The 288,358-nt window shown below is 41.5% G+C and overlaps 2 protein-coding genes, 1 long non-coding RNA gene, 1 other non-coding gene and 1 pseudogene across 4 annotated transcripts; 3 read left to right on the top strand and 2 right to left on the bottom strand.

Moving 5' to 3' along the window:
- Window positions 1-127,080: 127,080 nt before the first annotated feature.
- Window positions 127,081-253,873, top strand: Man1a2 (mannosidase alpha class 1A member 2). The gene is made up of 13 exons (XM_034499618.2): window positions 127,081-127,988; window positions 165,792-166,047; window positions 169,569-169,665; window positions 176,904-177,022; window positions 179,965-180,045; window positions 193,384-193,478; window positions 205,262-205,385; window positions 208,073-208,166; window positions 227,392-227,507; window positions 230,970-231,189; window positions 238,768-238,940; window positions 241,482-241,597; window positions 251,595-253,873. The coding sequence occupies exons 1-13, from the start codon at window positions 127,687-127,689 to the stop codon at window positions 251,725-251,727; spliced, it is 1,926 nt and encodes a 641-aa protein (XP_034355509.1). The 5' UTR covers window positions 127,081-127,686; the 3' UTR covers window positions 251,728-253,873.
- Window positions 158,823-164,344, bottom strand: LOC117706766 (BSD domain-containing protein 1-like; annotated as a pseudogene).
- LOC143442078 (uncharacterized) lies at window positions 220,606-280,357 on the bottom strand. The gene is made up of 3 exons (XR_013109986.1): window positions 280,145-280,357; window positions 247,324-247,405; window positions 220,606-220,875 (listed from the first exon to the last, which is right to left on the bottom strand). It is a non-coding gene; the product is annotated as an uncharacterized LOC143442078 (long non-coding RNA).
- On the top strand, window positions 249,076-249,202 carry LOC117708023 (small nucleolar RNA SNORA17). Its single transcript, XR_004606756.1, has one exon. It is a non-coding gene; the product is annotated as a small nucleolar RNA SNORA17 (small nucleolar RNA).
- Window positions 280,358-281,557: 1,200 nt separating the features above from the next.
- LOC117707540 (large ribosomal subunit protein eL37-like) lies at window positions 281,558-281,937 on the top strand. The gene has a single exon (XM_034500935.2). It carries the CDS (start codon window positions 281,609-281,611, stop codon window positions 281,900-281,902), a length of 294 nt encoding a protein of 97 aa, XP_034356826.1. The 5' UTR covers window positions 281,558-281,608; the 3' UTR covers window positions 281,903-281,937.
- The last annotated feature ends 6,421 nt before the right edge of the window (window positions 281,938-288,358 follow it).

The following is a 288,358-nucleotide window of genomic DNA, read 5'->3' as shown; positions in this document are numbered from 1 at the left end:
TCCTCCTTCCTTCTATTCCTCCTTTTTCTCATCTTCCTCTTCTTCCTCCTCCTCTTTCTCTTCCTCCTTCTCCTCCTTTTATTTTGTGGGGGAGGACACAAAGGTTGGGGGTAAGCCTGGGTGGACTGGAAAGTTGTTGTAATCAGGGTGCATATGTGAAATTCACAAATAAAAATATTATGGAAAAACATCTTAGGGTTTTACTGCTGTGAAGAGATACCATGACCTCAGCCACTCTTATGATGGAAAACATTTGACTGGGGCTGGCTTACACTTCAGAGGTTTAGTCCATTATCATCATGGTGGTGGGCAGGGAGACATGGTGCAGGAGAAGAAGCTGCGAGTTCTACATCGATAGTCAGCTGGAAGCAAGTTTGAGTTTATGAGACCTCAAAGCCTACCCACTGGTCATCTGTCTCCTCCAACAAAGCCACACCTCCTAATGGTGCTACTCCTTATGAACTATGAGGGCCATTTCCCCCCAATCTATCACAAAACAAAGAAGAAAGAAAGAAAGAAAGAAAGAAAGAAAGAAAGAAAGAAAGAAAGAAAACAAAAAAGAAAAGACAAATTTTCAGCATATGGTAAATATTCAGGTCTCCCTCACAGCCTAACTCAATGTCCTGTGCCTGTTATCTGTGAATCAATGCTAGTTTACTGAAAATGTTGGTGTTCTAAAGGATAATTCAATATAGAATAGGGAAGGAAACTGACTTGCATCTAGTTATATGGATTCAGAAGTATCAGTCCGATGTAATCAGAATTTGTGTCCTAATGGAAGAATGAGGTGTCCCACTCTATGAAAGCCTCCCATGACAAGCAATTTACCCACTTGCCAGTGTACAGCCTTACAGATGGGTGACAGAGGACACATCTACCCAGTCCAAGTAGATAATGGCAGGTAGAACTCAATGCTTGTGAAAAGACCCTTGTGAGTTCAGATCCACAAACATCTTGACTGAGGGAGTCCTACTGTGTGTCATAGATTCCCACATACTTACTCTGCTTGCCTTCGAAACAAGCCTTGGGGTTGGGAAAATCACTCCACCTTACAGACATGAAATTTCAGCATTGACTGATCATCAATCAGTAGATTGTTGGGGTGCCAAGCACCTCTGGATGTTGCTATATTCCCCAGCTGCTGCTTCTAGAGGCTTCAGTGAAATGCAGAAATAGCTTAAATACAAACATAGAAAGGATCCTAAGTCAGCTAGACTGAAGGATAAGAACCATCCAACTAGGAGACAGAGGGAAGGAAAGAGGGGGAAGGAAGAATGAAGGGGAGGAGGGCAGGTGACTGTGGCTGCTTGGAAGCTTTCTACAGGGTCAGAAATGTAGAACAGAGTGACAAGCTCTCTCATTTTTCCCTGGACAGATGTCGTAAGAATCTGGGGTACACATAGACACTGTTGACTTTCTCTCTTCTCTTTCCCTGTCACAGCTGATTTTGAACCCCTATTTATTTCTCTCCTGTCTCTTCCGACATACTACTATCTATGCGAACCTACCCCTCATGGCCCGAGCCAGGAGAACATGGATGCTTACAGGGTGAAGTGAGTCAATCCGTGTCTTCCATAGACTCACACATAACCATGTTGTCACCATCAGGACACATCTTGGTTGTTTCTTCTACAGTGCTGGGGATTGAATACAGGGCCTTATACATGCAACATAAGCCCACTTTCATTGTTTACCTAATATAAGCTAGTTAAATATTAATTTTGTGTGTTGGGTGACAGGCAAGATGTCATGTTGCCCATTCTGTTTATAAACTCAATGTTTCGAAGCTGGCCTTGAACGCCTGTTACCATCCCCTGAGTGCTGAGATTACAGGCTTGTCTATCTTGGTTAAATCAGAATTTTAAGAAATAATTAAATTGGGCATGTTTCTAGCCCCTTGGAGAATAAAAGGAATAGGTAAACAAAACACAAAAAAATACGTTCCTGGCCTGGTTAACCTTTGAACCCATCAGCAATTTGGCAAAAGTTGGGCTTAAGGAAGTGAAAGACAGGGAAAGTGGAACATGAGAGACTTAGCAAATGCCATTCTTTCTGGAATGACTTTCACTCTCCCTGGCAAGTTCATCTACTCTGTTGCTGCCTCTGCTGATTCCTTTGTAAATACTGGAACCAGTGTTTTGGGGAACTGTCCAGGCTTTCAACAGCCCAGGGAGAGTGGGGAGGCACCAATTTCATGGTCTGAGCGCTGCCAGGTTCTCAGCCTCTCTGGTGTGAGACAATCACTGTTGATTTACTCCAGCCTTAATGTGTAAGCCCTTTAATATCTATTTACTACATTTGTTCTGTTCCTCTAGTGAGCCCTGACCAATAAAACTTATCATAACTTTTTAGTAGATCAACCATTTTTTTAAACAAATTAATGTTACAGTTTGAGGTTGTTTTAAATTTATCATCGTCGCCATCATCAATCATCAACACCACCATCATTGTGTGTGTGTGTGTGTGTGTGTGTCCATAAAGGAAGAAAAAATATTTCAAATTCCTGGTAGCCTAGTTACATGTGGTTATGAGCTGCCAGGTGTGGTGATAACTAAACTTGGTGAAACTAAACTTGGGTCCTCTAAAACAGCAGCAAGTTAAGATGGTTCATAACCACTGAGCCATCTCTCTGGCCTCATGGTTTGGATTTTAAATTTGCATCTAAACTCTTGAGTTAAAGTCTTAGCTCCAAAGTATTCAGACGTGGAAGTCTGGGGAAGTGATTGAGTCATGCAGGGTCTGACCTCATGGAGAGATTACTCCATTTGTAGATTTATAAATATGTCTGGGTTATGAATAGGTAGTGTAAACTTTAGATGATGGGACTTGGTTGGAGGTAGGAGGTCCTTGACTCCCTGTCTCTCCTCTCCCACAAACCCTCCAACTCCATTCCCAGATACTCCAAGCTCAGCAGCTTGGTCCCACCATATGCTCCCTGCCATAGGATCTGCCTCACCCTCAGCTCAGGAACAACAGGGCCAATGACCACACACTGAAGCCAAGAGTCCAAGTCCATCTTTCCCCCTTTAAGTTGTTCATCTCAGGTATCTGGCCTCTGCACAGGCTTGGCTTCTGCTAGAACTGGGAAATTGATCTTGAAGCACTTGGATTCCCACAGGTATCGATGAAGGATTCATGGGGTAGCACATTGTTATAATCTCAGCACTCAGAAGGCTGAGGCAGGAGGATGAAGAGTTTGAGGCAGCTGTGGCTGCACAGTGAAACACTGTCTCAAAACAAACAAGAAAATCAAACAAGAAGACTCAAGTGGCTCATACAGAAGGATCCATGGCCAAATGGACAGCTTGTGAGAGAAAAGCTAAGCCTTTCTTTCCTTCTTAGTAAGAAGTCATCACATTTGGGACAACTGATAAACATTAACCTGTTTTCAAGTTTCTGGAGTCTGAGGACACGCTTTCTATTGTTTCATTCCAGGCTGGTCACACACTGTAGTCACCGTCATTGGCACAGGATCTACATCTTTCTTCCTTCTAGTCACAAAGTATCCTACACACCATGAGCTAAAATGAGGTCGACATCAAACAATCAGAGATAAAGGTCGCTAAGAAATGGCGGAGTCATTCGTAATTGGGGGCCGGGGCGACTGTTTTAGAAACTTGTCAGGAAGTGGGTACCCAGGCTGATGAAGCTAAGCAAACAAACTAATGAACTGGCGGGAAACACAAAGCCCAGCTGGAATATCAAGCTGAAACCACGGTTTCAGGTGACTACAGTATTTGTCACTCTCTGGAATTACAGATTTGGAGCAATTTCTTGTTTTCCCTTACAGCCAAGGCTGATGACCTCTGCCAGGTCCTTGTAAATCATTCTCTTCCCCCAACAATAAAGCTCATAGATTATTTCTCGCTTTGCCATTCATGAGCTCCAGGAAAACAAACTGCAAAAGTAATTCAACCACTGCCATCCCCCTGCGCGGAGGCTACACTTAGATGAGAGTGGCCATGTGACCCAGAAAGAGTGCTGCCCGGTAGCACCTGTTGCTCATAGTTAAAGAAAGAGGCTAGCAGGCTTGACGGGGAGCCCCAGCCAAAGATTTTGGAGGTCATTGGTGGGACACAGAGGTTGTGTGTTTCACCTCTAACACCAGTGTGCTTGTTGTGTGACCTTAAAGATGCCCTTCCAGTCTCCTCTGCCTCAGTTTCTTCATCTGCAAGGTTGTACCCACTTATTTGATTCTAAAGGTTTGCTTTTTTTTTTTTAATTTGGCTTACGTATGCACATGTGTACGTGCAGGGTGCATTCGCGCGCGCGCACGCGCGCGCGCGTGTGTGTGTGTGTGTGTGTGTGTGTGTGTGTGTGTGCGCGCGCACACACACACACGTGTGCTTGTGTAGAAGCCAGAGTTTTATATCCAGTGTTTGCCACTATCATTTGCCATATATATAAATATATATACATATATATGTGTGTATATATGTATATGTATGTATATATATATATATATATATATATATATATATATAGAGAGAGAGAGAGAGAGAGAGAGAGAGAGAGAAAGACAGAGACTCTTACTGAATTTGCCAAAGAATCTTCTGTTGGATATGTTTGCCCTGCTCTCCGGCAGTAGGGTTATATGTTTGTACCACTTTGCTTATCTGGGTGGTGCTGGGGATCTGAGTCAGGTCCTCATGCATGCCCACTCTACCCACTGAGCTATCTTCCCAGCTCTGATTCTATACTTCTTAAACCAAACTAAGCCAGTACCACTTTTCTGTATAACCCTCACTCTGCTGCTGCAATGGCCTGTTTTATAGTTTGGATGGTGGGGTTTACTAGCTGATTAGAGCTTTCAAAGCAGAAGTCATATAGAATTGTGTGACTCTGCCTGTGAGGCTGAAGAGTCAGCAGACTGAAAGACAACACTTTCATTTTCTAGGGTTTGATTTGAACATCCAGGTCCTATGGGCATCTGAGGGAACAGCGACTGAGTCTCCAAGCACTGAGCTCTGAGAAGGTTTGGGCCTGTGACTCAGGATTTCCTCCGTCTGAGCCTTTGCTGCCTTTGTGCTCGTAGCTGTCTTTCCTACTTCTTTACTCAAAACTAACCCTTGTTCGGGCCTCAGAAGCCTCCTCAACCCTGCTCCCTCACTACCCTAACTGGGGTAGGGTTGGCACCCTCTTCTCTTTCCGTAAGCATCCACTTACAACACACACTGAATTGTAAGACATTGCTGTAGTGTGGCTGATGTCTGTGCCCAGGTCTCTTTCTTTCTTGAGGGCTGATGACACTGTCTCTGACATTCCGTCCCTCAGTACACCAGCAGGGAACTTTGCTTACGGACAATGTGTGAATCTGCAGATGGAGAACTTTGCATAAGAGGGTTTATAGAACTGATTCTGCTCTGCTTTACCCCTTGTGTAGTCATGGACACTCACCCTATCTGTTCTGTCGTGGTGGCACTGTGACAAGCTGCTCCAATCTCTTTTCAGAAATGAAGAAATCCACTTAACAGCTTCCACTGCAAGTGCAAGAGACTCTGGCTATCGGCCCACTACCAATTTCCTTAAAGACCATCCCTTGACCAAAGTTCCCTTCCTTGGGCAACTTAAGATCTTTGTTGGCTGATAAAGATCTAGATAAGTCACTTCAACTTTATCCCCCTCTACAGGCCACCTCAGCTTCAGGGGTTCCTGGGAAATTAGCTACGGTCTTCATCAAGACTGTGCCCTAGTCCAGCTTTTCTCTTTGTGGTTGTTGATCCTGCGAGCATCCCCATATGCTGTACATGCTATACTACATGCTCCATTAATACTTAACACAGACCAGTGAGCAGAACCAAGATCATTTTTACATCAAGTCCCCCTGGGTCACACTAGGAAATGTGTTCAGATGGCCAACAGCACTTAGGATTAGTGGAGACTGGGGATTAACTGTGATAAGGTGATCAAATATACAACTGGATGCCAGTCAGATGCTTGAGATCTTGTTAACTGTCCATTCGTGAGGTTCTGGTGTGCAACAGTGCAGCATCCGGAGAACACATTAATTAAAAATTATAACAAGGAGATGCATTGGTGGGTAAAGTGTGTGCTGTAGGAGCATGAGGACCTAAGCTAAGGCCCTTAGCACAAAAAAAAAAAAAAAAAAAAAAAAAAAAAAAAAGGCATGGTGCCACATACCCAGAATCCCAGCACCGGGAGGTAGAGACAGGAAGAAGACATGGCTAACCAGCCCAATTGAAGCTGTGAACATCAGGTTCTGTGAGAGATCCTGTCTCAAAATAAGAACAACGGAGTGATTGAGAAAGGCACCCTAATTTGACCTCTGCCCTCTACATGCATTTACATTGGTAAGCAAGCTCCCCCACCACATGCACATGTAGGCATGCCACACTGACACACATGAGCAAAACGAATAAAAATTTGAAATATCTATGGCAAACTCAAGAAAGCACAGATGCATTTATCTACTTATTTTTTTTAAAAGGAGTTTTCTTCCCTTTTTAAAAAAGATTTATTTTATTTATTTATTTTACATGAGTAAAACTGCTGCTGTTTTCAGACCCACCAGAAGAGGGCATCAGATTCCATTACAGATGGTTGTGAGCAATTGTGTGGTTGTTGAGAATTGAACTCAGGACCTTTGGAAGAGCAGTCAGTGCTCTTACCTACTGAGCCATCTCTCCAGCCCTCATCTAGTTATTTTCTGGTACTGGGGATGGAACCCAGGACCCCAGGCTCACTAGATAAGTGCTTTACTCCTGAGGAACACAACCGGCCTGCAGATTTGTTACTGTTTCGGCATCTCACTTACTTTTAAAAGATATCTTTATTGCTGCTGTGGTAGCTTGAGCGTTCTGGTCTTAGCTGAACTATTTCAATATCCTTGGCTTATTTCTCTTATTATTCTTTTTTCCCTGTAAGGCAGTCTAGAGAACCTAGCTAGATTGCTTTTCTGTAAACATAAACCACCAGACTATTACTCTCCCTTCAGGACAAAGTCAAATTTATTTTTATTCTCGGCCCTCTTCTCTGTCTAATCCTCATTTTACCCGTGCCATTCTTTTAAAATAAGACTCGTTGTATTTTTCATTGTGTGTATGTGCATGTGTCTGTGTGCATGTGACTGTGGGTAACCAGGGCTGGGATCTGGGCTCAGGTGCTCTGCAAGTGCAAGTGTTCTTAATGGCTGAGCCATCTCCAGCCTCACCTGTGCTCTTCCTGAATGCATGTGATTTCCTTGCTGGCGAGTCCTGCTCCAGTGACACTCTATAGTTATTGGGCTTTCAGCATTGCGTCAGCATGACAAGAGCCACGCCTTTCGCCTGGAACCCTGACCTGTCTGCCTATCCTAATATAATTACCCTTACTTCCTGGACCTGTTCTAGAAACACCTTCAGTCCCAGCAAGCCTTGCAGAGAACACTCGATGACCCTTCACACTAACCCTCTACCCTACTTAAGCCTCTAAGTGTTTATATTTAGGTCTCTTACATTCAACTGAAATGTATAGGCATCTTATACGTGCCCGCGTCTCACCTCTACTTTTAGATTATGAGTTCTCAGCAAGCGAGGCAAGTCCAATCCATCTCTGTCTGACCCTGAACGATTTTGCACTTGAAAAGTCAACTCTTTTTTTTTTTTTTTTCAACCTTTGATTTTTGTATGCTGACTCAGAGACAAAGGATTTCATCGGGGAGCCTTCAGCTGACACCTCCGGCTGGAGATTCCAATTACAGAAAGCCCGGAGAAGCCACTCCTATTTGTTTTCACACCATTAGAAAATTCTTTGCGTTAAATCAACATTTTGTCCTACGATTCATTAAGTCAAGCTATGTTGAAAGCAATTTAATAAAACTCCTGTGATTTTGCAAGATTGCCAAAAAATTCTAGCCTCTCTAGGCAGATCCCTGGGTTATAAAATGCAGCATTTCCAGATATCAGTGTAGTAGCCAGCAACTTGGCAGCTCAGGCTTGCTCAGCAATGAGATTCTGAGATGTTAGATGTGTCCCTTCCCCCACCCCCATCCCGTATTGGTTGTAGTCTCTTGGTTGATAGATTTGACAAGTAAAGCTTATAGCCTTCAAACTACAGTTCCCCCCCCCACCCTAATAAAACAAAAAGTGAAGCAAAGGTTAAATGTAAATAAAGGTTAATGGTTAAGTAAAAACATATAAGCTTGTTATTTTTACTTGTCTTGAACAATTTTCTTTTGTAGCAGAATAGTTGGATGGTTAGTGATATGTACTATTTAGGCTTGGGCTGAAAGAAGAGAGGTAATGTGGTCTAACTGAAGGGTGCAAACATTATGGTTCTAAGTAAGTGCTGGAGCAGCAATAAAGACCCATTACGGGGAAGTCCTGATTAAGACACTAAACTCTCTGGCATAGGCCTGCAGTGGCACCCCTTTCCCCTACACTATAACGTGCCTCCACCAAACATACCCCTGGCTTCTCTTTGCTTTTTATAAAACACAAGAGTGGGGATCTGATATTCCAGCTGGGTGAACCTGGCCAAGGAACCACCCCTCAGGAAGAAGGGCTGCCTCTAGGAAAGTAGGGTCACCTTAGCCACATGAAAGAAAAAGGTGTGCCGGGCAGTGGTGGCTCACGCCTTTAATCCCAGCACTTGGGAGGCAGAGGCAAGTGGATTTCTGAGTTCGAGGCCAGCCTGGTCTACAGAGTGAGTCCAGGACAGCCAGGACTACACAGAGAAACCCTGTCTTGAAAAAAAAAAAAAAGTGCAGCAATCCTTCCTTTAATGAGAAACTGTCTTTTCCTCCCCACAATTAGCACTCTATCTTCAGATTGCCTGGAGGTTGTTCACTGTGTCTGCCCACCTGAGTCAGGACTCTGCCCCGCTTTCTCTTTTGTTTTTCTGTCTCTTTCCCTTGAATGCTGACCAAAGCTAAGAAGTTTTTCCTGATACTCTGGGCTTCAGTTTTGTTTGTTTGTTGTTTGGTTTTTCTTTTTATCTAAAGTCCCACCCCCCTGCCAAGTGACTGCCTTCCTGCTGCCATTTGCCAGATGGCCATGGCCTGGCCACACACACAGCATGCTGGCTTTTTTTCTGCTTTCCTGCATGTTCCTCTCAGGGCGGCCGCTGAGACTTACAGTTGTCCTCCCTGGAGTTTTTCTTTTAAACTCTAATAAAAAGATTGCTATGTTTCTGAGTCCATTATTACCTTCTTTTATTAATGAGACTAAGAACCCAAGAGGGGACCCCAATTTCCCCAGTGTGGTCAGCAGAATTTGTTGTTTGTTTTTAGAATTCTTGTTCAAGATTCTTCAGGAAAACATGTGTTATCTCTGTAGTCAATGTTGGCTTTATTGTGTTAAAGATTAAAAAGAAAACAAACTAGTGGTCAATAGGAAAAGCAAATTAGATCCCAGAGTGAGGGGCCTCTCCCTTTTCATGTTGCCTTGATTTTCTCTTTCCTTCCTAAAGCTCCAACACTGGAAGGAAGGTGGGCACAAACTCAAATTAAATTTTTAGCAAAAGCTCAAGCAGGTGGCCTTATTTTACAAGTCCAGTGGTCCACTTAGGCAAAGATTAAATATAATATTCCAGAACTGAAAGACCCCTGAGAGGAGAGACTCTCACTCAAGTCTTGGGATGTCACAGCCACACAATAACTCACAAGACACCTATCTAGATGCAAACAGCAAGAGGCTTTAATCTGGGAATCAGCCAGCTGATGGTCAACTCATAACTTATGCAGGAACAGAGGAATTGACAAAAAGCCTGGGGAGTGGAGGGCTTTTTAAATGGGAAAAAAACACAAACGGGGGGGGGGGGGTGAGGGGGTAACCAAGGGAACATATTTTCAACTATATATTTTGTGGTCAGCCAGTTCCTGGAACGACCCATCTGACCTGTATTCTTGGTTCCTAGAATGTCTCCATGCTTTGGGCCTTCCCCACCTGCAGGTGAGTTCTCTTTCCTGAGGTCTGAGGAAGGTTAATCAGCCTCTCCCTTCCTCTCCTGAATGCTAATCCAGCAAGTGTCCTCTGACTCAGGAATAATGTACTCCTCCTGGAATGCAGAATGTATCCTGGGGCAGTGAATTCTAAGACCTAAAAATCTCACATTTAGTTCTGCTTTCTTTGTGGAACTAGTGAACTGGCTGGCCTACATTTTTGGCTCAGGTCTAGGGGTCATGAAAACTTTCCATACTTTTCATAAGTTTTCTATATCTTTCAGAACCTCACTCTGGTTTCCCTCAGTTCTCTGATTCCTGTTGGAATAATTTAGGCAAGACACCGAGTACAGTGTAGAAGCTAGGTAGTGGATTACAAAGTAAAGTAGGTGTTTTGATGACCTGCATTTTGAGAAGGCGTTATACTAATTTTTATTTCTGAAGTCGATCAGATAGCTTTCCCAGGGAGGAGGGGAGGGTGGGGATGGGGAGTGGGGGAGGTTCCTGACCAGCAGATTGGGAGACTCAGTCTTTTGATCAGAAATCATATAACAGAGCAGACTAAAAAGAATTAGAGAGAAAATAGAAACAAAACTTTAAAAATAGCCATGTTTTACCAGGAGATGATAGCTCTCCCTTGACGGGCCTCAATGAAGCCTCTACCTTCCTCCCTTCTGTGTAAACTATAACTATCATTTCATCTGGTATTTTAAATTTTACAAGAATATCATACATGAGTACAATGATTTTTTGTCATGTCTGCTTCTCCCTTCCTTCTCCAATTCCTTCTACAGCGATCCATGTTCCATCTCAAATTCATGTTCTCTTCTTCTGTAAACACACACACACACACACACACACACACCTACTGAGTCCACTTAGTGTTGCTGATACAGACATGGATGTAGGGCTGACCACTTGGGTATTGGCTCATTCCCAAAGAAAACTGTCTCTCTCACTCAGCAGTCACTGACTGCCTATAGGTATTCACCCAAGGGTGGGGCTTTGTGATCCCTTCCCTATCCTTGCTTTGAAGTTAACTGGTATGATGCTCTTGTGCAGGTCATGCTGAGAGTTCATGAATGCAACATGGTTGTCTTGTTCAGAAGACACTATTTCGCAGTAGTCCTCCAGTCAGTCCATTGGTTCTTAAATCATGCTTCCCCACTTGCTTCCATGATGTTCTCTGAGCCCGGGGTTAGAGGTTATATTATAAATGCCCCATTGGGGCATGGTCACTGTAGACTCTTATTCTCTGTACTTTGACTGGCTGTGATTTCCTGTTATAGTCTCTATCCATAGCAAACAGATGAGGGCTGAGAAAGTATTGTATTTCAAAATCGAAAGAGAAGTGGTTGCAATGCCCTCTTCCCTCTCCTGTTCATGATTTCAAATTCTAAGGAGAGACAACGGTTACACTTCCCCTCCATTCACCTATCATTATTTTTCACTTGCAAAACGAGTGTGTTAACAGGTGCTGTGAATGAACTGTGTCAGGAGCATGAATAAATAGGACGTGTTCTCTCTCTCCATATTAGAATTGATTGAACGACTTGCAGTAAGTTCACAAGCTATAATGATTTATTGGCTGCAATTTGCCAAATAGTCCCAATTTCCTTGATATCTGGCCAAGGCAAATATAGGTTCTTTTACTCCAATAGTAGCTACTAAATGTAACTCTGAGATGCTGCCTGCCTGTTTCTGCCTCTGCCTTTGGGGTCTATAGGCATCATTGTGCCACTAGGCCAGAATAAAAGGAACGAAGCTTTTTCCTGGCAGGGTGGGTTTGCAGGAACACAGCTGGCTTGAGTGACGGGAAGAAATAACATCTCCAAGATGGTTTTCAGTGTTACAGCTCTCTTTACGCCGGGTAATAAAGGCTACATAAACCTAAGGAAGTGGGTAGGGGTTTTCAGGATGAGTGTACCTCATTGGCTGGGGCTGGGAATGTTTCATTTGCATGAAGAGGAATTCCAGGTGCTTACACCTGTCATTTGGCCAGTAGGTTAGGTGACTACCTCTAGGGGGAGCGTGGAGGTGGAGATCATAAGCTATGTGGCACTGCGACATGCAGGCCCAGAACAGGGAGGAAACAATCCTTACTCCTAATGGTCTCAAGATGAGATTTTTGGGCTTTGGACATGTCTTGACCTTACTCTTGCTCCGGGCACATCTCCCCACCCTCACCCCCAATCCACGTGCCCACACATTATATATCACATAGTAAATCTATCTACATGTTTGTACATAGGTAGGGTGACAAAGAGGTTAAGCAGGTTACGTAGGGTGTAGAGTAGTTAGGAGAGAGCCTAAGAAGCCTCACTGCGACTCAGAAGCTGAAGCTGATAAGGAGGTAAAGGAGATCTGGGCTGGAGTACTGTCTAGAGTCAAGACACAAGGTCAGAGTTGAGCTGAGCTTTGAGTAAGTCAAACAGCAGTAGCAAAGGGTGAGCTGAGGAAGCCATCCAGGTGAAGCCAGCTCCAGATGGATGAGCGGATGGATGGGTGGATGACCATACCAGTAGTGGACACAAAGCTGAGGGCTACAGCCCCTGGAACACTTGAGAGTTCTCTAATTGTTGGTCCTTCGATGAACACACTAGATGGCCAGATGACAGGTCAACTGGGAGCTTAATCACTGCAGTGATAGGAGCCCTTCCTTCTCTTTATGAAGTCCTGGTAAAAATGTCACACCCTTCCTTGGTCTGGTGTATGACAAGTTCTCAGGCCTGGCTTTCCTGATACGACTTTAATAATGCCTCGGTTTATATGATTCCATTTTGTTCTGATAAATTCATGAGGTGGTACCCACTAAACTTTTAGGGATTGAACTACCAGGGTTATACTGGGTAACTGGTGCTATTTACATGCCCACCAAGGCACACAGTCACTCTGCTTCTGTGGTTACACTCAAAATTAAGTCAAAGGCTGCTTATAAAATGGAGTATCTCAGGGCAAGCCTGAAGAACACAGTTTTACACAATCAGTATAATTGAATGAGTAACTTAGAACAAAGCCCAGTGTGGTCTCAATAAAAGGACATAGATCTGATTTTCAAGAAAAACACAGAGCAAGCCTCTGGCCTACAGCTCTGCAGGTCAAAGAGGTCAAAGTTCACATGTGGTGTAAGGGTTCATGATTCTCTGAAGAATGACACCCTGGACTCAAATAGTATGTAAACTCAAAGAGTGTTTTATTCTGAAGAAATCCAACATGATGGGGTCTCCCATTACCAAGATAGAGAGATGCCAAAGTAAGCTCACAGGCCTGATTTAAAGCACCTTAGGGGAATCCCAGGGTAGGTGGGCTTTGTCTAACCCTATCTCTGAGGACATTCCATTACTGGGGCATTGGGGGCTGGCTGAAAATTGCTGAGCCATTGTCCTTGCTTCAGGCAGGACTTTCTTGGGGGGCAGTTTCTGACTAGTGGCCTGAAGCCTGGGTTTCTAGGCCCAATCTCCTGAACTGCCAATTTGAAGCCTGTCATGGAGTCAGCCTATCTCATCATCGGGATACAGAACTCTACCAAGTCTGGGGATTTTAACCTGATAGCTGTATAGCCCCAAATCTTTCCTTTGGAAAACAGGGAAAACTTTCTTTGACATGAGTAGTTGAACCCCACTTTCCTGACCCCTGCCTCGATTGAGGCCCTCTCTTCCTCCAGTGTCCACCTACAGGTTTATTTTAGAACAGGTGCCAAGGAGCTGGTCCACCAAGGCCCACAATAAGTAGACTCCTGAAGCTTCAGGCCTACCTTACAAGCTACTGGTGTTAGGAAGGAATCCATCCTCTGTTACCTTGAGGTTTCTGGTACTTAGCTAACTACCCAGTGGTTAGACAAATGAACTGCTCCTTCAGAACCTGGTCTCTTTGAAATATGGATGCTGTTGTTTGACACCGGTGAGCTTTTAGAAACCATTTTTTTCTGATAAAAATGGTTCAAAGGAGTTCGCTTATGTTTAATACACTCCCAGGGCCCCGTTAGTCACACAGTAGCCTCAGGCTCTCTGGAAGCACTTCATATTGCCAATAAACAACATCCCATGGGACCCTAGCCCATGCTAAAAGTCAGATATTGGCCAGAATCCCGACATTCCCTTTGATTAAAGGGATATTTAAATTAGAACCTCTTTCTGTAGGATTTTTTTTTTCACTTACTTATTGAGCAGCTTTAAAGCCAGGCAGACTCATTGCTGAGGAGGGAGTATGAGGTTCTACATATAAATAAGGAAAAAGAAATGCTTGTTGGGCATGCTGTCAATGCCAGCGATACAGCTGCGGGCGAGCATGAGGAAGGAGCCTGAGCAGAAGAACGAGGCTTTGCCTCAACAACTATGACAGGAAAGTAAGAAGGGACAGACAATGTGCTTGCAGTTAAACTAATCAGAGTAGGAACTTTTCAACATACAACTAATATAAAAATTATTAATGAAAGATTATGCATGGGAAAAAAATGAAAGAAAGGAGGGAGAAGGGAAGAAGCAAATGGATGGTACAAAAATGCCCCCAAACCCTGCAATTTATTGACTCAAATGTATCTCCATTAATATAATACACTCTGTATTCTTTAAAAAAAAAAAAAAAAACACTGTTCTTATGGGTAACTTCCATCAACACACACATAAACAGAGAGGCATGCATACATACACACATGCACATACACACAGAGAGGCATGCATACATACACACATGCACATACACACAGAGACATGCATACATACACACATGCACATACACACAGAGACATGCATACATACACACATGCACATACACACAGAGACATGCATACATACACACATGCACATACACACACAGAGGCATGCATACACACTCACACACACAAGAACACATGGTATACATACACACAAGCATGCACACATACAGACACACACACACACATACACACACACACAAACAAAAAGCAAAAAGCACCCACACCATAGAGTTAAAAGGAGCAAGCTTCCTCTAGGACAGTAGTTCTCAACCTCCCTAACTCTGTGACACTTGAATACATGTTTTTGTGACTCCCAATCATAAAATTATTTTTGTTGCTACTTCATAACTGTAATTTTGCTTGTCATGAGTCATAATGTAAATATCTGATATGCAATATACCTAATAGGTGACCCCAAAAGGGGTCTCAACTCACAGGTTGAGAAACACTGTTCTAGGGTGTCCACTGTTCCTGTCCCCAACTCCCCATCATGGCTGTGTTATTGCCCTAGGCACAGAGCTCTGCTTCCTTTCTTCATTGTATGAACTAACCCTGACCATGACTCATTCTCTCCTGCTGACTGCTCTAATACCTATGTATATGACCTGTGATCTTCTGGTCCCCAAACAGTAGTTTCCTCTAGTACCATCTAGTTAACAGCAACACCTTCCACCCATCTCCTAACAAACCTACTCACGTCCCCTAGAGACTCTTTCCAATCCACACCTCCTTGGCCTCGCTGAAGCAATGAGCCAGCCGATAATTCTTTCAGGAAGTCTCTGTTGCCAGGTATAGCGCTGCATTTACCTGTGTAACTGAACACAAGCACTTTGCATCTCGACAATCACAGAGTAAAACAAGAAAAGGTAAGACACAAGAGAGTGGAGAGAGATTTATTTCCTTCAGTAGGGAAGGCATGAAGGAGAACTGTTTTCAAATCAAGGCCTTCTGCAAACAAAAGTCATGGCGATTTCCCTTAGGGAGTCTGCTCATCACGACACAGGAAGGCCTGAGCATGCTTAGTTAAACAGCTCATGCTACACCTGCACCACAAAGTCTTAGCTGAAAATAAATGCAAAGTCGCTTTGAAGGTTCATTCATCTATAAATCTGCCCTGAGGTACCTGTCTTATTCAGCCACTCTCACCAATACTTCAGCTCCTCAGTAGGTTGAGGGGGACGGGTCACATGAAACCAGGAGTTGGAGACCAGCAAGAGTACAGTTAAATTGGATACTCAGGGCTTCCCAAGCGCTGTAGAGAGAGGTATCAGAAACACTAAGACTATGACGTCTTCTGCCTCCACCCATCTCCCATCCCATGGCAGAGCTCACCTCTTACATGTTCAACTGTTTCTTCCTCCAAACAATAGTCAGGGAACCTCCCTCACTGTCCACAAGTACCATCGACAGCCATCTGTGCCATTTCTTCTTCCCAGACGTGGCCCCATGCTACTCAGTCTGGACTAGTTCGCTGGCCTCCCGATTGGCCTCCTTTCTACTTACGGCCTCTGTGTGATGCTCTACGAGGGCCCAGGGACCCTTTCATGTCACGCCCCTACTCAAAGCCCCCCGGTGAGTTTCCTAACGCATCCAGGCCCCTCACTGTGGCCTTCAGCACCATGATGAAGAAGCCACAGTTCTTCACCACCCAGTCCTGCTTGTGTCTCTGGCCTCTACGCCATCGCTCTCACCGTAAGTGTGCTCCAGGCCTGGACCTGCAGCCTTTCTACTCTGAATCTATACACAACCTTCCCCTGCTGGGGATCTCTCCTTCTAGATCTTTCTAGAAACCCTCCCCCTTCCCGTTTCTACTCAAATGTCCTGTCCTGAGAGATTTTTTTTTCTTCTTTTTTAATTAAAATTTTTATTGATTCTTTGTGAGTTTCATATCATGTACCCCAATCCCACGCATTTCCATATCTCTTCATATCCACCCTCTGCCCTTGTAACCTTCCCCACAAAACAAAACAAAAAACCCATCTCACCGTGGAAGCTGCAGTGTGTCACAGTGTGTCACACAGTGTATCTCTTTGCCTATACAGCTTTACTTGCAAATGTTCATTGCAATGAGTCATTGGTCTGGTTCAAAGCCCCTGGCTTCGGTCACACCATCAATCCTGGATCCTCACCCAGATTCCTCTCAGATATCCTATTGTTGCCCTGTGTCTTGGAGAACTGAAGCTTTGGGTCTGTAGGACTGGCCCCTTCACAATAGATGGGGTAGGTGTTGGTTGGGCCAACTCAGAGTCCTAGATTTGGGTCTGGGTAGAAGCTGGATTGGTCAGCTGACCCACCAGCTCTCCCATGCCCATACCACCAGAACCAGCTGTACCATTTTGCCCAGATAAAGGCCAAGGCCAGATCCCCCATGTTTATGCCTTTTGGCCAGCTCACCATTGCTCAGGAGAGACATGGGGCCTGCTCTCTCAAGTGCTGCAGCTGGTAAGGGCAGGGCTAGCTCTGGAGAGTACCACAGCTGGCAAGGGGTGGGACCAGCTCTACCATGCTCACTGCATTGGGGCCAGCTCTCCAGCACCATACCACCAGAGCAGCTTTCTCCTGCTGCCTAGGAGAGGGGTGGGGTCAGCTCAGCACAGTGCTTGCACATCAACATGGCCTCAGGTAGCAGCCCAGGCCAGAAATATCTGCATGGCCTTTGGTGGTAACACAAGTCTCAGACATCAACATAGACCCTGGTTGAGATATCACCACATGGCTCCCAGGTGGCAACCGAGGCCCAGATGTCAGCATGGCCTCAGGTGATAGCATATCTGTATAGGTACTCAAATCTGTATAGTCTCTATGGCAGCACAGCCCTCAGACAGCCACATGATCTCAGGTGGCAGCCCAGACCACTGGCATTACATGTCTTTTGGTGGTAACTGACATATCAGGTCACTGACATTGACACAGACCTTAAAGCTTGAGCAGGACCACAGTCCAAGACATGGCCTTCAGAAGCAGCCTGGGCCAGAACACCATCATAGCTTCAGGTAGTTAAGCAGGCTCCTCATATCTGCCTGTTTCTCACCACCACTGTTGTGTCTCTAGTTCCACCACGTGCCACAGTGCACTAACCACTAGGCTTCACTTCTCTCCCATCTCTCCACGATGCACTTCCTCTTATTACCATCACACATTCAATCACCATAATGGCACCAGGTGCTTGGGTGTCTCTCATCTGGCCTCCTGGGCTGCAATTGCCACAGGTTGGGCACTTGGGTGTCTATCCTTTTTCTTTTCTTTTTTTTTTTTTTTTAATTTAGAGAATTTCTTACTTAATCAATCTTTTCACCTCCAACATCCCACACCCTAGTTGCTCTCTAGACTTATCCTGTTTTATTTTCACTTTGGCTTATAAAAATTGATAACATTTACTCTTGTGTTCATTTGTCTATTATGCACAAAATTTTACACTAGAATATAGGCTCCAAAAGTCTTTGTTGGGGGAATAGAGACTTTCATAGCTCACAGTAGGAGCTTTATTTTGGGATTCTCCTCCCCTTTCTGGCCCCTGGCTACAGAAGATTCACAAAGGGACAACCTCAGGCACCTCTGCTCTCATTCCGCTGTCTTGGTATCATCTGTTTCCTCTGCAGTGTTCCTCAGGCCTAACAAACGTCCACATCAGAGGGAAATCCTGTGTCCAGACCCTCCAGTGACACACAGAGTGCTGTGCTCAGCACTGAGTGTGACTGCGTGTACACTGTAAGCCTGAGTTCTCGGGCTTTTCTTTGGTTTCAAGAATTTCCCAGTCTGTGCCTCCACCTCATTTCTACAGATCCCCAAGGTTGGCTGATCCTGCTCCCAAACAACTTTCAAATCTGGGGCTTTGCATGCATTTGCAGCCTGATACCTGACACAGCTTTCTGACATCATTTAAGCCACCCCAGCTGCTACTGAACTAAATAAAGCCTGAGCTTTTTCCACCTCACAGCAACCCATAACACAGCGAACCCATGCCATATCGCCTTCCTAAAACCATCCTGAAACCATCCTATGGCTCTCTTCCGCTCTGGAGCATCTGTTCATCACTTCCTAGAGCCAGATTCTCCACTTCTAGACATAGATCAAATACCAACTTCTCTGGAATCTTCTCTTTCTTGGCTGAACTTGTACCTATCCCCCTTGATTCCCAACGGGTTGTCATCTGAGGCTTTTGTTCACTTTACTTTTATCACAGTTATTTATTCATCCATCTTACCTCCTCACTTTTATAACTTCCATGAATGCAGGAAATGTGATCTATTCTCCATCACACCCTTCAAAGCACTTAGCCCAATGGCTGGTACTCAAGAAATGTTTATTGAATAAATGACTGAGTTCACATTTGGTTCAAAATATACTTTATCATTTTCTGGTTTTTTTCCTTTTGCTGTAGTTAAAGGAGAAACTCAAAAGTTATTTATTTCATAATTTCAGTTTATTCATTTCTTCCTGAAGAAAAATACTGACAGCCAAGCACTGACACCCATTTGTGATAATGATCAATTTAAATATTATAATGAGTTTCAAAAACAAATTTGTCATAATCAAGGAGCATAAAACCATCTACTAATCACAATGAAGGACAGAACAAATCCTTTGAGTCCTCAATCAGGATCAATCAGAATCTTAAGACATTCTAAATAAATGCATAGTCGAGCCGCTGGTTATGGATAATCAGTTTATAGCACATTTGAAACAGGAGTAGAGAGAGCTGGCTTGTAGAACTCCGTCTTTCAGAGCAATCATTCCTTTGGTAAAACTTTGGTAAAACTTTTGGTTTCGTTTGGTAAAACTTTGCCTTTTTATGTAGATACAAACTTTGAGTGAACCGTGTGTGTGTGTGTGTGTGTGTGTGTGTGTGTGTGTGTGTTCGCAGCCATCTGATTAGTTATCTCTGACCACAAACTTCACCATAGGAGATCAGCTTCTACTGCTGGACTGGGGATGACAGATTCTCAACCACAAAGGGAATGGGGAATAGATTTCTTTTAGGACATTATAAATTAACCCATGTGTGTAACGATAAAAAAAATTTAAATGATTCTTGTATAGTTCTGGTTAAACAGACTCTTGGATCCTAGCCTAATCGAGTATCATACCCCTGATGATTTAAGCAAACGCATCTTTTAATCCCAACCCACAGATGGATCTAAATGCAAGAAACTCATTATTTTTCTTCTGCTGTGTTAAACACCATGACTTGTGGAGGAAAGGGTTTGTTTCTTACCACTCTCAGATCCTACTCCATCACTGAGGGAAGTCAGGGCGGAAAGTCAAGGCAGGAACCTAGAAGAAGGAGCTGAAGCAGAAGCCGTGGAGGAACACTGTTTACTGGCTTGCTTTCCATGGTTTCCTCATCCCACTTTCTTATAAAACCCAGCAACACCTGCCAACAGTAGTCTGGGCTCTCCCGAATTAGTCATTAATCTACAAAATGCCCTTCAGACCAATCAGACAGGCATTTTCTCAGCTGAGGTTCTTCCCAGATGGCTCTAGAGTGTGTCAAGCTAACAAAACAAACAGACAGACAGACAGACAAACAAAAACTAAACGGTACACTGTTTATGCTGAACATACTTAGCAGCTAGGGAAGGTTTCTCCTTTCCCCATTTGGTCCTGCTGGCCACGCAGAACAGCTGCTTGTGTGTTACAGCTCTGCGGGAAAGGCTTCTCCAATGGAAGTATTGCAGTTCTGAGGGGAAGGTATCCTGGCAGCTGGGAGCCAAGCAATACCACAAAGTCACACCACACCACAAACCTCACACAGAGATTCCCTCTCCTTGGGCAAGAAGCAACGGGAACTGAGCAGGAGACAGGCTTTTTATAGGGTTTCTAAGGGGAAGGAGTTTTTCAGGGCAGAGATTTCTAGAGTGGGGATTGGTGGGGTTTGGTACGTTTTTAAACCCACAAGCTGGCTCAGACCTTTTACCCTACTGTGGTCCTGAAGGGAGAGACAGACCATTTGCTGAATGATACTAGAGGTTCCACCCAAGTGCCATTCCTTAGTAAGCAAGAAAACTGAGAGTATGCCAGTCCTAAAGCTTCAGGGATAGATTTTGAGATTTTCTTTTTAAGTTTTGTTATTATGTTGCCCTGTTTATTTGTAAAGAAAAAAAAATGCTTCAACTTATTTCTTCCACAATTCACCTGAAATTGTTCTCATCTGCCCAGAAACCATAATTTTTGAAGATCTTCTGTGTTCCATTTTGCCTAAAAACACAATGAAATTGCTTCTGTTTCCTTTTTGTCATATATTCTACATGCTGCAGGTGTCCTGAAAGTTCCTTGTGGGTCCTAAATGCTGTCTGTCCAGTTGCATATTGAACCAGTGGTGTTTATAAATGGTGGGACGAATTAACTCAGGCTCTGTTTTGGACAACATAAGGAGGAAAACTATCCATCTCGTGGTGATCTGGAAATCATAGACTGAGCTCCAACTGTTAAATGACTCTCCATGTAGGGACAACACTGGGGAAGCACTGAAACAGACACTCTGCTCCCTCGGTACCTTGGAAACAGACTTAGTCATGCACCTAACATTTTTGGAGAACAGCTTAATAAATGTTGCATGGAATCATCTTTCTGATGTCTGTCTGTCTTTGTGCTTAGAGATCTTTGCCCATAAGCTTCTTTTTGCATGAATTTCTTATGACACAGAAAAGCTAAGGAAAAAAACATGTGGTCACACTGTAATATTTCGGGAGGCTAGCTTGTAGGAGGTGGCACATACTTTGAACTAGAAAAAGAGAAGGAGAGTCCTCATCAGAGAGCAGAGAAGATGAGAGAGGAGATATCAGAAAAGCAAATCCCTCCTGGACATGAAGCAGATGAAAGAAAATGGTATGATCCAGAGATACAAGGCAGCTAGCATCAAAGTCCCATAATTTGTTCTTTAACCTAGCTGGTTCCACCACCATCTCAGTGGGATTTCTCCGGTAGACACAGAGTAAGAAGGGTGAGGGACAAATATGACTGACATGGTATCAAATGATGACACTGGTATTAGAAACCTGGGGTCAGGGGTCACAACCTGTGCCCCAAGTGAGGTCTGGCCACCCATGTTCAGTAAGCCAATTAAAAGAGCCAAATAAAAAGTAGAAAGCATAAAAAGGTGATTTATTCAATGTGGTCACATTAGGAAGAGAGACCTATCGATCCAGCAAACTCCACAAGTCTCCCTTTGAGATTAGGGGTTAAGTGGAAGGCCCAGGATCTGCACATTTAAGCAGACCTATCAAGGTGTGGTTCTGCCTACCGTGGACTCATCATTGTCTGGCTTTCAGTCTTATCCTGTAAGGTGGTGTGGTGGTTTGAATATGCTTGGCCCAGGGAGTGTCAGTATAAGGAGGTGTGGAGGACACACTTCCTCCTTGTTGGAATTGTCATTGTATGCATGGACCTCCTAGCTGCCTGGAAGCCAGTGTTCTCCTAGTGGCCTTCAGATGAAGAAGTAAAACAGATGAAGAAGTAGAACTCCCAGCTCCTCCTGCACCATGCCTGCCTAGATGCTGCCATGCTCCCACCTTGATGATAATAGACTGAACTGCTGAACCTGTAAGCCACTCCCAGTTAAATGTTATTCTTATAAGAATTAGCTTGGTCATAGTGTCTGTCCACAGCAGGAAAACCCTAAGACAGAAGTTGGTACCAGAAGTGGTTCTAGAGTAGCAGAGAATAAGAATGAATCTTTTTTTTTTTTTTTTTGAAGAATCTTTTAAGTATCTGGAATTGGCTTAAGAATTTGCCAGCACCTCCTAACTCTCCAGTACCTTCAACTACTGAAATCTCTCCAGACACTCTCTCTCCTGGGAGTTTGGAGAATATGGAAGGCCCGTGGTGGAAACTATATTTCAAACTAAAAGAAACAAATGCCTTTGATTATCTTGATCCATCATTTGTAACTGGCAGTGAATTAGGTGACCTGGTATATGAAACTTTTTACAGTTTGGGGAAAAATGAGGAAAATTATTTTGCTGGCTTGTTATTCTTAATACCTCTGGATAAATTGATAAAGAAAAGGCATGAGCTACATGATAAAATTGACCGGCTCCAGATGTGAAAAACAATCTAAAGGTCTCTAAGTGTGCCCTTGAAGAGGATCTTCTCTCCAGCAGCCAGACAGCTCGAGTGGCAGAAAATCAAACTGAAACCCTCATTAGAAAGTTGGCTAAATTACAGGGAAAATTCAAGTCCCAGCCTCAGAGGATGTCAGTAGTTAAAAGGAAGAGCACTAATTGGCAAAGAATGGGATCCTATAACTTGGGATGGGCTGTGTGGGAGGCCCTACTGAAGCTGAGATCTTTGAATTCTCAGATTCTCAAGGGTTTACCTCACCTGAGAGAGTGTGTGTCTGGAGGTTTCAGTAGTTGAAGGTACTGAAGAGTTAGAAGGTGCTGGCAAATTATTAAGCCAATTAAGCCCTCAGCCCCACCCCTTGAAATACTGCCCTTTTCACCTGATGGAATTAATCCTTCATTGTCTGATAAACCAGCAGTGACTTTCTCTGTAGAAAATGCTGGGCAAGACAATATTGATGTTTCTCAAGGACCACTAACAGTTTCTTCTAAAACTATAACCAGACCCAAAGCAAAGCAGGCCCCTGGAGGGGAGATAGAAAGTGTGGTCCCCGAGAAAGTACGATACACTGCTAAGGAGCTAAGAGTTCTACATGTTCATCTGAAGGCCACTAGGAGAAGACTGGCTTCCAGGCAGCTAGGAGGGGGACCTTAAAGTCTGTCCCCACAATGATGCACTTCCTCCAACAAGGCCACACCTACTACAAGGCCACACCTCCTAATAGTGCCCCTCCCTGGGCTAAGCTTATTCAGTCCGCCACAGGTGGTCTGACAGGTTGTGAGAACTGAGTGAAATCACTTTTCAAGAGATAAATTCCTCCTCTTGCTGAAGCCCTGTCCTCCCTACACAAAGTTCCTGAGGAAATTACTATTACTTTGGATTTCAATGTTTCAACAGTTTGATAGTCAGAGTGAAGAGACAGAAAGTGTCTCTTTAGAACATATTCATTTCCACCAGGCAGGTTACAGTGGGTGTGTTAGTGGTGCCCTGAAAGGGATGATGGAGCCAGGCCCAGGTGATTCAGGGAACACCAGGCTAAGTTATCACTGTGGATGAGAGAATATTTGTAACAGTTGGGAAGAGGAGACCAGTTTTAAGTTTTAAATATCTATCAGTAGGAATGATGTGGAGAGAAGGAGGAGGAGAGGCCAGCTGCCATGTCTGAAAAGAGTCTGAGGGGAGACAGAGAACAGAAGGGAATTTGGAAAGAGGGAAGCCTGGAGACAGAGAAAGCCTAGGATGTGAATGTGAACTTTGAAATATATGACAGGTACTTGTGATACCGAGGGAGCCTGAAGGCCAGCATGGGCTTTGGTATGCATCTACAGGTAGCTTTCTGTCCCTTCTGCCAGAGAGGTAAGGGAAATGACTCCTTTTTGGCGGATAGGAACAAGTTTCAACAGTTTCTGAGGAATGCTAACCGCCAGAAGTCCTGTAGTCCAGCTGGAGCTCACTTCTGGCTATAAGGATGGCCTTGTGGAGTTTGAGGATCTAGAGTTTCCTTTGGACCTGACACTGGTGATGGACTGAATATAGTATGTGAGAAAGGGATCTTTCTTGGAAAGGACTGCCTGGTTAGTTTTTAATTATTATTGTTTTATTATTTATTTATTTATTTATTTATTTATTATTATTTTGGAAACAGGCTTTAACATGCAACTCAGGCTGGCCTGGGACTTGCTGCGTCATCTAGGATGGCTTCAAACTGACTATGCCCCTGCCTTTGCCTCCTAAATACCAGGGTTTGCAGGCATATGTCATCACACTTGTTGGAGAATGGTTTGCTTTCTATTTAAGATGTGCATGGGTGCCCACAGAAGCCAAGGGATGTGGGTGTTATGTGGAGTGTGAGACGCCCAGTGTGGGCTCTGTGAACCTCTGCACTTGTAGCAAGCGCGCCTGATGGCCAACCCCTGTCTTGAGCACCCTCCATCCTTCCTTCCTCCTTCCCTCCCTTCCTTCTTCCTTTTCTTCCTCTCCCTCTCTCCTCTCTCCTCTTCCTCCCTTTCCTTTGCCTCTTCTTCCTCCAGTGCTGATTTGGAGCCTGGGACCGTGTGTCGGCACAAATCTTTTGCAACCTACTTTTAATAAGGGTTCAACTTCTCTTCTACCACCACCCAGCAGAGGTAGTGGAAGAGATATTAGGATATGGGGGAAGTGGGCCTGTTCAGCAATAGTTCTTCAGGGTGAGCTTGATCCTCTTTGGTAGCAGTTCAGTCCCATAGCAAACCCCCAAAATGACTCAGCAGCTACAGTCCAGTCCTCTTGGCAGGCAGACACTAGGCACAGAGCAGCAGCTGTAGTTCAATGCTGAGGAAATCTCAAGGCTCACCAACTTGCCTGAGGAGAGGCCACAGAAGTGAAAAGCTGCCACAGAAACCTCACAAGCAGCTGAGTTCCTCTCTCAATGGTGTCAGCATCACCCAAGTTGAGCTCAACAGTGCTATGTAAGGTGAGCTAATACATGTAAACCGATGCTCAGTGCTCATCCCCCACTGCCTGTGGAGTCACATTTACACTTCTTTATCAAGCGTCCTTTCATGTGTTTGCTATAGCAAAACATCCTTTCACCTGTGTCTGCTTCAGGAAAACATTCTTTCACCTGTGTGCCCCAGTAATGCATCATTTGACATAACTAACCTTCCAAAGAAACTAGAAATTTCCACCTCAACCATCAGCATCATCATAGGCAAGCACTCAGTTATTGCTATCTCTGCAGCCACTGACCTGATTTCTGTTGTATGTTTTCATCGGCAAGGCTTTTGTCTGAATGGGCTTCACAGAAGGTAACCGGGCAACTAAGTTGAGGGTAGATTTAGAGGTGTGGAGCTAGGAGTGAAGGTAAGGGCACACTAGGCTCAGAAGACTTAGAAGAGCCCAGCCACGGAGCCAATAAGGCAGGTTAAAAATGAGCTAATGTGTGTGCCTTTCATCTGTGGATCCGAGATAGCTCCTGGGCAGGTGCATGCCTGAGAGCAGCGCGAAGTACAAAGAGAGACAGCCAAAGAAAACCTCCCATTACAGACAGTTTTATAATTTATCCTTTTGTTGCTGACCAGGGCTTCACAAGCTGCTTTATCTAGGGTTCCCTTTACTTCATCTCTGTTGCTTGGCAGTTCCTGCAGAAGGAAGCCTGCTCTGCCTCACTATTCTTCGCATTTAAAGAAGTGATACAAAATATTCTCAAACTTTCCTCCAAAATTAAAAAGGAAGTCACCATTTGAATTAATTCAGTAAAACCATGCTATTCATTTATTTCCACCCCCTACCCCTCAAGATAGAGTTTCTTGTTCAACAGCCCTTGGCCATCCTGGAATTTGCTCTGTAGACCAGGTTGGCCTTAAGCTCACAGAGACCTACTTGCTTCTGCCTCTCAAGTACTGGAATTAAAGGTGTTTGCCACCACTGCCAAATTAAAAATTATTCCTGTAGACGATGTCTGGCTCAGTATTATTTTCATCTTCCAAATCTCTCTACATTTTCTCTTTTGGCTGTGATCTCAGTGACTTACACGGTTTTAACTTTCCTGTTTTTTGACAGATCAATAAAAACAGAGTAAAAAATTCAGAAGTGGACTCAAACTCCAGAGAGCCTCGGCATGTGATCGGCTTACCTTTTCTCAGGTCAATAAGGAAAATGATCAAGTATTCAATAACAGTGTGGGAGCAACTGTGGGCCCATGGAGAAAAAAAAAAAAAAAAAGAAAGCTGAATCATTCTTCACACATATTGATCAATGGATCAATTATCAAATAGGTCCTGCATGAATCAAGATGGGAGGGGCCTCTCTATGAGATAGCAAGTCTTTAACTCACAAACGAAAAGGTTGTAATGTTAAATTCATACAATCCCTGCTTGGCAGAACGTAGCCCAGCAAAGTCAAGCAGAAAGTAGTCCCAAACTGTTTGAAACTCACTTCAAGGTCCACAGCCAATGTCATTAATACCTGAAGAATGTCTACTGGTCAATAAGGAAGATGCCATTATCAAGGAGAAAACTGGGTAAGGAGTGTGGTCTTAGTCAGGGTTTCCATTTCTGTGAAGAGACACCATGACCACAGTAACTCTTACAAAAGAAAACATTTAATTGGGGCTGGCTTATGTCTAGTCTGCTATCATCATGGAGGGAAGCATGGTGGTACACAGACAGACATGGTGCTGGAGAGGAGTTGAGAGTTCCATATCTGGATCTCCAGGCAGCAGGAAGAGAGACACTGAGCCTTGCTCCAGCATCTGAGACCTCAAAGCCTACCCAAAGTGACACACTTCCTCCAACAGGGCCATACCTCCCAATACTGCCATTCCCTATGAGGCTATGGAGACCATTTTCTTTTTTATTCAAACCACCACAAGAGTAAAAAGTTCGTGGGAAAAGGAAATCCCAGCAGCCCCTAATGAGGAATAATCAGTCTCAATCTTGTTAAGATAAACACAAATTCAAACTGCAACATGATAACATTCTTACTGTTAAATAAGCAAACATGTAAGTGTAATGCATACATGTGACAAAGAAAAGGAATAGATGCTGGTGTGTGTGTAGGTGACAATTTAACCATCAACTTTGTTACTTGTTGACTTGTTTTGCTGAATCAGGAAATAGACAGCCACTGAAATGCCAGTCAGTGCAGAAAGTGTTACTCTGTGGCATATTTGTACATTGGAATACTATGTAGTTGTAAAAAGTAAATACAAAGTACTTCTTCAGGAATTGATATTGAAATATTGTCAAAATAGATAGTGAAGTGGAAAAATGTAAGATGCAGACAAGATTCACAGTATGCTGTCCTTTTGGTGTAAGAAGAAAAATGTCAAAATATAATATTTTTAAAGTTTAAATGTGTAGGAAGCACTTCACAGTTACTAGTTTGAGAAGTCAAGGACTGAATGCAAGGATGATAAAGGAGAAAACATAAAATATGTAAAGTGTATAACTACCCAATTAATTTTGAATCACAGAAATACATTATCTTAAATATTAAGTTCCCTACCTGCCTTATATCCTCACTGAAAAACAGTATCCCCACAAATGTTCCACAGGGACCAGACTTTGCTCTCCGTCCTGCTCTAGAACGCTTTGGAGCCTCGGGTTCCTCAGAACAGAGCTCTGAGGAGCATAGGTGGCACGTGGGGGTGATAAACAGTCACTACCTACGTTAGGTCCATAACATATTCTAAGCAGCTTTTGCATTATTTAGGCTGATCTTCCTCCTTGGCACCTCATGGTGGCAACTTCATTTTGCAGAAGAAACGGGACTTGAATTGTTCAGCCCATGTCACAAAATTTGTGAAGGAGCCAGCATCTTAACTCACCTCAGATTGATCCCAGAGGCTTGACTCTTAAGCACAGTACTTCCCCAACACACGTGAAAAGATACTGTGAATAAAGTTAATGTCACCAGCAGAAGGAGCAGGAGACTCAGCTCATGCTCCCATGTCTACAGCCCGAATTCTGTGCATTGCTCTCTGTTTAGATAAAGCCAGGACATTAACTTACAGAAAATAAAAGTCAATATGAAGCAAATTTGAAGTTTATTAAAGACATACATAGTTAAGTATAGCCATTGTGTGAGTGAGTGTGTGTGTGTTTGTGTGCGTGCGCACACGCACGTGTGTGTACATGAGTGCACACATATGCATGTGTTTCAGACAGGGAGTGGGAAAGCTTAAAGAAAGGAAGTATTGACTCTTTCTATGGGAAACTTCAACGGAGGGGAGGCATATCTGTGAGTTAAGGAAGAGGAAGGTGGGGCATTCCAAAAATGGGTCAGGATTTTCCCAGAATAGGGTTTATTCCCCCTTTTCTATCCTTATATTGAGTTTACCAATATATGTCAGATGCAGAATGGTGATACCATCATAATGAAGTAAAGTATACTTAGTAGCCATCTTAGTCAACCATCTTGGTCCCAGATTACTTTGAGTGGCCTGGAGCATTTAGTAGTTGAATGATCACATGATGTCCTGTATTAATACAACTATGAGGTTGCATTAGCCTCGAGCCATCATGCACTTAACCTCCTCTTCTCTCTAAGCCTATATCTCCATGTTTTGCACACATTATTTACTGTTTTTATAGCCATTGCTGATAAAAGCTATAAATTGTTAGGTACTTGCGCTATGTCACAGAGTTTAATACACATACAAAAACACAGCCTTATTTAACCTTAATTAACTCTGAATATATTACCATCCATAGAATTTTTTTTTTATCCAAGGTGACACCAAAAGCTGCCCTACTTATGACTACATTATATGTTATTTTTATGGTCTGAGTCTGAACGTCCCCCATAGGCTCACAGTCTGAACATTTGTTCCTTGGCTTGTGATCATATTTGGGAAGAGGGGAAGGTTAAAACTTTCAGGAGCCTACTTACTAGATACATGACTTTAGAGATGGGTTTGTGAAGGTGATACATAACCATTGATTCCTGACTCTCACTCCCTACTTCCTGGTCTGCCACAATAGGATCAGCCTCTAGTACACATTCCCACCACCAGGAGCCAACTTTTCCCACAGTGCCCCACTCTCCAGCCCAGACTGACTGAAATCAGCCAGCAAAAGAAGTCTTTTATCCCATGAGTTCTTTCTGTCAGACACTAAAGTTACAGCAGTTGAAAGTAACGAGTATAAAGAATTGCTACCAGGAGCCGGGTGCTCTGTGACAGTGTAACCCTAGTGACCTACTTCTACTGTTTCCTTCAGGCTTCAGCATCTCCCAGAATGAGCCTGAGGAAATAGGAACTGTTAATAGCTGTTTTTACAAAGTTTCATGAAAAATATTTGCTTGGATGTGGTAGTACTTATGACTGGATACAAACTGAGCATGGTGCTGACTCCATTCTGTGAGAGGTTAGAGAACTTTCCTGCTGGTACATTTCCACTCCAGATTTTAACAATGTATGTTTCTAATTCCACCACAATGGTGGGTCTCGGTGGCTTGATAGTCTATGCTTTCTCTGTTAACACCATCAGACTACAGGTACTGTTATTAATTTAAACATGTCTCTCCTTTCCTGGGCCTCCAACTATGTTGTCTGTTCCATCAAACAGGCTAGTGTGTGCTTTTCCTGTGGGGCTTTTCTTCTTAGCTCCCGTGAAGAGATGTTTATGTGTAGATATACCCTGAACTCAATAGTGCATGGAGAAACCATCCCCAGCTGCCAGGAAGCCACATTCACATACACTACAGCAGTGATTCTATTCATTTCTCCCTAACCACAAAAATGTCATTTAACCACATGTACACATTTCACATGCCCATAAAACTAATCCTGAGTTGTACTTTAAGATTAGAGAGAGTTAAAAAGAGAGGGCTGTTATGTTCTCTTCACTTCAGATTTACAAAATTCTTCTTATTCTAAAGTCATAGTGCTGTTGTAGGTATGTTTAGTTCTCAGACTCTGCATTATTTTAATCATCAAAGAGTACTTATATTTCATAGAACTTATTTTAGACCATCTGGGGGCATGACTCAGCAGGTAGAAGGTGTGCATAGCATACGTGGGGCCCTGAGCCCAATTCCCAGTACCAGAGATAGATTGGCGGGGTAGGGGGAAGGGATAGGAGGAAGAGATGAAGGAAGGGAAAAATCTATTAAGCTGGAAAAAAGTTATGTCTCATATAAACCTTCTACTATGTGACAAACACTCTGCCCTGTGTGGAGGACACGGAATAACATCTAATTCTTGCATTTAGGACTCCACTGACCAAGGAGTTCCTTCAGTCGTTAGGGCAGAGCTGACTGTGAACTGCAGGCATCTTTCCCATGTATCTGATTCCCAGCAATCATTTCACAAGCTGCCAAACCGGGCAGCTTGGAAAGGCACAGGTAGACAGGTAGACGGTTGTGGCTGGGTTTGCCACACCCCTGTTACTGTTCTGGGTGAAAGGCAGGAGAGCGAAGAGGCCCCCAAACAGCAGATGACTCTTTTTAATTTGCTGGCAATTAATTCTTTCACTTGTTTTAAATTAAAACGTTCAGCTTTTCCAAGTCACTCATCAACAACTGTTAACATCAGAGTGTCTTCAGCATTTAGAAGGCAGTGAGTGTAAACAGCCCATTACCTTGCAATGAAAGATAACTTGTAAAACCTTGATTAAACAGAATGCTCTGGAATGAGTTTTACTGGTTCATTGATTCTTCCACTTATTAGAGCCTTAGTCAGAAAACTCTGTTTTCCTTCTTTAACACACATGTCCATTTATTTGTTCATTCTATCATTTAATCAACAAGACATAGCAGAGTGGCTATGTATATTTGCTGGAGCCAACCAAGCTGCCTGGACCAACACTATCAATTATTTCTGTGGCCATTCTCTGCTTCTGTTTCCTCGGATATGAAATAGAGATGACAGAGTCACATACAGAGTCCACAGGATATGCCTAGCACACAGTAGGTTCATAAAATTGTTATTGTTACTATTATTCACTCCCTCTAGTCTATGCACAAGAGAGCAAGAGGCATATACATCAGAATCACCTGAAAGCTTTGTTTTGCTATAGCTTGCTGGGCCATGTAGCCAGAGTTTCCAATTCAGAAGGTGGGGTTTGGCTAAAAATGTGCACTTCTAATGAGCTCCAAGTGAAGCTGTGGGTGCAGGGCTCATGGAAAGCCATGGCTGGACTCTTACAGCTTCAAATACAGTCCATGGATCATCAGCGTCACTGTCATCAGGAATATGGTAAAAAGGCAGACTCTTCTGGCCCTACTTCAGACTAAAGAACCAGAATATGCACTGTATGAGTTCTGTAGGTATCCATGTATATGCATGTGCACATGTATGTACATGCATGGGGAAGACAGAGGTCAATCTCAGGTATCATTCTACAGGATCCCTTCACTTTGTTGTCTCACTGGGACCTGAGCCTCAGTGATTTTGCTAAACTGGCAAGCCAACAAGTCCATGGATCCTCCTGTCTCTATTTCTCCAGTCCTGGGACTACAGGTATCACCACACTTCCAGCATTTATCTGGGCCCTGGGGTATCCTGGGGTATCCTGGGGTATCCTGGTTACTCTTTTGTCAACTTGATACAAACTAGTGTTATCTGGAAAGAGGAACCTTAACTGAGAAAATGCCCGGTCAGATTGCCTAAAGGCATGTCTATAGGGCATTTATTTTTGTTAATTATAGAATTGGGAGAGGCAATGCCACCCTTGGGCATGTGATCTAGGATTATATAAAAGACCAGGATAAAGCCAGGTGGTGGTGGTCCACACCTTTAATCCCAGCACTCAGGAGGCAGAGGCAGGTGGGCCTCTGAGGGTTTGAGGCCAGCCTGGTCTACAGAGTGAATTCCAGATCAGCCAAGGCTACACAGAGAAACCCTGTCTTGAAAAACCAAAAAGAGAAAGAAAGAGGGGGGGGGCAGGGGAGGAGGGAGGGGGAAGGAAGAAAGGAAGGAAGAAAGGAAGGAAGAAAGGAAGGAAGGAAGGAAGGAAGGAAGGAAAGAAGAAAGGAAGGAAGCAGGCAGGCAGGCTAAGCAAGCTGTGGAGAGCCTCCAGTAAGTAGCTTCCTTCATGGCTTTGGCTTCAGGTCCTGTCTTCAGGTTCCTGACTTAACCTGCCTCCATGATGGACTGTATAACCTGTAAGCCAAAGAAACCCTTTAGTCCTTAAGTTGCTTTTGGTCGTGGTGTTTTATCACAGCAATAGAAATGCACACCAAGACATGTGAATCAGACAGGTCTTGACAGTTGCATAGCAAGCACTCCTACTGACCAAGCCACCTCCTAGGCCTGCATCCTAAGAGGTGATGTGTGTGCTCATTAAAGTCTGAAAGGTCTCGCTCCAGCTCAATCCAGAATGTCAGGTGGCCCCAGAATAATGTCATGCTCTGTAAAATCAAGCCAGAAAACGCTGTCAGGTGTAGTTAGCTCCCATTAAAAAATATGATTCTGTCCTTTAATCTTTATTCACATGCCCCCAGTGTCCATGCTTGGGAGGTACCAGGAAGCCATGAGTGAGTTCAGGCTTTCAGACAAGCAACTGAACTAAAAACGAATTATCCATCCTATTTTGCTAAAGAAATTATATATATAAGAAACTGAAATATGGAACCAGAAATGATGACAGATTGAGGGAAATCATGAGGCTCACAGGAGTATAAAAGAACATACTGGAAAGATGCATCATGAAGACATTTTCCTGGACCTGGACCTGATCTCTTGTACTGATTTGTTTTAGGCCAGTTCTATGGGTAATTATTTCTTTTCTTTTTTCTTTTTTCTTTTTTTTTTTTTTTTTTTTTTTTTTTTTTTTTTTTTTTTTTTTTTTTTGGTTTTTCCCAGACAGGGAGCTATTTATTTTCATGATTGCTCTAATTGGATAAATGGGCCCATTTTTCTGTGGTAAGATTTCTGCTCTAAAAGATGGATGGAAAGCATATACAGCAATACTGTCTTTGTAGGGTTTCTGAACACGCTGAATGACTGTGCAATTTTCCCAAATACAGTTCTCAGACCTATGTCTGCACTGTGGGGTTTGCTCTGGTAATGAATGTTTTCAGTAGTCCCTATTATGGCTTCCAAACAAAGGGCCAGGCTCTGCCCTGACCCTTGAACTGATAAAAAAAAAGAAACTCTGGCATTCAAAATGGCAGCAGGAACCCTAGCCGATTGCTCCATACTGGGCTAAGTCCATGGCATCCAGGTGCTAAGAACCTGAGTCTACCTGGGTTGTTTGCTCACTTGATCATTTTATTCCTTTGTCTACATCTAGAAAATCCACTCCTGTGAAAACTGACTTGCAAGCAATAGCATCAAAGACTCTCGGGGCCAACAACATCCTTAGCTCATCTCTCCATCTTAAAGATACAGAAAAGGGAAGTGACTCAGTGTGGCTGATACAGGTAGCTTGTGGCAGACACTGAAGCAAACCTCCAGGTCTGTGGCCACTTCCCAGCACCATCCATCCCCTCCCTTTGACCTGCCCTCCCAGTGGTCTTTTAGAGGAATAACCAAGAACTCCCTGCACCGGTCAACAGCTTATCCTTATGCTTTTCTGCTCCCAAGCCTTAGCCCAGAATCCTGTTTCTCAGTCTGCTCAAAGTAGAGGACACAGTCAGCACCCAAATATCATGGCTAAAGAGTCGACAGCCAGGTGGGCATTCGGGAGCATGAGGGAGTCAGGCAGGTGTGTGACTGGAAGCAGGCTGCTATACTGGGTTCTACTGGAAATGGAAGTACATACTCTTCCCACAGGGAAGAATCTGATGCCTCCAGAAGACAAGAGAATTTGAGAACTCAAGGTAACTGGGTATATTTTTATCTAAAAGGGTGGTAGAATTTTCTAGATACATCGATACGTGAAATCTTTTACACTTTAAATATTGGCTCATCTTTTAAAATATTGTTTTAAACCATTGGTAGGCTAAACAAAATCCAAGAGCTGCCAATTAGCATCTGCAGCACAGTGACAGGAGATGATGACCACTAAAAGCAAGCAGACAAGCTTGAGCCTGCCTCAGCCCCTCTGTAGGAACTTTGCAAGCAAGGTATCTGTGCTATGCAGTTTTTATTGTCAATTTGACTCGACCTAGAATTACCTTTAAGAGAGTCTTAATGAGGAGTTACGGAGATCGGGTTGGCCTGTAGGCATATCTCTGGGACTGTCTTTGGCTCGGAGCTTCAGAGTCTCTGGTCATGGCTGCCTGGCTCTGCTGCTTTTAGCTCTGTGGTTCCATGGGAATCCATGTTGGAGCGTCTGGGTGAGATACAGCTGCTCACCTCATGAGGACCAGGAAGCAAACAGAGAAAGGAAAGTGCAGCACGTGATCTCTTTCCTCCAGCTAGGCCCCATGTCCTAATGCATCAAGATCCTTCTATAAAGTTATTAATCCATAATGGATTAATTCATTCATGAGGGCAGAGCCCTCACAATCCAATGGTCACCAAATTGCCTACCTTGGAACACTGCTGCCTTGAGGACCAAGCTGTTAACACATGAGCTCTGAGGTCCTGTGTCATGGTGGGATGGTGTTTAAGTTTGAACACTTAAGTTCAAACTATAACAACAGACAGTGTTGAAGTTTGTGAACAGCAACTTGCCTCTTGGACAACAACACACAAGGCTTATTTTCAAGATGCATTCCTCCAGTCATGTATGGTGACACATCTTTAATCCTAGTACTGGGGAGGCTGGGGCAGTGGGATCTTGAATTTGAGGTCAGCATGAACCACAGAGCAAGGTCAAGTCTAGCCTAGGTTACATAGCAAAACCCTTGAAATTGAAAAAATAGAGCTGGCATGGTGGCTCAGCTGATTCTGTGGTAGCTGAATTCTAACTCCTGAACCCACATGGTTGAAGTGTTGGGAGCCGACTTTAGCAGAAAGCAGCTAGATCAACTTTGCAGCCATCTGGAACCATATACCCTGACGAAAGATTTGGTTTTCAATAGCCTACAACAGCTGAAGCACACTCTGATATCCCACATATTTTGTGTTGCTGTTTACTGCCCCCAGCTGCAAGGTGCACGTGGTAGTCACGCCTACAAGACATGCAGTTCACGTGCTGTCCACGTGCTATCTACGCCATACATGCCTGTAAGGCACACGTGCTATCCACGCCTGCAAGGCATTGTGGTGCACGTGCTGTCCACGCTATAGACGCCTGTAAGGCTTACGTCATATCAACACCTGCAAGGCACGTGGTATCCACGCGCCTACAAGGCACGTGGCAAAAGCCTATAAATAGCTCAGAATTCCCTTCAATAAACGAGACTTGATCAGACGCCCTGTCTTGTCTCCATTCTTCGCGTCTCTTGCCCCAAGAGCCCCTCTCTCTCTCTTGACCAGAGCACTTAGCCCCAAAAGCGTTGAGGCAAAAGTGTTGAGGCAGAATGTGGGCCTCAACATTGAAGGAGAGAACTGACTCCTACAAGCTGTCCTCTGACCTCTGCTTGTGCTCTGTGACACACACACACACACACACACACATACACACACACACACACAGAGGCAAAGTAGATAAATAAAAATGTCATAACCATGTGTAAATATTTAGTACATCTGAACAGTGGGAAATGTGTCATATTCTACTTCTTTTTATAGACACAGAAGAAAGTAGGCCAAGAGAAAAGACACACATGTATACACATATGCATTCTGCCACACAGACATGCACACACATACATACACACAGATATGCACGCATGTGCATTCATGTGCGTGCACACACCCCCCCACCCCCCCAGGATCTCCAGTTCTCAGTACTGCGGAAGCTCTCATCACACGCAGCTAGGAAGTGTGCAGCTGTAACACAGTTTCAGAGGTGCTTGTGTGGTTGTTAATTAGCCTTTCTTCCCCCTTTGAGTTAGGCAGAACTAGGTTTCAAATCTCACTCCACCACTTCCTAGATGGGAGTCTGGGCAAATTACTTAACCTTTCTCAGCTTAGATTCCCACAGCTATAAAATAAAACCAATAATAGTGTCTCTCTCAGGAGACTGTGCTAGGAGTCAAATGAGACAAAGGACCGAAACTATTTAGCAAGCGCTGGCACACATTAAGTGCTAAATTAGTAATAGTGGTGGTTACGTTTCCTCTTCTATTAACTCTTTCTTTTTTAAAGAAAGGTGTTTCCTTGAGCAATATATCTACACTCAAGACAATACTGAAGTTTCTGGGAAAGGAATATTGAAGGAATAATCCCCCATTGTGCCCCTTGGTTCATGTTGCAGTTAGTGTCCAGCCTCAAATCTGGCTGGTCAGTCTTAATTCCAGATGAGCTGTCAGGAGCCTGGAACTTAGACTGGCCTTCAGTTTCTGAGTCGGAGAAAAATCTGTCAGGGCAAGTAAAAACGAAAAACTGTGGTGTGGGTTCTACCTCTCCTCTTGGAGTGTCCGGGGCCATAAGTACACCAGCTTGAAGGTCACCTGGTTATGTGCTCTGAAATAGTCAATAGAAACGGGGGGGGGGGGGGGGGAGAGAAGGAGCCCTACTCCTGCCCATCACAGGAATATATATATATATATATATATATATATATATATATATATATAACTTAGACTGGAGATACATATATATATGCAAAAAAACAAAAAGAACTTGAGGTTAATTCTGCCTGTTGAAAATAAAAGGCATCAGCTGAGTGTGGTGGTGCACGCCTTTAATTCTACCCCTTGAGAGGCAGAGGCAGGGAGATCTCTGTGAGTTCTAGACCAGCCTGGTCTACAGAGTGAATTCCAGGATAGCCAGTGCTATACAGAGAGACTCTGTCTCAAAAAATAAATAAATAAAATAAAAATATACCTTACATCTTTCATCTACCTGTTATTTTTTCACAATTTTTTTCTATCCTTTGAAAATGCATCAAAAATATGGACCTGAGTAAACCAGGTCTATATCATAATAATTTGAGGCTCTTCACTGGCTTACCAGAAGATCTTAAGGAAGAAGAAAGGAATAATGATGATTAGGTATGGATGCTACTCCAAAGTTAGTTTCCTTGTGGGGTGGTCACAGTGAGACCAAAAACTGAGAAAATATCCAGTTGTTTAGCATTGGGTTACTTCCCATTACTCTTTGGAATGATGTAAAGCAGAGGGGTGTTTGCTGGCAGACCAATGAGACTGGCATGGTGGGGGACTCAGATGCAATTTCGTCTGCTTTCTTAAGCCTTAAGACCAGTGAGTTGAGTAACTCCACTCTGATTTGGTCAAGCTATTAGGACTAGTGTAGGGACTTGGCCCAGAGCAATGGCTTCCTGTGGGTCTTATTTCTCAGCTTTTTGTCAGTCCCAAAACTCAGAACTATTCACTACAGGACCTGGGAGCTGTTCTTTGAAGAGGACCATGTCTTCAGAGATTGCCCCATTTCCTACAACCTCCATGGAAGAGTAAAAAATTTGACAGCTCCAAAGTAGGACTCCTGAAAACCAGACTGTGCCAGACCAGATACACTCTCTGACCAGTTATTTGAGAAACTGAAAAGGTGCTTGCTGGGAACAGAGATTCATACCTAGAAAGGAAACCGCTAATTGTGAAGGTGGGTTCCCTTCCATCAGCAAAAGGAAACAGCTAAATTACTAGACTTTCCAGCAATGGAGACAGCATTTACTTAAAACTGCATAATGAGAGATTTGAGAAGTCTGTTTCTCTTCCAGAGGGAACCCACAGAAGTGGTCTCCCTGATGTAAGGTGAGATTAGTGTAACCCAGGATGCTTACTCTCCCTCATTTGACCACTGGTTGGTTCTCATTGGTTGGGTCTGGTAATGGTTATGCAAGGGGTAAATTTCTTCCTGTCTTTTGAAGCTCTCAGTAGGTTACACGGTTTCCTGTGGTGAGCATCACATTTTGGTTTAATACTTACCTGTTCTAGCTCTCTTTATATTTTCGGAGTTTTTCTCATCTGGTTACAACTTTTTCTCATGCTTTTCCAAAGACACCAAGTCCTTTCATCTGTCTCCCAGTCGTCAGTGACAAATATGGGCCATCCTGACCAGCCGGGAACAGCTGCCAACGGCACCGCAATGAAGGGGCAGCTGGGAATGGCTACAGTCATCACTGCTCAGACCCATTGCTTTGTTCTGTGTCACCATATTGTCAGTCCAAACCGTTCCCAGTGTTAACCACCTTCCTGGGCAGACCCTTGAGGCAATGCACCTTCAGAATGTCCTTTCCTTTATTGTCAGCTAAAACTTTATGGTGCAAGCTGAGCACGCCCAGCGGTATTCCCGTCCATCATTTTACTCTCCATGACCACAGACCGAGCCTGCTTAGGACCTGCTCCTTAGTGAGTATGCTCAGGAATAGGCCAGCTCTATGTGAATATGTGTAGCCCCTGAACACAAACCCCTCTTTCCATTGCCCTGGATTCCAAAGCATTGCTTTCGAAAAAACTCAGATGCTCTCCTTGCCTCCTGCAAGTAGTTAACTATCTGACCACTCTTGTGTCCTGGCTGTGTTTATTCCTGCTTCACATTCACCAGGATGATGCATGCCTGCTGCATCCAGTGATGCTGGCATTTCACAAACCAGCAATCCCCTCACCCGCCTTCAGAAGACTCTTGAAAAGTGATGGCCCATGGCTACTCATGTTCATCTCTCATCTAGGGTGAAGGTAGAGACAACCATAGATTTCCATGAGTCTCTGCCTCAGAGTCAAGGCTACGAGACTATGCTGTCATTTACTTCTCTTTTTGCTGACTAACCAGATGCTATGATGCCAAGCCTGGAGGTTGTTTGGGGGGCTTGTTTCATGGAGAATGACTTCTCAGGGCTCAACAAGCCCTTTGGGAACATCCTGAAGTTTTCAGGCATTTTCCATTCCCCAGCCCCAATGCTAGGACTGGGGTTGGGTAAGTTAACTAGCGCCACAGCAAGTGGATATATAGAAATGCACATAAAACATATTTACTTACTTATTTTAAATATATATATATAATGTCTATGAGTGTTTTACCTGCATGCATGTCTATACACAACATGCATGGCTGGTGCCCATGAGGTCAGAAGAGGATATCAGATTTCCTAGATGGATCCCCTAGATGTTATTAGAGTTACAGATGGTTGTGGGCCACCATGTGGGTGCTGGCAATTGAATCTGGGTCTTCTACAAGAACAGACAGTGCTCTTAACTGCTAAGCCAGTATCATCACTGCAGCCCCCAGAAAATATTTATTATGAGACCGGCTCATACAGTCATGGAGCTGAAGCCCAACCTTCTGCCTGCAAGACAGTGGCTGAAGTAAACACAGGACTTAGTTCTAATCTAAGACCAACAGAAAAATTACATTCCACTTCTGAAGATTCCAGGAACAGCAGTCCTGGTGTCTGAATGGAGAAGATGGATGTCTGAACTCAAAGGCTAAGCCAAATTGCCCTTCCTCTGCCTTGTTCTCTTCAGACCCTCATGGGCTGGCTGGCTTGCATGATGCCTACTGCAAGACTGGAGAAGCTTTTCCCTCATCTTCTTACTCAGTCTTTCCGAGGAACACCTTCAGGGTCACTACCAAGATTATGTTTTTACCAGCTCTCTGTCATCCACCCAGTCCAGTCAGACTGACACATTAAATCAACCTTCGAAGATATATGAGCCACTGTTAACCACACTAAGAAAGAGGAAGTAGGATTTCCTGCCAGCTCACCCTTCTTCCTTAGGAACCTGTTTAGCTAAATCAGCATACAGTGAGCACCAGGGGCTTCCAAGAGTCAATTCCACAGTCCAGGGTGAACCTCACATGCAGCCAAAGGGAGAAAATTTACTGCTGGGACACTGTTAAGCTGGGTGGCAGGTGTGTAGTTTCTGGCTCCAGTAAAGTAGTCTTTCCTCACTCCCCCACGGGTGGGCAGAGCAGTGGCTGGGGGGGGGGGGGGTGGGCAAGACCTCACCCCAGGGGAGCAGGTGAGGCCAAGTACCCAGTGGGGGCACGGATGGTTTACAAACCTGTTGTTTTTTGTTTCACTTCATGTTCAGTTGGCCTTTGGACTATCATTTTCTCCTTTTCTGCAATCAAGAAAGGGTCCTGCAGCCATTAGAGTCCTGGCCTGGCCATCAGCTCTTAGATTGTCTCTTCAGACAACACAGAGAGCTGGGCCTGTTCGCTTCAGACAGATAGAATTCATGACAAAGAGCTTGAAATGGGTCAAAGAAAAGCATTTTATACTGAACAAAGTTGCAATCTCTGATAAATATCTAACAGCTGGAAACCTCTATGCGGCTGTAATAAAGCATTTTGGAAACACCAGAAAAAATGCTTGAAACACGATATTTATGGGAGACTTTTAAGCACATATATCTCAACCTTTGACAGCTTAAATAAAATAAACAGCTAAAATAACCATCATCAAGAAGCAAAACACCTAAATCACAGATTTTTTTTTCATTATAAAGAGAAAATATGCCATCATTTTAGGCTTTGGCAGAACATCTACAAGAAAAAAAAAAAGATCATAAATGGGACACAAAAATAAACCCAATAAGTTTCAAATCATAAAAATTTATTTGAGCCATTTTCTCATCTCACAAAGTAATAAAACTGAAAATTAAACAAACACATAAACCACTCACTTTCAGGTAGAGGGCAAACTCCCAAATAGTTATTATGTCAAAATAAAATAAAGGTCACAGACATAGTCTACTTCAAAAATAATGCAAGTGAGGACATTTTTCAGACACTGTATGCTGTTGACCACGTGTAGTGAAATTAAAGCAGAATGAGGTGCTCCAGTGAAGGGAGACAGTGCCTTCCAGGCTGGAGAGATCTCCCAGAGACTCATTTACAGGGAGCTCTGAGCACTGAGAATACCTCTCTGAAGAGTATTTGGGAAGAGAACACCCCAGCAGACAGCAACCTTCCTTGTGCTGAGCTGAAGCAGCAAGCAGAAAAAGTGAGAGTTCTGCATTTGCTAAAGTAGTGAAGAAAAAGGTGGAACCATCCATTGATTTGCAAAAAGAAGAAAGAAAACAATAAAGCCGGCAGGTGACACACTGAGGAGGACAATAAGAATAGCCAGCACTGAAACCATGTCCAAGATCCAAGCTTTATAAAAGATTTCTTTTTTATTCTTATGTGTATGAGTGTTTTGCCTGCACATATGAGTGTAGTTGCTAAGATAGCTCTAATATAAAATCTGACCAAAAAGAAAGAACATATTATATATCAAATTTTAAAGCAATCTTAGTTGTTCATCTGGAATCACAAACCAATTAAAGTGAATCTACATTAAATGTGTCATGCTTCACAACTAAGAAATGTTCATTCCCTGTATGCAAAGTAATGGGACTGAAAAAATGTTAATATTTCACAACATGACACACCAATTCTTCCCAGTGGGCAAGACTTTGCTTACAATCACTGTAGACGAAGAATAGTCTTTTGAACATATTTAAAACTTTGGGATGGGGTGTAGTTCAGAGTGGAGTGTTTGCCTGGCATCTACAAAGCTCTCTGGGTCTGATCCCCAGCCTTGTAAAACCCAACCAAAACAATGCAATGTCTTTCTGCTTGAGTTCCTTTTGTCAACTTGGGAAGATAAAAAGATCTGCTGGCACCTCTGGCTACAGTCAACATGGAGAATGGTAGGTCATATACATACAATACAAACAATGAACAGAATAGCTCGCCTCCGAAGGAAGAAATGGGAGATGCTAGGGTGGTGAGCAAGGGTCTGGGGTAGGAGTATCAGACCTGGTACTGGCTCTATGGCTCAAACTCAGCATTTTCTGTCTTTGGGGAGGTAAGATACACATGATTTGGGATCCACATGGTATAGGAGCAATGACTAAGGTCACTGCAAAGAATTAGGACCTTGACAGGTGCCCCAGTCAGCTGGGAACAAAGACCATACATTCTTAGCCCAGAAAGGGTGTAGGAAAATTTGAATATGCAAAATAGTCTGATCAGAAGAAAAGGTCCCCCTATAGAAACCCTATCCTGGAGCCCATACTGTGCTTGAGTGTAGAAAATGTAGCCAGGTGTTGTGAGCATAACAAACCAGCAAAGTCCTACGTGGTCAGCAGAGGAAAGCAACATTCTAACAGCTGAAGCGCCTCTGAGCATGCTCAGGGCCGAGGTCTGATTTAGTATGATTTGAGTTTAGTATTGGATGTGTGTGTGTGTGTGAGAGAGAGAGAGACAGAGAGACAGAGAGACAGAGAGACAGAGAGAGAGAGAGAGAGAGAGAGACAGAGACAGAGACAGAGACAGAGACAGAGAGACAGAGAGAGAGACAGAAATGGTTTATAAATGAAAGGGAGAAGATGGGGGTTTGGAGAGTGGCTCAGTGGTTAAAAGCCCTCCCTCTCTCTCCCCCTCTCCCTCCCCCTCTCTCTCCCCCTCTCCCTCCCCCTCTCCCTCCCCCTCTCTCTCCCCCCCTCCATCCTTCCCATTTCCTTCCTCCCTATACCCTCTTCTCTTTGCAAAATTATCTGTAACTAGTTTGTAACTAGTTGATATTTTCTTCTGGACTTTGCACTCATGCACACACACCCTCACAATCACACACTCACACACACACACACAAACACACACGTGTACACACACGCACAGCATGAATCTTTTTAAGGGATTTTTTTAGAGAGCAAGAAGAGGTAGAAACTGTACCCAGGTGTGGTGCCTAACATTCATTGCCTGCTCGCTAGTCTCTGAATGGAAGATGAAAGCAAGCCCAAAGAGGAAAATAGCCCTGCTAACGACCAATTTAGGCCGGCTGCATTTGTGCACGCCTGTAATCCCCACCCCTGGGAGCGGAGGCCTCAACTCAAGGAGGTCAAGACTATAGTCTTGGGTCTGTTCCCTTTCTAACCTGCTCCTTGTTCCCTCATGACTGAGATGCCTCAGTCAGCTCCTTCATGATAATCCCTTGCTGCTCGCACTTCCTTGGAAGCTGGAAAATGCATAATGGTCTGAGGTGCTGGCTTCTGACAACAGCTAGAGGCCTGTTCCTGACATTTGAACTGTGTATGGATCGCTCTGTCAAAGGACAGTCTTTCCAAGAGAAGCCTCCAGACTCAGTGTTTTCATGTTTAGTCCAAAGTCACTTTAGAGATTTCATGTGCCATCTCAGGTCCTCTGCTTCCCTCTTCTGGTCAACCGAAAGGAGTCTTTTATAGCTGTTGACAGCACTGAGGTGGGAGTTAACACTAATACCTCATTCTAATGATCACTTTTCAGTGACACCAAGGGGGATAAGTAAGCATGGCATCATCACACGTTCACAGCAGGACTGTCGTGACATCTACTTACCATTCAGACTGAAGGGAAATTGTTAACACAGCTGGTCCCAGATGTGTCATTCAATTTTTTTTTTTTTTTTCTGAAAGTGTTGTGTGATTGAATACACATTTGTAAAACCACGGAGTGAAAAAAGTTACACACATACTTTACCAAAAAAAAGAGTACTAAGAGTTTTAAACAGCACTGTGAACTCCTAGGGAGATAAAGTCTGTAGTTCTAGATCAATGAATTCTTTTTGGAGTAGTAGCCCAAGGGCTAAGACGTCACTCTTCGAAACACTCCAGGGAGCCTTGTGACTGTAGACTCTGAGGGGTGAACTCGAGAGAAAGATTATATTAGAAACGACAGCAGCCCAAAGGAATCAAATGCCTTCTCAGTTGATTACAGACTTAATTTTAATCACATAGTTTAGAGGTGAAAAGGGTTTCAAAGGCCTTAAAGCAGTGTTTCTAGACCTGTAGGTTGAGTGTCCCTTGGGGGTCAAATAATCAGACATTTACATTACAGTCTATAACAGTCGCAAAATTACAGCTGAGAAGTAGCAACAGAAATAACTTTATGGCTGGGGGTCATCACAACAGGAGGAACTGTTATTAGAGGGTCTCACCATTAGGAAGGGTGAGAGCCACTGCCCTCAAGTTTCCTTGTGCTGTGGCTGAGGGAACTGAGATTGAAAAGCACAGAAAAGGTGTGGCCCGTATAAACAATAGGACAGCACTCAACTGTGAAAAAAAGTGGACCCCTGTCACTCAGGAAACAGATGCAACTGGCATCATTTTTTTTCTAAAGATTTATTTATTTCATTTATATGAGTACACTGTAGCTGTCTTCAGACACACCAGAAGAGGATATCAGATCCCATTACAGATGGTTGTGGGCCACCATGTGGTTGCTGGGAATTGAACTCAGGACCTCTGGAAGAGCAGTCAGTGCTCTTAACCTCTGAGCCATCTCTCCAGCCCCCTGCAACTGACATCATTACACTGAGTGAAATAAGTCATACTCAGAGAGACGAATTCCATTTTCCTGCACATTCATGCTTTATACTTACATCAATCTATCCCCTGTGTGTGTGTGTGTGTGTGTGTGTGTGTGTGTGCGCGCGCGCGTGCGCGCGCTTGCGCTTGTGCGCGGATAATGAAAGTTTAAAGGGAGCCATTAGAGAAAAGGAAGGGGAGATAGAAAGTATGAAAGCAGAAGCAAACACTATAGGGTGTGGGGAAAGGGAGCCCAGAGGGGAGGGGGCGGAGTCGATGATACAATACAATGCAGTACATACGGGTATGCAGGGAAGTGCTCTAGCTAAAACTTTAAAAAGAATAGGAAAAGAAAAGGCAACTGGGGTGGTATTTGGAAAGGAAGGGATTTGCAGGGAAGCTGGAAAGGACTCTGACAGCACCTGGAGTTGCCCAGGTCACACCAACAACAAGAAAGACTGTTGTTGGTGCTGAGGGAAGTCCAATTCATTCAAAATGCTAAGTCCTGCAATTTTTACTCCATAAGAAAGTGCACTTTTAAAGAGTTGAAAGCCATGTGTAGGGTTTAGTGGTGCTCTGCTGCAAACTATGGGGTGGAGACAGTGTAACAACAAAGCAAGGCCCATACTATTCTGTGGGAAAGGAAAGATTAAATGGGTGGGCACTTACCAGCTCAACCCTTCATTTTCAGACACTCACCCAAAAGAAGGAGGTTGGAAGGCTGCCCTTTACCTGTAACTTCCAGCAAGTTTGCCGGTGATGACTTGCAAAAAACTTCTTCTTTTTCTTTTCTTTTTTTTTTCTTTTTTTCGAGACAGGGTTTCTCTGTGTAGCCCTGGCTGTCCTGGAACTCACTCTGTAGACCAGGCTGGCCTCGAACTCAGAAATCTGCCTGCCTCTGCCTCCCAAGTGCTGGGATTAAAGGCGTGCGCCACTACCACCCGGCTGCTAAAAACTTCTAAAGAAGAAATATAACTTTTATATGTATTTGAGAGAGTCAGGGGTTCATGAGCAAAGCACCTGCATTTTGACATAAGGGGTTAGTTGGAAAAAAAAAAAAAAAAAAAAAAAAAAAAAACCAAGCAGCTTGGTTTAGAAGAGGAGATACAATGCATCTGGTTCCCTAAAAAGACTTTCCTAAGATGTGGCAGTATTTGATGAAGGATGACAAGCTCATTTAAGGCCACCATGGCACTTTTTCAACAGTCATCATTCCTGTTCACACACACATCAAATACAGTCAGGAAAACGCAGTCTATGACTCCAAACTTGATGCTTTCATAAATGTTGACATCTTTGGGAGACGCCACAACCCTCCATATCAGTTAAGACTATTCTGACAAGTGTCAAAGAGTCAGTTTAGGACAAGAAGTGATGGCTCAGCGGTAAAGCATTTGCCCAGTACATTCTGGGCCCTGGGTGCAAGGGGAGAGGACAACTCGGTTAGCCTAGGCAGAATAGAAAGTGGAGAATATTGATTGGAAAGCATATGTGGAATGAGAAGGTGTGTGAGCTACTAAGTGGGCCACCGAGACCCTCACTTTTATCCCTCTGCTTCTTCCTGTCAAGGCAGCTTCAAGTTCGACTACTGGACGTTTCTGCTATCCCATGAGGCCATTGGCTCAGAGCATCCCATCTTCCTCACTAGACAGGAATCATCTTAGCATCAGAGTCCTGGAGGAGGTCTCTGATGGGTCTTACTTGTTGGAGAAGCATGGTGGCTGCAAGTGTGGGTTTTAAAGTCTAGTTCTTAAGTTCAAATATTGATTCCCCTTTCTACGCTGAGATTCCTCAGTCTTCCTAATGCTGTGACTTTTTTAATACAGTTCTTCATGTTGTAGTGAGGAACTTCTTAACTGTAAGTCTGCTACTGGTATTAATCATAACGTAAACATTTGTTATGCAGGATATTTGATACAGGATTCCTAACAGGGTTGCAACGCATATGTTGAGAACTGCTGCTCGAGCTAATCTAGTCTCTTAAGTTCTTTCACTTTCTCTTAGTGTGTTGGTCACTTTGTTTTCTAAGGCTTTGAGAGAGTTCTATCCTGAGTAGCCTCAAACCAGACGCTTGCATCAACTTAAGTAACTATCAGATAAATGAATAAAGACAATGTGGTTACTATATACAATGAAATATTACTTCACTTAAAAAAAGGATGAAATCCTAACCGGAAGACACTATGTTGAGGTTGAAGAAATGTCTGAGGTTAAGAGCATATATTGGCCTCTTGAAAAAAAAATTGAGTGTGATTCTCAGACTGTGTGGTTCACACCACCTGTAAATCTCACTCCAGAGCAGTAGCTCTCACCTTCCTAACACTATGACCCATCAACACAGTCCCTCATGCTGTGGTGACCCCAGCCAGCCATAAAATTATTCTTGGTGCTCCTTCATAACTGTACGTTTGCTACTGTTATGAATCTTAATGAAATCTGTGTTTTCTAATGGTCTTAGGCGACACCTGTGAAAGGGTTGTTTGAGCCCCAAAAAGCACGGTGACTCACAGATTGAGAACCTTTGCTCCAGAGGTTCCGAGGTCCTCCTCTAGCCTGGGGCACTCATACTCCTGTGTACATTCCTCCACACAGACACATAATTTAAAAAAAATAAAAATTAACCTTTAAGAAAACAGCATGGAGCCCCGTGGGGGGAGCAACAGTGTCAATTGGCCAGAAACCCCACCCCCACCCCCACCCCCACCCCCAGAGCTCCTGGGGACTGGACCACAAACCAAAGAGTACACAAGGAGGGACCCATGACTCCAGCCACAGATGTGGCAGAGTAGGGCCTTGTTGGACATCAGTGGGAGGAATGGCCCTTGGGCCTAAAGGTGCTCGATGCCCCAGTGTATGGGAATGCAAGGGCAAGAAGGTGGAGGGTGGGTGGGTGGGTGGGTGTAGGAACACCCTCATAGAGGAATGGGGAGGGGGGATGGGATAGGGGGTTTCTGAAGGGAGACCTGGAAAGAGGAAAACAATTGAAATGTAAATAAAATATCCAATAAAAAATAAGGGAATATATAAAAAAAGAAAACAGCATGGGTTCTCATATGAGGACACTTGGTTTTATAGATGTATAGTATGCTATAGTGGATAGTAGCGATTATGTTTTAACAGTTCCAAGAGTCTGGGGGTAGAGAGCACAGATAAGAAGATGGTCGATGGGTATGGGCTGTCCTTGAATAGAACAGATGATTTCTAATGCTCTGTAGCAGCAGGACAACTCTGATGGATGGTAAGTCATCACACACTTAAAACTTATGAATAGAGCAGATTCTAAACACTCCAAACCAAAACAATATTCGAGATAGCTAATTACCTTCTTGTCAGTATTCTACACTGTATACACACATCAAAAGGTCACGCTATATTTATGTATGTATATGTGTATGCAGGTAATTAAATAATAGCTTGATTGATTGACTGACTAGATAATGTGCTGATTCAAAACTAAACAAAATACAGTTCAAAATCTGTTACAAGCTATCAGAAATGCAGGAGAGAAGACAAAGAGCCAAGCTCCCAATAGCTAACAAAGTCACCTAGTTTTACAAAACTTGGACTAAGAAACAGCTCTAAAATACTATATACAAAATGGATATCTTAAAGTTTAACACCCTAGCATCCTGCCACCAAGTCTTTAGTATCTCCTACCAGTGTGTACCACCATAGTCACCAGAAGGCCTGGCTTCAGTTCCCAGCATCCATGTCAGGATAGAGGTGGCTCACAACCTCCTGTGAGTTTAGTTCCAGAGGCTCCAGCATCCTCTTCTGATCTCTTTGATAGGCACATATACACGTGGCAAGCATTCACATGGATACACATGCACATAAGTAAAATCTAATCCAAACTGGGTATGGTCATACATGTTTTAACACCAGCACTCAGGAGGCAGAGGCAGGTTGAATTCTACGAGTTCCAAGCTGGCTTGGTCTATGTAACACTCCAGGTCAAATAGGGCTACATATGGAGACCTTGTTTCAAAATCTTCCTCCTCCCCCTTCCTCTTCCTCCTCTTCCTCCTCCTTATCACCATCATCATCATCTTTCTTAAAGTGTAGGGGATGAGCTGGAGAGGTTGCTCAGTTGTTAAGAACACTGGGTGTTCTTTCAGAGGATCTAAATTTAATTCCTAGAAGTCACTGGGTGCTTTATAACCAGCTGTAACTCCAGTTCCAGGGGATCTAATGTCTTCTTCTGGCTTCTGCAGGCATCAGGCACACATGTGGTACATAGGCATATGTGTGTGCAAAACCACCATGCACATAAAATAAAAATCTTGATAAAAATCAAATAACATGGGATATACTCTGTATTGTATAATTTATATATAACTTATGTAATTGTGCAGAGTGCCAGTTATAGGAGCCTCCACCTCTATGATCACTCTAAGTAATTTATATATAATTTATATATAAACTAAGCAGTTTTTGGACTAACCTTATGAAGAAGAGTAAGGAATTAGTGCTATAAAAATTAAGAGAACATTTGCCTTTCCAGGAAAAACAGGATTAAGCTCTGGAAGGAGCTTTGGAAACTATTGTAATGTTTCATTTGTTGACACTGACAGACTATACAGGAGTTTGTTTTATAAAGTGTTAGCTCACATACTTGAAGAGCTTTTTGTATGTCCTCTGCATTTTACTCATGCCCTGACAAGTCATATGTTCACACAGATACGGGAGCTCATGCAGTGGGAGGAAGAATAGCACTGCTTAAGCTCAGAGTTACGCAGTCCAGAGCTGGAAAGATGGCTCAATGATTAAGAGCAAATACTCTGCTTGCAGAGGACGAGAACTCTGGTCCCAGCGCCTACATAAGGTGGCTCGAAACCACCTGTTACTCTAACTCCAGGGGGATAAGATGTCTCTGGTTTCCCACGCACATACCTACACAAATACACATAATTAAAAAATGAACGTTAAAACATTATTTACAACATTACAGAGCCCTGGAAGAAAGAGGGAGGATTGAAAGCCATCTGTTGAAAGATGATCATCAGCCTAAACCAAGAACTGGTACTGTTTTTTTGCTAAATGGGGCAAATGATGTCTTGATGACCATTCCATACTCTCTTGGCCTAACTTGTAATAAAAAAAAAAGAAAAGAAAGAAAGAAAGAAAGAAAGAAAGAAAGAAAGAAAGAAAGAAAGAAAGAAATGTAGTTAGGAAAGTGCACAGTTTTCTAGTCTCATAATGTTGCTGTGATAAAACACTCTGACTAAAAGCAACTTGGGAAGAAAGGGATTATTTGACCTTAAAACCCTCACAATTCATCACTGAGGGAAGTTGGGGCAGGAACTAAACCAGAAAACCACAGAGAAACACTGTTTGCTGACTTGCTCACCAGGTTCAAGCTTGCTAGCTTTTTTATATAGTCCAGACCTACCTGCATAGGGATGGTGCCAACAATAGTAGGCTAGGCTTCTCCATCAATTATCAATTAAGACAATCCCTTACAGGCATGGCAAGAGGTAAATCTAATCTGGACAATTCCTCAATTAAGGTTCCTTCTTCTCAGGTAACTCAAGGTTGTGTCAAGATGACAATAAAAACGGATTAGCCCACATAGAAAAATTTAAGTTCATAGGTTAAGATCATCATGGCTAAACAATGTCCCAGAACCCTCTCAAGTGGCATCACTGGAGGGAAGACTTATGTAGTTGTGCAGAGTGCCAGGTATCGGAGCCTCCACCTCTATGATCACTGTCTAGCTTGCCCTTCTTTACTGGGCAAATGACTTGCTCCCCCATAAGCTCTTCTCAAAGGAGCTGCAGGCCTGGAAAGGATCTGTACAAATCATCACCTCCAGGCCTTTTGACAGTTCCTTTCAGCTCTTCCCATCTTCCCAGCAAAGCATTTCCTCATATGCTATTAGTTAGTGTCTCTCTCTAGCACACTCTGCTGCCCTTCCCACCCTCCCCAGTGTCAGCAGCCAGGAACCTTCCACTGCCAGTTGAACTCCACAGTAGCAACTATAAGACTGGAGCATTGTCCCAAGTGGATTTAGAGATTTTTATTAAGATAACCTCTCCTGTATTATTGGATATTTAGGCTTTTCCATTTTAACAGGCAAATATCATGCACCATAATAGGTTTGTTAAAGCAAAATGAAAAACCTTATTTTTACCAATGTTAAATTTAACTATATTCATTTTAGTCAATTACTACAATCTACCAAGAGCTTTTGTAATTTTTCTCTTTGCTATCTAATATGCTTGTGTGATTCACAGACTTGATGAGTCATTTAAGCATTTAAAATGACAGACACAAAGCAGACATTTGCAGAGGTATATGAACCAAAAGATATGTACTAGAATATTCAAGTAGCACCTGTGGAATTCCTAAACTAGTAAGAGTCTAAATGTTCATTGGTGACACTTACAGAATGGACTTCTATGTAAGAATGAAAGAGAATGAAGTATTGGTAGGGTTATTGGACAATGCAAACATTAAGTAAAACAATATAGACTCTCTAATACCATTTTTATAAAACTGGAAAACAGGTAAAACTCACAAATAAAGTGCAATACATTTAAGAAGGAAGGGAGGGAAAAGCACACAAGGCGGGCCTTTGGGAGGCTAAGTTCTATGTTTCTAGATGGGGATGATGGCTAAGTTAATTCATTGACCCATGCAGTTAGTATTTGTGACTTTGTATTTTACATTTCAACAAACATTATTTTAATAACAGCGAGGATACTGAATGCTCATAATTGTACCAGTAATAACAATAAAGAATTTATATACATAGGCAGCATGTTAATGAATGAGTTCAATAATATAGAGCATATAAGACATAAATTATGTGTAAATTGGTAAGAATGCCAGAAGAACAAGTACTTGGAGTGGTAGCAAGTCAGTTTGACTGGGTTAAAATGGAGGTGTGGAAGAATAGATGGGTGGAGGTGTGCACCAAACAGCTGCATAAAAGGGCTGAGGAATTAGAAAGCTGGGCTAGGATCAAATATTTGGGACTCACCAGTGTCTTGATATGATAGTAGTTGAAATCCCAGAAGTGAATGAGATAATCCAAAGACAATGAAAAACTTGCCGGGCGGTGGTGGCGCACGCCTTTAATCCCAGCACTTGGGAGGCAGAGGCAGGCAGATTTCTGAGTTCGAGGCCAGCCTGGTCTACAGAGTGAGTTCCAGGACAGCCAGGACTACACAGAGAAACCCTGTCTTGAAAAAACAACAAACAAACAAACAGACAATGAAAAACTTTCAGAAGAGAACGTCAAAGGATTAGTAAGATGTGTGGAATGAACTCATGACTGAGATGATAAACAAGCATTACAAGGGATGGGAGATATACAGAGAGCAGGTAATGAGACTTCTGTGGATGAAACTGTCACCAGGGTCAACCACCAGAAATACAGAAAGGAGGGTATAGCCTGAGAAGGCTCTATGGATTTAATAACTAAATTATAGGTGACTTTAATAAGAATAGAACTAATGACATCATGAGTTCTAACACAGGTGGTCTATATAACACCATCTAAAATATGGCAGTTTGGCAAGAAAAGAAGAACTTGATATTTTGATGGTGTTGATGGGAAGGAAGTGCAGAGAACTGTACAATCTGAATTCAAGAATATAGAACAATTATGTTTGAAAGCAGCCTGGAGCCCAAGGGGAATACTGGTCAACCACCTCTCACCTGCTTCTGTTCTGGAGCCTACAAGAGTCACAGTGTGTATCAAGGGAGAGAAGGCCTTCCTTCCAGTTGGAAGGTGGAGAAAGCATTACATGAGATTCTTTTTAGCAGAGATGGTAATTATACTTGACACTGAAGAACAGACAATAGTCCTCCCTGCCTGGCTGCTTAAGCCTTTGTTCTGCAGTCTGAACGGCTGTCTTTGTTAACAAAGCACTGTGTCTTCAGCTGATATTATTCTCCTGTCCTCCTCTGCCTGATAATCTTCCCTGACCCCAGTTATCAGTAACTCTGCAGTCTTGTTCAGCTTAATCTTTGAAATCTACATAGTTTCTTTCTTCCATGCCAACCTTCAGATTCTTCTTGAAAATGTTACCTACCAATGGCAAAAGCCAGTACTTCCTCCTAAGGGAAACTAAGTTCTGTAAGACTATGTTCTGTTGACTTGAAAGCTAGCAATTACGCAGAAAAGCTTGGAGGTTCAGAAGCTGTGATAGACTGGAAAGAAACATTGAAACTTGTGATCAGTCCTGGAGAAGTAGCTGGAATGTCCAGTAGCTGGTTTCAGTCATGTACTGTCCCACAGGGCTGTTGCAACCAGAGGCTCCTGTGTCCATACCTTCCATAGTTGTGTCACTATGATTTAGGAGATAGGTGAGCAGAAGGAATGTGAACCATTGTTCTAGCGTATTTCCCCAAAGCTTCGCCCTGACTGCTGTCCCACTTGCTGACTAGTCACTGCATTTCCTGACTGTTTCTTCTTTCGGGGTTTTAGTAGGTAGAGATTTAATGACAATTTAGTGAGGAAGATTTTAGGAAAGGCCTTCATTAAATAAATGGGTTGCTTTCCTCCTGGTTGGGAAATATGGTGTGAGACACCTGTTTAATAGATTTACACAAGAATATCTCTTGGAGCTCTAGGGCTCATCCCAATAAAGGTTATATCCAATTGAAGAAGTGTTTACAAAAAACAAGGTATTGTGCATGAATGACCTAAAATACATTTATGTAGAAGCATTTTTAATAGCATGAATAGCATTTCCCAGAGGGATCAGAGCCTAATCCCTAGAATCTGAAATGTTATCTTACTTAGAATAAGGCCTTGGAGATGTTATTAAATTGATAATCTTGAAATGCAGAGATCATTCTGGATTATCTGGGTAGAGCTCAAACACAATTACGTGTATTCCTATGACAGCGAGGCAGAGGAAGAGTGGACATACACACAGAGCAGAGACAATAGCATTAAAATGTATCAGAGAAATATTGAAGATGCTTACCCCCAAGTGTACAGCAATGGTAATCACAAGCAAAGAGTTTCCAGGAGCCACTAGAAGCTGCTAGATAAAAGGGTTGTTGGTGGGCTCCCTGTACTGTGGGCAGTGTCGATCTTGAGCAGGTGGTCCTGGAAATGTAAGCTTTATTTCTCCATGGTCTCTCCTTCAGTTCCTGTCTCCGGGTTCCAGCCCTGAGCTTCTGTCCTGACTTGATATCCCTTCATGATAGAGGGATATGATGAGGAAGTGTAAGCCAAGTCAACCTTTCCTCCTCCGAATTGCTTTTCATCCATATTTTGTCACAGCTATGACCAAGCTATGCTGGGATAAATTCTAGAATCTTCCTTAGAACTTTTGGAGGGACAGAACCCATGCTGACTACTTAATTTTGGATCAGTGGTACATATTTCATACATTTGGTTTCTTGAACATCAGGAATAAATTGCTACTGCTTTATGTCACCAAATGTATGGTCATTTGTTATTGCAGCCACGGAAAAGTCATACATCATACAACAGTTTGGGAGAAAATTGTCTTAGTCAATGTTGTATTGCTGTGAAGAAACATCTGACCATAGCAACTCTTTTAAGGGAAAACATTTAACTGGGGCTAGCTTACGGCACAGAAGTTTAACTCATTGTCATCATGATAGGAAACATGGTATCATTCAGTTAGACACAGGAACACAGGGCTGGAGAGGTAGCTGAGAGAGTATTATGAGAAGACCTATCTGGATCTTCAGATATAGCAAGGGGTGGGGGAGGACCTGGCTTGAGCTTTTGAAACATCAAAGCCCACCCCTAGTGACACACTTCCTCCAACAAGGCCACATCACTCCATCAAGGCCATACATCATAATCTCTTCAAATAGTAACACTATTAGCCTATGGGAGCCATTTTCATTCAAACTACCACCGCCCTCCCCCAAAAAAATTTAGGGAAAATGAGTGTTCCAACACACACACACAGTGGATAGGAGGGGTAATAAATCCAGCATTGTCACATCATATCAATACTCGATGCTGCAGGTGTCTCAGATCATGCAGAATGACTTGTGGGTCATTCACTGCCTCTCAGTAAGTGGGCACTTCCATACAGGCACACCTCACATATGACACAACCCATCCTAAGCCCCGCCCTGGATAATGAAGAATGTAATGCATAAGAAAGATAAGAGTTGTGTTGGGGCTCTGGGAAGGACACTGTTCTCTGAGATCTTGTCAGGACTGGAACTCTGTCAGGGGTAAACAAAAAGGAGCAAAGCTTACTTCTGCTCTGAAGACCCCAGCTGGACAAAATGCAAGTCTGATGACCAGGGCCTCACTGGTTTTCTGGTGTCAGGTGGAACTGGGAGTAACTCAGCAAGGGAGAGAACATAGAGGACTCCTGGGAAACAAGTTGGAAGCCCAGGAGTCATGCTTGATACTGGCCAGTAAGAGATTTCAGGTTGTAACTCTTTGGTTAACATCAGCGCCCTAAAGAGTAAATGAGATTTATTTGATCTTTAAAGGGTAAATAAATGGTATTTTATCTCAGAAAATGAAGACTTCATATGGTTCTCTGGGACAGTAAGAACTTGAGGAATGCCACTCTAGTCATAAGATTATCCCTCCCACTCACCCCATCCCCCAATTCCGACACCACCCTGCCAAGTATCACCTATAGCTAACAGACACCTATGGGAGGCTACAAGTAGATATTCCTAAAAGGTCAGGAATATGTACATTTTCTTCTGACTACCTCCAACTCCCCCAAAGTATGACCTGTCAGTGCCATTAGTTATAAAATCTTTTGATTTGAGGATTTAAGGCAAGAACTTTGTACAGTGTATTTTGTGCTCTGACACCAAAAGAAGGCAAGGTGCTCACTCATAACTTGAGTGATCATGGGACTTACCAAGCCGTCCCGATGGAGGCAGCTGCCAGCATAAGCCTTGTCTCAAGTGACAGCTTATTTCCCATTACCCTCCACTGTCGGGAACAATGTGAGCCTGTCCCCATGACCATTGCTATATATCATGTTCCTTCTGATTGTGACTGCACAGCCTGAATTAACCTCCCCATGATTTAGAGGTGACGGGTCTGAGTTTCATTATAGATACAACTTCTATGCTCTTCTCCGCTGAGGCATGGGAACTCACTTGGAAGGGGGTTTTAATTACTATGCAGATTGCTCTCCTATCATTTGATTGAACCTTCAGGAAGAAAGAAGGTCATTAATGTAACTTCTTCCTCAATTTTTCACTTTAGGAAATCTGAAAGCAGAGCCACACATAATTCAGCATAACTCAGCCCAGTGAGGCATTTTCAACAGCCTAGATGCACTGGAATGGATGGTAACCACCAAGCCAGAGAAATTCTTCAAGGACCTTTTCTCTTAGAAATAAGTTTGCCAAGTGGATCTGGATTCGTAGCTGCCAATCAAAGTTCGAGTTTCTGAGTCTGAATCTAAGGCTATAGAGAAAGCCTTTCTCCAGGTTGTGGCCTGAGCTGCAAGTGGGGGTTGCAGGGCATGGGAGGGTGATGTCATGTACCACTCTAGGGCTTTCTTCAGAGAGGGAGCTACAAGACACACACTACCCAATGCATTGCCCATGGCACTATCCCCATCCCCCATTCAACATCAGCCGCTCTGTTGAAGCAAGAGGCCAGCTAAGTCAACATCCCCTGCATGGCTTCTAGCTTGCAGTGAGCAACCCAAAGTAGGCACAGTACCGTGATATCATTCCCTCTTCTTGCTCAGCCAACACACCAAGTGGTGTGGAGAAAGGCTATGGAAGAAGCAAAATAGTGTGAAATTGTGGGGAGGGGCGGGAGAGAAACATTCAGCAAGGGCAACTGGAATAAGCTGGAGAGCATCACTGGGACTGGATTTGTCATAATTATCTAATAAAGAAAATCAGCCACTGCTTGGTGGTTCATGACTTTTCCAGCACTTAGGAGGCAGAGGCAGGAGGATCTCTATGAGTTTGAGACCAGCCTGGTCTACCTAGGGAGTTCCAGGTCAGTCAGGGCTACAAAGGGAGACCTTATCTAAAAACCAAACAAATAAAATACAAAAATTTAAAGAAAAAAAATGAAAAGGTGTTAAGTAACATACATGGATATGAAAACACTTCAAATCCTATTAAGTAAAAGCTGGAAGTGTAACTCAGTAGTAGAGCCCTTGTATTGCACACTCCAGGCCCTGGCTTCAATCTCCAGCACTGCATACACGGATATTAAGTGAAAAAGGGAAGATGCTCAAATGTAAGGATCAGTGCTAGACCGTGCAAGGCTGTGGGTCTGAGCCAAAGTTCTACTACATTTTCTTTGAAAGTGTGTACAATGGAAATTTACTTTAGGTAAATGTAGTGAGGATTTTGGTTTCAAAAAAAAAAAAAAACAAAAAAAAAAAACCTCAGTGATGTTATGTGAATATGTTTTTGTTTTAATCCCAGATGTGGGGGATGGGGCCACTTCAGATTGTCCACAGCCACTATGATTGTCTCCTGCTCTGAGTAGGGTATGATTTTTGCTAGCTGCAGGTAGCTTATGTTTGGAATTCTGGGGACTCAAGAGGATATGAATTCTAGAGCCTCCAGAGGGTCTGCTCTGGCTCCTCCTGCTGCTGCTCCCTGCTGTGCTTTTGCTGTTGCTGCATTGCTAGAGTGCTGCATTGCTGGATTACTGGATTGCTGCATTGCTGGATTACTGGTTAGAGATATTCTAACAACAAAGATTGGACTTGCCCCCAGGGATTCAACATCCCTAATCAGCATGAGTAGTCTAAAGAGGTCTCTGCCCTTTCCCTTCTAACCTTTCTCTCCTACCTAGTGTTGTGGGGTTGGAAGGGTTTGGGGTGGAATAAGGGTCTGAAGAGAGGTAGATAATAGAACCCAATAAAGTAGCCTCAGAAAGTACACCCACAACTAAGTACAAAATTATTTGTAAATATATATATTGCTATTAATATAAATATTGTGTATAAATGTTATGCTATACTTTTAATCTAGTTTATTCAACAGTGATTGCTTTGGGGGAATAAGGTGTTGTTACTTGATATTCTGTGCTGGAACAGTTTTGTATCAACTTGACACAAGCTGAAGTCATCAGAGAGGATCCCTCCCCAACTGTGAAAATGACTGTAAGATCAGGCTGTAGGCAAACCTGTAGGGCATTTTCTTAATTAGTTATTGACAGTGCAGGGCCCAGCCCATTGTGAGCTGGGGCTCCTGGGTTCTGTAAGAAAGCAGGCTGAGCAGCACTCCTCCATGGCCTCTGCATCAGCTCCTGCCTCCACGTTTCTGCCCTGCTTGAGTTCCTGTCCTGGGTTCCTTCAGTGATGGACTACAACGTGGAAATGTAAGCCAAATAAACCTCCCCCACTCCCAGCTTGCTTGTGGTCATGGTGTTTCATCATAACAATAAAAACCCTAGCTAAGACATATTCCTTCCTATGTATTTTTATGCTAGTACACGATGTTCTGAATTCTGTTTCCATAGCATTTCCATAAAGTCCCCAAATGATGTTTCAGAGGATCTTCCCAGGCTCTAAACTTTGACCCCAAGGAAACTTTGCGTAGCTGTGCAGACTGTGCCCTGAACAGCAGTGTCCCAGCCTAGTAAACAAATGGGATCTGACACCCAGCTCTGAGAATGTTTGCCTACCTTCAAGCCCTGCCACAAGGCTGTGCCATCCAGCAGTGCCTCGTTGTCTAACCCCCCCCCCCCAAAAGCAGCTGGAGGGTCCAGCAGCTGCACAACTTGTCTTCTGCTTCTCTCTGCCAGCCACACCCTTTGCACCACTGTTTGATTTCATTCTTGCTCCTTTGACTGACTTCTCCATAGGAAGCCTCACAACTCTGACTCCCTAGCATGGGTCAAATTCCAGTCACTGCTCTGCCCAGCCCAGGCCTGAAACTCAAGCAAGTTCTCCATAGTTAATAGATATGTCTGTGAAGCCAGCAGACATATCATGTTGCCCCAACTTCTACATATTGCACATGCCAATATTGATCATGCATTGACTACGGACAGGCAGTTCTCAATTGCCCACACAAATGGCAGTGAGCATTGGCACTCAACATTCAAAACAGCAGATGGTCATGAAAGATGGCTTTGGATAGCTGTCCTTGGAGTTTAATTGGTGATTCCTGTTAATATAGATTTCTTCCTTCACAGATTTACTTGAATGAAAATTGCCTTGTAGTGTGCATATCCTGTCTACTGAATATAGTAAGATTGGCACATGCTAGGGAGACTCCCTCCAGAGCTAAATCAACCGGAGAAACTGGAGAAGGGAGATTTGTTCTTGCTGATCTGTTTGATGGAGGTGGGGGATGAGTTAGTTACATTTAGAAACATCTTTCTGTTTCAACAGTCACTTTTCTGCAAAACCCAAAATTCAGCCTAAAGCTTTTTAAACTGTTTTTCTCATCTGTAAAATGGTGTGTGTGTTTTGGGGGGGGGTTTTGTGTGTGTGAGAGAGAGAGAGAGAGAGAGAGAGAGAGAGAGAGAGAGAGAGAGAGACATGGCTCAGCAGTTAAAAGCACTGACTGCTCTTCCAGAGGTCCTGAGTTCAATTCCCAGCAACCACATGGTGGCTCACATCTGTAATGGGATCTGATGCCCTCTTTTGGTGTGTCTGACGACAGTGACAGTGTACTCACATATATAAATAAATAGATCTTTAAAAAGAGAGACTTATACAAGGTACCCAAGGTTTCTTACTTCAGGAGTAGTTACTGATACACTGGCTCACTATTCGAAGGGAAACACCCCAATACTTATATTAGTAGTTAGTACTATTGTGAAATTGCATTGTTGTAACTATAAGCATAAACAGAGCTTTGTGTTTTAAATTTTTTTCTACAATCTAGTTTATTTTTTTTTGTGGATATGTGTGTATCTGCGTGTATGTGAACATCTACAGAGACAGGTGTCTCATCCCTGGACCTAAAGTTACAGGAAGTTGCGAATCACCCAGTAAGGATGTCGAGACCCAAACTCCAGTCCCCTCCAGAGTTAAGTAAGGAGTACTCTCAACTGCTGAGTCATCTCTTCAGCCTCAACTTCACATCATGAATGTTTTATCCGAGTAACCAGGAAACAGGGGCTCATTTTCTTAAGATTTATTTTATTTTATTAATTATGTGTATGAGGGGGTACCTGCAGAGGTTAGAGGTTCTGATCTCCTGGAGTTAGAGTAAGCCATTGTTGAGCCAACTGACCTGGGTGTTGGAATCCTAACTCCCAGCCCTCTGTAAGTGCTTGTTCTTAACTGCTGAGCCATCGCTCTAGTTCTGATCTATCTCATTTTATTGCTGAGCTGAGGATTGAGCCCATGGTCCTGCACATGCCAAGGAAGCACTTTACAGCTGCGTCATCAGCCCTGAGAATGGGGTTCTACAATATTAGATCCCAGTAGTCGATCAGTCCCCGTGACTGGGTACCTCAGCAATCAGAGCCATCTCAGAGCGGCAGTCTCACCTGAGGAAGGCTGATAGCCTGGTAGTTGTTCCGTCCACAAGGCTGAGTCGCTGGGCAGTGCCAATCTGGTGCCAAAAACCTGGAAGGTTGCTGGCGAGCTGCTTGTCCTCGGTGTGTAGAGGATGCTGGAAATGTTGGCTCGGATATCAGTGGAGGAATCTGCAGCAGCCAGCAGGGTAAATCCACTCTGGAGCTGGAGGGAAGGCTGCGTGAGCTAGAGGCAAGAGTCTCCCTTCTGCCAGGTACTTTTTATCTGGGCTGTTACCAGTCAGTCCTGCCCACAATCAGTGTGGTTCTTCCCACATCAATTAATGAAGTCAGGACAATTCTTCAGGTGAGGGTCCATACTCAGGGGACTCTAGTTTGTAGCAAACTGACGTTGTCACACAGACATTTCACTTCCAAAATCGTAACATGCAGACATACATACTTGTACATAAATGAGTAAATACATCTTTTAAAAGAATCTTAAAAACCATAGCCTTGTCCTCGAAGTTTCATGTTTAGTTCATAATATAAACAGAACCAGTTTCAAAGATTCCCCAAATCTTTAAAAATCCCAATGCTTTAAAAACCTCAGATCTCTTAACTGTGATCTCCTACGGACATCAAAACCATGTAACATACTTTACTTCAAAAGGGAAGAGTCAGGTGTGATGGCTGTTCTTGGTTGTCACATCTAGAAGGAAAATCCAATAATGGCGGGCACACCTGTGAGGGATGTTGTTGTTGCTTAATTTAAAGTAGGAAGACCTCATCTAATCTGACTCTTTGAGTTAGGAAGAAATGTCTTTGATACAGATCTTGAGGTGAGGGAAGGAACCACTCTTTTAATCTGGGCCACACCCTCCGCTGGAAGCTTATATAAGGACAGGGGAGGAGGAAGCTTTTGCTCTTTGCCTGCTTGCCCTTGCCTTGCTAGCATATTCATTCCTTCCCTGGCATTGGAGCCTATGTCTTTGGGATTCCAGCGTATACAGAAGACCAGCTGAGACATCCAGGCTCATGGATTGTCCACTGGACTTTCCATTCACAGTCAGCCATTGTTGGATTAGCTGGACTACAGTCTGTAAATCATTCTACTAAATCTCATTTATTCATATATATGTACATGATTCATTCTATAAGTTCTGTTACTTTAGAGAACCCTGACTAATACACCAGGGCATAAAAGAAACCACACTTAAGCAAAAACAAAGCCCACAGTGTAAAAAGCTCAATGTTGAGGGTTGGTCACAGTGGCACACGCTTTTAATCTTAGCACTGGGGAGGCAGAGGCAGGTGAATCCCTATGAGTTCAAGGCCAGTCTGGTCTACAAAGCTAGTCCCAGGACAGCTAGGGTTACATAGTGAGACCTTGTCATGAAACAACCCAAAATACCTCAATGTCCAATATCTGAGACTTATTCATGACCCTCTGGGCTCAAAAGAGCTTGAGAAATCCCATCTTAGAGGCTCTGCCATCCTTGTCACCTACAGCTTGTCTTGTAGGTCAAACCCTTGTCACTGCTGTCCTTGGCAGATACCATATGCCAACATCCCGAGGGCCTCACTGCACTGGGGAGGCTGAGGCTGCACATCCACCAGTGGCCTCACCAGGCCTGCCTTCAGGATCTCTGCCCCAGAACAGAGTGTGAAACTTCAGCTGCTCTCATGACTCCTTCGAGAGTTTAAAACAGTTGTATGTAGGAGCCGCACATTTGCCATGCTCCTCTGTGAGCTTGATGTACAGACAAACTTGACTGCCAGGTTCGGTGCGCTGGCCTTGAGGCCAACACATCTCAGATTTTTGCCTCAGTAACACTGGTCTCTTATTAATCACAGCTGATGTTTCAGACCCAGCTAATCAGCAATATGTCTCACTTTCAAGACTGCTAATTGAAAACACATCACATGATAGAGTCTTTGAGATAATTCTCAAATGTCACAAGCCAGGCCTCCACCATGTGCGTTTCTCTCAATCACCTTCCAAGCTCCCACAGAACAGCTCTCCAACCTCCAAGCTCCATGGCTCTTCCAGGTCCAAATTCCAAACATGTCCACAGTTCCCCCCCAAAACAGCAAGGTCATGTTTACCACAACAACACCCCACTCTCTGAAACCTTGAACATTTATGAAACAACAACCCTAAGACATGAGTTGGTTCACATTTCCATGAGCGGGCTTATCCCTGTGACCTCCTCCTCTAAGAAGTGTAGTATTGATTGTTAGATTCGAGAATAGAGATCATCGACAGGCAGTGACTTTTGTTCCCTCTTTCTGTTTCCCTGCAGTCTCTACTGCCCATACCTAGAGGTTTGCAGCTTCCTTGTGACCCCAGAGTTCACAGCTGAGGAGGAAAGGAGGCATTCAGACACGGAACTCAAATGGCAGCCTGTGGCGCTTCAGATGGGTTTGCCAGGATGGAAACGTCAGTTTGAGCAGATGTCTTTTGTATTTCAATCATATAATTTTGTTTGTCAGAGTGTAGGAGTTTTAGCAAGAGCTTTAAATCCAATAGAGAAGGAGTCAGGGGCACGAGAAAGACACTTAATAATTCATTAAGAAATAAATGTGTCTCCATCCTTTACGGCATAGGTACTTTAAAAAGCAGGGATGACCGCACCGGTTGCTAACAGTGATGCCATGCAGATGCCAAGCCTCGGCAGCCAGAGTTGTTTTGTGAACAGATGAGTTGGCTAGGACCAGTTTATTGCCACATACTTCAGAGAAGGAGTGGTTCATTCGGAGTTGGCTGTCTTTAATGTTGGGACCTGCCACTTCTTAGCAATGTGACCCTCTTCTTTACCTCTTAAACAGAGCTTATAGAAGTGCCAGCTAAGAAGCTAAATAGGATGTGGATTATGAATATACAAATGATTTAGCTTAGGACCAGCACATATGTGTTCAATACGAGTTTGTCTTTAATTCTGCTTAAGTATGTTAAAAGTTTACTGTCTTGAAAACGTAGTTTACACTTTTATTTCTTTGTGAGTGTGCTGCAGAGAGCATGTGGAGTTCAGAGGATGACTTGGGGAAGTCAATTCCTTCCTTCCACCACATGGATCCCTGTGATGGAACTCAGGTCATCAGGCTTAGCAGCAAGTGCCTTCACAAGCTGTCTCACTGACTGAACCACAGTTTACCTTCTTAACTAGGTAATAATCCTCTTAGAATACTTTTCCACAAATTCCCTCTTCACAGACTTGTAGCCGACTGTGGCCACAGATCAACTGGGTTCACCCGAAGAGGGGGCTGGGAATAAAAGGGGGATGGAGGGCAAGAAAAGATGGAGCCTAGACAAGTATTCTGACCAAGACTCAAAGTTTAATGTTCAACTCTCAATTTAAAGGGAAAGCCCCAACACTGAACCCCTTCTTGCTTCAGCCACGGTGGGTGAAGGGAACCCATCCTTAGTCACAGCCAGAGGTGTCTCAAGGTAAGCTCAGCAGGCAGTCTATTCTTCTAGGTTCCTGTAGCAAGCTGTACATGCAGCCAAGGTGGGTAACTCCACTTAGGTTGTATTATTTGGTCTATTGTGGTGAACAAGGTCTTTCAGGCTTGCTCAAGGCTGGAGGAAAGGCACAATTCCCCCTTTTTAGTTTCATAAAGATGAGTAATGCCAGCAGCTGGATGGAGCACAAGATTTCATCCCATCTAGGGTATCCAGTGGCCAGGCAACTGTGCCTGACTTAGGTTGGTGCCTATATTGCTCCTAAATTGCCTGTCATCGAGGAAAACATACATAGCATATTGATGTATGCCTCTGCCTTAGGTTTATAGGAGCTCAAGAACACTCTTACCCGTCTTTGACTAACCAGCCATCATTGGCACACTCTTTCTCATATAGACCAAAGCCACATTCAGACCGAAGGACCTGTGGGCATGCACTTGATGCAATTCTTCATAGCGATGGATAACTGCCATGATGAATAGCTGAGCTTGCTGAGAGCAATCCTGTGTGAGGGCAATCAATCTGTTTAAAATACAAGGTTCAAAGGTTAGAAGCAACATGATTATCCAAGCAATGTAGAAAATAAAGTTGAAAGTGGAAATGTTCCAGTATCTAAACCAACTGCTGTTTGACAGGGATCAGACACAAATTCTGGCCACCAGGAATATAGTGGGTGGCTTTAAGTATTGATAAAATACTTATTCTCCAATAAGAGTAGAGACTATATGTCAGGTTAAATCAGCTGGCTGATAAGGATTTTGAGCCATCTTCATCATTAGAATCATAATTATTGGGCTCAAGATCTGTGTCCACTTGACAGACCAATCTTTCAGGCAGCCATCAGGCTCCATTTTCTTTATCTGAAAAAATACAGACTGAGCCACGACCCCAAATTAAAACAGGATCAGGACCATTCCGTGTATTAGTTAGGGGGTCTCTCCATTTGACCCTGGCAAATGAGTTGGAAGTAACTGGATGCCAGTAGCAATCTGCTGCAGACTGACCTTTAGCATCAGTTTGCAAAAAATTTAAAACAAATAAGACAAAAGCAAGGTATGCTTTTGGTGACCTTGGAGGGTATACAGACTGACTAAGCAAATTCTAATCAAGGCCCAGTGAAATCATCCTAAATGCTATGTTTTGGGGTACCTCGATAAAAGATTTATTAACCTTCTATTAATAATATTCCTCTCCATCTTGACAGACAGTTGCAAACAGATGTGGCTTAAATAAAATGTAAAAGTTGTAATACCCAAGTGGACCTTTATCCGAGGTGTGATGATGGCTAGGAAGTAGCCTGCAAAAATAGCTGTCCTCACTTAGCACTCCTTGTTCTAGGGGCGCCTTCAAGTTGTCCTGACAGACAGGCCTGCCCCCTGCAGACCCAGGATCCTAGTCTGCTGCACACATCCCCAACAGAACTGCCAGCTGAGTTCTAATTGCAGAATCTTCATTACCAGGGATGATTGAAACTATAAAAAGAAGCCAGCTGAATTTTCCGCATCCTGCTGGGTGAGCACAGGGCCGGCTCTCTCGGGTCCCTGCCCTCCTTCCCCCGTCCAACCCCTGCAAATGTGCAAATGTGCAAATGTGTGTGTGTGTGTGTGTGTGTTTTGACTTCAGCAGGAACCACTAAGCAATTGATAGATGCTGTCTCTTTTCTCCTCTAAACCTCCCTCCCCAGGAGGTGATCTGAAGACTTTGACAAATACCTCTGGCCTTCTTGGAAGCTAAAGACAAGAGGTTAATTTTTAATCCCACTGAACCCCAAAGTCACCTAGAACTAAGTGACAGTAGGAAGAGAGTAGATCTTTCCCCTGCCTCCCAGGCCTTTGTGACTACTATTAAAAGTCATCTGCAAATGAGCCTTTTCTGTCTGTCCTTCCTTCCAGTGAGTGAGCCGTTAAAGCACCCGCTGAGTGTGGTTCCAAGTTAATTGCAGTAAAGGGGGTTTCCAGATGGCAAAGGACACCAAGCAATTTCAAGGGTAGCTGGAAGACAAAGCCACTCAGGACTGCTCCTGGTTCTGCCCCTAATAACTTTTAAGAATCAAGTCAGGTTGAGGTGGCACAGGCCTATAATCTCAGCACTCAGGAGGCAGGAGGCTGAAGCAGGAGTGTGATCTAGAGGCCAGCCTGGGCTACATGGAGAGCCCTATCTAGAAAGAAGAATGGAGTGATATATGCTAATTTTATATAAAACACAGACAAAGCTTTTTTTTTTTTTTTTAATTTTTAAATTTTAAAATGTTGAGGGGCAAGCATCTTTAAACCCGAAAAGAAAAGAAAGAGAAAATGTCTGGAATAATCTGCATCAGTAATGTTAGGGAAGCCAACTCCAGAGGCCATGTTACAAATGATTGAGGAGAGGGTCTCAGAAGACAAAGATGCACACTGTTGCTGCAGATGTACTATATTTTGTCTCCAGCTTCCCCCCACCCCATGGGCTAGAAATAAAAAGTGCTTGCTTAGCAGGTCCTGGGCTTGATCACAACACTGCAGGGGGGAAAGGTTTTATTTTCTTATCTGGAAAATGGGATGGGATAGTAACACTGCACTGGGCTGCTGTAGGGGGCCTGAACCAGGATAGTAGCCAATCAGCATGGTTAGCAATGCCTGGCACTGGGATCCAAGAGATCCATAAATGTCATCGTTTCTAGTTGATGAGAAAAGCGTGGGTGCAAAGGGAAGGAAAGACCTGCACTGTTCCCACTAGATGGAAGCTTTGGGTGGGTCAGAGAAGGCCAGGGGCATTCTGGGTCAGGTCTGAAGCAAAAGGATGGGTAGAAAGGAGCCTCTATTATTCTCTAGGAGAGAGGGCTGTACATAAAGTGACACACAGGCTGGACAAGAAGGGGACACACATGAGAGAGCCCCTGGAGATTCAAGCAGGGGCTTCTATGTACCACCAACTCCAAGCTCAGCCTCTCCTGTATGAACACCCACACCGGATTGGTGCATTTGTTCCAGTGCAATACATGAGTCTATTTGGTCCATCATCACCAGGCAAAGCCCTTGGCCGACGGTTCACTCTGGGGATTGTACAGTCTATGGGTTTGGAAACAAACATATAATGATTTATACTTATTCGCTTCGTTTCCCCCCTCCAACCCCCCACCGTTCCCCAGCAAGCAGAGACTCAGGCAGGAAGTTAGTGGAAAACAAAACAAAACAAAATCATCAACAGATGACACTGTCAAGGCAACCAGGGATCAAGACTATCCCCACAAACTTCAACAGATCAAAGAATGACCCAGCCTCTATGTAAAATCACCTTAGTGACAACAACCAAATGGACAGAAGCAAAGGGAAAGAGTGCAGGGTAGAGGGTGAGAGACTCTAGTCATAGCTAATTTACCCCCAACTTTAAAAGTCCACAGAGGTAGCAAATGGAACAGACCCAGCCGAGACAAGGCTCCAAAAGACAGTGAAGGTTGGCAAGATACCAATTCCCCTTCAGAGGAGAGTCAAATTACATAATTATTTTGCCCACAGAAAGTGCCCCGGTGGATCATGCATTGCCTGCTCCATTAGTCACCAAGAGGCAGAACTGGTTGGTTTTGGCTCAGTGTTTCAGCCAGATGCTGTTCATCATGGCAGGGAAGTTGAGCAGAGTGGTGTCACGAGGGAGCTCCTTGGGAAGTAGCCAGACCAAGAGGAAAAAGTGTGACAGGAAAGAGCCAGGGGTAATAACATCCCAAAGACCCGCCCCCAATGACCTACTTCCTCTAATTGGCCCCACCTTCTACAGGTTCTACAGCTGCCAGCGGTTCAAACACCTGTGGAGACTTGTAAAATTCCAACGAAGTTTCTAAACCCTCACCAGTACTGAGGTTAGAGGGATGGGACTTACCTTACGAAGGCAGGGCCGTCCTTTAAAGAGGCAGCCATTGGGACAGTCAGACATGCGCGGATCCATCCAGTTCCGGCCCTAGAGTATTTGCATATTCTCCTCAAAGTTATCAAAAAACGACACAAAGAAGTCAGCTTAGGTTTCTCCCCTCTGAGCCGGTTATCCTGCCATGTAGCTGACAGCTAGGAGGGAGAAGGAAATAAAGGGAAAAAACCAAAACAAAATCAACAGTTAAACAAAGAAAGATAATAAACTTAATTGCCCACATTAGAAAGGATACATTTTTTAAATCAAATTAAGCATAACATACACTATAAAAGAGACGATAGGCTGTTGGTAATGCTAAGTAAATACAATAAAAATTTAAAAGACCAAGTGAAAATAACAGTTTACTTAAAGAACCTAATTGAGGAGAGAACTTACAGAATAGGTACAAATTTGAATTTGTAAACAAATGATGAGGCTGTCTCCAGAGTCATCAGGAAAACACAAAAGGAAGGGAATCATCGGGAGTGAATTCACCATCCATGTTACAGAAGCCTCCGGAGGGAAGGAATGTGGTACAGGGGAAGATGTGGTGGGCTAACTCTGGATCCCCACTATCCACACCTGTCACAAGACACAGTCCTATAGTAGTATTTGGGGGAGGGGCGCTATGGCCACTTTTGCTTCCAAATATCTGCAGTGTGTTCTATGCCCACTTTAGCCCATTCCCAATTAAAAGACAGAGACCTGGTATTTTTATTTACAGGCTGCTGGCACTATGCCGGGCAGGTTTTGAGCTAGCCTAACCCAACCAGGCTGCTAATACCCAGATAAATGCCCTATTAACTTGCCATCTGAGTCCTGCTCTGGCTTGCTCTGCTCCATGTGTGTCTTGGTTAGGGTTTTGCTGCTGTGAACAGACACCATGACCAAGATAACTCATAAGGATAACATTTACTTGTGGCTGGCTTACAGGTTCAAAGGTTCAGTCCATTATCATTGAGGTGGGAGCATAGCAGCGTCCCAGCAGACATGGGGTTGGAGGAGTTGAGAGTTCCACCTCTTGTTCTGAAGATAGCTAGAAGACTGGTTTCCACACCAATAGATAAAGGTCTTAAAGTCACGCCCACAGTGACATTGTTAGCATTCCTTCTAGGCTCTGCCCCACCGTTACCTGGCAACAGCCAGGTGTGCCTGACTCTATAAAAGGGGCTGCTTATCCACCCCCTACTCACTCTCTTGCTTTTCTTACTCCCTCTCTTCCCTCACTGTCCCTTCTCTCCCTATTGTCTCCCCCCCCCAGGTGTTCATGGCTGGCCTCTACTCTTCTACTCTTCCTCTTTCTCCACCCCCCCCTCTCCTTTCCTTGTCTCTACTACCCCCTCAATTCCCCTCCACATGCCCTAAATAAATTCTAGTCCATACTATACCATTCTGTGGCTGGTACCTCAGGGGGAAGGGATGCCTCCGTATGGGTCTGCGGAGGCACCCTTCCCCGACACCATATCGCACCTACACCAAACATATCCCTAGATTTTTTTGTCTTTTTCATAAAATACAACAGACATACTTCCTCAAACAAGGCCACACCTACTCCAACAAAGCCAAGTCTCCAAATAGTGCCACTCCCTGGGCCAAACATATACAAACCATCACAATGTGTATCCTCAAGACGAATCTGTCTGGGTCTCCAACTCTTCTTTTTCTATTTCTCTCTCTCTCTCTCTCTCTCTCTCTCTCTCTCTCTCTCTCTCTCTCTCTCTCTCTCTCTCTTGCTCTCGCTCTTTTTCTCTCTCCTCTCACCTGGGACCTTCTCCCAGATATCATGGAAAACAATGTTTACATAACATTGAAACTGGGATGCTTGACCAACCTCTGCCATCATCTGTAAACAGATATCTTGGCACAAAAATCAACATCTGAATAAATAGTACACAACAGCAAGCCCAACAGTCTGTTCCCTCACACTGACTCCTAACTCCATCATCCACCCGGTTCTGATGCATGGGAGAACAACAACCATATTGTGCGCAACAAGTATGTTAAGTGTGTGTGCCTGGGCCTGGAGAGATGGCTCAGCCATTACAAACTTCCAGAGCTCCCAGGTTCCATTCCTAGCACCCACGTCGTAGGTTTCTAACAACCATCTGCAATTCCAGTTCCGGGAATTCTGAAGCCCTTTTGTGGCTTTCTTAGGTACCAGACATGTACATGGTGTGCAGACATATGTGCAGGCAAAACACCCATACAACATAAACTAAAATAAGAAAGGTACAATTCCCTTTTCTTTTCTCCCCATTTTTATGTTTTTAAAATTAATTACATCACTTCTTTCTTTCCCGTTCCAATTCGTTCATGACCCCCAAACTCAAATTGATAGACTTCTTTTTCTTTGATTATTGTTATACACACTAAGGTTCTTTAAAAACAAAACAACAAAAACGCATATGTGCTTTGGGATAATGAGACGTGATCATGTGATCTATCTTACCCAATCAGTAAGTTTGATGCTGGTCTATATGAAACAAGCACATTCTTTGCAAGCACTTGTATGCTCACTCCTCTTGCCTTGTGAAGCCTAGTCCAGCCTCCTTGAGGAAGAAAACCCTCACAGGAAGTTAGTCCCCAGCTGTGCGGATGAGCTCAGGACTCCCTTGAGCAGAAACAACCAGTTGAGTGTGCCTCTTTGAAGTCAGCCCAGACACACAGCCAGCAAACAAAAGGAACAACTGTTGTTCTTTTAGATTTTAGGTGAAGGCGTGAGATGTATCACAAATAGAGATGGGGGATAATGTATGGATAAATAATAACCCAAAGTTCCCCGAACAGCAACGTGTTTGACGGAAATAGAAAATATTTTAGAAGGAAAGGCCAATACAATGTTAAAGAAGTACAAAGAAGAGAGGCTTAGGTGAAGGAGCCAATTCAAACCAGATTAGATTATATTAAAGGCAGGTTTATTGGGAAGCTGCTCTCAGTTGAGTTCCCTGGGCCTCAATCCTTGGGGCAAAAGGGTGGATGGGGTAGGTGAAGAGAGAAAGAAGAGGTGGGACAAAACATATCTAGATGATATAGGGAGGAGCTTCTATGGTAAGGGCAGCCCAGCCCCTGGGCTGGAAAGTTCAGGGTTGGGAGCAGGGTATGCCAGGTAGGGACTGAAGGATGCTGGGAGAATCTGGAGGCCAGGTCTGCTTTGTTATGTAAAATATGCACTTCAGTTCCTTGACCCTGGGGGTCCAAAACCAAACAGAAAGAAGGAAAAGGAAAGAAGGAAGGCGGGCAGTGGTGGCACATGCACTTGGGAGGCAGAGGCAGGCGGATTTCTGAGTTCGAGGCCAGCCTAGTCTACAGCGTGAGTTTCAGAGAGAAATCCTGTCTTGAAAAACAAACAAAAAAAAAAAAAAAAAAAAAAAAGAAAAGAAAGAAAGAAAAAGAAAAAAAAGGAAGAAAGGGAAGTATAGTTTAGGAAGTAAAATATAAGACAATATTTTCACATTTTAAAATTTTAAAAGCAATTCTAAAATCATACATAAAACAATACCTTACCAAGTACTGTGAGTGGGACAGCAGAATTCTCAGTTGTGCTACTGAAATGAAGTCAGTAGAGCATTTTCCCATAGAGTAATGTCTAAAGGATGTCTGATGTCTCAGATACCCCATTAAGCATGAGGTGTCAGTAAACAGGCTTCAGAGTTCTCAGAAGACAAACATGCTCCCGGAAACACCCTGTGGACAAGACGTGGGTTAAACCAACTTAAAATACAACATAGAAGACAATCTCTCTCTCTTTCTCTTTCTCTCTCTTTTTAACTTTCTGATAATTATAAATTCGGGATGAGAATGGTAATAAGAAGTTTCTAAGAAAAAACAGCATAGAATAAAGAGGAAACTAAGTAAAGACGCACATAGATTTCACAGGCAATGAAGAATTATCCTGACAAGCTTAATATCCTAGATGAAATAGAGAGTGTACTCCTTAGGCAAAATTAAGAAGGCATAAAAGAATAGGAAATTTGACTAAACTTTGTTTTGTTTTTCAAGGTTTCATTATATAGCTCTGGCTCTCCTGAATCACACTATGTAGACCAGGCTGGCCTCAAACTCAAAGAATTTCCCCTCTCTTCGTCTCCTGAGTGCTGAGATTAAAGGCATGTGCCACTATGTCTGGCTTGAACAAACCATTATAAAGTAAACGATCTATCAAGCATTCTCTAGCTAATTGCTGAGGACAGGGAGTCCTGGGTACAAATGCTTGCTGTGTAAGCATAAAGACCTGTGTTTGGATTCTAAGCATATACATAAAAATCCAGGCCAGGCCATGTGTACCTGTAACCTGTGTTGTGAGGGACAGAGACAGGAGGATGATCATTGGGGCTTGCTGACCACCACCCTCAACTCCAGAGTGAGAGACTCCGTCTCAGATCAAAGTACAGAATGACAGCAGGTCATCGGCATACAATACACACACACACACACACACACACTTCTACTTAAACACATGAATACTCTTCAAATACTGTCTTAGGGTTTTACTGCTGTGAACAGACATCATGACCAAAGCAACTCTTATAAAGGACAACATTTAATTGGAGCTGGCTTACAGTTTCAGAGGTTCAGTCCACTATCATCCAGGCAGGCATGAGAGTGCTACATCTTGTTCCAAAGTCAAATGAAGACTGGCTCCCACAGGGCTAGGATGAGGGTCTCAAAGCCAACCTCCAACAGTGACACACTTCCTCCAACAAGGCTATATCTTCTAATTGTGCCACTCCCTGGGCCAAGCATATTCAAACCACCACAAGTGCATTTTACCAAACTTTTAGGGAACGAATAATAGCTAGTATGTCAAAGCTATATCAGAAACATTTAAAATACTGGCTGCTTCATAAAACTCCTTTGATGAAGCATGTATAGCTCAGGCTCCAAAATCGGAAGGCTACAAGATAGAATCCTCTGTGGTAGCAAAAAGCAGCTAAAAAGGACACGTAAATCATGATAGTATTTACGATAGCAACAAAGAAACAAGGTATCTAGCAGTTAACCTGGGAAGGGAAGAATTCATAGAAAAAAGTTCAAAACTTTGTTAAAAAATATAAATGACTACAGACAAATAAAAAGATATACCATGTTTTTTGGATGGGAGGATTAAGTTATTACGAAGTTATTTCTTCTCCAATTTATTCTGATTGCAATAGTACTTTAAGGCCATAAATAGAAATGGGATGTGGTGGCACATACCTTTAACCCAGCACTCAGGAAGCTGAAGCAGGCTCATCTGTGTAAGCTCAAGGCTAGCCTGATCTACATAGTGAGTTATAGGTCATTCCATGCTAATTAGTGTGATCCTGTCTCAAAGCAAATATATAAATATATTTAAATACATATGTATACATAATATATGTATACATACACATATATATGTATGTATATACACATACAATAAAGTTCTATATATAGTAATGCAAGTTTCTAAGTAATAAGTAAATAAGAAGAGGGATGGATGAGGAGAAGAACAGCATTCTCTGTATGAAATAAAGTTGCAATAACAAATATATTATTATAGTAGGAAAAACACATGAAGATGAATTGGAGACCATGAAGCCAGGTAAAGCCTCAGATGACTGCTGTCATCTGCAGTCACCTCAGTACAGCAAGTGAGGCACATCAAGGCTCAACATTATCTTGGTAGATAGCCACAGGAAGAGCAGAGCAGGGGAGCTAGAAGATACATTTTATTAAAAAGGAATTTCTGAGTGGACAGAGGAGGTGGGGAGAAAGAGCAGTGTATGACTGAAGAGAGACTGATGAGATAGATTGGGACAGACTGAGCAAGGCCTCCATATGAACTTAGCCTTACAAAAGTTAAGTTGGAGAGGCATTAAAGAGAACAAATCAGGAGAGAAAGCGTCTAGTCAGTCTGACTGTTGAAATGCCCACCAAATCTGCTGCGGTTGCCTGCTGAGAATAAGGAGGGAATGAGCGAACTAGGACGGCAGGGATTGGAGCTCACAGGGGAAGACAGACAGAAGATAACAAAACCATTAAACCAGAAGGACTTAGTGGTGGATGTGAGAGTGACCTGGTTTCAATATCTGTTACCCCATTGACCATCAGGGTTGATTTGGCTGATCTGGTTGGCTTCCTCTTCCTCCCTCATCGTGCCATCAGTATCCCTCTCGAAGCTTCGACCTTTCCGGAAAAGAGGAAGCCTAGTCTTCAGTCAAGGGTATAAAAGTACCTGTAGCTCCTACTAGAGCCTCCAAACAAGCTCTGGAGAATGATTTGGTGGGAGTTAACGTAGGAGGCAAAGAAGAAGAATTCAGGAAAACCCAGTTTCCTTTACTTTGTAGGAGTTAAGAGACATCATGTTAGAACATTCTGAAAGCACTGTTTTGGACAGGAGTTAATATAACTCTGAATGTATAAATTCCGTTGCTTCTGATCATGTAGTATGTCAGATGAAATGAAGTTCTTGACTTGAACTTGGACATGGGCTAAGAATATGAAATCAAGACTTCAGGGAAAGTGTTGAAGGTGTGGCTGTTTCACTGGACATGAGTGTGGGGTTGACTTTCAAGGAATGAAGTGCTCCAGGACCAACACTCCTAAGGCAAATCCAGTCTTGTTTTTTGAAAGGTACAAGGAATGCTGGAGAAAGTGAGAACTGCATTTGGCAACTGTCAGATCACATCTGCTTCCTATGGCATGGTTTGCTTACTGACTGACACTCGGAATACATAAATATATGTGGCACATCAAACAGACAAAACGACTCGCACAGATCTGCCTAAATATTTAGACACAGCCAGGCAGTGACAAAAATTATTAAGAAATTGAAATTCTGATCACTGAAGGTGAACAGAGGCCGAGAGCAGATCTCATTGGGACCCAACTCATCAGACCCGTGGTTAGCATGTCACATCTAGAATGAAAAGTGACTCACTTAGCACCTGTGGAAGAGTCTGTCTGGAGGATGGTGTATCTGTCAGCCCTCCTTTCTCCTTCATGAGAGACCATGAGAGGGCGAGGGCACGGGTTTGAGAAGTGAACAAAGGGAAGTACACAGGTAAAGTTAAGAGATTATCAAACCAGATATTTAGCATTGGGCTGGATTCAAGTCCCAGAACCACTACCCCCTCCCCCCCCCCCCCCGTGAGACATAGCATCTCTAAACCTGCTATTCCCTATAAAATACTAGTTCTGATTGGCCTACCTCACAGTGAGCATGCAGAATGAGACCCAATGTGTGTCAGTGGGTTCTGAGCTGTGTTGCTGCGAGTTGCCTGCTTCCCCAGTGGTCCTGAGGGAGGTGCAGTTTCCAGAGGTCAGATGAAGGTCAGAGTTTTCTGGGCAGAGCTCTGGCTCCCAGTGTCTGTTGTAGCAGTTGCGTTTGAATCTGATTTATACACTGTCATTTTGGGGAGACCTTGTTTGATTCTGTATCTGCTGCTAACGATGTGCTTAAAAAATATAGACATGTATTGAAGAGCCATGGGTGAAAAATGAATTGTTAGCGGTAAGACTAAATTCAGGGGCTGGAGAGACGGTTCAGCACTTAAGAGCACTTGCTGTTCTTCCAGAAGACCCTTGTTTCATTTCCAACACCACACCTATAACTCCAGTTCCAGGGGATCTAACTCCCTCTTCTGGCCTCTGTGGCATGCAAGTTGTATACAGACATGTAGACAGAAAAAATAACTATGCATATAAATTTTTTTTTAAAATTAAAGGTGTAAGTTCATGGCCTTAGAGGAACATTGGGTAGAAATGAACACGTGTCTGAGATGAGTATGGGATTACCTGTGCATGGCAGACGACAGGTCTGCCCTCTTGGCCCTTATTAGAAGACAGTTAAGAGCTAATTGTTCACGGATTATCATGATAGTGAGTATCACTTAGCTTCAACTACTACCCTAAATGACTTATTCTCCTACAACATCATGGACTTAGGTTGGTGACAGTTAGGGACTGTGTGCTGAGTGAGGCCTGCTACCACTCTCTACCCACCTTCCTGTCATTATGATTTCCCCATCCTAAAGCTCAGAAACTTGCCAGGAAGAAGCAAATGTCCCAGCTGTTCCCCACCATAGAGACACCATCCAGGAGACTCAAGTGGCCCTCCACTGAGAGTTTCTTTGAGAGAACTCAATTCCTCTTAAAGTTTTAGCACATCATTTCACAGCATTAGACCAAGCTTCATTACAGAAGAGGGTATAAGGGCTGAGGAGCCTAGCTGAAGGTTTCATTAAAGACTTTGCTTCAGTGTGACTTAATAGGGTTCCCAGGCACTCGGGATCTGAGCAGTCTGCAGATATCATCTGCCAAACAACAGGAGCAGGTTGGCAGAGGCAAACTTTCAAATCTTCTTTGGGGGGAAAAAAGACACATAAATCCTGATCAGGTGTGGAGACCATAGGCAATGGGGCTCACTGATTATTGTGTATGAGAGTATTTTAAAAAGTTACTCGTGAGTCTTAGCAATTACACCCAACACATGCCAGCCAGAAATGAGGGGAACATTTAGTCTATGAAAGAGATTACATCCTTAATTATCTTGGCCTCTGTAGACTGCAGGGCTTTCAATCAACATCTCTCCAGGCAGACACTCTTTAGTCAACCACATTTTCCAAGGTCTGTTCCTCTCTCTTTGGGGTTGCTCATCTCTCCTCAAGTGTTGCTGTCTTTAATGCTACCATGTCATCAAGCCAGGACACCCAGGAGGAAGCAATGTGGGGAAAGCGAGCTGGCACAGTGATCCTTGCTTACCCATTGACTTTTCCATGCGCATACATAGTGGATTCTGTTTGCCCTTACCCCAACCCCCTCTTACCTCCCTCCACCTCTCTCATCCCCTTCCCCTCCCTCCAGGTCATTTTCTCACATTCATGACTTTCAGTTTTGTTTTGGAACTCTGATTGAAGCAGACTATGTGTGTGGCCACTGAGAAGTCTGGTGAGCCTGCCATTTTGTACACAGGTGAGGGCGACAGCTGTCCCTCCCTACCCTGGATTCCATCAGTTGCCAAGAGTTCATTGGGGAGTGGTAAGGACCCTTAGTCCTTCCTAGGGTGAAAACCCAGAGAGAATGCCACGTGTACTCTCTCGTGTGTGAACCCTGGATTTCAGCCTTTACCTTCTGTGTTTAACTCAAAGCAGCTGTCGAAGCCAGGCAACCAGACTATTGAGGGGAATGTGTAAGGGAGGGGAGTTAGTAGAGCATGGGTAACATGAAAGTAAGGAGGGGGAGCGCAGGGGATGAGAAAGTTCAAGCAGGGATAGAGGCAGAGGGCAGGGGAGACAAAGGGACAAGGACAGACAGTAAAGCACCGAGGGTCAAGAAAAGCCACACAGAGACCCATTACTTTGGAATAGTGATTCTTAAAGTTGTATTTAAGATCTCAGCACCCAAATTAAGCACCCTTTTCTGAAGATGCTGAAGGAACTCCCAGAATCCTTCATTTGTCTTCTTTTGGAGTAGAAGAGAGACAGAGCCATGCAGGCATGTAGGAGTGCAGAGGGTCCCACTCCCGCTGCTGTGTCACAGAAGTGTGGAATAGGACAGTGTCTGCTGAAGGGCAGGGCAGCAGAGCAGGGTCTCCACTGTCAGACCTCACTCATGAACTTCCAGATTCCTGCTAGGAGCTCAGGTTGCTTTCTCAGAGAGTTAAGGAATGCAGAAACTGCCACACAACCCCAAACGGGGTCTGTCCAGCCTAGAGCATCCTCGTGAGAACTCCACAGATGAGGTTTAGCTAGAGCATCCTCGTGAGAACTCCACAGATGAGGTTTAGCTAGAGCATCCTCGTGAGAACTCCACAGATGAGGTTTAGCTAGAGCATCCTCGTGAGAACTCCACAGATGAGGTTTAGCTAGAGCATCCTCGTGAGAACTCCACAGATGAGGTTTAGCTAGAGCATCCTCGTGAGAACTCCACAGATGAGGTTTAGGAGGTGTGCTGCTCTGCAGAGCCACAAACCCAAATCCGGAGGGTGAAGTCTGCATCAGGCCCTTCAGTGTGAGCTGAGCAGAGAAGGAAGTGGGTGGTAAATTAATATCCGTGGCTAATCTATTTGTACAAGGGCCCCGTGACGGGGGCTTTCACAGTGAGCACTTTTAAAGCTCTCAGCAACTGTATGAATCAGTTATTATTACTTCCCATTTTCTAAATGAGAAAACTGGGAACTCACAGGCTAGGCACTGTGCCCAAGGCCACATCACTAGGGAGACGTGGAACGGAGCACTTCTTGCTCTTAGCCATTTTGTTCAATTAACTAATTGCTAAGTCATTTCGGTTCTGCTCTTCTGTTTCAAATCCTTCTCCTCATGGCCAGCCTTCTCTCCATGAACCTAGGTCTGGCCTTCACTTTGTCTCAGCCACCGCAGTGACGACCTAACTACTCTCCGGGTATATCCTACTACTGCCCTATTGCCTTCCTCCCAGCCTGCCTCTAGCTCATCCATCACACCATTCTCCCTTCACACTGGGCGTCTTTTGCGCTTTCCACCTTATCGAGGTTGTCTTCACAAAAATCTCTTTTTCTTTCTGAGGTCTCAATTTTGAAAATCACCTCCTCTGGGAAGTCTGCCCATCATGGGTGGTACTCCTCAAATCAAATCTTTATCAGTAATTACATTGCATGGTAACTGGTACGTGTTTGTATTGTCACAGGGACTAAGCCTTTTGTGAATGGAAATCAAGTCTCCATTCATTTATCTCTCACACTTAAACTGTCTTGCTCATAGTAGGCAGTCAGTAAGAACTTGTCCTGAATGAATAAATGAATGAGTGAAAAATTAAAACATATATAATTAAAGAAATGAATAAACAAAACATTAAATAAAAGTTATCTTTGATGCAAGAATGCCACTAATAAAAAAATTCTGAGTCATTATCAGATGCTGGATTCTCTTGTAAACACAAAAGGAACAAGAGAAGTAATTATAGATTATATTTGATATGTAAATTTGAAATTTGAAACAGAAAGTAATACCATTACCTAGAAATTACAAAAAGTACACAGAGAGCTACGACACATTTTATTGTGTGATTCTTCGTAGTTTTCAGAAGGAGCTGGCCGACTGTCTCATTTGAACTCAATAAAAGGCAGGTGGGAGAAGGTGGGGGAGGTGTTTTTGATGGAAGTTTCAAAAAAGGAAGCAAAGGGTCCGAACCCACAGTGGTAGTTTGTTGTTGCAACTGGGCCTCATGCATCCCACACAGACTTCAAACTCATTATGCCGCTGGCTGTTCTGGAACTCAAACCAGGTTGACTGCAAACCAGGTTGGCTTTGAATTTAGGGATTCCTGCCTCTGCCTCTCCAGTGCTGGGATTAAATGAGTGAGCCAGGAAGCCGGACTTCTGCTGCAGACTTTGACCTTTCCAGGGACAATGCAAACACGTGTGATTTTCTACTCTAGCTTTCACAAACGTCTTACCCCTTTGAAAACCAACAGTAGGATCCCAGGCATCTCCAGGCAGAGAGCAGACCAGTTCTGTCAGAGACAAGCATCCACACACACTTGCTCATTTCTTATCCTTCCTGGCAAACGCTTGACAGTGGGATGCGCATGCACACACAGACATACATGCTTGTCACAGCAGATTCGCCTTTCTGTTGGCTGTGGTCAAGGTGGTGGGGTAGGGTTAGAAGGAGATCACAGAACAAGAGCGAAACAGACCGAGACAGAGAGGTATGAGTTCAAATCGCAGATTTGCCTACTTTTCCATAGAACTCCCCCAATGTTCCAAGTTACTTGTCAAGCCCTGGGCCCTGCTGAAAATCATTTGACTGTAGACATGAATGGTGGGTTCCCAGGAATGTTAATCTGTCGCAATGGGTTGTTTCTCCCGATGTCTTCTGCCCTGCAGTGTAGTGTAACAGTATGTCTTAAAGCCAGGTGGTTTAGCTACTCCAACTTTGCTTTCCTGAGAATGTCTGGAGTTCTACAATTTCTGCATACAAACATGAGTCTGTGGATTTCTGCAAAAGACCCCAGGTGGAGGTGGTTATAATTAGAATCACTTTGATCAATATTGGGAGAATGGGCAGCTTTACAATATTGAAATATGTAATCCATACAAATGATGAATTCACCCATTTATTGGGGTTTTAAAAGTTTCCCTTGGCAATGGTTGAGTGTTTTGTTAATTAAATTTACTCCTAATAATTATATGGTTTTGCTGTTATGAAAAAATGACTTGATAGGTTTAGCTTTTAGTTCTACCTAAATAAGACTCAGACTTCAGTGTCTCTTCTTTCAAAGGTCTTCTGTAAAACTGTCTAAGGTAAGCCAGCGGTTTTCACATCATGATTTTGTATCTTAAGAAAAGGCCCATGTTCTCCTCCAGCCGAGCAAGATGCCCAAAGGAAAGAAGGCCAAGGGGAAGAAGGTGGCCCCGGCCCCTTCCATCGCCAAGAAACAGGAGGCCAAAAGGTGGTCAATCCTTTGTTCGAGAAAAGGCCCAAGAACTTTGGCATTGGGCAGGACATCCAGCCCAAAAGAGATCTAACACGCTTCATCAAATGGCCCCGATACATCAGGCTGCAGCGGCAAAGAGCCATCCTCTGTAAGCGGCTCAAAGTACCTCCTGCCATTAACCAGCTCACCCAGGCCCTGGACAGGCAGCTACTCAGCTGCTTAAGCTTGCCCACAAGTACAGGCCAGAGACAAAGTGAGAGAAGAAGCAAAGGCTACTGGCCTGTGCTGAAGGGGACGTCCCAACAAAGAGACTACCTGTTCTCCAAGCAGTCGATACAGTCACCACCTTGATGGAGAACAAGAAGGCTCAGCTGGTGGTGATTGCCCATGATGTAGACCCCATTGAGCTGGTGGTTTTCCTGCCTGCCCTGTGTCAAAAGATGGGAGTGCCTTACTGCATCATCAAGGGAAAGGCCAGGCTGGGGTGCCTGGTCCACAGGAAGACATGCACCACTGTTGCCATCACTCAGGTTAACTTGGAAGACAAGGGTGCTCTAGCTAAGCTGGTGGAAGCTATTAGGACCAATTATAATAACAAATATGACAGGATCTGCCACCACTGGGAAGGCAACACCCTGGGTCCTAAGTCTGTGGCTTGCATTGCTGAGTTGGAAAAGGCAAAAGCTAAAGAACTCGCCACTAAACTGGGTTAAGTGTACACTAAGTTTTCTGTACATAAATATAATTACGAAATTATCTTCTCCCACAAAAAAGAAAAGGTCCCACATTGAAAAGATACTGGACCCCATAAAACTTAGACTAATCTTTTGTCTGACTGCAGAGTTCTTGGTCTGTCATCCCTCAGAGCCTCTGTCTTCTTGTCCATAGAGTTTGAATAATGACTTCTGCCTCTGTGGTGATGTGAATAAGAAATGTCCCCCATAGGTTCATATATTTGAACCCTCGGTCCTAGCTGGTGATGCTATTTTACGGACCCCTTAGGTCAGTGGTTCTCAACCTTCCTAATGCTACTGCCACCCTTTAATACAGTTCCTCATGTTGTGGTGACCCCAACTATAAAATTACTTTTGTTGCTACTTTATAACTGTAATTATGCTGTTATGTTATAAATCATAATGTAAATATCCAGTATGCAGGTGGTCTTAGGTGACCCCTGTGAAAGAGTCACAACACACAGGTTGAGAACCACTGATTTGGGTAGTATAGCCTTGCTGGAGGGCGTCTATCACTGGGGGTGGGTTTTAGAGTAGAGAGCCTTGCCCCACTTCCAGTTTCTTCTCTCTGCTTCCAGTTTGTGGTTGAAGATGTGGTCAGCCAACTTCATGCTCAGGCTGCCATGCTTGCCCGCTGCTATGCCTTCCTCACCAGTATAGCGCTCCCTCAGGGACTATAAGCCAAAATAAACCCTTCGCTTTCGATCATCGTATTTTTACCACAGCAATAGAAAACAAACTTGAATACACGACATTTGTTTTTATGGCTGAGTAATGTTCTATTGCAATCAGCTTTGTTTTGTTTAGCTGTCCACCCTTCACTGCTATGAAGAGCGTGGCTGCGAATATGGCCATGTGTGGTTTTTGAGACACCTGCTTCTAATTCCTGTCAGCATACGTTCCAGAATGAAGCTGCAGGGTCATATGCTAACCCGCTATCTAATCTCTTGAGGGAAACACCAAACTGTTGTCTTTCCTAGAGATATTTTGAGGATTCACTGAGCCAACATATTTGCAAAGCTTTTGGCATGGTGTCTGGCACATAACAAGAATCCAATAAATCACTGGTAAAAGATGGAATTCCACACAAGTTATCAGCAGTATGGTGCATCTGTTGCAACCTGTGTCCTATGTTGAAGGAGACAATTGGTTTTCATGCCTCAATTTTTGGATGGAGAGGTTTCTATTGGGATACTATTCCACATCTCTTACTCATCCCTTCTCTCACGTTTTTCTAGGGGAAAAAAGTGTGACTTACCATCTGAAAAATCGAATAAGGTGAGCGCCTGTCAGTCCATCTCACTGTTTCCTCAGGCTCTGCATGGATGTAGGGACCAGTTATTCTATTCTCCCGTCCAGGCCATTAAGCCATGTGTGTGAGCACGTATACAGGCATGTTTGTGTGTGCATGTAGAGGCAGAAGTCAGTTCAGGTGTCATTCCTCAGGCACTGCCTGTCTTATTTTTTGAGACAGAGATCCTCACAGGCCTAGAGCTCCACAAGTAGCCTAGGATGCCTAGTTAGTGAGCCCAAGGGTCCACTTGTCTCTACTTCCCTGGTTCTAGGATGAAAGGCATGTGCCACTACCACCTGGCTTGGGTCACCCTCTTCTTCTTCTTCTTCTTCTTCTTCTTCTTCTTCTTCTTCTTCTTCTTCTTCTTCTTCTTCTTCTTCTTCTTCTTTTTCTTCTTCTTCCTCCTCCTCCTCCTCCTCCTCCTCCTCCTCTTCCTCTTCCTCCTCCTCCTCCTCTTCCTCTTCTTCCTCCTCATCTTCCTCATCCTCTTCTTCCTCCTCTTCCTCTTCCTCCTCCTCCTCCTCTTCCTCTTCTTCCTCCTCATCTTCCTCATCCTCTTCTTCCTCCTCTTCTTCTTCCTCCTCTTCCTATTCATTCTCCTCCTCTTCCTCTTCAACTTTTTTTTGATTCTTTATAAATTTCACATTATGTACCCTAATCCCACTCATCTCCCCATCTCTTTGTACCTACCCTCCTGCCTTCCAACCTCCCCCACAAAAGAAAATAAAAACCTCAAAGCTGTAGCTGGCAAGGGGAAGGGTCAGCTCTTCCCCTCTTACACCCTCAAGGCTGGCTCACCCATGCCTTTGCCATTAGGGCCAATTCTACTGTGCTGCCCAGGGGAGAGCCACCTTCCTTAAATACACTTTTCTTGAGTAGTACAGGCTGTATCCATGAGTTATGTCTGCCAGACGCCTATGTATATTGCACAATTGATTCTGTCAACAGTAGGGAAAGGGTGGGCAGTCTATATTGTGACCACACACCCCACCCACACACACACAGACACAGGTTACTGAACATATCTATAAATATCAGAAAGTTGGCTTCTAATTTCCAAGTTTTTTTTATGTCAAACCTAAGTAGTTTGTGAAACAAACTGCGACTTGAGATCAAATATTATGAATAACTATTTACCTTTTTCTGAAGTTTTTCTTCTTTTGTTCTTAGGGGGTGGGAAATGGTGCTAAAGTAGAAAAGCTCTGGAGGATTGCAGTGATGCTACAGAAAACCTTGACAGAGGAAGTGCTTCATAGCCAATCTCTGTTGCAGAGAGGCTTCACTGCAGGGTCCCGGAGTTCTTAAACTACCAACCTTGAGATGGCAGTTGTTTTCATTTTTGTACCCAACAGAGCATAGCCTCACATTCATCCTTTCTCTTCTGGGATGAGTGTGGAATACATAAGTCATGAAATGTCTTCTGTTTATTCCATTCGATAAGCATGTACCGGGCACCTGTACGTGCCAGGCATTCGACAGGGAGAGGAGACCGAGATAGGTAACGTTCAGCTTCATGTGTGTGGCGCTTTTAGCTAGTGCAAATGAAAGATGAGACCCCTGTAAATAAATAGCAGGCAGATTTTAGCTGATCTGGCTTTAAATGAGTTTCGGGCATTTGGTTTTGATGATTAAAATCTAATACATCTCACCAAAGGAAATTGGATTCAAGCATTTATTTCATTACTACTCCCAGGCTGGCTTTTCTCCCTTCTGTCAGCCTGAGTATCTCTCTCCCTCTGGAAGATAGCATATTTTTATAGTTGCAAACACATGCGACTGGTTTATTAGTTTATTTCATATTTATGAAGCCACAGTTTAAGTGGTTTACTTATTTAGCTGTTTTATGCTTATTTTTTTTCATACAGATAGCAGGCAACACCAGCCTAATAAATGAGCAATTAATGAAAAAAAAATAGAGTTCTGAAATAAGACACAGAAAAACCTATATAGTGATTTTGTCTTTGATGTATCCTTTGGAAATTCTGCCCTCAGAGTTACTTGCCAGGACTCTGGATTGCATTGTCTGAACTTATGTTAGATAGAGAGAAAGGAGTAAACAGCAATGACATTCAGAAAATCTACATCCAGGCACATCTAGATATGACTATGCCCCCGACCCCATGACAGACATAAGGGCAGCTGCTGCAAAAAGACCTCGAGCGGGCTGTGAAGCCGGACTGCTCCGCCTCCAGTGCTGGCTCTTTTCCCTGCTAGCTGTGCATCCTTGGGTAAATAAAGTAGCTTGGTTCCCTCATCTGTAAAATGAGAATAAATCATAGGCTTGCTTCATAGACTTGTTGTGAGGAATAAAAAGCCAGTAAACACTTGGAGTGTGCTCGGACTGTGTCTAGCTTGTGGTAAGGATTCTGGCACGTTAGTTGAAATATAGTCACGCAGTGAGAGCAGAGAAGAGGGACAGAAACAGTCCTCAGAGGAAATACAGAAGGAGGAGTAAGATAGAACAAAGTGAAATGAAGAAAAGGGGGAAAGAAAGCAAGATAAAGACACCATCAGAAGACAGGAAAGAAGGTAAGGCCTGTGGATGGCTGGGAGGGAGGGTAGTAACTCAGATATGGAGTGTGAGAGGACCAATCCCCTCTGCTTTGTGTTCTGTGACCTTGTGCAGCTCATTTAATCCTTCTGTGTGTCTTATTCCTTCCTGAAAAACAAACCATAAGGACCTGGACAACAGTAACTAAACCCCTGTCTAGCCACTGAAGAGCTAAGCAACTGACACAAGCCCTGAGGCCCAGTCTCCACCTTTGCATGAGATGTTAATAGTCATACCTTATCGGTTACCGTGGTGCGTGTGCTTATTATATTCGGTGTTCTGAGGGTATCAGTTTATGCATGGAAGCACTTTATAAACTTCAAAATTCAGGATTCTATGACCTTCGAATGTTCCTGCTTATATTCTCACTTAGACAAATGTCATGGTGCCTAAACACTTTCTTTCTGCCTTTGTCCAACTGAAATTTTGAAATTAACTGTGAATCTCAGTCAGCAGAGAGATTTCATAGCTTTCTCTCTCCTCTCTCTTCTCTGTAGGCTGACTTCCTACTTAATTCTCTCCCTCTGGATAGCTGTAAAAGCAAAAACTACTGCCAGGACAGCTCTTATCAAAATATTTTAGCACTTCTGCATCTGGTCCTGGCCATAAAATAGAAGTGAAGAAACACTTATGTAAAGCTTTCAGAGCTATGAAGAAAAAGAGGGCTCCCTTTTTATTGGCTGTGCTTCATATATCTCCAGGACAGTAAGGAGGAAAAATAAATAAATAAACTTGAGAGATTTAAACCAAAAAGACACCCAGTGAAAGAAAAGGATATGACAAGCGCATCAGCAACAAGAGGCAAAGAATGAGTGTTACTGAGTGAGAGATATCACCCCTGGGCTCTGTGCGCTCTGTGTAAGTAAACTAATGAGCCGGGCCAGTGGGAGGATGCGCTGGTCCATATGCAAAACAGCTCTCCACTGGCTCCTTCCTCCCCTGTTCAATTGCTGTGCCAGCAACAGCATTGGCACCAGCGAGGCTCCCAGTCTCAAACCTTTTCAATTTTATTCTACAGCCCAGTTCCTCCTCCCCCAGCCTTCCTCATGATCATATAGGAAAAAAAGATGGATATCACTTAATATTTCCTGGATTTCTGCTGTGGTCCAGAGTTTGGGCTAGCACCTGGTGAATACAGATAAAAAAGAGAGAGAAGTCCTGGAGGCAAAGAGTTCTCTGGATGTGGGGAGAGACAACTTTGACAGGAAGTTGCAAATTCTAAGAGTGGGAGACACATGTCCTTGATTTCATGGTGAAGTGGGGTGTCTGGTTTCCATGGGAGATGGGAGAGACAAAAGCTTTACCAAGGTCTTTCTCATATCCATTCATCCCTATAATCTTCATGACATCTCTTATGATTCTTTTAAATCATATTATAGATCAGGAGGCTTGGGCTCAATGAAATGAAGCAAGTTACTTCGAGTCACAAAAGACTCCATCTAAATCCAGTCTAATAGCCTTTGCTCTTTCTAGTAGCCTTGCTATACTGACATTAGTCAGGATGACAGTACATAGGGGCCATATTGCCTGGGTGAAACCAAGGGCAATTATATAGCAGAGAGAGGTAGTAGTAGCTAGAAAACCAGGGAGCAGGTTGGAGAGAGACAGGGGAGTTGTGGACCAAGGGCAATTATATAGCAGAGAGAGGTAGTAGTAGCTAGAAAACCAGGGAGCAGGTTGGAGAGAGACAGGGGAGTTGTGGACCGAAGCCTGGGATGTCCAGGGATATTGCCAACTGGTTGGTATAGCCTTGGTAGTTTCATCAGCTGTGGTGAAGGTGTTTATATGGAGGAACTAGTAAATGTTCTGAATCAGGGGTTTTCCCTAGAGAGCCATTAAATCAGCACACACCCAGGGGCAAGGCCTAGGGAAACAGCTTGGATGCTTCTTGAAGTATTTACAATAGTAAATTTCTTTCTGAGGGGAATTGAGCGGGAGGGAGTCTAAAGTCTCAAGTCATGTGTTTTCCCTGCATCCCAGTGCATATAGTCTAGGGTTAAAGATGCCTGCTGCCTGGAGACCCTGGTATGTAACTTTCGTTTTCATTGCCTTTCACTTGCTATCTTTTGTCTCCTGGGGAAAGATGAGAGGTTAGAGAAACCGGAATAAGCAGGAAAAAGATAAGTGAAATGGATCAACCCAAAAGATATCCCTTGTCTTACCCATGCTTGTTTTCAAAAGAAACCAGTTTTTGTTTTTGATGTTGTTTTGTTTTGTTTTGCAGTTGGAGAGATGGCTCAGTGGTTAACAGTACTGACTACTCTTCTTGAGCTCAATCCCCAGCAGCCACATGGTGGCTCACAACCATCTGTAATGGGATCTGATGCCCTCTTCTGGTGTGTCTGAAGACAGCTACAGCATACTCATATACATAAATAAATAATTCTTAAAAAAAGAAAAGAAAGAAAAAGAAAAGAAAAAGGAAGCTAGTTTTTAAAGCACACATGTTGGTTGCTTTGCTTTGCTTTGCTTTGCTTTGCTTTGCTTTGCTTTGCTTTGCTTTTTTGTGACCCACTGAGCTCAGACTAGCTTGGACAGGAGATTATTTACAGGCATGGGTAACATCAGCGGCTATACCACTGAAGAAAATAAACTCCCTTTCCTCAGCAACCATTACCTGCCAGTGAAATAGTAGATCTTAAAGGAGCCTTAAATGAGACGCTCAGGTTACATGGGGAAAGGAACCCGATGATTTGCCATCAGGATTATCTTCTATCAAAGCTGACTTCTTTTACATGAAATCCAAAATCTTTGTAAAGCCCTAGGCAGTCAGGCTCCACCCACCCGAGTGTCCAGCCTCCTCGGCTCTAACATCCTCTTTTATTCCTTCCAGCAACACTCATTTTTTTCCTGTTGGGGGAGGGAGGGCTTTCACTTATCTCTCAGTTTTCAATTGCTATCCTTTCTGCAGACTGATCATACCCTAGACAGTCCCACCACTGGTGTCTTCTCCTAAGTCATCTTAAATGTCACCTTTGAGAAAGACATCCCTTACCTCCTTTGTGTGAATGGGCCTGCTCTGCCCTGAGCAGCTTGGCTGTGCTCTTCTGTATGGCCTTCTGCTGTGCTTTCTGATTGACTTGTTTCCTGGGTTAGTGTCTCTTTCTCTCTCTCTCTCTCTCTCTCTCTCTCTCTCTCTCTCTCTCTCTCTCTCTCAACCATGTTTGCCTTTTCCACAGATGTGCCCCCATTCCTGAACAGACTGCCTTACACAGAGCAGTGCTTGACACACACCCGTGGGCTGAATGTGGTGTGTGTTTATGCTGTGGGAGAGAGTCAGGCTTTATGTAATATTAATTCAGTATCCTTGAGATGTTCCTCCATCTTCTATCACTTCTGCTGTTTGTAAGCTGCTCCAAAGTAAATAATGATTACTTTCTGGACAAATCTAATACTATTTGATTCGTCTTGTCTTGGTATTTATGTTGTGCTACGAACTACTGGCCAACTATTCTCTCTATTTCCCTCTTTCTGAGTAAAAGGTCAACAGTTCCAGAATCCTTCCTTTCCCTCCTTTTCTCCTCTGCTCTTCTTCTTTCTTTTTCCCCTCACTTGCTAGTTCCACCTCCTCTCCTTTACCCTGGGCATCAATCAGGACTCGGCCATTTCATTTGCATATTTACATGAATTTATGAGCCCAGATTACCCCCAAATAAACTTCTAGAAGTTAAAAGATACCCAGTAACAAGAGTGTAGTTAACTGAGTAGGAATCAGAAACTGCCAGTGCTGTTGACTCGAGCTGGACATGAAGCATAGACTGGCTAGTTTTTATGTCAGCTTGACCCAGATAGACTCATTTGGGAAGGAACCTCAGCTAAGAGAATGCCTTCAGCAGGTTGGTCCGTGGGGCATCTTCTGAACTGATGGATTGGAAAGGGCCAACACTGGGCTGGTGGTCCTGGGTGCTACAAGAAAGCAGTCTGAGCAAAGTATAGGCGACAGGTCAGTAAGCAACATTCCTCCTTGGCTTCCATGTCAGTTCCTGCTTTGAGTCCCTGCCCTGACTTTCCTAGTGATGGAATGTGGCCTGAGAGTTGTAAGCTGAGATAAGTCCTTTCTTCCACAAGTTGCCTTTGGTCTTGGTGTTTATCACTGCAACAGAAAGCAAATTAAGTCAGAAATTGGCAGTAATGGGCAGAGATTTAGGAGTATTATTAAGAAAGTTATTAATCTGTTCACAAAATCTGACATCAGAAGACATGACTTAATGCAAGGGGGAAAATCAAAGATGAAGATGAATATTTATGTCTAGAATTCTTCATTGCATCTTACTCATTTGTGAGGGGAAAAAATCCCCTAGTATTTAATAAAAAGGAAATAAAATGCTCAGGAAGTTCTGGGTTAGTTAAAATATTTAATGTGTAAACTGTTTGGAAATACTTAAAGATATACAAATGTCAGTGTATTTCCAAACGATTTACAATAAGCAAGTATACATCCCTGTGTGTACTGTACATGCATATATTTGTTTGTTTGTTTGTTTTTTGTGTGTGCATGCATGTAGAGGTCAAAGATCAATATAGGAAGACTTCTTCCATCTCTTCCACCTTAGTTTTTGAGATAGAGTCTCTCACTGAACCTGGACCTCACTGACTGGCCAAAGAGCTTCAGGGATCTGCCTGGTTCTGCCCTGTGACGGGGATTATAGACATGCTCTATATGTGGGTTTTGGGGACCCAAAGTCAAGGCCTAATGTTTGTGCAGCAAGCATTTTTACCTACTAAGCCCAGTAGCTATCTTCCCAGCTCAAGCAAGTATGATTTCATGACACTAATTTCTCCAAAGGTCATATCAAAAGTATCCTAAGTATTCCTTGGCACATATGGAATATTTCACAGTGTAATTTTCAGTTGCAAGAACTATTGTTTTTCCCCTTTTTAAAAAATTATGTTTGAAAAGTCATATGCACACATCAAGTTCTCTAGAACTATACCTACCCAGAGGTCAGGAGTGACAGTCCCCATGCAGTCGGGTGCAGGGGCAGCAACTGCACTATGGAGCTGTGTATTTGCAGTCTAGAGCAGAAGAAGGAGGGAGCCACATGAAGTTGGCAATCGGGAAGGCACTGCAGTATTTAATTAGGGAAGGAGATCGTTTGTCAATAGTGGTTTCCCGAGTTTTACTAGCAAACCTCAGGGTGAGGAAACAACTGGAACTACATGTGACAGGATTGACATCTAGTAGATTCGAAGAGCTGATACAAAGAGAGTGAGACACTGACCCATGAGTTGAAATATATAATTCAATTATTAGAGATAATCAGTAAATCTTTATTCCACTAATGGAATAAAATACAAATCACCTAGTCAGCACAATCCAAGGTTTGTATGCTATGGGATAATGCAAAACTGTAAAGAACAGCAGCTAAGTTAATTGGCCATTTCAATTTTTATTAATTAGGGAACTATGTGGCAATCATTTAAGTGGAAGAGAACTGTACTTGGTGGGAAATACATGTTAACCATTTCAGACACTTTTTCCAGTAAAATGTTTTTCATCTCGTTATCATTTTTTTAGCACTTTAATATTGTAAGCAGAATCGTAGTCTTAATTCTTTGTGAAGTAAGAATGATGGAGTTCACAGTGTGGGTGAGCCTTAGCTTATCAGGGACCCCCTGAGTGAACCATGTGGAGCTGAGAATCAATGCAAAAAGCAAGAGGAATTTATTGTTCCAATGAGTTGGGGTCGTCCTACACCCAAAGGAGAGGTGTCGACCCTGGGCAGCCCGTTTGGTCAGTTTTTATACAGTTTTTAGGGATAGACTAGAGAAACAGCAAATAGGCACAATATGACTGGCAAAACAGTTTGACTTTTAAACTGGTTGGTCTTTAGGGAATGAGGTGGCAAGGACTTCCCTTGTCTGTGGATGGCGACAGTTCGGTCCGTTGTGTGGAATGTGCCCCTGACCCACACACAGGTTGGTTCTCTCCCCTGTTATCTGAGGAACGTTGATTAGCCTCTCTCTTCTGGAGCCCTTCCAGAGCTGACCAGGAATGTTAATTAGCCTGTCCCTTCCGGAGAGCCAAGTGTCCTATGACCTTCCCAAAGTTCCTGAGCTGACCTCTTCAGGTTAATCTGAACTGTAAACTTGCAGGGGTTTGTCCCTTACAAAGACAAACTTTCTGGTGTGTGCGTGAGGGAATTTCCAGAGAGGTCTGACTCAGGTGAGAAGATGTACCCTGAATGTGGGTGGCACCTTTCCAAGGACTGGGTCTGGGACTAAAGAGAGAGGGGAAACTGTAAATATGCACCAGCATCCATCTCTCTCGGCCTCCTTCCTGGCTACTCACGCTCTGTGATCTCACACCTCATGCTCCAGAGCTGTACCTTCCCTGTCCTAATGGACTATACCTCACATCAGGGGACAAGGTAAAGCCTTCCTTCTTTCAGTTACTTTTGTCAAGTATTTTGTCCAGGCAGCAAAAGTAATCAATTCAACAGTGACATCAGATCCTCACAAGCATCTCATTGAAGCTTATGCTGAATAAAACTGAAATCACTATACATATTCCTGGATTCCAAATTTTGTTACTACAACTAGTTTATTGATCTTATTGGAAGGGTCCATGATTCACCGAAGACTCAAATGGTGTGTAAATGCAAAGAGTGTTTTGTTCTGCAGAAGTCCAGCATGCTGGGGTCCCCCATGACCAAGATAGAGAGGGTCTCCCAAGTGAGCTTGCAGGCCTGATTTTAAGCACATTATGGAATTCCAGGGTAGGTAACAGATGTTAATCTGTTGGGTCCATCTCTAAGGACATTCCGTTGCCAGGGTGTGGGGGCTGGAAACTTGCTGGGGTGCTCTGGGAACTGTTGCTGAGGAAGTCTGGAAACCGCTGCTGACCCATTGTCCTTGCTTCGGGCCAAGTGGCTGGGATATTCCATTACTTGGGCATGAAAGCTGGAGCCTGGGTTTTTTTCCTATAGTAATTGACTTGCTTGGGCTGGCCTAAACTTGCCCAGTTTTTAGGCCTACTCTCCTTAACTGCCAATTTGAAGTCTGTCATGGAATCAGCCTAGCCTTTTCACTTAAGTGAGAAGTAAGTAAGTAAGCAAGCTTTGTTACCATAAATGTGATATATTTCAGCTAATAAATTTACTCAAGTGGGTTGGGAGTTTTGTTTGTTTGTATTTTGTTTTTGGTTTTTTTTTGGGGGGGGGGCGGGGTGATAGGGTTTTGCTATGTAGCTCCAGCTAGCCTGAATCTTGCTTATGTAGACCAGGCAGACTAGCTTTAAACTCCGAGATCTACTTGCCTCTGATGCCTCGGTGCTGGCACTATAGGTATGCAGCGGCACGCCTGGCCTCAAAGTGTGTTAAAATCGCTTTACTTCAACATTAGATGTTGTTGAGGGAAATATGGTTTTACTGCTTAAATAACAGCAAAGCTTCTGCTAGAGAAGCCCCAGGGTTGTTCTCAGCACTCAGACTCACCACACCCCGGGCGGGAATACACTCAGGCCTTTCCTGAAGCTTGTGTGTCACCTTGAAAGAACGCTCTTGAAGAGCCAGGGCCCATTCTCCCAAATTACTTTTCACTTTTGAAAAAACCACACAGAGGATCTAATGGTCTCTTAGCACTTTAAAAAGTGTCTCACAAGGGAAGACATCCATGACATAGCATTCAATGAAAACAGCAAGCCGCAGGGAAGTACAGTTGGATCCATCGTATCTTGTGAAAATGCATAGCTGTCTTGATAGATAAGGAACCGGTTATGTTACTTTTATAGACACAACAGGCCCGATTGGAGGCAGCATTTGTGTCTTTTTAACTCACACTTTACCCATGAGGAGGAAAATACCGCTGCCATCTTTATTTTACAGATGAGGGTGCTGGTGTACAGCTGTGAATCATGAACACACAGAGAAAGTTCTGGAAGTGTGTCCTAAAAGTTACAACGCTGCAAGTCATGGTACCAGAAAGAATTTATATCATTTACTTATTTAATTAAATGTATTTGAATCTCAGTCTCACTGTGTAGTTCTGTTTGGTCTGGAACATGATACGAAGACTAGACTGACCTTGCACTCACAGAGCTCTGCCTGCCTATGCCTCCTAAGTGCTGGGATTAAAGGCATTTGCCACCATGCCTGACCTGGCTTTATATTATTTATGTAACCAAGTTGAAGGGAAGCTAGAGACCTCACACCATATTTTTCCCCACTGTCATCTAAAGTCTGAGAGCAGTGAGCTGAGGACCACAGACCCAGCCGTGTTTGGGAATGAGATGGGCATCTCCTAGGATTTGGGAGTGCTCACCTACTCTGTGTAACATGAAATGGTAGCAGAAAGAAGTGGTTACATAAAATGTCCTCAGTAAGAAACTATCTGCCCAGGCTGCTCTACAAGGCTAGGAATACAGTGGACACCAAGCACCAGAAAAAGCCAGACTGATGGGACTGTGCTCATCCACTTGGCTGGATGAGAACCAGACCTGGCCTCACACCTGTACCACTGACCTGTTTATTTTTTTTTATTTGTGTTATTAATCTACGTCTCCTTTTAAACCGCCTAGTGAGGTTGTAAACTCTTGGACAGCTGTGATGCTTTGGGAAGTAGCTCGTTCCTCCCAGGATGCGTACACACAGAGTGTTTGATGAATGGGAATTGAATGAAAAGGAATCAAATAAGCATGTAATGGTATTTGCTTTCTATTTTAGACCTGGGAGAGCGGCATAGTGAAAATTAAGTCCATCATCTCAAGATGACTTAGGTATGTGTTCTAAAATACAACATAAAGCCCCAATTATGTCCTGTTACACTGTGGGGCTGTGAACTACCGTAGAGAGTTGAGTCTATACTGCAAAGGTTGAGTCCACTGACTCATGTTCAACAAAGAATGGGAGAATCCCCCCTTCCCTCCCCTTCTCTTCCCGTTCCTCTTTCCCTCCCCACTGTCTTTTCCCAACCTTTTGTACAACCCAGTACTAAATCCTTTATATGAAGCAAAGCAAGACAAACATGTATTCAGGTGGGCACCGGGCTATGAGACACTGGAACCTTTCCAATGCTGGGACAGAATTACTTGACAGAAGCCTTAATGAAGGAGAGGTATATCTGGGCTTACAGCGTGGGGGTACAGTCTGTTATGGTGGAGAAGTCACTCCACAGTGCAAAGACCAGGAGGCAGCTGGTCACACTGTGCAGTCAGGAAGCACAGAGAGATGAACTCTGGTACCTGGCTCATCTCCTTTCTAGTTAGTCCAGGACCTCAGCTCAGACTGGCACTACCCACATTTAGGATGGGTCTTCTCACCTTCATCGACCTAATCTAGACAATCTCTTACAGTTGTGCTCAGAGATTTGCTTCCACAGTGATTCTAAATCCCAGCAAGGTGACCATCAGGGTTAACTATCTCAGACTCAGTCGGGATGAAGAGTGTCTTGAGGAAAGAGGGATGGGAGACCGAATGTATAGAAGGAAGGGATCCAGTAGATAAATCCACTGAAAGTGATGGAAGCTAAGTTGTAGAAAAGAGAAAAAGTAAGAAAGAAATGCTAGAGAGAACAGTGTGGTATTGAACTGATGTTGGGACTATCAGCGTAAACTCGTAGATTTCAATAAACATATACAGATAAGGAAATAAATACACTTCTGTATATCTATGTGGACACACATGTGTGTAAACATAGAGGCCTTACCAACTTTTCTAACTTTGTTATATTTTCAACAGTTTTGGAATTCATCACTTGTTTCTGGGATTTCTTGGGTGTGTGTAGAATGAGAAGAGGTGCCCCCTCCCTTCTTATCAACTTGCCAGCCAATTTCCCCTACACTGTTTATTGCATAATTCATCTCTTCCCATTGATCTGAGACACTTTCATTACCATATATTATGCTGACTGCAAACATATTAGAAAAGCAACCTTGATGCTTAATGATGTAGCAATGCTGACACATCTCTGCCTCTTCTGCTTTGATATCTTGAATATCAGGGACTTGCTTCTGACTTAGTGTCCAAAACTAACTATCTCTCTCTCTCTCTCTCTCTCTCTCTCTCTCTCTCTCTCTCTCTGTGTGTGTGTGTGTGTGTGTGTGTGTGTGTGTGTGTAGACCATAAATCAGCAGCCAGGTGTGGTCCTCAATACCTCTTATTCCCCCCCCCAACACACACACACAGGGTCTCTCACTGAAAGTGGAGCCTGCAACTGGATATCTAGATGGCTAGGAGCTCTAGGGACCTGCCTGTCTCTTACCCTCACTCCTTCCCCCAGTGCTCAGGTTCAGACACATGCTGCTCTGTTGGCCTTTTTGTGGGTGCTAGGGATCCAAACCCAGATCCTCAGGCTTTTGTGGCAGCCCCTTACCAACCAAGCCATCTCCCCATGCCCAAAGGATATTTTAAGTTCAACAGACCCTGCCTGCATGAACTCTTGCCCCAGAAAGCATCACCTTCAGCTTAACTGCTCAACAGTCTCTCAGCTATATCTGACACTGCCTTCCCTGCTGACAGCCCACTCCTTCTCCTGCAGCCCCTCCAGTTAGACAGACCATCATAGCATTTCCCCATGCTATTACAACAGCCTTGAAACCCTTCAGCTCTATCTTTCATACTGACTCCCAAAACACACCAAAAAAAAAAAAAATCAACAAGTAAGCATAATAAAACAGGCTTGTCGTCTGACTCTGCAGTCTGAAAACCTTCAAGTCTCCCTCCCCCTTGTCTTAAGCAGTGCAGAACTGTGGAGGCCACTGACTGACCTTCCAGCAACTTTTTCTATCTGCCTTGTGCATATTTTACCACTGGGTCCTGAGAAAAAGAAACAACCCAGGCAGTCACCAGAGTCCAGCAAAGCAAGAAAACTGACCAGTCAGGGACAACAGCACAGACTTAGGAGCTGACTGCATCTTTAAACCTTCATCTTAGTAAGTATTTAGGCAGATGACAAAAATGGATTGCACTCCAGCTGCTACTGACCGATCAAGGCTGCAGAGAGGCTCAGGAGCTCATCTCTGACTCTGAGCCAGAATCGTACAGAGTTTTTAAGGCCCCAAATCCACAAACATGTGTGCCAAGTCATCCCACCAATTAGGATTTAGGGATAAGGGACTTCCTTTAAAAAAATGTACACTTATCCTGTTCCCATTGGCTGGTTTATTCAACTGTGGCGAGCAACTTGCCTAGCATTCATGTCTCAACTTGCCAATCAAGTCAGTTACCCATGTACATGTCTGTCTCTTCTGCCAAGCAGGATGTGAGTTACAGGGAAGGTGTTGGGAACTTAAACTTTATTTGACCCCTATTCAAAATGGCTTCAGTTTGGTTCCTTCATACACTACCCTTTTATTTTCAGAGTTAGATTTTAGCTTCTGATAGCTGCACCACACATACCTTTGCTGTGTCTGAACTCATCCTCAAATGAGAGCTTTTAGTCCAATTCAACACAGCACCTTCCGTGCCTTTGCCCCAACCCCTTCCACACCGATTCAGTAAGTTCCTATTCTAGTAACTTAGGGTGCCGTTGTTTATGAGACAAAGTCCTCGACTTCAGGGAGTTTACATTCCAGGAGGATTTTTGTTTGACCCCATCAGGAACCCGATGACAGCAAGCCTATTGTCCTTCCGCCATGAATCAGTCTATCTGGCAGGTGCCAGAACTGGAGTTCAAACTCAAGTCTGCTCCTGGGCCTTTGGTCCTGGGTGCCACGCTTAGCTGAGCATTTGTGAGGTAAAAACAAGTTTGGTTCCTTAAGAAGATTAAGTGAAGCACTGCTTGGGCACTAAATAGAAAGGAAAACTCCCCCCAGGCGATGTCACGCCCAGGAAAAGCCACGCCACGCCCAGTCTGCTGCTTCCAGCCACTCAGGATGTAAACACCCAGCAGCAGCGAGTCTTAGCTCAGAGCTGGCCCTTTGAGCCTGAGAACTGACTTGATTGCTTGATTACAGAAACCTGAAAAGAAAGAAACTGCACTTTCAGCGACCCCCAAAGATTGTCAGAAAACGCAGATATTTACAATCCATAACAGTAGCAAAATTACAGTTATGGAGCGGCAACAAAAGTAATTTTATGGTTAGAGGTCACTACAACATGAGGAACAGTATGAAAGGGTTGCAGCATTAAGAAAGTTGAGAACCGCTGATTTAGGTGGTTGAAAATAAAAGTGTTTAGTCAGTACAGTGATTGAGCCTGAGGTAGGCCAAAGAAAGCCAGCTCTCAACCACTTGTTTCTTCATTTGTATTTTGGAGCTGGGACCTCACTAAACTGGCCAGGCTATCCTTGAATCTGTGATCCTCCTGCCTCAGTATCCTAAGTACCTGGGATTAGCAAGACTGCATTACCAGGCCCAGATTCATTCTCTCTCTCTCTCTCTCTCTCTCTCTCTCTCTCTCTCTCTCTCTCTCTCTCTCTTCTTCCCTCCCTCCCTCCCTCCCTCTCTCTCTCTTTCTTTTTCTTTTCTTTTTTTAATGTGCATTTGTGTTTTGTCTGCATGTGTGTCTGTGTGAAGGAACCATGGAGTTGTGACAGCTGTGAGCCACCATGTGATACCGTGAGTGGAACCTGGGTCCTTTGGGAGATCAGTTAGTGCTATCTGCTCAGCCATCTCTCCAGCCCCTATTTATTTGTTTATTTATTTTTAATATTCACAAGAACAATGCAAAATTGATATTGTGATCTTAGTTTTACAGGTGGAAAACGGAGTCCAGAGGGTTAAATGACTGCCCACCCTCCATGGCTCGTCAGGCATTATGTTTTCACTAGGAATCTTACAGAACATATCCAGAACTGGCATGAATCATATCACTTTGAGAATGGGCGGGGGCAAGTAGCTATTCAAAGAACTTCTAAATAGGTTGGGGGTGTGGCTCGGGGGCAGAGCGCTTGTGGAGAGAGCACCTATGAAGGATAGATTAATTCAATAAATAATAATGGGGGGTTGATGGCATACTATTTTGAGGTTTAAAAAAAAAAAAAGAAAAACAAAGCTGGAGAGAGGACAGTTAACAGGCCCGAGAGTACAAATTGATGAAAGAAATAGTTTCTAACGTTCTGCAGCACAGTAGGATAATGGCTGGTAACAATTCCTTGAATATTTTAAAATAGCTAGTAGAGAGGATTTTCAGTGTTCTAAATGAAAAAAAAAAAAAAACCCTAGGTAATAGATAAGCCAACTATACTTATCAGTATGCATTATAAACCTGCATTGAAATATTACACTGTACCCTGTAAATACATACAATTACTACGTGTCCTATAGTTTTAAGGAACTAGATTCTAATCTTGCTTCTATAAAAAGATTAATATTATTTTAAACTGTGCCTATGTGCATGTGTGCATATGCACATGTGTGTGGATGCTGGGTGATTTCTCCTGGAGCTAAAGTTACAGGCAGCTGGGCTACCCAACATGGATGCCGCAAACGGAACTCGGGTCCTCTCAGTCTTCAATTTGTTGAAGAAATAGCATATGCTATTAACCATGGGCCATCTCACCACCCCCGCTCATCTTGCTTCTTAAGTCAAACTAACTGCTAAGATGCCGCAAAGATTTATGTGTAAAGCATGAGATCACAGATATCCCAGAGGAATACGTGGGTGCATAGTTTTATTAAATCTGGAGTGATCGGGACTTTTAAAAATACACCACAAAATCCAGAAGTTATAAAGAAAAAGATTGTGAAAATTGGGGGCTGTGGAGATGGCTCAGTAGGTAAGATAGCTTGTTATGCAAACATGAAGAACCTGGGTTTGGATCCCAACACCCATGTAAAAAAGCCTGACTGAGCACAAGCTTGTGACTCCAGTTCCTGAGAGGCAGAAGGGTGGGATCACTAGGGTTTGGGTCCTGCCAGCCTAGTTCTGGGTTCAGTGAGGTAAAGAGTGATAGAGGACACCTGGTGTCCCCCTGGATTCCAAACACTCGAACAGGTGTGCACATTTACATACATAGATGTGCATACACCATAACCCCTCCAACACACACGCACGCATGCACTGCAATGAAAAGTTTTGTTTAGTTCCAAAGCTCAGCATTGGTCTCTGTAGTGAAATCCCTGCTGGTGATGTTGGACTGTATGATCTGCCTGACTTCTACACAGAGATCTTGTTTGACAAGCTCCGCAGATCATAGGCACTCAATCAGAAACAGGGTGGGGATATAGATTCTCTATCCTGGGCTGCATATTTCCTGCCAGTGTTAAGTTGCAACTAACTTGCGACTTTGTACTTGGGTACTTAACATGGTGGGATGCCTGAGGCCTCAACAATGGAAAGGTTGGCGGTGGGGGTCTAACACACTTGGCATGATTAACAGGGTTGAGCTGATGAGCCTCAGTGACCAGATCCCCCAGAGCTCCCTGCCAACCCCTCCTTGGTTATTTTAAGACAGGGTACAGCCCAGGCTCAAATCTGACACACTCCCACCAGCCTCCCCAGCGCTAGGATGATAGGTCAGCACCACGAATCCTGACACTCCATCTTGAAGCTGGGTTTAGGTATAGAAGACAGAGGAAATGCAAGCCTGAAAACGCAAGTATAACCTATTTGCTTCTTGATAGAAATAAATTCTCCCATGGAAGGTACGATTTTATGATTTGAAGAGCTATTAGCTGAAAGGAAGCTATAACTGAGTTTATACAGCTTTCCTAAGCAAAATTGTATAATGTATCAATTTGGAAAACATTAGGGAGTGACTTGGAGGTCTGTAGGGGGACTGCTGTACAGGTGCTTACACTTTGTCATTTGTAAAGTGCATATCCTCTATCAAGCAGTGTCTCGTGAGGGACACACAGACACTAGCGGGGGATGAGCAATGGGTATTTTTTATAATTGCTTTTAGTGTCTTTAGTTGTTTAAATTACAGTAGTTTAAAATAAAACTTTTGAATAATATCTAAGCTTTCCAAGAGCAAAGTTTGATGTGTGGATGTGCATGGGGGGGGAGGGGTGACTGTGTGAGCAGGTGTATGTGGAAGTGTGCATGAGTGTGTGTGCATGTATGGGAGAATATGAGAGTGTGTGAAAGTATGCATGTGCATATGCAGCTGTGTGGGGGTGTATTTGAGTGTGTGATGTGTGCATGAATGTGTGTGTATGAGTGTGTAAGCATGTGTGTATATGTGAGGGGGTGTATGCATGAGTGTGTGTGGTAATATGCATGCATGTGTGGATGGGTGTGCATGTGTGTGTATATGAGTGTATAGGGTATGTATGAGTGTGTATGTGTGCAAATGTATATGAATGTGGGAGGAGAGAATGCATATGTACGTGTGCATATGGGGGATGTATATGCATGTGTGGAATCTTTATGAAGGAATGTGTGCTGTGTGTTTGTATGTAGAGGTGTGTGTTTGTGTGGTTTTTCTCTTCCTTCCTTTCTTTTTTCTTTTTCGGAGAGAGTATCTCACTATGTAGCCCAAGCTGGACCTGAACACATTATCCTTCTGCTTCAATTCTAGAATTCCAAAGAAACAGGGGCGTACCACCAAGCCCGACTCTGTATGTTTGTGTGTTTAAGAGTAAGAAGGGAGAGAGTGTGTGTTAAAAGGTAACAGTGGGACCAGAAAGCTACAACAGGGCCACAGGCTAGAGGTTATAGGTTAGAAAAGGCTCTGCCTTTCAGTATTGACACAATAACAAAACCAACAACCACAAAAACTTTTTTTTTTTTTTTTTGGTTTTTTGAGACAGGATTTCTCTGTGTAGCCCTGGCTGTCCTGGAACTCACTCAGTAGACCAGGCTGGCCTCAAACTCAGAAATCTGCCTGCCTCTGCCTCCCAAGTGCTGGGATTAAAGGCGTGCGCCACCACCGCCTGGCTGCCACAAAAACATCTTAAAACAGCAACAACATCAAAAACTACAACATGGATGGGAAAAAAGGCTGAGTCATTAAAGAGCAGGTATTGCTCTTGCAGAGGGTCTAAGTTTGGCTCCTGGCAGCCACATCAGGAGACTCAGGACCACCTGTAACTCCAGCTCCAGGGGATCTGACACTCTCTTCTGACCTCCAGAGGCACCTCACGGGCACACACCCCAACACAAATGCACATAATTAAAAATCCAACACTAAATAAAAAACAAAAACAAACAAAGAAAAAAGCCCCACCACAACAATACCCTAGGCTCTGGGTAGTTCTTTTTACATCCTTACCACAGAAAATAAAAATAAAATCTTGTTTTTTACTAAATAAAGAAAAAGGAAAGACCATGCATTGGGCAAAATCAGAAAATGCAATGAGGACTGATCTGTTATAACTTGGGGATAAAGGCAAATACTAAGTCTAAATTCAGATACATTTCTGAGGCTCTAGGGTTTTTGCAACTCCTACAGGCTGTACAAATCCACAGCAAAGACTACTAAGAATTGTAGCCAATTAATACTCAGAAATGGCAGTGATCTTGTGGGAGGGGTAATGCATGGAAACAGATATGAAGTCTGTTTGTAACTGCCAGTGAAGAGTGGCGCACCGGAAATGACGCAACACTGACATCTCCCTTCATGATCCTGTAGAGAGATATGGCATTAGGCAAGCCTTCTGAAAGAAGTTCACCAGCTTAATCACTTGGGGGAGGCACAGGGAAGAGGAAAAGGGAGGGTGGGCTACTGAGCCTTGTTCCCTCTGCCTTGAATACTGAGCTTCTGTAAGTCTGAACTTTCTAGATCAAGATAGACAGAGAACTCCAGATGAGACCAGAACTCTCGGGGAGTAAATCTCTCAATGGACTTGAGTCTAGACAGGCTGTGTGCAGTATGTTCAAGCAGTGAAAACTCTAGAAGACACAGACAAAAGCTTTGGATGTTCGTCAAGAGTTTCATCACAGGCTTAGTACAAAGACATCCAAAATGTTGAGGGAAGATTCTGACACTGCAAAAATGGCAGCTATCGGAAACAAAATGTCAACAGACTCAAACCCAATCCCAACAATAGCTCACACTTTCTGATTGTGTACTAGACATTGTGGCGCAGAGCACTTTCCAGGATCATCTCATTATGAAGTTGAAGGAGGGGCATGGAGAACTTACACAGATTTAACATTTGAGGTTGTATTCCAAGGCACATGATACTTCAATAAGAGTAGTTAAGTGTCTGAGGACTTTTGAGCAAGTATCCAGAGTGGTATCAATTACAGGTTACACATAAGATTGTTAAGCTAGAAAAGAGAAGGCTTAGGTTTAAAGCTGAAGAGGACCCTGTCATGGGCTGAGAAGAAAGCATGGAGCCAGCTTCCTGTGAAGGAGAAGTTATTGGGCATAGCACATCAATCAAAGCTCCAGCTGCCAGCCCAAGAGCAGGCTCCTAATTGCATCCAGCTGCTAAGATTAGGTGCAAGCTGTAGGAAATGCCTATCCAAATCACAGAGGAGCCAGCAGGGTAAACTGGGACAGCCATTAAACTGAGAGAAGGCAAAGGCCTAACCTCAGCCTTCGGTCTCCTAAGAAGGGCTGTGGATGGTCTCTTGCTAGCCTCAGGGTCAGTCAGGCCAGAAACAAACATGGGAGAAGGCACTTGTAAAACTACTGAGCAAGACTGTCCCCCAGTGGGCAGTGGAGTGGAGGGTACTACCTGCATATGGCCTGTGCTCAGGCAGACAACCTGCGCTTAGTATTCCCAGGGTGATCCAGACTCACAGTGAGGTAGGCAAGACAGGCGTAGGGAGGGAAAGGAAGTGACTAGAAGGTGGTGCTACTGTAGACCCGTGTGTTGTCAGGGCATCGGGTGACCACTCAAACAGTAAAGACACAAGCCTTCTCCAAAATGGCTAGGGCTATCAGAGCCAGTCTATCTGACTGTTGTCATCTGCTTGATTCTAGTGTCATCTCCGTATCATCTGCTTTGCCTATTCCTGTCACACATCTGTTGTCATGACATGTCTAACCTCCACACCCCTGTATTGGGATTTAAGAAAAACAAGGAAATGAACTGTACTCTGGGAAAATCTTAACCCTCCCCTAGAACCCAGCTACCCTAGCCTTAACCTCGCTGCCATCTGAGTTAATTCCTGAGAAGCCCACACCCTCTTGATTGTGTACTTCTGCTCTGTTTCCTTACTTCATCTTGTCTCTAAATTCTTTCTCTGACTGTGACAAGAACCCAGAAACACTGATAGAGGCTTCTGAACCCAAAAACACTGACAGAGGCTTTGATTTTCCTATTCCTGAGACCTCCCTAAGCCTTCATGGCACACGCCAGAATCCAATGCAACAATAGAGCCCAAGGTAAAACCTGCTCCTGTCAATAGCAGGCTTGAGGCATGCAGAGAGTTGAAGGTATCAGAGATACAGGGAAAGGGAACAAGGAGGTTATGGTGTTCAAACAGTGCAGGAGAGTGGATTGCAGGCAGTTATTACCTTTATGACTCTCCCTCTTGACACTGTTTTTCGTAAGAACTGGATGAGTCTTGTTCTAGGTAAGGGGTTAACCATTCACCTACAGCAGGTTGTGCTTGCAATGAGAATATGGGCCCAAAGAGAAGCTGCGTGGATGAGAGCCTGCTCCATCTACCTTAAGACATATCTCCATGTTATAGACAGTCGGGTGTAAACCACAGAAATCTGGGTATCAACTTCCCATAACCCCGCAGACTAACATCTACAGAAGACAGGGCTGGGAAGGAGCCAAATGCAACTAACTACCTCTGAGGACATCCCTATTGCATCCCGGAGAATACACTTTGAAATCTTAGAGAGCTCTATTGTGAAAAGGGGTCAAGGAGAATGTAATTCCCTGAGATAAATGCTCCCTCTATGTGAATGGGAAAAGGCTTCCGGGGAAAGCAGCATAAAGCATTGCAGCATATAACCCTTTTCCCTGCAGGGAGAGGTGTGCAAAGATCTCATTACTTGGAATTAATGAGATCATCTTGAATAATTCATAATAAATAAGGGTCAAAGTCTTGATGTCTCCTGGCCTATATATGTCTTCATAATAATGACAATGGTCTCTCTCCCTCTTTCTGTCTCTCTTTCTCTCTCTCTTTCTCTCTCTCTTTCTCTCTCTCTCTTTCTCTCTCTCTCTCTCTCTCTCTCTCTCTCTCTCTCTCTCTCTCTCTCTCTCTCTCTGTTAAAAATAGACATAGAATTAAACCAGATTACTATACAGAATACCATCTTCCAAATTCACTGTTGCAAGATTAGTAGTTGGTCCTGGGAACCTGATACAAGCTAAGAGTCACTTGGAAAGAGGGAACCTTAACTAAGAAAATACTTTCATCAGACTGGCCTGTAGGGAAATCTGTGGGGGCATTTTCTTGAGATTAATCCAGAGTCAGTGGGATTGCCCAGCCCACTGTGGGTAGTACCATCTCTAGTAGGAGGTTCTAGGCTGTAAGAAAGTAGGTGGAGCAAAGACTGAAGAGCAAGCCAGTTACTGATCATCCACGGTCTCCCTGATTTCCCTCCACGATGGACTATAAGGTGGAAGACAAAGTAAACCTTTTTCCTCTCCAACTTACTGTTGGTCTTGTTGTTTATTATGGCAATAGAAAGCAAATTAAGGAGATAGTTATCAGTATGTATTTGAAGACAAGGCTGTCAAAACCCTATAGCTAAAAGGATTTAAAAGTGACCATGAAAGAATTTATGTATAATTTCGATTGGAGGAATCATAAATGGGATGTCTTTTCCCTAGGTCTAGATGTTACTAACAAATCTACATTAACAATAACATATAATTCTCTCTCTCTCTCTCTCTCTCTCTCTCTCTCTCTCTCTCACACACACACACACACACAGCAATAACTGACAAAGTGATTCCAGTTTTCAAACTTCCATCACTCCAGCGATAATACCTTCAACACCTTTCTCTACCCTTTTGCTTAATATTTTCCTTTAAATTGGTGCACGTTTTGAATTTACATATGCCTTTTAAAAGAAGAAACATTATATTAGGACTATAAAAAGAAAACCAATATCACTTGCCGTAAATAGGAGGTAACAATAAAAACAAGCACTTATGTAATAAAAACCAAAACAACGTTATACAACTCTAGCTAGATACAATTACACATGTCAAAGGCTTTCAGCTCCGGGCCTGCTCTCTTTTCAAAGGGAAGATTGGCAAGTGATAGCTACACAAGACCAAATGGAAAGTTTCTCCTTGAAAAGATAGACGGGAAGAGGAAAGAATTAGAAAGGGAAATCACTTTCATTGTGTAATTTAATGTTGGTGTCTGGTATCATAGATGTGTCTCTTATGTCCTAAAGTCCAAATCGTGATTTGAATTCATGGATATACAAGTGTGGGGAGCACAGTTTGTGACCCTCTGAAATGAAGTAGAAAAAAAAATGGGAAGTCAGAGAAAGTTGTTGTTGTTAAAAACACATTTAAAAATAGCAGCAAAAGACACACAAGGCAAAACAAAAGAAGCCAAGAGGGTGAACTTACACTTGAACACTATCAGAGATATCTCACAAAATAAAGAAGCCAATGGAAGTCCAGCTGGCTCCGAAATGATATCTCGCCTTATCAGGTGCCCTATCGGCCTGAAGGAAGAGCAGAGAGAAACAGCCAGATGAGCACAAGGGCTAAGGCTATACAGGCTGTACTGATGTTCCCTAGACTTCTGTGTCTGAGGGGGAGGGGAGGGGTGTGTGTTGGAGAGGCAGCTCACACCTCTCCAGAGCCCAGTGAGATCACTGCCTGACCTGCACAGCTGGCAGAAGTAACCCGACCAGCTGGCGAGTCAGGTACACCAACTTCTTCATTTTTCCCTGGAGGAGGAGGGATGGGAAGTTGTCCAGCTGAGGTTTTACTTCTCAGAGAGCTATTTTGCATGTAGACTTTGAATTGCCCATCACTTAATTTGTTTTTCTAGAAGGTAATAAAACTGTAATTTATAACTGGTGGGTTCAGTGACCAGAGAGAGTGATAAAACTCCAAACGCAAGGCCTTGCTATTCAGCACCTTCAGCAAGTCTACTATGTAATCGGTTTACAGCGAAGCAAAGACGGGTCACCTGGGGCTGCTGTAGCTGCCGTTTATGCCACGGGAAATAGTGCCTAATGATTGGGGAAGGGTAAGTAAATAGAAGCCCAATAAAGTTCAAGGTAAAAATCTAAGCAGATTATATCAGAAGATACACAGACACTGTCCAACATAAAACTGTGTTATGTTGCCTTAAAAATTCTACCATCTGGATTATAATAGTGACTCAGACATTTAAAAAAAAAAGCACTTTATATTATGCCTAACATATAATATAAAGATTTTTAATATTTTGCTCTTATAATATTCTAACATATTTTCCCCCAGTCGTCGTCGTCACCTTCTCCTCCTCCTCCTTCTTCAGACAGTACAGCTATGAATCCCAGTTTGGCCCTGAACTCTCATATAGCCCAGGCTGGCCTCAAACTTATGATCCTGCTGCTTGTGCTTCCCTAGTGTCGGGATTATAGCTGTGTGCCATTACTCCAAGTCTTCCTCTATTATATCTTTTAAAGATTCAAAATAATGTTTCTAAAAAACTAGTCCAAATATAGCTTTCTAGTTTTTACTTGAAATTTCTTTCCATTTTTGGTTTACTCTCCTATTAATGTATTGAAGGAGCAAACCACATTTGCAAGATTTCCTCTATTTTAAATTAAAATTTGTATTTTAGGGCTGCTCTTCCAGGGAACCCAAGTTCAATTCCCAGTACCCACATGTCAGCTCACAACCCTCTGTAACTCGAGTTCCATGGGATCTGACGCCCTCTCCTGGCCTCCTTGGGCACTGCACACATGTGCAGCATAGATGTACCTTCAGGCAAAACACTCCTACACATAAAATAAAGATAAATAAAATTTCAAAAGGAAAATGAGAAGCAATATTTCATACTTGCACAGTGTATTACAATCTGCTCACTCATCCTCACCGTGACTCTGGGGCGAGTAGACTTTACAGAGGAGTAACAGGCAAGATTGAATGATTTTTCTCAAGCATACTCAGCCTGTGAATGCAGGTGACATTTGAAGTGAGCCTCTATTAAAGGTGGTGTTCTACCTGGGGAAGAGTTGCTGGCCGTCTTCTCTGACCTCACGGGTGGTCTTATTTCATTAAGATGCCTTAGTTGTGGGTGGTAGGTGGTGTGAGAGGCTTTTCCTAGGGAGATGTAACATATATCTACTCCCCCTCGAAAGGAAACTTGCCAAGAGTCCAGAGTAACAACTTCGCATCTCGGTGAACCAAGGAGTTAACGTTACCAGCAGGAGTACGGATGAAGGGTTACTTACAGGAGTCGGAATGACTCTAAAGGAGCTACATCTTTGGAAAGCCCACCAATGCACAGGTGGCATTACCAAAGCAACCCTAGGGTTCTCTGCACAACGTTCAGGCAGCTCCACAGGCCTGAGACATGTGCCGTCCACAGCTTGCCTGGTCAGTCTCCTCTGAAGCAGCTATGTACCGTTGATAACGCTGAGGAATGCGTCTTTCGTAACCCTGCGAGTTTCCCAGTCAAGTGACATCCGTTTACCACCTGGCTCCTCTACCTCTCGTCTATTCACATACAACACTAGGATCTGTTCCTAGTGTGTCCCAGACTTGGCTCTCAGAGGCACGTGAATGTCACTACTAAATACACAAGAGAGTGAAGCCTCAACCATAAGGCTTTATGGACTGTGAGAACCAATGTCATTTCACAGACGAGGCAGCAGATCCAGCCTCTGGTACAGCTAGAGTGTACCTTGCCTGCTAGCAGGATTACAGATGAGGACAAACTGCATGACCAGACTGAGTGATGGGCAGGAGGGGAGGGAGGTGGCAGATGTTGAATAGGGGACAGGGAGAGAAACGGCATGTGCTGATGCCTGCAACGACAGCCATGAGTCTTGTCATTCCATTAGCACCAGAACTTCCTGCCATCGCTGGTCCCAGTCTAGAAGGGAGGAGATGTAGCTGCAAGGAGATTAATTATCTCGCCTAAGCATTTGTTTGGTTTTATTTGTAGGCATTGCTTCTTGAGGGATCGTCCCCCTCAAGCCAGGAACTTCTGCTGTAATTTCAGCAAAAGAGAACTGTCTCATGGAGGGCTCTGGCTTGCAGGTAACAGGTCCGTCTATAGATAGAAACCCTCACTTTGGCACTTGGGAGGTAGGGCAGACAGATTAGGAATCCAAGGTCATCATGCACTCCCTGAGACCTTACCTTAAACAAAACAGAACACCCACATTAAGGATCAAGTCAGTTTTATTTGCTTTGAATCTTGGCTCCTCCAGTGTGGCCACATCAGCTGTTTATGTTTTGAATTTACTTACATGATCCTGTCCCCCAACCCCACCCCACCCTACCACCTGTGGCCCCCTCTGTAGGTTCCCTTATCTAAGGCCAACCAGGGCATGGTTCATGACTTGAATTTCAAGTTTTCAAGTAACATTTTGGAATTCTTTACTTAAAAGTGACATAAATATCCTATGACTAATATTTAATTTAATGAGCAGTAGTCGGGGACCCTTATCCTTTCTCCTTTTGCAATTTTATCACTTCACATTAACTTTTAGAGGTTTAAATATGTCATCTCGTCACGACTCTGTAAGTTTTAATTATCAAAGTAGCTATATCAGGTTTGGTTTAAAAAAAAAAAAAAAAAAAAAAAAAAAAAAACCCAAAAGCAGAGTGACCTTATTTTATAGCTGAAACAAAACCCAAAGCTCATTCCCAGCAACAGACAGTTAGTAGGTCATTCCATAAAGATTTATCTATACTTAGTGGGTAGAGGAGAATTTCAAATAGAGTCAAACCATGCATTCAGTTATCTTTAACCATTTAAAGGCCTCACCTTGGTTAGATAAAGTTGGTTTTTTAGGAAGACTCAAAAAAAAAAGCAAAACAAAAGCAAATTACCCCCCCCACCCCCATAAACATACTGCATTCAACGATCTAGAGAACCAAAAATTCAGCAACTACTTTTAATATGACCGCAGGGGGTAAAACAATGCTAGTTTTCTTTTGTTCAGCAGAAGATAGCTTCTCTATGGGACGGGAGAAGCAGGCAGTGTTTCATAACTGTATTTATACACCTGGCATAAGAAACGAGTCCTCCAGAATGAAAGCGAAATCTAGGGCAGAAATAGCTGAGTGTTGGAGGAAGGTGGGCATGTGTGTAGGAGAGAGAATGAGGGACAGGCGTCTCCTGTCTCTTAGATTTAGAAATATCAATTTCTTTTTGCTTACTTTGCCGCTGTGCAATTCTTTGAAGAGATGTGATTAAAATCCTCAGCGTCTGCACCCCCGTTCCCACCTGCACCCCCGTTCCCACCTCCACCATCCCCTTCCCTAGCAAAATCTGTTGCCAGTGCCTTTTCTGTGGGGCCTTTCTTGTGTGGGTTTTCTCTCCGGACTAACAGCTAAATCAGGAAAAAGGTCTTGGCCACAGCTCACTGCTTCAGTGACTGCTCTGAGGCCAGCTGGGGACTGACAACCTCAGACACCCCCTCCGGTTCCCCCCCCCCCACACACACACAGATGCAACCGCCTTGAAAGGCAGATGCTTTCCTCTGTTAACCTCATACCGACAAATAAAAAACGGGAAGAGAGTTGATCATTCGTGCAGTTTCTCTCTGTTCATTCTAGGAAACAGAACCAAGGAAGTGTTCGATCTGAGCCAGACGTGGCTTTTCTTAACAAACACTTCACATGCAGAATCGTTACAAAATGTCGTTTGCAGAGTTCTCTGAGGAAAAAAAAAATTAAATGGCCCTTCTTTTCTTTCATCTTCCCATCAATGAAGGTAGTGGTTGGTAGTGGAGACGAAGGAGGGTAAATGCTTGGTATTTAGAGAATAGGCCTCATTATCTTCCTTTTAACAAAACATCTTTAAAATATACATAAGGCTTTATAAATTATAATTTTGTCATTACAGATAAGAGTACCGTTTTAAGCATGTTTTGGGTGAGGTCTGAGGAAAGGGGATTGTTGACAATGTTTGAGATATCTTATTTGGCTGCTGGAATTTTCTATAATGTAGAGGGTCATTTGTCTGCTTTCCCAAGCCCACCTTTTCTCCTCAGGGGAGAAACAAAAGGCTGTTTGTCTATAGGAGAGCAGTGCACCGCAGTGGTAGTACCAAAGGGAATAACACATCTTCTAGCCCTGACACCGGTGCCCTCTTAGCCTAGCTTGTTCTGGCTTTTTCCCTGTAAGCTTGTTCTGTTGTTTAGTAGCCTCTTGGATCTATCTGCCTGAGTAGCTGTTTCTCCTCAGTGAGGGAACTTGCTGGAACCAGCATGCCTAAATGAGCGGAGACAGGCGGGCCCTCCCACCTGTGAGCCTGTCAAGTAATCACTGCATCCCTGCCCTGTGGGAAGGCTGAGAGTCTGAGACACAACCCCCCCCCCCCCCCCCGCAATCCTGATGTCATGTGACCCAGCAGTACCTCTCCTCCAGATTCCTCTGATGGAGACTTGTAGCTTAACTAGGGACCAGAGGATCTTAGCCTCGCAAGCCAGACTCAAAACATCAGAGTCAGATGATGGAAGGCAGTGGTGAAGCCGGGAGGTGTTCTGGGTTTCGCTGAGTCCAGACTGTGTAGTCAGATAGTCTGGCTTCCTACTTATGTATTGGAGATCTCTAGTCCCTCTGTTGTTTCAGCAATCCCAAGTTTTCTCATTTCTGAAATGGAAAGCAAGAAACAGGTTCTAAGAAGCCTATGTGAGATCCAAAGTTAAATGCTTGGTATATACTTAATTCTCAACAAATGCAAAGGACTATCCTGTAAAGGCAAACAAACATGAAGTTTTCAAATGTGACCGTCGATTCGGGTATCTTTGAACCAGTTTCTTGAATGAGTAATTGGTGGGCAGGTTTAGCTTAGCTTTAAAATACATCTCTTACTTCAGATCAGCAATTGTTGGTTTTGTGCAGAGTTAAACTCTGTACAGAGGAGCAGGCATGAAGGCAAGCTCCCAGCTGAGCACGCTTGCTGTATGCTATGCCTGGCCTCTACAAGTTGTCTAATGAATATTTATAAATCAGTACTAATACATGTCTTCCTCCGAGAGCTGCAGCACAGTATCCCCTGACCTTTCATCCTGTCTCTCCTGTTTTCTGGGGTCTTGATACTGACAATTACGGCTGTAACATCTATTTTTATTAAACGAGAAAGGGACAAAATTAGGAAAATGAAAGGCTTGGGTGCACTTGGCTCCACTGCTTTTTAAAACGCCTATTAACTATTAACGTTAACTTTGTTCTGGGCATTCTGCCAGCTGCTTTTCTCATTGCTCTATCTTTTAGTCATTTCAAGAACATAAAAGGAAGTTATTTCGGCTGAGGATCTGAGAAGTTATGCAGTCTGTCCTAAGCTAAACAGCCTAAAGTGGTAGAGTCCTAAGCTATCAATAGCCGGGCTGCCTATTTTCATTTCCCAAATATTGTTGGAGGGCCCACTATGTGTCATTCACTTTGCTAGGAGCTAAGGGCATAGTGAACAAAACACCCCTCCTGGTTCTCATAAGGCTGCCACTTTAGCAAGGAAGGCTGAAGGTAGGTAGGCTGTTGCAATTCAGCATTGCCACGTAGAGCCGCAGAGCGTGTGGTGAGGCTTGCAAACGGGTAGGAAAGATCAAGAGACTTCTGGAGATCTGCAAGGAGTTTGCTGCACATTAGTGCATTATAACCAAGGCACTGGCAGAGTACCACATTGAGCTCTCAGGAGGGGGCCATTTCCTCTCTCAGGGTAAGTCAGACCTAGCATGAGTTTACTTGAAGTATTGCGCGGCTAAGGCTCTCGGATGTTTCACAGAGTAGTAATAATGGGCTCCGGGATAATTATGTTCATTTCTATAATTAGAGTTTTCTAAAAGGGATGGAATTTAAAGACTCTCCATAGTTGTTCCTTTTTCTTGGCCTCCATCATGAGCTGAAGGGCAGCTTTGACTGGCACATAGAGTAACATGTAGAGTTTTGTGTGTGTATGTGTGTGTGTGTGTGTGTGTGTGTGTGTATTTATGATGTGGAGTAAGATTTTGGTGTGTGTTATTGACACAAATCTCTCCTAATATTGATACTTGTCCCAGGCTGTGTCCCTGAGCTATATAGGTTTTAACTGTTCCGTCCTTCTTATAACCCTAGAAAGTTGACTCAACTATGTCTAGCGATTCCCAGGAGGAAACTGAGGCACAGATATATTAAGAGATGTGTGTTCATACAAAGAGTAGGCAGCAGAGCTCAATATTTTAAGCTGGGACAGTGTGGCCTCAAGTGGGCACTCCTGAGAGCTGGCAGTGTAATAGAACTACAAGATGTTCATGAAATCATGCATGCCAATTATTAAATGTAAGTCTTGGCTCTATGTATTGTTGTTCACTTATGGACAGTCTCCTGGGTAACTCCTCCATCCCAGATGTTAGAGCTTGTGACTGTCAATGGTCAGAAAAGCGAGGTGCCCATTCCACCCTTGGGAGCTACTGTAGAGTGGAGTCCTGCCTGTGCTTGGTGGCTTTTCACCTAAGCCTTAAAACTAGCTTCTCCTCAGAGGCCTCCAGAAAGGCTCAGCCCAAGATGGGTGGTACTGATGCTGGCAGTTGTATGTTTCTAATGAAGCACTGTAGGTTTCATTATGTGGCCAGGTTCCATCCCAGATTCCAATTTAAGGGTAACTTAGAGTAGGGAATGTGAAGATTTAAAAATAAGACAAACTCCATGTCTGAATGTGATATAGAGATGAAAGGTCCCGAATGTGTCTTGTTAACAGAGAAAATGAAGAATTCCTGGCATCACCAATGATGATGATGATGATGATGATGATGATGATGTAGTTGAATCAAAGATTACAAATGCTTCCATGAAACCTTTTGATTTAACTGCCCCGATCCCTTTTTGAGACCCTCGCTCCTGTGGTAGAGACTGGCCTTGAGCTTTCTGCGTAGCCAAGGTTGACCTTGCACTTCATTCTGCCTCTGCTTCCTGAGTGCTGGGATTACATTTACACACCACCATGCTTAAGTTTATGCATTTTGGGGAGTCAAACACATGGCTGAGTCCGTGGCTCAACCAAGTGAGCTGTACCTCTAGCCCTCTATGTTGTGATATCACTAGAAATATATTTAGGGCTCTATTGTTCCAAGCCTTTGTTATCCCAATGTTAAGATCCTTGGAGGTTTTGTTTATTTGCTTGCTTGTTTTTTTGTTTTGTGTTTTAGAAGGGGTCTCATGTGTAACCTACACTGGCCTCAAACTTAGAATTCTCCTAAAGCAATCAATCCTTTATAGAAAGCAGTGGCCTAGCTTAGTGGTCATTTCTCCCTGTGTTCCTCATATAAAACCAACTTCTAGATCTGTATCCTTTGGTTTGTCTTTTCTTGTACATGTAGGGCATATGTATACAACTGTTCACATGTATGTGGGAGCATGTGTGTGGGCACATATCCTCTTGTGTACTGAGCTGAGGCTGGCAAGAAGTGTTTTCCTTGGTCTTTCTCAACTTTATGTATTAAGGCAGGGTCACTCGATGAACTGAGCCCAGAACAGCAATTCATCTAGTCTAGTTAGCCAGGCTCCTATCCCATTTCCACCTCCTGAGCCTAGGATTACAGCAGCTCCACCACACCCACTCAACCACACCCACTCAACCACACCCACTCAACCACACCCACTCAACCACACTCACTCAACCACACCCACTCAACCACACCCACTCAACCACATCCACTCAACCACATCCACTCAACCATATCCATTCAATCACACCTACTCAACCACACCCACTCAACCACACCCACTCAACCACAACCATTCAATCACACCCACTCAACCAACCCACTCAACCATACTCACTCAACTTCACCCACTCAACCAAACCCACTCAACATTTAAATGGATGCTGAGGATCCAAAAGCTGGTCACTAGGCTTGCACAGACAAGTCCTTTCTCCACTGAGCCATCTCCCCAGCCATTTCCCTACATGTGCTGTTCAGAGCATTCCCCAGCATTCCCAGTTTTTAAATTTAGTCAGCCCTGGGGACTTTAAGCCCTAACCAGCTTGAAGTCCTCAGTTCTGCCCTTACATCTGCAATGAGTTTCCTACTGTTCCATTAGCAGAGGAGACTCTGCTGTTCAGGAACTGCAGTTACCACTCCCCAAGCTGCCTGCAGGGATCTCCAGTAGGAGAGTAGATACAGAGATTCACTTTAGATTCAGAAAACAGAGTTGATAAAATAGCCAGATATTTGAAAAGCCTTCATTTCCCCCAAACTCATAGAACCAAGATAGTCAGTGTCGTGTGGTGACACTGGATACTTTGCAGAAAAATGAGAGAGAACTCTCAAAGCTCTTTCCTGCTTCCTGGTTATTATGCCATTATGCTTCAGAATGGAGACAGCTCATACGTTTCCTGCTGGCTGCTAATTCTATCTTTAAGCTTGGTGAGTCTTGTCTAGTCGCATGTGTCAATCTTGAGCAGTGTTCACATCTGCTCATGTATTCCTTCCTTCCTCCCTTCCTCCCTTCCTCCCTTTTCCTCCCTTCCTCCCTTCCTCCCTTCCTCCCTTCCTCCCTTCCTCCCTTCCTCCCTTCCTCCCTTTCTTCCTTCCTTCCTTCCTTCCTTCCTTCCTTCCTTCCTTCCTTCCTTCCTTCTTCCCTCCCTTCCTTCCTTGCCTCCTCCCTTCCTTCTTTCCTTCCTTACTTCCTTTTATGCTGGGATATTGGTTCCATCCTACTTTGAATACACATTTCCATGAAATACAAAAGTTACAAGGAAATTTCACCCACCACTAGCAAAAGAAAAAAAACAAAACAGAGAAACCAACTTTATTAAGTTATAATTTCATTCTTGTGGACCTTTTGGTCCCCACACTTTTGAAATCAGTGCATTACGATAATTTTGGGGAAATACCCAGAAGAGGATAGCACATCCATCCTGAGCCATACATTATATTGAAGATGATCAGTAAAGCATTTTGATGGTAGGGCTCTGTGCTTTCAGCATTTCTTAAGAGTGAGGTCTACACTGCAGCCAGTCCTTCATCATGCCTGAGGATGAGTGACACCATATCATGACTGGCTACACAGAAAGACCCCTGTCTCAAAGGGACGGGAGTCTAGTTGGCTGTTTTGTTGCACGGCCTCTGATGAGAAAGAGCTGAATTGAAGACATTTTATGCTCTTAATGACATTGACAGCAGCTTATAATGCACAGCAGACTCCATGAGAGAAAGTTAATGTAATATTAGGCTTCAAGTAAATGTTAATTAAAGTGCTATAGCAATTTATTGTTTTCTCAGAAGATATCCTTGTCATCTTTTAAGAGACAACATGGGGGTGGGGGTGGCAATCTCTGGTGACTAGCTGGAGGCCTGGGATAGGATACAGGAGTCTGTGGAGGAAACCCTAGATTCCAACCAGAGAGGGATATAGAGACTGAAATGACCCCCTCCTGTAGCCAAGCAGGACTTCCAGAAGGGGGTGGGGGACATCAATCCAGCCACAAAACTTTCAACCCCCAAATTTGTCTTGCCTACAAGATGTGCAGGGATAAAGACAGAGCAGAGACTGAGAGAACAGCCAACCAATGACTGCCCCAGCTTGAGACCCATCCCATGTGAGAGAACCAAGTCCCTACACTATTAGATACTCTGCTATGCTTGCAGACAGGAGCCTAGCCTGACAGTCTCCTGAGAGGCTTCATCCAGCAGTGAATGGAGGCAGATGCAGAGACACATAGCCAAACATCAGGCAGAGCCCAAGGAGTCTTGTGGAAGAGTAAGAGATAGAAGTGAGCAAGCTAGAAAGGTCAAGGACACCACAAAAAGACCCACGGAGTCAGATAATCTGGGACCATGGGCGCTCACAGAGCCTGGACCACCAACCAGGGAGAATGCAGAAGCTGAACCTAGAACCTCTACACATCTGTAGCAAATGTGCAGCTTGGTGTTCATGTGGTTCCCTGCCATTGGGTCCCCTCCCCCCTACTTGGACTGCCTAGATGAGCCTCAGTGGAAGAGGATGTGCCTAGACCTTCTGGGACTAGATGCCCCAGGATGGGGTGGTACCCAAGGTGGCTCCCTTTCTCTGAGGAGAAGGGGTTGGGGCAATGGAGGGAGGGATTTGTAAGGGTGGAAGGGGGGTTGTGGTCAGGATGTTAAGTGAATAGAAGAAGTAAAAATTAAAACAAATTTTTAAAAAAGATACTAACTGACCCCCCCCCCAGACAAAATTAAGCTAAGCATGGTGGTGTACGCTTACAATCCTAGCACATACATTTATGCCAGCCTTACATAATACGTATAGGACACCCAGAACTACATAGTGAAGCCCTGTCTTGCAAACAGACAGACAAACAAACAAACAAACAAACAACCCACTAACAAATGATCTCCCTGGAGTCACAAACAACTTCATTATGACTTTTTTACTACCCAGAAAACTTCCAGTCTGCAGGTTCCCAAGAACATTTCCTTCAGTGAGTCCAGCAGGTCTCATGCCTCTTTGGGCAATCATTACAGGCTCAAACTTTGTTCACATTTTTAGTACATTAGGCTGAAATTGCATAGCACATTTGGGACGTTAAAAGTCTACACCCCATTTGCATTTGGGAATTACTATGAAGTAAATACAAAACCTTACAATTCATAATTGGAAATCTGTAAATCCTTTAAGCCCTTTTCATGCTTGAAGTGGCCAAGTTAAATGCCTTTGGAATAATAGCTCTTAATGTCCAGCGTTTTATACTGCAGTTTGGCTGTATAACACATGCTCAGCCCCATCCCCCACAATCACCACAAAACCATTGTTCTCTGCAGAATAATTGCCAGTTGTAAATGCAAACATTAGTTTAAGGTAATTAATAGCAACCAGTAAAAAGAAAGGGATTTATGCACCATGAAATGTGTGCCTGAGAATTCATGGCAAACTGGGCAAGTTTGATTGCTTTTATCTTTTCCTTTCTTGAGGTGCTGGGGACTATCCCTAAGCCCTAACATGTGCATTCCACTGATGAACTCAACGCCTGTCTTGGATTTTCCTGTTTATTTTTTTAAAAATGTTTATTTTGTCTATATGTGTGTGTATCTGTGCCTGGATGAGTTTATGTGCACATGTGCATGCAGGAGCTTGTGGAGGCCAGAAGAGGGCGCTGGAGTTACAGGTGGTTGTGATCTGTCCTGTGAGTGCTCAAACAGAAGCCAAACCCTCTATAAGAGCTATAAGTGCTCTTAGTTTTCTAGCCCCAATTTACCCGTTTTTTAATTTTTATTTATGTACTTACTTTATTTTTTTTTAATTTTTTTCCTGTTTTTAAAATATTAGTTGTATACTAAGGGAAGTTAGGGTTGCTTTAGTACTTAAGTAGTGATGTATATAGATATCTGTTATGCATCATTCTTCTATGGAAAATGATATAAGTTACACACACAGTTTTCTTGTATTGTCAGAATCTGACTTCCTCCAGTTTACTGAAGCATCATTATACATGATTTTTGAGGGTGGAGGGGCAGAGCCCAGGGACAGGGCACTTGCTTAGCACGCATAAGATCCTACGTTCAGTCCCCAGTATCACACACACACACACACACACACACACAAAGGGCTTTTCAGTAGATTTTTTTAAAGTTGATGTACTTACTTTGTGTAAATGTAATTCTTAGAGATTTTCTATTCTCTGTTTGCTCCCAAATAACTGGAGGATGTTTCTATGCCTGCTCTAGCCCACCCTAGCTCCTGAATAAATGACATAAAGACTTGGTATACTTGTTAACAAGCTGCAAGCATAAGCTGGGCAGGTTCTGAGCTATTCTAACCCAACTAGGCTACCTATGACCCATGGCATGGTCCTTTACCTGCATCTGAGACTTGCCCTGGCTTGCTCTGGTCATGTGTGTCCTCATGGCTGCTCTCTCATCATGACCTCAACGGAGAATCATCCTGGTCCACCCACCTGGTCTCTCCTTCTCTTCTCTTGTGTTCCTTCTCTACTCTTCTGTCTCCTCTGGGTACCCCTTGACTGGGATTGGAAGTCTCACCCTATTTTTGTCTGCCCAGCTAATTGGCTGATCATCTCTTTATTAAACCAATCAGAAAGTGATGCAGAAGAATGTTTAGAAAACACAGAGACAGGTGTTGCTTCATAAAAATGACAATAACAAAGTCTGACCTGTACTCAATTCTCTGCAGGTATAAAAATCAGCATTTGAATAATACAAGGACAACCTGACACAGTGCACAAGGAGATTATCCCAACAACTCAGTATTCATTCGAGATGATTTACATTTTCAATGAGCAATTTGGATATCAAAATTGAGGAGAGTTTTAAGTATTGTAATCAGAAGCAAGGAAACAGTATCCATTCCCTTGTGAACCCCCGAAACCCTCAACACAAGCAATTCTTCTTTCTCCCCTTATTGTCATGCATGAAGGATGTGCATGCTCATTCTCATGCTCACCCCTCCACCCAGTCAGCCATGGTACCTGTGTGCCCCCTTAGAAGCCTGCCCACCTTTGCCGACAGTTCTACTCTCATTCCCATCATCTTCTGTTAGACCAGAGTTTTCTAACTGCTCTGTCTTTGTTGTCAGCTGACCACCCTGAAGTCCAGTCTCCATTTTATAGTCAGAGTGACCCTTCTAAAAATGGATATCTGATCTAATCACGCCTCTGCTTAGAACTTTTTAATGGCTTCCTAGTGCTTTCAGAATAAAGCCTTCCTGCTTTAATGTGGCCACCCTCAAGGCCCTTCGTGAGTCTGTCCTTATTACTTGTTTCTTGTCTGCTCAATTTAGCTGTTTCTGATTGTTAAAAACGCCCAGCCATATGGTGAGCTTGTCAATTTCTCTTTGCAACTTTGGCCATTCTTTTTTCTATAATTGAAAGCCACGCAGTTAGTTAGGTATATTAAGTTTCTGTGAAAAAATACTAACAGATTTGGTTTAAAGAATTATTGTTTGATATTTATAGTTTTACCAGCTGTCTTTTTTGTTATTGTTTTTAAAATAGGTATCTTGTTATATCACCTTTCTGTGGTTTACTTTCGTGTGTCTCATGCTAATATAACCTACTTGAATATTACTTTTATTTTTTTGTTAAATTTAAATCAATATGATGCTCTACGCCTTTTTAAAAAGTAATTTAAATGTGCTTATTATACTCACTACTACATATTTGGATTTAACTCTGTTTTGTGTGTCTTACTGGCTATATATTATGTTTATTTTGCTTCCTGCTGAATTATTAGTTTTCTATATTAACTCTCTTCAATTCTTGGCTACCAGGCCTTTCTGATGACTGAGAGCTCTGAATTTTCATTGACACAAAACATCCAGAATATAAAGGATCAGACAAAAGGCACAGTGGCCTAGCTATATGGGAAGCTGAAGTAGGAAGATCCTTTGAGTCCAGGAATGTGAAACTTGTTTGGAGCCACATAGTGGAACCCCCTTCTCCGAGAAAAAAAAAGACTTCAGAGACAAAGGACTTGGTGCTCTTCACCTCTCCATTTTACATTTGCCCTCATGCATTTAATTCTTTGGTTGCTTTTGTTTTGTTTTTTGAGTCAGGCTTAGCTTTGGCCACCAGAGTGCTGGGATAACAAATCTAATGTTTTCATGTACTTAAAAGAACAAAACCAAAACCACTGGAGTAAGGATGACTCCTTTCTACTGTACATTTTATCTATCCCTTCCCTCATCAGTACCTCTTCTATTTTAAGTTTTCTCCCAAATGTTTGTTTTGTTTGTTTGTTTTATTTTGTTTCTTTTTGGTTGATTTGCTTTACTTTAACAGTTCTTTTGATGTTAGTCTGTGATCCATAAACTCTCTTAAGTATTATGAATGAAAGTGACTGTTTCACTTTCTTCCTTTAAATGACAGTGTATCTGGAAACCAAACTCTAAGCTGACAGTTTTCACTCAGCATTTCTAACATTATCAATTGTCTTCTTTGAGAACCTAGCTATAGTTCCTCTGCAGATACTCACCATTTTCTCTTTAACAAGTTATCTCTACTCTCTTCTTAGTCTGTGCCCTCACAAGACTGTAGTAAATATCTGCCCTAATTGTCATATGAAGTTCTGATGTTCTCATTAGAAAACTTTGAGCCTACTACACCTCCTTTAAGTATAGCTTTCTGTTCTTCTTGTTAGTCTTTCTTACTGGGATTCCTATTCAACATAAATTGGAGTAACCTAACCTAACACCCATGGCTCTAGAAATTCCTCTCTGATTTTCAGGTCTCCTGACTCTATTCTGGGGGAGTTTTTGATGCATCCCATTGATGTGTTCCTTCTCCTTTTTGACTTCTGTTATCTCCAGAGAAAAAAATTTCCCCACTTTAATGCTCATGTTTTTATTTTGCAAGATTTCTGTTAGTTCTTTTTCACTTTTACCTGCTCCATCTTTTTAAAAGTGATGTTATGCCTTCATTTATAAATCAAAAGTACTGTGTTTAAGAATCTTCATCTGGGGCTGGAGAGATGGCTCAGTGGTTGAGACTGCTCTCCCAGTGGTCCTGAGTTCAATTCTCAGCAACCACATGGTGGTTCACAACCATCTGTAATGGGATCTGATGCCCACTTCTGGTATGTCTGAAGACAGCAACAGTGTACTCATATAAATAAAATTAATAATAATAATAATAATAATAATAATAATAATAACAATAACAATAATAATAATAATAATAATAAATCTTCATCTGGAGGGCTCAGCGGTTAAGAGCATGACTGCTCTTCCAGAGGTCCTGAGTTCAAGTCTCAGCAACCACATGATGGTTCACTCCCATCTATAATGAGTTCTCATGCCCTCTTCTGGCTTGCAGGTGTACATGCAGAGAGAATACTCATATACAAAATAAATAAATCTTAAAAAAAAAAAAAGAATATGTATCTGGGGACAGAGAGATGACTTGGTGTTTAAGAAAACTTACTGCTTTTGCAGAAGACCTGAGTTCAGTTCCTAGCATTCATGTTAGGCAGCTCACAACTGCCTGTAATTCCATGCCAGGGAATCTAATGTCCTCATCTGGCCTCTGAGGGCATCCACACACATGTGCATAAACACACACATAAATTTAAAAAGTAAATAAAGTTTAGTCTTTGGAGCACCAGCATTTGTGTATACATATGTACACAGACACACAGACATAATTAAAAATTAAATCTTTTAAAAATTAAGTAAATCATGCCAAGTGTGGTGGTGTATTGCTTCAGTTCTGGCACTCAGAAGGGAGAGATATGTAGGTCCTTACAAGTTCAGGCCAGCCTGGTCTGCTCATTGAGTTCTAGGCTGGCCAAGGCTACTTAGTGAGACCCAGTCTTAATAAACAAATAAACAAACAAGACAAGATAAATCTTTAAGCATCTCTTTCAGTTCATAAAGTTAGTTTCATTTGGTGAACACTCGTGTTCTGAGTATATTATTTCTTAGTGTTAGACAGTTTCATGCATTTAGAACCTGTTACGCTCGCTTTTAAGAAGGTATTTATATTTGCCCTTTTATGGTTTGTGTTAGCATATTTTTCCCCTCTCCTGCTATGCTTGCTCCTCTAAAGTTAGTAATTTTGCCACCACTAGCCTCCTAGCCCTCAGTTCTAGGATCAGGTCTAATGTTAGTGTTTTGATGTTTCCAGTTCATCCACTGTGATGCTGGGGACAGCACAGAACCAGCTGTGTGGCTTGGTTCCTGGCCCCAAGGCAGCCTTTGTCCTCCTGCTTTCCTGGCAGGGGGTGGCAGCACTATTTTCAGACTCCTCTCATTGGCTCATACACTCTGTCTGGCTCCTGCCCTCTTTATTTTGTTTCTGCCACTCTAAAGGAGACAAAAATCTTGGCTTTGGGGCCTAGACCCCAAATGGGCTGGCTGTAGACTGACTGCCACGTGCTTTCGGTTTCAGTTCTATTTCTGGTTCACAAATACGTTGATTTTGTTTCTAAGCCTGATTCCGTCTTTTTGGTTTCCTCTTTCTATATTTAGCCACATTACTTTTTTTTTTTTTTTTTTTTTTTTTTAAACTTAGGGGAAAAAAGGGTTTGTCTTTACTTTTACTTTAAGCTTATGGGTGTTTTGCCTGTATGTCCACCTTGGGCATGTAATGCCCACAGAAGCCAGAGGAGGACATTGGATTCCCCTGGAACAGTCACGTGGGTGATGCAAACGGAATCCTGAAACACCTCTCCAACCCCCTTTACTGCCATTTTAGTGTAGGAAAAGGAATGGTTTAAAAACATGACCTTGCTGCTTCAACTTGAGCAAATATATTTCTGGGTGGGCCTCGCTCGCTCTCATCTCTTGTTCTTCCATTAGAGGCTCAGCTCTAGAAATAAAGAACTGCATTTACTTTCCACAAGGTCTACAAGTTCCATGTCCTCCTCTGAAATGCCAAGTTAGGATGACATAAGCTGTAGAAGACGGTTAAGTGGAGATTCCAACAAAACAAACAACAAACAAAAACTAACTCACCCTTAACACATATAAACGAAGAAACCACTAGTTTCTAGATCCGTAACCCAAAGGGTCTGTTAACAGTCTCCATGGCCCTTGACCTCTACTAATTCTAGTCTCAGAAAAGCCACCAAAAGGAAGGGTGGCTGGACAGACATGTTAATCTGAGATTATTGCCTGTGTAGGTAGGTCAGGGTCCAGGAGAGGAAAATGTGAACGGATCGTTAGTAACTGAGTGAGGCCTTGTAGTTATATTAGCTCCAGTCAAGAACCATGGGCTGTTGCTGTAGCACATGTACTCACTTGTCCAGGAACTCAGAGTACAGAATGGTGTGAAAAGCCTTATGTGGTACTTCAGTAGAAACTCCTCTTTCTCCTCATGACACCTTCCAAGGCTTTCCCATCTCATTTGTCCTGACACCACCTATTCATCCCAATGCCTAGGATACAATACTCCTTGTGTACTACATCCCACCCATACAGGAAGCACCACACTTATCTATTTAATCCTTGGCACAATTCCTTGAGCTTTGCATTTTTTCTCATTTTTAATATTGTGGGTGAAAAAAATTAAGGGCAGGGAACATATTAAAAAAATAACAGGTAAATGGTGAGTACCACATAGGCCGGAGTTTTCCCAGCACCACAGCTACATTTGTTTGTCATATATAGGCTGCCTTGCATATTTTAGCCACCTTTGATTCCTTACAACACAGTATAGCACCAGAATACATAAATCAACAAAATATATTCTCAAGCTAGCTGCCCAGAGTAGACTTGAAGTAACTTTAACATAAGGATTTATAAAGACTGTTTGACCTCTTCTGGCATCAGATTCCTCTTTATAAATATGGATATGAGCATCTCATTTTGAAGGTGTCTGGAGAGGTTGCTGAATTCAATAGATCTCTGTTGTCACTTCTGTGCAGACCATTCAACTTACATCTTCTTTCCCTGGCTGCCTAAGGAGATAGCTGTTCTCTTCTGCCCACCCTGCTTATGTCCCTGGTGCAAGCCTGCTATCTGAAAGAATCAATTACTTTTGGTTCCTGATCTTTTATATGTCTAAAGTGAATGAAGTCTCATATGCTAGTGGCAGCCATGGCTCCTCCATGTCAAGATACACTAGGTATTGCTCAAGACTTGGTAGCAAGCCACAGAAACTAATTCTAAGTGAAAAATAAATTACTAGGCTTGTGTAATTATGTTAGAAGCTTCCTGTAACAGATGCTTGAAGTTACTCAAGTTAGCAAGAGGAGAGGTTTGTTTCGGAGCATGGTTGGAGGCACTGGTTCTCGATCCCACAAACCCATTACCGTTAGTGGTCCGGCAGAGGTACTGGAAGATAATAGCAGGAGACACATGGTAAAGCTGGGAGCAACACAGAAAAAGAACGAGAGACCATCTCCTCCAAGGGCACACCTGTCACCACCTGAAGATGGTGTGCTCCGGGGGGACATTCCAGACCCACACTTGGGCATTCTGCTTGCAGCCTCCAAAAGCCTATGCAATCTGCTCATCTCTATGAGTTCCTGTAATCTTATCTGTTCTATGATTGCTCACCAGTTCAACTTCAACATCTCAAGGCAAACTCAGCCATGAGCCTTTATAGAAATCAAAAGAAGCTGTGCCACTCCAAGGTATAGAGGTACAGTGTAAACATCATCATTGCAAAAGGGAAGGACAGGAAGACGGCAAGAAACCCAGAAGGGCTAAGCTAAGACTAAATTTTAATGGTTCCATCTCCAGCAGCAGCCGTGGTAAACTCTGGTGAGATGAGAATCTCTGAGGGGCTTTGTGGCCCCCATCCCCAGATTCTGCCCACTGCCTGCAGAGTCTATTAGCACAGTGGTTCTCAATCTATGCATTGTGACCCACAGGGGGTCATATATCAGATATCTTGCATATCAGAAATTTACATTATGATTAATAACAGAAGCAATGTTACAGTATGAAGTGGCAACAAAAATGACTATGGTTGGGGGGTGGGTCACTGCAACATGAGGAGCTGTATTAAAGGGTTGCAGCATTAGGAAGGTTGAAAACCACTGTCCTAGCAGGTTTTCATTCCGTATTGCAGGTACCTGTGACTTCTTAGGGTCTTCCATGAGCCCTGGTGTCCCTCTCAGAGCTGTGGTCATTGCCTGGTCAGGGCCTGCTTGCAGAAACTTTGGCTCTGATGTCTACTGTACAACTAGTCAGTCTTTTGACTTCTTAGTACAAATAAATGCTTGGGGTTTGTGTGCTTGCAGAACCAGTATCACATGGAGGAATCAAGGTCTGTTGTGTGTGTGAACTGTATCTGAGCCTGCCTGGGCCAAGGCCTCCCAGTGCCTTGCTGGATAGTGACACGGACATGAATTCCAAAATCACTTTTGGGCTCCCTGACTCTCTGGCAGATCTGAGCACTCAAGTGGGGGCATGAACAGACTTTCTCTTCCAGTGCTTTCATCTTGACTTCTTTCAAGGGAGCCCAATTGAGACTAAGATTAGAGAAAGAATAGTTAGCCAGAGGAAGGTTAAGCGAATCTACATTTCTATGTCTCCTAAGTGGGAAACTTGTTTTGCATTGAGCCAACGAGTTATTTTTATGTTTTAAAAAATTTTAATTATTATGTGTATGAATGGTTGCCTGCATATGGATATATCTATATATATCCACTGTCTACCTATTCTTCTACACAACTGCAAGATCATTGAGCATGAGGATTCCTATGGCTCTAGTCTTAAGACTTGGTAGAAGATTTATCACCCAGTAGTTCCTCAACAGTCATCTTTTATAAGCAAACAAGCCATATATACTTTTAGGCCCAGAGTGTCTGTCTAGGCTTTTTTGGGTTTGCTGACTTTCATACAACTAACCTAAAAATTTCATAGCTTCGAACTACAAATTGTCCCTGATCTTTGAAGAAATGCTTTCTAGCTGCAAACAGAAGTGGCCAGGGCAAGGCCGGGGCCTTGTTATTTCACTAGGCATTTACTCGGAACACCTGGTAACTTCTCAGCTGACGTCTTTCTTGGACAAGTTGGAAGACCAGTTAAAATGCTGATGGAACAGGTTATCTAAGTAAATAAAAGTCCAAGTTTTGCTTAAAATAGGGCTAGATGATGATGCCTGATCTAGGAAGCCGGGATCAAGGTCAAAACTGTTTTTTGTTTTGTTTTTTTTTTTTTTTTTTTTTTTAACAATGAAGAGTCAGCATAAGGTTAAACACACACAAGGAACTTCGATATTACAAGACTTGATTGGATCCCAGGAATGGTCCTGTTAGTTTGAAACCTGTAAGGATAAGTTTTACTTTGTTAATACTTACTAATTCGAATCTCGTAAAATACGGATTAACTTAGATAGATTTGTAAAGGGAAATTACCGTTTCATCTGCCACGTTGGAACCTTGTCTACACCTTTGATCAAAGCCTAACTATGCTTTGAAAATGAAATATTCTCTTTAGGCATCTGGAATGAAATTCCACCCCTGAGCCCCACCCCAGTTCACATTCTCTGCTTTCTGTGGATTGTCCTCACATGGAGGGATCAGTCTGTGTTCATTCTGTTATGACTGGGTCCACCTCCTGAAATCTGACCTTAACTTTCTCAAGTACCAGTCTCTATAAATTTTTAATTTAATTAATTATAAATGTAATACAAACAGAACACATGGGGAAAATTACATATAATACCAATGTTTTCAGTTTAATCTTTTCTAAATATTTCCCTTTACTGTATTTATATGCATATTGTTATATAGTCGTAATCATAATGAATAAATTTATTTGCAGCTTGCTTTTTAAAAAACATTCTTTTAACTGTCTTCTCTTTAGAAGTGAAAGAAAATGGAAAGGGAGACAGGGGAAGACAGAGAATTGGAGAGATAGAGAAGGGAGTGGGAGTAGATGGGGGAAGTGAGGGGGAGGGAGAATTGGTAATGGTTTGGAGGCTGGTGTAGGAGTGTAACAAATTAGTTGACTGTATTTGAGTATCTGCAAAAATCTGTAAAATTAAACACTCTAATCTTGTAGAGACAAACAGGCAAGGGCAAGAAAGAGGAAAAGGCATTCAGAAGACTCTTCTTCAGCTCTAAGACTGGAACTGCCAATGTCACATTTGTAGAATGTTTGGTTGTGGCAAATTTTTCTTGTAGTTAACTGTGTGGTGTGGTGTTAGCTAGGTAATATTAACTTCTCAAGATTTATACAACTTTCTGTTTCGTTCAGATGTTGGTATTTGTTTCCCTTGAACTTCTCGTGCAAAGAATGACCTCAACTGTCAGAAAGCATAGTGTTCCTTTTGGTTGTGCTCTCAAGAGTCTCAACATTGGAGATCTATGAGACAGACACACTGTATGAAGGCAGCAGCTTCTACAACCATTCCCAAGTGTCCCACTCAAATCTCACTCACTTTGGATCCAGCACTCAGAGAGCTGGTGGTCCTTAACACTTTTACATCTTGTGCTGGCTTTATTTTGCAAAGCAATGACTTCTTTTGTCCTGTGGTAGGAAGTTAGGGTATGCAGAGCTTCTAGAAATTCCTAGTGGAATGTAGTTCTGAATCCTGCCAAGGAACATGAAGTTTTCTTTGATTTCTAAGGCTGACTTCCCACCCCTGGCATTTATGGGCCTCCTCTCCAATTGCCAGCTACCAGTTAGGATGTATGTAAGGAACAGAAGGTTAAAAAAAAAAAAAAAAAGCTAAAAGCAAACTAGATGCAAGAATACATACGCATTGCTAAGAAACCTATTATACTTTATCACAACCTGATTCTTCTCAATATTATAGATAACAGAATTGACTCAAATTGTTTTCTTGCCTCAACTTCAACAATATCGTCTTCTTTTGGGATTTAACACCTGCTCATTCAGCTTTATTATCTATTTTTTTTTTTGGGTGTCCTAACAGAGTGTGTCCTAGGGACTGAGCCACCAGGAATCTCTTGTCTGACCCAGCTGGATTCCTTAGAAAGGAACCCAGTAGAAAGCGCAAGGCTGCCATTTTAACACGAAACCGGCACGTGGCTGGTGCCACCTCCTTCCTCAACCAGCCTCGCGTGCCCAAGAACGCGTGGAAGTTTGAGACCCTGATGTTGAATCTTGGGCCCGAGTCTCTGTTATTGAGGCAGGCGTCAGCCTCGGCCCCCCGGAACCCGTCAGTCCCGGGAACCCCAAATTCCAGCGCCACTTTCGCGACCCGAACTCCTGGTCCTCCCTGTCTGGCCGCCGGGGCTTCCGGGGGCTCGGGGCTCCCAGCAGCGGCCAGGCCCGAGCGGCCCGGCGGGCGGGGGAGGGGCGCGGCGGCCGGGAGCGTGCGCGCGCACCTCACACTCCGCCGCCCGGGGACGCCCACTCGCGAGTCGGGGCGGCAAGCCGGCCCGCGACCCCCACAGCCGATCCGCTCGGCCCAACCGGTGTCGGCCGCGCAGCCGCCCAGCGCTCCTCGGGCCTCCAGAGGCCGGGGACCAGCCCGGGGCCGCGGTCCCGCGCCGCCGCCAGCGCGAGCGTGCGAGCCACCCGAGGCCGGGCCCTGTCGGAGCCGCCCTGCGCCCGCCCGAGGCGCGGCTGCTCGCTCGCCCGCGCCCGTCCGCCCTCCCGCCCGCCTCTCCCGGGCGGTGCGAGGAATGAGCCGGCGCCGGCCCCGGGCTGTCGGTCCGAGGGCCGCGGCCCGGCTACCTCGCACGCCGCCAAGGCGCAGGGGCTCGGCCGCCGTGGCTGGGCTTGGCCAGGAAGCGGGCGGCGGGGCTAGCTGAGGAGGAGGAGAAGGAGGAGGAGGAGGAGGAGGAGGAGCCGGGCGGGGGCGGCCGCTTGGCTGAGGAGGAAGTTCCGCTCCTGACAGAGCGCGCGGCGGCGCGGGCGCTGAGGTGTTCGGGACGCCGTCGCCCTCGCGGCCTCGGCGGAGGGTCGCTGCTGCTACGCCCGGCGACGCTGCTTGGAAGCCAGGAGCGGTGAAGCGGAGGCTCCGGAGGAGACCGAGTGGAACCGACCTACTGCAACTCGTCGTCTCGCCGGGCGCCTGCCGGGGCGGGCAGCGGCTTCCGAGCATCGCGCCGGGGCGCGGGCATGGCAGAACCCACCTTGCAGCTTCTCTGCAGTGTGGCTCGTCCGATCCACTCTCGGGAATGAAGAGGAGACTCGCGATCACCCGGTGAGGCACGGCGAGCCAAATGGCGAGAAGATCTTACGGGACAGAAACCAGCGATCGCTTGGGAGGTCACCCGGGCTTCTGGATGTAATCGGAGAGCATGAAAGAGGTGGCCTCGTAAATAATAATAAAAAAGCACAACAATCCTTTGAAAGGAGGGAAATTGAGTTTATTTATTTATTTTTTTTGCCGAGGTTTTGAGAAACGGTTCGATGTGTTGTACATTTGATATAAGATGAGAACTTTATAAAGTATTTCGTCCAAGAGCCTAAACGATGACTACCCCAGCGCTGCTGCCCCTGTCTGGTCGTAGGATACCACCTCTGAACCTGGGGCCGCCCTCCTTCCCACATCACAGGGCTACCTTGAGACTCTCCGAGAAGTTTATCCTTCTCCTCATCCTTAGTGCCTTCATCACCCTGTGTTTTGGGGCATTCTTCTTCCTTCCAGACTCTTCAAAACACAAACGTTTTGATCTGGGCTTAGAAGATGTGTTAATTCCTCACGTAGATGCCGGCAAAGGAGCTAAAAACCCCGAAGTCTTCCTGATCCATGGACCCGACGAACACAGACACAGGTTCGTTTGTTTCTCAAATTCTGGTACTCCCTTTTGGGAGAGCAAGGTACAGTTCACTGTTTTCTTGTCTTTTCCCCCAACCTTCCCTGCAGCCCCGGCCTCAGTAAATGATCAGGGTTTGAACGTTGTTGGTTCAGAGCTGCCTGGGTAGAACCATAGACTGGAAGGACTCCTAGGGTTCCTTGTTTTTTTCCCCTGGAGAACGAAGTGTTCAGTCAGACTCAGTCAGACTCGTCTGCTCTGGACAGCAGGGAGCAGAGATACAGGGATTCAGCGTGTGCATGATGAGAGAACGTGTTGCCTTCAGCCTGTCTGCCACTATGTGAAGTCACTGAATCTTGACAGCTTACTAGACTTTTCTCACCCACCAAGTCCCAATCTCAATCTCCACCCCCCCCCCTCTCTCTCTGTTAAAAGGTGGGGTGTGTATATCCCTAACTACTATAATTTGGTCAGTTAATCTGAGCTGAGCCCTTGGTGGGTTATAGTCAAGATGAAATGAAATGGAAACTCTGCTTCCAGCCTTTAAGTCATTTCTAGATTTTTATCTAAAAGGAGACTTTGGAGGCAATTCGCTTTCTCCAAACGCTTCTGTCCTCTCATAAGCTAATTCTTGAGTATGTGAAAGAGAACTATGTGTGAGACTTCACTGGATGTAGAACAACCCCTGTAGAGAATTAGTAGTGGTTTTAACGTAGTGTGAGGATTTTGAAAAAGTCTAGGGTCAGATGTGAGCCTAAGTTAAATATTTGGGATAGTCCATTCTTGTAATGAGCGCTTTCTCACTTTGTTAGAGTAGTCAATGATTACTTGCGTGCTAGTTCATTGGCTGTTGCCTTTACCTCATGGAGTACTTCTAATACAGTTTCATACCATTTTTGTATAATTTGGGATTTTTGGTATTTTCAGCTTACATACTTTTAGATTTTTTTTTCTTTAAAGCTTCCCTTTGCTTTGTAACTCTCAGTTACAAAATTTTGGTCTGGGAAATATTTGCTGAAAATAAAAAAGCTGTTTTTCTGGAAAGCTCATTTCCCATGGTATGTATATATGATATGATGAGCATTTGGAAAAAAATGTATGTAAGGCAGGCCGATGCGTTAATGTCACTCAGCTATTGTGGTCTACTGTCTGTACTAGTAAGTGGCTTCCTTTATATTTTGTATGGGTAGAAGTTTTAAATTGCTAATTTTTACTTTAAAATTTATATTAAGAGAGATAAGGTCTCAACTAGTTGAAGGTAAAATACATTTGAATGAAAGTGTAGGTATGTGTATTTTACTGTACAAATTCAAAAGATCTGCTTAAGTCTTGTAAATAACAATTCTTAAACTTTAGAGCCCAGGAATAAACATCTATTAGGATCCAGGGATATATTTGTTGTAGTTATTTAGAACACCTGGGTCCTGAGTTTGGCAATGGAAAGAGTTCTTAGGGGTGGTTAGTGAGCTGCATTTTTAGTGTGTGATAGGAAGAGTCAGGGTGGCAAATGGTTAAATGATAATGTGTTGGATTTGCTTGGTTCCTGAGTCAGATCACCAGAACTCATGGATGGGAAGCTGACATAGTGAAGTTGCTCTGTGCTACCTCACTGTGGCTGTGGCAGGAGCAGTTTGTGTTTCTCTTTGTTTACTGCTTTGTTGTTGCTTCCTCTCACCTGAAAACAGTCAGTTTGGAATAATTTTACTTTGAGCAAGGAATACATTTAAAATGATAGAAACTAATATGCAAACATGAACTTGATTAAAAATAATTCAGAAAGTTTTTTAGAATTAACTAAGAACTATTAACTAAGAACTAGTTTATAGAATTAACTTTGTAACTAAGATCATACTTATTTTGTGTGTAGTATCTTAGAAGGCAAAAATTGTGTGTGTGTATGTGTGTGTACATGCTAGGGACAAGGTTGAAGAGCCTCATTACTGGGTAATTGGAGGCGAAGGGAGAGCATTGTTTCTTGTTATTAGTGTTTAAGAGATTCTTATGTTTCTATGAGATTCTTATGTTTAAGAGATTCTAATGTTTCTTTATGAATTCATAGTGTAGTACCTTGGGGTTTTAGTTCAGTAGTTAGTCATTTTACATTTTCCACTAAAATTTGTGATTTTTTTTTGAGCTAATTTTTAATCAGCTCAAATTGTTTCAAATTGTGACATCTACTTTATGGGTTGTACTGAATGAGATAATACATGCAGAGTCCTCAATAAAGTTCACAGTTTCAGCCAATTATCAAGAATACTTAGGTTTTAGTATCACTTATTATAATTGGAATGTTTGAATTCTGACTTTGCTTTAAGTATTTTATGTTTCTGAAAAGCTAGGTACAGTTTGATAAGTATTTTAAGAGTACACCAGAATGTTACTATCAAAAGGAACATTTTCTAGCTACATTATTTTATAACTGAGTTATTAACACCAGATAACCTATTCAGACTGTATATCTAGAGCCTCCTGTGTGGATGGGCTAATGATTCAATAGGTGATTTTGGTTTTGGTGTTAGAAAGTTGTACTCAGAGCAGCCAGAATTTGTAGGGAGTGACTGTCTAGCGTTTGGAGTGGGGGTGGAAAGAAATGAGACTAGGCAGGTTTCACTGAAGGAGAAGGGGCTCTGAAGCTGAGAAAAAGAAAGCTAAATGAAGCAGTGATGGGAAGAGGCGTGGTCAAACAGGCTGTACAGGAGAGTCCTAGTGGAAAAAGCCAGGTGTCCTTATGGGTACAAGAAATGTTCCTGTGACTGATGTGGTGGACAGTGTAGTTGTGTGGCCAGGTGACGAGAGTAGCCAGGGCAGATGTGGATTTACAATTCCTGTCTATCCCCTACTTACAGAAGCTTGAATTAGTTGCTGGCTTGCACAAAGTGGGAGATTCATCTGACAGTCTAGATTTTTGGTTTTTCTTAAAAGAATTTGAGACTTAGAGCAACACTCAAGTGTCTGTTTTCCGATTGGCTAACACTCAGTCGGAATCTGGCTCTCTCTTGACAGGCATGTGCTCTCCATTTTATGCCACTCACTTAAGGTGTCAAGTAACATAATAAATCAATGCTCAGCCTGCCCGTAGTTAAGTTTGCATCTCTAGGCTGGACTCAAGGGTCTGTTGCTAAGTATTTTGATCTTCATTCTGAGTAGCTGCTGGGAAGTCATGAAGCAAAATGAAAAGAAATCATTTTGAATTTAAAAAACAAAACCAATTACTTTTGTGTAGGACAACCAAGGTTGAAGGTCTAGGACACAGCATATTGACTGTGGCCATAGTAGTAATACTGTGGAAGAAGATAAATTAGTGAGAAATGAAGTTGAATTAAGTTTTAGAGACCTGTGATTGGCTGAGTATAGAAGTTAAGGTAGGAGGAGGTAGTCAAAAATAACTTATGAGTTTCTAGTTTGTATGGTCTTGGATTAATAAAAACTTTTTTTTTCTATTAATGCCTTTATTTTATTTTTATTAATAAATTTTGCCTTTATTTAATAATGATTTTTTTGTGAAGTTAGTATTTGCTTGAGGATACCTTAGCATGTTGCCTTTTGTTAAGTAGCTTACACAGTTTTTCAATAAACTTTTAAAGTGCTAATCAACTATCAAGGTAATAATAGCACAAATTGTACTAATAGTTTAAAATTACATATGTGATTTTTAAATCCCCACAAATAGGATAGTGCACATTAATGTTATTACAGTATATACTGATTTACATAAAGTGTATCTTTCTAACTTGTGTATAGTTTCCTATCAGTCTTTCATTTTGACACTGACATTGCTTATGTAATGACATTATACAAATGAGATTGACCTCCCCATGTGTTTGTTTAAAACATTTGAACATATATTTGTAAATTATCCTTTAATTAGGATCATGTTAGTTCAAATTGAATACTTGAGAGTCATGTGTGTTTATTTCTAGTAGCTTGTTCCCTCCCTCCCTCCCTTCCTCCACCCTTTCCTCCCTTCTTCCCTTCCTTCCTTGTCTGTCTCAGCTGATGTTATTACATTACCAGGTACAAATTATACACCTGCCCCTCTGGTAAACCATCACACACTCAGGACAGGGTTAGAGGGCCTGGGCTATCCTTGGGGCAGTGGCTGGAGACTGGGTGGGGAGTGCAGCCTGGCTGATGGCAGATCTGCAAGGCAGGGTCCTCCCCCTTGGCTGTCTGGCTGGGGTCACAGTTGTGGGCCTTGAGCAGCTTGATGTGCTTCAAAGCCTGGAGAGCTTCTGGGGAGACCTGTTTTATACTTTCTAAAAGATTGTAGTTCTCACCAGGGTCCTCAGACAAATTATAGAGTAGCGAGGGCTCATGAGAGGTAAGAGGGTTGGCAGCATGACAGGTAGGTTCTGAAGTGGTGTCACGGTGGGCAGATCCTAGGGTGTCTGGTAGTTTTCTTAAAGGAAAAAAAAAAATGTAGGCTTTGGAGTAGGAAGGACCTAAAGTGGAATTGTAGTTTTTATTTGGTGGCTATGTGACAGTGCAGTAGATGTAATCACTTTGAAACTACAGTGTCCATTACTAGTCACATCAGACTAGTGTGGACTTTAGTGGGTGCAGAGGTGGCTTAATATTAGCACTCTGGAAGTAGGGGCAGTGGATCTCTGAAAGTTCAAGGCTAGCCCGATTTATATAATGAATTCCAGGCTACCCAAGGCTATATAGTGCTTCCAAAATAAAACAAAACAATCCAGGCAAATATAAAACCCCACAGAAGTGTTGAAGTGAGAGATTCTTGAATTATCTCTTTCATATTTATTTTTATTTATGTGTATGTGTGAACCTCTCTCTCTGGGTATATGTCATGTATGTGTGCACTTACCTGCAGTGGCCAAAGGTGTTAGATCCCCTGTAGCTACAGGCCCTGGAGTTACAGGCCTTTGTGAGTTGTTGGATGTGGGTGCTGGTAATCGAACTTTTGTGCTCTTGACCACTGAACCAGACCCTCAGATTGTTTATTCACATCATGGTTGCTGGGTTTTGCTTATGATTCAGCATTGCTTTTTAGTGCATGTATTAGATATTTCCTAGTCACTATGACCAAATGCTAGACAAGAAGTAACTTAAAAGCAGAAAGATTATTTCCTTTGCCTCAAAGCTGAGGAATGCAGCTCATTACATGGCAGTGGGAGGAGCTTGGGCTGTAGGGCTGAGGAAGCAGAAAGAGGGATTCCAGTGCATAGGTGCCTTGTTTCTTTTCCCTTTTTATTTCGCCCTTGAGCCTAGTCCATTGGATGATGCTCCCTAACTATAGGTGGGTATCTTTTTCTCAATTAAATGTTTCTGGAAACACCTTGGACAGACATACCTGACATGCCTTGTAGTTGTAGAGGAAACCCCGAGCGAGTGAAGTTTTTTGAGTGAATAAGTGTTGTTGGCATGGGCCCAGTCTTGCTAAGGACTCTCAGGTGGACCCATGAGAAATTGGCAAATCTGTTTCTGTATGGTTCAGGCTCAGAAAGGCAAAGTTGAGTGTTTACTGATAAGTGATCAGGGTGTATGAAAGCTAGCAATTACATATTTACAGCTGGAGACCGTTGGGAGCCGACTCCTAGCAGAAAGCGGCTATCATCTTTTCAGCCATCTCGAACCATATGCCCTGACAAGAGACTTGTTTTCAACAGCCTACAACAGCTGAGCACACTCTGATAAACATCTTGTTTTTCCCACATATCTTGTTTTGCTGTTTAGTGACCCCAGCTGTAAGGCACACTTGGTATCCACGACTACAAGGCACATGGCAAAGCATATAAATACCCAGGATTTCCTTTCAATAAATGAGACTAGAGACTTGATCACACACCCTGTCTTGTCTCCATTCTTTGTGTCTCTTGCCCCTCCATCCCCATTCTTTCTCTTGTTAGACCCTGACCCGAGGATGGGAGCAGCAGTCTGGGCGGAACGGGACATAGTGGCCCCCAAGCCGGGCATGGTGGGCCTCAACAGGAGACTGCTTGCCAACAGAGACCCCCTGCTGAAACTAGGCAAGGCCTCCTTATATGCTGTAAATGAGTTCACTGAGGTTCTGGATCATAGAGGTAGTAGCTACCATTCCATCAGCATGTGTATACCTCTACCTGACCCCATCTTTTCTCTACATGTGTCTGGATATATGTTCTTCCTTCATTCTCTCACTGACTCTAGTCATGGTTTCAGGATCTAAGCCATGTAGGACGACTCCGTGCCTTATTAATGAGCTAGATATTTATCAAGTTGACAATTGAAATTCACAATCATAAGTCCACCTCCTTGTCAACTTGCTCAAACACATCTTTTTTTTTTTTTTGTTTGTTTGTTTGTTTTGTTTTTTTGAGACAGGGTTTCTCTGTATAGCCCTGGCTGTCCTGGAACTCACTCTGTAGACCAGGCTGGCCTCAAATTCAGAAATCCTCCTGCCTCTGCCTCCCAAGTGCTGGGCTTAAAGGCGTGCGCCACCACTGCCCGGCAGCACATCTTTTTAGTATTAGTATTCTACCTCCATTCTCTGTAGGCTTATGGCTGCTTCATAGTGCACAATACATTTATTCCGACTTCAAAAGTCCTCAGAGTCTTAACAGTTTCAACACTATTCAAAAAAATCTAAGATCTCTTTGGAGACTCAAGGCAATCTCTTAACTACAAGTCTTTCTCATCCCATAAAATTGAAAACTAACAAAAAGCAAGTTATTTATTTCCATATACAGTGGCACGTTATATAAACATTCTTACTCCTAAAAGTAGTAATGGCATAGTAATGAAAGATAGGGCCAAAGCACGACTGAAATCAAGCAGGACAAGTGCCAAATTCTGTAGCTACATGTCTGGTATCCATGGTTCTTGATAACATACAGGCGCTAACAACCTTGGGTAGTCATTTCCTTCCAGTTCTGTTGTCTACAGTACAGCATGCTTATTCTCTTGTGCTGGCCTGTGCCTTCCCTGCAGTTATTTTGGTACATATACCAGGTTCTAGCATCTCCAGCTTCCTGTGGTTTGTTTCTATTGTAACTTAGGCTTCACCTACATAACTTTATGCAGTGGTCTCAGAACTTCCTTGTAGAGTAATCTGACCTTGTGTTGCCTGGTTTCAGTAGATTTCTGCAACCTTGGTACAAGCCTCCATGATCCTGTAATTCTTTAATTTTGCATGCATGTGAAACCAGCACTGTGTGTCCTACCCTGCCAGGTTTACATGCCAAGTCAAAATGTAGTGTGGCGCCCTATTTTACAAGGCTTCTATGTGTGTGCATTGTCAGTTGAACCTGGGAAGACATTTCCCTAGGCAGGTATTTTCTAGCAGGAAACCCCTTTATCAGCATTCTGAGTGCAGGTTCTTTTCAAATAAATTTGCATTTTACAAGCTAAGTCTTCAATGGGTGGGGGGGTCTTGTCTTAAGAGCGAATATTTCTCTTTTAAAAATATTTTAAGATTTATGTTTTTTTGACACGGTGTATGTTGTATACATGCCGTGGTGCACATGTAAAAATTAGAGAACAGAATGGTTCTTTACACCATGTGGGTTCCAGAGATTGAACTCAGGTTATAAGGTTATAAGTGTCTTTTCCCCACTGACCCATCTCTTTGTCTCCAGAGGGACCTTTTCTGTTGTCCTAATATAAATGAGTGATTTCTCTTTAATTGTCTTACTCTTTCAATTCCTCTTCTTTTAAAGAAAAATGGGTTTTAGATTACCTAATTATATGTGTGTATGTAGGTTTGTGCACATATATGCTGGTACCCAGGGAGGCCGGAAGAAGGTGTTGGATCCCCTGAATCTAGAGTTAGAGGTAGTTGTGAACCTTCTGAAATGGGTACTGAGAATTAAACCCAGGCCCTCCCTCTGCAAGAGCAGTGCATCTCTTAACTGCTGAGCTGTCTGAACCCTGTAATCCCCTTAATAACTGAAGATCCTTTGTCTATGTCTGCCATGTCTAGAACTTTAAGATTATTCATGTTCCTTTTCTTGCTAGATTATACATTTTCACTATTTTTCTGTTCTCCCTCATCATAAATCTGGTCAAGAGCAGTGGGTAGTAACCATGCCACGGCCTCAACACTCTGCTATAGTGAAATTTCCTTTACTAAACAAATTAGTCCATTACTTTTGGATTCAGCTTTGCTCAAGTTGTCCGGACACAGGTAAAACATAGCTATATTCTTTTCCAGAATGTAATATGAATGTCCTCTAGTCCAGTTTCCAGCCGAGTTTTTATTTCTGTCTGAGGCCTATGAGCTGTGACTTCACTGTCTGCATTTTTATTGGCTTTCTGTTCCTCTGTACTTCCACCAGAATGGCCCGTTAAGTTCCATTTACAGCAATCGAGGGCATCATCCAAGGACTTAAATTCTTCCTAATTTTGACTCCTGTTGCCACAATCCATCCATCCGTGTGTGTGTGTGTGTGTGTGTGTGTATGGAACAGATAGGAAGTATTTACAGTAAATCAGATTTATTTAAAAAGTGTTCTTTGGCTTTCATATGACCATACCATTTATTAAACACAAAAGCAGGTTTGCATATTAATGATACGGATGTGTTTATTTTTACATAAAGAATTAAATCTGTGGCCACTTTTTAAAAAAGAAATCTTAGCTAAATATTTGTTAATGCAGGAAATAGAACATCTTCGTTTTTCAGTTGATTAGTATTTTAATTTTATAATCATCAAAGCTGAGAATGCTGTTTCACATAAACTAATATAAAATGGCAAAATGTGTAAAAACATTTTCCTGTCTGTCTGTCTGTCTATCAGTCATCTATCTATTGTGTATATGTGCATGTATCTGAATATGCACATGCCATAGAACTCATTTGGAGCCAATGTGGATGTCAGAGGACAGCTTGTGGGAGTTTTCTCTTCCCTCCATGGGTTTCTGAGGATCAAACTCAGGTCATCATGCTTGATGGCAAGTGTGTTCACCTGCTGAGCCATCCCGCTGGTCCACAAAAGGCACGTTTAAAGGTCTTTTCAGAAATTGCTGGAAATTCTGTCATAACCTCAAGCCAAAATTCATTTAATGATTTTTAAAATAAAACTGAAGTCAGCAACTGCCATAGCATCTTTAAAAATCAAACATTTTAATATTATACAAAGATAAACTAATACACGCGGATTAAAATACTAGAAGAATTGGCCTTCATAGTTGAATTACTTTTTTTTTTTTTTTTGTTTAAGGAGAAACATGTACAATAAAACATTGCAGCCCATAACATCCAGTTGCCTTGAAACAGTTTATTGACATCGCATGGTGTATGGTGGCACATGAAGTGTGAAGTGTCCATGTTGTGTATTTAGAATCAGGGGTGCAGTAAAGTCATGTGATGAACTTGGGTGAGCATTGCTAGAGACACCCCAGACTCATTACATGTTTGCTGTTGAGTACATCTTTGGTTATTGCATATTTGCCGTTGCCATATTTTCATGCCTCCTGCATTCAGTTGTGCATTTCCATCTGTGCTCCTGACACACATTTTAAGAAGCTGAGTTGTATTAGCAGAGCCAAAGTCTTCCCATCTCCTCCTGTAAGCCAGTTCCAAAGGACTCTAAACTGTGGGCAGTCTGTCACAGCAGTGGCCCTACTTCTTGGTTCCAACTTCTGTATTAGTTACTTTTTCTTTGCTGTTGCCAAATACCCAACAGGAAGCAACTGAAGGTCAGAAAGGTTCTTTGTGGCTTTTAGTTTAGCTTTTAGTTTAGCGTGCAGGTTGGGGAAGGCATGGTGGGAGGGGCTTGTCTTACAGTCCTGACCAAGGTGTAGACCCCAGCCAGTGGAATGGTACTCTCCATCTTTTGGGTGGGTTTCTCAATCTAGTTAACTGTTTTTGGAACTCCAACAGACATGTTCAATGGAGTGCCTTATTAATGCCCTCAGTGTTTATTGTTTTAATCAGGTTCATAATTTAAATTAATCATTATAGTACAAAAGTTACTAATTTAAATATTGCATTTTTAATTTTCTTGCTATATTTTTACAACTTTGATACATTTTCTGTGTCTTTAGACCCATAATATGTTTATTTTATATTTTGAGACAAGGTCTTGCTATGTAGCTCAGATTTGCCTTGAACTATTGACTTTCCTGCCTGTCTCCCAGGATGACAGACTAACAGTGATATATACAGTGTTACACCCAATGCCTATCTCCTTCTTAAGGCTTTTGGTCCTTTTGAGGGTTTGCTGTTTTGTCTTCTGGTAAGTCTATTGAATATTTCATGACCTTTGTAATATATTTCCCCCTATTACTTGGTTGTTTGTCTTGCTTTTCTTTACTTAGATATGAATTATATATAATAGACTGTGAACTTATTTGTGAACAACAGACTAGAGTTCGTCCTTTTCTTACTATTTTTGTTCTTTAGATAAGAATACTGAATGACTACCTTTTTAAACTCTGTAGTTGAAGATAGTTTGTATTCATAGACTTCATTATATTGAGGAGTAGGTTTTTATGCAGTTCTCAAGTTGAGAATACAATTGATAGTATGGATAGTCTCTGTGATTCTTTCAACACAGAATGTAGCTGTTCTTCCTGGTTCCTTTGCACAGATCCTCCAAAAGTTTATCTCGGATGTAATGAAGGTGATTGGAAGATAAGGTAAGAGGTGTGAAGAGGAAAATCTAGGCAGTGCTCTAGACCTTTGTGGAGGTTCTGACCAGTCTCAGACACAAAATTGGCCCTTCACTTAGATAGGGGCACTTGCCAGGGAGGTAGAGGAATATTAAGGACAGCCTGGTTGTTTTAAATCAAAGTATGATTATAGGTTAGTAAAGAGGGCATCAGGATTCTGATGCCAACTTTGTGATGGCTGCTTGGTTATTGTTTGGTTTTGTTTCTTTGATAGTCTGAGTTTTTTTTTTTCCCCCACTTTAAATCATTCTTGTTTCTTTTACATGTGTAATCTGGGAGACACTGTACTGTGAGCTGTTCACTCACAGCATAATCTTTTGTATATTCTTATTTAAAGCCTAATTTTCATATGAAACAAAAATGCCTATAATTCAGGATTATTTGTTTAGCATTTTGAAACCACAGGATGTTTTTTATTCTGGTATTGGATATTTTAAGATATGAGTATTAGATGCCATAATAGGTGGACAATATTTATTATTATTAATAATATAAATGTTTTAAGGAAATAAAGTTTGCTCAAACTCTCATTTATTTGCTGTAAAACCTATGTTTTTTTTTTTTTTTTGGCTGTTTTCTTAAGAAGAGTTCTAAGGCTAGAAAGTGTGTGTGTTTTTAATTCTTTCTTCTATTCACTTCCTTATTAAAATATCAAATTTATAATCTCAGGATATTCCTTCCAAAATATTGACATTGATTTATGTTGTGTAGATTAAGGTTGTCTTTTTTAAAAATTTAAAATGTCACTGACTTTAAAATTGCTACCAGCTATTTTTTAAAGCAAAGGAATAATAGAGTTTGTCTCTTGAGTCCATATCCAGGTAGCTTTTCTGATAAGAAAGGTAGAATATCTATAATTTAGGAGGGCAGTCTATGTAATAGTCATTTCAGTCAATGTTGGACTTTGGGTCTATATAGGATAGAACTCTTGTAACATTACAGTGGGACAAAAAAAAAAAAAAAGAAAGAAAAAGAAAAAAGCTCATCACTTGACAGAAGTGATGACAGAAGCCTGGCTGAACAAGAAGTAAGGGAAAAGAACTAGCAGCAGGCTGGATCTGGGGAGGATCAAGGGAATCCACAGGAAAGAGTTCAGCAGAAGCTTTTGAAGACCTTAATGAACTTTAAATTTTTCAGTGCATAGACCCCACCACTGAAAGGTTTTGCTTAGCAAAGAAAAATGATGGTTGTACATTATCTGTTTATGAGCAGAATATTATTTTCTATAATGACTGTTGTAAATCTATGCAGCTGTACTTTTGAAATACTTTGAGTTTTTAAATACTTTTCTCTAATAATATTTCTTTTGTTGTTGCATTTTTAATCCTCAGTTTTTATTTTATTTATTAACAGCTTGACTTACTCATTAGCTTCTCTGCTGTTTGACTAAAGATTTTTTTTATTGGATATTTTATTTACATTTCAGATGCCACCCCCTTTCCCCATTTCTCCTCCCTAGAAAACCCCTATCCCATACCCCCTTCTCCTTTTTGCCTTTATACAATTTTTTTTTTAATGTTAACCAATAGCTTTATAAATTTGGTAATGCTCAATATCAATCAGAAGTGTAACCTAATACCCAACCTAGATATATCAACTATCTTTGACTGGCGGAGACATGTGAACATCAGCCTCCATTTCTGGCCCCCCCCCTCTTTCTCTCTCATCACAGAGCTCCTCCTCTCCTTACTCCTCCCACCTTAGCTCCTCCTACATATCACTCTTCCTGTTAAAATAAAACTTTTCTCTCAAAATACAGTTAGAGCATAACTATACCAATTTATGTCAGTAAGGTGCAAGATAGACCTAATACCCAGTCCATCATTTTGTTGACTAAGCAGAACCTCTGTCATCTCTCCTAAATAAAAGACTTAGTTCTGAACCTGGCTTTAATGAATGTCAGCTGAAAACCATCCTTTCTCTCAAAGTAAATAGCAAGGATTGGTTATGAGACTATAAGTTTTCAACCCCATCAGAAATCCAGAATGACTGAGTTAACTGAAATTATGGGAAGCACAAAGCATAGTGTTGCTACCCACGTCCGACCTGCGGAATTAGGCAACGGCAACCGTGTTCTTCTTCAAGCGGTTTATTCAGCTATCCCTGTACAGCGAGCTTCTTCTCTCTCTCTCTCTCTCTCCTCCTTCTTCTCTTCTCTTCTCTTCTCTTCTCTTCTCTCTCTTCCCCAGCTCCCACAGCCCCTTATAAGCATTGCCTTAATCCTATCAGCAGCTGCTACGAAGTCACTGGTGATTGGCCATTCTCAATGATGTGAAGTGGGGTGATCGGGTAACCACACCTCTCAGCTCATACAACTCCATATATGGAGTTGTCTTTTCTCTCAAGCAATGCCTATGCCAAGCGCCATCTTGTAATGGTGAGAGTGGAGGCGCTTCCCACAGCATAGCTTCTAAAACATAGCCAATTTATAGAGACCGCTGAACACCTAGACAGTCCCTATACTACAGAACATTGGAGCACCCGATCTTCAGCCTTCTGGCCCAGGATCATCTGACAGACCTAGTGATGCAGAATTATTAAGGGCTGATTACTTTGTCTTGGCAGATAAAATCAGTCGACTATTCTGCAAGTGTGTCCTTTTTGGACAATATTTTGTCTGTAGATGGAAAGAGGCAATTCTTGCCTAGTGGCTGTCTCACCACAATTGGAATAACTCCAAAGAAGCTCAGATGCTCAATTTCTTCTTAGAATCCAAGACAGGAAGCTGTCAGGAGCAGACAGGTCTCTAATCAAAATGAACATTAATACGGAAATGTTTCTAACATCAATTCTGTGGATTTCTGATGTTTTAAAAACCAACTATCCATGTAAGGTAATCTGGACTGTTGTCTGTTAACTCCTCTCAGCTATTTCTAAAGAAAATACAGAAAACTCCCTAACAATAAACTCAAAGCCATGAATTTGCTATAGGCCCTTAACTCACAGTCTAACCATCTCAAATCAGTTAAAAAAGTTAAAGAAGGACTGGGTCTAAGCCTTGTATTCCTAAATGTGTTAAACAGGCATAATGCCTATGATAGTAACAATATTCATCTCACTTTTATATCAGTAAGAAGCTGATAGCAATGAAAACCTTAAATTTGAAATCAAAGTAAATTTTGTACATTTAAGAAATTATAACTTCATCTTAATAACAATTATACATATTTCTACCAGTAGGTTATGGCTATGCAATAAATCCTAGCTAATCCTCCCTGTTCCACCAAAACCACTACTTTTCCCTAGAAAGACAGCCCAATATTAACCACCTCAGTCCCCAAGCCCAGGGAATAGGGGCGCCGACTCTTCATTAACTTCTTCAAGCTGATTATGGGTAATGAGATATTAGAAGAGGGGTTGGGGGAAGAGTAAATTGATAAGCCTCTGACACTGTGTCTTCACTGCATCCAGCTGGAATTCCAGGACATCAGAGGTTCTAGCAGGTCTGCTCAGCTTGCTTGATAAGTAGATACACCAAGGCTGTGTATTCTGCAATATACAATTCTCAAAACAAATTTTAGTATCAAGATAATTGTTTGTTTGAATTCTGGAATCTAGTCTTCTGGCTGCCTGCCTCTGTCATGTCTAATCCATATAATTCTGGGAGTTTCTATGAGGGTGTGCTCCCACCATTCTCCCATTTTTGCCTTCCTGCTCTCAAATTTCCCAACATCAGGGAATCCAAACTTTTGGGCACCTAGGCCCTCCACTTTCACTGATACCTAACCCCTTACCCCATCCCCCCCCTCTAATTACTATGAGGGTGTGCTCCCACCATCCTCTCATTCCTGCCTCCCTGCTCTTGCAGTTCCCCAACACTAGGGAATCCAAACTTTCAGGTACCAAAGCTATCCACTTCCACTGATTCCTGGCAAGGCCACCCTCAACTACCTATATAGGTGGAGCCATGTGTGTCCCCCCCCCCCCCCCTTGTGTTCTCGGGCTGGAGATTTTAGAATGGCTACTCCAGCTTGTTTCTTAGGACCATTTGCTTGAAAAATTGTTTTCCAGCCTTTTACTCTAAGGTAGAGTCTGTCTTTGCACTGAGGTGGGTTTCCTGTATGCAGCAAAATGCTCGGTCCCATTTATGTATCCAGTCCATTAGCCTATGTCTTTTAATTGGGGAATTGAGTCCATTGATGTTAAGAGATATTAAGGAACAGTGATTGTTGTCTCCTGTTATTTTTGTTATTAGAGGTAAAGTTATCTTTGTGTGGCTATCTTCTTTTGGATTTGTTGCAAGAGGGTTACTTTCTTGCTCTTTCTAGGGTATAATTTTCCTCCTTGTATTGGAGCTTCCCTGCTATTATCCTTTGTAATGCTGGGTTTGTGGAAAGATATTGTGTAAATTTGGTTTTGTCATGGAATATCTTGATTTCTCCATCTATGGTAATTGAGAGTTTTGCTGGATATAGTAGCCTGGGCCGGTATTTGTGTTCTTTTAGGGTCTGTATGACATCTGTCCAGCATCTTTTAGCTTTTATAGTATCTGGTGAGAAGTCTGGTGTAATTCTGATAGGTCTGCCTTTATATGTTACTTGGCCTTTCTCCCTTACTTCATTTAATATTCTTTCTTTGTTTTGTGCACTTGGTGTTTTGATTATTATGTGACGGGAGGTATTTCTTTTCTGGTCTAGTTTATGTGGCCTTCTATAGGCTTCTTGTATGTTTACGGGCATCTCTTTCTTTAGATTAGGGAAGTTTTCTTCTATAATTTTGTTGAAGATATTTATTGGCCCTTTAAGTTGGGAATCTTCACTCTCATCTATACCTATGATCCTTAGGTTTGGTCTCCTCATTGTGTCCTGGATTTCCTGGATATTTTGTGTTAAGAACTTTTTGCATTTTGCATTTTTCTTTGACAGCTGTATTGATATTTTCTATGGTATCTTCTGCACCTGAGATCCTCTCTTCTATTTTTTGTATTCTGTTGGTGATGCTTGTGTCTATGACTCCTGATTTCTTTCCTAGGTTTTCTATCTCCAGGGTAGTCTCCCTTTGTGATTTCTTGATTGTTTCTACTTCCATTTTTATGTCCTGGATGGTTTTGTTCAATTCCTTCACCTGTTTGGTTGTGTTCTCTTGTAATTTTTAAGGGATTTTTGTGTTTCCTCTTTAAGGGCTTCTACCTGTTTACCTGTGTTCTCCTCAACACTCCTGAGAGTGTTATTTATGTCCTTCTTAAAGTCCTCTATCATCATCATTAGAAGTGATTTTAAATCTGAATCTTGCTTTCCTGGTGATATGGGGAATTCAGGGGTTTCTACTATGGGAGAACTAGGTTCTAATGATGCCAAGTACCCTGGGTTACTGATGCTTATGTTCTTGCGCTTGCCTTTTGCCATCTGTATCTCCTTAGTGCTACCTGCTCTGTCCCTGACAGAGCCTGTCTTTCCTATTATCTTGGTTGTATCAGAACTTTGTGGGGTGGGTGTAACTACTGGGGTAAGCGCTGGGGCCCAAAATCTGCTCAGTGCTCAAGTGCAGACAGGATGCTGCCCAGGTAACAGCTCTGGGAGCCCCGTTTCCTCTAGGTTCTTAGAGATTGGGGGCCCGAGCTGCCACCCAAGATCTGCTCAGTGCTCTGGCCCAGACCGGAAGGAACCAGTGCTCCAGGCCAGGAGTGACTTGTCCTTGTGGGTCCCAGTTACTCCCTGTTTGGGGTGAACGTTGCTGTCTGCTTACCTAAGATACTGCCTGGGTTAGAGTTCCTGAGATCCCCGTTTCCTCTAGGTTCTTAGAGATTGGGGGCCGAGCTGCCACTCAAGATCTGCTCAGTGCTCTGGCCCAGACTGGAAGGAACCAGTGCCATGGGCTGTGAGTGACTTCCTGGGTCCTTGTGGGTCCCAGTTACTCCCTGTTTGGGGTGAACGTTGCTGTCTGCTTACCTAAGATACTGCCTGGGTTAGAGTTCCTGGGAGCCCCACTTCCTCTGGGTTCTGTGTGATTGGGGGCAGAGCTGCCGTCTTGGATCTGTTCAGTTCCTGGGCCCAGACTGGAAGGAACCAGTGCTCTGGGCTGGGAGTCTAAAGATTTTTTTGAATCATTCTCATTGTTATGGTTTACTTAAAGGGTTATGCAATTGTTGCTTACTTATCTGTCTTTCCCAATACAGTCCTTGAGGACAAATGATAGTATTTTATATTTTATTTCCAATGCTGCATAAAGGTCTACTGTTAAAAAGATCTACTGTTAGAAATAATTCATATTTGCCCAATTTAGAACAAACTTATTCCTTGAAATGTATCTAAAACTACTCTGCATTGAATTTCCGTTTTTTTTTTTTTTTTAAACAAAAGAGTAGAAACATGATGTTTTCATGTGTTTAATCCTCCCCAGTTTTCTCTTCAGATTTGTAAGTGTGTTTTAGTAATCCCATTTTGACATTCTAACATTTAAATCATGTCTAAATTTGGAAAGTTTCCTGCAGAAGCTATGTATCCACTAAAATCATTAATTGATTTGAAAATGCAAGTACATGTTATATTCCCTGTTGATTGAAGATTACTAGAATATCCAAACTCAGTCTATGTATTTCATGACTAGGAAAATTATTTTGTTACGTTAGTTTTTCTATTTGTGCAAATTCTACTAGAAATATTTATTTTGCTGTTGAATCTTTGCTGACACTTTGTTGGAATATTGTTCAAATAAAATTTATAGTGGAGATTGTTTATTCAAATTGAGCTTTAAGATTTATTTAATGGCTAGAGAGATGGCTCAGCGGTTAAGAGCACTGGCTGCCCTTCCAGAGGACCTGAGTTTAATTCCCAGCAACCACATGGTGGCTCACAACCATCTGTAATGGGATCTGATGTCCTCTTCTGGTGTGTCTGAAGATAGCTATAGTGTACGCATATACATAAAATAAATAAATCTTAAAACAAAACAAAACAAAAACCTCCCAAAACACTCTTAATTAAAAAAAATATTTATTTAAAAACTTTCTTCAAAGGACATTCTTTGTAAGACTATGTAGTCCAGAGGAAGACATCATTGTTTATTTAACAGTAGCATCAGACTCAAAGGCAAGAAATAGAGGCCCTGATTTTAGTCTTGTCCTTTATTACTATTCAGATATGCTACTTAATGTTTTTTGTGTCTTGATGTACTTATTTATAAAGTGAAGCAATTGATTGCATCATGTTTTGCTCGTGAATGTTTTCTGTGCAGTAGGGAGCTGGCAAGTGTGTAGTGCTGCTTTAGTTTATACAGCACACAGACTGACGAGGTAGTCTGTTCTATTTAATAGAAATTAATGGCATTTTTTTAACATAAAATCAGTTATAAAATTATGTTTTAAAAGTGACTAAAATTTGTTTATAATTGATTATACAGTATATACAAATTTAATAAACTAAAACGAGGGCTAAGAAAGTGGCTCATTGGGTAGGAGTGATTAGAGCACAAGTGTGAGGACCTGAGTTTAGATCCCAGAACCTGTGTAAGAGCTAGGCATAGCCACAGTGCTGTGGGGAGTGGATTCAGGAGGCTCACTGGGCCTTGCTAGTCAGCCGGCCAGCCTAGCCAGGAGACAGAAAAGGAGGACTACGGGTTCAGCAAGAGACCCTGTTTCAAGGGAGTAAGATGGGGAGGGCTAGAGCAGAACATTCTTAAGTAAAGCTGAAGTGACCATTTTACAGTTCTTGTTCTTCATTAGTGTTAAACAATAGTATGTTGAATGTTTTGTATGTGTCATTTGGAAGGAAGAGTTCAGTATAGTTACAAAAGTGTTTCTGGGTGTCACTTTTCCGAGCTGTGCTGGCAGTCACATGTTTTGATTTACTGTTTAAGCTGTGAGGATAGATTCTGGGAAAACATCCCTGAGTGACCCCCCGAGCCACCAGGCCCTTTAAAGGCTTTCATGGCCTCCAAGGCACAGATGGCCTCTGATTTAAGACTGTCATTTTCTGACCTTAATATTGAGAGATGTCCCTGAAAATACCTGCATCTTACAAGTTAGGCAATATATATATATATATATATATATATATATATATATATATATATTAAAGGGAATAGGGTAATCTGGAGATGATATGGGTTATTGTTTTGCCTTTTGGCATTTTGACATTTAATAGGTTTATAACCTCTGCCCTCTATTATTTTTGTATCTCTTTTAGATTTCCTTAGTGGTACTGGTACTACTATTAAATTATTATTCAGCAAGTGTTTTGAGTTTTTATTATGTACCAAGTAATATGCTAAGTAATGGGGGTTATTGAAATCCAAATTTTAGATTCAAATTGTGATATTGTTCTTAATGAATTTACTGTGTGAGGTTCTGCTTTGATATTTGGATAGCTGCTATCGTTTGTGTTCAGGTTAGTCATTGCTTTTGCTTTTATTTTTGTTTTCTCTAATATATTTTGTGTCATTAACTTGTGTATTTTGATGTTTGGTCTGGACTGTCTGGAAGTAAGTGGCAAATATGGCTAAGCTTTTTTGATTAGTAATGGACTCTAGCATATGAAAAGAGAGGCCAGACACAGTCATAAGTCTGAATATAGGTAAGCATTATAATTTTGTAGTTCACGTGTATAGACATGGAGGTGTTGTGGCTTTGTTTGTACACTTACTTACTTGTTATACGTGCATGCACGACCCCCAATAGTAAGGTAGAACAAGATGAAGAGTTTGTGTTTGATACATGTCTGCTGATGTGTTTATAAAAACTGTCAAGTGTTGTTCCATTATTTTGTGATGCCATAATAAACATTTGCAATTTCATGACCCAGATTTTCATCCTCTAGTTAAAAATCCAGTGGCAGTACATCAGGGTGAGGTAACCACAAGTGCCTGGTTCTTTTGCATAACTCACCAAAAAAATGAAAATCGATTGAGACTTCATGAGAACATATAACTATCCCGACAAATTTACAGTGTGCTTTTCTTGATTCTGCAAGTCTAGGAAATTATCTTTGGAAAAACCTTGCACTGTATAATGATCCAAAGAAATGTTGAAGAATGTCCCCTGAAGCTGTCACATGACAGGGTAAATGACCCAAATTTCTGTCAGTGTAGTATTAGTTAAGTAAACTATAATGGCTTCATATTTTAACAACCTTCTATAGAGCTTTTTAGTTACTACCAATAAAATCACAGTTTTCATAGTTTTATATTACTACATTTTAGTGTCTCATGTTAAGTACTCCCATATCAGTCTTGGTTTTGAAAAAGTTAAGGGCATACATAATAGATGAACAGGTAACAGTAAATGCCAGGGTGCTCAGTATTTAGTGTTGCCAGCTCTTAGTATTTCTTATTTCAGCTGAAGATGTATCTCTGAAGTCAGATTTTGGGCTGACACTGTCATTGTCAGAGCTTGGTTTTGTATGTTTATTACATGCCTCACGCAGTTTTCAGTATTATTATGATTTGTGTGTATTGATGTTGTGGCTCTGTTTCAGTTATCCAACTTAAGTATTCTGTTGTTTAGTTAGCTCTGAAGTTATGTGTTCCTCAGTTGAGAGATTTTTAGAATTCGTCATTCACTCTGCAGAAACATTTGAAGTGTAGTATTTGGAGCATCTATTTACTGAGTTGCAGTGTTGTTTTAGTAACCTGTGACATTTAGGGTTCTAGATTGACTCTTCAACCTGTGTCTTTATAAGCCCTGGTATTATTTGACTAAAGAACATTTTATCAATGTGATCACGTTTAGTTTGTGTTTTCTTGATTATTTATGAAGTGAGAATATTTGTGAACACGTTGTTTGGTTGTTTAGGTTTTGTATTCTTTGACACTCTCTCCTTCCTTTTGTATTGGAGAAGGTATCTCTTTGTAGTCCTGGCTGCTTTGGAACTTCTGGGCTCAAGGAAGGGATTCTTTAGCTTCAGCCTCCTGTCTATGGGATGACAAATGTATGCTATTATATTCAACTATGTTGATTTTTCCTTAAAATTTTTTTTGCCTTTTTCTTTCACATTTATAGAAATTATACATTCTATGTGAGTTCTTTTGTTAAGTGTATTAAACATTTCTTCTTGCTATGAGCACCATGCTGGTGAGTTTTGGTGAACTTGACACAAAACTAGACTCGCCTGAGAAGAGAAAACCTCAGCTGAGAAATTGCCTCCATTGGGTTGGCCTGTGGGCATTACTGATTGACGTAGGAGGGCCCGGCCCACTGACGGGTGGTCCTCCCTGAACAGCTGGCCCGAACTGTAGAAGAGAATATTAGATATAGTAGCCATTTTGGAGATATTCTGTCATTTCAGGTATATACACATCCATCTGTGGATAGTCATAGTTTTACTTCTGTTCAGTTTTGCATGCTTTTTATTTTATTTTTTTCTGAAATTTTATCTGAGCATGCAGTATAGTACTGATAGCTTCTCCATTGAGAAGCTGTAACTGGGGCTTCATGTTGAAGTTTACATCTTTTTCTAGTTGGTTGAGTACTTTATTATAAAGGGTGTTGCATTTTGTCATGTGTTCCTCATGTGTTATATTTCATTCAATGATTTTTCTTCAACCATTTTTGCATGACTTGAATAAGCTCCAATTGTTATATATAATCCTTTAAATATGATATATGATTCAGTTTGCTAGAATTTTGTTGGGGATTTCTATACTTGCATTTCCAGGGGATATTTGTGTCATTGTATTTCCTTGTGATGTCTGTTTTTCTTGGTTTTGAGGGTAATGCTAGCCTTATAGAATGAGTGAGGAAGTATTTCTCTCTCTGAAGAGTTTAAGGATTAATGACAATTCTTTGGCTGCTCAGTAGAATGCACCTTTAAAGTCATGAATATTCTACAGGTAATGGTTGCTTTCCAGGTAGATGAGTAGGAGGACTTCTCAGGAGGAACTAATGGGATAGGCCTTTTTCACGTGTGCACATCGGTTCTCAGCTCAGACAGAACAGGGTATGGAGATGAGATGAGCGTCTTGCTGCATTCCAGATCTCTTTCCAGATTTCTAAAAGTGCCTTGGTTGTGAGTGATTAATGGTGTCTAGTAATTGTAGGCTTTGTGGCCAAGTTCTTACATTTCCTGTGTTCCCATCCAGCTATGACCATTAAACATCTTGCTAGGACTCCTCTCAACTTTTCAGGGATTTTGGTAGGTCAGAACTTTCCATTCTACATTGAATGGCCTTATCAAAAATGAAGAATGGACGCATATGCTTAATTGTTGTTACTAGACTATTCTGCATTACAGTGATCTGCAGGAGAGTGCAAATACTGGAAATTACCTGTAATGTATGTAAGCAAAGTGTTTACTGTATTAGGTGTCTTTCAGACTTGACAGTGTGTAGAGAACGAACATAGATTTGGAAAATAGGCATAAAACCAGGTACACAGAACCTTACTGAAAACAGAACGGGCAAGGGTACCCCACTCAGAGCTGCTGTCAGAACATTAGTGTCAGTGTGACACTTTTAGATGTGCATGTCTCTGTTGCCAAAGTGTCGATCTGAAATAAACTAAGTCCTAATAATGTGAGAGTCTGTAGAGTTCTGGCTAGTTTTAACATGGATAGGGTATGGAAGAATGAGCATGAATTCACCACAACAAGAAAAGAGTGAAGGAGACTATAGGGAAAGACCAGGAAGTGCTAAAAGTATAATGCTGAGATCCTAGGTTGAGGGGTGGCCAGAGGGTGGATCATGGGTATTTTTCAGGATACTTGACAGTGAAGGTTGGCAAGGAAATCTGGGCTTGTAGCTTACATAGGGAGTGCTTGAGAAGGGAAGCTAGTTTATTTTTCTGTTTTAATAGGTAAAAATTCCATAGCTTTAAGAGCCATAAAAACATTAAAGAACCAGTGTTAGCAGAAGAGGTGGGAGGAGCACTGAGTGACCATCTCAGTGAACACCAGTTTATAGTTGCTTTTAGGTGGGAAGAGTGTTGTGCGCAGAGTCTAACAATGTATGCTAAGCTCTGTTTGCTAGTTAACTGCATAGGAGACACTGTACATGTCATAATGAGAGGGGATGTAGAGTTGAACTTATTCCAGATCACATAGGCATCACATTTCATGTTAGTCCATACACTAGCATGGTATAGCCCAAATAGAAGAGTTTTATTAGAATTTTGAAATATAGATACTATCTCAAGAATCTTCAGAAAAGGACTCAACTTTGTCAAATTAGAAGCTTCAATCTTTTTCATTGCAATCTTTGTCTGCGTTTTAAATTAATTTTGACAATTCCATACATATAAACAATGGATCTTGATCATGTCTCCCCTACCTCCTTACTTCCACTTCCTCAGATACTCTCTCCTGTCCCCCTCCTACCTTCATATCATCTGTTCTTTTGTAACCTACTGAGCCCACTCAGTGCTGACTGATCTTGTTGACTCTATCTTGTGCAATTCCCCATAGCTGCAGTGGGTTCATGACTTCAGTGACTACGTCATGTCCTGAAGACAGCGTATCATAGCACTCTTTCCCACCTTGTCTTTTAGTTTTCCCACCCCTTTTCTGTGATCTTCCCAGACCTTTGTGGAGGCTGTTGCTATAGATGTTCATGTAGATCTGAGGGAGCACTCAGTAGTCACTTGATCTCAGCACTTTGACCAGTCCTGAGTCTTTCTATTAGCCACTGTTCATTGCAGAGAGAAGCTTTTCTGGCCAAAGTTGAGAACAGTGCTAACCTATGGGGTCTAAGCATAAACATTTAGAAGACAATTTGACAACATGTCCATTTAGTAGAACAGCAGTACTGTGTTTCCCCCCTAAGACCTGTGACCTCACAGGCCATGAGATCTTGATCAGGTTTATAGTACTTGATATATAATGTATATATCTCCTCTTATAATGCACACACATACATAAACACATATGTATCTATATATCTCACCTCATATAATATTTGAGTTCCCTTTGTAGAGCAGAAAGCGTTTGGTTACTCCCATAACCTTCATGCTACTATTGCATTAGAGGACACTTTTTATTTTTCAGGCTAGAAATGCACTCTTTGAGATGACAATGTCTTTGAGAAGTCACAATATTGTAACATATGGGTATTTGTGTCAAGATTATAGAGAAGACAACTCCATTTTGCTGTTGCTGCCTTACCTTTGTGCCTGTGGAAGGTCATGTGTGCATGGGTCTGGGTCTGTGTGCTGCTCTATTGTTAGCGACTGTCTTTTATGTTGGTACTGCACTGCTGATCACTGCACCTTTATATAAGTCTTCTATTTCTCTTCACACATTGTTTGGGTATTCTAGGTCTTGTGCATTTCCTTGTAAAGCTAAAGTCAGCTTTCAAGTTCTATAAAAGCCTGAACGTTTTATATGAATATTAATTTGGGAGAATAGTTGTCTTAATATTGACTCTGATTCACAAACATCGTGTGTCTTTTTTACTGTCTTAGGGTTTCTATTCCTGCACAAAAATGATGCGAACCGCAGTAGTCCCACATTCGGGCGGCCAAAAATGTTGCAGCCCTCTCCACTCCATGCTTGGCAGCCACTGTTTCCCGGTCCAAGCTGCTGTTCTGGTCTGGGGGTCAGGGTCTTGGGGGTGGGGGGGGGGAGGATAAAGGGGAAGAGACTTAAGAATGGAGACAAGACAGAGGTTCTGATCAAGTCTCAAGTCTCGTTTATTGAAGGGAAATCTGGGGTATTTATACACTTTTGCCACGTGCCTTGCAGGTGTGGATATGACGTAAGCCTTACAGGCATGTATAGCATGGATAGCACCGCATGCCTTGCAGGCTTGGATATCACGTGCACCTTGCAGCTGGGAGCAGTAAACAGCAAAACAAAATATGTTGGATATCAGAGTGTGCTTCAGCTGTTGTAGGCTGTTGAAAAACAAGTCTCACGTCAGGGTATATGGCTCAAGATGGCTTCAAAGCTGATAGCCGCTTTCTGCTAAAAGTCGGCTCCCAACACAAAACATCATGACCAAGAAGCAAGTTGGGGAGGAAAGGGTTTATTCAGCTTACATTTTTCACATTGCTGTTCATCACCAAAGGAAGTCAGGACTGGAACTCAAGCAGTTCAGGAAGCAGGAGCTGATGCAGAGGCCATGAAGGGATGTTACCACTGGCTTGCTTTCCCTCGATTGCTCAGCTTGCTTTCTTACAGAACTGAGGACCACCAGCCCAGGGGATGATACCACACACAATGACCTAACCACCCTTGATCACTGATTGAGAAAATGTCTTACAGCTGGATCTCATGGAGGCATTTCCTCAAGGGAGGTTCCTTTCTTTGTGATAACTCCAGCTTGTGTCAAATTGACACTTAAAACCAGCTGGACATGTACTAATTTGGATTTCTGTAATTTGTGTTTGTAGTACTCAATATACAGGCCTTATATATCATTGCTTAATTTGTTCTTAAAGTGATTCATATTTTACACTACTTTAAGTGGTTTTAAAAATTTTGCTCTTTTTATTTAATTTATAAAACTGTATCTTGAGTATTCACTTCAAGCAGCAATCTTGCAAAAATAGCATATTTGTATTCATACTTTATTTATTTATTTACTTATTATTTTTGTATGTGTGTATAGTCCCGGCTATCTTGGAACTCACTCTGTAGACCAGGTTGGCTTCCAAACTCAGAGATCCACCTGCTTCTGTCAGAGTACTGAAATTAAAGATATGGACCACCAGGTTGTACTACCACCACCACCCGGCCTGTTCACAGAATTTTTATGTAATTGTATTATCTGTAAATAAATCATCTTTACTTCCTTCCTCCTAATTTTCATGCCTTTTACTTTCTCTTATTGTCTTAGAGCCTCTAATATAGATGTAGTAAAAAGGAGAAAGCTTGTTAATCATAGCAGGAACATGTTCAGTTTTTCATCTTTAAATATGATCTCAGTTGTAAGTTTTGCACGGATTATCTCTGTTAGATTAGGATTTTCCCTTATAGTCCTAGTTTGCTGAGAGTGACTTTTTTTTCAATAATAAAAAAAGAACTTTGTGATTTTTTTTCTCTTTATGATACACTCATTCCTTTAAGTCTAATGTAGTTTTCTTCTGCACTATTAATTTTGTATGTCTCTGTGCATGCATACATGTATATGCATGTGTGTATGGGCATGTATGTGTGTATGTGTATGCATGCATGTATGTGAGTGCATGTGGGGGTGTCTATGTTTATGCATGTGTGCCTCTGTGTGTGTGTGTGTGTGTGTGTGTGTGTGTGAGTGAGTGAGTGTGAATGCTTGATCACAGGTAGTGCTTATGTGGAAGTCAGAGAACAACTTTCATCTTCTATCATATGAGTTTCAGGGATCAAACTGAGGTCTTCAAGCTTAGCCATAAGAAACCTTTACCTACCGAGCCATCTCTCTGGTCTTGTGTTTTGGTTTTTGAATGCTAACTAACATTTGGTCATTGTATACTATTGAATCATACAAGTGGTTTTCTCTGTTCATGAGATAACACTCGTTTTATTTATTTACTGCTTTTTATCTGATTCTAGTATTAAGGTTAATACTGGCCTCATAAAATGAATTAAGTTTTTCTTCTTTAGTTTCCCAAAAGCTTCTGTAGAGCTGATAGTAATTTTGCCCTAAGTTCTTGGTAGAAGTCTCCAGTGAACGTCATGCTAACTGCCGTTTTGTGTGTGTGTGTGTGTGTGTGTGTGTGTGTGTGTGTTTTGTGTGTGTGTGTGTGTTTTGTGTGTGTGTGTTGTATGTGATAGTTGTAAGATTGCTGTTGTGCCTGTCACCCAGAAACTAAGAGACGTGTAGGGACATAAAACCAACTTGACATTTGTAGAATAGTACCCACTAACAGCAAATATACATTCTGTTAAATGCAGATGCAGCTATATCAGTATAGATTTTTTTGGCTATAATAAAAGGACTTGGGTCATATGAAATATGCTCTCAGCTTCAATGAAAGTAAAACACATTGGTAACTTGATGGTATTGGATAATCTCCAAATGTCTGGAACCGGGCACCTTCTGAGTCATGGGTCAGAGAGGAGATGAAAAGTGCAGTTGGATGAGCAATAAGGTTGTAGTGAACCCAAAAGCACTGGACTGGACACTTGAGCTGTGAGTTGTGTGCACAGAATGAAACAGTCGTTATACTTATTCTGAGATACACTATGTAATATAGATGGAGCTGCTGCACATTATGAAGAAGCCATTCTGCCATGTATTTGCTTTTGAGATAGGGTCTTGGCAGCTCAGGATGACCTAGAGCTCACTGTGTAACCCAGTCTGGCCTCAAATGCATACTGTACTTGGCTCTACTTCCCAAGTGCTGAGATTATTAGCATGCATTATCATGCCTAATTATTGAGATATACGTTACAAAACATAAAGTGTATCCATTTAAGCTGTTCACTGACATAATGACAGGAACTGCTTTGGTTCACAGATGCAGACGTGTCAGTCCATTATGGTGTGGAGGACGTGATGAAGCAGAGTGGTCTACATCATGGAGATGAGGCAGAAAGGGAGCAGTATACCCACAAGAACCTGCTTCAGTGACCTACTTTCTAGAGTTAGGGATCAACACCTGAAAATTCCAGAACCTCCCAAAATAATGCCCCTAGCAGAAGACCTCTGCTTTAATATGTAAGATTGTGTATGTGGTTCATTTCCTATTAAAGCCATAATATTCATGTAGAGTTAGGTGGGAGATTGAGCTGTTTCCTTAGGCAGATGACTTCCAAATCTACCTGTCCACCCGTAGGTAGCTGAACTCTGTGCTTTGTTTACCTTTGACTTAGCATGGCTCAAGTCATACTTACCTTTCTCATTCTTTTTACCAGTTTCTTTGTGTATGTATGAATGTGCATGTGCACATACATGTGTCTGTGCATGCATGTGAAGGCCTGGAGTTGATGTCAGTGTCTTCTATTGCTCTCTACCTTATTTCTTGTCTTAAAGACAATTGTTTACTGAACCTGAGCTGACAGATTTGACAAGAGTAGCTGGCTCCAGGGGTCCTTTTGTATCCACCATACCTGGACTGCTATTAGAAGTATGCATGGAGGTTTGTTTGTTTTATAAAGCAGGGCATGGAAGCACATGCCTTTTTTTTTTTTTTTTTTTTTTTTTTTTAAATGTGTATGAATACACTGTAGCTGTCTTCAGACACATCAGAAGAGGGCATCAGATCCCATTACAGATGGTTGTGAGCCACCATGTGGTTGCTGGGAATTGAATTCAGGATCTCTAGAACAGTCAGTGCTCTTAACCCCTGAGCCGTCTCTCCAGACCTTAATTGAGCTTTTGCCAAGATTGCGGCTTGCATCATGGCACCTAAGGTGCTGTATGATTTGAGATACGTTTTTGTATATTTGTTTGCTTGCGTTTTGTTTTTTGAGACATGAGTTGGGATCTGAATTTAGGTCCTCATTGCTTGTATGGCAGGAACTTTAACAACAGAGCCATTTCACCCCCCTTCCTTCTTTACTCTCTGTATTAATTAATGATATTCCTTTCTTTCAAGTCAGTACAAAAAAATATACCACTTTTAACTCCCTCCTCTTTTTATATTTATATACCCAAATTTATTAATTCTACCTTTTTAAGATAAAAAACCTTCCCTTTTCATATTTATTCACCCAAATTTATTGTTTTTTGTCTTTTTAAGATAAAAAGATAACTCTGTGTCTGTGTGTGGGTATGAACTTATGTGTGTGAGGAGAGCATTGTATTCCTTGGAGCTGGAGTTAGAGGTAATAGTAAGCTGACAGACACGGGTCCTGGGATCTGAACTTGGGTCTTCTAGAAGAACAATAAGAGCTCTTAACCACTTAGCCATCTCTCCAGTCCCTTTGTTCTGACCTGCTAATATTTAGAGCTTTTTCTTCAAACCTAATTTAGCACCTCCCCCTTCATCTGTATGGTGTCTTTGATCTTCTGATTCCTTTTCCAGTCTCTGTTTTTTTTCTCTAAGTCAATCCTGACAATGTCTTCTAAGATTAAAGTGCAGTTGTGTTGTTTCAAATTGAAGTCCTTTAGTATCTTCCTCTTGTAATCAGGATGTACTATAACTGCTATTGATGGGTTTGCCATCCCTGCTCCCACTCCTACTCCCACCCATTTTCTTGTTAAGCTCAGTCTATCTATCCTACTGTAGTGTGTTCTCTTCTAGTCCACATGTTTGCTTTCTTGGTAGTGACAGACAAAGCACTTTGTCTAGTATATTATGTCACTTTTTTTTTTTTTTTTTTTTTTTTAAGATTTATTTATTGTGAGTACACTGTTGCTATCTTCAGACACACCAGAAGAGGGCACCGGATCTCATTACAGATGGTTATGAGCCACCATGTGGTTGCTGGGAATTGAACTCAGGACCTCTGGAAGAGCAGTCAGTGCTCTTAGCCACTAAGCTATCTCTCCAGCCCAATGTCACTTCTTTTGTGCCACCATACACTCTACTTTCTTGTTCAGCCTGGCAGAGTCCCATACTTTTAATTTCTATTTGACAATCACATCTTTCTTTGTCTCTATGCAAATCTGTTTTCAGGTCATACTCTGTATTGTTAACATATAGTTATGTTTTCTGTGTGTGGTTTACATTTTCTGTAACAGTTGCTGGGTCCTATTTCCTCTGTTGTGATTTACTCATTATGTACATATTCTGCTTACAAATTTGATTTACTCCTATCAGCAAATCCTGTGTGTGTGTGTGTGTGTGTGTGTTCCCAGAGCCTATTAAAGTACTCTACTTTTGGAGAATTCTGGCTAATTATCATTGAATTTAGTGAGTGGTAACTGTTCATTTGAACAAAAATTACTATTAAGATGAAATCCTATTAAGACTTATGTTAGACCAATCAATAAGTGCTCATTATATAAGCAGAAAAGAGTTAACAGCCAAATTGGTGATCTGTATGTACCTGAAGAAAGACAGTGAGTTTGTGTTGATGGTTATGGACTGCATCATCATGTAGCAATCAATGCTTTGGAGCCTGGGAAGCCTGGTGATAGACTGGCTTTGACATTGCTGCTTGGGGATCTGTGGATTTCTCAGTGCTTGGCTTCAAATCTCAAGTCTTTTTCATGTGGCTTATGCATTGCTTGTATTGAGACAATTAGGCTTCTCCATTAATAAGTCTGAAGTGGAGGACTCGCTCTTATGGAATGGGGAGTCCCAGTGGTACGGTTTGTCCTCCAATTCTTTTTTTTTTAATAATAATTTAAAATATATAATACTGTACAAACAACCAAAAGGTTAATTAATTACAAAGAGAAAAACCCATCCCATCAAAAAAAATTTTAGTTTTCTGCCCACCCTACCCACTTCACTGAAGGTTTGCAGTGCCCACCATTCACCGCCACCCTGACCAAGCTCCTTTAAATGAGTCACTGGTGGATACACCAGCATACAGCATCACCAGAGCAGCATCTGTGCAGCACCAGGTCTTCATGTGGCCCTCACTGTCTCAAGAGGGTAAGAGCCCCAGGCTGTCTTCAGGAAGGAGGGCCTCTGCAGGAGATAGGAGTCTCAGGATGCTCACCCCAGCATATTCCTTCAAGAACAGAGAGGGCTAAAGAGAAGCTGGCCTGGTGATGGACCGAGTACTCATCTCTGCTCACTACTTCATACAGCTCAGAGCTGGCTTGTGTCCTAAGCTGCGGGAGTCACGATAGATAGCTGCTTGGAGCAGTTACCCTACCAGGCCACACACCAGAGGGCCTCAAAGGGCTCCCTCCCTTCCTGGGGAGGAAAAGAAATACAAGAGCAGACTCTTGCAGTGGCACAGATGGGCTAAGGACTTGGGGTGCATCTGACATAAAAGCCCTGGGAAGGTGTAGGGATACCCCGGTGTAGGCTTGAGTAGAGTCAAGGTTTGATCTTAAGATTCTGAACACCATAGGACCTTTGCAGGAGTGAGAAATGGTTGGGATGGAGATTCCGGAGAGGCAGATAGATGTCTCAGAGAGATTGCCTCTTCCTCATTGGGATAGGAAGGAAAACACTGTTCACTGTTCCTGTGTAGCTAAGGGCAGGTGGCATGGCCTTCCTTGCTGGCTTACTAGCTTATGGGGTAGTGTGTGTTGTCTTCAAAGAAACCCGTGCTTCAGCTCTTATCTCTGTAGGAGACAGCTACCCCTCAAGGTCTCCCAGTAGGAATCTCTACAACTGGGAAATGCAGGCTCTTCGGTGATGGGGTACATCCTCCCCTTAGGTCATCCTAAGGTTGGCACAAATCAGACTTCTGGATCTGTATTTGAAAAGGCTCTTCCAAGGTGTGAGCAGAGGGCCAGCAGGGAGCCACCACAATATGTACCAAGTTCTGGATGGCAGGGGCCATTTGGGGGGACATTCTCAGTGTCTTCCAAGGCCGGCTGAAACTAGTGAGCGAGGGAGGTGGGATGTGACGTGGATGGGGGAGCGGCTTTCTCTGGCTCCCCTCCTTCCCAGTCCTCCCATTCTACATCTTCCAGCTCACCAGAGGCGTCCACTGTGGAAAGCACCATCTGCACTTCTTCAGTCCTGTCCAAGTCAAAGTCCTTCTCCCAGTCCTCGCTGATGTCCGAGATTGAGCCTTTCTTGCCATTGTTGGAAGGTGTAGACTTCCCACTATCTGAGTTCAACTCGAACACTCTTAAGTCTGTGGGTACCTCCTCTCTCAGGGTCTCTACTCTGGTTGGAGGCCTGGGTTCTAAACCACTGGCTCAGCCTGCGGAGGATAGAAGCTTGGAGGGAACTGGGGGTGGGGGGGGGTCCAGTTTCACCCTCATCCTCAGCTAGACTCTGTTCTTCCAAAGATGTCTCCAGCAGCTTTTGAGACAGGTCTTTAGGTGGCTGTGGTGCCTCAGATGCAGCTGCAGGGTTGGCAATCTGGGTCCTGAGAGAGATACTCTCACTGCTCTCTGGTCTCTGCAGAGGGCTCCATTGGAATCTCTTCACAAGGGCTCTGGGGGGCAGCCTCATCTTCAGGGGATGTAGAAGTTTTGGTCTCTTTGGCATCTTTGCCTCTTTTGGAGTTCATGAAGCAGGACCTGACAGAGTTTACCCAGGTGGTGCAGCACGACACAGCATGCACCATAGTGGCCACAGCCAGTGTGGTCAAGGAGAAGCTGGCCACTGAAGGTTCCTCAGGAGCAACAGAAAAAGTGAAGAAGCAGTTATCCCTTATAATAGTTGGCACCATGTTAGACCCTGGCCACCTCCGAGTTTGAGAGGTACTTCTGTCATGGCCTTAAGGCATTTCTTTTTAGAAGGTCTTAATTTTCTTCAGGCACACTGCACTAAATTGTGTAGGATTTCAGTTGTGTTGTTTCACTGCTTTCTTTGCCAGTTGTCAGTTGTCCTCTAGTCATTTGCTAAAACAATTCTTGGTCTGTATTGTACATTAGTACAATGCCTTCAAGCTCCTCTTCTTCCTCTTCCCAGCCAGGCTCTTGGGAGATGCTCTGGTGCCCGCTGCTTCAGGGCATCCCTTCAGGCTTGCTCCTGTTCAAGTTGGTGGACTTTATAGAAATACCAATGCCAGAATTCCTGTTGGGAGCTGACTTTTAGCAGAAAGCGGCTATCAGCTTTGCAACCATCTTGAGCCATATACCCTGACGTGAGACTCATTTTTCAACAGCCTACAACAGCTGAAGCACACTGATATCCAACATATTTTGTTTTGCTGTTTACTGCTCCCAGCTGCAAGGTGCACGTGGTAGCCACGCCTGCAAGGCATGCGGTTCACGTGCTGTCCCTGTGCTATCCATGCCATACATGCCTATAAGGTGCACGTGGTATCCACGCCTGTAAAGCTTACGTCATATCAACACCTGCAAGGCACGTGGTATCCACGAGCCTACAAGGCACGTGGCAAAAGCCTATAAATACCCCAGATTTCCCTTCAATAAATGAGACTAGAGACTTGATCAGAACCTCTGTCTTGTCTCCATTCTTCGCGTCTCTTCCCCTTTATCCTCTCCTCCACCCTCCCCCACCCCCCCCACCTGAAGACTGGAGCGGCAGCTTGGGCCGGGAAACAGTGGCCGCCAAGCGTGGAGTGGAGAGGGCTGCAACAAATTCCAAATGGGAAACAGCTGCTGGAACCATCTTGATGTAGAGGGCTTGGATGGAGGGGCTGCCTACAAGGAGCTCTGATATCTCCCCTGATATCTGATATCTCCCCTTTCTTCTCTTCCAAGCAGAACTGGAAGTGGAAGTCGGGAGGCTTGGGGTCTAGAAAGATGGGAGCCAAGGCTGTGCTGGAAGGAGAGTTTGCTGATCACTGATTCTGTGCTGCACTCTTGGTGCAGTGGTTTGTAGGTTCCTGGAGACTTGTCCCTGTGATAGAAGACTGTCTTTACATCCTTCATTCTTCTTTTCATCTCTTGTTTAGATTTTGCTGCTGACAGTTTCCTACCACAGTCAGGTAGAAGCTGTGATAGCATCTTGTTCACTCATCTTGAAGGGACTTGCTTTTGTAGTTTAGGAATGATTATATTGAGTGACAAGAATTATATCTGCCTTTGGAAAGTATCTTTTATTTGGTCATTCTCTCTTTTTCTGCTTTGATATGAGGTATAACCATCATAAATGGATATTGAATTTTTTCTTGTGTTCACTTCTAATGGATGATTTAATTGTTTTTATCTTTAATCTATTATTGGACAAATTTTATTGGTAGAATTTTCTAAAGCTCTTAATATTTCAGAATGAAATTCAGTTATGATTACCTTTTTTTCTAATGCTTTTCTCTAAAATGCTAAAATTTAAGGAGTTCAGATTTTATTTTTAAAACTAATTATAAAAATTATGTAAATTGTCAGTTCCCACATGTTGCTTTCACTTGTGGCTGGGCAATTGAATCTAGCATTTAGCTAATAAAGTAAAATGTTGGGAGCTGTTACATGACAATATTATTAACAGCTAGATGTTCTGTTACTAACTACCTCATGAGTTTTAACATGGCTTTGAGGGTGAATTTGGCAAGTTGCTTGCTTTAAAGACAATTGTTATAGACTGCCCTTTGACTGTATCTCAGCACTTTGGATAGGACTTGGCACTTGTTTGCCTTATTCTTTTTGAGCCTATATTATCTGCCTGTTGCAGTAACCTTTCCATGACAGATCCGAACACAACCCAAAATCTTTGAACATAATAATAGTTTTTTATCTTATTAGAAAAGATATTTAATCACAGAATTTTATACCATGGTACAGTGAAAGAAAGGATCGTGATGCTATGAGACTGTGCTAGAGAAACTTCCTAACCCAGGAGTTACTTGAAATAATAATTAGCCTGAAAGAGTGTTTTAAATAGAGGGAAATAACTTGTGCAAGAAGCTGTCAGTGGAAAGAGGTGTTTAGGGGATTACAAGAAGTGTGGCTGAGCACAAAGGATGTATGTGCAAGATGAATCTGCAGAGACCAAGAGAGGCATATATGTAGGTTTTTGTTTTGTTTGACAGTAGAATTCCTTAATATATGGAGGGAGTAAATAAAGTGTTGTAAGTGAGGGTGGCAGAGTTTATGTGATTGCAGAAAGCTTTTTGTTCTGCCATGTTCTTCTCAGTTCTCTGTTGTGGAATTGGAACATATTTCTAGACAGTGTTGGGAAATATTTAGGGAGCAAAATGAGAGTTTCTATTGGGTTCCATATAGATGACAAGAGCATTATTTACTAGGATGAAGACTGACCAAAACATGAGTTTTAGGGATGGAACCTGCTATTCTACTTTAGATTGTTCAGTGAAGGCTTCAGAAAAACAGTTATAAATACCATTTTGGGGTTTGGGTTAGAAATAAGAATTTTCCTTTTGCTAAGTGAATAAAACTAATTTTATATTTGCATATGGTCTTTGAGTTCCTATCACATGCATTTTATTCACAATTCATTCACATTTTCTGACCAACATCATTTATTGAAGATGCTTTCTTTTTTCCATTGTCTATTTTTGGCTTCTTTGTCAAAGATCAAGTTCTAGCTAGAGCAATAAGACAACAAAAGGAGATCAAGGGGATACAAATTGGCAAAGAGGAAGTCAAGGTATCACTATTTGCAGATGATATGACAGTATACATAACCCCCAAAATTCTACCAGAGAACTTCTACAACTAATAAACAACTTCAGCAAAGTGGATGAATATAAAATTAACTCAACTCAGTAGCCTTCCTTTATACAAATAATAAATGGGCTGAGAAAGGAAATAAGGAAACAACACCCTTTACAATAGTCATAAATAATATAAAATATCTTGGAGTAACTCTAACCAAACAAGTGAAAGATCTGTATGACAAGAACTTAGAATGAAAGTGAAGAAGACCTCAGAAAAAGGTGAGATCTCCCCTGCTCATGGATTGGTAGGATTAACAGTAAAAACGGTCATCCTACCAAAAGCAATCTACAGACTCAACACAATCCCCATCAAAACTCCAACACAATTCTTCAAAGACATGGAAAGAGCAATTCTCATTTTCATAGGGAAAAACAAAAAACCCAGGATATCGAAAACAATTCTTAACAATGAAAGAATGTCTGGGAGAATCACCATCCTTGATCTCAAGCTGTACTACAGAGCAATAGTGATAAAAACTGCATGAAACAGTAGGTACAGAAACAGACAGGTTGATTAGTGGAATAGAATTGAAGACCCAGAAATAAAACCCACACACTTATGGATACTTTTGCCTTTAAAGAAGTGGGCCTTGTCTTAGAATGATTTGGTGCTTTTTATATTTTCACACTCTCCCAGAACTTGTTTCTTTCTTCCTGTTCAGCTTCTCTAAGCTGAAAAGGTGTAAGAGTGCAGGTCTCAAAGGACAGTGACAGTGTGGCCTAGTCATTGCTTAGCTCTGTATATGACTGTGTGTGGGGAGTGGGGAGTAATGAGAAGGGTAGGGCATGAAGGGGATGAAGGAACCCCCTTCAGGACTTCACTGGACTCTCAGCTGAGGGCCCTCTCATCTCTTCCAGTAATCGTGTGTGCTTGGTAAAGGCTTTCTGTCATACTGAGAAAAGGAGGCTCACAGAGGTGATATGTGTTTATTGTCACCCTGCTAATGCAGATACTACAGACCTCACTGATTGCATAGTCAGAGAGATGTCCTTGGTTAGTGTGTTTTGTCTTGCTAAAAGGGCTATGGAGACTAAAGTGATAAGGAGACTATCACTAAGTAATTTTTGGAAATGTGTTAGACATTTCTTTCACAAAGCTCAGGCCCAGTAAAATGTCTTGATTCATTGAGAAGCTCTGAAAAGACAGATGGGATATATTGTGGCCTGTATTCCATGCCATCTACTTCAGTAGTGCTATCTCTAGATTAGTGTATAATGTCTGTTTGCAGAGTTTCGCTGGTGGGGGAAGATGCTTTATGGTTATGCCTGTGAGCTTTTGCAAACACAGTGGGCTTCTGAGTGTTACTCAGCAGTTAGTGAGGCAGCTGCTGTGCTGGGAAGCTGTCACTGAGCTTAGTGGTTACATACTGTGTCCAATAAGTTTGCCCACCCATCCTTTACAAGCCAACTAAAAGCCTATTTAATAACGAAAAGTAGAAAAAGGAGATTTATTCAATGTGGCCACACTACAAAGGACTTGAGGGAGTTGTCACTGGATCACTATCTTTGTACAAAGTTAGCTCCTTATTGAGGTCAGGTGGCTTGTTAAGGTGTAGAATGTTAGCCCCTAACTTCCTTCTTGAGACTCTAGTACTTGTCAGAAGATAGAAACTGCCCTTGAAAGAACCACTAGGCCCTCCACTTTTCTGAACCTATGTGTATGCCTGTGCTTGCATAGAGTAGATTGGGGAGACTTAGCTGAAAGTGGTTGAACATCCAACTGGGAGACACTCCACAGAGTCTGAAATCTGGGGCAGGTAGTTGAGGGCTCCAGCAGAATCTCCCGTTCTCTTCTCTTTGGTCCATGGTGGCAGTTTGTTCTCATGCTGATTGTCTCATAGTTGTAGCTGTTTGAAGAGAAGAATGAATAGTTGGGTCAGAAGGACATAGCAGTCAGAAGGCATCTTTTTTTTCAGCCGACTTTGTCCATTTCTTAATCCACGGAGAAAAGCATTTCCTGATAGACCCCCCCCCTTTTCTTCTTTATTAAATTAGGGTTATGTGACTACCTGTAGCTTTGGACATGTGGGGAAGATTTGGTTGGCATAGATGGATTATGATGTGTTACATTGGGCAGGTACAATTCTCTTTTATTTTTGGTAAGGTAGCATTGTACTTTTCGTGTGTGTGTGTGTGTGTGTGTGTGTGTGTGTGTGTCTGTCTGTCTGTTTTCTGTCTTCTGTTTAACCATCTGTTAAAGGACATCTGGATTTTTCAAGTTTGTGCTTATAATGAATAAAGCTGGTATAAATATTTAAATAGACTTTTCTTCCAGTTTAAAAATTACAGTGAAGGATATCTAACACTTTATCCTGTTAGCTACCTTGAAGTACAGTGGCATTAGGTACATTCATATTGTTGTACAGCCATCAGTCCCCTTCATCTCTCGACTTCTTTTTATGCTGGTAACAGAAACTCTGCACCCATAAAACAATGACTTTATCATCCCTACTGCAGTCCCTGGATACCAGCATTTTACTTTGCAGCTCTGTAGCTTTGCCTTTTCTACAGACCTCACATGAGGGAATAGCATTTGCCCTTCTGTGACAGGCAGTTAGGAGTGGGGAATCACAATCAGATTTTTCAAAACCTGATGAACTGAAATCTGAAACACTTGTGCTCTCAGTTATTTAGAATAAGAAACACTATTCACCACTGACTAAATTAGAACTTTTGTTTTTAAAAAAGCCGAAGAGAGTTTTAATTAGTCTTCATCAGTTGGGAATCACTCCATTATCAAATCCTGGCCATTTGCAAAGTACTTTCAGCAGTATATGCTGTACTAAATAAATGAAAGTTTTCTACCTCTAATTTCCCTGTCTCTTCCTTTGGTCCTAGGCTCATGTTTTTGTCTCCTCTTTGCTATTCAACACCACTCATTGACTTTCTTTCCCCTTTCACCAGTCCCTCTTGTTCTCCTTGACCTCATCCCTCTTTCCAGGGATCCCTTCAAGTTACAGCTTGTAGTTTCTCAGTTGTCTGTTGTGGAATTAGAACTTTTTTGTAGGCTTCCTCTTTCCATGTAAAATATTTACTCAGCATCTAGAATACATTTTCCTTCTCATACCACCTTATATTTATCCTATTCTTTGGGCAGATGACCTTTTTCACCGATAATTTTTATCTTTTAATGTGGGGAACTAGAAAGCAAACATTAGAATTCAGTAGGAGAGTTTTAAGGTGCCGAGTACTACTCTGACCTTTTTTTTTTTTTTTTTTTTTTTTTTTAATTTAATTTATTTTTATTTCCCAGGGAAGAAGAAGAGCGTCTGAGAAATAAGATTAGAGCGGATCATGAGAAAGCCCTGGAAGAAGCAAAAGAAAAATTAAGAAAGTCAAGAGAGGAAATCCGAGCAGAAATTCAGACAGAGAAAAATAAAGTAGCCCAAGCAATGAAGACAAAAGAGACCAGGGTACTGCCACCTGTCCCTGTCCCACAGCGTGTAGGGGTGAGTGGTGGGGATCCAGAAGACACGGAGATCAGGAAGAAAAGAGACAAAATTAAAGAGGTAATAAGCCGAGGTTGGTGACGTGGAGACATGCAGATCCGTGTCTGACTGGACATTTTGTGGTGTTGTATGTGCATCTGCTTGTTCTTCAGTGTAGTTGTAATTCAGATTCCAGGCTCACAGGAAGGATTTGAGCACTGTCTTTTTCTTTATTGATCATAATGTATGTTTTTGAAATTAAAAATTTGATTCAAGTTTGTTTAGATGGTTAGATGGTTTCACCATATTAGAGATCTTTTGAAGCACAGGGTTTTATAAAAGAGTAGAATCTGTGTATAAGTTTATTGAATAAGCAATTTAAAATATTCAGTTTGAATGGTTTATCCCAGATGCTATGCAGAGCTTTTCATAGATGAGATTTTAAGCAGTTTGCTCTGTTTGAGCCATGTTTTAGGGAACTGTACTGCTATTAGGACCATGTTCCTTCCAAAGATTCTTCATGGATTAAATGATAGAAAAAGGTTAATCTCAAAGATCTTTAAATTTATTTAGCCCCTAATCAAGTTGTAATTCTAGGAATTACATACTAAGAGAATACCAACTCTAGTGAATTGAATTAAACTATGTTAATTGGGGTTCCTGATAATGTTGAGTAGAGTTTATAGTTCCACTGCTTGTGAAGAAGCTTTGTCAGGTGTAACAGCATCAACAAGAATATATTTAATTTATACAGTCAGATATCTCTATATATTCTGGTAATGGATATATATTTAATGTATTTTAAACTTGGTCTGTCAGTTTTTCTCACTGCCGTGACATTTTTGACAGGAGCTACAAAAGGAAGGGAGGGAGGGTAGGTGGGTGGGCTTATTTTCACAGTTAGAGAGACATTGTTGTGCCAGGCAAGGTGAGGTGGCTAGTCATGTTGTATCTGCAGTCAGGAAGCAAGAGAGTAGTGAATCATGTGTTCAGCTGGCTTCTGTCCTTTCCTCCCTTTCTCCCCCAGTTTCAGCCAAATGGGAGGGATAGTGCCACCCACTTTCAGGGCTGGTCTCCCCTCCTCATCGCAGCCTCCTGGAAACATCCTCATTGACATAGCCAGAGTGGTTTCCTGAGTGTTCCTCATTCTCCTCAGTTGGTATTCCATCTTGATGGCTATCACCCTTGGCCTTAGTATTGTAAACCTTGACCTTGATGAGTGAAGATGGATGGACATTTTAATTTTTGCCTGTCACTGGAGTCTGTTTTATACAATGGCTGCTTAGTATACTTTTTTTGGGAGCATACTTTTTCTGACAGCTTTTTGTTCAGATACCTTCATTACCCATTTTCATATGTCATTATAATGTTTTGAAATATTTTCTTACATATGTAATAATTTAGATCAATAACCATGTGCATTTAAGGGAATTTAAGGCTCAGGCTTGGTGGTTGGCCAGATTCCATAGAGTTTAGTTTAGCAATACATTTGGGCTCAGCTTATCCTGTTCCTTTACCAGGTTTGCTTTGACTTACTGTTTCTAATGACTTTTTGTAGATAACTTCTGATTTTCCTTCTACATAATCATTCCTTTTTGAATAGTGGAACTTTTCCTTTTTCCTTCTTTCTTTTTTTTTTTTTTTTTTTTGGTTTTTCGAGACAGGGTTTCTCTGTGTAGCCCTGGCTGTCCTGGAACTCAGTAGACCAGGCCTTTTTCCTTATTTCTGTTTCTTAGCCTACTGCACAGGCTAGACCTTCTGCTAACTATTTTTTGAAAGAAATGGTGAGAATCGACAGACTGGGCTAGCTGCTTACTCTAGAACATAAGTGCTTAATACTCAACTGTTAGGCATGTTGGGTCAGTCCAGGTTTTTTCAGGGTAATCTCTTAGTTTGAGGATATTTCTTTGTAATTACAGTTTAAGGATTTGTATCATGAATGTATGTTGTTTTGTGAAATGCTCTGTCTATATTTTTGTTTAGATAATTGATTTTTTTTTTTACTTTTTTGTTAATGGTAAGTTTTATTTACTTTTTAAAATTAATGTTAAACTAACCTTATATGTCTGGGTAAAACTGCATGAAGTCATGTTAACATATTTTCTTTATACAGTGCTAATTTGTTTTAGAAGAAATTTTGTCTGTATTAGTCTGGAGTTTTCTTTAATGTTTTTGCCCAATTTTGGTACTTGATTATACTTGCTACATAAAGCAAGTTTTGAAGTGGTTTAATGAATGATATGTTGTTAAATGATATACTGCAGTTTACTGTTACATTAAATGTTGTTGTGTAGCTCAGAACTACATAGGTTGTAAAAAAAAACTCAACTCATGTTAGCTGAATAATACAGAATATTAGTTTAATGGCTTCAATTGAGGACATTAGGCATGGCTGATTCTAAGTCTGTAATCATGCATTTGTCTTTGTCTCTTTTCTTTCATTACTTGGTATTTCTTTGATGGGAGAGAGTTAGCCATTATCAGTTTTAGGATTAAATTATTTAAACCCTTGAGATCCTAAATGAGATAATCTTCTGCCTCCTACTGTTTAGACTAATATGAATACAAAGGACTTGATTATCCTTCTTGATCCATATACCCATCCAGTCACTATGACAAGAGCAAGGGTTGGCAGCTCAAGACAGGTGGGCTAAAGCTTTTCATTTGCCTATTTTTGGAAAATCAATTTTAGTTGGAATACAGATGTGGCCATTTGGTTACATATTACCTAGGACTGCTTTTGTGCTTTTGTAACACTTTAAATCTTCTGGTATCTGGTCTAAAGGTAAGAGATTGTAGAGTCAGGTTGAATTAGTTGGTGGTAGAAGCAAGGACCCTTGATCGACAGCCCAGTCATTATCACAGTGAAGAAAGAGGGCCTGTTCCTCAAAGTATTAGCACTTTATGAAAGGAAAGAATGCCAGATAGCTACCTGTCTTTCTCCAAATAACTTTCTGTCTTTCTCCAAATAACTTTCTGATTACATCTAATGTTTTGTTGTGTAAATTGAAATTAAATATAGTTGTTTTTGTTAGGGTTTCTGTTGTTGCAATGAAACACCATGACCAGAAAGCACATTGGAGGGGAAAGGGATTATTTGCCTTATACTTCCACATTACTCTTCATCATCAATGGAAGTCAGGACAGGAACTTAAACATGGCAGGGACCTGGAGTCAGGAGCTGATGCACAGGTCATGGAGGGGTGCTTGCTTACTGACTTGCTTCTAAATGGCTTGCTCAGTCTGCTTTCTTATAGAATCCAGGACCACCATTCCAGAGATGGCACCACCTACAATGGGCTGGACTCTTCCCCATCTGTCAGTCATTGGTTAAGAAGCTACTTTACAGCTGGGGAGGCATTTTCTCATTTGAGGTTCCTTCCCTTCAGATAATTCCAGCTTGTGTCTAGTTGACATCAGAGTAGTCAGCATCGTAGGTATGTGTGATTTATACTGAGAAACAAATGTTAATTGAATAATATGCTAATGTAGGAAACATGGCAGAATGGGTAAGAATATAATATCCCAAGTCTAAATTATATGAAGTATAAAGTAGTTTGTGGATAGCTTCAAATGGTGTGTTACAATGTTTCTCTTCTCAGATGATGAAACATGCCTGGGATAATTACAGAACATACGGATGGGGACATAATGAGCTCAGGCCTATTGCAAGGAAAGGACATTCCACTAACATATTTGGTAAGGTAACTTTTTGAATTACTTTTTTCCCCCTTTATCTTTTAAAACAAAATCTGGCTTTTAAAAGTACTCTCCAAGGTCTCTGTTTCTGTGCAGTTATAATATGAATTTTTTGTTTTGGTGTGTCAAGATTTAGTTCTAGTTGCACTGAAATACCTAGCTTTGTGTTAGATACTCTACACATAGGTACTTCATACATTTATCTTAGTATTTTGAAGGTTTTTTTTTCTGCATTTTTTTTGTTTAATGTCATGAAAGGTAGATATGTACTTGTAATTTTTTCCCCTTCAAGATAGTAAAGTACTACTAGTGATATTCATAAAGGAAAAGGGAACAGTTTAGAGATTCCAGTGTGCTATTAGAAGTTTAATATGTAGCACACCAAAAGTGGTGTTATACATTATGGTCCCCCCATCCTGTGTATGTCTGTTTGTGTGTTGGTAAAAAAAAAAAATGTCTTAAAAAATAAGTTGTCCTGCTGGGTGGTGGTGGTGGTGGTGGTGGTGGTGGTGGTGGTGGTGGTGGTGGTGGTGCATGCCTTTAATCCCAGCACTCAGGAGGTAGAAACAGACAGATTTCCAACTTCAAGGACAGCCTGGTCTACAGAGTGAGTTCCAGGACACCCATGGCTACAAGGAGAAAGCATGTCATGAAAAACAAAAAACAAATAAAAAAAGAATTGTTCTGAATTTAAGAGTTGTGTTGGGAGAAGAAAAACATTTTGTAGCTAGTCATTGGCTACCATATTTTCATAATATATTTCATTTAGCTGGTATCTTTTAGTGAAATAGAGTATATTTTCTCTGAAAAAGTGTCACAGATAAAAAGTTCCTGTTGCTTTTGTAGATGTCACAAATGATGGTCCACTCAAAGACACATAATAGAACTATATTTATATTATATTATTATATGTTATACTTAAATTATCTTCTAGAGACTGTTCTTGAGCAGTGATAAGGCAGTGAGCCGTAGTTTTAAAGGATTTGAGGATAAATAAGTATAGAAAATAAGAGGTGGATGTGATTTTCTTCATTAAATTAAAATGTGTGTATGTGTGAGTGTGTGTGAGCGTGTGTGTGTGAGCGTGTGTGTGTGAGCCTGTGTGTATGTGTGTGAGTGTGTATGAGCGTGTGTGTGTATGTGTGTGTGTGTGTGTGTGTGTGTGTGTGTAGGTAGAAACACCTCCCTCCCTCCTCCTCAGTGTGGAGGTCAGTTCTGGTCTTCTATTATGGAGCTCTGGAACTTAAAGTCAGGTTGCCAGGCTTGGTCAGGAAATGTTTTTACCTGTTAAGCCTTGTCCCCAAGCCCTAATTTTTCACTTTACCCAGTTGTCTGATTTGTTACCCCAAATTTCATTATGACTTTGTAGAATTAAAATCATAGAGCAATCAGACAAACAGACAAACCAACGCACAAAAACCAAAACAGTTTTCTTAAATCTATCCTCTGTCACCATAGGTTGAGTGGACAACTATTGAACTTTAACTCACAGTATTACAGGTTACAGGGAGTTAACCTAAAGCATGTCTTTTCCTTAGCTTTTACTGTAAATGGTTCTTTTATGTGATAACTGAAATCAGTGCTCCCTGCCTTCACTAGTTAGTCCTTGCCACCAGAGCACTTTGCAGATGATGGAAAACTCAGCTCAAAACAGCTTGAACTATAACCAGTTTATTCATCTCAGTGGAGTCCTGGTGTAGAGCTGATTCAGCTCAGGCTCTCCCCCACCCCTTTCTCCTTTATGTGCTGGCTTCCTAGCAGGATAGGTTCCAGCATTTGGGGTTTCATGTCTTTATACTACTTACTGTATTTGTAGAGTCAGGGAAGTGTTTAGGTTTCTTAGAAATAAGATTGAAAGAATCTGTGATCCTTGTTTTTCTCTAACTGATGGGCTGTAGTAATGTATGTGTCTTACCCTCTCTGGGCCTCTGCTGCAGAGGGCCACAAGTAGAAGAGACTGCTGGTGGACATAGCTTAGCACTGATCCTAGCTACCCAGACATGGTTAATAGAATGACTCCTTTGGTTTTCTGAGACAAAGTTTTGCTTGATTATGTTGCGCTATAACTTAATATCTTCCTACCTCAGCTTCCCAAGTGCTAGAATTACAGGTTTGTACTACATGATTGACTAACACAGAGCCTTTTTTTTTGTTTTGTTTTGAGACAGATTTTTTTCTGTGTGTATATGTTTCTGCCCAGAACTCACTCTGTAGACCAGACTGGCCTCAAACTCACAGAGGTCTGCCTGCCTCCGTCTCTGGGCTGCTGGGATCAAAGGTGTGCACCACCACCTCCTGGCTGCATGGGTGCTTTTTGTTTTGATATTTGGGAGAATTTTTTTGTGGCGTTATGTTAAAGGTCTTTGTGCATTTAAAAAGGAGAATTTTGTTTTAGCAAAATTTGACTTTGTAATGCTTTTTAAAAGTTGCTTTTGACTTTGTACATGTATGCATATATGTACATATAGAAGTATTTTTTTTACTTCTGATTTAACTAGGGCTTGATTAGCTAATACTTTGTTGTTTTTTGGTTTTCATATCTATGAGGTATGTTCTGTTGATTGTTTGCTTGCTTGCTTCTTCCCTCCCTCCCTCCCTCCCTTCCTCCTTTCCTCCCTCCGTCCCCCATCTTCCTTTCTTCTTTCCTTCCTTCCCTTGCTCACTTCCTCCCTCCCTCCCTCCTTCCCTTCCCCGTCCCTTCTTCCCTCCCATCTGTCCATCCATCTGCCCGCCCATCCATCCATCTATCCATCCATCCATCCATCCATCCATCCATCCATCCATCCATTTTTGAGAAAGGCTCTTACTATATACATGGGTGTTAGGCTTCAGCTCCTGTGTGCTGGGATTTAAAGGTGTATACCACAGGGGCTGGAAAGATGGCTCAGTGGTTAAGAGCACTGGCTGCTCTTCCAGAGGTCTTCAGTTCAATTTCCAGCAACCACATGGTAGCTCACAACCATTTGTAATGGGATCTGATGCCCTGTCCTGGTGTGTCTGAAGACAGCTACAGTGTACTCACACACATTAAATAAATGAATAAATAAATAAATAAATAAATACTTCTTTAAAAAAGAAAACAAGTGTGCACCCACAACACCCAGCTATATATTTTTATTGAACTGTGTTTTTGCTTTGGGTTGGCAGCAGGCAGTTGCTATTTTCAATATTAGTGGTGAAGTACTTTGTTTTTCTGGAAGACAGTGTTGAAGATTCATTTTATTTTTTTCTGAATGCTTCATATAATTTTCCAGTGAAACTGCAAAACCCAGAGAATTTTTAAAAAAGATTTTAAAATGTTAGTTTTTCTAATTACAAAGAGTATTCCCTTTAACTGTTTCAACTTTGGTAAGTTCTCTCTCTCTCTCTCTCTCTCTCTCTCTCTCTCTCTCTCTCTCTCTCCCCTCCCCCGTGAGTGTGTGTGTGTGTGTGTTTGTGTATGTACATGCAGGCATACTCACACTGGGAATGGAGGTTAGGGCATTGACTAAATTTAAGCACTCTTGCCCTGTTTAATTGATTTGAGATCTCTCTAATGTTAGTATTAGGTGCTATACATTTTCTGCTAACTGCTAAATTTAATTTATTTTGATATTTTATGTTATATTTTCATTCAGTTAGAACATACCTGAATCTATAATCCACATATTGATTTAAATATCTAAAATCTGAACAGTCCCATAATTTCAATCCCCCACATAGCCTTCCATTTGAGCCTGGCTATTTTTGTGACACTAGTGAGATCAGATGGTAGTTTTATTTTTATTAGTGAATTCATTTTCCATCAGTAGTGCATACTATTTATGCATTGCTTTGTTTCCTTTTTTATTGACATTTGTATAGACTAGAACTGTTAGCCTTAGCATTGAAGTAGAATTTATTTCATGAAACTTATAGAATGTGTGGTAATTTTATAGTGAGCGGCTCTTTGAATATTTGCTCATACATATCATTAGATATCTAATCTTACTAATCTAAGATTTTGAAATTTATTGTGAAAATAAAGTAAGACTTTTAATTTTATCTTGTTGCTTTTTCATTTCCTATTTTGATTTTTTGTTTGTTTCTTTCTGAAAAACTAGGTTAGAAATAGATCTATTATATGATTCTTTTTATAGAACCATCTTTCAAATTAGTTCTTGTGATACTTTTCTTTGTTTGTAATGTATTCCTGCCTGTAGCTTTGGTAATCCAACTCTGGTGTTCATGCTTGTTGGTCCTTTTCCTTCTCAGTAGTGTTGAGTTCATTCACTTTCGATTGTTCACATTAAATAGTAAAAATTTAAAGGTATTATTTTTTCAGAACCTTTGACATTGTTATATAACACTCCTCTTCACCCTTTTCAGACAGGATTTTCCTGTGTAGCCCTGGCTGTTGTAGAACTTGTTCTGTAGATCAGGCTGTCCCTCAAACTCAGAGATCCCCCTGCCTCTGCCTCTGCCTTGGGTGCTGAGTGGGATTAAAACATGTGCCGCCAGGCCTGTCTGTGTTACACATCTGTATTGTCATTTACTGTTTCTTTACCCGTAGGTAATTCCAGTCATTTTCTATTTTTCTCCAGTTGAAATCTTGTGTTATCTAGCCAAACAGTGGTAGCGATGACCAGTCGTTTCATTTTCACTCATATGTTCCTTAGCTCTTCATTTATGGTATAGGCCTAACCTGTGTAAGTAACTCAGATGGTGCGGAGCAGAGTATGTATGTAATATGCAGCGTAGCCAAGGCAATGACTGGTAACCACCCGGGTGGGGGCACTGCTGCTGCAGCGCAGGAGGGACGGGCGCTGGCAGGCCCTAAAGGAGTTCAGTAAAGTGTAAAGAGCACACCAACATTATCTGTTAAATGGATTCAAACAAATACATGAGTGGTTAAATGCCCCAGGAAAGCTTTTATCTTAGTATAAAAGCTGAGGATCAAGAAAAGTAAATGAAAATTTTGTGTGTAATAACTCAAAATGGATATTTTGGATGATACTGACACGAACTGAGTTGGGAGAAAACCAAATAATGTTATCAGGGTGTTGTATGCTTGTTTAATTAATAGAAAGATAGATTATTGATGAGGCAAAGGAATTATGAGGAACATCTGAACAAAAAGGTATGTAACTTAAAGACAAAGACCAAAAGATATTTATATATCTTTAAGTATATTTATATATCAAAAGTATATAGCTTTAAGCCATTGAGGGGGAAAATTAGTTTTACCCACATTCCCAAGAGAGAGAGAGAAAAAAAGAAGAAAGAAAAGAAAGACCAGTAAGCTGTCCTGTTGTCTTGTCCTGTGTGCAGTGCCTATCTGAGTACCCACTGGGTTTGCCTCGTTCAGTTAATTCCTTGTTAGCTGCTTTCTGAAGCTCTTTAAAGATTAGGACTGTCTGTTAGAGGTGGTGGCATCTTGTTTTGAGTTTTCTCAATGTATATTTTGCTTCATCATTTCTGTTTTTTTTTTTCTTTCTTTTTTCTTTCATTTTTTTTTTTTTTTAATTAAAGAGTATTAACATAGTTGGGCATGGTGGTGCACACTTTTAATCTCAGCACTTGAGAGGCAGAGGCAGGTGGATCTCTGAGTTTGAGGCTAGCCTGGTCTACAAAATGAGTTCCAGGACTACAAAGAGAAACTCTGTCTTGACAAACCACACCACACCCCACCCCACCCCACCCCACATACCACACAAAACACTCTACCCCACACCCCACCCCATATCACCCCACCCCACATCACCCCACCCCACACTTCCCTCATCATCCTATACCACACCACACACCACACCGTGACATCTCACATCCCACACCCCACCCCACCCCACATACCACTCCACACCACACACCACACACCATATCACCCCTCACCCCACCCCACCCCACACACCACCCCATACACCACCCCACATACCACTCCACATACTACCCCACCCTACACACCACACCACACACCACACCACACTCCATACCACACCTCACACACCACACCACACACCACCCCACACCACACCTCACACCAAACCACACTCCACACCACACCACACACCACACCCCACCCCACATACCACTCCACACCACACACCATATCACCCCTCACACTACCCCACCCCACACACCACCCCATACACCACCCCACATACCACCCACACACTACCCCACCCTACACACCACACCACACACCACACCACACTCCACACCACACCTCACACAATACCCTACCCTACACTACACCACCCACCACACCCCACACCACACCCCACACACCACCACACCCACACACACCAAACCACATACCACCCCACACCACACCACACACCACCACAGACCACACTATCCCACACCACACCATACCATGACCCACACACCACACATCACCACGCCCCACACACCACACCACACACCACACCAAAAAAAGAGAGTAATAAAATTTATTATAATTATTTAGTCTTACAAATTTTTAAAAGATTTATTTTATTTATGAGTTTTATAAATTTATTATACACATATACTTCCCTTCTATGAGTTGGAACCAGAAGGGCATGACTTACTTTATGACTTACCCTGTCATTTTGAGTGTCCCCTTTCCTTGAATCATTACCCTCCCTCTACAGTCTTCATACTTACATTAAGTATATGCTCATATTCTGATCAATGCAGAAAAAACAAGGAGACTGTACTGTTAGTTTTTATTTATTTTTCTATTTGCTCTCCAAATCTTATCTTTTGTAAACTTTATCAAACTGTTTCTATTACCTGGTCTAATAGAAAAGTGAGCAATAACATTACTTAAAAGTAATCTTTGATTTACTCTTAATATATTCAAAATTAAAATGGAACTTATATGAAAAGGATTTTTTTCAGATTTTTAAAATTGATTATTTTATTTATTTACATTTCAAATGTTGTACCCCTCCCAGTCTCCTCTCTGCAACCTCCCATCCCATTCCCTTCCCCTTTGCCTCTACGAGGTTACTGCCCCACCCATCCACTCCTGCCTCACCCTCTTATCATCCCCTTTCTCTGGGGCATCAAGCCTCCACAGGACCAAGCACCTCTCTTTCCATTGATGTCAGATAAGGCCATCCTCTGCACATATGCAGCGGGAGCCATGGACCCTCCTATAACTCTTTGGTTGGTGGTTTAGTCCCTGGGAGCTCTGAGGAATCCTGTTAGTTGATATTGTTATTCTTCCTATGGGGTTGCAGTCCCTGAAGGGGATGTTTTTAACAACAGCTGTTTCTTCCTTCTAAATATAGGAAGCTCACAGATGGGTGCCACCATAGTGGATGCTTTGGATACCCTTTATATCATGGGGCTTCATGATGAATTCATGGATGGGCAGAGATGGATTGAAGAAAACCTTGATTTCAGTGTGGTGTGTATACTTTGGCATTTTATCTAGTCCCTTAAGTTAACTATAAAAGGACAGTTTAATGTTCTGATCTGGATATTCGTGTCCTAAATTCATACTAATCACTCGTGTGTTGGAACTAGAAAGGATCTTTGGGAAGTGATCAGTTCATCAGGACAGAACTATTATGGATATAATTAGTTCCTTATAATATAGTTCTCAGAGAACTTCTTTGCCTCATACATGAGAAGTCACATAAGTACTGTTGTGAATCAGTTAAGTGGCACTTACCAGTCACAGCATCTGTAGGTGCTGTTGATCCTGGACTCTGCAGATTCCAGGAAGGTGAGGAATAAATTTCCATTTGTTATCAGCTGCATATGGTGAACGCTGTCTTGTTAAAGCAGACCTCATGGGTGAAGATCACAGTTGTGCTGCTGTAAGCATGGTCTTAGCAGTTTGCTGAACCCGTGCTAAGTCTTCATTCTTCTTTTGGGATTATCGTTTGTTTTGCTACTTCTATGTAAATACTCATTTTTTCCTCACTATCTTTATATTTCTTGCAATTATTTAAGGTAGTGTCTTAGCCAGTTTAAGGACATAATAGCTGGGGGAGAAGCAATAACTAAAGTCTAACTAATAAACTGCTTTACATTATAATGCTTAGTTTATAACATTTATAATAGTAGTGATAGAATAATAGAATATAGCTTTTTATTTTTTATTATTATTTCTAACTATTGAAGAATTCCTAATTAATGTGACATTTCTGAGAACTAGTTCAGGGAAGCTGTGTGACTGTAAGGCAGGCAGCCTGACCTCTGTGGTGTAGGAAGGAACATGCCTCACCTCTACAAATCTCCAGGACTCCTTTGACCTCATTCATAATGTTGCAGCCAGTGTGACCACCTGGGTGGCTGGATGTCTACTGTAGTGCTGCTGCATGTGGACATGTGGAGGCCAGTGCTTAATGTGTGCTGATTGCTCTCCACTGTATATATCGAGTCAAGGTCTCTTCACTTGAACCCACAGTTTACCTTTTTGGCTAGTCTGCCTAGCAAGCTTTCTCTGGGGATCCCCTCTCTCCCATCTCTGTCTATTTGCTGGGATTATGTGGAAGACTGCCAGACTTGTTTGCCATTTATAGAAATGTTTGAGATTGGAACTCCAGTCCACATGTTTTCACGAAAGATGTTTTATGTACTGAGCCGTTCCCTCGTCCTAGAAATGTCCTAATGTCTAAGCCTAAATATAAGCATTTAGACTCTTTATTTAACATGTTTTATCTATTCCCAGGGTATCAGACCTCTGGGCCTGGACTTATAGACAGTTGTAAGTTGACATGGGTGCTGAGAATTGAACCCAGGTCCTTTGGAAGAGTAGTCAGTGTTCTTAACCACTAATTAACTCTCCAGTTTCTGTTCTTTTTAAAGGGTTTTATTTATTGGTGTTCATTATAAAAACTTTTTACTATATTTATGTATGTATGCATACTGCAGTGTGATAAAATAATAGAGTGGAGATTGTCAGACAGCTTGTGAGAGTCTGTTCTCTCCTTCCACCTTGAAATTATACAAAATAGTTTGTATATTACATATGTAAGTATTTGTGATAAATTTTCTTTCGTTTGTTTGCCTTTTAGTTTTGATTATGCCTTTTCTTGTAGATAATTTGCATTTTAGGGAAACTTCAAATTCATAATTGATTTATTATAAAAATTTTGATTTTATTCTTCCACATTATCTTTTTTCTTAAGTTTGCCTGTTGTCACATTTTATGCTTCTGTATTTATTTTACTTTTAAAATTTCTATATATCCATTCTTCATTTTGATGTATATGTGCTGTGTATAGCTGTTGTGGCCTTTACTCTTTGGGGGTCACTGTGTTGCGGCCCGTACTCTGCCTCAACGCTTCTGGGGCTAAGTGCTCTGGTCAAGAGAGAGAGTGGGCCAACTGGGGCAGGAGATGCGAAGAATAGAGACAAGACAGGGTGTGATCAAGTCTCAAGTCTCAATTCTCTTTTATCAAGTCTTCTTTTATTGAAGGGAATTCTGAGGTATTTATACGCTTTTGCCAGGTGCCTTGCAGGTGTTGCTATGACGTAAGCCTTACAGGCGGCTATAGCGTGGACAGCACGTGCACCGTGCGCCTTGCAGGCTTGGATACCACGTGCGCCTTACAGGCATATATGGCCTGGATAGCGTGTGGACAGCACGTGAACCACATGCCTTGCAGGCGTGGCTACCACGTGCGCCTTGCAGCTGGGGGCAATAAACAGCAAAACAAAATATGTGGGAATCAGAGTGTGCTTCAGCTGTTGTAGGCTATTGAAAACCAAATCTCTTATCAGGGTATATGGTTCCAGATGGCTGCAAAGATAATCTAGCCGCTTTCTGCTAAAAGTCGGCTCCCAACATATAGCAACATTGGTTTCTGACGTAGGAGTGGATTTTCAACAGTATTAATTTATTAACCATAATTCTACTGGTATTTGTCATCTCCTTTAGTAATTATTAGGTTATTAGATACTAGCAAAGTACTAGAAAATCATAAAAAGGATAGAAATAGAGATTATGATATAATAATTAAAATAAACATAGTAGAATAATTAGTAGGTTTTTTTTTTTTTTTTTGGATTTGAGATTCATTATTCAGGAAGTGGAGGCCTTCACAAGGAATCAACATTAGTCAATGGTAGTGAATACTGGAATAACTTCACAGGCTTGTGTAGGGTACATTGAGTGGTCCATTGATTTTGCAGTTAGGAAGCTGTGGTGATTAGCAATAGAGGGACTTCTGTGAACTAACAAATGCAAGTCAGGATTTGCGATACGAGAAATGAAAGTGCAGAATATTAAAGCAAGACACATCCTGTCTGTGAGAACCAGGTGAACTACTAAAAAGTAAAACTTTGAAAACTGTGAAGTATTATATGTATGTGTCTATTTTTACTTTGTCTCCACAGAATTCGGAAGTGTCTGTGTTTGAAGTTAACATTCGTTTTATTGGAGGGCTCCTTGCTGCATATTACCTGTCTGGAGAGGAAGTGAGTAGAGTCAAGTAATGCTTTGTTTGTTTGTTTGTTTAGAAGAGTTATGAATGATGTAAAAGGAAACGTTTTTGTAATTTGACTACAGCTGAACTAAAGATTTCCTTTTAGTGTAAATTTTAGAATTTACTTACTGGTTTTTACAGAACTAAAGTTTTGGTTGGGTTTTATAAGCTTAGAAAGTTGACAGATTAATAGTTTTGGCTCTTTTGACTTATGAACTGTTTTTTTTCCCTTTTAGAATTTTATTTAGGTTTTTGAAAAAAAATACTTATGTGTAGGAGTATTACGTTTGCATGTATTTCTGTATACCATGTACCTTCCTGGTGCTGTGGAGGCCAGAAAAGGGCATTGGATCCCTTGGATCTGGGCAAAGACAGACAGTTATGAGTTTCCATGTGGGTGCTGGGAATTGAACCCAGGTCCTCTATAAGAGGATCCAGTGCTCTTAACCACTGAGCCATCTCTCCAGCCCCCATTTAGTTTTTTTTTTTTAAGGGTTTTACCTATCAGTATTTATTATAAAACATTTTTATGATTACACATTAAATTTATTAAATTTAACTTTATGTATATGGAGGTCATAGGACATGTGTGGGGGTCTGTTCTAGATTGTTTTTAGTGTCACTAATTCTGGTAGGTCTAAATAGAATAGGTTCTTAGGGATGTTCTTTGTGAAGAACAATATTATTAGTAAAAAGAGTTGACTTATTTTTCTCTGTAGAGAAGAGTATTTTTCTCATCTCAATGCATTCCTAAGATGTCTTTTATAGCGTTTAGTAGGAATTGTCAGAGTAGGCATCCTTGCCTGGCTCTTGATCTTAGGGAGAAATCATTTAGTTTATACTATTAGTATAATGTTAGCTTTATTATTACTACTACTATTATTATTTTGGTAGATACTCTTTATCATCTTGAAGATACTCTCTCATATTCCTAATTTGCTGGACTTTCCCCATTAGGGTGGATGTTTTGATATCAAATTATTTTGGCATGTAGTAGGATGATTGTGTTTTAGTTTTTAAACCACATGTTTTTTTGATTGATTGATTTTGATTGATTGATGGGTGTGCATGTGTATGCATGTGTAGTGGTTAGAGGACAGCTTGGAGGAGGTCTGTTCTTTCCTTCTACCCTGTGGGTCCTGGGGATTGGAGTCAGGTAAAGTGGCAAACATTTTTATTCTCTATATACATGTGGAGGCCTGAAGTTAGTGTTGAGTGTTGTTTTGCTTGTTCTCGATTGAGATCAAAAGTTGTAGATTTGACTAGTTTAGTGAGCCAGCTTGCTCCAGGGAATCCTGTATACACATTGTTATTATATAGGTAGGTTGTCATGCCTACTCTGCTTTTTTATGAGGTTCTGAGAATCCAAATTCCAACCCTCACACTTGTACAAACCTGAGCCATCTCTCCAGCCCTCATCTTTTAATATTTTGTCTGTCAGTTTGTGTATTTTGCATAAGTAATGTTGGCTTCTTAAAATGAATCGGCACTCTCTTTTTTTCTGTTAAGATTTGTGTAGATTTGATACTTTTCCTTAAAAGGTAGAATTTCCATATGAGGTAACTGAAGCTTTGATTCCTTCTACTGTCTCATTTTATAACAATAAATTCAAATTATTTGGTAGCTATAACTTGGTTGAAAAATAAAATGTGTTTTGTCTTTGCACAGAGCAGTGTATGAGTCTATGTCCATCCTTACACAGTGATGGCCCTTCAGATATGCCCACGGGTTGGTCTCATTTTATTACTGGGAAATCGGCAGTTAGTGAGTGGAGCAGCTTAGGGAGGTTGCTTTAAACATTGCTGTGAGGATGAAGTTTTGGATCAAGAAGAAAGGTGAGGCCCAAGAGTGGGCATTCCTCATCTTCCTGGGGAAAATCTAGCTCCCAAAAGCTTTCTGAAGAAGGCCAGCTCTTGGCCTGGGAAGGAGAAAAGCCCAGACTTCCTTGTTGGATGTAGACTTAATCAGAGGATAGGATTGAGCAGCAAAAACTACAGACTCAATCTAGAAGACTGAAAAATTCTGGGGATTTTAGGGAAACTAAGAGTGTGGGCTATAAGCTCCACCCTTTTCTAGTTCTGAGTAAAAACCTCTTTGCAAGATTAAAATAGAAGTCTAGATCCAGAGCCCAGCTTTGCTCCAGGGCACAGAGAGAAAACACTGAGTAATCGTCCCTCTGGCAGTCAGGGGGAAGCTAGGCTAGCAGACCAAGAGAGCCATACAACCATAGTGACCACGCTCAGACTACTTTTGAAGCTCTGTGCCAAGGTCATGGTATACAATGAAGCTGTGACTAAAATAGAGTTTTGTGAGCTTTCTTAATAAGATTTAAATCACTGTTTCTTCTACTGTGTCCTTCTCCTTTGGAACTGTTCCCAGTCTGTTTCAAGGTGAAGGACAGGGCAGGAAGAAAGAATCAGGAAATGCTGAGGACAGTAAGTGAGGCTACAGTTAAGACTGATCTAGCTGCCCACCTGTAAGCTTTTATTTTTCACAACTCACTTTAACAAGGTTTCAACCTTCCCTCTAGCCAATCACCTAGCAGAGGCAGTGGGAACAAAAGGTTATTAGGAGATGGGGAAGTGGGCCTGTTTAGAAATAGTTCTTTGGAGGGATTCCAATCTTCATTGTTATCAGTTCAGTCCACTAGCAAACACCAAACATGATTCAGCAGCTGCATTTCAGCCCACTCAGCAGACACCACACATGAATCAGCAAGGGCGGTTCCATCCAGAAGAACTCACCTGAGTCTGCAGCTAGTGACAAGAAGACACAGGAACCTCTCCCTCTGCTAGACACATGGGCCTTGGGGTGAAGACCAGGCAGAGGCAAAAGGAAGAAAGAACATAGCACTTTCTGTTCTTCCTGCTCAAACCTTTGTCAGCAAAGAGTAAGGACATCAAGAAGACTGTAGGAAGAGGACAGTGTGGGCATATGAGCTAGTCCGAGAGGAAGAGACCAAGTCTGGTACTCCATGACAGTTTTTCTCTGAGGGCATGAGAAATACAGACTGGAAAACACGGAGTGTATGGGTGTGGGGAGGGTACCCACAGCTCCAAGGACCTGTCTGAGTGTCAGTGAGGAACTGAATGTTTCTTTTTGAGAGAGGTAATAGCTAGGAAAGGGAGGTCTTCACCAAAGCAGTGACGACTTTTGTGATACTTAGCTGATTGATCACAGTAGCCAAGATTCTGTAATCTAGGGCCCCCCTTCTTATACTGCTTCTGGGGAGTTCTCCATGACCATCCTTTGATTTATACTTTTGTGTGCAGCCAAGAGGAACCCCTATGTGTCTGCTGCAGATCTTGTTTAGATAAATTTTTTTTTTTTTTTTTTTTTAGCATTTGACCCAATAAGATGAAGAGGCAGTACAGATTAGCCAGAAGCATCAACTTGTTTTCATGGGAGCTTCTAGACACAGGGAAATAGATGCCCATAGTGCCTTGTTGTTTTAGACTTAAAGAGTGTCTGTGTGTACGGTGTACTCGTGTACATAAAATAAATAAATAAATCTTAAAAAAAAAGAGTGTGTGTGTGTGTGTGTGTGTGTCCATGTTGGGTTCCCTGGAGCTGGAACCCTAGGCCAGCATGAGTTGCCCAGCATGAGAACTGAGCAGGAGTCTCTAGAAGAACAATATGCTCCATCTCTGAAGCCCTCGCTGCTGTTTTTATACAACTGTTAGGATTTCCTGTTTGTCTCATCTGGTTTGTAATTTCTTTTTAAAATATATTTTTAAAATAATTAAAAAATGTGCCTACTTTTAAAATATATCTTCGTGATATTTTAATCTCTATAATTGACTTACTATTTGTATTGTGTGTATATTGTTTAATGTATTAGAGACTATAACCACAACACATTGCATGAAACAAACAATTTAGTTATAAGCTATACACCAGCCCTCTCACCCCTTTAAATTTATTTGTTTGTTTTTCATGCATGTATGCATGTATGTGGATCATGTACCTGCATGCCTGGTACCAAGGAGGTCAGAAGATGGTTTTAGATCTGGAACTGGAGTTACTATGATTGTAAATCATTATGTGGGTGATGGGAATGGAAGCCAGGTCCTCTGCTGGGAAGAAGTACTCTTAACTACTGAGCTGTCTGTCCAGACTCATACACCAGCCCCGTTACAGATTGTGAGGCCAGTCTCACAGCGTTGCTGAGGTCACTAAAAGTTTCAACTTTTGCCTTCACCTTCTGAGTAACTGTACTACAGGTGTATGCTGTCATCTAGCAGAGCTTAAGGGAGTCAGTTGGTGGTGTTTGAAAATAGTGGTTCTTTGTTCTTTTATCTAAAAATGTTTAATTTCTTCTGCTCTATTATCAGTCAGCAGACCTAACTTCACTTGTATGTGAGAACCTTGTAATGCTAATCTCTCAAATTTTTATTGTTATATGTTTCAGTTTTATGATAAAATCCATTATGTGTTGTTAGAATTTTAACTTTTGATGTCAACTACATTGTAGTGCTATTTAGTGTAAAGGGGGAAGGCACTTTTTATTGATCTTAATTACAGTGATTTTTGTTAGTCTTCATTTTTGTTTACAGACTGTACTTTATCCCTTTGGGTAATGAGCTCCTGTAGCATTTTGAAAGTTGATCTGCTTCTAGTGAACTTCTTCTGTTTTTGTTAGTCTCAGTCTTTATTTTGTCCTTATTTTTAAAAGGTTTTCTTTGAGCATAAAATGTAATTTGACAGAGTTCCTTTTAGCACAGTGATTCTCAATCTGTGAGTCACAACCTCTTTGGGAGCCAGATAACCATTTCAGAGGGGCACATATCAGACATTTATATTACAATTCGTAACAATAGCAAAGTTACAGTTATGAAGTAGTAATGAAAATAATTTTATGGTTGGGGTGATGAGGGTGTTGCTACATGAGGAGCTATATTAGAGGGTCTCAGCATTAGGAAGGTTGGGGACCACTGGATTAGCACTTTGAAGACAGCACTAAATCATCTTGTGAAGGATGGATTATGGTAAGAAATCTGCTTTTGTCTTTATCCTTCTGTGTGCAATGTTTTTCTCTTTGGCTACCATTAAGATTTTTTGTTCATGTTTTGTTTTGTATGAAGAATATGAGTGGTTTTACTTTTCTCTTGGGGTAGGACTTCTTTATCTTACTTGATGCTTCTTGAGTCTCAGATATAACTTTAACCACTTTGAGAAACTTTTTAATTACTATTTTTTAACATGTTTTATTCTGCCTTTGCTTCTTTCCCCCTTGGTATTTCATTGGCTCTCTTCGGCTACTTATTCATTTTTTCCCCAGCCATTGGTTTGGTTGTTTTTTTTTTTTTTTTTTTTTTTTTTTTCTTTTTTCTTAATAAGATTTTTTTTTTTTTTAAGAGTAGTTTCATAGTACTTTAAAGCAAAGTTGAGGGGAAGTTATACAGATTCTCGTTCTCTTTGTGTGTCTCTGGCCCCAGCCTTCTCCCTTACTGCTATCTTCCACCATAGGGATTTATTTATTACGCTAACGAATGTACACTGTCAAATCTTTATGTAGTAAGCAGTTTACAATATGACTCAAACAGTGTGGTATATTCTGTGGGTTTGGACAAAGGCATAGTGACATTTATGCCCTATTACAGTAATATGAACCATGGTGTCCCTGCTATTCTAGTTAGCTTTCTGTTGCTGCGATAAATATGATTAAAAGCAAGATGAGAAGGAAAGGGCTTGTTTCAGTTCTTAGTTCATAGGACATTTACAGAGAGGTCAGGGCAGAAACTTCAAGCAGAATTGAAGCAGAGACCATGGGGGGATACTGCTTACTGGCTTTCTCTTCATGGTTTGCTTATCCTTTCTTCTATCACCCAGAACTACACCACCCACAGAAGTCGTCAGTTACCCCTACATCAGTCAGGAACCAGGAAAATGCTCTACAGATGGAGGTGCCAATGAGAGGAAGAACATAGGAATGTTTTAAGACTTTGAGTTTAGATTTTTTTCCGAGTTAGAAGTTGTTATTTATCTGGAAGTACTGTTTTATGTGTGAGTGTTTGATGTACTTGATTAATTTTCATATCAGTAATGAGAACCAAAATTAATTTGAGAAAATTTAGGAGAGGGAAGCTTCAGCCTTAATTCTTCCATATTAGACTCTCTGTAGAAAAGCTGAAGCAAAACATTGAAATTTTGGTTGCTGATGTCCTGGGTAAAACCAAATAGCTAAGAAAATGTGTGTTGCTACCATATATTTCTACTTTTGTATAAATTGTAAGCCTCAAACTTTAAAGAAGAAACAAGTAGAGGGAACACATGCAGGTTGGGATTCGGAGTTTTAATTTCTTAACTTGCATGCCTCCCCCACCTGCTACCAGTGGTATTTATGAAGCTTCTTTTTACCTTTCATACCTTAAGTTTCTTCATGTATAGAAGTTGGCTTGAGAGTGGGCTGATTTAGTTGTGGGCAAGTACCTGTGTAGTGCTTCAGGACACAGATGCTGCCTCTGAGGAGAGGTAGAACTCAGGTTTTCTTTTGTTAATGCTTTTGGAGGTTTTAGACCATCTTAGCAGGAAAGGCTTAATAGTGTAGAAAAGGAAGCCATGAGAGGAATGTAGGACTAAGCCAGGTTAAAGTAGGGCATCCAAGAACATGTGCCCCATGACCTACTTTCTCCTTCTAGGGTGACTTTCTACCCTTCACCACAAGTGTGCCAGCATCTGAAGTCCACTTATTAGACCAAGCCTTTCACTGTGTGTCTGGAAGCACTTCACAGCTGTGTTGTGTCTGTCATTTTCTAGGCATGTCTTACTACAATCAACTTGGTACCATTAGCTAGAAGTTTGTGAGGGTGGTGAAGATTTTTACTTAGTTTAAAATATATAACACACATTCTTAAGATATGTCTGCTCAGGGGTAAGGACATGCATTTTTCCCCCTGACTTTCTTATTTAGTAGACTTATGTGATTATTTTGATTTGAAAGTCCTCACCAGACCCGTTTCTGTGGCTCCAACATTGAATCTGTATCGGTGATGTGCTAAAAATAAATGCATCATAGAAAAATAATTTGAATTTGGCATTATCTGATACTGAATAAGTAGTAAGTAGGTTCCTTTCATATGAGCTAAAGTTAACTATAATTTATAATGTAACAAAGTGCTTTTGTTGTATTAGAGGTATAACGAATAAGAAATGTTTTACATGCATCCCATTTTCTGGTGTAGGGAGATATATGAGGGTTACAATGCTGTCCTAACAGCGTTACTCATTTCTGCTGATTTGTTATTGTCATAAATGTGATGTGTTATTTTTCTCAGAAAAAGACTTTTTCTATTAAATATTCACAATTTAAGAACTTTTGATGATTTATTATGCTTACTTGATACAGATATATGGCATTTCCTTAACAAGGTTGTCTCTCCATTTTTTAAAAATAGTATCAGAGTGCCTTCCTAGCTAAGAAAGCATAACTTTTATGGAAAATGGTACCTGGAACCTGTCAGATAAAATAGAGAAACTGTTAGGTAGATAGATAATAAAAACTCATAGATAATAAAAACAAAAGAAATGACAACAATAAAATCTGTCTTTACTGAAGCATAAATATACTGAGTCTGTTTAGGGGTATTTTCTTGGACAAATGAATAGCTTTTAAACCTAAAGTACTGTTAAATAAAGTCATGAATAAAGAAAAAGAAATGTTAAGTATTAATGTTTTCTGGTTTAAATGTCAAATTATTTTGGAAAAAGTGATCGTGCTCCAGAAATTACTGCAATTTCTATTGAAATTCTGACTTTTTTGTTGTCTACAAATGTCCTAGTAATTAGGTAAATATTCCACTAAACTTTGCCGACTGACGTAGTTTGCCTTCTGTTGTTGTGATAAGCACCATGACCAAAAGGTACTCTCCAAAAAGGAGAGGAGAGGGTTTACCTCACCTTACTGCTTCTAGATTATTAAGAGGGGAAGTCTGAGCAGGAGCTCAAGGCAGGGACCTGGAGGCAGGATCTGAAGCAGAGGCCGTGGAGAAGCACCGGCTGTTCCTTCTAGGTTGCTCACCTAGCTTCCTATATAATTCAGGGGGTGGATACATGCCCAGGGTCGCATGGCCCTGTGTGAGCGAGGCCCGCCCACACCACTCATTAAGAAAATGCCCCACAGACTTACCTACAAGACATTCTGATGGAGTTGTTGTCTCAACTGAGGTTCCCTTTCCCAAGATGACCTTGGCTTTTGTTGACAAAACTAAGTAGTACACTGACATAAATATCTTTAAATATATTCATTATGTCCTCTTCAGTGTGTTGGGTCACATATGCATTTGTACACAGTCTTGTCATGTGTGCTTGAAACTTTCAGTGGTAATATTAGTTTATAGTTGACTATGTTTGTGGTTACTGATTTGATTGAAAAGACAGAGTTTATAGCTATTTGTAACAGGTAGAAATTTAGGGGGTAAAATTTATGACAAGAGAGTGCTCTGGAGGAAAAGCCCAGGTGCTGTACACAGCTCTACTTGATTAGCTAAGTCATAAAAGTCAGCGCGTATTGAACAAACATGGAGCCTCCTAGATGTTGCTCTTGACCTTGAGCACGCCTGTTCCAGCTGCTGTCTGCTGTATGGAGAGATAATCAGAAGACGTAAGACAAGCATCTCTCATAGGATATAACAGTATTTAAAGTCTCAGAGGACACTTTACAGTGACCAGGTTTCAGTTCAGAATTACTAATGTATGAGGAAACAAGGGAAAACATTACTTACACATGAGTATTGACCTGTCTTGGGGTTACCCAGATTAGTCAATAGATGTTTTATAGAATCTTTCACAGCTAGGATCAATGACATGGCAAATATTCCTGAAGTTACTGCATAGATGAAAATTTTAGTAAAAAGTAGATCTATGAAAAAGAACATTAAAAGTCTAGAAAAGAGGAATATAGTATCCAAAAATTTTTACTGTTTACAGCTGTGTTTGAAAGTAACATCACTAGACTTGAAGATAGAGCAATATTATTTAGCATGAAGAAAGATAATAAAATCAGGACAAAAAAACTGTGATAAATGCTTCAAAAGTTTGAGATAATTTTAAAAAGTTTGATATACGTGTACTTTGGGTAGAGATAATTGAAAAACAGCAGCCATATTTTTTCTGTATTTGGTGGCAGACCTGAAATTGAAGACATGTTACCTTAGCATGTATCTTAGTTAGATTTATATTGCTGTGGTGAAACACCATGATCAAAAACAACATGGGGAGATTTCTTTCATCTTATAGTGGTAGTCTGTTGTGAAGGGAAGTCAAGGCAGAAACCTGGAGGCAGAAACTGAAGCAGGGCCATTGAGGAACCATTGTTTCCTGGTTTGTTACCCATGGCTTGCTCAGCCTGCTTTCTTGTATACCTCAGGACCACCCACAGAAGGCTGTGCCCTCTCACAGTAGTCATTAATCAGGAAATCTACAACAGTCTTCCTTATAGGCTAGTCTGATGGAGACATTTTCTCAACATTCCTACTTATTAAATGACCCTGCTGTGTCAGGTTGACAGAAGAATCTAACTAGGGCATCATGACTAAGCAAAGTTAGTCATATCATAGTCACACAGCTAGAAACCAGGGATTAAAACAAAGTTTGAAAGCACCAATGGGACAAAATGACACCATGGAATTTAAATAATTGAAACCATGGAGATTATTTTTCATCTAATACCTTTAAAATGATGTATTTATTTAAAGCAAAACCCCAGAATATTTCATTACAGTGTTTAATGTATATCAGATATGAAATAATGAAATAGACTTTACAATAAAAATAACCAACAGATATGAAGGCTGCTTTATGATAAAGGATGAATACATCAGAGAGGCACAACAATCCCAAAATTAAAGCAGTAACTTACTCTATTTTGGACACCTAATAATAGAGCTTCAAATGAATGAAACAGAAATGGATAGAATTAAGAGTTCTGAATTCTTCAAGTAAAAAGGCAATTCCACAAGGAGTGTTAAACCCTTCAACGGTTTTTGCAAATTGATAGGACAGACAATTAGTAATGATGTATACAAGTCCTTAGCAACAATAACAGCTGTGTTAAGTGAATTGATGTTTATAGAACACTCAATCAACAACTACAGAATACACAGTCTTTTCAAGTACATATGATATGCATATGGTGGACAACAACATTTCAATCAAATTATAAGAAAGTGAAAATAGCTGTTGATACGTGGTGGCTCACTACAATCCTAGTTCTTTAGGAGGCTGGACTGCATAGTGAGTCCCAGTCTAGCCTGGCTTGAAGCTTTGGAAAAAATGCTTGCAGGCAATATACACATCAAGTAAAGAATTGCAGGGGAAATTGAAAATGTTATAAAGTTGGTACTTGGAAAGTATGAACAAAATTGAGTAAAGCATTTAAACTAACTATATTAAGAAGGAAGTAATAGAAGATAGCTTACCAAGATCAGGAATGAGTGCTGTCTCCATGGTTAGGCTTTCATTGCAGACACTATAGACACTGTTGGGAGCACAAAAGTTCTCAGGCTCACAGGGAACACTGGGGAAACCAGGAATGCTAAACATGCCCCGTTGTCTTTTCAAGGAAAAAGATGTGTAACCTGTTTTCCAATAGCCTGGTGATCTGTGCTGTTTGTAAGGCCAGGCTGCAGAGCTCCCACAGGGAGGAGCAGAGTTGACTAATGGTTTAGGTGACCTTTGCACTATCTGTGTGGTCACCTACAGATAGAGTTGCTTCCCCAAACTCCCACAACAAGGACCAGACGTGGCTAATTGTCCAGATGACCTCTGTGCTCTTTGAATGACCAAGATTACACCAGGTCTTTGCCTAGACCCTTAAGATAATACATACAGCCAACTCCAGAGCCCATCTTCATGAAGAAGTGACATGTATTTTGAGACGAGTTTCTATGTAATTATGCCTCCTTGTGCATGGGGGGATTGTATTACACCAGAAAACCCTTTTCCAATTGTACTGTACTTAAATATGTCTGCAGTAAACTGCCTGAGGAGCGACTCTAGAAGTGTGAACTAACACCAGCTAACTGTGTTGATCGATTGTTACTCTGCTGGCCCTGATGTTTGCACAGACTCCCTCCCCTCTCCACACTCAAGACATTAAAAACATGATAGTGAAGTGTGCCCAACATTGTTTTCCAAACAAAGATTTTAGATAAAATGAACACCTTCTCTGAAAAATATGTCAAAATTGATGACTCCTCTTCTTCCTCCTCTTCTTTCTCCTCTTCCTTTTCTTTCTTCTTTCTCCCCCTCCTTTTCTTCCTTCTCCTTTCTTCTCTTCCTTTCTCCCCTTCTCCTTTTACCTCCTTCTTGTCCTTCTCCATTTTTAATTAGCATCTATTAATTGTACAAAATAAGTGCTTTCATCATGCCATGTCTGTACACATACATAATGTACTTTGATCATACTAACACTTACCCTGCTATGTTTTTGTTCCCATTCCCAGAGGTTTCCTGCCCACCTTCCCACTAATAGTCCCCTTCCTTTTCCAGATAGTCCTAATCTCATGGTTTTGAGCATTGATTCCACATGTGAATGAAAACAGGCTAGATTTGTCTTTCTGAGTGTGGCTTAACACAAAGATGATCTAGTTCCATTTCCCTGCAGATGGTATATTTTTGGTCATATATATGGTGTGTGTGTGCGCGCGCGCATATATATGTATGTATGTATATGTACACACATATGTATACACACAAACACACACACACATATAAAATCACATATCCTTGACCCATCTATCTGTTGATGAGCAGGCAGGTACCTTGGCATATTATATAACTTGGCTCTTCTCTTTCAGAAACTCAGGAACTTGTTTTGATGGTGTTAGTGATTGACTCAGGAGTTCCTGGAAACTAAGAAGGTGCTCTGTCCTGTACAGAGAACACTGTCCCACTCTTCTGATGCCATAGTGGCACTGATAGCCAAAGGAACATTACAGATTTGTAAACTGTGTGAATATATAAGTAAAAATATTGAAAAAAAATAGTAAAGCTCAACTGGTAAGAATATGGAAAAAATGTCTCAAGTATAAGTTGGGATTATATCCAGAAAGCAATACTGATTTAATATCAAAACAAAATAGTCAACATAATTTTCCATTTTAATTAATGATATAAAAAAAGAAAAGTAATAAGCTATTTGCAACAAATTCAGCAAAAACAAATGTGATTTTGATGGTATATATTAATAGAAATAAAGAGAAATCATGTTTAACATTGTACTAGTGTTGGCAGTTTTAAAGCAGAAGTAAAGAGCCGGGCAGTGGTGTCGCACCCCTTTAATCCCAGCACTTGGGAGGCAGAGGCAGGCGGATTTCTGAGTTCGAGGCCAGCCTGGTCTACAGAGTGAGTTCCAGGACAGCCAGGGCTACACAATCTCAAACAAAGAGAATGTCTTGACACCCTCCCCCCCCCAAAAAAAAAAAAAACCAGAAGTAAAGACCATATTATATTGTATACTTTTCCTTTTTTAGATTCCTTCAAGTTTTTGAGATACCCAGTAATGTCTTCAAATTTTAAAAAAAATGTTGTTTTCTAATATTATGTAACCAGAAACACACACCTCCTGGGGGTGTGTGTGCTAAATCAGACAGAAACATTTACAGCAACATCTAGCCAGACTGTATTAATAGTTTTTTATTGTTAAATATTTGAAATAAGCTTGCATGTTGATGAAGATTCGGTAGCCTCGTTTTCTCTTAGATTTTGTTTTTCTTTATGTGTGTGCACGCACTTATGTGAGAATTTTCATGTGTGTTTGTGTATGTATGGGTCCGGGGAGGTGCACATGTGTGCAAGTACATGTGGAGGCCTGAGGTTTATGTTGGGAGCCATTCTGAATTGTTCTTCCAGTCAAACCCAGAGCTTGCTGATATGGCTAGTCTTGTTATGGAGCTTGCTTAGGGATTCTGCCTTCAGTTTCAGTTTCTGGACTTCAGGTGTGAGTCACCATGCCCACCAGAATTTATGAGGGTTTTTGGCAGTTTGAACACCAGTCTTGATTCTTCCATGACAACTGCTTTTGCTGATCCATTTTCCTAGCCTTCTCTTAGATTTTTGTGGGGCGGGACAGGTAAAAAATACAGATGAGAACCAGAACTATGTTCTTTCTGTGTAACTATGTGTCCACTGAGGATATCACATGTTGAGAAACCTTCCTCAGTATGTGCTCAGATATCTACTGTAGTTACTGTATACTCTACAGTAGAATGACATGTGACCACTTACCACACAGCTTGTATATAATGTGTCTGTTATGGTATGCAGATGGCAAGAGGGGCAGTAAGCAATACTTAGCTGTAGTTTATGATTATTTACACTTTTGTCTCAGATATTCAAGACTAAAGCAGTGCAGTTGGCTGAGAAACTCCTTCCTGCCTTTAACACACCTACTGGGATTCCCTGGGCAATGGTAAACCTGAAAAGGTAAATTCTATTTTATTTGATTATTTATGCTCCAGAATTGTTAACTGAATTTTGACATTTTTGTTCATGGAGATTTTTAATTAACTATTCCACTATGCTTTCAAGACTTGTTTTTTTCTTAGTATGTTTAGAAGAACATCAAAGCTTTTCTTATTTTTAAGCTACGTCCTTTACTTTGAGACAGGTCCTTTGCCTGAACTTCATTCCAGTTGCTAGAACTTGTCTCCAATTCTGTTTAGTGTTACAGTGTATTAATAGTACTATCCCTCCCCTTTTCTTCTTATGTACTACTTACTGTTCTTCTAAGGCAAGATAGAAAGCAGCATGCTTAGAAGTCAAGACAGTCTGTTCTTGAATGCCACGCTAAGGATAAAGGAACACACAATTGATGTAGGATGCTCAATATAATGTCTACGTTCAAGGCTGAGCATGAAGCCTTAAAATAATTATTCTTTGTCATCAGTTTCATTCAAAAACATTTTTACTTAGAAATGGATGAAATACTTTGTTTGTGTCTGTATCCTCAGTTCCTTTGGTCTACATGTCTGCTTTTGTACCAGTACCATGCTGTTTTGTTACTAAGTCTTTGTAATAGAACTTGAGGTCAGATTTTTATCATCTCTGGCAGGCATTTCTCTTTCTGTCTTAAGAACGCTTCAGCTACTCAGGGATTTTAGTGCTTTTGTATAAACTTTAGGATTTGGTTTTCCAGTTCTGTATAGAATGTACTTGGGACTTTTATGGGGAATATGTTGAGCATGTAGATACCATTAGAGAATATGTATTTCATGCTATCAGTTCTGCCAGTCTGTGAGCAAGTGATGTCTTCCCACCTTCTGATGTCTTCTTCAGTTTTTTCCCCCCGAGTATTTTAAAGCTTAGATTGTAGATGCCTGTTACTTTCTTGTTTGGGTTTATTCTGGATTATTTCTGAAGGTATTATAGATGAGAATTTCCCAATTTTTAAATTAATTTATTATTGTTATATAGAAAAGCCACTACATTTTATATGTTTATTTTGCATCCTGTTGTTTGCCTAAAAGTATTTGTCATTATAAATATTGGTAGAATTTTAAATTTCGGGTCATGTTGTATATAAACAGGGTTATCTGACTTTTTCCTTTCTTATTTGTGTCCCCGTGGGTTATTTTTCCTGATGCATTGCTTATGACTTTGAGTAGTATGTATTGAAGTTGGTACCTGTATCTTTCCAGATTTCAGAGGAAATGCTCCTGTTTTCCTGCATTTAGTATAGTATATCTTTTATAGTATATAGTATAGTCTTGTATATCACCTTTATTATGTTAAGATATGTTCCTGCTGGGCAGTGGTGGTGCACCCCTTTAATCCCAGCACTTGGGAGGCAGAAGGAGGCAGATCTCTGAGTTCAAGGCCAGCCTGGTCTACAGAGTGAGTTCCAGGACAGCCAGGGCTACACAGAGAAACCCTGTCTCAACCCCCTCCCCCCAAAAGATGTTTCTTTTATTTGTTTTTCATTATATATTATTTATTGGTTACATGAATTATTGGTACATTTATGTGGGTTTCAATACACAGTAAAATTTTAATCATTTTTTTATTGTTTTTTTTTTTTCTGCTTTCATACCATTTTAATTACATGCAGGTATTAAGGTCAGTTCTAGGTTGAGGAACTAGCAATACAGCAGATGCAAATAATCAAGGAACAAGCAAGACAATAAACATAAATAGTCAAAGAACAAGCAAGGCAATAAACACAAAGTCCCATGTTCACTCTTGTGATCACTGTTTCTAAGGGCTTATCAGGATGACCAAAACACTGAGCCTACTTCCCTGTCCTAGCCCAAAGTCATTTTCATGCCTGAAGCCTACTCCTTTGTCATAGCCTAAGATTTAGATTCCTGCTTGAAATTACTTCTTTGTTCTAGCCTAAGATTTAGATTTCTGCCTGAAATTACTACTTTGTTCTAGCCTAATGTCAGACGTTATTTCTGTTCGTAGTGTCTTCATGGCTTTTGTCTTAAAGAGACCTTGAACTTTGTCAAAGATTATTTCTGCATTGATGAGGGATTTTGTGTGGTTTCAGTTCTTAAGTTTATTTATATACAGTTAAATTTGTTGATTTGCATGTTTAACCAACTTTGCATTCCTAGATTGACACCAACTTAGGGTCTTACTAATATATTTTAAAATTTGATTAGCAAGAAATTTACTTAGGATATGAGCCTATATTAATCAGGAAAATAAATCTACTCTTCTTTTCTGTTGTTGTCTTCACCCAGTTTTGTTATTAGGGTGATAGTGACTGCATAGAGTAGTTTTCCTTTTCTGACTGTTTTGTGTAGCAGTTTGAGGAACATTGGTATTAGCTATTCTTTAAAAGCTTGGAGGGGTGGGCGTTCAGTTCATCTAGTCTCAGGGTTTTCTTTATTGGGAAATTTCATTATGTCTTCAGTCTCAATCGTTATGTTCCTGGTTAGGCTGTTTATATCCTCCTCCTGGTGTAATTTTGGTAGTTTCTACATGTCTAAGGATTTATGCTGGTCAGTGGTTGTATACGCCTTTAATCCCAGCACTCAAGAGGCAGAGGCAAACCGATCTCTGTGAGTTCAAGGACAGCCTGGTCTACAGAGCAAGTTCCAGGACAGCTACACAGAGAAACCCTGTCTCAAAATCAAAACCAAAACAAAACCAAAAAATACCCAAAACTTATGTATGTTTTACAGATATTTTACTTATGTTATAGATTATCAGAGTATTCTATTTTTTCTTTTATTTGGATTTCACTAGAGTCTGTAGTAACTCTTTTTTAGTCTTTAATTTTATTAATTTGAATCTTCTCCACCCTTGGGTTAGTTGGTCTAGTTGTTTGTTTTCAAAGAACCTTGGTGCTCTCAGCCTTGAGGCTGGCTTTCTTCTTCCTTATACAGATATCTTCCTTTGGTATTTTCTGCAGTGCTGGCTTAGTGGTTATGACCTACCGTAGCTTTTGTTTCTCATGAAATGTTCTTATTTTCGTATCAGTTGTAACATGACTGCCCAGATATGGTTTGGTTAGTGGGTGTTGTAAACATAATGCATGTGTTCTGGCTATTGGAATTGCATGTGTTAGCCATTTTCTAGTATGTTTCTTTGTTTTGTAGTTTTATCATCTTTTTAAAAGACTTATTTATGTAATTATATAATTTGTGTCTATGAGTGGTCTGTTTGCATGACTACCTGCATGACAGAAGAGGACATCAGATTCCATTATATATGGTTGTGAGCCACCACTTGGTTGCTGGGAATTGAACTCAGGACTTCTGGAAGAACAGTTAGTGCTTTTAACCAGTGAACCATCTCCAGCCCCTAATTTTGACATCTTGAAGTATAATATCCTGGAGAAATTCTTTAGTCAATTCCTTTGTAGGATTATGTTTTTTTTCCTTCTAGATTTGGGAAATATTCTGCCATGTGGCTTTATGCATGGAGTGAGGGAGTGCCATTTCAGCATCTGTGCTACTGACATATCTATGGTTTATTGTTTTGGACATGTGTTTTATTTCCACCAGACTGATTTTTACCTTGGTGGGTCTCCCTCTTTGTAATAGCTCCCTCTCCTGGCCATACTCAGTATTTCAGTCTGTGGGTTGTTAGATTCTTTCACCATTGCATTTCCCACAGGGGAGGGTGGCTAATGTTTTAACCAGGATATCCGTAAAGTGCACTAATAGTGTAGAGAACTACAATACTGAGTAAGTACAGGCAGAGGAGCTATAGTTGTATCATTGCACATTGAAGACTTCCTGAGTATGGATGACCTTGGTGGAAGGGATGTTGCTGTGGCTGTCTCGTCTACTCCTGACTTAGTGTCTGCAACTGTGGGTCATAGGTATAGACTGTACAGGTACATTTACACCCTGGCCTCAGGCTCAATGCTGTCCCAGTACAGGGTATCTTCCGTTGTTGGGGTCTGCTTTTAGCAACCATGGGTAGGATTGTCTTTGCTTATGTATTTATATACCTGTCTGACTTGAGCTTCCTGCCACCTGCACCATTTGATTTGTCATTGTCTGGCAATCCTGCTTTCTGCAGCTGCCTCCCTGGTCCTTCCTTTTATTCAGAGGCTGTGGCAAGTCAAATTGATCTTTAAACAATAGTATTTTTGAAGATGGTATCCTGCACTGCCCTTTGGTCATTTGGAAATAGAAAATGGAATTCATCTTCACACTGACCCATCCCTTGGAAGAATTATTGTCTCATCCAGACTTGAAACCGGGTTTGGGGTTGAGAGGGCTGTGGGCTTCTCTTTAGGAGAACTGGCTGTATCAGGTCTGGCTCACCTCTCGAGGTGGCTTGTGTTTTCCTTCACCTCCAGGCAGCAGGATCGAAGCTCTTGATTCACTTCTTTCCTGGACACTGCCTGTCCTCAGTGGCACACCTTTGGGTGTCCATACATGTAGTTTGTTGATTTCTGAAGCTCTTCCTTCCCTCATTCTTCTTTGGACTAGAACTGCCTCCTCTTCTCCAGTTATTTAGACTCTTTCGCACACTCACATGGGGGCAGCTTTAGAGATCTTTAAATAAATGTTCAAAAGATACTTTCAGTTTATATAAAGTCTAGGTTTATGTTTGCTTCCCTTTGAAGAGGTTGTTTCTCTCTTGTTTGGCCTCAATTGTTTGTAATTGATGATTTGAGTTTTTATTGTGTATCTTGATTTTTTCCCCCTGACTTTCCCTTCATATTTGCTGTTTTAAGATGTGAAAAAAAGTTTTCCAATATAATTTTTCCTGACTTTTGATTTACTTCTGAAGCTCAAATTTATTGCACTTACAAGCTGTCCTGCAAGCCCCATTGTTCTTTTTTGTTTGATAGTCTATTTCCCTACCTGTCTTCATATATTATATTTCCTTTTATGTCGTGAATTTCTTAGGCTCTCTAAAATAATGTATAATATTTCTTTTTTCTAATTGAAAATACTGATAGGAAACATGGTAGATCTTTTAATTAATTTAGGAACTAAAAGACTCCACATATAACACAGCTTAAAAGTTGTATAGCCTTTATTAAACCAATTTTTTTTATATATTGGAAAACTTTCTATTCCATGAGATTGAATGTGTCTGGCCTTTTATTGAGGAGGTCTGGTCTGGGATCCATTTGAGGTTGAGTTTTATGCAGGATGGTAAGTGTGGGTCTGTTTGCTATTTTCAGTTATGATAGTTCACTGAGAAACTGAAAATAGCCTACTTAACAGCATAGCTGACCAGCATAATATAGTGTGTATTGTTTACCTTTGTGACAGTGTAGCCGATTGAGAACTGTAGCTTGCTGCCACTCCCTGAATCTCTAGAGGGTATGTGACCACATATCCTTAGTGCAGGAAAAGGTCAAAACTCAAAAATGAAATAAGGTTTGTATTGAATTCATACTCTTTTATACTGTCCAAAAGTTAAAAGCCTCATGAATTGAATTCTCAGAAATCATGGACTGTCTATACATGGCAGTGTTCTCAGATTATATGTGAAGTGCTATATGGTATGCATAAGTTAATGATATATGTTATCATCTCTAGGGCATCATAGTTAGTATAACTTAATAGAGACAGTACTGGAATATTAAAAGATACTGCATAACAATGATAAAAATTAACTTGACAGAAAAAGAAAACAAACCACTAAAGAGTAGAATTATGTTGGTGGAACTTGATGTAATATCTTCACTAAGAAAAATTTGGTTGTCCTTATAAAATTAAAATAGAATTATATGCCTTAAAATCATCCTTTGTTTTATATTTATACATCCAGGACTGGAGGGATGGCTCAGCCATTAAAGGCTAGGCTCACAATAAAAAATATTTATACATTCAAGAGAAAGTAACTGTCATAGAAAGTTTGTTCATAATAATTTTAATAATAAATTTGTAAAATTATGATCTAATCAACTGTTGATCAGCAAGCCAAATCATTGTTGTGTTTGTACAATAAAACACTGCTTAGCAAAACAAAGAATTGAGCACTAACTCACAGCAATAAATCTCAAATGTTGCAAGATATTTGATCATACCGTGAATCCAAGATTGTGCTATTTACTGGGAAAAAAACCAAAAAACAAAAAACCAAAACACCTGTTTTTAGTTGTGTGGTTCAGCCCTTAGTACACAACATTTATTCCAAACAGTGATGGTAAAGTTAGTTTGTAGAAGAAAGCATCCATGTTTGAAAGTGATGTCTAATTGAGTGGAAGACAAAGTGACAAATCAGAGAAAGATTAGATAGAATAGGATATGCCCAACTCTCAGGAAGTCAGAGAAAAAAGAGAGGCGACTTAAAAGAAAGCAGGGCAGAGAAAAAAGGAGGAGGCAGTTTTACTGAGAGAGTTTTACAGAGATGGGTTGAAGAGAACACAAGCTAGGCACAGGTGAAGACAGAGTAAGCCAGAGAATGAGGAGCCAGGGGATCAGAAAAGATTGTGAAAACATTCTAGGACTAGATAAGATTGTACAGAGGCCAGAAGCTTACAGGACTAGGCATAGGTTACCAGATGGAAGCAGTAAGCCTCAGAGATGATAATTACAGCAGCAGAATAAAAGTTACTTTTACACTCAAAGGCATGTTGAGTGAAAGAGCCAGTCACTAAAGAGTATGTACAACGTGATGATGATCATTCAAACTTGTAGAATTTAAACAATTTCTAATGACAGAGAGAGGTGAGGGAAGGATGTAGAATGACTGCAGAAGGAATAGGCACTTCTTGTAGGTACTGACCTGATATACTAATGTTTTCCAGTTAACCACCCACCTCCATTGCTTCCGTCTTTATATGTAAATTATATACCACTGCTAGGTTATTTGGGTTTGGAGCATTTAGTTCTTGAGTCTGTTTGCAGTGTAGATGCTAATCCTTGGCAAGATGCATAGGCAGTAAATATCCCAGTCTGGAGTTTATCTCTTGAGTTGATGTCTCTGTGCTGTGCAAAAGCTTTTGCTTTGATACAATCTCATTTGTCAATTCTTAGTGTCATTTTCTGAGTTGCTATAGTCTTCTTCAGAAAGTTTTTGACAGTACCTATATCTTGAAATGTTTTCTCTCCTTAGCACCAGGTTCTAGAATTTCTGGTTGTACAGTATAAGGTCTTTTATTCATCTTTATTTTTGTTCAGAATGAGAATTTTCATTCTTCTACATGTATATGTCCATTTTCCCAGCACTATATGTTGAAGAGGTTATTTTCCCTCAGTGTATATTACTGTGTATATTATTGGTATTTTTGTAAAAAAATATGGTTCATAATTGTATGGGTTTAGTTTTGGGGCTTCTTGTCTAGTCCATTAACTTGTGTCTGCTTTGTACCTTGTAGGAGATTGTTTTTGTTACTGTTGTTTTGTAGGGTAATTCAAAATTTAAAATACCCTCAGTAGTGTCCGTTTTGCTCAGGGTTGGTTTGGATGTTTGCAATCTTCTGTGCCTTCATGTGAATTTCTGTAAAAAAGGTTACTGGAATTTCAATGATGATTATATTAAATAAGGTCTTTTTTTTTTTTTTTTTTTTTTTTTTTGTAATATAGCTATTTTTGCAATGTCAATTTTACTGTCCCATGAGCATGGAAGATTTTTCATTTTGTAGTATTTCCAGTTTTTACAGTGTTGTAAAATTGTCATTGGAGCATTTACTTACTTTCTGTTCGTTTTATCCTAGTTTTTTCTTTTCTTTCTTTTTAAAAACAAAAAAAGATTGATTTGTGGTGTTCTTCTGATTTTCTCTTCATGTTATATGTTTTAGAAAACTACTGATTTTTGTATGTTAATTTTGTATTCAGCTATTTTGCTGAATATGTTTGTCCATTCTAAGAGCTGTGTAGTGGAGTTATTAGCTCTCTTGTGTATAGGATCATCTTGTCTGCAAACAGGATAACTTGACTTCTTTTGTTCCTGTTTATATCTCGCATTTCTCTAACCAAGCTGTCACACACAGGAGGGGAGAAAGTAGATATCCTTATCTCACTCCTAATTTAGTGGAAATGCTTTCTTTGTTTAATTGTAACATTGTTTGTTGGTTCTTTTGAACATAGCCTTTATTACTGGATTCATTAAATGCCTTTTCTGCATTGCGGTGATCACATTGTTCATATCCTTAAGACTGTAATAGGTTGGTTTTATTGATTTGCATATGCTAAAGTATCCTTTTATTCTTAGAATAAAACCCATTTTGGTTAGTACGAGGTCCAGTCTTAGCCCCCTTTGTACCACAGACTCTGTGTGCGGACCCTGAGGATACTTCCCATATTTTGCCTCAATTATGCTCTTCTCTTCTTACTCAGATTTGATTCTTCAGCTCCAGGTGACTAGAACCACTCCTTATTAATAAAAGTAGTACATAATAACCCGGTAGACTCTTCTCTCAAAACATCACAAGTCAGGACTCCATCATGCTCTGCTTTCAGCATTATCACCTGAGTTCCCTTGCTGGCTCATTAAGCTTGAACACAATAGCCCAAAATTCCCAAATCTTCCCACAATCTCATCAAAGTGTGGTCAGGTCTGTCAGCAGTACCCCACAAACCTGGTACCACTTTCTGTTTTAGTTAGGGTCTTTACTGTTGTGACAACATATCATGACCAAGCAACTTGGAGAAGAAAGAGTGAATTTTAAGATAGTTTATAGTTGTAATCAACCACTATGGGAAGTCAGGGCAGGAACTCAAGGCAAAAACTTGGGATGCAGGAACTGGTGAAGAGGCCATGGAGGAGTGCTGCTTATTGGCTTACTCCTCATGGTTTTCTCAGCCTATTTTCTTTTACAACTCAGGACCTCCTGCCCAGGGAGGTCACCAACAGTGAGCTGGGTCCTCCCATATCAATTATCAAGAAAAATGCTCCCCAGACTTGCCAACAGGCAGTCTTATGGAGGCATTTTCTCTGTAATATTCCCTCTTCTCAGATGTCTAGGCTTGTGCCAACTTGACAGAAAGCAACTAGTGCATCTATTTTGTCTATTTTTTTTTTTTTTTTTTTTTAAGTAAGGCTGTATCTGCATATGTTCTAGTTCCCTTGCCTTAGACTGTCCTTTTCTTTCTTTCATCTTAAGGCTGCTTGTGTCTTTGCTAGTAAGGTGTGTTTCTTGCAGGCAGTTGAGACATGAGTCCTGCTGTTAAGTGCAGTCTGCTTGCATGTGTCTTGGAGAATTGGTAACAGTAACACACAGATGTGTTGTGGAAAGGTGTGTGTTGTTCCAGTCATTTTATTATGTTTGCCTTGTTTGGTGCTCTGCTGTTCTAGTGTGGCTTTTCTTTCAGTGGCCTCATTGATGTGTTTACTTTCATTTAAATTAAAAAAATGTTTACTTCCTTACTTTCAAAATAATTTAATAATTTAAAAATATTTTTATTTTATGTGTAAAAGTGTTTTATCTGTGTTTCTATATGTGTACCACATGTGTCCGTGGTGTCCACAAGGCCAGAAGGTATTGAATCACCCAGAACTGAAATTTCAGGTGGTTGTGAGCTGCCATGTGGGTGGTGAGAACCAAACCTGGCTCCTGCTGAGCCATCTCTCCAGCCCCAATTTAAAAATTTTAATTAATGTTTTATAAAATACTTATGCTTAAAACTATTGCCAAAATAATATTATTTTTAAGGAAGTTAAGTAAACATATTTAATTTACATTTGAAATTATTAATAGCCTCTCTTCATTCTTGTCTGAGTTTGAAAAATATTGTATGTATAGTTGTTTTGGAGCGAATTCTGCTTAAATGAAGTATATTTCTACTTTAAAATTTTTGCTTAATTTTTTTCAGATCTTGTATTTTCATAATGTAATACATCTGAGTGAAATTTGGAGCTTCATAAATGCTTATTTCTATTGATCAGGTTTCTAAGTTTAAACTTGTACATTGTGTGAGTGCTTTCATTTATTTAATTTCTTGGGTTTTGATGGAATAAATATGAACATCAGTTGTTTGTTCTTAAAATTGCAATTCACTAGAAGCTTTGTTCTTTAAATACATAATAGATTAAAGATTTTGTTTGGACTTTGAGGAAAATACAAATTGTAGGTGATCCATTATCAAACAATTCAAAATAATTAGAGGACCCTTAAATTGATTACTATTTAATCATCAAAAGTTTGCCAAACATTTCTATGTCTTGTTGCTGGTGTTTAGCTTAGCAAAGAGAGACGTCATGTTGTTTTTAATTGTTTTGTTTATTAGTATTCACTGCACATTTGTCTCCCTTTGATCAGTTGAAAAGAATAACATTTGTAGGAAAGATTATAATGGTGTTAGTCTGAAGCAGCTAATTTTTTAAATTGGGTTAGTCTTTAATAGTTTTATTCTTTGGAGTTTTCTTTTAAGTTAGGATATATATGAGTCAAATTTTATATTTTAGAATGATGTCTATGAAATAACAAAAACTTGCTTAGAATTTGGTCTTTTGAAAATTACTTGCAATACTTTGAATGATGTTTTCCTTTGTTGCTTTTAGCTGGTAACTTTTGTCATGATAAACTGTAAACTGTTGCACTTGCCTAGGATTTGTTTATGGAGTATAACAAAATCATTAGTTAGCTGAAATCTAGCCGATCGCTAAGTGTTATGCTTTATGTCTAAAATGTATGCTGCCATTCTTATTTTGTTTTGTGTCCTATCACACTAAAATAAGAATTCTGAAAATTTACCATGGTCTTACAGCATCTTTGCATTTAGTGGTGGATAGCTAGCTCTCTAATTGCATCCTGTAGTGTTGGCTTTCTAGACTCCAGCTACAGTCTGTCACCTTCATTCTTCTCCAGGCCATTGCATTTGCTGCTTCCTTTATGGGAAATTTTCTCCTTGGAGGTCTATCAGAGACTCCTCTGTGATCAGGACTCAGAAACACTTTGTCTGATCATAATCTTGAAAGGGCCTTTCTTCTGATGCACTTCTGTCCTTGGTATTCAGTATTCTATTTCTCAACTTGATTTTCTTTATAGTAGTTTTCGCCATTTCAGTGGTCTTATTTTTTACAAGAGCAGGAATATTATGTCATGTTTATTGATGTCTGTCCTGCAGCACAGCAAGTTCTTACTATTTGTGAAAATAAATGTCTGTCTTACATATTACTATATCCACATTCCTGTTTTGATTCTCTCTTCTAGCTATAAAAGAAAAGATTGATAATGGCATTTGCCTCTGATAATTTCAATGAGAAAATATTATTCTATAATGAAGGAGTTATAAAAATTAGTGCTATATGTCCAGATGTAGATTTTAGTGTTTTCTTAACCTATATCATTAAAGTATAGCATATTAAATTGGCAGCATACAAAATCAGAGTAATATGCAAGTATATAAGAGAATCATTTATTACACAGAATTCTCCCCAGCTATTAAAACCAATGAGAAAGCTGATATGTGAACTGATTCACTTATCAATTGTGAACTGATATGGAAAGACTACTAAGGCACATTACAAGTATACAGTGCCTGGTCAGAGCACTTAGTACATTTCACTTACTCATTGCCTATAAGAGGCAGAAAACAAACAAACAAACAAATAAATAGATGTATTGCTGTGTATTTATAAAAGTTCTACATGTGTAAGAAGCTAATAAAAAGTGATTCTAGAGCTAAGTGATGCAAAGGGATGAGAATAGATAAAATATATTTGATGCTTAATTTTTATGTTGTCTCAATTTTAAACCTGACTGTATTATTGATTTAAATTTTTTAATAAACAAAAATTAAAATAAACTTATATTAGATGTAATAATTTCTAAGACCTATTTAAGATGCTCATGTTTCTCTTTCCCTAATCCTGTCTCTTTCTATTCCCCTATTACTCAGCGGAGTAGGTCGAAACTGGGGCTGGGCGTCTGCAGGCAGCAGCATCCTGGCTGAATTTGGCACCCTGCACATGGAGTTTGTGCACCTCAGCTACTTGACTGGTGACCTGACTTACTATAATAAGGTTCGTCTCTGTCCTCTCTCTGTTAGTATAAAGGACGTACAAGTTTGCCAAAAGGCGTCACAGGTTTTCAGGGATTTGGTTTTTATTGCTCATTTTCTTCTTTCAGTTATTTTGGTTTTTAAATTTCTTTCTACTTAGAGCATATTTAAAGTATTTACTGAGAAGTTATAACCACAATTTTTATTTAATTCTATTCCCATTTCTAATCATGGTTCTGAACTTCATAGCCAGCATGCTAAGACAAGAAAAAAAATTTTTTTTTAAAGTTTAATAATTGCAAAAGAAGAGAGAAATACTGTTTATTTACAGAGTATGTGATTATTCTACTGGATATTTTAAGATAGTCTTAAAGGTTTTTGTGGGTTTTGTTTTTGAAAGGAAGGTTTACTTTTTCATTTTCTTTTTGGTGAAGTGGATCTTAGCCCAGGGTCTTGCAATTGCTGACTGTTGGCTCTACTACTAGGCTATACCAGAGTGTTAGAACTTGACTATTTAAATACAAATAACTACTATGAATGCAAAACACAGCTCTCAGCTCAAAAGAAGTAAGAAATGCTTATTTCAGAGCTGAATCTGAATTAAGAGGGGTAAATATACTTTAAGGTAGTTTAGTTCTCAACCAAAATATTCTAACAGTCTATAATTATGGTATTTTAACTAGTTAATTGTGCTTGTAGTACCTTTAACATGGACATGGCTGTTTCTTTTTTTAAAGTTCACACCAGAAACAAACGTTTTAATTACAAGGGTATAAAATATAAATGTAAATTTAAAATCTTTAGCAGTTTGTGTATATCAGCTGCAAAAAGTAAAAGTGTCATTTTATAAGAAGATACCTTATGTGGTAGGAACAGATCTGTGTTTACCACATACCTAACATTTGTGGAGGTAAGTTAAGTTCACAGCGAGGCCAGGGTGGCGCTGGTGGTACTTTTGGACTAGAAGGAAGCAGTGTGCCAAGAAGCTAGGAAAGCATGCTTGCAGCAGAACCACAGGAAGTTCCGTTTGTCTGCCATCTTCAGTGAGGGAAGGAGTGACAGGTGTCTCTGTCACAGGCAGCTCTAGGTTTCTAGTTTCAGCTGGCCAGGGAGAAGCAAAGGCTGGAAACCACACTTATATTAGTGTCCAACCTCAGTCTTTCATGTCTAAACTTTCTTGTGAGTACTTGAGTCAGGAAAACAGATGAGTCAGTATGGTGGTGTAGACCTGAAATCCCAGCATTCATAGACTAAGGCATATGAATCCTTTAATGCCAGTGTAGACTCCATGATGAGTTTAAGAGTCTTCCCCATCCTAAAAAAGGGAGAAAGTGATGATGAAAAATTCATCCAAAAAAGAGTAAGTAGGTACAGAATTTATAGAGATTTATCAGAACAAAAGAAGGGAAGTGCCCCTATGGAACATCAAGAAAAATAAAATCAAAATCCTGTCCAAATATCACTATAAGAAAAACATGGATTCTCTATACCCCAACTTTTGCAGAATAAGAATATAAACTGGTCATACAGTAAGATGTGCTGAGTACCAGAGCAGGAGAAAACATTACCACTAAAAAGAAGGTCAAATGGAAGTAACACAGGGAAAGATGGACCTTGCAATGTGAAGAGATTAGAAGACAGACTGCAAAATGTTGACAGGCACTAAGAACACACCGAGGAAGGCAATAACGTGCTGAGGAACACAAACAGTATTATACATAATTTCAGATGCCAGAAAGCCAAGTTTCTCATCTTTCCTAATGTCATTTAGAAGTGTCTAAACATGGCATGTGGGGTCATTCCCATTGCAGTTGTGCATGATGGCGGCCTTACATATGAAAGAATCAAGGCACGTAGGTAGCAGTCCTAAGCCTCTTCCCAAAGCACCATGCCAAACCCAGCCAAAGAAAAGATGATGAGAATAATTGTGCTTAAAATTATTAGTGTGCTCAGCTCCAGAAAGCTGAAGTACATGTGTATGCCTGTGAGAAAGAGAGTGTATTCCAAGTCACTTAGAAGTTACATAGGTCGTCATTCATATGTAAGGACAGCATGGATACATTACCTACTCAAAATCGGAGTGAACTTTTCAGAAAACAGACTATAAGAAATAGAATGCCTTTCCTGCAGCACTGCCTGCTCTCCCATCTGAAAGCCGCTATCAGATCTGTCCAATCTGCAGACAGATAGAAGCCAGGGCTTTGGGGAAGTCATCAGCCTCTTGTGATTTCCCCCACTCCCCCCTTTCTTAACCTCAGGGAGATCTTTAAGAATTTTAAGAATGTTTTATTTTGAGAGCATCTAAACCCAACAGTTTGATTTTTATTTCATTTACTTCATCACTTATTAAGTCAAAATGAGTATTTTTCACAGAAAGTTTTGATTTCATTTCTCTGAAGTTACTTTTATTCTTGTATTTTAATATATACTGGGATACGTCTTGAATATATGGGTGAGGTTTGTGATGGTCTCTTGTATTTTGCTACTTCTATTATTGTTTGAGTTTTAAATAATAACATATCCATTAATATGTTTATTAATACTAATAAATCATTTAAGGAACAGAGCCCTTCCTGACCACCACACACCACAAGGTAGCAGGTGGATGCAGGTTCCAAGTGAGGGAAAACCACAGTCCGCAGGCTAATGGAAGAAAAGCTTGATGACACCTGTTTTTATTAATTCCATTCTTAATTTCATTTTGATTAGGTCATGCACATTCGGAAACTACTACAGAAAATGGAACGCCCAAATGGTCTTTATCCAAATTATTTAAACCCAAGAACAGGGCGCTGGGGTCAGTGTAAGTATTTGTAGTACAACTGCTGACTTGTTAAAATGGTTATTCAAAAGTCTTTGCTTGATACGGTGAAAGGTGAGCCATGTGGAATTAAAACCCCAAACCTAGGCCTGACCCTGCTAGTTATCTGGTAATGCTGCAGCCATCGGTGAGTTTCTGACTCCTTTAGTTACTTACTTGAGTTTCTGCTTGTTAAAAAGAAGCATCACTAAGGTGTCTCACCAGGATATTTTAATTTTGTATCTTGTATTTTGCTGAAATATGGGTTGACAGTTTGAGGGACAATGCATAATAATTATTCATATGTTCCTGTAAGTAAGAGCACTACTTGAGATTAGTATTTTTGTGTGAGGAGTTCAGAATAAATATAACTGTAAATTTTGGAAAGGGGACAGTTGCCATTGGACAGACTATGTCTAGTCAGTCATATAAGAAAAAGGTATCATGCATCTGTTCTTCACTAGCTGTTGTATGAAACTAAAGATGGGGAAGGAATTAGGGTTTGGTCTGTTTTTATGGAGTGCCCAGGATAGCAGGGTAGGTAGAAACACTTAGAAGTAGTTGGCATATAGTGTGATAAATGTAATAGAGAAGTGTACTAGTTAATGTGAAACTGCAGAGATAATTATTCACCCTGCTGGGAGATGTTAATAGTATTAGCTTAGAATTCATCTTTGAAGGTATTGGGTTGCAAACAGTAATTGTTCATGTGGAAATGTTGAACTTACAATTTTAGTAATTATGGTTTTTAATGCTATTCTCTTTTTAAAAGTAAAGAAACTAAGATAAATACAGGTAAGAACGTTGTCAACTTAAATACCGGGAGCTGGAAGAGGTTTGCCAGGGATTGTCCTGCAGGCTTCTTTTCAGGAAGTCACTCTTTTTCTTGATTCTTCTCATGTGCTTTCCCCTCCATTAGTTCATGGAGTTCACTTTTCTCTTTACTTTGAAGAAAATATTAAAGCTAATGCTTATACGGAATGGAAATATTTTTGAGGAAGCAAAAGGTTGATAGTTACATTTGTAAAACAAAGATGTAATTTTTTTTTATGTTATAGACGAGTGACTGGATTGGATGCCTACTTAGTAATTTTGACAAATTGGATTGTAAAATTTACCTCCTTAAGTATTCATTAATATTTGGAATTTCAAATGTGGGAAAATTGTGCTCAGTTTCTACATGGCAGTATATATGTTACATGGTATAACTATATAAATACCTAAGATGAAAAACATAAAAAGCTAAATAGCAGTTGCATGTATAATCAGAAGCTTGTCTTACAATGTACAATATAAAGCCAGGAGCATAAGGTATCAAACTAATCATATATAAAGATTAATCTATATTTTATAATAATTAAAAAGCAAATTTTATAATAAGATACATTTGAACATATTTGAAAAATGTTTTTGTATTCTTTCTAAGACATTATGATGTCTTATAAGAGCATAAGAAATAGAAGCTCACTTAAAGATTGCTGATGTAAGAAAACAAAAGTTAATTCAGAAAGCAAAACATAGATGATCAATAAGTCAGTACTGTTTAGCTTTAAAGGTGTTGTGCCTAGTACTTGTAGATTGTCTCTGTAGTCTCTACCTAGAGGAGTCCATGTCTAACCATTTCACTGTGCCCATGGTCAGATCAATGCACTTTAAACAGAGGCATGGTTCTTTGACTATTAGTTTGGTAAAGCAAATCAAAACCCCTGTATACCCAGTGTTTCAAAGAATCTTATTATTTTTATGCCTTCTGAATCTAGCAATTACCTGGTTTATTTCTGGAAAAATTTAAAAATTATAAAATTCATTTATTGAACCTAGAATTATTTACAGTTGCAATAATTTTGAAACATTCTAAGAAGTTGTTCTTTTTTGTTAAAGATTTATTTTATTTATTTCATGTATATGAGTACACTGTAGCTGTCTTCAGACATACCAGAAGAGGGCATCAGATCCCGTTACAGATGGTTGTGGGCCACCATGTGGTTGCTAGGAATTGAACTCAGGACCTCTGGAAGAGCAGTCAGTGCAAGATGAATCTTTTGATGAGGAGTGAAAGGTACACTTTTCTGTGGATATAAGGATGAGTATTTAAAAACAAAACAAAAAACCCAGAAAATACATTGATTTAGGATCCTAGCAGTATATGGTTCTTTCAGGTCTATAACCTATCCATGGATAGTTGGCTAGGTTTACAGTACCAGGCATGAATTCCTTCCTGTTGAGCAAGCTTTAAGTCCAGTTAAATAGCTGTCTGGTTGCTGCCAAGGTAAAAGTACTGCTATTGTACTGCTGTGGATATCTTGTGAGCCCGTCCATTGCTGTGGTTCATTGGCATTACAGCTGGACAGGACTGCCAGTTGTTCCTGTCCCTGCACAGGTTGAATAACACAATGGGATCCTATAAGAGGTACTCCTCAGGGAAGAGAGTCCCTGGTCAGTTCCTCCACATGTGGAGGTTGTTTCCTCCACATCCTTTGTCTGAAGAGTGTGCTGTCTTCAGTAATTCAGAGCCTTATCTTCAAATTCTGGTAGAAACAAAAATCAGATTGGCTTAGAAATCTAACAGTAAAAAGTAAAAGGCTCTACTTTCAGAGAGCAGCTGTGGGTATCATTGTACTACCAACACCACTTTCTCTTTACTAAGTGATAAAGAAAAACTTGACAAGTGTTTTGAAAAAGATTAGATTAGCTCTTACTTGTATCATCTATGGAAATGATTTCAAAGTGGATTTTAAAAATACAACCAAATTTAAGTGATTGAACTGCAAAGCCCTTAGATGAATATCCAGGCCAATAGATTTCTCAATATGATGCCAAAACTAGATAACCATAGGAAAATAAGTTAGATAAAAATAGAATTTAAAAGTTTTGTGCATCAAAAGACACTATCATGAGTTAAAGTTAACCTACCAAATGAGCTACATTCATGATGAGGGTATATTTCCACAATATATAAAATCTTGTAACTCAACAAAAAGGCAACATAAATGAAAAACAGACCAAATGATTTGAGTAGATATTTTCCCCCAAGAAGATATACAAAAGGACGTAAGTAAATGAAAGCTGTCTTATGCTGTCATGGAAATGTAAAAGAAAAGCACAGTGAAATAGGTAACTCCTACATCATAGCTCCCATAGTGGCTGTAATCAGAAGAACAGAAGCAAGCCTTGTCAAATGTGGGCAATTAGAGCTTTTGTCATTTCTGGTTGTCACTACAAACCTTGCAGCTAGAGCAAAATCCTGGCAGTTTCTGAAAGGTAAACAGAATTACCAAATGAGTAGCCACCAAATGCATGGAAAGCAGACTCAGATGCTTATAGCCCAGTATTCACAGAAGCCAGGAGCTGGACATAAGCTGCTTTGGATGTGATTTGTCCTCTAGAGGTGCTGGATACTCTGGCCCTGGGGATGACAGTGGGCAGATTGTGGGACATGGAGGATGTGCAAGAGTTCCAGGAATGGTTAGTGGCCAAGATTACCCATCTCTGGGAACACCACTATCACGACTAGAACACTTTCCGGTGGTACACCGGTACGAGGTAATTGGACCATTAGAGCCCTGTCCCAAGAAGGGATTGGTACTGGCCATTACTCGGTCTACAGGGAGGGCAGTCAAGAACCTAGAGAGACAAGTTACTTAACTTTTAAGAGCTATATTACTGTGGTTATTGTGTTGTCACAGTTCAACCAAAATGGAGGAGTTTTATAAAATGGCTCAGCCCTAACTAACACAGATGAACAAAACAGAACAGTGGAATAGAGAAGAGAATGAAGAGTTGTTTGCACAAGGTTTCAATTTGTGGTGATGAGAAGGTTTCAGGAATGGATAGTGATTGTGCTCACCTATTGAACATACCAGCATCACTTACTAGCACACTTGACAGTGGTGTCCAAGACACCATTTATGTTACACATAGTTCACCATAAGAAGAGGCCCGATCAAAAAGGAGGTCTCATTTTTCTCTACAAAATAAATTTGAATTACTTTGTAATATATTCATCATCAGCAGTTATTAATTTTGAGACGCTATTCATTGGGAGTCTTGGCAGACAGATTTTCAAACCTTAGCAAGTTTCCCTTATATCCCATTAGCAGCTGCAACCCTACTAAATTGTCTGATTTTGTTCTTTCTTGTGTTTTTGTATGGTTTTTTTTTTTTTTATCAGTTCTGGAAAGTGTATCAAATTCCATCATTGTCTCGGAGCAGTATACATCTGTCATATCTATAAATAGGCTGCAAAACAAACATTTAATTGAATGGAAAGTTAACCATTCAGCTTTGGCTAACTGTATTATAATTAGAGTGATGATAATGTCTGACATGCACATAGCAATCAGAGAGTAATTGCTAGTAATTACTCTTAGGATAAGGACTTGGCAACAGATATAAAAGAATATCTCAAGGAACCTAAATTTAAAGGCAAAGCATTGGTTCTGTTTCTTTTTTATTTTAGTTCTCTAATTTTAAGTACACTGATTAGCCTATGCCATTTAATGATTTAAAATTAAGGCAATATAGGAAACCAGTTACTAGTAGTTCATTAAGTTTTATAAAACTAAATTTAAAGTTGTTGAAAGATTAGAATGGGTAAAACATTTGCAGTTACAGTGCAAACCTTGGTTTTTTGTTTAACAGTTTAAGTAAAAGGTTGAACTTCTGTGTTTCTGCTGATCCAGTGAATTCAATCCCCAGAGTTCAAGGTGAAGGGAGAGAACCAGCTCCTGAAGCTTGTCCGCTTTCCTATGTGCATACCATACCCACACACTCATACTCATAATCATAAATAAAACTGGGAACTATACTTCCTGTTTTGAGCTGTTGAATACAGTCTCCAGATACATAACATCATAGAACAATTTAGAATTTCATCACAGCTTTTTAACTAGTCTTCTTTCCTGACAATGCAGAAACAATGGCATCAGTGACCATGAAGTGTAACTACTGACATTGTAAAAATAAGTTTCCTTTTAAAGCTGTTTCTTCAAGTATGTGTAATTGTCATGATAAACTAATATCTCCTAATTGGTCTTCCTAGGACTGCTTTCATTCTGTTCTAATATAGGAACCAGTTACTTTTTGCTTTATAAATTGTGCTGCATTTTGCGACTGACTCTCCAGTAACCTTATGCTTTACTGTCTAGAGTAGTCTGGAAGTCTTTATGAGCCTTCTTTGATCTCTTTCCTAATAAATGTTTGTATTCTACCTCCATTGACAACCCCACCTCGGTTTCCAGTGTCTACCATGCAGGTTTGTTTGCTCGATTGCTTGTTTTGATGTTGTTGTTTTGTAGGGTTTTTTGTTTGGTTTAATCACAGAGCCATTGTACCTCCCTCTTGTGTGCTTAGAACAAACTTCCCAGAGATAGAATTCACATGGCTCACCCTCTCACTCTCTACAGAGGTTTTCTTTTTAAGTTGCCTTAGAAATGAGTCTTCCTTGCTTATCCCTTCTAAAATTTAGACATCTGATTACCAAATCTATACATTGTATACTCCTTTGTTCATGAATATAGTTTACTGAGAACACAGAATCTAAGCAGACAAGCTGAGTTTGACTTATGCCTGCTACATTCCAACTTTGTGATCTGATTATTTAACCACTTTGTGTCTGAGTTTCCTCCTCTGTACAGTGTAGGTAATAGCATAATATACTTTATGAGGTTTTATACACATTATGTATAAAATACTTGAAATAGTATCTGATACATAGTGGTCCTTATTGTTTGCTCTTTATCTTATTTTTTATTTCTCAGCAAAATAAAAGATCCATGAAGGCAAAGTGTCTTCTTAGTTTTATTCCCTTCTTATCCCTAGTGCCTAGAACAGTGGCACAGTGAAGCCATTGAAGAAATGACTAGTGAAAGACTGAAGAAAAGTTATAGATATTCTCTCAGTTGATCAATTTGTAAATTTAAAAATCATGATCATTCCTCATTTTTCAAACCTGCCTCTCATATTTGCATAATGAACTTATAGTTCTAAACATTTTGTGCTGATTCATTGATTGATCTGCAGGCTTACAGCTTTTGGAGGCAAATGCTATTTTTCTTTTTCTTTCCACTGATGGAGAAAATGAAGTGCAGAGAAGTCAAGCCATTTGCACAAGGTAACACAGGTATTGAGCACAGAGCAGAGGCAGGGTTTGCACAACAGACTGGCTGTAGTGGTCATGCTCTTACCACTGTGCCACATACATTCCAGGACCTTACACTGTGCTTCCTTTTTTCTTCTGCTTGCCTATCCACAGTGTCTGCTTTGACCGTCTCCCTAGTCCCCCATTCTTTAAATGTTTACCTTATCTCTAAAGTAGCAGTATATCTAACTATTAATATGTATACTTCAGTAAACTGGCTTTCGGGAATTGATAGCTTGTTATCCAACTTAGCTTTTCCCTGAATTTCCTGCTATCCGATTGCTTTTTGTTGTCCTTGTTGTTAGATTCATTTAGATATGTAACTAGTACCCCCAGATTCTACAGACCAGTTGTAATACCTTTCCCTTTAAGCCATTCTCATCCAGTGTTCCCAGCTTCAGCAAGGAGCACATTTATCACTCTGCTGCCATTGGAAAGCTGGCATCACCCAGGATTTCCCCTTTCAATAGGCACACCCAGTAGATGGCATACAGGAGAGTCAAGAAAGATGATTTAGTTATTTTAAGGAGTTAATAAGCATTAAATGCTAAGAAGCAGATACAGTTGAAGGGTAAAGTTACAAATAAAAAGGGAGGGGCCTCATGAGAAAGAAACTAAAGTGGTCAGGGTTCAGAGCCAGAAGTACTGTTAAAGGGAACAGGTGCTCTGTCCTTAGTAATCAAAGGATAAAGAAAGCACAATAAATTGAAGGAATTTTCTGCGTTATCTTGCTTCCAGCTTTCTGTGTTTTCTCCCTATCTGTTGTGAGAGATAAGGTTGAACAGTGGGGAACTTAGATTTTTAGAAATCTTCTTTAGGTTACAGGAAAGAACACTAAATCAAGTCATTGTGAAAATGAGAAGCAATTCTGGGGTTTCCCTTTGATGGTGGATATTGTGAGTTTGGTGCTCATAGTGGAGGAGACAGCTGAGTTCTGAGTACAACTGAAGACCAGTGGAGCAGCATTTATAAATGCTTGGACAACAGGCGGTTCCTGTTACTTCTTTCCTGTTTGTTCAGCCTTTGCTGTCTAATAAGGAGCTAGGCTACTAAGAGAATGAATATTCGTGGACAGCACCTTCTGTTCTATCTGCCCATCTGTTTCCATTCTTGCGGTCAGCTAAGTGGTGCTGAAGGTCAGCAGTCCCTTAGGTGAGTTACCATAAACGTATGGTTTCCAGTTCCTGCTGCATCACTCCTGCTCGGTTCTGTTACTTTGATAGTTTACTTTCCTTTTCTCTGTTCTCTTCAGATTTTCTGCATGATTGTCCTGTTCTACACAACCCTCTCTGTTGATTATTTTCAATTTTGTTGACAATTTTAGTTTAGATATAGATAGCTTTAGTATCAAAGTTTGTAGAGTTTTGAAATTTTCAATATGAAAGTCTTGACGTTCTAAAATCTAAACTAAAAAAACCTTAAGTTTGTTGGGTTTCTTCTAATTTTAAATATCCTTTTTGTTTCTTGCTTAAAAACTGCTTTATTAAGATATAATTAGTAACAAGCTGTTAGAAAATGTTAATGGCAAGTTCTAAAATATGAAAGCCATCACAACAATCAAATAGGTAACATACTTATTGCCTCTGAAAAATCTTCTCATGTTCTTTTGGGCTCTCTTTGTCATGGCCTTCTCCTCCCCTCCTCAGGAAGCCACTAGTCTTCTCTGCATGTGCTGGCATTTTCTACAGCCACATGCAAGGTGTGTTCTTCATATGGCTTCAGTTACTCTTTATGATTATGTTGAAATTCTTCCTTGTTGTATATATCACTAGTTTTGAATACTATTTCATTGTGTGATATTTCTGTAATTTGTATGTTTGGTACCTTGTTGGTGGACATTTGAATTGTTTTTTCTTAGGGATAGCTAAAAATAAAGCTTGTGCTAACATTCCCATGAAGCCCCCATGTGCTCTCACTTGTTGTGGGTACCTATCTAAGATGTGTCCAGTATTGTTTAGTGGATGCCAAGTATTTGAAGAAGCCGCCAGTTTATTTTCAGAGGGGCTGTATACTGTCTTACATTCCCTCTAGTATTCCTCTGAGTAGTTTAAAAAAAACATAAAATGAATCATAATGCAGAAAATCCCCAAGAATGCAACATGCAGAGACCAAACCCAAAAAGTTAGAAGGACAACAATTGCAGCAATCTGTTCATCTTTGCCAGAACTTCATCAAGCAGCTATGCTGGCTTCATGACTCTCTGTTTCCACTGGATTTAACTGTGCCATACCGTATTTTAGTTAATTTAGTTTTAATTAGTGTCTCCCAAATGACTGCTGTTAAACATCATCTTATATGACATTTAGTAAGTATTGAAGATCTTTAGTACATTGTTAGATGAAACTTCCTGTGTACTGCTTATTTTTTTTAATTGGATTGTTTAATTTTTTCCCTTGAGACAGGGTTTTTCTGTTGTAGCCCTGCTGTCCTGGAACTCACCCTGTAGACCAGGCTGTTCTCAAACTCAGAGATCTGCCTGTCTCTGTGTCCTGAGTGCTGGAATCAAAGGTGTTGGCTGCCACCACGCAGTTTAATTTTTAATTGCTGAATTAAATATATAACAAAGCCTGTGTGAGAAATAGTCTTAACAAAGCCTTTTCCCAGTATGTGGCTTGTGTTTTCATTTTCAGTAGTGCTAAACAGTATAAAATATTCTAAAGTTTTTTTTTTTTATCAGTCTGTTTTTTACAGCAGATCAAAGTTCATTTTGTGCCTATAGATATCCAAATAAGGTAGCACCTTTTGTTGAAAAGGCTCTCGTTACTCAGTGCCTTTACCCATTTGTTAAAGCCAGCTGGCTGTATAGTTAGGTATCTGGTTTGGGTTCTGTTCTGCTGTGTTGCTCTGATTATGTGTGCCTATGACATCACCTTGCTGTTTTGAATATTAAGGTTTATTATATGTCTTGAAATCAAGCTGTGCTGATGCTCTGAGTTTTTGTTTTGTTTTGTTTTGTTTTTTTTTTTTTTTAAAGTTTTTGCTTTTCTGGCTTTTATTTGAACTCACTCATTGACTTTGTAGTGCTGGAGACTGCACCTGGGACTTCCCCTATGCTAAGCAAACATTCATTGAGCCCAATCTCTGCCCTCCTTTGAGAATCATCTTGCCTAGGTCTCTTGAGTCTCTAAATCTGTTTGAGAAGGCTTGACTCTTTTAACACTAGTCAAAATTCTAATCCATTAAGAAAGTACTTATAGCTCTACTTTTATTTAGTTTATAATTTTACACAGATACTTTGTAATTTTCAGGGCATATGTCTTTGACATGTTTTATGGCAAATATGTCATATATTATACTATTATAAATGGCATTTTTGCCTAGCAATGGTGTTGCATGCCTTTAATACCAGTACTCAGGAGACAGAAGCAGGAGGATCTCTGAGCTCTAGGACAGCCTGGTCTACAGAGCAAGTTGCAGGACAGCCAAGGCTACACAGAGAAATCCTGTCTCAAAAAAAAGGGGGGGGGGACATTTTTAACAGATTTAAAAAAATATGTGGGAGGGGTAATGTGTGTGTACTTATGCATATATTAGTACAGTGCCTCAGAAGGCCAGAAGAGATCATTGGATCCCTTGGAGCTGGAGTTACAAGTGGTTGTTGTCAGGTCCCAAAGAAAGCCAGGACAAATGGCTAACTGTGGTGTCTTAGCATACCAAAGTGTCTGCGTGGCCTCTAGGCTCATTTAGTTACCAGTAGCTCCTCTCAGCACCCCTCACCTCACCCCTACCTACCTTAAACCTAGCCAGCTCAGGGGCTTCTCTTCTCTTCGCAGCTTCTCTTTCCTATAGAACCCTGCCATTTCAGCCACCCACTGGCCTGGTCTTTTGATTCTCAGCAGCCCCCTCTTTTGCCCTTGTCTCTTCTTGGTTCTTCCTTCTCCCTGCTCTTACCTTCACACTCTCATAGCCCAGTTCAGTTTGGGCTCTTCCAGATACTTCTGGCTGTTCTCCCTCATATCTGCAGTACAGTCCTTTCCCTCAGCTATACCTTGGAGTGGCTATGTCCTCATTTTCATTACACTGTGAACCATCCAGCATAAGTGCTGGGAATGGAACTTAAATCCGTTGCAAGACTAGCACATCCTTTAAACTACTAGACAACTGGACCACTGCTCCAGCCCTTATAAATGACATTTTTATTTGAGTATCTAATGTTAGTTAGTCATAGAAATAAATTGTTTTAAGTGTATTAATCATAGATCACTTATTTATTTCCCAATTGGTTGTGGTTTGTTTGCAATTAGTTTTTTTTTTAATCTATTACACTTGATAGGATCCTTCCAATTAATTACACGGAAAAGTAAAAATGTGAATATTCTTGTCTTACTCCTGATTTTAGGAAGAAATTGGGTTTTCATTGTTCTGTATAGTGTTAGCTGCATGTTCTGTTTGCATTTCAGTTGTTTGTCTACTAGGTGCCTATTACTAGATTAATTAAGGAGTTTATGGTGTTAAGGCTTGCTGGAAGTTTTATCAGGAACAGTAGATTTTACCAAGTGCTTTTCCTGCTCACCCCTCACCTTTCTTTGTTAGTATAGTGACTTAATTATATTATTTTGATTAGTAAATCTGTTATTATTTGTGTTTACTAATCATATATTATTCCTTTAAAAATTTGTAGGATTGACTTTATTAGGAAATTGCTCTATGAATCTATTTTTCCTTTCTATCTTATTCTGGCACCATTGTAATGATGACTTCATAGAATTAGTTGTGAAGCATTTTTTTCCTAGTGTTTTGATAAGAGTTTGTGTAGAATTGTTATTGCCACTCTTTTAAGAATGTAATAAAATTTAATGGCATAACCAACCACATAGTCTAAGCTTTTCTTTTGTAAAAGTTAACTACACTTTCAAGTTCTTGGACAGAGAAAGCTTTGGTCAGGTTCTTGATTTTGGATATTTTTCTGTCTCTCAGAATTTGTTTATGTCATTCCTTTTAATTTTTTAATTTTTCTTTTCTTTTCCTTTTTGGCTTTGCTGTTTAGTTTCTTGAGGTTGAGGCTGAGGTTTTTAATGTAGGGACCTTCTTTTTCTGGTAAGTTCCAGACTAGTTCCCCAAGAATACTATTCTAGTAGCATCCCATAAATTATGACACAATGTGCATTCATTTTCTTTTGAGTTTACAACTACTATCAAACTAAAAGGTTTGGGCCATTATTTCTTGAAATAATATTTTATCCTCCTTTGCCTTCAGAGATTCCATTCAGCTGATTTTTGTGTTTTTATTTTATTTTTATTGCTTTGCTTTTTGCAAAAGAGTATTTTGTTAATTTTTTAAATTAACAACGTTTGACATTTTTGTTTTTGCTAGGGATTGTACCCAAGGCCATATGCTGCATAGTAGGCCCTCTATAGAGTACTGAGCTAAACTGGTAAGGTTTGCGGGTCTTTTGTTTCACTTTGTTTTACTTTATTGAGAAAGGCTCTCACATGCAGCTTGAACAGGCCTTGAACTAAACATCCTCTTTCCTTGGCCTTCTTCAGCTACTGTCATAGGCATTTCCATAGTGCATATGTGAGTGCCTCCCCCACCCCCGTGTGTGTGTGTGTGTGTGTGTGTGTGTGTGTCTGTCTGTCTGTCTGTCTGTCTGTATTTAAATAAACATTTCTGTAAATCTTCAGGTCAGCTACCATTACCTGTGCAGTACCTAGTCATCTGTTAGTTTCATCTAGCAGTTTTAAAATCTCTGATACTGTGTTTTCATGTTTAGAAGTTCAACATGGATCCTTTATGTCTTCATCTTCACTTTTTAGACATATGTAACAGTGATAATTGTTAACCTCATATCTTTTTCTATGTAATTAATACCATCTATATCCATTCTTATCCCCTTTACTTAACAGGTTGTTGTCCTGACTCTCTGAGTATCTGTTAATATTTGACTACATGGCACATATTATGGATTTTATAGTACTGTGTGTTAGGTTTTTTGGGGTTTTTTTTGGGGGTTTTTTTTGGTTTTGTATTTCTGGGCATCTTGAGGTCTGTTCAGGAATGTAGTTAAGTTGGCTGAAGACAATTGTACTTTCTTCCTGTCCTGCTTTTGTGATTTGTTACTTGACTCTGGCACATTGTTCAGACCCGGGCTCATTACTTCTTCTACTAAGGCAAGATGATTCTGAGAATTTACTGTATATCCTGTGAATTATGAGTATTTCTGCCCTAACTGGTAATAGTAGGAACTTTCTTAGTAGATTTCATTTTCACCAGACAGTATTTCCTCCAGTTCTTTCATGGTTTCTTGTGACCATATTCCTGGGATTCCATTTTCTTACCTCAGAATAGAAAGCATAGGAAAACAGAAAATAGCTCTTTTTGGTAGTCACTAAAATATAGCCTTTCAGCTTATTTAATCTTACCAGTTCATTTCGGTCTTCTCAGAGAGGCTCTTTTGTCCAATGCAAGATAGAAATCACCAAAGCTGGAAAGACGGTGCAGTAGTTAAGAGCACTTGATGTTCTTGCAGAGGACCTGAGTTCAGTTCCCAGCATACACAGCAGACAAGCTTACCGCATCTTGTAAATTCCGGCTCCAGGGGATCCACCCTCTTTTCTCTCCTTCATAGACACCTACATAAAGATGAAGGTAAATCCTTTTTTTAAGAAAGCAGTCATGATGGGGAAAGCATACATGCCAGTGAGGCTTTGGTGAGACTTGTACACAAGCACAAAGATAGCAACACAGAAGGGTTCCCAGTTCCAGGAGGCAAAGAGTAAAGCTTTATCCCAAAAAGCAATCTTGCACAGACACCCAGTCTGACAGTCGTTAGTTGGCATGGCAGTATGCTCGTGCATATTGCTTTCATCTGTACTGTGCTCTCAAATGATGGTGGAGAGCTCAGGAAAGCCATAGCCGAGTAAGACTTGGGCATGTGTGTGTCCTTATGTTCCAGGAAAGCCTTGGGGAGGAGTCATATGCTCATAGATACTGGGGGGAAGGATAAATGCAGCTTATGTTTTAGGCAGGAAACCTGGGTAGGAGAACGAGGACCCTCCCTGCTCTGTCCTAGTTCTTTCCCTAGTCTCAGACAGCTTTTTCATGTATACATGCTGCTTGATATCCTGAATACCCAAGGAGAAATCCTTGTAGGTCTCAAGTGCTCTTGTCTTCTACAAATTTCCCCTCTGTACAGAATGGGTGAAGTTCTGAATAAATGTATGTTGTTGACATAGGCATGGACACGACAGGGGCCCCAGTGCCTCAGCCCCACAGAGTGGCAAAGCCTTCCTCTGGTCCATGTGTAGGTGTTGACAGTGTGTACCAAAAATGTCCTCAGCATCTTTCTCTTTGCTCCCCCTCAAGATGTTTACAGTCTCAAGTCTGCTCCTCTACAGAGACTGCAGCTACTAAGATTACCTAATCTTCCATCCTTATTCAGCTGTATATAAGAACTGTTCAGCTGTATATAACAAACATGTTGAGCTTCTGGAGGTGCTGTGGTTCATCCATTCTAGTACTTAGACTACCTGATCTCAGCTTTTCTCTTCATGCCTGTGTGAATGTCATTTCTGCAGGGTTTTGGGACCTGAGCCATTCAAGGAGACTGTATTCCTCTTTCATGTACTAATTTATCATTTCACTCCCAGCTTCATTTTTTCAGTTTAGGGGACCTACAGGATTTGGTCAAGTTCACTGTTCCAGAATCTCTGCCTGCAAACTTTCTTGAGGGAACAGCTTTGGGCAAGCAGGACTCACTTTATTTCCATCTTTAAGAAATTAACATCCTCCTTTGTCTGATGCTGACTGTCTGGAACAACCATTGCTTTATTTTGTCCTGTAGTTTTATTGTTTTAGATTGCAGGGTGAGCCTCACAGCAGTTGCTCTGTTTTGGTCACCCCACCCCCACCCCAGCAGTTCCTAATAGCTTCCTGTCTTCCTATTTACAGTGTATTCTGAAAATACCACTCAGGGTTGCCCTTTTGTTTTTTCTTCGCTGATTGAAATCCACACATGTATATAAATTCCATTCAATGGTTGACCTTAGATTTTATACTGTCTTCATTCTTTGTATTTTTCTAACACCTAGAATTAACCATTGTTATAGTCTCCTTCAGAATGCTATAAAAACAATGGGACACACTTTTCACTGCTCCATGTCCTAGCCTCACTGTGAACTTGTTTCACATTCTTAATTTCTTTGTGTATTATTGCTGTTTATATATGCCATTTTCTTCTACTAGATCAATCTATCTTCTCTCTTTCCTTTCTCTCTCTCTTTCTATCTTTCTTTTCTTTCAGTTCTAATAGCATGTCCTCTAGTAGTTTTACAGTAGGTGTTCACTGTAATGCTTTTGTGTCACAGTGACTAAAATATCTGAAAAAAGGTTAAAGCAAAGAATTCTTTTTAGTTCATTATATTGGGGAAATTATAGAGGAACAGAGATCTTCTTTTCTTGGCAGATAGGAAGCAAAGAAAGGGGAATACAGGTATAGTACAGCTACCTACAAACACAACACAACACAACACAATGCCTCCAGTTACTTCCTGCAGTTAGCACTCTATTTCTTATCACATTCTAGTAACTTCATCATAGTCACCATCTTTCCATTTCTTCTACTATACCCCATGACCTATGTTTAAAATGAAAGTGAAAGTACAGGTGGAACTGGGAGTGTGGCTCTGTGACAGCACTTGCCTAGGATGTTTGAACCCTGATTGCCTCCCAGGTATATTTAGAAAAATCTCTTTACCAGTGAACTCACAGATTCATTTAGCTTTATCTCTTTTTCTAATTCAGAAATTGGCACTGTCCATTATATTGATCCTTTGACCTGTGTTCCAGATAACATGTTCTTCCAGTTCTTGAATTTTATTTTCCATTTCCTCCAATTTAATATGAACCTTTGAACTTTCTGGTTCCATTTTTATAAAAGTAAAGTCCTGGCTTACTTTTTCTATGTCTTTTTCAGTGACCTATACCACCGTGACACCAAAAGTAATTTATATGGCCATTAGCCCCCAAAGACAACATATTAGTTGTCTACTGCTAAGTAGCAAATAACTCTAAAACTCTTTGGCTTAAAATTTACCATTTCTCTAGAACCTGACTAATGTGAACCTTATTAGTCAAGAGAGTACTGAGAAGAGTAGAGATAATCACCAAGAATAAAAGAAAATAATTATCACAGAACAGAAATGTAGCAGTCTTTAGTTTGAATGGTGCCTAGCACAATGAATATGAAGTGGTAGTAGTACTTTATGTAGCTAATGTTAAAATGAAGATTCTAAGCCTCAGCAAGGGAAGCTGAATGTGAGGAAGTGGGAATATATTGAACCTGCAAAATAGCTTCAGGTCTCTTACTAGTAAGAGTGGGTTTGGATGGTGTTGGGATAATACTTTCAAGAAGCTCTGAGGGAAGATTATTTCTGCCTTTGAACTTAATACCCATATATTATAAAATGAAGTAAAAACATTGTAAAAAACAAGATTTTTATCTGACATACTCTTTCCTGTGAATTTATTTAAGAATGTTACTCCGTAAATCCTATGTAGACTAAGATGTAGGATTGAAGATAGAATAGGTGCACCTATGGAGAGCAAGAAAAGAGATCTCACAGTAACAGCTATGGAGTATGCCTACAGTTGATCGGATTGGACGGAAAGCCTGTGAGGACAAGAGGAGATGGGTGCAGGGGTATGTCATTGTTGGGAAGCTGGACAATGCAAGAGCTGTGCAATAAAGTAGTAAAGCATAAACACAGCAAACAACCCTCATGGTCCTTGAGTCCTTGGTGGAGGGTAAGAAAAGATGAGGCAGAGGAAAGGGGAAACAGTTCTGTGTGAATTAAATTTCACACAGCCGCAAAGTTGAGATTATAAAATTGTTAGTGACATTGAGCCATCATTTTGATCTCTGTTGTAAAATAGTTCCTCTCCAGATGTAACCCTGCTGTTTGTGTGCTTATTACTAAACAGCCCCCAGAGGACTGGCAGTCTATCCCATTGCATACGCACATTGTGACTCGTTACGCCTTCATTTCTGTATTGTTTGAGTGTTTATAAGGAACAGGCTTTTATGGTTTTCGTGATGATAAAAAGTTAATGTGAAGGGTATTTTTAAGCAAAAAGTGTAATTTACCCTATAATCCCATCATCATTTGGCCATCCTCTCTCTCTCTCTTTTTTAATGGCAATCTATTAAATGTAAACATTCTCTATTTTGTAACCCACTAGAAATGTAGCTATAGATATATTTACCCCAAAACTGAGTAAGCTATTATATTAGAGCCCCATCTTCTCCTCCAGCCGTCTTCTATGTTGCTCAGTTTAACTTAAATAGACTCACAGAGGAACCTTCCTTTACATAGTAGGTAGAAAACCAGAATGGTTCTTTGCAGCATTAACTTAACAGATCTCAGTTAAAGGAGATGGACATTGTATCTTTAAGTACTTAGAAAATGTGGTAAGAGCCAGGCAGTGTGGCGCACGCCTTTAATCCCAGCACTTGGGAGGCAGAAGCAGGCAGATTTCTGAGTTCCAGGCAGCCTGGTCTACAGAGTGAGTTCCAGGACAGCCAGGGCTACACAGAGAAACCCTGTCTCGAAAAAAACAAAAAAACAAAAAACAAAAAACAAAAAAACCCAAGAAAATGTGGTAAGAAAGGTCAGAGAAGTGGTTATCTTTAGGGACTGAGTTTGACTGAAGGTCATGTAAAGTCCTTTAGGATGTTGGGAATGCTGTACATTTAAAGCTGTGTGGTTGTATGGATATATCTTGTGTTAAAAATTTATTTATATATTTGCTTATGATTTCAGGAAAAATAGTGAAATAAAATAGTGTTTAAGGTATATGTGAATTATATGAACATTCAATGAATTGCTCAAGCCCTTTGACCCATTTGTTGCTTTCTATAATAGTTTGATTTTGGGTTGTATAAAAATTATATGTTCTCAGGTAGTGTATTTAGATAAGAAGTTAAAATATAAAGCTTTTCCCCCAGAGATAATCACAGTGGCAAATCTGTTCAAAGACTTTGTACCCTAATGTTCTTCAATATATAATTTTTAGCAATGTCAAACTATAAGTATTGTTCTGAGCCTGCTCCCTTTCCACACTTAACCAGGTAAAAATAGCTATCCTTCAATGTGAGATTACAGACATGTTTGATTCCTTTTCATTAGCATGTATTGCACTGTACTATATTTGTACTCTATTTATTTATCGACTTCCCGAGATATTTCAGGCTGTGTTAAACTTTTTACAAATGAAAACAGTTCTATAATGGATTTTTTTCTTACACCAGTATTTGGGTTTTTCAGGTATTGTTACAAGGTAATTCCAGAACTAGGTGCATATATTAAATTTTGCTACCTACTTTGGTTCTCAACAAATATGAACTATATTGTCAGCACTGGATAGTAATAATAAGTCTTTTAAAATGCTTGAGGAAGGATGAGGATATAGCTCAGTGGTAGAGTAGTTACCCAGCATGTACAAGGCCCTAGGTTCAATCCTTAGCACCACGGATGGATGGATGGATGGATGGATGGATGGATGGATGGATGGATGGGTGGGTGATGGAAGGGTGGATAGAATAACATTTTCTCTCTTTATTTCTCTCTGTGTGTCACTCACTCACTTGGACTGTCAAAAGGACTCAGCAGCTAAGGGCACTTGCCATGAAGCCTGAGGGTTGAATTGATTCTTAGGACCCACTTGGTGCAAAGACGGAATAGCCCCCATGCACACATGCTGTAGTGCATGTGCTGATTTATATGCACAGATGAATAAGTGTATACAACTCTCAACATAGTCCTGGGGACCTGCTTAGATACTAGTCGAATCTTGCTTTTCTCAGTAGAATTTGGCCTTTCTCAGATTACTGGAATTGAGTATTTTTTCTTGGGTAATAACTGAGTTTTGTTTCTTTTGTTGTTAATTTTTGTGTCATTTCATTGGCCTTACTTTTTGGTGAAGTCTTTGCTTAGGACGTTATCTTTTTCCTGTTATGTTTTCTGCAGTTACCTTCTCCTACTTAATCTCCTTTTTTTTCTCACATTTTGTGTCATAGGAAGTTAAAACTTTTCCTTTATGACTCCTTCATTCTGGATTTAAGAGTATTTGCCTAAGAAAACCAGATGTATTTTCTCTATTCTCTTCTGAGATACTTAGATGTTTATACTGCTAATAAATCCACAGATAAAAGATAAAATCATGCCATTTCTGAGCCCAAATTTTTCTCATAAACCGCTACATACCATCCTCACCTGCCTGTGCTAGTACCGTCTGAGGGTCACATGTGGTGAAGTGTTTTTGTTTTCCGACATTGACAATTGGAATTTTATAATAAAATCCTGCAATGTACAGCAAGACTTGTGGAAAGTGAGGGATGACAGAGTGTGCTTACCTTAAAAGTGTGTCAGTTAATAGTATAACCATGAAAAAACAATGTGTACTAATGCATTGAATATGAACAGTAATTAAGGACAGAATTTAACAGCTAATTATATTAGAAAAATATATTAGAAAGTGATCCTTGATTTTTGAACAGGACTTTACCACTAGACATTAGAGATGTTTAGAAGTGGGTGTTTTTTGTTTATTATAAAATATAACTCATTTAATAATGGCTTGTGTGTTTAAAGCCATTATTATATAAAAGAGTTTTTTTGTTGTGGTTTTTATTTCCTTTCCTTTTTTTTTTTTTTTTTTTTTTAGACAGGGTTTTTCTATGGCTATCCTGGAATATGCTCTGTAGACCATACTGAACGCAAATTTACAGAGGTCCACCTGCTTCTGCTGCCTTTGCGTGCTGAAATTGAAGGCATGCCCCACCACTGCCCCACAAAAGATAATTATTTTACATCTGCAATAGTCTGGATGGTCAACAGTACAGACTATGAAATTGAAGAAAAAGACTTGTAAATCTAAAGTTCCACATAGAGGAAACAAGGTGTTTTGGAAGATTAGACATACATATTTGTTGTACTCCTGCTTGACCAAGTTTGGAATAGGTGGGAAGTAGGCATACCACTACAATTAATTAATCTGTTAGATGGTCTTTATCATTGAAAATATTATTATTTTAATTGTCTTTATCTTCTTTTTCCTTCACTCATAACCTCTTTCCTCTTTTGCTACAGATCATACATCAGTTGGTGGTCTGGGAGATAGTTTTTATGAATACTTGCTGAAAGCATGGCTGATGTCAGATAAAACAGACCACGAGGCAAGAAAGATGTATGACGATGCTGTTGAGGTGATTATTGTTTGAGTCTTTTCTTAGAGTGGAAAAAAAATATATATATATACACACACACACACATACACACACATACATATACACATATGTACTGAGTACTAGATAGTGACTGGACACATGTGAACATTAAGTCTTATTTGTGACATCTTAAAATAGTTAGGTGAGTATATTTATAAATGTATAATACTTCATTTTAATTACATTTGAGTAATTTCTAAAGAGACTGGTAAAGCTTCTGACTTCATTCTTCTGTAAATACTCCTTTCAAGTGGTGATGGCTTAAGCCTACACATCGTGTCTTTGAATAAAGAATTGTAATGGTAGCTACTTGTATAGTGCTTTCCTGGTGCCAGGCATGCTTGAGCTCATTTACACGGATGATTCCACGGGATCATTGCCACCACTTTACACATGGAGACCTGAAGATGCGATGGCTGTGGTCAGGTGGCTGGTGACAGTCAGAGCTGGTGAGAGTCTGGAACTGAGCTGTTGGCCTACAGAGCCTGTCTTCTTCATCACAGCATTCTATTGTTTAGTATATATGTATGACAGTTTAAAACCTACAGTTAACTCTTTGAAAATTTCTAGAAAAAAATTACAAAATAAAAAAGTGTTATTTATTTAATAAATTACTGATAGCTAGACAGTGATAGCACATGCCTTTAATCCCAGCATTCCACAGAAGCAGGTGGACCTCTGTAAGTTCGAGGCCAGCCTGATCTACAGAGTGAGTTCTAGGACAGCCAGGGCTACACAGAGAAACCCTGTCTCAAAACAACAATAAAAATTACTGACTTTCTGACCTATTGTAAATGTATATGTCCTTAATAATTTTAGTATAATAGATTTCCTCTAATATAGTGGTCTATTTTTAGCATTGTAGTTTTGTGATTTAAAAAATCTAAATTTATATGTGATTTATAAGCCTTTTAATGCAGAATTAAAATTTGAAAAGCTGTGAAATTTTTTTTTTTCCTGCTAAAATTTAAGCCTAGAAAATTATCCTGAAAGGCCATGACCTAACATTTTTTTTTCTTTTTTACTGAGATTGGTGTCATTGTTTTGAAAGTTAATCTTAAAATTTTAAATTATTGTCCATTAGATATACCATCTACTTTATGTACATGGCTTTATATATTTGTTTTATCAATTATGTTTTTATTAGTTTTTAAATTTAGAATGGGCTCCTACTATTTTTATAAAAATAGTAATTGGTCAAATTTAATTGTAATCTTAAGTATACAATTTTTTTCACTGTTATCTTCTGCAAATATTCCTGTTAGGAGGAGGTGTTTTTGAATTGAGTGCATTCTGTTTCAAATGCTTACATCCCATCTTGCTTCCTCCACTCATAATCCTGGTTTCTTCAGCTTGATATTGTTATAGGTTTTAGATCAAACTTAAAGTCAGTTTCTTTATTTTTTAAAGTGTATACAAAGCATACATCTTAATGGCCACTTGTCAGTTAAGAGGCTATGGTAACACTAGTGAAGATGTTTAAGAGTAATGTAATTATTCCTGACTGCTAGTCAACAGCTGACGTTTTATGTAAGAAACTGTTAAACTCTTTAGAGAGAGAGTGCAGGACCGTCAATTTAAGAGTCCCAAGGGTAGTTAAGAATGTAAAGCCCTGTCTTTAGTCCCAGTAAGCTAATGAGCACGTTTGGCTGTCTTAGAGCATAGTAAGATTTGTGCCATCAATGACGAAACAATGTAAGTGTTATGTAGAAAGTCATAACTCTCCAGATATGGTAGTGTACACCTTTAACTCCAGTACTTGGAAGAGAGAGAGACAAGCAGACATTTGTGAGTTCGAGGCTAGCCTGAACATCATGGTAAGACTCTCAAAAACAAACAAAAATCAAAAATATAGTGAAGTCTCTACGCAGTTATTGTGTATGTTCAAGCCATGTTAATATCATTCAGCCTGTAAGGATGAAGAACTTAACCCTCTATTCCAAAGAGTAATCTTTTATTTATTTGTGTGTGTGTGTGTGTGTGTGTGTGTGTATAATATATATATATATATATATATATATATATATATATATATATAGCCTTTATCTGTCTGATTTAATTATCAAGAGCACCATCATTTATAAAATTATTTATTGAGTGCATGGTACATTATAGCAGGCCTTCTGTAGCATGAGATGATGAGGGTATAATTCCTACAGTTCTGTAAAGCATGCATTGTTATTACAGAGATTATAAGGTAGATATCTTCTAGAGCTTATGTTATTGAACTCGTCAGAAAACAACCCATAATTAAAATGTGAATTAATCCTTGAAAAATACATCTCTTATTTTAGAAAGAAAAGTATGGCCCATCTCAGCAGACTCTTAAGGACACAGTCTAGAGGAGCAAAGCTCATAAAAAAAATCTTATTAAAATGAAATGCGATTGTTATACTATATGTTTTCTTACATTTAAGTTTAGTATAAAATATTTCCTTTGCTATCCCCATTATTCCAGGACAGTCTCCTTTTATCCATGACCAAACATTGAAAACAAATTACTGTACTTTGAGAAGCCAATCTCCTAAGGCGCTAAGGGATGTGTATGTCAAGTTTCAACTAGTTTTGAAAGCCTTACCATGGGCAAGGTTATGCTTTTGAAGATAATTTTGCTAACTTGTATAGTTACATGAAAAATTAAGAACAATTTTAACCACTTACTAAAATATCTTTTTCTCTTTACTTATTCAATCTTTTGTTCAGTTTTTGTTGTGTGGAATAGAAAATGAATTGGTAAAACCTTTTGGGTTCTAACTTCTTAAGGGGATCTCAGTCAGTTAATTTTTATGAATCTCATTCAACTTAAGAAGACAGGCTGCATGGGTAATACCATGTAGAAAAGCACTCAAAGGCCATGTCTCACCTCTTCTGTTTTGTCTTATAATAGTAATTAGCATGTTTGTCCCAGGTTATATATACTCAGTTCCCAGATTATGAAAGTTACTACTTTATAAAATACCATAATGCCAAGGTTTCTCTGATGGCCAGAGATCCAGACATAAAAGACCAGACACTCACAGTTTGTGTTTTAGATTCATTTCTGTTGTTGTGACACTACCCTAACAAAAAATAGTACTGGGAGGAGATTTATTTGACTTCTAATCTTGTGTTACAATCCTTTAGTGTGTCAGGTCAGGAACTTAAAGCATCACTCTACAGCCAAGAGCAGAGAGAGCCTTTCCTGCCTGATGCCTGCGTGCTTTTGCTCAGCCAGGTCTTTTCTCTCTTACACAGTTCAGGCCAGCCTGTGAAATGGTGCTGACACATTTCTCACCCCAGTTAGCAATCCAGACAATACCTGCTAGAGGAGCCATAGCCTCAGACAACCTGATCTGGATAATTCCTTACTAAGACTGTCTTCATAGGTGATTTTAGGTTGTTTCAAGTTGACAGTTAAAACTAAAAATGTTTGTGTCTAAATCATTTATCTTTTTCTTGTAGGCTATAGAAAAACATCTTATTAAGAAGTCTCGAGGAGGTCTGGTCTTTATTGGAGAATGGAAGAATGGACACTTGGAAAGGAAGATGGGTCATTTGGCCTGCTTTGCTGGGGGAATGTTTGCACTTGGAGCAGATGGTTCCAGAAAGGATAAGGCTGGTCACTATTTAGAACTAGGGGCAGAAATTGCACGAACATGTCATGAGTCATATGACAGAACTGGTAAGAATACTTTAATAAGGCTAATGATTTAATCTAAAATGACTTCTGAGTTAAACATGATTCCAGAAATTAGGAGGAAGGAATTTTGTTCTGTTCACTTCAAAATCTTGAACCCTAAAATAGTAAATAATTTTTCTTAGTTTTTATTTTAATTCCAGGATATATTCCCAGTATTATTTTTTAAAATTCTGAACTCTGGGGAGGAGGTTGTTTGTTTTATTCTTTAATATTTAGAAAATAATTGTTGTAAAGACAAAGGTAGGAAAGTTGTATGGAGTAGTATCTCTTATTTTTTTAATAGAAGTCCAACTATTAGTTTATATTGTTAAGCCTATACTCTCAAAATAAAGGGAACCAAAAGAGGGTAGTCATTACCTTGAAAGTACAGTTGTCATCTGGCTGTCAGACAGTTTGTCTTTGGCTCAATTCACTAGTAAGTTTTATTTGTTTGCTTAAGAAAATTCTATGGCATTGCTTTGGGAAAATACATTATATTTTTGATCCTCTGTATTTTAAAAGTTAAAATGGTTTTTTATTGTTGACAAAAATTGGTTGAAAACACAGTTACTGTATGCATCTATAGATAGCTATTCAACATACGCAGAAGGCCTCCTTACAGGTATAGTGACAAAAGGGGGCTGCAGAACCCTGGGTTAGACCCGAAGTTTACTTTGGCTTTACAAACATGTCTAAGTGAAATAATTAGTGAAGACCTACAAACTTGTAATTTGTGTTTGTAGTATCAGAAGTTGAATTATTGCTTTTCTACAATAACTGGTTTTCTGTTTCAGAGTTAATTTGTCATTAAGTACTATGACACAAATATAATTGGCTTTAAACTTGTCTTTGTTCATAAACTTTTTGAGTTATTTTTATATAGTAAGGAATGGAATTTAAGGTGAAATTGAGTCTTCAATTCTCTCATAGCCTTCAATATAGTGGTTTTACTTTTTTAAAAAATGTAACTCAAAAGGATATTGGCAATTGTTATTTCAGTGTGGTTTAATGTTGGTATTAAGACAAAGTTAGTGGTCTGATTTACAAATAGAATTATCAGTTTATCAGAGTGAGTGATAATATGTAGTGTCACTTAAAATGTAGTTAACAGTTCGAATTCCCATTACCCACATAAAATCCCACTGTGCATCTTTGCCACATTTTTTTCATCATTGAGCTGTGAGTAGGACAGCACTGAACATGGGTATATAAATACTCTGTGGTATGATGTGGAGCCCTTTGAGTACACCAGGAGGGGTACACCTGACTAATAACAGCAATTCTGCTTGCTTCCTTCCTTCCTTCCTTTCTTTCTTTCTTTCTTTCTTTCTTTCTTTCTTTCTTTCTTTCTTTCTTTCTTTCTTTTCTATTTTATTTTACTTTGAGGCACCACCTGTGAATGGTTAGTTTTAATCACCAGTTTGACACAATCTAGAATCACCTAGAGATTTAATAGAGAGGAAGTCTCACTGAAGACTGGTCTCCGTTAGGCTGGCCTGTAGACATGTCTTTGGAAGATTGTCTTGACATGCCAAGACCTATTGTAACAGTGGGCAGTACCCTTCCCTGGGTTGGAGTCCTGGATTGTACAGAGGAGGAGGAAGTAAGCTGCGTACACACACACACATGCTTTAATTTGTTGACTCAGGCCTTGACCATGGATGTGACTAACTGCTTCAGGTTCTTGCTGCCTTAACTTCCTACTGTGATGAACTATAACATGGAATTACGAGCTCTAAAATAACCCTTCTAAATTGTATTGGTTAGGGTGTTTGATCACAGAAACAGGAAATGAAACGTAAGACACCTCCATACTGATTTCCATAGTAGTTTTGCTGGTTTAGACTCCCACCAGCACTATTAAAGGTTCTTCCCCACATCCTCATTATTATTTTTTTCTTTCCTTCCATCCTTCCCTCTCCCTCCTCCTTCTCCTCCTCCTCTTCCTGCTCCTCTTCCTCCTCCTCTTCTTCCTCCTCTTCTTCCTCCTCTTCCTCCTCATCCTTCTTCTTTTTTTTTTGAGATTGTCATTTAATTACACTTCTCCACTTCTTCCTTTCCCTTCCCCACCTCCAGACCCTCTCATATCCCCTCCCAACTCTCCTTCAAATTCATGGCCTCTTTTTTTTAAATCAGTTGTTAATTGTATACACTCTGTGTGTGTGTGTGTGTGTGTGTGTGTGTGTATCCCTAAATATAACTGTTGAGTGTGACTTATGTGTGTTTTCAGGGCTGACTATCTGGTACTAGATAACAAGTTGGTGTGTTCTTCTCTGGGGAGGATCCTCTCGTGCTCCCCTCTTTATTCAGTGGCCTTTAGTTCTCTGTGTGGGGATGAGTCCTCTCAGTTGGTACCACTCTTGTTGAGTGGGTCTTAAGCCCAATTGGAGAGCATTTAGTTACGACCAGGGTGTTCAGGGACTACTGCACCCATAGTGTTACTGTGCCATACTGGTTTATGTTTTCTTAATCATAGATACTCAGGTGAGGGTGAGATAGAGTCCTGAAGATATTGAACATTCTTTAAAATAAGATTTGGCCGTTTGTGGTTTGTTTTTTTTTTTTTTTTTTTTTTTTTTTCCTTTGGAGATGTGTCTGTTCATTTTTTGAGCCCATTTATCAATTAATAGTTTTGTGGCTTAGGATTTTAAGTTTTGTAGGTCTTTATATATGGTAGTTATCAGCCTCTTATCTGAGGAGTAACAGTCAGAATTTTTTTTTTTTTTTTACTCTGTAGGCTATATGCTGTGCTGGTAGTTTGCCTTGCTGTGCAGAAACTTCTTAGTTTCATGTGGTCCCATTTGTTACCTTTTGGGACTATCTCCTGTGCCGTTAGAGTCATACTCAGAAAGTTCTTGATTGTGTCCCATAATTTTACATATATCCCCTGCTTTTCCTTTAACAATTTCAGAGGTTCAAGTTTTGAGTTAACACCTTTGATCTTTCAGGGTAAGTGAAAGATGGATATAAGTTCACTTTTTTCCTCTTGGAAGACATCCAATTGTGCTGAAGTTTTCAGGAAAATGGATGGATCCTGCAAAGTGAGGTTATTTAGTCTCAGAAATGTAGAAATAATATTCTTACTTATATGCAGATTTAACTTTGACTGTTTGCATGTATGTAAATAAGGAGCTGTAAAGTGGGTAGAGACTATGAACTAGAGAGGAGACAGGAGGTGTTAAGGGGTGGGTCACAATGTCATGTGACATTTGTGATATGAAAGTGGAAAGGAAGCCACTAGGTGTGGGAGGACGGTATGTAGGGGATAAGAAGAGGGGTAGAAAAGAAATGCAGGAGAGTGTGTGGTTTGAGTATGCTTGGCTCGTGGGAAGTGGCCCTATTAGGAGGTGGGCCTTGTTGGAGGAAGTGTGTCACTGTGTAGGCGGGCTCTGAGGGCTCCTAGTGCTCAAGCTCCACCCAGTGAGGAAGAGAGCCTCGTCCCTCCTGGGTGCCCAGAGAAGACAGCCTCTTTCTGGCTGCCTTAGCTCTCTCATTTCCTCCAGCACTAAGTCTGTCTGCAGGCTGCCATGCTTCCCACCATGATGATAATGGACTGAACTTCTGAAATTGTAAGCTAGCCCCAAATTAACTGTTGGCCTTTATAAGAGTCACATTGATCATGGTGTCTCTTCACAGCAATAAAGCCCAGACTAAGACAGAAGTTGGTACCAGGGACTGGAGTATTGCTGTGCTAGGCCTGACCATGCTTTTGTTTGGAGGAATGTGGGTTTGGGGACTTTGGATTTCGAAAGCCGTGGATTGCTTTAAGTGGGACTCGATGGGTCACTCTAGTAGGAACGTAGAAGACATTGGTGCTAAGGGTGATTTGAACTCTAGGAGCCTGGCTTAAGAGGTTTCAGAGGAGGAAAATTTTAGTATGTTTCCTAGAGATCATTCTTGTGATATTTTGATGAAGAAGTTGGCTGGGTTTTTTTGACCTTGTCTGAAGAGTCTGCCTGAGGCTAAAGTAAAGAGACTTAGATTAATTGCATTGACAAAGGAAATCTCAAAAAAGCCTGGTTTAGACTTATCCTGTGGTACACTCTTAAAAGGAGCATTTTGACTAAGCATAGCAAGGTTAGAAAGGAAAAATGGAAAATGTATGGTTCAAAGAGTAATGAAGCACCAGGAAATGGAATGGAGCTAAATCCTGTGTTCAAGGATATTAAGTGGAGTTAAGGGCGTGGTGACTTTAGCTCAAGAGCCCACCCAGCTAAGCTTATTGTTTGCAGTTGAACAGGGATACTTCAGTTAGGCGTTATTGTGATCAGGTTATTGTTTTCATTTGGGCATAAGGAGATTAGATTATGTGTCAAGTTGACAAGAGATAGATTGTGATAGCTATTTTGGGTTGTCAGTTTGACTATATCTGGAATGAACTACAGTTCAGAACTTATAAAGATCTTATGTAAAGGTAAAGAAAGGCTTAGGACCAACAAGCATGGTGGTACACACCTTTAATCCCAGCCTTCAGGAGACAAAGGCAAGTAGATCTCTGAGATCAAGGTCAGTCTACAGAGCAAGTTCTACACAGCCAAGCTTAGGTAGTAAAGGAAACCACTGAAAACAAAGCTGGTGAAGATGTAGTAGAACAAGGGGCCCACAAGCAGCAGAACTTGACAGCTTCAGTTATGTGGCTCTGGCATTATAGTCAAGGGTAGAAGGGGTTACTGAAACAATTGATCATGGTTAGTTAGCTGGAGCTATGAAATTAGTGGTGATTTAAAAGAGACCAGCATCATTGAGATGACATCTTTTGGGAAGTGTTTTCTGAGAGTACAAAGAAACTGTGTTCCAGAGACAGACATTGTGCTGTAGCTGGACTTGGTAATGTGTAGGAATCACCCAGGTGGTACTGGCTTTGAAGGCATGAAGAGGTTATGGAGAGCAGCTGAGGCTTGCCTCTGTGAGACGCCAGGGAAGGCCATTGGTGAGTGTGCAGCCTCAGTTGCAGTTGATGGCCTAGGTCTGAAAGAGTTATGCAAAGAAGTTGAGGCTTGGCATCAGAAACAGTCTGATTGTCAGTTTTACATAGCAGGTTGAACCTGCGATTCTCTTTATCATGGAATCCCCAGAAACATACTGTTTTATTTGTGCCTTGTACTTTTAAGTCTTTCACTGATTTTTCTTGTTTTTGTTCTCAACTTACATCCTTGGACTAGTAAGTACAGCCCTAGTTTTCTCATCTCCTAGCCAATTAATCTACACTCTGCTGCATGTTTCCTATGGCTCTTATATATATTTTTGCCACCATTTTTAAAAATTCCATCTCCTTGTTGGTAATTATTTCTGCTAATTCATAATGTAATTATTGCCTTGAGAGTTTGTTTTACTTTTATTGTTGGAATTAGGATTAAAATTAATTCGAAAGTGAATCATCTTAACGTATTTCACCATGTGGTGAACATAGCAAATGTTCATGTTTAGCTGGCTTTGCGGAAGCATTGTTGAAGCTGCTTGTGAGATGAGCACTGCCTCTGTAGAAGTTTAAGCACGATCTGTGCTCGGGACAGTAGATTGAGAGTTGGTTGGGACATTGTTTCAGTTTATTTTAAACATGATTTGGGTAAAATACATGCATAGTTTTAGGCTTGCCCTTTTTTACTTATAAAAAAGTTAAAAAGTCTGTTGAGGAAAAATCAGTTATTTTTCCTGTATGTTTGTGTGAAGTTATGCATGACCACTAAGCAAAATAATTTTCAGTAAGATGCTCGTATTCCACTTCTGGTATATTGCCATTATAATTATGGTAGTAACTAGCTAGTGTAATCTTAAGGTTAATCTTTAAAGTCTATCTGATCATCACTTAGTACTAAAAATTTTTACATTAGCCTACAAAGTGACACCTTTCACCCTGGCATTTCCACATTTTGTTTGAGTAGATCCTCACATACATACTCATGCCCTTCTGCCTCTAGTAGTCTCCTTCCCACTGAGGTGGCTTATATTAGTCACCCTCCTATAAAACCCATGCAAATACACACTTGGCTGTCTGGCTGTCTGGCTGTCTGGCTGTCTGGCTGTCTGGCTGTCTGGCTGTCTGGCTGTCTGGCTGTCTGGCTGTCTGGCTGTCTGGCTGTCTGGCTGTCTCTATACAGAAACAGACACAAATTCAAAGCTGGCATCTGCACATCAGAGTGAATATTTGTGATATTTGTCTTTCTGAGTCTAGTAGTCTTCACTGATACTGTCATTTCCAGATGCATCCATTTTCCTGAACATTTCCTTTTACTTAAGTGGAAGGAAAAACACAAGAAATCTTCACCACAGTAACCTGCCTTTGGATTACTTTCATCTCAATGCTTATGATGTTGAACTTTTTAAAAAAATGGTTTTGTTTGTTTATTGTTGTTAGAGTCTCATTTTGTACCAAGGATGGCTTTGAATTCAGAGTCTTTTCCATGTAGTACCAGAACTTACTAGCCAGTATATAGACAAGTATATAGACAAGAAAAAAGAAACGAAAGACTTTCAGATCAGAAAGAAGCAAAATCACCCTAATTTCTACACATGATTATGTATAATAAAAACTGCACACACATATGCATGCACACAAACAAAACCCTGTTAGAATGGATGAATTCATTCAGTACAGTAGTGGGTTACAAATCAATGTGCAAAAATCGGTTGCATTTCTTCACACTGATAGCAGTCTATTGGAGGGAGAAATCAAGAAGAGAACCTTACTTATTGATAACATCAAAATAATAAAATAATCAGGGCTTGAAAGAAAGCTCTGTTGTAATACTTGCTGTGCACATTTGAGGATCAGAGTTCCTAGCACCCACATAAAAGCCAGGACTGGACCTGGTGTTTCCATAGCCCCAGTACTGACAGGTGGAGACCAGAGGATGGCTGGGGCTTGCTTGCTGCAAGCCTAGCTGAAAAATTTTGTGTTCTAGATTTATCGAGAGACTCTGCTTCAAAGGAACAAGGCAAAGAGGTATAGCATAGGATGCTTAATGCCTTCCTTCCCTTGGCTTCTGGATGCAATGCGTGCACACTCACACTTGTGTACATACTCCCCCACCACACACACTCAAGAATAATACATAATGAATTGATTTAACCAAAGAGAGAAAGATATGTGCTGAAAATCATAAAATATTGATGAAAATACAAATAAAGGGACAGATAGTATCTGTGTTCATGGATTGTGTGTTGTAGTCACCTTTGCATTTGGTTCTAAGGTATTACTTAGCTCTTGGTAGAGTCAGATTTAGCAGCATATTGCTGTGTATTCTTCTAAGGTGTACTTCATTCCAGAGCAATAGAAATATTTGTAATTCTGTTAGAAGAAAACCAAATGTAGTTATTTTGAAGCAATTCATTTTGTAGTATAGTAACAATAACCAAAGTTACTTCAGGGCTGGAATGTAGCTCAGCCTAGTATGTGAGAGGTTCTGGCTTTGGTCTTTAACACCAAAACAAATAAATAAAAATTAAAACCGTAGGAAGCAATAAAAGTCACAAAAGATAAAGATTATTTCATACCTCTTCCTTTTAGAGAGAACAGTAAGTATTCCTTAAAGCACACACACTGTTTATGTGGCTTTTTTTTTTTTTTTTTGCATGTTACAGCATTAAAACTAGGTCCTGAGTCATTCAAGTTTGATGGTGCAGTGGAAGCCGTGGCTGTGCGGCAAGCTGAAAAGTATTACATCCTTCGTCCAGAAGTAATTGAAACCTATTGGTATCTATGGCGATTCACCCACGACCCAAGATACAGGCAGTGGGGCTGGGAAGCAGCACTGGTAAATACACCAATTTCTCCTCTGGTCTGTGCTGGCTGGGTAGGGCTCTCCCCTGTACCATTTGTCCTCCTCCCAGTTACTTGATTTTGAGAACTTTATACTTTCATTTCTCTGGAGAAGAAACTATTCTCATTTGTTTCTTGAACAGTAGGAACTAGTCTTATACTCCTGTTTACTTTCTATTTGTACTTTGATAAAAGAATGCACTTGGTATTCTACTAAGTAACTATAAGGAGCTATTTCAAAGGCAATCTCAGTATTATTATAAAATAAGTAGTATTTTTATAATGTCTTTTTAATGTTTAACCATTGGGAAAAAAACCCAGATTCATAGCCTAGGCAGATGATTCTTGTTCATTTTACCTTGTGTTCTAATAATTCCTGTATAGATAAATAAATTGTTTTTAAAAATAGATTAAAAAACAAAATGTGATGTACACACATATAACAGGTGTGTGTGTGTGTGTGTGTGTGTGTGTGTGTGTGTGTGTGTGTGTGTTTGGAAGCAGGGATTTGTTAGGATTAGTAAGCAAAGGAAACAGTCCAATTACTCTTAAACAATAGACATCCACACTGAGTGTGATGGTGCATACTTATAATCCTAACCCTCAAGAGACTAAGGTAGGAGCTGTCATAAGTATAAGACCAGACAGGACTGCCAAGTGAGCCTGAAGCTTTCATGGGCCTTAACTGTTCTGATATGGTGGCTAGCTAGTCTTTAAAACAAACAAAAAAAAATTGTTTATTATTTGTGTGTACCCCATGAGTGTGAGTACCTGTGGAGGCCAAAAGAGGTTTTCAGGTCCTCTGGAGCTGGAATTATGTGTGTTTGTGAGCGCCCTGATGTGGGTGCTAGGAACCAAAAGTAGGTCCTGTGCAAGAACAGCAAATGCTCTGACCTGCTGAGCAATCTCTGTAGCCTGATAATGCCGATCCATTCTTCACATGGCCATTGGGAAGAATAGGACTGTAAACTGCTTAGATCAAAGCACCAGGCCTAAGTAAGGAGACTTTAAAACCCATCAACAACAAATAAAGCTGTAAAAAGAAACTTGGTTAAATACTTTCTACTAGTTAGGTTTTTAACTAGTTTTCTGTTAGAAGAAAAGGCCAGGTGACCAGGAACGGTATCGGAGTCAGACAACCAGCAGCAGCAGTGATGAGTGAGGAAAGAAAGAGTCCACGTGCTCCAAGCTTGTCCCGAGCAGCACAGCTCTAAAGTGTGAGACATGTGCACCAGCAAGGTGTTCAGTGACTGCAACTTAAAAGTAGAGTTGTAAATAGACTGTTTTTTATTTAATGCATTGACTAATGCATGTTCAAGGACACAATGGAGATAGAAAGTAAGAATTTTAAATTCCAGTCAGGCATTAGAACATAGTAGTTAGTACAGAACAAATTGTTCAGCTCAATTTCTTCATCTGTAAAGTGGAGCTGTTAGCTTTCTAGGGTTGTGAAATTTAAATGCCAATGCATATGAAGCTCTTAGAATAATCTTCTGAAGATTGTTTGCTCTTAAATAGTTGCCTTTGTCATCTAGGCATGTAGGTGTGCACTTCCTGCTACTTCTCACCACCTATGGAGCCTGACTAATAAGGTTGTGGAAATACAGTGTCTCAGAATAGAGTAGTAGGGTACAATAAATATCTCATTACCACTACTGTATTATGCTCCTAAATAATACATTTTTAAGGATGTTGTGAATTAGTATTTGTACTTGGAAATGATCACATTGAAAGTCAGAGAGAAAGAGTGTGTGGGTGTGTTTGTGTGTGTACACATACAAGTGTATGTAGAGTTAAGAATACAACCATATGTTCCTCATGTACCTTCCACATTTTAAAATAAGGTCTCTCATTGACTAAGGATTTAAGCAAGTAGGCTAAGCCGGCCAGCCAGGCTAGCAAGTTCCAGGGATCCACCTTAATCTGCCTCTAGTAATCATTGCTGGAATTGCCGACATAATTACCGACATGCACCACTGTGCTCAGCTTTAAACATGGGAACTGAACTCAGAGCCTCAGTGTTCAAGACAAGGACTTTATGAGCCATTTCCCATACTCCTAATGACAAGCTTACTTCTGTTACAATTTGTGACAGACAGCTTCCTAATTTAGAAAGAATAGGTCAAATTTGACATTTATGTCAGGAAAATGTAAAGTATTTTAGAGAAGGAAAGACATCCCGGTACAGGTTTGTTTTTCTAGTCTGAGAGTATGTTTCTTTGATAACACTATGCTTAGGCTTAATATATTGCCACTTACACAAATGTCAAATTTTCCTACAGATTTATATGAGTGTTTGTTTTGTGTTTAGAAGAGATAAGGTCTTACTATGTAGCCCTGGCTGTCCTAGAACTCACTATGTAGACCAGGCTGGCTTTGAATGCAGACAGATCCATCTATGTGGCTCCTGGGGGCTGGAATAAAAGGCCATTATTCCCATCCTTTCTATGAACTTTCTTTTTTGAATACAGGTTTGACTTGTCTTTCAGAATTGAAATTCCACAGAATGAATTGTCTTCTCTGCTCTCCCTCACAGGCGATTGAGAAGTCCTGCCGAGTCAGCGGTGGGTTTTCTGGAGTCAAGGATGTGTACTCCCAGACCCCTGCGCATGATGACGTGCAGCAGAGCTTTTTTCTTGCTGAAACATTAAAGTAAGCACATACTCAAAAGTGTTTTAAGTAAGCTTATTTTAAGTGCTATATGAAAATAAAAACTGTTCCTAATTCTGAGACAATATATACGGTTGCCATATAGATAGATATTGAGGAGTAATGTTTAAATCAAATTAATTATATCTGTCACCACACAGAATTAGTTCTTTATGATGACAACTTTTAAAATCCCTTCCTTTTGAAGTATAGTGTTATCTCTGGTCACCCTTTTCTGCAGTAACACAGCAGAACTACTTTCCCCATGTGACTGTAGCATAGGACTCGCCGATCCACTGCCCCTTTTTGTCTCTCACTAGGCTCTGGCTGCTGCTCTTCTACCCCTAAGCAGCAGATTTTTACATTCCACATATGAATGGTATCTACAGTTAATTTGCCTTTTTGTGCCTGGAGTCTTTCACTGGATACAATAATTTTCAGATTCACCCAGGCTGATAGAAATGATCCATTTCACCATTTTTAATGGATGAATTATAGATATGTGCTACATTTTCTTTATCCATTCATTAACATTTTGTAGAGCAGTGTTGCTGTATGGTTGCTAGATAGCTAAATTTGACTATATATTACACTGTAGTATGTCTCATTGCAAATGTTTTATATAGGTGGATTGGTAAATAGCAGTATCTGAAGAATAACTGTAAGGTAGCTCTTTGTCAAACAAATGCTCTGTTGTGGTGGTACAGGCCTCTAGTCCTAAAACTTTGGAGTCAGGACCGGAGCACTGCCATCTCCAGGGTGGCCTGAGCTGTATAAACATGTACATATGTAGCAAGACTAAGTACCTTAAGTCCTTTTGTTTTTGCTCTTTGATTTACTTTATAAGCACCTAGGAAATTTCTTAAAGAATAAATATAAAATATAATAAATAAAAAATAAATATAATGACCTACAAAGTCTTAGTAGGGCTGAAGTGGGGTTAGGCCAATATGATATTTGCCTTTGAACCCAGCTGAGTTTAGATTTCATCTCTTAGGAATGATCATACATGTTTTGATGTACTAAATGCCAGTATAGCCATCGTCCACCATTGTCTCCATAAAGATCTTGTACTAAGGTACATGTAAAGGGAAAATGGGAAAGGAAAAAGACAATTTGGGGCTTATACTCAAAAATGTAAATATGCCTTGGAGAAGATGGAGACATTAATTACGTATATGTGCATTTTTAAAGGCATACACACAAATATCACTTCATAGCACCAGTAACTGAGTTTTGTGTTCATGTTTTCTGTGTCTTAACACACGGGTGAATTATACGTACATCATTTGTTCAGCAGATGTTTACTGCTCAGTACCACTCAGCTCACTTGGGAATGCATTAGCAACCCCCAAGGACAAGTATCCTGCTGTGCTCTGATATAATATAGTTCAGCATGTCTGCCCAGCTGGATTTCTCACTCTAATACAAATGTAGTTCATTTATGTCTGTTATGTTACAGCTGAAAAGTACATAAGCATCCATATTGTTTTTCTTTTATAGATATTAGTTTGAGTGTTCTTTAGTTTCTTTAGCCTCTAAGTTAGTGCTATTCTGTTTTTCCCCTTGCTCTGTCAGTACAGTGTGTGCTTCTGCTTTCTCATTGCTTCATTTTACTCCCTCCTTTGCATGTCTACCACACACCTGGTCCAGACCTGATTGTTGTGGAGATGGTTTAGGGCATCTGCCTTAGTCCAGAGTTTCCTACCCCACGCCCTCCTTGTTCTTGTGTATCCTGTTGGTTAGGTTTGTATCTCTATCAAGTAGCTGTGAGAGCATTGGCCCATAGCAGAGTGACAGCTTTAGTTATCCTGTGCTACACCTTCATTAAATGAACATGTCACAGCAAATTTCTGTGCGCTATCTGTAAAGCTGTGGGATTTGACTTAGGTTGCGATAGAATTTTTCTTTCTCCTTAGCTCTTACATGATGTGTATGTACGCACGTGCACGTGAGCCTTGCTAGTGCATGTTTGGCAAAGCACTAACCTCTGATCTGTATCTTCGGCCTCAGATATATTGTATGAGGGAAAAATGTTTTCAACAAAAGGTGAATTAGTTTTTTTAAATAAGAAGAAAGGGTATTATTCTACATGCTTACAATTCAGTTTTCATACTCAGAAACTTTAGCATTCATGCAGTTCGGTGGTGTGACATATTCCACTTAATTTTTCCCCCATTACTAATTGTTGGGTTTCTCTAAAGCATTTTTGGATTAATATTATAAATGATGTGTGTTCCTTATCCTGCCCTGTGAAGAGGCACGTGATAGTAATTCAGTTATTATTAGTGATTTGGGGTTAGCTTATAGGTCAGATTGATACTATTACATACCTAATGATGTGTAATAATAATCTGTCTGAGGAGAGAGTCTTTTCCAGCAGTCTTATCAGCATCCTTTGCTTGAATCAAATGTAACTCTAGAGACAGTAGAAGATCTAGAAGTCCTAGAGTCCTTGATTTTCACCGCCATGTAGTTCCTTTATGCTTCTCAGAAGCTACAGTGGTCTGTTTTCTTTAGCTTCATCTCTCATCCTTTTACTTGCTCATTCCTTCCTTAAACAGGTTTATTCCTATAGTCAGACACTGTTATACATGCAGCATGTAAGTTTGCCTTCTGTTGTCTGTGTCTGTATTTCAGCACACTTGGCAGGAATGCCTTTGCCCTGTCTGTCAGTTAGTGCTCCTCGCCTTTCTCACTTAAGCTCCTATCTCACCTATTGATGACTGGCTTATAACCATATCTCCAATACCTCAGCCTGTACAGACCATGAGCATTTAGCATGTGACTTGGGGTCAGAAATAAATGGCATTCTGCTTCTTCCCCTCCAGTACATATATGGGCCATCCCCAGGACATCAACAGTAGTCTTGGTATCCACTTTCAGAAAGTCATACTTGTAGATCAATAAAATTAATAAAAAGGATCAAACAGGAGTAAACATAGAAATAGTTATATTAAATAGTTATAGAAATAGTTCTAGCTGAGAAAATTATCAACACTGAACTACTGAATTCAGCATTGAGCATCCTGGAAGCCAAACAAGAAGTAACCATTCTGTAGAAGACCATTGTCCACCATGGGAGTTGGGAGAGTATATTATTTTACAGATGAGATAATATGTTTGTGCTGCTAATTATAAGATGATTTATTCTGCATAACTCATTACCATATACTGAACCAGTGAGTACACTGTATGAAACTGCTTTTTTCAAAAGCTAAAGACAGTTGAATATTCTCAGTTTCACGTGGTCCAACCGTGTGTATCTGTGTATGTGATGCTGCTTAGAAGCTGCTAAGGTTCTTTCATCTCTTTTAGCTGCATCTCTTAACCTTTTATTTGTCCATTCTGTCCTTAAACCAATCTAACCTATATCCAAACATTTGTTCCTTCTTTCTGTTTGGTTTTCCAAGACAGGGTTTTTCTATGTAGTTATGGCTGTCCTAGAACTTGCTCTGTAGACCAGGGTGGCCTTGAACTCACAAAGATCCACCTGCCTCTGCCTCCAAGGCATATGCTACCACTATCCAGCTTATATTCAAACATTTTCATACATGAAACATGTAGTTGACATAAAAAGCACAAAAGTCAAAGATACAGCCTTTATAAAAACTGATGACATAATGTTAAGATTAGATAAAAGTTCTATGAAGATCAAAATTAACAGTATTAATACTTTACAGAGCATTGCAGGTTGCATGGCCCCTTAACTTCTTCTCAAATGTTAGTTAACTCTAATAGGCTTTTGTAGGAAGCTGGGAGGTGTTGAGGATTATTTTGTCAGGTGGTTATGTTTGGTGTGGATTCATTAAAGACTAGCAGTTAGTGTGTGTTAACTACTAGGTGTGGTGATTTATTGACAAGACAGTAGCATAGTTAAGTCAAAGTAGTGTTCTGGGCCTTAATATTTTGCCATGAGAACTATCCTGTGAATTAGCCATTGCTATGGCTTTCCCCCTCTAAAATTCAAAGGGCTGTGTGCTGGCTTTTTGTTTTGTTTTCTTTGGTAGTTCCTGTATTATTTGTTTATTATATATGCTGATGGTATAACAAAATACTATATAATGAGGAATAATGTGAAATAAAACGTGTGATATGTCAATAAAGCACATATACTAGGTTCATAAGAGAACCATTAACAAAATGCTGGTCTTTTTTTCTTAAAGATTTATTTATTCATTTTATGTATGTGAGTACACTGTTGCTGTCTTCAGAACAGGGCATGAGATCCCATTACAGATGGCTGTGAGCTACCATGTGGTTGCTGGGAATTGAACTCAGGACCTCTGGAAGAGCAGTCAGTGCTCTTAACCACTGAGCCATCCCTCAAGCTCCAAAATGCTAGTCTTTTAAGAATAAATAGTTGCTTAACTTGGAAAACATGAAGAAGATGTAATGGCAATGGTGGTATTTGAACATTCAGAGCTGATGTTGAAATAGGATGAATTAGTGTTTGGAAGAACAGCCACAAAACTGACCATAAAATATGCCAGGGCTGCGAGCTCTGACATTGAGTGGTTCAGTGCAGAGAGATTCAATAAGAGGGGAAAATAACAGATAGTGTTAATATTTCTAGGGTGGGTAATTATGGAGATTGTGATAGAAGTTTAAGAAGAAATCAGTTTTCAGAAAAAATAATTTTAATAAATATTTTTGAAGAGGCAGCTCAAAAGACAAATGCTCAAAGCCTGAGTCTGAAGAGTACAAAGTATCTATGTAATCCCTTGGAATTGTCTCTATCTAACGGAGATGTTCCCGTTCAGTTTGGCAAATTAAGTATGGCGTATTTATGTATGCTCTCTTGAAAGCCGTTAAAATGACTATAGAACACTAACTAGTCAAGTAACGGAGGACGAGGACACTTCTGTCAGCACACGTTTAAATGATAGAACTGGACAGAGAAAGCCAAGTACCTGTGTCAGGGTTAATCTGACCAAGCTGGTAAACTGGTAAACTGTTGGGCACCCTTGAAAACTGGAGTTTGAGAGTGGGGTGTGAAGGATGTTTACATGGAATATTAGACTCTTATTTCTATCCTGCCTCATTTCTGTCCTAAATGAAAGGAGATCTTAGGAGAGGAGCTTCAACCACTGAGGCTGTGGATTTGAGGTATCGGGCACTGCTGAAAGTGGATAGGTGACTGAGAGACTTCCTTTGGGGAAGTTCATTAGCTCACAAGAAGTGAAAATAAACGCAGTCATTTTTATAAGCTCTTTAAAAGGAGGAGGAGGAGGTGGTTAAGAAAACTGTAGCCACATCCTTCCCTGGCTGTGGCTTAGGGCTAGGTTCAAAAGGCTTCAGTGCTAACAGTGACTAATCATTGGGAGAGGACCTGATAGAACTAGAGTCAGGGTCAGCTGTGAAAACGGGAGGCATCGGAGCTGTGGGGCCGTTTTCAGTGGAGTTGAGGGTTCAGATGAGCTGAAGAGGGAACATTGAAACAATAGAACTCTGCTTAAAAGTTAACGCACACAGGAAACCTACAGAAGTGGGTCTCAAGCTGGAGCTGGCATCTACACTGTCTCAAAGGATTCATCAACAGGGCTTCTTACTAATGAGTTCTAGAGTATGCACAGTTAGCAAGTTCACAGGCGCTTCTCACCGCTGCTGTTGGTCTTAGGGAACCACTGATACCCATGCTCTGTAAAACATTTGTGGAAGCAATTAAGACTCAAGAAACTGACAGAGTCACTGTCACACCATGATGTCAGGTAGCAACCACTGCTTACCTGTTCTTTCCGTGTCGCTTAGTCTCCTTGAGTCTCTGGAGTCCTGGGACCACAAGATTTCCATCTTCAGTCCTCCTAGCACCTGTCACAGTGCAATCCAAGTGTTAGTTACTGGTACGCACACTGAATTTTAATTTTAAGCAATTATAATAATTTTTTCACTTTTAAAACCATGTACTTTAAAATGCCTTTGCCATTCTCATTTGCTTCAGTAGAGGGAGCTATAACACAAATTGTACTAAGTAGCAACAACAAAATTTTTGACTTCCTATTTTTGTCAGTCTCTATTGAAGTGTATTAGGTGAGTGCTTCATTGATGTTTTGTCAGATTTGATAGACTAGATAACTACTACCCTGGTTAGTGGAGTCATGTTCTGGGCAATGATGCTTTGGCCAGTGGTGGACCACATATTCCTCAGAGGTCCCACAGTATTCTGTCACCTGCTGACCATCTTAGTTTATCACTTTTGCCATCTTAGTTCATTAGCACTCTGTAATGTTCACACACTGAGGGAAGCTCCGACAGCGTACTCCTCCAACCCCAACACCATCAGTACTTCACACCTGAGTGCAAGGATACATTTCCACCTTCGTTTTGCAGTCACTTAAATCCATACCCAAACTGCTCTGCTTTCTGTCACTGTACATTGCCTGCTTTCAAAACTGATTAGTTTGAATCATATGGTTTGAGGGTATTTTGTGTTTGGCATTTTAGCAGAGTGGTCCATGGTACAGTTGTCAGAAATTCATTCCTTTCTGCTGGTGCTATTTAGTATGCTGTTGGGAATGCACATTTTGTTTATCCCTTTACTTCTGATGGTCTATTAGATAATATTGAAATGAGTAAAGGAAAAATGATTGCTCACCACTTGATTATAGCAGTCTGTTTACATTTAACTTTTTTCTAATTTCAAATTTTACTCATAAACTAATTTTATATGGTATTCTGTTATCAATCAGTTATCAAATTATTTGCCATTAGTAAATAAAATTTGAAATGGTTTTAAATGTAAGTGCTAGAGTAGTAAAGGAAAGAGACTGAAATGCTAACTGGTGTGTAAAATGTTAACAAGAACCATAAAATAGACATCAGTTGTGTAAAATGAAGGATCCAGCCTGAGAGAATACCTAGAATAGAAGAAAACTTCCTCAGCCTGATAAAGAGCACATGTGAAAACAACAATTAACATCATATTGAAAAGATATTTATACAGTTCCCCTAAGATCAATAACAAGACAGAACATCTACTCTCTTCATTTCTGTTGAGCAATTGTACTGGAGATTCTACCTTGTACTGTCAGGCAAGAAAAAGAAGCAAAAAGACATTCAGACTAGAAGGGAAGAAATATGATTGTTTTAAAGAGAGAATGTGATGGTTCATACAGAAAATCTTATAGACCTTACCAAGGAATTACTAAAACTAATAATAGTAAGGTTGTAGATACAGGCTCAGTATACTAAAATTAATTGTATATATTAGCAGTGAGTCATAAAAAGTTAAAAATTGGGGCTGGAGAGATGTTTGAAAGCACTGGCTGCTCATCCAGAGGACCTAGATTCAATTTCTGGCACCCACATGGTAGCTTACAACTAACTGCCTTACTCTAGTTCCAAAAGATCAAACACTGTCATGCAGACATACATGCAGGTGGAACAGCACTGCACATAAAATAAAAATAAATATTTTAAAAAGTAGTTGAAAATGAAGACTACCATATACAAATAGCATAAATGTATAGACTATTAATGGGACCCCCTAGAGGCATTGCAGGTGTAGCTGCTCTGTCGTGTTTGTGTCAGATGGAAGAGAAGACAGAGGTTATGTCTATGCTCTGCGTTCTGTCCTATAAACATCTGAATGATCAGTAGCCTCACACTCCTGGGGTGGGGGTGGGGGTGGGGAGGGAGCTTGCATGAGACAGTGATGTGGCACCAAGCAGGCCTGGACAGGGAGCTAGCCTGAGACAAGCACCAGTCCAGTTCAGATAGGCTCCCAGGATGTGGCAGGGCAGGTGTTAGCATGTCAGAGAATAGAAGAACCCTGCCTGGGACCACAGACCCTTGTTTCAACGGGCTCCTTGAATTGACTGGGCGAGAACTGAGCCCAGAAAGACTACCACACTTGTGCCATGGGGCCCATACAGAGAGCTAGCCTGACATGACCACCAGTCCAGTGCCACACAGGCCTAGGAGGGACAGGCCATGCCCAAGATTACCTCTGCCTAGTGCTGTAGTGCACAAGCAAGGCATAGCACTCCTGAGATCACCCCAGACCCCAGGCACCACTAAGAGAAGCACAAGTAAGTGATGGAGAAATGGGAGAGAAGGAAAAGTACCTGGGCACAGTGAAAAAAGGCAGAACTGGAGAGTCCAGGGTAGTGAGAAGCAGCCTAATGTGAGTAGCCAGCCATGCCACCTGAGATCATGATAGGGTCCTGGCCTGGGCTGCCACAGTCGGGGGCAGGGTGCACATCTGGATCCATGGCCTTGCAGCAGCAAAGGTCTGTTTGTCACCAAAGGCCAGGTGGACATCCCTGGTCTGGGCTGCCACCTGGGGGGACAGATTGATATCTGAGGGCTATGCAGAGCTGACCCCACCTCTCACCTGGGCATCAAGGGGGAGCTGGTCTTGGAGGTATGAGAGTAGGATAGCTGACCCCACCCCTCGCCAGCTGTAATTCTCAGGAGAGCAGGCCCTGCACATTGCTAGAGTTGTGGGTGAGCCACCCTGAGGATAAAAATATGAGAGAGCTGGCCCTACCACTTGTCTTCTGTGAGGTGGCATGGATGAGAGAAATGTGCCCCGCCCCCCAGTACCTGCTGCAGTTGGGAGACCTTGCCCTGCTCCTCGCCAGCTGCAGCACTCCAGAGAGTGGGCCTGCACCTCACCTAGCCATCAAGGTGGAGCTGGACCTGGTTGTGGGAGGTTCTGGTGAACCAGCTCCCAAGGGCATAAAAGCAGGAGAGCCAGTGGGGCTGACCAGTGACCACCCCAGCTACCTCTCAAGCCCAGATCCAGGGCTTTGAATTGGCCCACCTTAACATTTACCCCATTGATGAACTGGAATACATGAAGGAGCCTGTCCTACAGATCCAAAACTACAGGATCTCCAGAACACAGGGCAACAACAGGATATCTGAGAAGACTCCTAGTGAGGTGCCTGTATATAGAAAATAGACTGTACAGAGTCCAGTGCTGTATCCACCCAAATACTTTGTAACTTCTCTGTTGGCAGCAGGGTGAGTAAATGAGTCAAGCAGGTCTTGAGTGTAGGATCAAGAGTGGGATAGAAAGTCTCGTTACTCTGTATTCCAGCCTTAGTACTAAAGGCCATATGTTATCCTTTTTACCTGCACTATGCTTTTGTTCTCATCTAGATCTATAGCAGTAAGCAGAAGAGGTAGCATGTCTGTCTTATTTTAAATGTACTTGTTTTAAACTTCTTCACTAGGGCTTTGTAAAATGCTAGTTGCTAATATCAAGAGATGTAGATCCCAGGTGTGTGTGTGTGTGTTCTCTCTCTCTCTCTCTCTCTCTCTCTCTCTCTCTCTCTCTCTCTCTCTCTCTCTCTCTCTCTGTGTGTGTGTGTGTGTGTGTGTGTGTGTGTGTGTGTGTGTGTGTGTGTGTTTATGGTGCTGGAGATGGAACCCAAGGCATTGCCCATGCTAGCTAGGCAGGTACTATATAGCTGAGATATGCCCCAGCCCCTGACTCTGTAGATATTTATGTCCACTTTGATGACCCTTAGTAGGATTCAGATTGGAGTTTTCCTGACCATATGAAAGCTGAGGTTTTTGGTTCCTCTTTGGTGTCCAAGTGACTCCTGTGGTTTGGAGCTCACAAACAGACCTTTGGTTACTATTTAATTTTAAACTGCTTATAAATATAGCATGCTTCTAAAATTTATTCAGTAGTTTCCCATACTAAGAACTGTGAAGTTCCAAATACTAGTTTTCCTCAGTATTTGTTAATTAATGTGTATCCCTTAGTCTCTTATGATTCTCTTAAGCTGCCAAAAACTTATGAGTACTATATTTTAAAATGTCTGAAAATTACAAAGTGATGTTTCTTCTGCTGTTCTTACAGCCTTCACTGTTTCATAGGCATTGCACAGGCATGTGAATTTTTTTAAGAAACTTATTTCAGCAGGTCTAGCTGTGCATTCATCAGAACTGGTCAGAATCAGTTACTGCTTTTCTCTGCAGTCCCCAGTGAGCCTACTTGATTTCCTGCTGGGTTCTGACTCATGTCTCTGCCTTTTGTTTTCAGATACTTGTACCTGCTGTTCTCTGATGATGACCTTCTACCTTTAGACCACTGGGTGTTTAACACAGAGGCTCACCCTCTGCCGGTGTTACATTTAGCCAACAGCACTCTTTCAGGTAATCCCGCTGTTCGATGAGCACAGCTCCAGAAGGACCATTCTTACCTGTGTTTTGTTTACATGGACCACTAGAGAAATTGCCTGCAGAGGCGCCTTTTGAAAACCTGGACCTCTGCATCAGTATGCCGGATGAAACTCTTCCCTGCAAGACTTTTCACTTGTAGATATATCAACTTTGAAATATTCCATTTTATACCTGACCAAACATGTTCTGGTACACATAGGACGGAGACCTGATGTGTTTTGATTCTTAATGAGATGGCCACATGAGAAACAATGTCTTATTCTGTACTGTCAGTGCAAGTCAAGAACATAGAGCACCTTACAGGAGCTAGAGATGGCTTTTTGAACCAGTTATAAATTTGTTTCCTCCCACTGTGGAGCAGCTTTCAAATCAAATATAACACATTGCATAGCCCCTTCCTCCATTTTAATAATGGAACAAACTGAATGAACGGGAACAGAGGAACAGTGTAACTACATTGTAGCAAGAAGACTTGGGAAAGAAACAGATCCTGTCCCTGTCTGAATTTTCAAGCTCCTCATTGGATTTTTACCAGACTGGCAGCCATTTCATTCCAATCTAGTCATTGGAATCTGTTTAGATTTAGTTTTTCTCTGAGGGGCATGATCTCATGAAGAATACTTTTCAAGTCTTTGTCTCCATATGATATGCTGAACCTGGTGTTTATCATACCTGCTGCTTGTGGGCCCAAGTGTGGGAGTGTGCATGTAGTTCACGCTAGCCTTGGGAGCATGATGGAAGGAGGGAAAGTGCCAGATGGTTGCCTTGAAACCTGTTTTAGAGAAATCCCTGATTTTGTTGGTAGGAAATTATTCTTCTGAACCAGCAACTGTATCAAGCAAACATTTTCTGCTTTAATCTCATAACACAGTTAATAAGTCATTCACCTTATAACTTCATGTGGCTTGGCAAAATTGACTATACTGTTATACAGCTCTGTACCTGCTAGAACAAGCCTAATCGCTTTTACGACTTACTAAAGCAAAGGCAAAACATCACAGTGTCCCTTGAGCAGGGTCAGGTCCTTTACTTGTTACCTCACACGTATGAGCTACTCACAAAGAGTTAAGGTTTTTAAGTTTCTCCAAGATATTATACATCCAAAGAATTGTTAGAATAGCTTCAAAATACTTCTCAGTGGCAAATGTGTGATGCAAAGACTACTCACTAAAACTGACATAAACCTACGGGACTTACAGATCTTACATTCATTATTTTTGTTGTTGTTATTGCTCTATATTTTGGCAAAAAAAAAAGGTAAATTTTTATCAAGAACTATAATAGAAGATAAATAGTGATGCTTATAAATTTTCTGTCCCTTGAATTTCTGTGACAATTCAAGACACCTTCTTTCATTTAGTATAGACATCATCTGTTGATGACAATAAAATCCGAGAACACTATAATTGAATATTTCATGAAATACTTTGTTTATGAACTCTTCTGTGGACTTCTGAAAGCTTATTTCCCTTAGTTGGTAGCTTTTCTTTTTAGCCCAGTACTAACTGTGGAAAAAATTATAATTGGACAGGTTATAAGGTGACCAACCATCTTATACCGTAAATCATTATCTGATCCTCAGAGTTCAGCCAGTACTCCATAAACTTGCCACCTCAAACTTGTTCAGTATTTATAAGAGACAACATGTAGAGAACGAATTCTAGCACATTTCAAAACTATGTTTTTTCCTACTTGACATCTTTAAACTGTAAATGAGAAAAGTAGATGGCTATTACTTTAGAAAAGAAAGATGAGGTTTTGGTTCTCAGAAGAAAAAAAAAAAGTGAGACTTCCTCAAACAGCACAAGTCCACTCCCAAGTCAAAATAAAGTGAGAAACTGGAGGTGCCAAAGACCAGCAAGCAGGGGACCCTCTGTTCACACTCATGCAGTAAAGGCGCCATGTTGGTTCCCCGGGAATGCTCAAAGGAGACAAGAGTCCTACCCCACCCAGTGCTCTGTACTGTCCATGTGATCCTGGAGCAGAAGAGAGAAGGCCCAGGTGTGAGCAAGGCATGATTCACACAAAGATCTTAAGACTGTCATTTGACCTTGCCCACCCTTGTGATAAGAACTAGAGCTTGTAACAGTGCTTTTTCTTCTTTGAATACCAAAGGCAATTAAAGTCAGGTACAAATGACTTGCCAGTGTCATGTTTTATTTTGTTAATAGAATTTTTAAAATAATTTTTTTCAAAAATCTACCATTATCCCGTATTTTGTTTACTTTTTAAGTGTGTGTTTTCTTCCATCCTTCATATCCTTGGCATTTGTAAACTTTAGTACTTTAGACTCCATATCATTGTGTTTATAAACCCTGAAAAGAACCCAGAAATGCTCACTAACTAATGTCTCTCCAAAGAGCTGGCACCTCACCTTCAGCTTTGAGCAGAGTCATGCAGAATAAATGATACATAAAAGTAGGGGCTGTTGAACACTTTCTGCTTGCAAATATATTGCTCATTTTAGAATCATACCTTTTGGTTCAAACCAGAGCTTTAGAAAATAAATGAACCAATATGAAGCTCTTAAAATTAAGAATGAGCCCTTCATCAAGAAGTCTCACTGCAGAAAAGCAAGTCCTGAATCGAAGTTTCTTTCTTCCAGGTGGCTGCACATTTTGTGTGCCTCTAATCCCAGCCTATTCTCGTCCTTCAGCTAGGGCGTGCATGCACAGAAAGGTCTGGGTATTAGACAAATGCATTCTTTTTACTGAATATTGCCCCTGATTCCCTATGATGTCATCTAGGGAGCCAAGGCTTCCCTGGCAGGTTTTAAACAAGGGATCTAGGTCATGGTCCTCAGCTTCTCATCTTTTCCACTCATTACCAAAGTCTTTGTCAAACTCTGAATCTGTAGATTGATGGTGCAGTCTCCGCTCTGACGGATGTCTGAGCGATGCATTCATGAGCGAATGAGTGGATAAACAGGTACAGAGCATGACATATGTGCCAAGCTCCGCCTGGCACCACCCCCGCCTTACAGCATGTCATGTGATCCCAGTGGCATCTTCTGTATGAGAGTGCTCCATGGCATTTTAAATGTTCTCCAAAATGAATCATGTTTCAAAATCCTTAATTTTATATTTCATTTAAATTAAAAAGGAAGATAAAAGGTTTATAATATATTTTAAACGTGGTTCCTATATAATACTGACAACAATAATTGTAGTTAAAAACTAAAGTCTCTTGAAAAATGTCAAAGAAATATTTGATTTCTGCTGCATCTTTGACTAAAATATTTACTTTAGAAATAAAAACATTCATATTTTGTTATTACTTTAATTACATGATTAGAATCAATATTTTGTAGATGTCTGCGTTACTTTATATTTAAAAAAAATTGTTCCTTAATTCACAGGTATACCTTACAGTTGTAAATTGTTTTTTTCTCTAGTACACTTCCTAATAATTTCTCGCATATAAAGAAAGTGTACTAAAATTTCTCTACCCAGTTACTAGAACATAATAGACATAACTTCAGGTTCCTCCTTTTCTCTGGGCTCTTTATCCTGGGACTGGCTGTCTCTTGTCTCATCTGCTTTTTGCATACTATGTATATATACAATTATACACAGATCTGGAATATGGTCTGCTCACTGATAGGCAGGTGGTAATTGCTGTAGGCTACACAGTCTGTCTGCAGAGTATTCAAGCAATCAACATCTGACCAGGAGCTGTTTCGAGTCACTCATTGTGGTTCAGAGACAATGGGAAGCATGCTTCTGTTCTTCAGCTCATCCATACCCCAATACAAGTATTCTTTTTGTTCTACACCCAGCAAGCTTTTCTGTAAACGGCCAGATAGTGTTTTAAGGTCTGTAAGTTGTATAGCTCTGTTATTACTCATTTCTGCTGTTACAGCTATAAATAATATGCAAATATATGAGTGGAGCTATGATGCAATAAACATTTAAAAAATAAAAGACAGATGGAGAGCTGGATTTACCCCTTACATCACAGCTGCTGACCCCAATCCCGAATTTAATTTCTAACCTTTAACCTGCATCTTTTCTCGTTTTTATTTGCATAATTCACTTTAAAGCAGAAATAATTGTGTATGTACACACGTATGTATTTGTGTCACCTAAAGCTGTATATTTTGCTCTCTTGAAAGTAGATACGTTTTCAGGGTCTCTTCAGGTTTTAGGATGTGATTGTCATGAGAGAGGCAGAGTGGAGGATGGGCTTTCGGCACCTGTCTCTGTCTTGTTGGTCAGTGTCATAATTCCAGACTGCTCATGAAAAAAATAATCTATATGGCATCAGAATACTCATTTCTAACTTTACCTGCTGACTGACCCTTGGACCAAGACCTTGGGATATAGGAATGTATGCACTCTCTTCTTTTAGACCTTTCAGATGAGAACATAATAGAATACTGGATCTTGGTGCTGTACAAAACAATCTTTTGACAAACTGTGGGCAACACAAAATGAGTTATATGCCCAATGCAGCCCCCGGTACAGCCATGGCTAGTATGTAGGGTGCTCACTGCTGTCACCACTAGAGCAGGGTAAGTCTGAGTGAAGGTATGTGCCCAGAGGCATGCCCCCTTCTTGCTTCATTTCATGATGTTCCACAGTGCGTTCACAAGTATGCCAGTGTGCGTCACTTTGCAGTCAGAGCATCCTTCAACCGCAGCTGTACACGTGCACTGTTTAACAGCCAATCAGCAGCTGCGGGACCCACAACAGGTAAACATATGTGGTATCATCTTATACTGGATGTATGTTGTGGTGTGCCGGGCCTGATGGGCAGTAAACGTTCCATGATGCTTATCCAGCACTTCACTGTTTTCAGAAATGAAACCTGTATTGGGAATGATGGCCAGAGAGAGCTCATTTCAGCCTTTGTCATTGGCGTAGATGAACTGCCTTTCCAGGCCCTGCCCACTCAGAGGTCACTTCTGCTCTATGTGCATGCGAGCTTCGGTACTCCAGAAACACTCAGAGCATACATGCAGAGGAACAGGCACACACCTTACAGTAACTTATATGCTACAGAATCCTGCGTATTGCACTCTAGAAAACCATGAAAAGCAGGGCTCTTTATTGACAGAAACTTACAATTTCACTTTTACTGGGTTAACTAGATGCAGTATTTCTAATTATAATTGTTGGTTTAGAAGTTGAAATGCCATTCTTTATTCTCACTGGCCTCAAATTCACTGATAATTTTTCCCTAAACTAATAAGTGGGTAAGTATAACCTGTGTTATTACCCACTGGCTGCTCCTAAACTGGTTTCCAGTCATGTCCTCCATAATGTGATTTTTTTTATAAATCAAAGGTAATATTGTATATTGAAGATCAAATAAAGATGTTCTTTAAGTGAAAAGTCTTTCTTTCTCTTTTTTTCACCCTACAGTGACAAAACAGTTCAGTTTCTTCCTAGCTACAGAAGACCAACTTTGGCTTTGTTTACAGGAACTGGGGTTCAGTCTTTACTGTTGGAAGCATTTCTTCTGGCTCTGTCTGTTTTCACATTTCTTGATTTTAAAAAAGATAAAGAGCCTGCTTTTATACACTGACTTGAGAAATAGAGCTGCATTTCAGCCTTATTGTCCGATCATAGATGTTATCTCCAAAATAGCCTTAAACTGGTCAAGAGTGAAGCAGTTCCAGCTGCAATTTGGGACACTTAGGAATATTTACATACAAACTTTTGGTTGGGCATATCTTCATTTCTCTTGATTATATATGTATCTAGAAAGGAAACTGCTAAATCATGGTACAGTTGTGCATAACTTGTTTTTATTGCCACAGTCTTCCAGGTGACTGCTTTAATGCTCCAGTGTATGGGGGTGGGAGCACCCGTTTTCATCCTACCACTGCCTGCCTACAGGAAGCTGAGACCATTGTAGTGATCTGTAAGTTTAAATTGTGCATTTGGATCTGAACACGCCATGGTGCACATGTGGAGGTCAGAGGACACTTGCAGGAGGCATTTCTCTCCTTAAACCATGTAGCTCTCTGAGATGGAATGCAGGTTGTGAGGCTTACTAGAGAGAGTCTGCCTGCTGAGCCGAGCTGTCTCATCAGTACCATTTAGTGTTAGTTCCCAGCTCCCTAGTCGCTGGCATTGGCCATCCATACAACTAAAACCTGTCTTCAGGGTTAGCGTTACATATGCTCCGCCTATTTTTGCCTCTTCCTTAGCTGAGAGTTCTGAATACATACTGTTTGGTGTTCTCTGGGATGTTGATGAGCCCTCTGTCTTAACGGTGTCCCTGAAGAACAGAAGAGTTTAGTATTGATGAACTGCAAGGTCAATGTGTTCTCTGATGGATTATGCTTTCTTGCCTAATTTAGTGTCACCATGAGTTTTCACAAAAAACTAACTTGTTTTTGCTCTCACATGGAGGCCTGTTAGCAGTTCTGCGTTTATCCCTGCATGTATAGTGAAGGCCGACTGGTATTGTATGTGGACAGCGCTTGCCCTTGGCATTGCTCTGGCACCTTTGTGAAGTGGCAGCCGATGGCTGCTGTAAGGCTTTATTTCTAGGCTCATCTTGCTGACTGGCACTTGTCTTGTCTAGTCTAGGGCTGTGAGGGTGTTGGTGGGTAGCTGGGCAGCAGTGTTTTTCAGCCAGCAGTGGGATTTGCACCTTGTCAATGGAATTTGCACCCCTCTGTGAGCAGGCTGTGTTCCAGGCATCTGACTGAGCTAATTGCAACTGGCATCTCACAGGATACAAGGCAGGGAAGAGGCAGTTTTAAGTCACCTGGTCTTTTACTTAAAAAATAAAAACTGGTCAAATCATTACTAGAACAACTGGATTCTGATTTTATCAGATCTCCCCCACCTAAGAAAATTTTTTTTTTTTTTTTTTATCTAGTGATTTGTCTGGATGACTTACTGGTGTCCAGCCACCGATATCTACTCAGCTCCCTGCACATTTCTTGAACCTGGATTCTTGGAAGTCAGCATGTTAACTCAGCGGTTAGCCAGTGTTTGTCAAGGGCTTGGAAAGGATTCTGCCCTTTGCAGGTCTCTAACACACACACACACACACACACACACACACACACACACACACACACAGTGCAGCCATAAACGGTCAGCGTTTACTTTAGCCTAGACATTTCTCCTGTTTTCTGCCCATACCCAAGGCTTCTTGCATAGGCTTTGACATAGCCAGGGCTTCCCCTGCTCTCTCCTAAATCTGCACTCAGCCTTGTTCCTCGATCAATATGGAAGAGTCTTCCAACCACCAGGGCCATGTGGCCAGGTACAGCACAGCTGCCACACTCCACAGAGCTCTGTGGTGTCTTCTGTCAGCCAGTCCACAGCTTGCCCAACTGGAACCAAGACATCAGGTTACCTGTATCGGCTTTTCCTGTTCATTTGCTATTGACATTAAATGTCTCTTCAATCTTCTTCTTCCTCCTTCCTCCTCTCCTCATACCCATCCAGCTTCACCCGTAGGACCAGACCTGCATATGCTACACAGGTGCTCTCTGACCTACATCTCCACCTCCCATCTGTTCCCAAGGAGCAATGCCTATGTCCTGAGCATCTCTATACTATAGTATAGCCCTCCCACATAGCCCACCCCACTCTAATAGAACTGCTACTCAAGTGGCTGGAGGGAGGGGAACTTTCTGGGCTCAAATGCCATGGCCTCATTGTTCTGTTCCAAGGCTCATAGTTTAACCTGAACAGTTAGTCACTAATGTTTTATATCTGTAGCCAGTCTTTAGCATTCTAAAATGCTTATTTGGGTTCCTTTTTTTTTTTTTAATAGCCTCTTAGGAGGAAACAAGTTATTGATCTTCTAAAAATAAGTTCCTTTTTTTTCTTGCTCCAGTATGCCTAAACGTTTTACAGAGACTTCCTTGGTTTCCCTACCTGCAGGCTCTCCCATCCCACACTGTCTCCATCACATTCTGCCTTATATGGCACCCACATATGAACACATCTTTACCTGGCTGACCACAGTGCAGCTGTTTCATAACAGAATATACTAGGCGTCACTTTATTCCAGGTATTTGTGAAATAAACATCCCAGTCCTTAGAGCCCAGAACTCTTCCACCAGAACAGACCACCTCATTTAAGGCTGACTATAGTCCACTTCTCTTGTTTCTGAATTTTCCTGTCATCAGAAACATTGTCATCAGAAACAAAGCCATTTAACATGAAGAAAAAAAATCTAACCATGAGAGATAAGTCAAACGGGTTTTTTTTGTTTTGTTTTGTTTTATTTGTTGTTTTGGTTTTTTTGTTATGTTTTTGTTGTTGTTTTCTGTTGTTGGAATGGGGTGGTTTTTTTTTTTTTTTTTTTTTTTGGTTTTGGTTTTGGTTTTGTTTTGGTACTGTGGCTGCACAGTGAGTCTGGAGGCAGGCTCAGGTAGGGAGAACAATGAAATCTAGCTAGTAAGAAACAGGTCAAAATCATACTTTATCTTCCCCTGGCTGGGTATAGTAAACCTGTAGGCAAGTTATTCAACTTTGGGTAGGATCTTATTTCCTGTGAAATGGATCTGGGCTAGAAAACTTGAAGGTGACTCATGGCATACTGTTTCAAGCTCCTGCTTGCCAGGAGTTGTATATAGAAGCCAAAATAAAACCCATACCTTCAGACAAAGACTGGCTAGCTTTATCTTGGAGAGAGAGAGAGAGAGAGAGAGAGAGAGAGAGAGAGAGAGAGAGAGAGAGAGAGAGAGAGAGAGAGTGTGTGTGTGTGTGTGTGTGTGTGTGTGTGTGTGTGTGATGTTAACATTGAACATTAACAGGGGAAACTAAGATTCTCATCATGCTTGGCCTAGGTGTGGAAAACAAAAGAGTAAGTGACTGACACTGGAACTGAGTTTGAGGGTGGGATGTTCTCATGTCATCATCATTGTCATTGGGGGAGGGTGCCATGGGGCACCTATGGAGGTCAGGGGACTACTTGCAGGGACTCCTTCTCTTTCGAGCTGTGCGTTCTGGAAATTAAACTCAGGTCATCAGTGGGGCTGTTGAGATTCCTCAGCAGTTAAATCTGCTTTTGCAAAGGACCTGGGCTTAATTTCCAGCAACAATGAGGCTGTCTAAATTTGTCTACAACTCCAGTTCCAAGGGATCCAGTACTCTCTTTTGACCTCCATGGGAACCAGGTACACGGGTGGTAAGCAGACATACGTGGAAGGCTCCACATACACATACATTTAAAAAAAAAAAAAACCCTCAGGTATTAGCTCTTCTTTGAAGGTATGGTAGAATTACTCACTAAAGCCATCTGGCCCTAGGCTTTTTTGGTTGGGAGGTTTTTAATGACTTCTTCTATTTCCTTAGGGCATATGGGCCTGTTTAGATGGTTTGCCTGTTCTTGATTTAACTTCGGCACATGTTATCTGTCTAGAAAATGATCCATTTCATCTAGATTTTCTAGTTTTGTTGAATATAGGTTTTTGTAGTAGGATCTGATGATTTTGTACATTACCTCGGTGTCTGTTGTTACGTCTTCCTTTTTATTTCTGATTTTGTTGTTTTGGATTCTATCTGTGCCCTTTAGTTAGTTTGACTAAGGATTTATCCATCTTGTTGATTTTCTCAAAGAACCAGCTTTTGGTTTTGTTGGTTTTGTTGATTCTTTGTGTGTTCTCTTTGTTTCTATTTGGTTGATTTCTGCAGAGTTTGACTATTTCCTGCTGCCTACTCACAAAACAGCAGGCATAGGGCAGATTGAGCCATGGTAGAGCAGAGGGAGAGGAAACCAGAGATAAGACAGGTTAGTCACTTAAGACTCACGGTCTCCTGTGAAGGCTGATTCTAATCTTGAACAACAAACATAGAAGCCCCAAGATGACAGTAGAGTTACAAAATGATCTATCTTCCTGTTTTCAAGGGCTTACTTTGGTTTCTGTGTGGTGAATACAGTATATAGAGCCATAGTTGGAAAAAAAGACAGTTGGGTGGGGAGAGGGTACTGAAATAATAAGCCAGATGAGGAGAGTGTTGACTTGGAGCAGGAGCGGAGGAGGGCAGGGATTTGCTGTATACATTTGGGAGACAAAGATGGCGTATTAGTATAGATAAGAAAGAAGTCGAGCTTTGTGCCAAAGCTTTTGACCAGAGCAACTAGAAGAGATGTTACTTCTTATTGAGTTTAGGAATCTTCTCTTGACCTTGTTAATGTTTTATGTCCTGGACAATGAATAGAAGAAGCTAACAAGCCTAGAGTTCAGGGGAGGTTCAGGAAGAGAGACATTTGCCCACTTAACAGCATGTAGCCCTGGATGCTGGGCAACTTGGGGTGGTTAGGGCAACCAGTAGAGACAGAAATCATTCAAGGGCTCGCTTGCTCTCTCTCTCTCTCTCTCTCTCTCTCTCTCTCTCTCTCTCTCTCTCTCTCTCTCCTTCCTTCCTTCCTTCCTTCCTTAGATTTATTTATTATGTATACAGTGTTCTGCCTACACTGTTATGTATGCTTGCAGGCCAGAAGAAGGCACCAGAATTCATTATAAATAGTTATGAGCCACCATGTGGTTGCTGGGAATTGAACTCAGGACCTCTGGAAGAGCAGAAAGTGTCTAAGCCATATCTTCAGCCCAACCAAGGGCTATTTCTAATTTGATAAAACTGACCAAAAACCACCTAGGGAAGGACTAGTTAATATGGCTTTACTTCTAGGTCACAATCCATCATTGAAAGAAATTAGGACAGGGACTCAGCAACCAGAGCGAAGTGTTGTGTATTGACTCATATTAAGCTAGTTTTCTTCAACAGCCCAGGCCTAAGGATGGCACCACCCAAAGTGGGCAGGGCTCCTCCTCTACATCAGTTAGCATCCAGACAATATCCTCTCAGATGCCCACAGGCCAATCCGATGGAGGTGATTCTTCACTTGAGCCTTCCTCTTCTCAACAACTCTAGGTTGTATCTAATTCACAATACAGATGAGCCAAGACAGGCTTAGATCCAAGTACCCAGTGATCACAGGGCATATGTAGAAGGAAGCAGCAGGGACCCTGGAAAGTAGGAAGAGGAGAACCTAGTAGCCAAGATGTGGTGTGAGCCATGACCATTCCTAGATACTGTGAAGGGAGTCTGAAGAAGCAGACAGGATTTGGGTATGGAGTGGTGGGTAATCTGCCAGCTTAGAGATGGTTAGGATGAGATAGAAGACATGGAGACCAATGTGCTTGAGTTGAGAAGCATAAAAGCGAGAGGAAACCAGGAAACTTTGTGTGTGTGTGTGTGTGTGTGTGTGTGTGTGTGTGTGTGTGTGTGTGTGTCTGCCTGCCTGCCTGCCTGCCTGCCTGCCTGTTGGTGGGGACATCTGTTACTGTGGTTGGAGTTATCTGCAGGAGCTATGTCCTTAGGGAGAGAGTGGTCATGACCTCCCCTGGAATTTGGTACTGTGGTCTGTTGTAACGGGGAGACAGGGGAATAGGAAGAGAAATAACTGTGAGGGGAGTGGAGAGGCTCGAAGGAGCTTCCACGGGCTGTTCTCAGTGTAGAAGGGAATTACTGAGAATGGGAATGAGAGAGGTGACCTCAGGGGAAAGTGACAAAGACAAGAGACTGTTTCACAGGAACATGGAATTTTGCAGGACAACCAGGGAAGCTGCCTCGGTTCTACCATTTGTCCAAAAATGAGCTCTGACAATTTTCCTGTCGTGGGCAACTTTAAAAAGCCAAATGAAATTCTGGGGAAAGGGGGAGATGGGAGAGCCCTCATTAAAAAAAAAAAAAAAGTACTAAATAACTAAAAAATAATGATATGATTATTAAACCAAAATACCAAAATGTCTTGAGTAACGACAAAGAAGGAAGCCCTGCACAGGGTCCAGCCAGCTGTGACCTGAGGGCATGTGCTAATGTGGAGAAGTAGCTGGGGTACCTTGAACATGCTTCTCAGATGCTTACCCAAAGCTCTGAATACTTTATAGCTCTTCCAGACATGAGGAAGGGCTATGCTCTCTGCTGGGCCAGGATGCCTAAAGGCCCAGGTTTGAGCAAGCACTTGTATGTAACCTAGAAATTGTGTCATTTTGTTTGGAGGTACCAACCTTGGGAACAGGAAGTCTTTGGGCAAAGAACAGACGAGGAAGGAAGGTGGGCTCAGGGTGGGAGCTGGACACTGCTGAGCTAGTCTCTGAATACCCAGGGCCCATTCAGAGTCGTGGCCCCAGCCTGTCCTTCAGAGGCTGTCTCCCCTCACAGGGCAGTGCACGCCTTCCAACATAATATACCAGTCCCCTCATTTGTTTTCTAGCCTCATTGCTTCCTGCTTAGCAACTTGCACTGTACTAGCAGCAAAATAGGTGGGGTAGCTGATGGGAAAGGAAAATAAACTGAGGCCTGGGCAGGCTGGACAGGAAGTGTGCTCACGTGTGTGTGCAGACAGGCTGCAGGAATACTGTGAGGCAGGTGTTGCACACATGAGTATACAAGCATTTGTAGATACATGGTTCACTCTGTGTGACCAGTGAGAAGGATTGGGTATGGTGGGGTGCAAGACAAAGAGTTCCCATCCATCCCACTGGCTGAGCTCAGCTCATGGAGACAAGGAGAAAGGCTTATTCTACTGCATCTAGCAAGCAAGAAAGAACAAGGCCAACCCAGAGCCACAACACCTCCTTTTTCTAAGAGAGGCCACATCTCCCAGGAGGCTTTGGTCTGTGTCTCCTGGTTTCCTTCAGTGAATGGAGCAGAAGCCAACTGTTGGCTAGGTAGGCATTTGAGAAGGACTCAGTCTTCAGAAACCTGGAGGCCTGGCTTAGAGGATGGATAGACACCATGGCCTGAGGATGCTGAGCCTACAGAACCCCAGGCAGTAGTTCCTCCGTCAAGCATGGTAATGGTATTTATTCCCTTCCCAGCCTATTATCTGTCTCTTCACAGCGGGGTACAGAGAGCCACAGCTAATCTGGGGGAAGGGCCAGTAGATCTATGACTTCCCAGCAGAGGGAGCTTTCCACCCTTTGAGACACAGAAAAAGGAGAGTTGTCAAACTCAAAAGGCCACTGAGTAGTGGAACCACTACCGCAAGAACAAATACTACCTGCAAAGTCAGGCACCTGGGTTCAGGTCCTGGGCCAGTCACATGTTCTCTCTGTGACCCTGATCCACACATACATCTCTCAGCCTTAATGCCTTTCTTGTCGTTATTTGTGGTTAATATTATGCACCTTCTCACAGAGTGGGGTGAAAGTTAACTAGTACCCCACAAGGCCCTGCCAACTGAGGCTCATTCCATCATTCTTCCATTTTTACCATGTGTCGATAGACAGTCAAGGGCAGAGGGGCCCAAGACTTCACCCAGGGACTCACCTGACACCTCCCATGCTTGTTGAAAGGTAGAAAGTAGTTACGCCCAATCCTGAGAAGTCTATAAAATCCTTGTGCCTTCAGGGACTTGCTATCTGGAGTGAAATACAATGTCCTGGTAGTCCAGTCCTTTCTAAGAGGACAGATGTTCTGCTAATCACATCAGGAACCGGCCTCATCATCACACATGGTGTAGCTTTGGTCCTAAAATCATGTTTTCAGATGAGGGGCTGGACTGTAGGCCACCTAGCAGCTTCTGCTTCTGTTGCTTTGAACAAGGGCAAAGACTCCGCCCACTAGGCACTTCCAGAAGGGCCCACTGAATCCTGGGAACCTTCTCTGAAAGCCAGCACTACTGGAAGAGCTACAGGGATCCTGCGCTTCCTCCATATCTGGGGCCTTTCTTCCACTTCTCCACAGTTTGAGCAGAGCCTGTGACCAGACGTAGTTAAGTCTAGCTGGAGCTGAGACTGTTCACCTGGTTCTGTCCGTCTCCTCTCCCTGGCTCACAGATGGCAGCTATGGATCTCAGTCTTGTAGTCAAGAGAAGCTGTGGCTCTGAGGTTACTCTCCACTAATGCTCAGGGCCCCGTGATTCCAGCAGCCCTATGAACATGTCCTTGGGCTATCTCTTAAGATCATAGAAAACTGAGAATGTGCTGGAAGCCTCCCAGGGCTTCGTTCTCAAAGGGCACCGGCTTGACGCAAGCTCGCAGTTCCCTCTGGGCATGCAGGGCTGCAAGTTTCAAACCAATTCCCCGGAAATGATCGCCTGTTTGCAAAGGGCACCCGGAAGCTGCACACACCTGGCTCAGGCGAGGACCAGCCCACTGCTTTGTAGCCCTTGGAACAAAGTGTTTCTAAGAAGCATGAAATGAAACGTTCTGAAGGCTGGTATTTTTCCACTTGGCAAATATCTATGATTTATAGGCACAAGGTGCTCCAGGTTCACTCTATTCTGGTTCTTCCTCCAACCACGCTCCATCCGCTCAGCTGGGGGACAAGGGCTAGGAAATCACTGTGCCCCACTAGCAGTCCCCTTGATCCCCATCCCTGCGGCTGAGGACAGAGGGAGTGACCTAGACAGGGTCCACAGCCACCCAGACCTAGGTCTAGAAACCTCAAGTTGTTCTAGAAACAGAGAACAGAGCACTCCCAAGCTCCAACCAGAGCCAACCAATCCTGGAGACCCCACTTGGCTTGGTTTCTAGGTTCCCACCATTTCATTACAGAAGAACATGGGGCTCATCGGCACACTATGTCCTCAAGGGGAAGTTGTCCCTGCTTGGTCCTAGTGGACATGAGGTTCGTTTCCGGGAACTTAGACATTGTAATCTGCTACTTGGCTGTCCCATTGGGTTGAATCAGAACACACCCCCCCACCCCCGCCAAACAAGGGATAATTTTTGTTGATAATTTTAAAATCAAAGCCTTCTGTTGATAATTTTAAAGTCTGGTTTGCATTGCAGAACCAATGGGGTTAATTCAACTGAACAAGCCTTGATGGAGCACATGCTCCTGGGAGGTGGCTGGACCTGCAGTTGGCTGTTGAGGTAAGGAGACCTGCATTGTACCTTGTGCCCAATGACCCTAGTCTACACAAGCCCAAACCAGGAGCCCTGCTACAGCCACAGGAGAGACATGCTACAGAGTGGGCAGAGGACTGAGAGTTGGAAGCACTTCATGCGAAAGGTGGCATGAAAGATTGAAGAATCACTTACAAACGTAAGAATACAGAAAAGGGAAGAGGTAGAGTTAGTCACTGAGAACAGCCTCCCTACCTTGGCACCCTCTTCCACGTCTGTGGCCTACCTTTCTCCCTCTCTTTCTAACCTGGACTGTTCACACTCATTCATGTAGTCTTCACATCACACAAACACCAGATATTTACTAAGCTCAGGATGTCTGGAGCACAATCCTAAAACAGAGACACAACAGTGAGACAGACGCCCTGGAATTTGTACATTCTCTTGCTGGGTAGGGACAGGTGGCAACAAATGAGTGAGCAGATACATTGTAATGTCAATCTTGGTAAGAGTGTATATAAGGCAAACAGGATCCGGCATGCATGAATGCACATCAGACAAGGCATGCATGCCCTATTTTAAGATGTATTTTATTTTTATGTGCCTGTATTCGTGTGGGCCTGCTTGTCTGTATGTGTACCACATGCAAGCAGGTACCCATGGAAGCCAGAAGAGGGCATTAGATCCCCTGGAACTAGAATTACAAATGGCTGGGAATCACCTGATTGCATGTATGTGTGTGTTGAGAGGGGAGGTCTCTGCAAACACCAGATCCTGGCAAGTGATGATCCACATGACGCTTAGCTGGTGCTGATTCACACTTCCAGAGTCTGACCTGGAGTGCATGTGACCTCTCCCTCTCCCATGGGTCCTACAGTTCAAGGGCCTAAGGGAGGATCTAGCGTGGTCTTGCTCATACAAGTCACCAAGCTATATACAGTACATGTGACATCTCTCCTAAGGACGGGTTCCATTGAGTGAAAAGGCTAAAGATAATGGTCTAGGGAGAAAGAGTTTGGGATAAACATACTAATCTGGAGGTTCAGGTATGGCCTGGTCCTCCAGATAACTCAGGTTAACAGGCTATTAACTATATCTACTCCCAGCCATTTTCCAGGTGGAAGTGGGCGTACGTCTCCTCTGTTGGTTGAGGAGATAACCCTGTGTGTTTAACATTCCTGCTTTGTCTCGAGCTTATCTATGAGCAAGAGGACCTCATGCCCTTTGTGGATGCTGGGAATGGAACCCAGGTCTGCAAATGTTCCTCTCCAGTCCTTCACAAATCAATTCAAATAAAATAACAAGGGAAGTTCATCGAATAAAGAAACTTTTGGACAAAGACCTGTGCTGCGTAGAGTGGCAGAGTAAGCCGTGGGGATCTCTGAGGACACCAGGAGAACTCCGGGCCAAGACTGCTGCAGGCAGATAAAGCAAGCACACAGGACCTGCTTTTGGATAGGATAGGACCTGAGGACAGGGCGACAGTGAATGAGCAGAGGATGAGACAATTAGGCTGCCAGGACAAGGAGGGCCAGATCGTGAGGGGCCCAATAGGATCCCAGATTCCATTCTAAGGATGATAGGAGCCAGTGACGGCTTGAACAGGGCATGAAATAGTCTGCTTTACAATTCCATATACTCTCCTTATAAGAATACTATGGTTTGGGGTTTAGAATTAACTTTAAGAGGCTGGAGAGGTGGGTCAGCAGTTAAGAGCATTTGCTGCTCCTGCAGAAGACTGTAGTTTGGTTCCCAGCACCCATATCAGTCAGCTCACAACTTCAGTGATTCTAGCTCCAGAGATGCCTTTTATTCTTTCTCTAACTTAGAGGTGTCCTTACTTAATTTTCGGCTTCTTTTCTTTGCATGTATTGAAGACGGTAAGGATTTTGAATATCACATATGCTGCGGTACATGAATTCTGACCAACAGGGACCTCACTATCATTTAGCCCTTGTATGTGTGCAGGTACAAGTGTGCTAGTATTTCATAATGAACTGTTCACTGACCGGTCTCCTGTCTTATCTCATGCAAGTATATAATTGCAAAGACAAGCTTACTGCAGAAGAACAATGACAGACACATTTGAGTAACAAGTGGAAAACAAACAAACAAAAAGCCCAAAACAAAACAAAACAAAAAAACCCCGGGATGTGTTGAATATGAATTTATCCAGAGCACAGTAAACAAATGTAAGAAGAGTAAGGGGGGAATGAAAGTGAGGGTATGAGCCAAAATACCTGAGAGGGTTAACATGTCTAACCGGAATCCTGAAGGCCATAGAGCAGAGAGAGGCAAAGCAGTGCAGAAGGAGAGCATAACAAGGACTGAAAACAGAGTCCTCAGATCCAGGAAGGATAAAGTATCTTAAATGGGACAAACAAAAAGAAATCTGTGCTTAGGTACACCATGACTGAATGACAACACATCTTCAAGACAGCCAGGAATAAAGGATGACTGCTTACAGAAGAAGGGAGAGTTAGAATGGAGGCTGACTTCTCAGCACAGCAATAGAGACACAGTGTCGGGGGGGAAATAGATGTTAACCTAGAATTGGGAATTGGGAAGCCCCAAGGGTGGAATATTTATAGAAAACAAAATTGAGAGGCCTTACCACCAAGAGAATGGTACTAAAAGTTTAATCTCATCTGGGGTAGTGGCATAAGCCTGTAAGCCCAATACCTGAGGTGCTGAAACATGTGGGACCATCATGGGCTACATAGTAAGAACCAATCTTAGAAAACAAAACAAGTCATTGAAGTAGCTCAACAGGGAAGGGCATCTGCTGAAAACACTCACACAGACACAGACACAGACACACAGAGACACAGACACACAGAGACACACACAGACACACAGAGACACAGACACACACAGAGACACACACAGGCACACACACAGACACACAGAGACACAGACACACACAGGCACACACAGAGACACACACAGGCACACACAGAGACACACACAGGCACACACACAGACACACAGAGACACACACAGGCACACACACAGACACACAGAGACACAGACACACAGAGACACAGACACCATGGCAGTGCTGGTGACATTTTCCTAAACAGAAGGACTTTGACCAAGTAAATAGAAAGATTGTTATCAGGTAAACAACAAGCCTCAGGGTGGGATTCTGTTTACTAGAAAAGCAGACCTTTTAAGGCCTTTTCTGTTCACCAAGAACCACCCCAAATCCTCCCAGAACCTCACTTAGCCTTCCTTTAAAAGTCAACTACTGGATCAGTCCAGACAACCTGTATTAGCTCAGTGCTCCACCCTGCTGACTCTCATGTCAAATCTGCTTGATTTTCTACCATTCCATCCTCTCTGCCCACCCCCTCTACCAGATGGCCTTGGCAGTTTGATCTCCAATAAATCTTTCTACCCACAGAGTGGTCTAGTTGAATAGTTTCTCTGTGACATGCTTATACCTGAGGACCCAGATGAAGGACAGAGACAACTTCCTGCTAGTTGTCCTCTGACCTCCACATGCATGCCATGATACATGAACCCAACCCCTCACACACACACACACAATGTGACCTCCACATGCATGCCATGATACATGAACCCAACCCCTCCCACACACACACACAATGTGACCTCCACATGCATGCCATGATACATGAACCCAACCCCTCCCACACACACACACAATGTGACCTGCACATGCATGCCATGGTACATGAACCCAACCCCTCCCACACACACACACAATGTGACCTCCACATGCATGCCATGATACATGAACCCAACCCCTCCCACACACACACACAATGTGACCTCCACATGCATGCCATGATACATGAACCCAACCCCTCCCACACACACACACAATGTGACCTCCACATGTATGCCATGATACATGAACCCAACCCCTCCCCTCCACACACACAATGTGACCTCCACATGCATGCCATGATACATGAACCCAACCCCTCCCACACACACACACAATGTGACCTCCACATGCATGCCATGATACATGAACCCAACCCCTCCCCCACACACACACACAATGTGACCTCCACATGCATGCCATGGTACGTGAACCCAACCCCTCCCACACACACACACACAATGTGACCTCCACATGCATGCCATGATACATGAACCCAACCCCTCCCACACACACACACAATGTGACCTCCACATGCATGCCATGATACATGAACCCAACCCCTCCCACACACACACACAATGTGACCTCCACATGCATGCCATGATACATGAACCCAACCCCTCACACACACACACACAATGTGACCTCCACATGCATGCCATGATACATGAACCCAACCCCTCCCACACACACACACAATGTGACCTCCACATGCATGCCATGATACATGAACCCAACCCCTCACACACACACACACACACAATGTGACCTCCACATGCATGCCATGATACATGAACCCAACCCCTCCCACACACACACACAATGTGACCTCCACATGCATGCCATGATACATGAACCCAACCCCTCCCACACACACACAATGTGACCTCCACATGCATGCCATGATACATGAACCCAACCCCTCCCACACACACACACACAATGTGACCTCCACATGCATGCCATGATACATGAACCCAACGCCCCCCATACACACACAATGCTAACAAAAAAGACAAAACCAAAACAAGATAAAATTCAATGAAGAAAACAGAAAAGAACATGATCGTGCGTGACAGAGAACAGCCAGCCAACACAGAGTAACCACGCCAGCAGATCAAGCATTCTTTTGCCAGATAAAAATGTCAGAACTAAAATAGTCTAAATTATACAATGAGTTCAGAGATGAGTATAGTGAAGCAATTCTAGAGGAGGAATGAAAAATCTGGATTAATTTTAGACTGTCTATATACATTGGTAAAGTTTGAATATAACCATTAAAATCATAAAAATAGCTTGAAAACCTCCCAAATCTATAGGAAAATGAAGCAAAGAAAATACTGGTATGTACATGAGAGTACCATGTGTGAGTCTGTGTACATGAGGGTACCGTGTGTGAGCCTGTATACATGAGGGTACCCTGTGTGAGCCTGTGTACATAAGTGTACCCTGTGTGAGCCTGTGTACATGAGGGTACCCTGTGTGAGCCTGTGTACATGAGGGTACCCTGTGTGAGCCTGTGTACATGAGGGTACCGTGTGTGAGCCTGTGTACATGAGGGTACCGTGTGTGAGCCTGTGTACATGAGGGTACCGTGTGTGAGCCTGTGTACATGAGGGTACCCTGTGTGAGTCTGTGTACATGAGTGTAGGTGCCCCTGGAGGACAGAAGAGCGTGTCTGCTGAGCCATCCTCTCCTCTCAAGCCCTGCTACCCACTCCCAATGAAGTAAAGGAAATAAATTCTTATAAAATGAAGAAAGACAGAAAATTTCAGGTCAAAATAAAACATTGACATGCTATTTATGCAAGGCATAACTAAATACCAATGACATGGGAAATGTACGAGCCCTGCCCCTATGGAAGGGTTTTAGGTTCTTAAACTGGCTGAAGTTGACTGGAGGGCGGAGCTCAATGGTCGAGTGCTTGGCGCTCTACTTGGAAGCTCCGTCCTTAACACCAAACCCCAAATAAGAGTAATAATACTAATTAGGACGCTTCATTGGGTGTAGGCCAGACATGCTAAGAGGCTGAACAAGCCTGAGGCAGTGATAGACAGGCAAGGTGGTTAGAGGAGATGATACACCCTCTGCCTTCCTAGACAAAGACAAGGACTCTATGCTCTTAGTGTTAAAATGACACCCAGGCCTCAGGTTCTCAAGCAGGAAATGTTCTTGACCCCAAACCAGGGCCGAATTGTATAAACTAAGGTCAAGGGCTTGGGAAGGGCGTGAATCTGATCTTCATTCACTTCCAAGTGACATCAGCAGTGCTCCAGGTGCTGATCTGTTGACAGAAGCAGTTGCCAAAATGTCACACTAAGTGCCTGTCTCTGGAATGGTCCTTTGAGGCTGTGATCCCTTTACCAGGAGAGGAAGAGAGAAGAGAAAGGAGCGTCCTCTGTCCTCCATCCTCATCTGAACGCCAGCAGCCCCTGCTGCTGTAATGTTAACAGTCTTGCCCCCAGACTCCCTCCCCACCTCACTGGGTGAGAGCTGGCACTCTTGCTGAATGGGTAGAAGGTATTTCTCTCATTTCATTTGATTGACAAGAAACAGGGACCAGAGAGCTGGTATCTTGACACAGGTCATGCCTCATGAACAGCAAAGCAGAGAGTGGAAGCCAGTTGTGGGGCCAGTTTCTCTATTTGCCAGTAAGTGCCAGTCTGCAAAACAGAAACCAGCCAGCTCCAGCTATGCTTCCAATGTGCAAAGGTACTTATTTGTTTTGGGGATTTTTTTTTTTTTTTTTGCTTGCTATTTACAGTCAAATAAAAAAAACTGAGGCAAATTTACAAGCTTGTTTTTACATAATTAACAATATGTTTTCAAGTTTCCATGGGATGTGATTCTGTGGCGGCTAAAGAAACTACATTTTATTCTAGACCTCTGTCTTGGTACCCACTAGCTATTTGCCTCTGACTCCAGTCCCTGCAAGATAAATTCCCAAGAACCCTGACTCAGTTACCCAGACCCAAAAATGTATGGCCATGACTATCTGCTTGTTATAATATACTTCTTTTTTGGCTTCTGTGACTTGCTTATGCAGATGATACCTGAAGATGTTTTGGGGACACTTGGCAGAACAGACCAGTTTTGCTTGTCTAGATATTGACAGTCTTCTTGTGGCTTTTCCCCTTTAAAAATCCTTCCCTCATCCTCCTTCTCAGGGTAATCTGAAATTTGGCTCAGAGCCTGTTCATCCTGCTGTCAGCTAATCAATAAATCTTTTAATTATAATTGGATTGAGTCTCTGGTCTTTTCCCAGGAGTCACAAACTCCATAACAATTCCCCAGAAGACCGACATCTAAAAACTGTATAGTTTCCAAACCACAAAAGAAAGACTAAATAAATAGATAAATAAATAAATAGATAAATAAATAAATAAATAAATGATATTAAAATTTCCCAGAGCTGAAAACAAACAAGCATGAATTTACCCATTAAAGGGGTGCTGAGAACTGGCAGTAGTTTGGTGGCATGTACTTCAGAAATAGCTGCCACTCCAGGAGTTATGGGAGGGGATGAGGCTGGGAGAGCTGTCCTCAGTACAAAAGTGGCCTAGGTTCTTTCTTGCCTCTTGTTCTCCTAAACATGCTCTCCTGCAGCAAGTAAGTCCTCACTAAATGCTGGCCTCTTCATCTTGGACTTCCCAGGCTCCAGAGTTGTAGGAAATATACTTAATTTTCCTTATAAATCACTGAGTTCTACAATAGCAGAACAAGACAAAAACAACTGGAGAGAGAAAAGCACCTGACATGCCTCCAGAGCTTATGGGTGGTAGTGGTGGTGGTTTCATATAAAAAGAACCAGCAGTTAGAATAGAGTTGGGTTTCTCAAAACCAATGCTGAAAGCTAGAACATGGTCTAGAACATGCTAGACCATGGCTATCAGCATGACATGGAAAAATTACTTCTGAACTAAGAATTTGTATTCAGCCAAATGCGTTAGATATAAATGTATGAAATACTACACTTAAACAGCAAAAGCTGCCTCCAGCCTTTAAAAAAACCTTACCTGTATTCTGTTTATAAAAGAATCTTTTGGAATAAAAGGATTACAAAAGTTAAAGGTCATATGATTCGTGAAATGAAATTTAAGCAGAGGCTGTGGGTGTGAGGAGTTGAGAGAGCTGAGGAGATGGGGCAGTGAGGAGAAGTGTGGAGGAAGAGAAACAAGAGCAGATTATGTCTGAAAGTGTCATGACAATGCCTAATGCTCTGGATGATAACTTAAAACAGTAAATAAAATTTTAAAATAAAAGAAATTAAAATAATAAGATTAGAATGAAGTATATCATGAAAACAGCAGAAGAAAACCAGTGTGACTACATCACTTAGAATTGTTACTACTAATAATCTTTGTTACACAGCAAAGTAGATTTTGAAACTGTAAATAACCTGGAATTCACAGCTTGACCAACTCTCAACTCTTCATCATCTCCGTTGAAAATTAATCACTCTTCATTGAAATTCTCTCAACAAGTTGACTGCTTATAGCTTTAATTATCAACCAAGAACTCAAACCTATGAGGAGTTACATGAAAGAACTCGTGTGATATCTGCTACTTTGGTGTTTGGCTGGTGAGAGAGAAATATTTTTGCTTACTTCACTTTTCCTATAATTTTTCATGTGTTCTTGATGTCTTTATGATGTCTGGACTAATAATGATTTATCCTGGATGAGGCTATACATGGCTTTGAGGTTTCTCTTTGTTTTCAAGATATACTGACTGGAATAAATACTTTTTCATAATTCATGGCAGGTTTTTATAGATAAAATGACTAGAAATACAGTCATGCATTGCTTGACATAAGACTATGTAAGAGCATATGGCTTTCATTTTGTAAGAGGTTTTTGGTTTGTCTTGTTTTGGCTTTACCTGTACCCTAGGCTAGTCTGCCCAGGAACTTCCTGCTGATTCTCCTGTCTCCCCTGCAAATTTTGCCATAGGAGCTGTGACCAAGTATTTGCCACTGCTTCTGGGTTTTTGACATGTGTTCTGGGGATGGACCTCAGCTCATCAGGCTTGTACTGCAGGTCCTGTGTCCCTGGCTCAGCTTTCTCTCTTTTATTTTTAAGAGAAGGTCTTGCGTGGTCTACAATGCTAGTTCTTAGACAGCCAGGGATACATAGAGAAAAGCAAAAGGAAACAAAACAAGCTTCGCAGTCCAGGCTGAACTTTGCATCTCCTGACTTCAGACTCCTAAGTGGTTGCAGGGATTCTAGAGTTACAGCCTGTGTCTGTTACAGTCTTAGGGGCCTCCCACTGTGTACTCAGTCCATTGCTGACTGAAACAGTAGGACATGACTATAAATAAGAAAATGTTACGTTTAAGACAGTTTTGTTCCTTTTATAATTATCAGTAATAGACCAATGCTATGATAGTTTGAATTAGACTCTGTCTAATCTAGACCATTTCATACATCCTCTCCCACAGATTCTGGTACCTCTTTTGTATTTACATTTTGGCATAGAAAGGATGTAAAACTATCCCTCTAACTAATCCTCTGTCTGTCTTAACCTGTCTTAATCTTAACTAATATTCTGTTTCCTATGCTGCCGTTTGAATGTTTTTAATCTTTGCTTTCATATGTAAAAGTGCCCATTAATTACTGAAGCATTAACATTTTTATATATCACAAATACTCAGTAGACTTCATAGTAACAAAGCACATAAGGAGATTGTTATTCTAATGTGATCTCACAACTTTCATTTGAAGGTGAATGTTCTCACACTAGCAATAATTTGAGTGTCAGAGCTAATTCCTATTGCTACAGGTTTGTGCTAACTAGATATGACGGCATCGCTCAAGGTCATGCCATTGCTGACTGGCACAAACTATGCTTACATTGCATTTGGCTTCCTTTTCAAGATTTATTTGTTTTGTTTTATGTGTATGGATGTTTTGCCTGCATGTGTGTATATATATCATGTGCATGCCTAGTGAATGGGCAGGGCAGAAGAGGGTGTCGGATCTCCCGGAACTGAACTTACAGATGATGGGGTGGGGGGCTGACGTGTGGTGCTGGGAATGGAACCCAGGTTCTCTGCAGGAACAGCCAGTATAGACAGTTGTTTTCTTCTTCTTCTTCTCCTCCTTCTTCTTCTTCTTCTTCCTCTTCTTCTTCTTCTTCTTATTCATCTTCTTCTTCTTCTTCTTCTTCTTCTTATCCTTTTCTCCTTTTTCTCCTTTTCTCCTTTTCTCCTTTCTCCTTTTCTCCTTTTCTCCTTTTCTCCTTTTCTCCTTTTCTCCTTCTCTCCTTTTCTCCTTTTCTCCTTTTCTCCTTTTCTCCTTTTCTCCTTTTTTCTCCTTTTCTCCTTTTCTCCTTTTCTCCTTTTCTCCTTTTCTCCTTTTCTCCTTTTCTCCTTTTCTCCTTTTCTCCTTTTCTCCTTTTCTCCTTCTCTTCTCCTCCTTCTCCTTCTTCTCCTTCTACTCCTCCTTCTTCTTTCTCTCTCTCTCTCTCTCTCTCTCTCTATCTCTCACTATCTCTCTTTCTCTCTCTCTCTCCTTTTCTCTCTTGCTCAACGTCTCCATGTTCAATGAGTTATGAAAACGTTGTCTTCAGCAATAGGACCGCACCGTCAGCTTGTGAAGAGCAGCCAATAGCATTGGGCAAGAGCTTGTGTTGTTTGGGGGTTTCCATGGAGCCCCTTTGATCAACAACTCGATTAGATGTAAACTATGCCCAGCAGTGAGTTTTATTGAAGATCACTGGAGCTTTGTCTCTCATTATTTGGTGACCTCACTTAGGTCCCTTTCACATATGTATGTATTTTAAGAAGGTTCTAGTGTATTGGGTTTCCATACAACCCTTCAAAGGGCCCTGAGTTCCTGAGTTCCTTAGCCTCCTCTGCCCGCCCTGTCCCGTGTAATCCTCTCATCCCAACACTCCCATCCATCGATAATCATCTGGTCTATTCCCCCTTCCTAGGAGATGCCTTCCACTTAGTCCCCCCCTCACTACTAACTTGTGTAGTTACATGGACTGTAGCTTGCTTCGAAATAACTTAACAGCCAATATACACATGTAAGCAAATACTTACCATATGGTCTGGGTTACCTCACTCAGAATATTTGTTTTTTCTGGCTCCATCCATTTACCTGCAAATTTCATGATTTCTTTTTTTTTTTTAACAGCAGAATAATATTCCATTGTGTAAATGTGTTACACTTTCTTTATCCACTCACCCACTGACAGATATCTAGGTTATTGCAATTTCTGGCTATTTAAAATAGAGCAACAGTGAGCATGGTTGAGGAGGTGTCTGAGTATCAGGGACGTAGAGACCTTTGGAAATATGCATAACAGTAGTGGAGCTGGCTCTTGAGGTAGACTGACCCCCATCTTTCTGAGGCACCACCACACTGATTTCCAAAGTGGCTGTGCAAGCTTGCACTCCCACCAGCAGTGGGGGACTGTTCTCTTTACCCCACATCCTTGCCAGCATGAGCTGTCATTTGTTTGACTGACCTTGGCCATTCTGACAAGAATAAAATGAAAGCTCACAGTACTTTTGATTCGCACTTCCCTGATGACTAAGGCTGTTGAACATTTTTTAAAGGGCTCCTCAGCCATTTCAAGATCCTCTTGTGGAAACTCTGCTTTCATTGGTACCCTATTTTTTAACTGTATGATGTGTTTTCTGGATGTCCAGTTTCCTTACTTCTTTGCGTAGTTATTAGGCCTCTATCACATAGGCAGTTGATAATCATTCCTGTTCTGTATCTTCCACTTTGCCCAGATGATGGTGCCCTTTGTCCTCTGGAAGCTGTTAGAGCCAAGGTTACATTTTACATTTTAATTACTGTGCCTAAGAGATTCATGAAACCAAAATGCCTCTAACCTGTAGGCCCCTTGCCCAAGGAGAGATACTTCCTGAAATATAGCTGGAGGCTAATTTTTTTTTTATGGGCGATAACAAGCCACAAGTTTTAACTTCCCTAAACAAGTTTGTTTGACCCAGCTACACTGGATGTGCTTGGTCACACACATTCAAGAAGTCCATAGGCAGAAGATACATCAGGATGTATGCTCTTGCTCCTGACTCTACCTGATGTGAAATTCAGTGACCTAATGGATTTATAAGCCTCATTACCATTTTCTGGGAACCCAGGAGTGAACCTGGCCAGTCTTTCATTAAAGCTTGCTTCAAATTTTGGCTCAAAACTGTGGTAATGTCTTCCTCTTACCCACTAGGATTAACAAAGCTTTTCAGTTTTATGAGCTCCCATTTGTTAATTGTCGCTCTTATTGTCTGTGCTATTGGTGTTCAGTTCAGAAAGTCTTTTCCTGTGCTGATAGGTTCAAGGCTATTTCCCACTTTCTCTTCTATCAGATTCTATTTCTCTGCAGCCAGTGCTCTTCACTGCTGAGCCATCTCTCCAGTCTCAGCTTTTGACCTTCGTAAGTCTTATGCTAAACACCAAGTCCAGGTTGAACTTTGGTTTACACTACATGCGATGCTCCATCTCTTAGGAACTCTTCTACCAGAGCAAAAGTAAAAGCCACCAAAAAAGAGAATAAAGGATTCAAAAAAGATGAGACAAAGCAAGAGTGTCTGATGGTGCCAGTATGCCACCAGGACCCAGGGGTGGCCAGAGGTCACGGAATCTGGGAGTGTCAGATTTCCACACCAGTCTCTGGTAAAGCATGGACAATGGGGGTGGACAGGTGACAGCTAGGGTCACAATGGTGATGAGGACATGGGACATGGTATCTGGCAAAGCACTAAGCTACTTCTGGCTATTCCTGCAGCCAGGCTGAGTGGCCCTTCACTGTCTCCTGTTCTCAGTGGAAGAAGAAGCACCACAGTGTGTGGTCTGGTCTCAAGTGGGCAGCTCATAGAGGAAATGCAGTGTGGAAGGCCAAGGGATGAGCTTCCCAAAAGAGAAAGCAGACTCTAGTCAGAGCCAATGATGTCAATCACTTCCTTCTAACACGGTGGTTCTCAGCCTATGGATCGTGACCCTTTGGGGGTAGAATAACCTCTTCACAGGGGTCACCTAAGACCATTGGAAAACACAGATATTTATAATCCATAACTAGCAAAATTGCAGTTATGAAGTAGCAGTGAAAACAATCTCTGGTTGGAGGTCACGGAAGCATGAGGAACTGTGTCAAAGGGTCGCAGCATTAGGAAGGTTGAGAACCACTGCTCTAAGGGAAGACTGAGGCAAAGGTTTTCCTTCAGCCTCACAGGCTTACTGCACAGACTGTAGGGTGTGCCTTAGTGGCAGCCAGGGATGGTGGTGGCACGTCACTTCTCCTCACGGCAGCTTCACTGTGGCTCCCCACCTGTTCCTTGCTCTCACCCTCTCTGATCTGAATTTGCTTCTCCCAAGTAAAGCATGTAAGCTTGCTATTTTTTGCTCCAGACTTCCCTTTTAAGAGGAACTGAGCTAAGATGAACATGTCATTACACACTAAACAAGAAGTGATTTTTCTTTCTTCACTATTGTGGCTTCAACATCCCTTCCAAAGCTCGTGTCCAAATGTAAGGGCTACTGAGACAGCACTGAGAGATGGAGTTTTAAGAGAGGATCAAGTGACAAGAATGACGACATAATCCCATAATGTTCTACCAATGGTAATGAATTGTTGCTGGTATCTTAGGATGGGTTAGTTACACCAGGAGTACATCTGAAGAAGTTAGGTCCCCTCTTGAGCTTGTGCATTTGTCTTTCTTGCTCTGTAATTGAAAGAAGCCCTCATCTTTCCATGTAGTCTATTAAGGCTTCCCAGGCTCTGGAACTATAAGAAGAAAATGAACAACTTACCCTGTCAATTGTATATCGTTACAGCAGCAGTCAGTAAAAGCAGGCCAGCACACTAGCACATGGGTGTTTTACCCTGAAGAGTAAATCACCACAGACTCTACACTATGAAACAGCAGACTGTGGGCTGTATCCTTCATAATGACCTCACGGTTTCTGTGGGCCTGCAGCCCAGGAACAGCTTGGCTGGTTGCTCCATCCGTGATCTTACCAGACTGAACCAGATGTGGGCTTTGTCCAGAACTTGGGGTCTTTTCTCAGCTCTGTGGTTGTTGGCAAGGTTCGGCTGTATTTGTGAGGCCAGATTCTGTTTGCTTGTTGGCCGTCAGCAGGAGGCTGCTCGTAGCTTCAGGAGACTTGTTAGCTCCTCGACACAGAGTCATCTCAGGGGACCTCCCCACAACCTGTGAGGAATCTCAGACAATGTAGAGTCATCCTAGGGATGACCTCCTTCTTTTGCTATCGCTTATCATTGGCTAGAGATAAGCCACAGGCCCTGCCCTGTGTAGGAGAGAGTTCAGCTGGCATGGAGCAGTAGGCAGAGACCGTAAGAATGTTTAGAATTCAGCCTGCAGTACTTAGCTTATTTGCCCAGAGACCCAGAAAACCTCACACACACTCCTGAGGTATTTGCCCAAGAGAAACAAAAATACAGTTGCAGAAGACATGAATGCAAATAGTCTTAGTTGCTTTTCTCAAAATGGTTCAAACCAGAACCAGCCTGGACATCCATCCAACTGTGAGACAATGAAGACCTGTCCAGCCATAGAAACGAATAAGCCGCTCTGCAGGTGAGCTAACAGTGTACTGAGCGGAGGCTGGCGGCTTAACTACACCTTATTACAGGAATCCAGTCATAGAAAGCCACAGAGGTAAACCAGCTCTCTGCGGCAGAAATCAGATTAGCACTGGCTTAGGAGACAGAATTGAGCAGCAGGGCGCCAGTAAGCTTTCAGGAGTGACTGAAATGTCTTGAATCTGTTCGTTCATTAAAAACTGATAAGTTTGGTGTTCACTGTAGGCAAATTATACCCCCAGTTAAAAGAAACTCAAAGACTATCTCAGAGTGGAATGTATTGTGCCTGGAATTTTGACAGTGGACTGACCCTAAACCTGGAAACAGGCGACAGGGTCGACTGATGAGAGTGGCTTCACCCCCAAACTTCAAGCTCCTGGGTCAAAGTGTGCGGTGGCTCCAGGAAAGGATCTGTATGTTAAATGAAGCTATTCATAGACTCTGCTCCCCAGGAAAAATCCCTGCATAGGCTTGGTTGGTACACTCCCTAAAGTTCATTCATTCATTCATTCATTTTCACTAGGCTTGGTTGGTGCCCTCCCTAAAGTTCATTCATTCATTCACTTCCACTAGAGCTCTCTGACAGTAGAGTCTACTGTCAAAGGCTGGGCAGACCTCAGGAAGACTGGCTCCAGTCTCCAGCACAGTGATGGCAAGAGCTTGTCTGTCCTGTGCCTGGTCCCTGATGAATCCAAGTACTACACTGTCCACTGCTGTTTCTGTGTTCAGCAGAGCTCTCGGGGCTGGGGGCAGGGCTTAGTCAGTAGAGCTGCCTAGCATACGTGAGGCACTGGGTTTGATCAGGAAGCCAGGTACAGGACAGGAAGTGGTGGAAGTGCTTTCTTTTCCGGTCTCTTTGGCCTCGCCGGTAGAAGCAAGATGACGAAAGGAACGTCATCCTTTGGAAAGCATCGCAATAAGACGCACATGCTGTGCCGCCGCTGTGACTCCAAGGCCTACCACCTCCAGAAGTCAACTTGTGGCAAATTCGGCTACCCTGCCAGGTGCAAGAGAAAGTATAACTGGAGTGCCAAGGCTAAGAGACGAAACACTGCCGGGACGGGTCGGGTGAGGCGCCCAAAGACTGTCTATCGCAGATTCAGACATGGATTCCGAGAAGGAACAACACCTAAACCCAAGAGGGCAGCTGTTGCAGCATCCAGTTCTTCTTGAGGATTTCAATCAGTCATGAAATAAATGTTCTGGTTTCAACAACAACAACAAAAAAAAAAAAAAAAAAAAAAAGCAGTTACAGGAGTGTATGCTTACAATCCTGGCACTTGGGAGATAGTGAAAGAAAGGTCATAAGTTTAAGGTTGGAGCAGTGAGATAGCTCAGTGGGTGAAGACGTCTGCCTGGTGACCTCAGTCTGGTCCTCTCCAGCATCCCCTGAGGGGAGGAAAGAATTGACTCTTGAAAGCATACCAAATTAATAACTAAATGTTTAAAAGATGGAAGATGAAATTTATTCATGGCTAAATAGCCATGGCCATGGTCATCCGGGAATATATAAGACCTCATTTAAAATAGATAAAAAGTGAAAAGCAAGCCCTCTTAAGCAAAGCTTTCCTGGATACCAGAAATCAAACATTCCAGCTCTCCCTTCCTGGTCTGAGATCAGACAGGTTGGAAGAGTATGTTGGTTTGAATAGGAATGGCTCCCATAGACTCATGGCCAATAGTGAGTGGCACTATTAGGAGGCGTGGCCTTGCTGGAGAAAGTGTGTCACTGTGGGGGTGGGACTTGAGATCCCCTATGCTCAAGTTACACCCAGTGGAACACACAGCTTCTCCTTGCTGCCTGAGGATCAAGACAGAACTCTCAGCTCCTCCAGCACCACGTCTGCCTGCCTGGATGCTGCCATGCTTCCCACCATGATGATAATGGACTGAACCTCTGAACCTATAAGCCAGCCCCAATTAAATGTTTTCCTTTATAAGAGTTGCAGTGGTCATGGTGTCTGTTCACAGCAATAAAACCCTAACTAAGACAAGGAGCATCAGTGACCTTACTCTGATTGCTCACAACCAACTTCAATGCTAGGGTGCTGACTGTCCCAAGACACAGTGCAACTGTAGCTGGCTGGTCTGGGACCAGCAGGTCTTGAGTTTGAGCTCTCCTATGTCATCAGAGGAACTGCAAAGTGTCCCAAGAGTCATATCCACCTTCTTGGTTTAGCATGAGATTACGTCATATGACGCTTCCCAGTGTTTCCATCTCAGAAGTACAGCCCCTTTGCAGATATAGAGCACACAGCAATGTGGAGACAGGGCTGTAGAACCCAGCCCCTCAGTGGTCACCATGAGACTGGATATGTTAGTAAACCCCAGGCTGCCACTCTGATCCTATGAGACAGATGGAATGCATCCCCCACATGACGGTCCTTCCTGGCAACAGATGCAAGGTTTGCAATCCAGGGGATGGCTCTACCTTGCACCCTCAGATACCCAGTGCCCTACCAATGTTGGCAGCCAGGGCCAGATTGAAAACCAAACAGAGGCAGGGCAAAGGCACAGGAAGCCTTACCTGTGGGAGCTTCCCACTGTACCAGTTTCATGGTTTCTGAAGCCTGAGGCAGGCACAGCGCCACATGCAAGGAGGAGAGGATTGTGTAATATGAGGAAGTGCCAACCACAGAATGGAAAGGATGGATACTTGTAAAGCAAGGACTAAGGGCCAGCTGCCCTACTGGGTGCTTTCTGTAAAGTGCTATTTAAAAAAACAAGCAAACAAAAACAGCTTGTTGGGGTTAAGTCTTTTTTTCTTGTAAATGAGAAACCAGAGACTGAGGCTCAGAGACAGAGGTTAAGCAACTGGTCAAAGGTCACACTGAAATAATAGGGGATTAAGGAACCTTTGAGAACTCAGTGTCTCTCCATCAATACCCCATTGGCCTTCTTACAGGAAACTGGCTGCTGGAAGTAAAGAAGCAGGGTTGGTACAGAAGTTTCCAAGGGGAAGTGAACAAGTTTACCTCTTCTCAGATCATGGTACAAGGCTGGGGGGAGGATACCTCACGGACAAGGCAGCACCTAGGACATCCCTGCAAGTGCTCCCACTCGGGCCGCCAGCGTCCTCAGCATGCAACCCAGCTTGGGTATCCTTTCTTTTGGCATGGGAGGCTTGGAGCAAGCTCATGGCCCCTGCCAAGTATTTGTGGGTGTGTGTCCTCGCCCAGGTGAGGAGGAAAAGGCCAGGCCAAAAGGATTACTGGCCATTTGAACTCAGCCTCAGAACAGCAAATATTGACTCAAGAAGCTGCCCAAAGGAGCTGACATTTTTATAGTCAACAAATAAAGTCGAGCCCCCAGCCAGGACCCTTTCTCTGCTGGGCGCCATCTCTGTCATCTGCTTATGGGAAGCAGAGGATGAGCCGGTGGGAAAAGTCCACAGGGATCTGGATGATGTCACTGTTTCCCCTTAGAGAGAACTGGAGAGCCCCAGGTTGCAAGGGTGGGCCCTGTAACCTGCCAGCAGGCCAGCAGGCTAGCAGGTGTGAGTCCCCTGAAGCAAAGCAGAACTTGGCATCTGAACCCTCAAAGATAACAGACACACCTCCATCCCACATAGCTTTGCAGCTTCCGCCTCTGGTGGCTCTTGGCTCCCCCATTCATGGGTAAGGGGACCTGGGTCCCCACCAAGAGAGATGGCAGTGCTAAATAAACAGAGGACAGGGAGGCCTGCCCAGCTCCTCTGTTCCAAGGCAAAGGAAGGGGAGGAAACTCACTGGCTAAGTTCCTACACCCGGAGCCAGAGTACATCTCTGCCAGAGAGCAGACTCTGCCCTGGGGCTTACAGTGGGATCTTGAGCCTGGCATGGCACCCCTGCCTCCACACTAGAGTCCAGCAACGGCCTTGCCTAGCCTCCCTCCCTTCCTAGGTGTACCTGATTCACTACCCACTGCCCATCATTTCATTTGCCTGCCTCCTCTGCCCATCTCTCTGAAGTCTGAGCAGGCAGAAATCACTGCTTTTCTCTCCCCACACCCAGACCCAGGCTTGCCCCCCGTGTCATGGGACACTTGGGTTATTCTGCCCCATGTGGATTACTCATTGACTACTTATCCATCAGAGCTTCTATGTCAAAGCTCCAACCAAAACTTCTCCAATTGTTTTGATTGCTTCAAAGCCTAGAACAACAGCGGGGACTGGGGACTGGGCAGGCAGGCACTCAGAGCCTATGAAATGGAATCAAGGATGTGCCACTCCAGAGCCAGCCTTACAGATTTGCCTTTAAGCTGCTCAAGCCCCACACAGGTCCCTTGGCAGGAAGAGATGTGTGCATAGCCTCTGGCCTTTGTTCTTCCTCTGTATATTCATCTGTTCTCTGCCTCTGTAGAAGTCTGCTTGGACTTTGGGGTTTGGGGAGGCAGACAGTGGTAGGAAATGATGGGGTGCCTGTGGCCCCTTGTCCTGTCTGGGCTTATGTTCTAAAGGCTACTTGTTACAGTGAATAAAAGAAATATATACTGGAACCAGTCCCAGCTTCCTGATGCCCTCACTCCCTGGCTCACTCTGAACAAGTGCCTGCTACCCACAGCCTGCAGCCTCTGGCCAAATAAGAGCTGGAGACCTTCTCTTCCTCCTTCCTATGTTTTAGCTCTGGGTGGCCTTGGGCAAGGTTTCTCTCTCTGAGGTTCCCTCTTCCTTACTATAAAGGAAAGGCTTAGGCAGGTTCACTGCTGAACGCCTTCTGCACTGACATTTGATGGCTGTGGCTATGGGCTTATTGTCTCTGGGTTCCGAGTTCCTCATGCATAAGACAGAGGTAGAGACAGTTCTGACCTCAGAAGGTTGTTGTGAAATCAACTAGGGTCATGCCTGACATATAAGGAATAATACATGCTTGCTATAATTCAAATAATACAAGGTCCTCTTGTTACTTAGAAAGAACCCGATACACCCATTCACACTTTGGCCTAAGACAGGGTCAGCAGATATTTGGCACAATAACTATTATATTCTCTCTTCAATAAGCAGACATCACTAATCAATCAGGACATCCTGTACAGGCAGCCAGAGTGCATCTGTCCTCAAGCCTCTCAGGCCGGCCCAATCCAGCATCTCCCATCAGTTAATCCAAGATGACGTTCTCCCCTCTAGAAAGCTGAGTTCTTGGCCAAACTCAGCAGCAGCAGCCTACATAGACCTCTTCTGGGACTCTTGCTGTGTTCTTTAATATCCCTTTAATTGTTGCTGCCCGTTTAGATTCTCAATCTCATGTGACATGGGCCACAGTCAGTCTCTCTCCTATCTAACTCAGTGCCCAGACATGCCCTGTGTTCAAAATATAGACAGCAGGCCCTCTGACTGGCAGACAAGTGGTGGGTTATGGGATGTCTTTACTGAAATCCGTGTTCCCTGCCTCTGGAAGTCTCTGCATGAACTGAACTATTATCCCCCTGCAGGAGCCTGGGCACCCTCAAGTAAGCTGATATGTAGGGAGGGAACAAAGCTGGTCAACATGGGGACATCTAAGTTTGATCAGAGGGGGAGTCCTCTCCCAAGACCCAGGTGTCAGCATCCTCTGGGACTCCAGGGCCCAGGGCAGCTTCCAACTTAGCAACTAATGGATACAGAGAGCTCAGGTACCTGCTCTCTGCTCTTACACACAGGTGTTCATCATCACCTAGGAGACAGAGTGGAAAATGTGGGTGGAGTGGCATGGGGGAGGGGCTGCCATCTGTCTGATCATCTAAGGCAGAGAGGCCCACTGCTGGGGTTCAGACAGGTCAGTATCCACACTGTCCCCGATGTGTTCACTGCTCATAGACAAGCTTAGCAGTTTGAGGGGTGGTTTCCAATATCCTATCTCATGGCAGCATAGGCTTCAGTCTATAAAGCACAGTTACCAGATGGGGTCAGATGGGGAATTGGTATGTGATATGTGTGAGCCGTGGGAAGACTTGTGCATGCCACAGATATCCCATGGTCCCTGAAATGCCATATAAGGATGAAGCCAGGAAGTCCCCTTGCTCAGTGTGCCTTTGCCCACCTAGCCTGTTATTTCTGCCCTGTACTCCTCCCTCCCCCTCTCCCCTTTTAATGGGAAAAACAAGACTTGGGAAGGTTTGGTGGCCTCCAAAGATGACATAGCTTGGAAAATAGACCACATGTCTTCAAGTATTGGGATTTGACGTTGAACTAAAGGTGTCATCATCAAGGACACATTCCTCTGACAAAGTGCCACTCCCCTGCAGCAAACAAAATCTATGGTCAAGACTCATGGGAGAATAGTAAAATGCTCCTGTCTGTGAGCTCAGATGATTCACATGATACGTCTATGTGGGATGGAAGGAATTATTATAAGAGCAAGCCAACCCTATTCTATAAAATCCCCAGGAGACCAAGGTTTCATACCTTGCTCCCACCAGAGGCCCAAAAGAACGAACCCCACATAGTGTCTCTCATACTGAAATTCTCTCTACCCCAAGCAAGGTGTTTATCTGACATAAGAAATGAAGAAAGAGGTAGGGAGATAATAGCCCAGTGTCCAAACAAGCCAGCAGTAACCTGAAAGATAAAGATGTCTCCTCTGTGTTAAGCTTTACAAGGAAAGTAACTTTGAGATGGCCAGTTACCTTCCAGTCTCTGGCTCTGCTTTCTTTAGCCCCTGTCTATCTATAAAAGCAGGTTCTTTTGCTCAGCTCATGAGAACAAATAGAACCTTATACCAAATAGTTTTGTGTCAACTTGGCACAAGGTAATGCCATTTGAGAGGAGGGAATCTCAGTTAAGAAAATGCTTCTATAAGATGAGGGAGCCTGTTGGGCCTTGGATGAGGTAACTCCATGTAACCTGCGCCCATCAATCATGTAGGACACAGGTAGAGGGCGTGATTAACAAGTCCCCACCTCCAGAGATTTAAATATTAATGAGTTATCTAAAGGTCAGGGGCGTAGCTAATTAAGTTATTCCCTCCCTTCTTCCCCCTCCCTATAAAAGGCCAGGTGAGCCTGGCTTTGGGGGAGCGCTCATCACCTACACTCACTGCCATGCCATGAACAATAAAAGCTTTGGGAAACTCCACGTGTTGCCTGATCTGCTGCTGTGAGGTTCCCAGCCTTTGGAGCCTCGAACCGCTGCCGCTGCCAGCCCGCAGTGGCTGTGTGAATGTGGGACCCTCCACCGGCCGGCGGTGTGGGAAGCGTGCCCCGACCCGCTGTAGGACCGCCTTGGAACCCCACCACCAGACTCCCCCACATCCACCCCCGAGTTTTTTTCCCCCACAGGAGCTTGTAGGACATTTTCTTATTTAGTGATTGATGAGGGAGAGCCCAGCCCACTGTGGGTGGAGCCATCCCTGGGCTGGTGGCTATGGGGGCTATAAGAAAGCAGACTGAGCAAGCCATGAGGAGTAAGCCAGTAAACAGCATCCCTCCATGGTCTCTGCATCAGTTCCTGCCTCCAGGTTCCTGCCTTGTTTAAGTTCCTACCCTGGCTTCCTTCAATGAAGGTTGACAATGTAGAAATGTAAGCTGAATAAACCTTTCCTCCCCAACTTGCTTTTTGGTCATGATTTTTCATCACAACAACAGAAACCAGAACTAAGACAAACATGTTGCTTGATTCTAGAACCACGAATATAAACTAGTTAAGATTTACATGTATTATAAACTTGCCTTTTA

This window comes from Arvicanthis niloticus, chromosome 4 (assembly GCF_011762505.2).
Source record: "Arvicanthis niloticus isolate mArvNil1 chromosome 4, mArvNil1.pat.X, whole genome shotgun sequence".
NCBI lineage: Eukaryota > Metazoa > Chordata > Mammalia > Rodentia > Muridae > Arvicanthis > Arvicanthis niloticus.
This window is presented reverse-complemented; position numbering and strand designations above follow the sequence as displayed.

Excerpts from the sequence above, each read along its gene's own strand:
- Man1a2 (XM_034499618.2), top strand. The coding sequence starts at position 127,687 with ATGACTACCCCAGCGCTGCTGCCCCTGTCTGGTCGTAGGATACCACCT. Across the intron at positions 127,989-165,791 it reads CCCGACGAACACAGACACAG|GGAAGAAGAAGAGCGTCTGA; the intron begins GTTCGTTTGTTT and ends TTTATTTCCCAG. Across the intron at positions 208,167-227,391 it reads AACAGGGCGCTGGGGTCAGT|ATCATACATCAGTTGGTGGT; the intron begins GTAAGTATTTGT and ends CTTTTGCTACAG.
- LOC117707540 (XM_034500935.2), top strand. The coding sequence starts at position 281,609 with ATGACGAAAGGAACGTCATCCTTTGGAAAGCATCGCAATAAGACGCAC.